Source organism: Hemitrygon akajei, chromosome 13 (genome assembly GCF_048418815.1).
Source record: "Hemitrygon akajei chromosome 13, sHemAka1.3, whole genome shotgun sequence".
Lineage (NCBI taxonomy): Eukaryota > Metazoa > Chordata > Chondrichthyes > Myliobatiformes > Dasyatidae > Hemitrygon > Hemitrygon akajei.
This window is the reverse complement of record NC_133136.1, coordinates 26,377,280-26,614,069: the sequence shown is the minus strand read 5'-3', so window position 1 is coordinate 26,614,069 and position 236,790 is coordinate 26,377,280. Positions and strand designations below refer to the sequence as shown.

The 236,790-nt window shown below is 41.4% G+C and overlaps 3 protein-coding genes across 3 annotated transcripts; 1 reads left to right on the top strand and 2 right to left on the bottom strand.

Moving 5' to 3' along the window:
* Window positions 1–9,231: 9,231 nt before the first annotated feature.
* On the bottom strand, window positions 9,232–31,593 carry LOC140737715 (boophilin-H2-like). Its single transcript, XM_073064279.1, has 6 exons — window positions 31,381–31,593; window positions 21,669–21,872; window positions 18,782–18,943; window positions 15,795–15,860; window positions 12,828–12,906; window positions 9,232–11,421 (listed from the first exon to the last, which is right to left on the bottom strand). The coding sequence occupies exons 1-6, from the start codon at window positions 31,481–31,483 to the stop codon at window positions 11,364–11,366; spliced, it is 672 nt and encodes a 223-aa protein (XP_072920380.1). The 5' UTR covers window positions 31,484–31,593; the 3' UTR covers window positions 9,232–11,363.
* A 71,779-nt stretch (window positions 31,594–103,372) lies between these two features.
* Window positions 103,373–186,117, top strand: ca9 (carbonic anhydrase IX). The gene is made up of 13 exons (XM_073064277.1): window positions 103,373–103,764; window positions 119,802–119,831; window positions 121,154–121,321; window positions 124,439–124,581; window positions 125,912–126,004; window positions 130,894–130,960; window positions 151,111–151,268; window positions 162,520–162,649; window positions 172,848–172,892; window positions 176,160–176,201; window positions 179,400–179,420; window positions 180,859–180,949; window positions 184,203–186,117. Exons 1-13 carry the CDS (start codon window positions 103,659–103,661, stop codon window positions 184,261–184,263), a joined length of 1,155 nt encoding a protein of 384 aa, XP_072920378.1. The 5' UTR covers window positions 103,373–103,658; the 3' UTR covers window positions 184,264–186,117.
* Window positions 186,118–190,834: 4,717 nt separating this feature from the next.
* On the bottom strand, window positions 190,835–236,290 carry LOC140737713 (gamma-secretase subunit Aph-1b-like). Its single transcript, XM_073064276.1, has 7 exons — window positions 235,968–236,290; window positions 219,384–219,554; window positions 211,137–211,210; window positions 209,500–209,622; window positions 201,442–201,569; window positions 200,344–200,467; window positions 190,835–191,390 (listed from the first exon to the last, which is right to left on the bottom strand). The coding sequence occupies exons 1-7, from the start codon at window positions 236,078–236,080 to the stop codon at window positions 191,374–191,376; spliced, it is 750 nt and encodes a 249-aa protein (XP_072920377.1). The 5' UTR covers window positions 236,081–236,290; the 3' UTR covers window positions 190,835–191,373.
* Window positions 236,291–236,790: the final 500 nt, after the last annotated feature.

Sequence of the window (236,790 nt, the reverse complement as noted above, 5' to 3'; positions counted from 1 at the left end):
TAAATTGAATGAAGAAAATTTAAAGTCTGGATTGGTGTCAGAAGCAGTAACCAGGCTGAAGGGACAATGGCTTGTTAACACGGTGCCTGCGAATCAATTACAGTTTGTTTTGGAATGTAAAGGTGCCCCACGCACTAATGTTATTCAAGGGTGTGCTGTGAAGAGGCAGAATTTGAAATGTTGTTTGGACAAAGAGGGATCGCTTGCAGATATTAAACTGACAACTAATAGCTTGAAGGGTCCTGAAGATAAAACTAACGACTTGCTTAAAAATAAAGAATTGTGTGGGAGTTCAGAAAATGGGCTAAGTTTGGAAAACATTGTTGATAAAATAACTCCTTTGAAAGGAGCATGCAAAAGCCTATTCCACACTGGTAAGCAAGCTAACCACGTGGGAGTTAACTGGAAAAGGGGCGAGGGTTGATGGGATGCCACTTTAAATAACAGGATCCAGTTTTAAGGGATTTCGACAAAGCATGTAAATAATAAAGGCAACACCATGGAAGACTGACTGTTGAGTTTGAAAGTAAAATAAAGATTAGTATTTGCATGAACTTTTGTAATATACACGTAAACTAAGATCACAACTCTTTAGTTTTGTTTGCTGAAGAAAAGGAATAAAAGATAGGTGGTTATTAAATTGGATCTGATGCTACAAGAATTTATTAAGGTACAAGATATTAAGATATTAAAGGAAGTGACAATGTAATCGCTAACTGTTTAGATGCTGAATTGAATGTATAACTGTATTACTCTGTAGTGAAAAAAACCTCTTTTGTATTGTGTTAGATTCTGAAATTCTGTAAGACTCTGTAGTAGTTCATTTTTACCTGTGGTAAAAATCCTTAGAAGGATGGGGGTGTTATGAATGTGGAGCAACTCTGAGGGGCCGAAGGGTGCAAAGTCGCCCCCTCCTTTTTGAGGATCGCAGGATCGCTATTATTTCGGGTCTGAGACCCAGGAAATGAGAGAGATACACATCATGTCAATAATGAGAGAGAGAGACGCAGAATACACAAGGTTTGGAATGTCTCCTGACATCAGCGGAACGGAACCACTGATTACTGCTATTGTCTCTTGGAGAAGGAATTGTGTATTGAGTACTGTACTATTCATTGAAACCCCTCAGGGGACAACCAGAGTGGTCTGGTTGAGATATTGCATCATCCCAACCTGATTGACATCTGAGACCCCGTGAGTGAGGATAAAAGACGGGTCTGGGGAACACCCCTTAGACACACCAGGAGAAACGCTAGAAATCCAGTGACAGTGTTTTATAGCAAAAGCCGATGAGAGCTCGTGTGTCCTCCCTTGCCTGGGTGGCGGGCTCATCACGGAAGAACGGTTTAGCTAAAGGAGAGGTCATACTTGAACGGCCACAGCAACGAGACACAGACGGATCGAAATCATAAAGGAAGGTTGGAAAAACACTTAGCGGTAACTGTTCCCATTTTCCTATCTCTCTCTCTCTCCAACAATTGCAACACAGTGACAAACAAACGACGGCAGCCTGCGTGAACTGAGGCGAACTTTATATTTCCATTGGACAATTCATTATCCCCTAGACAACGATAGAGCTTATTTCTTATTGATTATTATTATACCCGCACTTTTAGGTTTAGTATTGACGATGTATATTATCTGTATATTTGCATTGATATTATTTTTGTGTATTTTTACTAATAAATACTGTTAAAAATAGTATCATCAGACTCCAACATATGCCTCTATCTTTGCTGGTAAGTAATCCAGTTAGGGGGGTCGTAACAATATAACTACACCACTTCAAATATATGTGCTAAAGTGCTTTGAGAGGCGGGTGTTGAAGCATATCAGTTCCTGTCTGATGGTGACTTGGATCCACTCTAATTCACCTATCAAAGCAACAGGTCCACAGCAGATGCTATGTCGTGGACCCTGGAATATCTAGACAGCAAATATATATACATCAGGATGTTTTTTTTAATCAATTACAGCTCAGTATTTAACACCATCATCCCCTCAAAACTAATCAGTAAACTCCAAAACCTGCACCTCAATGCCCCCTTGTGCAAATGGATCCTGGATTTTCTCACTTGTAGACCCAGTTTGGATTGGCAAAAGCATCTCCACAATCTCCATCGGCACAGGAGCACCACAGGGATGTGTACTTTGCCTCCACTCTACTCGTTTTACACCTATGACTATGTGGCTAGGTACAGCTCCAACACCAGATACAAGCTTGCTGACAACACTGTTAGTCATCAAAGGTGGTGATGAATCAGCACTGTGGTGAACTACATATACCTGTCTGGACACGCCCCCCGCTGACTGCTCCTGTGGCTCCTCCCACTGACCGTGGCTCCTCCCACAGACCCCGGTATAAAGGCGATTGGGGCCTGAGCCCTGCCTCTCAGTCTCCAGGATGTAGCATGGTGGTCAATTGCTGCTTGTTCTTTCTTCCAGTCAATAAAAGCCGATATCTCGCCTCACGTCTCAGAGAGTTATTGATGGTACATCAAGCATACAGGAAGAAGATTGAAAACTTGGCTGAGTGGTATAATAACAACAACCTCTCACCCAATATCAATAAGACCAAGGAACTGATTGTAGATTTCAGGAGAGAGAAACCAAGGCCAATACTCATTGGAGGATCAGAGGTGGAAAGGGTCAGCAGCTTTAAATTCCTGCGTGTCACTACCTCAGAGGACCTGTTCTGGACCCATCATATAAATGTTATTGTGAAGAAAGCACAGCAGCATCTCTACTTCCACAGGAGTCCGCGGATGTTTGGCATGTCATCGAAAAACTTGGCAAACTTCTATAGATGTGTGGTGCAAAGTATGCTGACTGGCTGCATTACAGCCAGGTATGGGAACACAAAGGTAGTGGGTTCGGCCCAGTACATCACAGGTAAAACCCTCCCAACTATTGAGCTCATCTGCATGAAGCATATCAGCTCCTACCTGAACGGTGATGTGGATCCTCTCCAATTCACCTACCAAAGCAACAGGTCCACAGCAGATGCTATCTCGTGGTCTCTTCATACAACCCTGGAACATCTGGACAGCAAAGGTATATACATCAGAAGAGAAGCATGAATTATCAGAGATCCTCACGACCCACGCCATGCTCTGTTCTCACTGCTGCCATCAGGTAGAAGGTACAGGTGCCTCAGGACTCACTCTATCGGGTTCAAGAACAGTTACTACCCCTCAACCATCAGGCTCTTGAACAAAAAGGGATAGCTGCACTCACTTAAGGATTCTGTTATATTGTTATTTCATGCTTGTTATTTATTGCTATTGATTTATATGTGCATTTGCACAGTTTACTTAAAGTTTACAATTCCTGATGTTTACAATTTACAGTTACTGTTCTGCAGATATGCTAAGTACGCCTGCAGAGAAAGAATCTCAGGGTTGTATCTGGTGACACGTATATACTCTGATAATAAATTTTACTTTGAACTTTGAGCTTTTTGGAAATTGCCAAAGGTACAATGTAAAATACTGCAAGGTATCATATTCCAACATAATCTATACCTTACTGTTAACCCCTGAATCTCTACTAATGACTATCTTGCAAGCTATTCTTTTTATAGCACTTATATTGACTCTAGATGCAACATCCCCTTTGGTTTTTACCACCTTTATCCTGTTTGCCTGTTTCAAGACCGTAAGCTGGCCAACAAAGGAATGTTTGATGTTAAACAATTAGGAGAACAAGGATTCCCTGATGTGAGAAAGGTTTACAAGCTTTCTAAAAGGTTACACAGGAAACTATACTCCAGCCATGTTTCTAGAGCTCGATGCACTGAAAGTGTTTTATTACTTGTACTGATGATTTGTGGTTTTTGTGACATAGCCACCTAGCAGGTGTCCAGAAGAAAATCTTGTATTTGTGTACATGAATACCCTAGCATTTATTTCCTTGCTGAGCCGACTATGTGAAAAGCTCTGTAGTGATGATGGGCTCCCACAGCATTGTGGGATAGAAATCTGTTCAGTTTTGCCTCACTGTGTTATGTATACATGTTAAAATATAAGAGCAAGGATGTGATGCTGAGGCTTTCTAAAGCATTAGTTAGACCACACTTGGAGTATTGTGAGCAGTTTTGGGCCCCTTATCTAAGAAAAGATGTGCTGGCATTGGAGAAGGTTCAAAGGAGGTTCACGAAAATGATTCCAGGATTATGAAGAGCATTTGATGGCTCACTAGAATTCAGAAGAATGGAGGGGGATGGAATCTCATTGAAGCCTATCTATTGTTGAAAGACTTCGACAGAGTGGATGTGGAGAAGATGTTTCCTATAGTGGGTGAGTCTGGGACCTGCGGGAACAGCCTCAGAATAAAGGGACATCTATTTATAACAGAGATGAGAAGGAATTTCTTTAGCAAGAGGGATGGTGAATCTGTGAAATTCATTGCTACAGACAGCTGGGGAGGCCAAGTCATTGAGTATATTTAAAGCAGAGGTTGATAGGTTCTTGGTTAGTCAGGATGTTAAAGATTATGGAGAGAAGGCAGAAGAATAGGGTTGAGAGAGACAATAAATCAGCAGACCAGTCTCGATGGGCCAAGCAAACCTAATTCTGATCCTATGCCTTATGGTCTTATGGTCTTATGAAACCAGAGGTCCATGAGTCTCTCCTGATTGGAAGATCAGAGGTGGAGAGGTGGAACTTAAAGTTCCTAGGTGTCATTATTTTGGAAGACCTGTCCTGGGCCAATACTTAAGTGTGGAGATTCAGCATGACAGCTAAAACATTGATGAACTTCTATAGATATGTAGTGGAGAGTATACTGGAACTCAGAGTACAGATAAGGGGGGCAAAGGAGCAGTATAGGAGAAAGTTAGAACAAAAGCTGCAGGAAAAAAGCATGAAGGAGGTGTGGGATGGGATGAAGATCATCACCGGATGTGGTGCAAAGCGGGGGGCAAACATAAGTGGAGATGTGGAGAAAGCGAACCAGCTGAACAACTTCTTCAATAGGTTCGACAGCACAATCTCACCCTCACTGCAGAACTCCACACCAGGCTTACTTCCCTCACAGGAAAATATCCACTCACAGGAGACCTGGCCCACGCCCAGGTTTACGGCTGCACAGATGGAAGGTCAACTGAGGAAGATCTGTACCAGCAAGGCGGCTGGACCGGATGGAGTTTCCTCACGATTACTGAGGGCCTGTGCGACTGAACTGGGAGAACCACTACAGCGCATCTTCAACATGAGTCTAGATCAGAGAAGAGTACCCAGACAGTGGAAAACATCTTGTATTGTCCCGGTACCGAAGAAACCACAACCAAAGGAGTTGAATGACTTCAGACCTGTTGCCTTGACGTCGCACGTGATGAAGACCATGGAGCGGCTGATAATACAGAATCTGAGGCCACAAACCAGGCACACCCAGGATCCTCTTCAGTTTGCGTATAAGGAGAAGGTGGGAGTGGAGGATGCTATCACGTATTTGCTGCACAAATCACTCTCTCACCTAGATGGGGTCAGTTGTGCTGTGAGGATTACATTCCTTGACTTCTCTAGTGCCTTTAACACCATCCAGCCCAAGATCTTAAAGCACAAACTAACGGAGATGGGAGTAGACTCTCACATGGTGGATTGGATAGTGGACTACTTGACAGATAGACCTCAGTATGTGCGGTTGGGAGACTGTAGGTCTGACACAGTGGTCAGCAGCACAGGAGCGCCACAGGGAACCGTACTCTCTCCGGTCCTGTTCACCCTGTACACATCTGACTTCCAATATAACTCGGAGTCCTGCCATGTGCAGAAGTTCGCTGATGACACGGCCATAGTGGGGTGTGTCAGGAATGGACAGGAGGAGGAGTATAGGAAACTGATACAGGACTTTGTGATATGGTGCAACTCAAACTACCTGCGTCTCAATGTCACCAAGACCAAGGAGATGGTGGTGGACTTTAGGAGATCTAGGCCTCATATGGAGCCAGTGATCATTAATGGAGAATGTGTGGAGCAGGTTAAGACCTACAAGTATCTGGGAGTACAGTTGGACGAGAAGCTAGACTGGACTGCCAACACAGATGCCTTGTGCAGGAAGGCACAGAGTCGACTGTACTTCCTTAGAAGGTTGGCGTCATTCAATGTCTGCAGTGAGATGCTGAAGATGTTCTATAGGTCAGTTGTTGAGAGCGCCCTCTTCTTTGTGGTGGCGTGTTGGGGAGGAAGCATTAAGAAGAAGGACGCCTCACGTCTTAATAAGCTGATAAGGAAGGCGGGCTCTGTCGTGGGCAAAGTACTGGAGAGTTTAACATCGGTAGCTGAGCGAAGGGCGCTGAGTAGGCTACGGTCAATTATGGAAAACCCTGAACATCCTCTACATAGCACCATCCAGAGACAGAGAAGCAGTTTCAGCGACAGGTTACTGTCGATGCAATGCTCCTCAGACAGGATGAAGAGGTCAATACTCCCCAATGCCATTAGGCTTTACAATTCAACTGCCAGGACTTAAGAACTTTTTTTTAAAGCTATTATTAATGCTTTTTGAGTTAGTGATTTAGATGCATATCATATTATTACTGAGTTAAGTATTGTATGTAATGAGTTTTTGCTACAACAAGTGTATGGGACATTGGAAAAAATGTTGAATTTCCCCATGGGGATGAATAAAGTATCTATCTATCTATCTATCTATCTATCTACTGACTGGGTGCATCACAATTTGGTATGGAAACACCAATATCCTTGAAAGGAAAATCATAAAGTAGCGGATATGTCCCAGTCCATCATGAGTAAAGCCCTCCCACCATTGAGCACATCTACATGGAGCGTTCTTTCAGGAAAGCGGCATCCATCATCAAGGAGCCCCAACACGCAGGTCATGCACCCATCTTGCTGCTGCAATGAGGAAGAAGGTGCAAAAGCCTCAGGACTCCTACTACTATGTTCAGGAACAATTACTACCCCTCAACCATTAAGCTCTTGAACCAACTGGTGGCAACTTCATTTTACTTCAGTTGCCCCACAACAAATGGACTCACTTTCAATTACCCTTCATCTCATGTTCTTGATATTTATTGCTTATTTACTTATTATTATTTCTTCTTTTTGTACTTGTACAGTTTGTTGCCTTCTGCACTCTGGTTGAACACGCTAGTTGGGTGGTCTTCCTCGATTCTGTTATGGTTATTATTCGATAGATTTATTGAGTATGCCTGCAAGAAAATGAATCTCAGGATTGCATATGGTGACGTATATGTACCTTGCTAATAAATTTACTTTGAACTTTGAAGGTATGACTGCAAGTTATAGATTAGATCTCAGATTCAGATTCAGTTTATTGTCATTTAGAAACCACAAATGCAATGCAGTTAATAAATGAGATAACGTTCCTCCAGAACGATACCACAAAAGCATATGACAAAACAGATGACACCAGAAAATCCGCATAACGTTTGGCAATCCCCAATCCAGAGTTTGGAGAGATTGCTGCATATTAATATTGCACTACCATCTTAGCGCGTTCCCCGGAAAGGAGCTCCAAATCCACCAGTCAAAACAAGACCAAAATCTAAAGCTACAAGACCTGCTCAAAACCACATAGTTACAACATATAGTTACAACCGTGCAGACAATAGTATAATTGATAAAAAACAGACCATGGGCACAGTAAAAATAGTCCAAAGATGTTAAAAGACTATACGTTCGAAAGAAACCACCACACAGATTCCACAAGTCCTCAGAGTCCCAATTTGATTTGTCATTCCACACTGGCGGCAGAAGGGAATACCCCCAATATGGACTTCCACGGCGCCACCCGACTCAGCCTCGCAGACGCAGCACACAGTGAAAGCTCCATCGAACCCAGCCTCGCAGACGCAGCACACAATGAAAGTTCCGTCGAACCCAGCCTCGCAGATGCAGCACACAGTGAAAGCAATATGACTGCAGCAGACTCCCGAGTCCGTCGAACCTCCAAGCCTCCGACCATCCCCTCCGGCACAGCCTCTCAGAGCACCATCCTCTGCCCAGCGTATTAAGACACCCCCGCCAACGGCTATCAGCAAAGCGACCCCGAGAACTGGGGGCCTGTTCTTCCCAGCAGAGACCCAGACCTCACAGCAGCAGCAGCAACGAAGATGGTCTTCCTGGAGATTTCCAGATGTTCCTCCATGCTCCCACGTCCGTTTTCAACCGATTATGATTGCACACGGCACCCCGCTTCACAAATAACAGATAATCAGCTCCGGAGTGGCCGCTGCAAGCTGCGTCGCGCCACCATCTTGGATCTAATGCCCTCTCTGCAATCTGAGTTGAAAATGTGTGTATAAGATGATGAGAGGCATTGATCATGTGGATAGTTAGAGGCTTTTTTCCAGGGCTGAAATGGCTAGCATGAGAAGGCCTAGTTTTAATGTGCTTGGAAGTAGGTACAGAGGAGATATCAGGGGTAAGTTTTTTACACAGAGAGTGGTGAGTGCGTGGAATGGGCTGTCGGCGATGGTGGTGGAGGCAGATATGATAGAGTCTTTTAAGAGACTCCTGGACAGGTACATGGAGCTTAGAAAAATAGAGGGCTATGGGTAACTCTAAGTACTTTTTAAGGTAAGGACATGTTCGGCACAACTTTGTGGGCCAAAGAGCCTGTATTGTGCTGTAGGTTTTCTATGTTTCTATGATCTGTAATTTCTGAGATTTTCCAGAGATCTACTGAGCTCAAGCAATATTAATTGACTTTTAAACACTTGTTATTTGGAAAATAATGGAACTATTTACCACCAGCTCGAGAGCCAGGGTGGACAACTTCACTAACCTCAACAATGAACCGATTCCACAACCTTTAGACTCAATTTCAAGGACTCTACACTTATGTTCTGTATTCTATTTTATTTATTTGTTTGTTTATTTATTATTAGTTTTTTTGTATTTGCACTGTTTGTCTTTTGCACATTGATTGTTTGTCCATCCATATGAGTAGTTTTTCATTGACTCTATTGTGTACCTAATGTGAATGCACACAAGAACATGAACCTCTATGGTGACATATACGTATTTTGATAATAAACTTACTTTGAATTTTGGTATGTGAAGAGAGTTATATGGGTCTATTACTAATTTTTAATCTTTAATGTCAAGTGTGGTACAGCAATTTTAAACTGTTGTGCTATGATATATTAATTATAAGAAAATAATATTGGGCCACATCATCAGTGCATTTTTCAAACCAATATGGCAAAAGAAGATAGTATAAGATACATAGAAGTACGATTGCTTGTAAAATAAAAGACACTGTGGCATCAACTTTATTTTCAATTTTCGTGTTTCAAATACTTAACATTGAATAAAATATTCTTTGTATAAACATGGTTCATTGTATGAAAGAACGTAAATGTCTTTAAAAACTGCTATGATTGAATTACAACTTAATTAACTAAATGTTAGAATAACATGTAAAAACCCAGTTTTCAAATGTGGAAATACACAAAATCTCAGAATTAATTATTAGAGTTTATAAGCATTACCAACAAGTCCAACCTCATCATAACTCTTGTAATGCTATCTTTTTATTTGAAGAATTTTCATAGATGGAAATTAGATATATTTCATAATATACCAGAGAATCGCCCAAAGCTGCAGTTCATAGCAAATTTAAATAGAAAACAATGTTATGAGAAGGCACAATTCATTGTTCTGCCATTCATATGGCTCGTGCTGTTTGGAAATCCCTTTAACGCCAAAAGATGTATTACTTTCTTTGGGTAATGGCACTTGATCTCAGCCAATTTTTTGTGAATCTTGGAATTCTGGGAAACTCCAGCTTGGAACAGGCATGACTTCCACAAAGTCTTGGAGTATTATGTGCAGTTTTGGTCACCTAATTACAGGAAGGATATTAATAAGGTTGAAAGAGTACACAGGAGGTTTACAAGGAAGTTGCCGGGACTTGAGAAACTGAGTTACAGAGAAAGGTTGAATAGGTTAGGACTTTATTCCCTGGAGCGTAGGAGAATGAGGGGTGATTTGATAGAGGTGTATAAAATTATGATGGGTATAGATAGAGTGAATGCAAGCAGGTTTTTTCCACTGAGACCAGGGGAGACAAAAACCAGAGGTCATGGGTTAAGGGTGAAGGGGGAAAAGTTTAAAGGGAACATTGGGGGTGGGGGGGCTTCTTCATGCAGAGAGTGGTGGGAGTGTGGAATGAGCTGCCAGATGAAGTGGTGAATGCGGGCTCACTTTTGACATTTAAGAAAAACTTGGTTGGGTATATGGATGAGAGGGGTTTGGAGGGATATGGCCCAGGTGCAAGTCAGTGGGACTAGGCAGAAAAATGGTTCGGCACAGGCAAGAAGGGCCAAAAGGCCTGTTTCTGTGCTGTAATGCTCTATGCTTCTATGGTTCTATGGTCTATGAAGGATGCGCAGTAGTAGATATAGTTCCTGAAATAGTCCAGGAACGTAGTTTAATGTAAACTCAATGGGACATGAAGGATGGAGTGTTAGCATTCAGATAGGGGAGGCTTTCCTTCGCCTAATTGGTATTTGCCACCTATATTCCCAGAATAAACATTATGTTTCAATAGCATCAATGCATATTTCTAAATTGGGCCTATGTTGTTTTGTCTAAATGTCTAAAGGGGTCAAATTTGGTGCTCCCGTCTGTTCACATGGTTAAGAAGGTAAGAAATGTAACAATGAGGAAGAAATCTCACAACTATAATATAAACATTGCTTTCTGTAAGATACTGATGATATTTCTTTTTCACGATGCTTTAAAAGCTATTGAAATGGCACTTTGACTTCAGGTGTAAAAGTGTTGCATAACTATACTAATTATTCTAAAATGGCTTTTTCATGGTTTAACTTTACCCAAAATTAGAAAATAGTTCATGGTTAGTGTCAATGCAGAACACAAAAATAAAACTTAGTTAAAGTTTATTTCAGTACAAACGTTCACAATTTGAATGCTCTTGTTTTGCTCTATATTCTTATCAAACAATATTCTCCATGAGAGTTTGTTTGGGACTGTATTGTTTTTACTTCAAAAATATTAATGTTGAAAGTATTAAAGTAAAAGTTTTGATAAAAATACAGATATGAACATATATAATCAAGTCTCAATTTGTCCTTCTCTTAGCTAATGTACAATTAATTATTTAGTGCATTATGGTTTTAAGCATTATGATATGACTCACTGCTAACAATAAAACACTTGAATAATGTCCTTTGGATTTACGAAAGAAGAGCACATGGGGACATTTGGCATAAAACATCCTGCTTTTATCAAGCTTAAAAAAGTCAATGTACAAAATCATTATCTAAAATATGAAATTCATGGACTCAACATCCAAGAATTATATGTCTTCAGGAAATAGGTATGTTTTTCATGAACTTGATAGTGGGTTTATTTCATCTCTACTTCTGTACCTCTCGATTTCTTTGTATGGCGTTTATACTTTTTCCTAATGGAGAGATGGTATGCATCATGAGACATGAAAAAATATCAATAATGGTTATATTTCCAATAAAAAGTTCTAAATTTGTCTCAAATTTGAACACAATGGGTTTGAAATTCTCTGCAAATTTTAGCATTTTAATTAATATGATCACATAAAATTCTTTTCTTATCTATTTGAACAATAATTGGTTTAATTAAAATTAATTACGTCTTTACAATGGCTCACAATTGAACTTAACAAAATTATGTTAAACAGAGCACTGAAGGTACAACAAAAGGATAACCAAACTGCCATGATAATTTGCACATTTAACTCACTTCCAAATACTTAAAGATCCATTTGCCCTGCAGCTCGTAATTATTTATCCATCTAGGAATATTCCTAGACTGTAATTATAAGTACCCTGTTCAAAAAGTAGTTGTGGGCCTGTCTAGAGACATGCAAGTAAAGTATCATTTTCAAACAGTTAGAGATTTAATACATTTCAGACTTCCCCTTGATATATTTTTCAGGTCCAGTCCCAATTTTCAACCCCCTCCAAGCTTCATCCATCCTAGGTTTTGCTCTTTTCTTTTATATTTACGATTCAAACAATTATTTTCCCCAGGTAGGGTCATAGAGCACTACAGTGCAGGAACAGGCCATTCTGCCCATCCAGTCCATGCTGAACTGCTATTCTGCCTAATCCCAACAACCAACCCGCGGAACATAGCTCTCCATACCCTTCTCATACATGTACAGTACCTACCCAGGTTTCTCTGAAATGTTGAAATCAAACCCACATCCACCACTTCCACTGGAAGTTCCTTCCACACTCTCACTACTCTTTGTGTGAAGAAGTTCCCCTTTGTACTAAATATTTCCTCTTTTACTCTTAGCCTATGACTTCTAGTTTTAGAATCACCCATCCTCAGTGGAAAATATCTGCTTGTATTTACCCTATCTATACCCTTCATCATTCTGTATACCTCTATCAAATCTCCTACAGTACACTCCACTAAGTCCTAATGTATTCAGTCTTACCCTATAACTCAGGTCCTCAAGTCCAAGTAACATTCTTGTAAATTTTATCTGTACTCTTTTAATCTTATTGATATTTTTCCTGTACGTATGTGACCAAGACTACACACAATACTTCAAATTAGGCCTCACCAACATCTTATACAACTTCAATATCCCAACTCATGTACTCAATACTTTGATTTATAAGGCCAACATGCCGAAGGCTCACTTTCTGACCTATCTACCCATGATACAACTTGAAATGACTAAACGTTTTGAGATGCAAAGATTTCCAATTGAGGTACCTCTTTAAAATTGCTCTTTCTAGAAAAGTTGAACCATATTCATTTTAACAGGTTTGATAATTTACATATTGCCAATACTATTAGGTCTGAATAATGTCATACCTCTGAATCACGAATGCAACTATGAAGCCAATGACAGCAATACCAAAAAGACATCCAAAGACAATTGCAACAGTATCGCCTGCAAAATAAAAATAACACAAGAAGAGTTATTTCCAGAACTAACGAGGCACAAACTAATTCACCATAATGTTCCCCCTTTGCATGTTAATAATGACTATTTTATAGTAAGAAATGGGACAAATAAACCAAAATGGAATCAATTGTTCAATGCTGTTTTGAGCTTGTGACATACTGCTGCATTTGCATGTCATATCAAAAGGTATCATTACACAATTTTGAAGAAGAAAGGAAAATTATTCTCAAGATGTGGACCATGATTTAATGTAAACTCAACTACCCTCACTCAAGCTAGATTAACTATTTATCTTCAAGTTAGATCTTGCTGTGAAGAACTTGATCTCTCCATTTTGTACATTATCATTATTATCAAACCTTGTGAAATAATTTGTTGACAGCCACACACTCTGGAATGTTCTGACACTTAGAAACTTGGGCCCTTTAATATCTTATTGTGGAAATTGGAAGTCTAGTGTTGATCTTCCTTGTGATTTTTTTATTGGAAAAGATTGCCAAAAGACCGATCAACCTTCTTTATAAGGTGTAAGAATTAATTAAAAATATGAAGATAAAATTTTTAGGTTAATTGAAAAGTAAAGCAAGTAAAACTACCTCACTGTTATGGAAAGAAATTTGTGTTTGTTGTTGCTGATTTGGCTCTGTGACTACATTTATAATTCACTGTCCTCTGCCTTCAGACACAATTTTAGTCATTTCTTCATTAAACATTCAGAGGAAAATAGGTATTCCACAGAGGAAGAATATGGCTACATAAAGGACCGATCATATCAATATTGCACTAACAACATTTACTTTCCTCTCTTAATAAATTATAAAAGTCTGGGAAGGAAGAATAACTGAGATAGAATTTATACTTGCTTTATTCCAGTAATTCCAGACATTAGAGCCAAAATAGGCCATTCAGTCCATCGAGTCTGTCTGCCATTCCATCATGGCTGATTTATTATCCCTCTCAACCCCATTCTCTGTCTTCTCCCCATAACCCCTGATGCCCTGATTAATCAAGAACCTAACAAATTCTGCTTTAAATATACCCAATGACTTGGCCTCCACAACCACCTATAGCATAGTTTCCACAGATTCACCGCCCTCTGACTAAAGAAACATTGCCTCATCCCATGTAGGAATAAATTTTCTCTCAAGTCCGCTCCATCATGGCTGATCTGAAACCCAGGCTCAATTTTCACTCATGGGATAGATATTCGGCTCCTGGACCTCTTGCTTATGGTGGAAAAACTTGATTTCTAAACACAGCAGCTGCCACTTGTGAGATGAAGCAGTTCTAAGTAAACTTCCGACAAACAATTTGTTTAGTTTCTGCTCGTAAATGGGAGTAAGTCTTCAGTTATTAAAATGTGAATGGCTAGGAGAAATCAGTTTGAAGTTAAAACAAAGGACAGTCTAATGACAGCTTTGCAAACAAATTTTGTAAGCAGCAGACACTCTGTCTGAAGAAAGTAAATGCACCTGGTTTATTGCTGCTTAAGAGATCAGTATAAGACAATAGGTTGTTTAATTTGTCTTTGTTCAAAACAGACAACGCTGACTGAGTTGCTTAGTTCAAGGAAGCTTGCAGACCAGATGGATGATATCATTTAGCATATCAATAACTGATGTGTTTATAGTTGGATGATTTATGTACTCTGAGAAGTTAGCTTTACAGCACTAATTGTGGTAGCTGAGATACCCGTGTTACCAATAGCTTTGAGACCTTTTGTGTAAAAAGGATATCGGAGGAAATACCACTTGCACGTGAAGTTACCCAAGCAGTTAAAAAAGGATATAACTGTAAAGAGCAGTTTAGGCTTTTGAGGGATCGGGTAAGGAACAACATGAAGCTCTGAAAGAAACACAAGCAAACTAGAATCTGTTCCTCCCGCTTCAGTTTCTGCAATAGACGATTCATTCATCAGCATTGTTGGTATGTCTCCTTAGTGTATAGGAATTGTACCTGTGATTTGTAAATGCTTTGTGTTTTAGAAATGGTTTGTAATTTGGAAACGTGTAAGATAAAAATCCTCTTAAGTTCTTCTATGTGTTTTAAGAATGTTTTAAGCTCTTTCCTCCATAGTCCACTCTCCTCCCCAATCAGATTCCTTCTTCTCCAGACTTTTACTTTTCCCACCCACCTGGCTTCACCTAATACCTTCTAGTTAGTCCTCCTTCCCCACCCCCCAGCTTTTTATCCTGGTGTATTCCCCCTTCCTTTCCCGTCCTGAAGAAGGCTCTCAGCCTGAAATCTCGACTGTTCCATAGACGCTGCCTGACCTGCTAAGTTCCTCCAGTATTTTTTGTGTGTTGCTTTGGATTTCCAGTCTATGCAGGATCTCTTGAGTTTTGGTTTTTAAATGTATTGTTTGGATTTAAACACATCACTGAAAATAAATGAACTGTGTTTTAAACTACTTTGTTATCTAGAAGTATCTTCTACTTGGTAGAGAGAGAGGAAACATTGCTCAAATAGTGGGTATTGGCAGCTAAACTTGTTTTGGAGAATAAACAGGGAAATGAACTAGTCTTTGAACACTGGGTAATTACAGTATAATCTCCCTTTAGTGAGAGTACTCGTGGCTATTTACAATACACCCAATAGGGCTTAAGGTCTTTGTCTGGGTTTAGAACTTCATGGTTAGCAAACCCAATACCATCAAACTCATATAAAAAATTTTTGGTCTGATACCCCTTCACCACCTTCACAATGCTCAAGAGCAGGCTTGATCTGTGAAATGTTATCAGTCACTCCAGGCAAGTGCCTTTTCTCTCTTTTCAACCTTATACAATATTTAAGGGAACAGCTACGCTTCTCCATGATCCCATAGGATAGATTTCAAAATGGAAATGAAAATACATTTTTCCATTCATCAATACCTTCATCTCTCGTTTGAACTTTAACTTCTTCTTCTTCTGAGTTGCGTCGACCTTGCGTGCTTGCAACTAAGGAGAAAAATACATTTAAAAACTAAGTGTACATTTTATCTTTTTGCTGATACATTTTTTCTAATTTTCATTCTTGTTACAGTCTTGTTACAATTTTGAAGCTGAGAACACTTTAGTACTGAAATCTTCAATTTCCATTTAATGGTGAACTTCATATATGGAGTAGCAGACACACTGTATAAATACATATTTGGTTCTTGTACACCCCCTCCACCCCCCCCCCCCCCCCACACACACCCACTTTGGTTTGAGCGGGTAACAGGATTCAGGATTCTGCAAAATAAGCCCCGAGAGAGTTGAACCATATTTGTGTGTAAGAGCATAAATAGCTTCTAACAAAATAGATCTTGTAGGCCCTGAGACCTCAATGTTAACCTGACCATGTGAGAAGGAGAAACTGACTTGCATCTTGCCTGACACTCCTTTAGATTTTGTGGATAAGGATCATTCAGGAGATCTGGGAACATAGGTTTTCTGCTGAATCTTCAGTCTCTATGTCGTCTGGTTCCACCAGCAAAGAAACCAATTTCTTATCCAGAGGCTGGGGCAACTCTTGGATTTCTACGTCATTATTATGTTGCATTCCTTTTTACATCTAGTGGGGTAAGATCATGGAACATGGATCTGACATAAGTGGCTTTGTCTTTTTTTCCCTCTGCCTCTGTGCTCCTGAAGAGAAGGGGAAACTGGCCTATTAAAATCAAGCTTACGCTTTCTTTTTGACTTGCCCTCTTTGGAAAGCTCATTGTCCATTTAGAAAGAGAAACATCGTAAGATAAAAATAATTGCATTAACCACTGATGCAATTTATTCTGCATAAATAAACATGGACATTTCTATGATAAAGTACAATGTGATGCCTTTCTACTCAAAGAAGTAATCAATTGCATATCACACCTTAGTTTAAGATGGCCAAAAGTTAAAATTTACTCAAACAGAGAAGTAAGCCACTGTTGTTACCTATACCATGTTCCTTGAACTTCAGCCACACCTGGATGATTACTGTTGGCTAGATACTTATCCCATGAAGGGAGGAAAATTGTCTAGTCTCAGAAATGATTATCATATTTCCTTAAATCCCACCATTTCAAAGTTTAAGGTGAAGTGTTTTCTTATCCTTTTGAAAAGAAGGCATACACAATTCATTCAGGATAATGAAGAATGATGTGGCACTCTGCTATAAATTTGCACCAGCTCAGAATATTTGTACCTTGAGAATGTTTCCCCTGGGAGGGAAGGGCGTAGTAGTGGTATAGTTTTAGAATAACATCTCATATTTTTAACTCCAAGGTAAGGACGAATATCTCTAAAGATTAAAAATTAACTTTATCCATCAGATGTATACTGAGGTATACGGTGAAGTGAGCTGTTTGTATGAAGTTAAATCCAAGATTCACGCTAAGCAGCCCACAAGTGCTGCTGTGCTTTCAGTGCCAACATTGCACGCCCACAATTCATTAATTGCAACCACACAGTACATCTTTACAATGTGAAAGGAAACTGGAGGAAACTTACATGGTGATGGGAAGAATGTACAAACCCCTTACAGACAACAATGAGAATCAAACCTCAATCGCCCAGCTAGTGCGATAATCGCATTATGTTAACTGCTACACTGCTATGCTGCTCATTGCTTTTGAAATTGCTCTAAGTAACCTACGGAATTTTCTTCCACAGAGAGCTCTCTGGGGGCTGAATTATCGAATATATTTGGATGTTATTTGGCTATATTTTCTGACTTGAAGGGTGTCACAGGTGATGGAAACAGGCCAGAAGATGACATTGTGACCAAGTCCAGATGACCCATGACCAATGTGTCGATTCAGTGGAAACTTAAACGGATAGGGCGTTTGAAGAGGCCAGTCATGTTTTGTGATCTGCTCTCTGCAGATCATTGATGGAAGAGCAATGAATCCCTATTGCGGTGATGATGGATTTTGAAGCAATATCTGCTGGTTCCTCAAGATATAAGTATGTATGGAAATTTAACCTTTATTCCTCTCTCATGAATAACTCCCAGATGAAAAATATCTGTTAAGCTGTTCATAAACACAAGAGGTTCAGCGGATACTGATAATCCAGATCAAAATCCGCAGCAGGTCAGGCAGCAACAATGGAAGAGAATAAACAGTCGAAAGTTTAGGCCTGATGAAGGGGCTCAGTCTGAAATGTCAACAGTTCATCTCTCCTATAGATACAGCTTGACATCCCTCCAGCATTTTGTGTGTGTTGTTCTGTAAGCTGCTGTTCTTTAAAGAGGCTTGTGTCAAACGTCTACAGATGTATGTGGAGAGCATTCTAATTGACTGCATCACCTTCTGGTTGGGGGGGGGGGGGGGTTCTACTTCACAAGATCAAAATAAGCTGCAGAGTTGTAAACTTAGTCAGGTCTGTCATGGGCACTAGCCGCTATAGTATCCAGAACATTTTTAAAGAAAGAGGCCTCAGTAACGGCAACTGACATTAAGGACCCCCATCCCCCAGGACATGCCTTGTTTTCATTGCTACCATCAGGAAGGAGATACAGAAGCATGAGGCCACTTACTCAGCGATTCAGGAACAGCTTCTTCCCCTCTGCCATCCGATTCTGAATGGACGTTGAGCCCACCAACACTACCTCACTACTTTCCTAAAGTTTTTATTTCTGCGCGGTGATATTAAACCTGATTCTGGTTTTGTAACTATTTCAGTGATGTATTGCACATCCATCAGAGCATTCATATCTGTGTTCAATATTCATCACTCACTACTAATATTCAGACAAAGCACTTACGAGGCACATTAAAAATGTTGAAATAATTCTTATTTGCTTATGCAGTCTTTGAAAATGGATCAATTCAACCTCTGGTGGCAATATAAATCATAATGAATATACTCATCTACTATAACACTGCCAAAATCACAGTATGACAATTTACCACATAGGTTCCAACAGCTCTTCTTGCTTTCAAATTTGTTTCCATTCCCATGACACCCGCTGTAGAAGAACGTATCACATGCTTCAGTCTCTGCATTGTAGTACCACCTTAGTATCATGGCTTGGCAGTTTCCTCGTTCTTTCTGCAGTTGGCATGCTGCACCTGCAAATAAAAGGGTAAAATATGTCTAGATTTCTGACTGGAAAGAAAACTTTCAACAGGTCCTTTGCCCATTTTGGTTGTACTATTTTCAGAATTTTTAAAAAAGAGATAGCAAATTGTGATACCTAAACTATAATGAAGCTTGAGAATTTGATGGTGGAAGCTGTTTTTCCTGTGCCAGTGTCCCAACAGTCACAAGAGATTTACAAATCCACCTTTTTCCTCATAACTTCCAACACCAGCACTACAAACTACCTCCACAACAAAAGGAGGACACTCCAATGACGTCCTTTCATTTTGCAAGCTCTACAAACGCTGGGCTGGTCTAGAAAGTTAGAACACATGTGGAGGTTTGTTTTTAGATTGACCAGTGGTCTGCCACAAGAATCAGTGCTGGGTCCTTTGTTGTTTGTCATATCAGAGAATGTTGGTGGTGATTGCAGATGATAACAAAATTGATAGTACAGTGGACCGAGAAGATTATCTAAGGTCACAGCAGGACATAGATCAATTGTTTAAGTGGGCAAAAGAATGGCAGATAGAATTTAACATGGACAAGTGCAAAATGATACATTTTGTAAGTTAAACCAGGGCAGGACATCAATAGCAAACAGTAGAGCACTGGGGAGTGTTGCTGAAAGTAAGGACCTTAGATTGCAAGCATTTAATTCCCTGAAAGTTGCAACACAGGTGGACAGGGTGTTGAGGAAGGCAAATGGCATGCTTGCCTTCAGCAGCCAAGACACTGAGTATAAAAGTTAGAATATCATGTCACGGATGTACAAAATCTTGTTTAAGTCACATTGGATTGAAGGGCCTGAGGTATCCCAAGAGACTAGATAGCCTCTGTCTGTCTTCATTGAAGGATAGGACAGTCCCAAGCCCAGCTGTGAAAGAAGGGTTGGGCGTGGGGCTAGTGGCATAATCCCATAGCAATTCAATGCTACAGAAATGCTAACAGAAGCTCCAAAGACCTCATTCCTGGGAGAGGAAGGATCTTCGCCTGGAAGACACATGAAGTTGTGTGGTGAAAGCAGAAACCACAGGACCAGTCACTCTTCTATTGGTCCAGGACAGAGGACTCTGGTGAGCTGTTGTCAGCACCCTATGTCCCAGTAGGAGTGAGGTACTTAAGAGTCTATTAACCTCACCTGTGTCTCATGCTGTATACCAATGATAATAGGCATAGATAAGTTTGATGTCAGTTTCCCATAGTTGGGGGATCTAAAACTAGAGGGTATAGGTTTAAGGTGAGAGGGAAGAAGTTTAAAGGGGATTTTAAGGGTAAAACTTTCACACAAAGAGCAGTTTGTGTCTGGAATGAGCAGCCAGAAGAGATGTAGGTGGCAGGGACAGTACCAACATTAAGAGACATAAGGACAGGAACTGGAATGAGCAGGGTATAGAGGATATGAAATTAGTGCAAGCGAGTGGGATCAATACAGAAGGGCGTGATGGTCGGCAGAGACATGATGGGCCAAAGGGGCCAATTCTATAACACTATTACTCCACAAATACAGCATTTAAGGAATATTCAAAATGCAACTGTTACTTAATGTTTTTTTTTAACTTTTATTGACTTAATAATTAATTCTTCTGTTTTAATTTGATTATTTTCAATCAACACTGGTAAAATAGTCCATTAAGTTACTTGTTACATTTTTGGAACTACAGCATTAATCATCATTTCTTTCCCGTAATTTTCAAAATTGTATGATGATAAAGGATAGAATTTCCACAGAAGTGTTTCTCAATCATCAGTGTAACATCAGAGAAAAATCCATAGTAATTAACTGTAATTCCAATAGGTTATGATTTTCATAAGTTTTTTAAAAAAAGAAATCAGATTGATTTTAACAATAGAACCTTAAAACATAAATTTAAAATCTATTTAAACAGAATTGAACGTAAGATGTCTTTGCAAGGTAATACAAAACATATGACTGCAAACTGGCTGTCTTCTCTACCTTTTTATTATTTTCTTTGTATACTGTAAATGTATTAGTAATTTTGTGGTTCACGATTTCCTATCATCCAGGACATTTATCCTATCAGGAAAGAGGTACAGGAGTCTGAAGATGTTTTCGGAACAGATTCTTTCCCTCTTCTGTCAGATTTCTGAATAGTCTATGAACACTACCTCTCTATTCCTATAGTATAATATAGTAATATTTTTAATGTCTTGCACTGTACTGCTGCCACAAAATAACAAATTTCATGACATATGTCTATGATAATAAACCTGTTTCTGATTCCTGATAGTTGGAAATTTGGTATTATTTCTGCTGTAGTGATGTAACATAGGCTTTTGGATTCAGTGTTCTTCCTATAAGGTTGTATGAAGGTTAATTATTATTTATTTTGAAAATATGTTCTTCTACTTTAATTGAGACAATTTCAACTTATGTTACTTATTTTCCAATCTAAAGTTTAGGAATTGGACTTGGAAAGCAATAATAATTATTTAACCTTGTAATTTGGCGTGGCATCAAACAATGTTAAGATGTAAGTTAAAAAGTAATAAGCCGTGCTCGCTTCGGCAGCACATATACTAAAAAGTAATACGGTAAGTAATCAAGTATTAAGATGAAGTAATTAGTAATAAAGTAAGATGAAACAGATTAATAAACTGTATTTTGACTTCATTGCTTTATGGAAAATGATGTTCATGTATTAAAAATGATTGATTGTCCAATTTTTGTATTAACGTAAATGATGAACTTACTTCCATCCGGGAATAGTTTTTTGTAATTGCTAGAGCAGTCTTTCAAACATGCTGTCTCATTCAAAAATCTGTTTCCGTTGCCTCCTTCTCCACTATAGAAAAATGGATCACATCTGTCTGTTTTGTTGTTGTAGTACCATTCAATATTCCTTAAGCTAGGATTTTTTGAGTTCCCAGAATTCATTGGTTGCTTGCAGATTTCATCTGTAATCAGAGGATCATTTGTAATCAGAGGAACATGAATATTCTGTTAAAAGGTAATAGCTAGTCTGTCACTGCTTTGTCACAAATTAACACCAGTTGAAAATAAGAACTTGCTTATATGCTGGTAGTGCCTCATCATGTCTTAAATAAAATTCATTATCTCATCTCACTCCACTTTCTGCAACAAAGAGTTTATTCTTCATATTTCAAATCTTGATTATGTAAGTATGTTTTTGTCACCATCTGCTACCCAGAGATTCATTTTCCTACAGGGATTCGCAGTAGAAGAAAGTAATGCAATAGAATCGATGAAATATTCACACAGAAAGACAGGTAAGCAACTAATGTGCAGAAGAGGACAATCTGTGAAATAATAATAAATAGATAAATAAATAAATTGATAGATAGAAAGATAGATGGATAGCAAGAATATAATTTGTTTAGTCTTTGAAAGTGAGTCCATAGATTGTGGAACAAGTTCAGAATTGAAGTGAATGAAGTATACATGCTGATTCAGGAGCTAGTTGGTCGAAAGGTAATAACTGTTTCTGATCCTAGTGATGCGGGACCTCAATGCCCTTTGGAATACATCCATCTTTCTGAGAGGTCACAATTTAAAGCACAACATTTAGTTTCTCCCTCTGCTGCATCAAATCAACTTAATTCAAAGTCATAAATGCCAGTCTCTGGTGCATTATCCAGTCTATTCACCTTACCCACATCACAGCCTTTAGCACGTTTGATCAGACTGCCCTTACTGATTACTTTTAGTTCTCCAGATCACTCTCCTCAATCATCATCATAGTCACCAGAAAATTTTCATGAATTGGCTGTCACTTTTTCAATATTCCACTGGTAGCTCTACTGTCCTTCATTGGCTATATAGTCATTTGGGTTATACTGAGAATATGAAAGACACTGAATACATGCTGACAAGTATTCTGACAAGGTTGTTTCATTTTAGATAAAGAAGTGAGGAAGAAATATAGCTATGATGATTTCTTTAAATATGAATTCTTTTTTGAACTGCTTACAGTGTGTATTTCCACCCTTGGTGGAGACAAGAAATAAGCTGAAAATATTTGTTCTAATTCAAGACACTTGTTGCCACACAATTTATATTAATTTAGTGCTCCTTTAGGAAATATTCATGTGATGCAAACAAATGTTGGGAAGTTGGGATCAGAGCCATCTGCATAGACCATAAAATTTACTCTGATATTAATACAGTCACCCAGCAGTTCCTATGTTTGAAGTCTGCCATGAATGTTCATTGTACTACTGCCATAAAGTTAACAAATTTCATGTCATATGCCCATGATATATTAAATCTGATTCTGAATGTTACAGGTACAAATATTTATTTATTATTTTGATCATTTAATTTCATATTTTGCGGGGCATTTCCTAGTGAAATATTTCCTTATGGACTGAGTTGCCTTTTAGTTATTCAGTTATAGATCTCTTGTGTTGAAGATTCAATAACTCTTGATGTGAGTCACTAGGTCACAAATATCTTTCTTCTCCATTTGTGTAAAAGTATACAGAACAGAAAACAAATGATTCAGTGGCATCATATGATGTCTATGGTCCTATGGTCATAAGCTGTCTTATCAAGGAATCTTATATTTTTTGATTCAATGTTCCTTTAGTTTTTGAACACTTTGGAAAACAAGGGATGTAGGGTTAGTGCCCATGGTCTTATTGAATGGGGCAGCAGGCATGAGGGGTTAAATGGACTACTCTTGATTATGTCTTTTTTATCAGAGCTAGAAGTTGGGATGCTTGTCGATGTAATGTAATACGATGACATATTTCTCATCTCCAGAACCTGGTCAACATTCAGATATGGACAGATGTGCCACATGACCGCCAGGCAATATACATCTCCAATAGGAGTAAGTCAAACCCCATCCACTAGAAAAGCAGCAAAGTAATAATTGTCAAATCCATTGGCATTAACATTCTCGGAGTCAACATTGACCAAGGAATCACTCGTTCAATTACAGAAATTATAGAAGCAGATAGGAGACGAGTTAATCTATGGCAAATGCCCTGGCTTTTAATTTCCTATTACCTAGAAGATAAAGGATAGAAGTGGGATGAAATACTCTCTAGTCACCCAAATCTGTGAAGCTCCAATAGATATCAGGACACTTCAATCCATCCAGGGCAAAGCAATCTGCTTGCTGGGCACACTGTCCACCACCTTGATTATCGCTAAAGACTGTCAGAACTCAGCACAAGTGTGTATTTGTTAAATTTTAATAAGAATGACAAATTTATTAAATAATATGAATCTATATTAGAAAATAAGTGATCTGGCAGCCTAGATTACATCTTGGAGTGTGATAGTGTCAGGGTTAAACTCATAGTCTAGCAGTCGGAGGTATCAAAAACAGGAAGGCATGGGTTTAAGATGAGAGGAAGGAGGCTTGAAGAGACTATGAGGAATAATTTTTTACACAATGATGTGATATCTGAAACACACTTCCATAGGGTATGGTGGAGTCAGATACAATTATTATGATTTAGAGGTACCTATACAGACACTTAAATAGGTAAGGCATAGAAGGGTATAGTGGTAGAGTGGACAATTGGAATCAGTGCAAATGGGCAAAAAGATTGTCATGGGTGGCATGAGTTGGAATCCTATCATTAGTAACTGAAGATTTAAATTCAAGTAATAAACTAAAAATTTTAAAAAGTAGTCTTAGAAATAGTAAGGACTGAAGACCATAAGAATTAGTTTGTTCCTTTCCACAGACGTTGTCTGACCTATTGAGTTCCTCCAGCATTTTGTATGTGTTGCTCTAAATTTTCAGCATCAGCAGAATCTTGTGTGTCTTAGAAATATTAATAATGGATTGTTGTGAGTACAAATTTAGTTCACGAATATCCCAGTGTGAACACTCCAGCATAGCTCTCTATTATCTTAGGGTTTTGTCACACAAGTACGGTAAATATTGAACTACTCAGCAGTAAATTAAGCATGAGTAATGTAGCATGGAGCAATACGACAATTCCCCACACCTACCAACCCATGACCTCTTTGAGTGATATCGGCTTATTACGGAGAGCTGTGCTGGGTATAACCATATTTAGCAAAACCCTTCCTAATATGGCAACGTCACTCAACAAGGAAATAGAAGGATAGATATAGGGAAAAATTGTTTTTTATTGGATAGTCACAGTTCACAAATGGAATAGAACTTGCAATAGATCAAACAGGAGCCAGTCTTATATCTCTTAATTATTATTTCCATGAAAACAAAGACTTCTCAAAGTCAAACTAATTTCAATCAACAGAGCTCCAGTGGTATAGTTTGAATAATCAATCAGGCCCTGGTGATCCCATATTCTCTCCAGTTAAAGCCCAGTGCACCTGGTTTCCAAGATCTCCCATCAAAATACTGACCATACCCAAGTCTGTTTGGCTATGTGATCATTCTGGATCTGACATGTTCAACCAGTATGAAAATGTCTATAAGTAATGAAAGGAACTACACTTTTGCCATATCAACATTTGTTAAATTCTATACAACAAGAGTTACGATTGTTACATCCACACTCCCTCCACAGTTTTGAATTAATTGTCCATATAGAAAAATGAGGGGCGCACAATCTCATTGAAACCTATTGAATATTGAAAGGCCTAGATAGAGAGAATGTGGAGGGGATGTTTCATATAGTGGGGGAGTCTAGGAACAGCCTCAGAATACAGGGCCATCCATTTAGAAGAGAGATGAGGAGGAAGTTCTTCAGCCAGAGGGTGGTGAAACTCTGGAATTCATTGCCACAGAGTGACTGTGGAGTCCACGTCATGGATAGATTTAAAGCAGAGGTTGATAGTTTTTTGATTAGTAAGTGGGTCAAAGGTTATGGGGAGAAGTCAGGAGAATAAGGTTGAGAGGGATAATAAATCAGCATACTCTATCTTAATGGCTGACCTAATTCTGCCCTTATGTCTTATGGTCTTATGCCACAGCAGACAAGATGTAGTTTATACTACCCTGAGTTTAGATTGAAACCTTTGTTCTTTTTTACAGTGAATTATAGTACACACTAATTGAGCCGTGAACAAAAATATGTTTTTACTGAATCAAGTTTGGATATAAAAATACATAGAACATAGAATAGTACAGCATATTACAGGCCCTTCCACCCACAATGTTGTGCCGACCCTCAAAATCTGCCTCCCGTATAACCCCCACCTTAAATTCCTCCATATACCTGTCTAGTAGTCTCTTAACTAGTGTATCTGCCTCCACCACTGACTCAGGCAGTGCATTCCACGCACCAACCACTCTCTGAGTGAAAAACCTTCCTCTAATATCCCCCTTGAACTTCCCTCCCCTTACCTTAAAGCCATGTCCTCTTGTACATGGCAGTGGTGCCCTGGGGAAGAGGCGCTGGCTGTCCACTCTGTCTATTCCTCTTAATATCTTGTACACCTCTATCATGTCTCCTCTCATCCTCCTTCTCTCCAAAGAGTAAAGCCCTAGCTCCCTTAATCTCTGATCATAATCCATACTCTCTAAACCAGGCAGCATCCTGGTAAATCTCCTCTGTACCCTTTCCAATGCTTCCACATCCTTCCTATAGTGAGGTGACCAGAACTAGACACAGTACTCCAAGTGTGGCCTAACCTAGAGTTTTATAGAGCTGCATCATTACATCGCGTCTCTTAAACTCTATCCCTTGACTTATGAAAGCTAACACCCCATAAGCTTTCTTAACTACCCTATCTACCTGTGAGGCAACTTTCAGGGATCTGTGGACATGTACCCCCAGATCCCTCTGCTCCTCTACATTGCCAAGTATCCTGCCATTTACTTTGTACTCTGCCTTGGAGTTTGTCCTTCCAAAATGTACCATCTCACACTTCTCCGGGTAGAACTCCATCTGCAACTTCTCAGCCCACTTCTGCATCCTATCAATGTCTCTCTGCAATCTTCAACAATCTTTCATAAATCTCAAGTGTTGCTTCACAAGAATGTTGAGAATATTTTCTTTCACAAGTGTTCTTTTGTTAATGGAAAATAAATCTGCAATGCAAAATTTATCCAGTCCGTGGCAGTATTGTGCTTCCCATTCATACAGTGCTCCTGCTCCTGAACAAAACTGGGGTGGTTTATTGAGATTGTTAATTTTATATTCGATTTGTTGAGGAAAAACTTGGAATGGAAACATAGGATCACTAAAATTTCATTTCTCTTTTTTAATTTATGAAATGTTTAAGTTAATAATGCTTATAGAATTAGAAAATAATAATTAGAATTAAGCCACATGTCTCTTAGACATTAAACCCATCTGGGAATGGATCATATTACTGAAATGACAATATCTGACATATGAGAGAAAAATTCCTCACTTTCTATTTCCCCCTTCTTATATTCCTTGTTTTATGCCCAATGCGCATATTGACAATCTTGTCTCGGGGCTTTCCAATGTTACGATGAACAAGTTCTCACTCTCCCTTTGAAATGAATTGCCTGTCTTACACAAAGCCACCTTTCTTTCACCAAGGCGTATACACTCCCCCCCCCCCCCCCCCCTTCTTTGGCAATAATACGGATTTAAAGAATGAATAATGACAGGCTATAACAGAGAAGACAATGCTGATTAATTTAAAATTCTGTCTACGCTCCCTCACACCAGTCTCCTTATTAGCCCTACTCCTTGGTAATTATACCACTTAAAGTATGAATAATGAAAGCACATTGAATTTGTTGGGTCTTTTAAGTAAAAGTTGAATAAATATTGGACACATAAGAGGATAAATTGCTCTGATAGCATATTGTGAGCAGTTTTGGGCCCCGTATCTATGGATCCATAGAAGGTTTGTCAAAGAATGATTCTGGGAAAAGTATGATCACACTAATGGAATTATATTATGGGCCACCCAACTGTCCATGGGATTTAAGGGAGCAAATTTGTAGAGAGATTGCAGACTATTGCAAGAAACATAACATTGTGATAGTAGGTGATTTTAACTTTCCATATTGACTGGGACTCCCATTCTGTAAAAGGGCTGGATGAGAAACAGTTTGTCAAATGTGTTCAGGAACTTTTCCTTAAGGATAGCAAGGGACAAAATTGGTCCTCCAGAAGATCAGAGCCAAAAGAGACTGGGAAGACCTTAAACCGATATTTTTGCATTTGTATTTACTCAGGAAATGGACACAGAGCCTATAGAAGTGAAGCAAAGCAGCAGCAAGGACATGGACCTATACAGAATACAGAGAAGACTTGCAGGTTGAAGCGAATTAGGGTGTATAAGTCCCCAGAGCCACACAAGGTGTTCCTCAGACCCTGTAGGAGGCTAGTACAGAAATTGCAGGGGCTGTAGCAGAGACATTTAAAACATCCTTAGCCATGGGTGAGATGCCAGAGAATCGAGCTCATGTTGTTCCATTGTTTAAGAAAGACTCTAAGAATAAACCAGGAAATGATAGGCTGGTGAGCCTGACATCAGTAGGGGAAAAATTACTGGAAGACTTTCTAAGGGACTGGTTATACAAGTATCTGTATAGACAGGGACTGATTAGGGATAGTCAACCTGGCTTTGTGCATGGCAGGTCATCTTTAAATAAAGTTAGAAGAATCTTTGAAGGTTTTAGAAGGCAAGGCAGTAGATGTTATCCTCATGGACTTTAGCAAGGTCTTTGACAAAAAGATTCAGTCGCTTGACATTCAAGATAAGGTAGTAAATTGGATTAAACATTGGCTTTGTGGGAGAAGCCAGAGAGTAGATGGCTGCCCCTCTGATTGGAGGCCTGCGACTGGTGGTGTGCTGCAGGGACCGGTGCTGGTTCAGTGGTTGTTCGTCATCTATATCCATGATCTGGATGATAATGTGGTAAACTGTGTCAACAAATTGTGGATAACACCAAGATTGGGGCTGCAGTGGATAGCGAGGAAGATTATTGAAGCTTGCAATGTGATCTGAACCAGCTGGAGAAAAGGGCCGAGAAATGGCAAGTGGAATTTAATGCAAACAAGAGTGAGGTGTTGCATTTGTGGTTACCAACCAGGGTAGGTCTTACAGAGTGAGCGGTAGTGCAGAGAAAATTTAAAAGGATGTTACAGGGACTTGAGGACTTGAGGTATAGGGAAATGTTGAATAGGTTAGGACTTCATTGCCTAGAACATAGAAGATAGAGGTATACAAGTTTATAAGGGGTATAGAGAGGGTAAATGAAAGCAGGCTTTTCCCACTGAGGTTGATGGGACTACAACTGGAGGTCGTGGGTTAAGGGTGAAAGATGAGCTGTTTAATGGGAACTTCTTCAATCGGGGGACGGTGAGATGGAAATGAGCTGCCAGTGCACTGGAATTGAGAAGAATTTGGGGGATCTCATAGAAACCTACAGAATGTTGAAAGGACTAGATAGGGATGTGGAGAAGATGTTTCCTGTGGCAGGGGTAACCAGAACTAGAGGGCACAGCCTCAAAATTGAGAGGTAACCTTTTAAAACAGAGGTAAGGAGGAATTTTTTTAGCCAGAGAGTAGTGAATCTGTGGACTGCTCTGCCACAGACTGCGGTGGAGGCCAAGTCTGTGCGTATATTTAAGGGGGAAGTTGATAGTTTCCTGATCAGTCAGGGCATCAAAGGATATGGCAAGAAGGCAGGTGTATGGGGTTGAGTGGGAGCCAGGATCAGCCATGATGGAATAGTGGAGTAAACTCAATGGGCTGAGTGGCCTAATTCTGCTCCTATGTCTTAAGGTCTTATGGTCTAAGTGTGGACGGGGGTTCAATTTCAACATTTAAGAGAAATTTGGATAGGTACATGGATGAGTGGTATGGAGGGCTATGGTTCTGGTCGATGGGACTAGGCAGATTAATGATTTAGCATAGACTAGATGGGCTGAAGGGCCTGTTTTTGTGCTGTAGTGTTCTATGGCTCTATAACTCAATTAATAAAAGGTTTATTGAATGAGGAGCATTTGACAGCTCTGGGCCTCTGCTCACTGGAATTTTAAAGAATGAGGGGCATCTCATTGAAGCCTACCAAATACTGAAGGATTAGATTAACATGGAGAGGACGTTTTCAGCTGTGAGCGAGTCTAGCACCGGGAGGCACAGCCTCAGAATAGAAGGATGCTTCTTTAGAACAGAGATGAGGAACAAACTGCTTTAGCCAGAGGGTGGTGAAACTGTAGAATTCATTGCCACAGACGGTTGTAGAGGCCAAATCATTGGATATATTTAAAGCTGGGGTTAATATGCTCTTTATTAGTAAAAGAATCAAAGATTACAAGGAGAGGGGAGGAAAATGGAGTCTGTGGAAAATAAACCTGCCATGACTGAATGGCAGAGCAGATTAATGGGCTGAATGGCCTAATTCTGCTTCTACTGTATGTCTTATGGTAGGACCCTAGGAGTTCACAATGATCTAGCCAAATGAGGCAACAGAGGAAAGATGAACAGAAAGCTTCCAAGGCAGATGAAGGTTCTCAGCCCAAAATGTTGACTCTTTGTTCCTTTCCATAGACGCTGCCTGACCTGTTGAGTTGCTCCAGTATTTTGTACGTGTTACTAAGGCAGATGAAAACAAAGAGGATCTGCAACTTTCTTATCCTAAGTAATTTATTTACCTTATAGCTGAGATTCACTAGCACAAGCAAGTTTAGTTGAAGCATAATTATCACAAAAAATACATATTTTTATACTTTAGTTAAATGTAAAACCTTCAGAATACAGTATAATTAACTTCTTAATCCTATAGTCAGTTAACTCTGCTCAAACATCTGAGAATTTTTAGCCATCATCCACAGGTATCTGTGAATTGGTTGAAAAGTGTTGAGAAAGTAATATGACATACATTTTGTGATTTGCCATGTAACTAGCTTTAAGAGCAGCATTCATGACATTTTTAAAGAGGCAAAAGGATGAAACATTTATGATCTTCACCCGCTTCACCTAACAGCCACCTTTTGAGGCGTAGTCACTTTGTAAGTAAAGGCTGCAGCCATTTTGTACCGATTACATTTTGCACAAATTACATCCTCATCAATGAGAAAATAGTCTGTTTTTAAATGCTATTTCCATTTATCAAATTATTTATAAGAATATATTTTTGCTGCAAAGGAAAATAAAAAGAAACACAAATAAAGAAAAGAACCAGTTCCCCTCGGACCTCCTCACATGGGCAATCTAAAATGCCACTCTGGGTTTCAAGTGGATAGCCAGTACACATCTGCCACTACAGTTTTATAAGTCCAGACTTTGTTTGCTCACATCAAAGCATTAATTGCCTTCCAACAGAAATGTATAATGTTCAACACTTTAAAATAGTATCAAAAGCTTTATATGACTGCAAGAATTTTTTATTAAGTTATAATTATGTGACTTAAATTGTACAATCAGACAAATCATTGATTAACGAGAAAGTACCATGCTTAAAGTAATAACTTTTAAACTGTAAAATGGAAATCTATCTTGAAACTGTAATATCGCATCTCTAATGCAGTTCTATACAAAATGGAACAGTTTACTTACTGATCTCCTGAGCTTGAACCCTCAAATTAAAAGCAGCAATGTAGACTCCCAAGAGTAAAATTATCCTCCTCATCTCTGCGCTTTGGAGCTTCATCTGGAACATAAAATGACAGGACCTTGTGCAGAAGTTGAGCTCTCAGTGGATTAATGCTTCCACAAACACTTGTGTGCAATTTGAAAACCGTCTTTAGGATATCGATTTTATAACATATTTTATGATTTAATGGTAGTTTCAACAAAACCAACCCTTTGGACTCTCTGGCAATAAAGTACTGGATGACGACACCTCCAGATAGTAACCAAGCAACTATTGATCTGAGCAGTTTAGTGTCACTCACAAATGGAACTTCTACCTGTATTATATACTACATCATTTTAATCAGAAACCTTAATTTATCATTACCAAATGCAGATTAAGATGTTCAATAGTGGCCTCTGTACCATTCTGAATGGCCAGTGCTGGCTGAAGATCATCATTGCAAAAATACTAATTTTGTCGTCATTCCTTTGTGGACTGAAACATGTAAGATGGCGTCAGTGGACTGCTTTTGTGCATCATCACATGACTCACACGAAGGAAGGTGATTTCCAAAAGTACCATTGCACTTCTCATAATTATTTTATTGGTTTCAAAATTTTACAGATAAGGAAGATCTTGTTTTGTCTATTTGGAAATACCCACTACCCCACCCACTAGATATGAATTAGGCCACACGACCCCTTGAACCGGCCCCACCGTTCAGGAAAATCATGGTCGATCCAACTAAAACCCTCACTCTAAATTCCAATCTACCAATAGTAACATTTCAGCTTCTTGTTTATCGCGAATCTATGCTGTTGTGCTCTATGACTCCACTAAGTACATAGATGGGAGGGGTATGGAGGACTATGCTCCAGGTTCAGTTTTGTATGGCTCTATGACTCTTAAGTATCTGTCTACGTCTGTAAAATATTCAAATGTAATCACCTCTTGAGAAAGAGAATGCCCTGCTACCGGAGTAATAGGGAAAGCTTGAACAGGTTAGGACTTTATTCCCTGGAGCACAGGAGAATGAGAGGAGAATTTACAAAATTATGAGGGGAATAGAAAAGGCTAAATGCCAGTAGGCTTTTTCCACTGAGGTTGGTGAAACTACAACCAGAGTTCATGGGTTAAAGGTGAAAAGTGAAATGTTTAAGCGGAACATGATGGGGAACATTTTCACTCAGGGTGAAATGGGCTGCCAGTGGAAGTACGGGAAGTGGGTTTGATATCAACATTTTAGAGAAATTTGGATAGGCACGTGGATAGGAGGGAAATGGAGAGCTATGGTTCAGGTGCAGGTCAAAGGGACTAGATAGAGTAATAGTTCGGCATGGACCAGGTGGGCTGAAGGGCCTGTTTCTGTGCTGTAGTACTCTAGGACTCCGAGAGCCAAAATTTCACCCTCTATTTCTCGCAGGAACCTCTTAGTTTTAATGGTGACCCCTAGTTTTAGATTCTCCACAAGGGGAAATGACCTCACCACATCTGCTCTGTCAAGACACCTTAGGATCGTGATTGTTACATTTACATCTATCTTTATCCAAAACTGGATTCCAAATGGATTTCAATATGTGCACACAACAACCCCTAGTACCTTTCCTACAGTTACCTTTCATTAAATTGTAACTACAGTATGTCCCTTGAACCTAATCAAAAATGACATTCAAAATTGACCACTTCCATATGCTTCAATAAGGTCACTCTTCAGACATCTGTTCAAGCATTTCACCGGCCTTTTTTATACTTCAGAGCTAAGGGATCAGAGTTTTCTCTGTATTGCCTGAATGTTTCTCCACAATTCCTCAAGGATCAAAAACAGACACAGCACTCAAGTTGTCATCTGTGTAATGTGAACTTATTAATCTTAAGATACACAAAAGTCTTGGGACATGCCTTGCATGTCATCTTTTCACAGGATATGTTGTTTATCTCAGCAGAAAGAGATCGCTTTCAGTTGGCACGGCAGTGTAGCAGTTAATGCAACGCTCTACAGAAGCAGCTGTAAGATCGGGGTTCAATTCCTGCCGCTGTCAGTAAAGGGTTTGTACATTCTTCCTGTGACCACGTGGCTTTCCTCCGGACACTCTGGTTTTCCGCCCACATTCCAATAATGGATTAGTGAGTTGTAGGCATGTCTCGTTGGCACTGGAAGCATGACAAAACTTGCAGGCTGCCCAGCTCAATCCTCACTGATTTGATTTGATGTAAATGACTCATTTCACTGTATGCCTCAATGTACATGTGACAAATAAAGTTAACATTTATAAAAAAACACTTTAACTTCTTCCCCTGTGAATAGTTGGAGCTGGTAGCTGCTCAGAATATTTTGTATTGTCTGTGCTTTAAGTTAATTTTGACATTCTCATCTCTTGTCTGATAGTTTTTTATGTTGAGGAATGGAAATAATTTTTATAGTGCAATGTATAGTGTCTAGAGTCATGCTTTAACAAATATCTATTTTAACATTTCTTGCTATGCATTCAACTTATTTCTGTCTGACCGATAATTGCCATCTCCATCCCTCTGTGATATTTAGTAAGAATTTACAGTCTTCTGAATTTCTCACGCAAATTGCTGGAGGAACTCAGCAGGTTAGGCAGCATCCATGGAGAGGAATGTCGACATTCCAAGCCCTTTATCTGTATTCCACTTTGAATTGATACATTGTTATACTTACCTAGTCTGAGCTTCTTTATCTCAGACATATATCTGTCTTCAGATACTGGAAATCCTGAGTAACACACACAGAATGCTGGAGGAAGACCATGCTTGATGTTTAGGGCCTAGGATTGACTGTTTAATTTCCTCCATACATGCAGACTGACCTGCTGAGTTCCTCCAGCATTTTATGTGTGTTGTAGTGTGTGTTGTATTAATCTTCAAATCCAAGTCAGGATCATTGACATCTATCAAGAAATTTGTTGTTTTATGGCAGCACTACAGTTCAAAACATAAAAATTACTGTGAGTTATAATAACAAGTGAAACAAATAAATAGTGCAGTAAAGGAATACTGAGGTAGTGTCCCTGACTGTAGTAATGAGAAGAGGAACTTTGCTTTAATAAGTGTTAATCTGTCTTCTGCTAAAATATTGTTAAATATCTTGCTTAAATTCATTTAGGTTTTCCCTCATGTTTAGTTGGGTTCCAAACCAGGCCTTAATCCTTTTGTGATCAGTCTCTCCATGGTTCCATCAGGACCTCGTCATTAACACGGACACAAAGGTCACTTTTGCCAATCCTTTACCTATATTAAGATGGGAAATCAGATTAATTCCTGTTGAAATTTCTGACCCCTACATCTCTACATATCTCTATGTTAGCACTCTCCAGAAATAGAATTAACCATTGTACCTACCTCACATATTTCCAACATGTTCTTCAGGATGTTTTTTACATTCTCTTTCTACAGTATCTGTTAACTAGACTGTTCTAAAATTTATTTTGCAACGTTGGTTACAATTTTTACCATCGACGTCTACTTTGAACTCTACACTATTCCCTCCCCCCCCCATGAACGGTTATTGACTTGAAATGGTAATTCTGATTCCCTGTTGCCTGACCAGATGAGTATTTTGAGAAATTTCTGTTTTAGTGTACAATTTTTTAAAAATTACATTTTCTGTTTATGGTGATGTTCTATATTTCGGAGGAGAGGCAATAGGACTCAGATGCTAGACATAGTCATTACATGCAACTTTTATAGTGCAAACAGTATTTTCCAATTGTCATTCCAAGGCTGAAGGTTATTGATACCTTACGTTATTGATTAAGTAGACTAAAGCAACAATACATAAGACAGTGGCCATGAACCCTACTGTACGTTGAATGGCACAGATCTGGTCAAACAAAAATTCAATTCATATATTTTGTTAATAAATGGCTGAAGCACTCTCACTTTTCATCCTCCTCCAATTCTAAGAATGTCATGAAAGTTTCCAGTCGAGTCACTCTGAGTGCTCCAAATCAAATTGCCAAGTGTCAGCAAAACAATTAGAGGAACTGCAATGAAATATTTCTGAGCTGGTGAAGAGCAGGGAGTGATACAAAATTAAAATGTAACTAATAAAATCCTCAAAGCAAAAATGCACCAATAGCAAACAAGCCAGCGCCCCATAGAGAATAGCTTTTTAAAATTAGTTCTATGCCGCCTTTATATGGGCAGAAGTTATAAGCTCAGGTGACCATAAAATGTACAAGGAGACTATTCATTCTGTGTGTACTTTTGTTTTACAAGACCAACGTTAAACTAATAATATGGCTTTTCTCTTCAAATGGTTCCATTCTTTCCTTTTTTAGATCCTTATGCATCTTATTGATTATAAGAGAAGCGTCCTAAAAGACCACCGAGTTTATAATAAATGGCTTTGGGATATTTTAGTTTTTAAATGAAACCATGGTGTTCATTTTAAAAGCTCTGTTTTTGTGATTGAAATATTTTCTTTTTCGTGTTTAAACTTGCATTCCAGTAGGATTGCACACCTCAAGCAGTATCCTGTAAGTACAGTCCCTCAGTATACTGCATGTTTGACCGTTGCTCTTGGTTTTAAGTAAAATACGAAGTTGAAAGTTAACTAAAATATGAATACCACAGTATGTAGGAAGAAACTGAGATAGATAGTCTGAACTACTGTACAGGATCGAAATAAGCTGCAGAAAGTGGTTACTTAGTCAGCTCTACCATGGGCACCAGCCTCCATAGTATCCAGGACATCTTCAAGAAGACATGCCTCAAAAATATGGCATCAATCATTAAGGACCCCCATCACCCAGGTCATACCACCTTTTCACTGCTACCATCGTGAAGGAGGTACAGAAGCCTGAAGGCACACACTCAGCAGTTCAAGAACAGCTTCTTCCCCTCTGCCATCTGATTTCTGAATGGACATTGAACCCATGAAAACTACCACACTACTTTTACTTTTGCACTTTTTAAAAATTCAACTATTATACAATTACTGTAATTCTTTTTTCTATTGTGTATTGCTTTCTACTGCTACCGTAAAGGCAACAAATTTCATGACATTATGTCAGTGGTATTAAACCTGATTCTGATCCTGAACCATGTGAGAGAATCTGTTGACATCATTTTATGGTATATTAACTCAGGTTAAATCCTTACCTCATTTATTAACTCTTCCAGTCTTTGACTGTTGTTGAAAATAAAATACACTGTACTTTTGGATTTCTGCTTATTTTGATTACTGCATTTATAATTCATGACAATATGGGTCAATTCAATATCATTTGGGAACATAATTGTTTATTTTCACCACTGAAGATTTCTACTTTGCCATTGTAAATAAGGCAATATTTAATGGTTGACTTCCAAAGTTTAAAGGAGAAAAAGAAATAGGAAAAGAGAAATAGAAAAACGAGTTTGTGATAAAAGATTTAAAGTTTTAGTTTTGCTTGTCATTTGTAGATCAAAACACACAGTGAACTGCACTAATTTGCATCAACAACAGACACAGTTCGAGATGTGTTGCTGCAGCCCGCAAATGTCGCCATGCTTCCAACACCAACATAACAAGCCCACAACTTACCAGCCCTAATGTACATCTTTGGAATATGGGAGGAAACTGGAGCACCGGGAGGAAACCCACATGTTCATGGGGTGAACGTATAAACTCCTTACAGATAGCAACAAGAACTGAATCCCAATCCTGTAGCTGGGGCTGCAGAGCATTGCGCTAACCACGTACTACCGTACTGCCCTAAACAGTACTGCCCTTTTGCTTTAGACCAATTAAGCTAATTTTACATAAATATATATGCTGGTATTTCACGTGTGATGTGAGTCTGCCCTACAATTCATTTAACTCTAGTGATTTGTTTTAAATTTACTGAATACCTCTCCAGGGTGACCAAAGTACCTATCAAAGGCTTCTGTTGGAACAAAGGAAATATGAGCAGCAGTAGACCTTTTGGCCACTCAAGTATGCTCGGAAAGTTAATAGCATGGCTGATACTTCAATTCAGCACTGCTCTATCACTAGATCCCTGATCCCTTTAATGTATAAAATCTATGTGTTCTTTGTCATAACTATGTATGTCTGATGTCAGCACTTCAGAGTCAGAATCAGGTTTATTATAAGACCCTAAGACTATAAGATATAGGAGCAGAAGTAGGCCATTCAGCCCATCAAGTCTGCTCCGCCATTCAATCATGGGCTGATCCAATTCTTCCAGTCATCCCCACTCCCCTGCCTTCTCCCCAGACCCTTTGATGCCCTGGCTAATTAAGAACCTATCTATCTCTGCCTTAAATGCACCCAATAACTTGGCCTCCACAGCTGCTCTTGGCAACAAATTCCACAGATTTACCACCCTCTGACTAAAGTAATTTCTCTGCATCTCTGTTCTAAGTGGACGTCCTTCAATTCTGAAGTTGTGCCTTCTTGTCCTAGATGCCCTTACCATGGGGAAAAATCTTTGCCATATCTAATCTGTTCAGGCCTTTTAACATTTGGAATCTTTCTATGAGATCCCCCCTCATTCTCCTGAAGCCCAGGGAATCCAGCCCACGAGCTGCCAGACGTCCTTCATACAGTAACACTTTCATTCCAAGAATCATTCTCGTAAAGCTTCTCTGAGCCCTCTCCAATATCAGTATATCCTTTATAAAATAAGGAGCCAACCCATAGAGACTCTGCATCTTCCGATCCTATGTCATCCCTTTCTAATGATTTAATATTATTTCTTATACACAGGGCCACACCACCTCCTCTACCTACTAACCTATCTTTCCAATACACCATACATCCTTGGACATTCAAACACCCAATGGCAGCCATCCTTTTGCCAATTTTCAGAGATTGCCACAGCGTCATACTTGCCAAACCGTAGATGAATTTCAAGATCGTCCATTTTATTTCTTATGTTGTGTGCATTCAAATCTAACACTTTCAGTCCAGTATTTGTTGCTTTCTGTTTTATCTGCACCACACCTCTATTGCCCTGTAACTCATCCCACTGGCTGTGATTATGCCTCATCTCCTGCCTGTCCTTTCTATCATCCCTGTTGCATGCTATCTTTGATTTATTTCTGTTTACCCCTTCCTCAGCTCTATCACTCCGGTTCCCAACCCTCTGCCAAATTAGTTTAAACCCTCCCTAACAGCTCTATTAAACCTGCCTGCTAGGATATTGGACCCCTTTGGGTTCAGGTGTAACCTGTCCTTTTTGTACAGGTTGTACCTCCCCCAGAAGAGACCCAAATGATCCAGGAACCCAAAGCCCTGCCCCCTGCACCACTCTCTCTGCCATGCATTAATATGGCTGATTATGCTATTCTTGGGCTCGCTAGCACGTGGCACAGGCAGCAATCCCAAGATTACTACCCTGGAGGTCCTGCTTTTCAGCTTCCTACCCAACTCCTTGAACTGTTTCATCAGGACCTCCTCCCTTTTTCTACCTATGTCATTGGTACCAACAACATACCAAGACTTCTGGCTGTTCACCCTCTACCTTCAGAATACTCTGCACCTGATCTGAGACATCCCGTACCCTGGCACCTGGGAGGCAGCACATCATGTGGGTATCTCAATCAGGCTGACAGAACCTCCCGTCTGTTGCCCTCACTATGGAATCCCCTATGACTACCGTATTCCTCATCTTCCTCTTTCCCTTCTGCACCGTGGAACCAGGCTCAGTGCCAGAGACCTGATGGCCGTGGTCGTCCTCTGTCAGGTCACCCCTCAACTGCATCCAAAATGAGATAATGATTACTGAGTGGGATGGCCACAGGGGTGTTCTCTCCTATCCAAGCTCTTCCCATCCCTTCCCTGACAGTCACTCACTTATCTAACTCCTGCAGCCTCAGGGTGACTAACTCCCTGTAGCTCCTATCAATCTCCTGTTCACTCTCTTTTATAAGCTGTAGGTCATCAAGCTGCAGCTCCAGCTCCCTAACACGGTCTCTCAGGAGCTGCATCTTGGTGCACCTGGCACAGATGTGGCCTTCTGGGATACTGGAAGATTCCCAGGATTCCCACATCTGACACCCAGAGCAAAGTACAAACCCTACAGACATACTCTTTATTCCTCTAAAAAAAAAGAGCAAAAAAATGATGTCCACTCACCCACTTACCTCATCGAAGCCCAAATGAGCCAAAGCCCTACCACTCTGCCTCAGACCACTCCGTCGATGACTGTTCCGCTAGGCATTATCACTGACATATGTCATGAAATGTGTTGATTCTTGGCAGCAGTACAGTGCAAGACTAAAAGTTACTATGTGACAATAAAATTACATTAATAGATAAGGCAAACGTGCGGAAGTATTAATGAGTTTCGTGGACCGTTCAGAAATCTGATGGTAGAGGGGAAAATATTGTTCTTAAAACATTGAGTGTAGGTCTTCAGGCTCCTGTACTTCATCTCTACATGTAGTAAGAAGTGGGCATGCCCCAGGTAGTGAGGGTCTTTAATGATGGATGCCGGTTTCTTCAGGCACCTCTGTTTGAAAATGTCCTCAGTGGTGGGGAGGCTTACACCAGAGTAATGATATTTAAAATTTTAATCTTCTGTGTGAAAAGCTTATGAATGATCCAACTTATGGAAACAGGAGGCTGCAGGTGCTGGAAATCTGCAGCAATACACAAGATGCTGGAAGAACTCAATGGGTCCTGCATCATCAATGGAGGGAAATAGACCGTCAGAAACCCTTCGTCTATCAATCTTACAGGTCAAAACTCTGCATCAGGAATGATGCAGGTTTCAGTCGAAACACTGATAACTCTCTTCCTCCCACAGGTGCTGTTTTACCTGCAGTAGTCCTTCAAGTGGAAGAGAGAGTTGATACCGAAGCACGTGGAGACTGAAATGCAATAGAGAGAACAACAAAACCAAACCCAGAAAGCCAGATAAAGGGAGGCAGGCAGGGACAGAGAGCATGACTCACACAAAGCAGGACGTACAGATAAGTCGAGTCACGCTCACCGAAAGCTTACCAATGACTCAACTCTAACAAATTAGAGAGTTGAGGATGTACATCATGTGCCAATGCTCATAAAATTGTTCATTATTCAGACTTTTCTACTATCAAATAAACATGGAACAGACAAATACATCTGCTTTGTACAAAACATTTTAAACAAGTTGATTTGTAAAATGGAATGGGAAGATTCCAGCCATCCCAGCCATAACAGAAAAATTGGTCATCTCAGAACAATTTACATTTAATGAACAGTTGTCAAAATAAATGTTTTGATAATACTATGCTATAATCTTGTATGGGGAGAGGTAGGACAAGGTTACTGTCCTACAAATTTTCCCACGGTATGCATGCAGTACAAGCCACACACTATAACATTGTACTTCATAGACTGAACCAAGCAGAAATGCGGTTAACCTTATATTTACATATTTAAGGAGATTTTCCAACTTCGTTCTGCCTGCAGTCAACCTCCAGAAGCTGCCTCTGAGGAATCTGCACGCACACTCTGTAATTTTTCTAATAATCAAAATTTTAATTCTGTGCATTAAGATTTTTTTTGCAGTTTAGACCTGCTGCACGAACTTCAGAAAGAAAACAAGAATGTACATTTATACAGTGCCTCATATAGTATAGACTGTATAACCGGTCCATTTCTGCTCCAGTTCCCCCTGTTCCCACAGAGGTTTTGGATAGGTACTTTGGTCACCTTGAGTTAGGTATTCTGTAAATTTGCAGGTTAATCAGCAGAGTTAAATGGGTTGTAGAGCAGATGCAGATAGGCGTAACACCAGTATGTATATTTATGTAAGATTAACCTAGTACTGTATATTTATGTAACTCCACCATGGACAGTCCCAAGTCTGGCAGCGAAAGGAGGAGAGTTGAGCATGGTGTTAGCAACCCTATCCCCTAAAAGCCCAGTGCTACAGAAATGCCAACAGAAGCTCCAAAGGCCTGTGAGAGGAAGGATCTGTGTCCAGAAGATGTATGAAGTCATGTGGTGAATGCTAAGGCCGCAGGGCTGATCAGCCTTCAGCCCAGGCCTGAGGATTCTGGCAAACTGCTGTCAGTCGCCCATGTCCCAATAGGAGGGATGGGCTTGAGAAGGTAATGTAACATGTGACATTCGCTTAGCATGTAAAACACAGGACCCAGTTCATCCACAGAAGGATCTCAGCAGGCTCGGACAGTGTCTGTGGAAGGAAATGGACTGTGGATGTTCCAGGATAAAGCCCTGCATCTGGATTCTTACCCTCTCTCCCACTCTTTAATTGTTCACTCTCCTCCATAGCCGCTGGCTGGCCCATGGAGCTCCTCCAGCACTTTGTGTGTTGCCTTAGATTCCAGCATCCACACTCTTTTGTGAGGGTCTGACAAATAACATTGATAACATGGAGAAGCAATAAGAATGATAAAATAACTGGATTAATACAGTAATGAAATGAGCATGTTGATTCTGAAAGTTCCATATTCAAAGTGCAATTAGTTATGCTGGCATAGGTCAAATCAAAAGTGGTGATGAATATGCATATAGAAGGGAGAAAGTGTTGCTTCCTCAGATTTTTTTTTTGTTTATAATAGACTGCTTGAAGCAGAACTCAAATATAATTTCAGACTACCAGTATCAGGTAGGAATATGGAGAAACAAGAAATTAACTTTTGTTGAATATAATGCATTTAATTGCATTATGGTGCTGATGCTTTGCAATAGTTCAGCTGAGCTAAAAATGTTTTTTTTTGATAATTTTCATTTGTACTCCGTGTCTGAGGCTTCTTACTTAAGTGTCTAACTTAAGCAACCAGCCCAGCACTGATGGATTCCAGTTGCCCTGATACAGTTTCTCCATGACTGCGATCTCCTGGCGAAACCTTTCACCATGCTCATCACCGACAGTGCCAAAATCTGCAGGGAAGAAGTATAAATGGGAATGTAGGTATTAAATCTATAGTGACATGTTGAACTTCATGGCTTTATGTGCCTGAAGCATGGTGTCAATTAGCTGCACATAGTTTGGTGCTCTGTAGTTGCCAAAAAATTTTCAACAACACCCTTGAGTGCCTTCCGTTCAATTTTCTCCGTTGCTGCTAGAAGTTCTTCGAATTGCCTGTCATTGATGACCAGTTTGATTGTGGACCAACAAAAATGTCTTCTTTAATCTTGGCATCAGTTATTCTGGAAACATCTTTCTCAAATATTGTAATCCTTCATGGAAATTTTTGTACTTGGTGGCAGCAGGTTCCATCCTCGCAGTCTCCAAGTCAGTAATTCTCCTTTTGCCTTTGACAAACCCAGGTCTCTGACCAGGTCACTTAACTCAGATGTGGCTCTCACAACATAAGAGGTTGAAAATCTATATCTAGGTGTTGTTTTCCATTCCTGGTGTGTGCATCATGGCATCTTTGTCGGCCTCCACTAGATTCCATGGCTTCAGTACTGGAAGACACCACTGTCATGTGGCACAGGTTTCATGGCTGAAGGGAGATTGGGTTATTCAAAGGATTTCTTGTTTTTAGCAGAGAAAGCACAGCAGCATCTCTGCTTCCTTAGGGATTTGCCGAGGTTCAGCATGACATCTCAAACTTTGACCATCTTCTACATGTGCTTGGTGGAGAGTATACTAACTGGCTGAATCACAGTTGGTATGGAAACACCAATGACTTTGAATGGAAAATCCTACAAAAAGTAGTGGGTGTGGCACAGTCCACCAGGGGTAAAGTCCTCCCCACCACTGAGCACATCTACACTGAGCGCTGTCGCAGGAAAAGCATCCATCAATAGGTTCCCTTCACTAGCCAGGTCATGCTGTCTTCCCACTGCCATCATCAGGAAGAAGGTACAGGAGCCTCAGGACCTACACCACCAGGTTCAGGCTCAGTTATTACCTCTCAGCCATCAGGTTCCTGAACCAGAGGGAATTATTTCACTTGCCCCATCAATCTATGGACTCATTTTCAAGGCCTCTCCATCTCATGTTCTCAATATTTATTATTATTATTATTATTATTATTATTATTATTATTATTATATTTCTCTTTTTTTTCTTTCTTTTTGTATTTGTACAGTTTGTTGCCTTTGTCACCCTGGTTGTCTGCCCTGTTGATGCAGTCTTTCATTGCTTCTGTTATGGATATTGGACTTATTGAGTATGCCTGCAAGAAAATGAATCTTATGGTTGTACAACATATGGTGAAATATATGTGTAACACCCTGGTTAAGATTTTACTACTTACATTGCAGGGTATTTCACTTAATGATTTGTTGTAGAAGTAGTGTGTTCTGGGGTTGTGATTTTCATGCTTAGGAATGCAGTGTCATCCAATCAGGATGGTGGAAATGGGAGAAGGTTCTAGAGAACGTTAGAAACATAGAAACATATAAAACCTACAGTAAAATACAGCCCTTTGGCCCTCAATGCTGTGCCGAACATGCACTTTAGAAATTTCCTAGGGTTACTATTTTTCTATGCTCCATGTACCTATCCAGGAGTCTCTTAAAAGACCCCATCATATCTGCCTTAACCAGAGTCGTCAGCAGCCCATTCCACACACTCACCACTCTCTGCATAAAAAACCTACCCCTGACATCTCCTCTGTACCTACTTACAAGCACCTTAAAACTGTGCCCTCTCGTGTTAGCCATTTCAGCCCTGGGAAAAAGCCTCTTGACTATCGACATGATCAATGCCTTTCATCATCTTATACACCTCTATCAGGTGACCTCTCATCCTCCGCCACTCCAAGGAGAAAAGGTCGAGTTTACTCAACCTATTCTCGTAAGGCATGCTCTCCAATGCAGGCAACATCCCTGTAAGTCGCCTCTGCACCCTTTCTATAGTTTCCAGATCCTTCCTGTAGTGAGGTGACCAGAACTGAGCACATTATTCCAAGTGGGGTCTGACCGGGGTCCTATATAGCTGTAACCTCACACTTAACTGGGTTGAACTCCATCTGCCACTTCTCAGACAAGTTTTGCATCCTATCGATGTCCCTCTGTAACCTCTGACAGCCCTCCATACTATCCACAACACCCACAACCTTTGTGTCATCAGCAAATTTACTAACCCATCCCTCCACTTCCTCATCCAGGTCATTTATAAAAATCATGAAGAGAAGGGATCCCAGAACGGATCCCTAAGGCACACCACTGGTCACTGACCTCCATGCAGAATATGACCCTTCTGCAACCACTCTTTGCCTCCTAGGGGCAAGCCAGTTCTGGATCCACAAAGCAATGTCCCCTTGGATCACGTGCCTCCTTAGTTTCTCAATAAGTCTTGCATAGGGTACCTTATCAAATGCCTTGCTAAAATCCATATACACTACATCTACTGCTCTACCTTCATCAATGTGTTTAGTCACATCCTAAAAAAATTTAATCAGGCTTGTGAAGCACGATCTGCCTTTGACAAAGCCATACTGACTATTCCTAATCATATTATGCCTCTCCTAATGTTCATAAACCCTGCCTCTCAGAATCTTTTTCATCAACTTACCAATCACTGAAGTAAGATTCACTGGTCTATAATTTCCTGGACTATTCCTACTCCCTTTCATGAATGAGGGAACAATATCTGCAACCCTCCAATCCTCCAGAACCACTCCTGTCCTCATTGATGATGCAAAGATCATTGTCAGAGGCTCAGTAATCTCCTCCCTTGCCTACCACAGTAGCCTGGGGTGCTTCTCGTCTGGTTCCGGAGACTTACCCAACTTGATTCTTTCCAAAATCTCCAGCACATCCTTTTTCTTAATGTCTATATGCTCAAGTTTTTCAGTTCGCTGTAAATCATCCCTACAATCACAAAGATCCTTTTACGTAGTAAATACTGAAGCAGTACCTCTGCTATCTTTTCCGGTCCCGTACACACTTTTCCACTGTCCTATTGTCTCACGTCTTATCCTCTTGCTCTTCACATACTTGTAGAATGCCTTGGGGTTTTCCTTAATCCTGTCCGCCAAGGCCTTCTCATGGACCCTTCTGGCTCTCCTAATTTCATTCTTAAGCTCCATCCTATTAGCCTTATAATCTTCTAGATCTCTATAATTACCTAGTTTATTGAACATTTCGTAAGCTTTTCTTCTTGACTAGATTTTCAACAGCCTTTGTACACCATTGTTCCTATAGCCTACCGTCCAAATATCCCCTGAACTTTTGCCACATTTCTGCCATACATTTCCCTGAGAACATGTTTCCAATTTATGCTTCCAACTTCCTGCATGATAGCTTCATATTTCCCCTTATTCCAATTAAACACTTTCCTAATTTGTCTGTTCCTATCCCTCTCCAATGCTATGGTAAAGGAAATAGAATTGCGATTACTATCTCCAAAATGCTCTCCCACTGAGAGACCTGACACCTGACCAGGTTCATTTCCCAATACCAGATCAAATACAACCTCTCCTCTTAGAGGCTTATTTACATATTGTGTCAGGAAACCTTTCTGAACACACCTAACAAACTCCACCCCATCTAAACCCCTCACTCTAGGGAGATGCCAATCAATATTTGGGAAATTAAAATCTCTCACCATGACAACCCTGTTACTATTGGGTGTCTATAAAAAACACCCAGTAGAGTTATTGACCCCATTCTGTTTCTAACTTCCACCCACAGAGACTCAGTAGACAATCCCTCCATGACTTCCTCCTTTTCTGCAGCAGTGGCACTATCTCTGATCAGCAGTGCCACACCCCCACCTTTTTTGCCTCCCTCCCTGACCTTTCTGAAACATCTGAAACCTGGCACTCTAAGTAACCATTCCTGCCCCTGAGCCATCCAAGTCTCTGTAATGGCCACAACATTACGTTGGGTGGAGAGATTTTGTAACAGACACTGGGGTGGGTCAAGGTCTTTTTCAGGGGAGATAGAGAGAGAAGAAACTCGAGAGAACCAGCCATAGGATTTGGTCCAATGGGAATGCGCGATTCAATAGATCAGCTGGCGCCATGAGTACATCGGACATATTGGCTTTTGGAAGATTTGAGCTCCAACTTGTGCATATTTGACTGTTTTAATTGTGTTGGACCCTTTCGTTTTTTTTCCTTTTTCTTCTTTAACAACAGTTTGGTTAAGTTAACATTCATAAATATACTTCCTTTATAATTGTATGCAGTGTACGGTCTGTTATATCTTTCCCCCATTTCTTGCATAGGAGCAGTAATTACACAGTATTCACATGGATTGGGGTTCGGGTGTGTGAGAAATCCCAGCCTGCTGGGTTTGGTGGGACCCAAATCATATCGACCATAGATGTACGGCGTCCGAGACCGGCGGTTTTCTCACCGGATAGTCAACAAGAAACTAACGAGCTGCATCTCTAGAGAAGCCCTTTAAAAAGGGGTTTCATGTAAACTTTGAAAACAAATTTACTTTGAACGTGTATAAGCTATTAGAATGATCCCAACAACACGGCAAGGCATTTAATCAAGAAAATATCTTGGCCAATAGGGCAAATGGAAAGGAAAGAGTTAATCTGGAGACAATTGAAAGTGGCAGGATGTAGTCTGGAAAGGACTCTGCAACTGTTCGGTTCATAGTTACACTTTAAAAGATGCCATTACCTTATGTGAATAAACTTCAGTTATTTTAAAGCAGCAATTTACACGCCTAATTGACCTCCACTCCCTGAGATTACTTCAGCTTGTTACACCTGACAATCTGTTGAGTATCGTTTATTAAAGGTGCTGTGGTCAATTGCTTTACCCTTAATCAAGTTAATATCATAAAATGGTGATTAGACAGTGGTTTATCGTGAGCTTCTAGATCTTAATGAAGCTTTGCTAATTTTGTAGAAAAGAAACCTGATAATATAATATTTATCATTAAGAAATCTTTTTCGGTTTGTCAAAAGTAAACGAAAGTGGCACATTTGAAAATAGCTGCAAGATATCCTACTTCGAAACCAGTCCATAAAAAAAGCCGGGTAAGGCAATGAGAGCAAGAAGTGCACTGACAAGTGCAGTAAAAGGCACAGGCACGATTGGTTCAGAGAGAGTTACTGCTTCAGCCCATTGATCTTTCAGTTTTGAAGAAAGACCATTGATCTGAAATGTTCAATGCTTCTCACTTCACAGATGGTGCATGGCCTGCTGAGTGTTGTCCCACATTTTTTGTTTTCATTTTCAGATCTACAGCTACCAACATTTTTAGTGTGTTTTAATGCAGTACTCACTCTCCGTGGAAAAAGCAATCTTTTCTCAGCATGTGGTGTAGAAGACTTTCCAAATTCAGCTCAATACTTGCTCAACTTGTCAAAGAAGCCAGTTCAACGAGGAAAAGTGCCAAATTAGTTTAAATTGTTTGAGTTTGAAGTGTGAGTAATTTTTTTTCTGTATTGAAATTTCTTAGATAAGAATTATACCCCCGACAGGACAAAACTGCTCAACTTTTTACAAAGTGTACTGTAATTTCCAAACTTAAAGCAACATAGGACTGTTTTTGAATTTGGGTCCCAGAAGTAAAATAGGTGGAAGAAAAATGGACAGATGGAAGAATTAGTTTGACCTTGAAGCATATATGAAGAAGCTTAGCTTTAATTGTCACCTGCACATTGAAACATACAGTGAAATGAACTGTTTTCCTCAGTGAGGATTGGGCCGGGCTGGGCCGGGCAGCCCACCAGTTTTGCCACATTTCCAGCACCAACACAGCATGCAGAAAACTTACTAATCCTAACTGTATGCCTTTGGAATGTGTTGAAAAACTTGGAGCACCCAGAGGAAACCCACCTGGTCACGGGGTCACAGACTCCTTAAAACTGCGGGAGAATTGAACCCCAGTGGGTGATTGGCACTCTAATACTTTTATGCTAATCACTGCTGAACTGTGTAGCCTTCACGGAGTAAATTAAAAGATCGGAAAAACATCTATTTCCCCACTTCTGGTATCTGGTGATATTGAGGAATAACTCTTCAACAAGACTCCAGCAGCCCCTCTCTGAGCAGCACTGCCCACATCTGCCACTCACCTTCAGAATTAGTGCATGACTATTGATCAGCCTGTAAGCAAACCTAACCCCAACACCCCCTCACACTCGCCCTCAGTTCCAGTAATTTTGCTGTCCAGACCTGCAGCCTGCCCACGAGAGACTCAGCCACCGCAGATGTTAGCAGGTTGCAGTATTCCAGTGTACTGTGACCAGGTATGGTTCATTGTAGTGCGTGATTTCTAGGTCAATGGGTGTGGATTCAATTGCTTCAGGAAAAGAACTCCACAGCATAGATACTGGCAATTATTCAGTACAAGAAAACACACGAGGGACACCAGGTGGCAGAGTTCTCTCCAAAACTCAAATGCAGCAAGTGTATATCTGAAGGGATAGAATGGCAATATATGACAAAGAATTGACACCCATCAAAGGTGCCCATGACTATGTCTGGTATATACAGTATGGATGGTGATGGTCCATGCATAACTTGGAGTTACACACACAAAGTGCCGAAGGAACACTGCAGGTCAGAGAACAAATAAACAGTCAGCGTTTTGGTCCGTGACCCTTCCTCAGGTCTTGTTCTTGTTTCTTCCACATCTGTCCTTTCACCTCTTCCCTATCGCCACCCAGGGACAGACCTTCCTGTTTTGGAGAGTGAAAAATAAACTGCTGGAGGCACTCAACAGGTCAAGCGGCATCTGTGGAGGTGAAAGGAATGTGATGTTTCAGGTCAAGGCCCTGTATCGTGTCTGGGGGAGTGAAGAGGAAAGATGGAGAGAATATAGAAGAGTGGGAGAGGAGGGGGGATTAAGAGCTGGGAGATGAAAGCTAGAATCAGATGAGGATTGGAATGGAGGGCAGATGGAACGTGGTGGGAGAGAGGTAAAGGAATAGAAAAGGTAAACAAAGGTGACAGTGAATAGGTGGAAGGGTTCAGCGGAAGTTCACAAGAATGATCCCAGGAATGAAAGGGTTAATGTATGAGGAGTATTTGATGACTCATTGGAATTTTGAAGAATGAGGAGGGAGATTTCATTGAAACACATCGAATACTGAAAGGTTTAGAGTGGATGTGGAGAAGTTTTTTCCATAGTGGGGGAGTCTAGGACCAGAGGGCATGGTCTCAGAATAGAGGGACATTCATTTAGAACAGAAACGAGGAGATATTTCTTTAGCCACAGTGAAGTTGTGGAATTCATTGCCATGGGCAGCTGTGGAGGCCAAGTCACTGGATTTATTTAAAGCGGAGGTTGGTAGGTTCTTGATTAGTAAAGGTGTCAAAGTTTATGGGGAGAAGGCAGGAGAATGGAGTTTGAGAGGGATAATAAATCAGCCATGATAGAGTGGCAGAGCAGACTCGATGGGCTGAATAGTTTAGTTTTGCCCTATTGTCTGATGGGAGGGAGGGAAGTTGAGGAAAGGGACTTGTTTAGCTGCTTTTGTATTGCTTTGTTTGTTTTCTTTGTCGTTGCTGCTTGTGTTCTGCTGAACATTGTGGGCATGCTTTGTTGACACTAAAATGTGTGGTGACATTGGTGGGCTGCCCCCAGCACATCCTCAGGTATGTTGGTTGTTAATGCAAGTGACACGTTTCACTGTATGTTTGGGTGCACATGTTATAAATAAATGAATCTGAATCTGAAAGTGTGTTGTGTATTTGATATTTCAGTATTTTTGTATGTGTGTGTGTGTATATATATATATAGAGTTTGATTAAGCATCCTTCTTCATTTAAATAATTCATTACAGGTTATATGTATAAATACATTAATTGCATAGGTCATCACACTACCACATGGTATTTGCGCTCCTTGCTTACAGTAAACTCAAAGTTGGACCTATATTTCAGACTCCCATGTGTTCCTTTGAATTAATTTAATGTTTTGAAGTTACAAAACAAAAAAGTGTGCGCTACGGGAGACTGGGAAATTCAATGGTCATATCATTGGGTTGTTGGTTACCCAAGAGGAATGAGGTCCTTTCCTTGGTAGTGGAGAAGGTTGAAGTTAGTCAGTGAAAGAATGGGAAAGGGAACTGAAGTGACGTGCAAAGGGAAGTTCAAATGGCCGCTGCAGGTGCTCTGCAAAATGGCCGGCTAGTATATACTTGGTGTTGCAGTTGAAAAGGAGGCCCATTGAGTAGTCTATATTGGAGGAGATGCAAATGAACTTCTGAACTTGCCTGTGAGGGCTACTTAGGTCTCTGGATGGTGGCAAGGAAGTAGGTGAAGGAACAAGTGTTGCATCTTCTATTGAGAAAGCACTATGAACATGGAGGGATGGATGGGGAAGTATCAGCAGATCCTGTGGAAGGCAGAAAAGGAGGAGGGGAAATGTGACTATTGAACGGTTATTGTTGAAGCTGCCAGAAATGGCAAATGATGATATGCTGGATGAGGACACCTCTAGTGTGAAAGGTGAGGAATGAGGGGCAGGGTGGGAACAGGCACGTGGGAGATCCATGTGAAGGCTCTAACAACTCCAGAAGAGGGAGAACAGCTCCTGGCAGAAGGAGGAGGAGACTTCAGACGTCCCAGAGCGTAAAGCCTCATCTTGAGAACAGATGCAGGGAGACAGAGAAACGGAGAGCAGGGAATTGTGGGCTGGTATGAAATGAAATATGAGTGGGGCAGAGAGGTTTAGTTGAGCTAGTGGTGGGAACTGATGAGTTTATAGAAGGTATTGGTGGCTAGTTTGTCCCCTGAGAAGGGGACTGGGAGATGCATTTAGGAACAGAGAGTTGGAGAGAGCTGAGATAAATTTGAGGGCAGGGCGGAAGTTGATGGGAAAGGAGTAGGGTCTGTTTATACAGCTGCATCTTATATTTTGTATGGATCACCACTTAAATTACATTTGGAATCAGTTGAAAGACTATATTTTTGGATATATTATTTGTTCCTATTTTCTATATATAATGTACACACTGACTATGGCTTAATACTTTGCAACAGGCTCATTCATTAGGAATGGGAGCATCAGAACCAGCCTCCACCATCATCGGTCAGAAGAACAAAGACCATAAACTTGCTTCATCACCTTTGCTGACCCTAAACCCACAGAACTTTGATCCTCCAGCATTGTCCTACAGCTAATGGCCAATGTAAACTCACAGGAAACTGCATGCAGCATTGCTTTTAAACCCAGGAGGATCCTATCTGAGGTGTGCTGACACCATTGAAACGGGCCTGTTGAACTCCTCAGGTGTGTTTAGTGACAGCAAATTCCCACAGATGTACTGTGGAGAGCATTCTAAATGTTTCCATGTTTACCTAGTATGGAGGCTCTGATGCGGAGGAACAAAAAAGCTGCAGAGGGTTGTGGTCTAGCTCCACAGGTAGCGACCTTCCCAACGTTGAGGACATTTTCAAAAGGTGGTGCTTCAAACCGATGGCATCCACCATTAAGGTCCACCACCCACCCACCCATCCATCACCCAAGACATGTCCACTTCGAATTGCCACCATCAGAGGGGAGACACAGGAACATGAAGACACACACTTGACATTTTCATTCCCTCCACTCTCAGGTTTGTCAACCGTGAGCACTACCTCAATATTTTTGCTCTTTTGCATGACTTGTCGTTAATGTCATTTTTCTTATGTATCGCTCCGTACTACTACCATAAACAACAAATATCACGACATATGTCAGTGATAATAAACCTGATTTTCGTTCTGAAGCCATTCAAGCCTGGGCAGATACACAAAGAGGCTTTATAAAAAATGGAGTTTCAACGTTTTAATCCACTCTTCGATTGAAAGGAGCTTGAAGGTTGTAGTGTACCTTTGCAACCACTAGATGGTAGGAGCTGCAGGTTTTAGAGGTGTGATTGAAGATGGCAAGGTGAGTTGCTGCAATCCAAATTGAGAAAAATTCTTTTCTGCTGAGGCATTCCCTTGAGATCAAGTGTGGTTGCTTTTACTTTGAAGTTTCTGTGGTGCAGAGGTGATTAGTGGGCAGTGTGGGAACCACAGATTCTTCCACTGATGGCTGATGAGGTGGGTGGTTTGTGAGGTGAGTTACCCCTTTCACCTCTTAAACAGGGAGCTCCCAGTGCATGGTCGTGACGTTATCACCACCATCCTGAATGCTTCTTCTTCACTTTGAGTCATTATAGAAACATAGAAAACCTACAGCACAATACAAGGCCTTCTGCCCAAAAAGTTGTGCCGAACATGTCCCTACCTTAGACATTACTAGGCTTACTTATAGCCCTCTATTTTTCTAAACTCCATGTACCTATACAAAAGTCTCTTAAAAGACTCTATTGTATCTGCCTCCACCACCGTTGCCGGCAACCCATTCCATGCACTCACCACTCTCTGAGCAAAAAACTTACCCTGACATCTCCTCTGTACCTACTCCCCAGCACCTTAAACCTGTGTCCTCTTGTGGCAACCATTTCAGCCCTGGGAAAAAGCCTCTGACTATCCACATGATCAATGCCTGTCATCAACTTATACACCTCTATTAGGTCACCTCTCATCCTCTGTTGCTCCAAGGAGAAAAGGCTGAGTTCACTCAACCTATTCTCATAAGGCATGTTCCCCAATCCAGGCAAAATCCTTCTAAATCTCCTCTGCACCCTTTCTATGGCTTCCACGTCCTTCCTGTAGTGAGGTGACCAGAACCGAGCACAGTACTCCAAGGGGGGTCTGACCAGGGTACTATATTCAGATTCAGTTTATTGACATTTAGAAACCACAAATGCAATGCAGTTAAAAAATGAGACAACGTTCCTCCGGAATGATATCACAAAAGCATATGACAAAACAGACTACACTAGAAAATCCACATAACGTTTGGCAATCCCCAATCCAGAATCCGGAGAGGCTGCTGCGTATTAATATCGCGCTACCATCTTAGCGCGTTCCCAGGAAAGGAGCTCCAAATCCACCAGACAAAAACAAGACCAAAAACTAAAGCTACAAGACCTGCACAAAACCACATAGTTACAACATATAGTTGCAACAGTGCAAACAATAGCATACTTGATAAAAAACAGACTATGGGCACAGTAAAAATAGTCCAAAAATGTTAACATCACCTCTTGGCTCTTAAATTCAATTCCATGATTGATGAAGGCCAATACACCATACACCTTCTTAACCACAGAATCAACCTGCGCAGTTGCTTTGAGTGTCCTATGGACTCGGACCCCAAGATCCCTCTGATCCTCTACACTACCAAGATTCTTACCATTAATACTATACTCTGCCATCATATTTGACCTACCAAAATGAACCACTTCACACTTATCTGGGTTGAACTCCATCTGCCACTTCTCAGCCCAGTTTTGCATCCTATCAATGTCCCTCTGTAACCTCTGACAGCCCTCTACACTATCCACAACATATCTAACCTTTGTGTCATCAGCAAAATTACTAACCCATCCCTCCACTTCCTCATCCAGGTCATTTATAAAAATCACGAAGAGTAAGGGTCCCAGAACAGATCCTTGAGGCACACCACTGGCGACCTACCTCCATGCAGAATATGACCTGTGTACAACTACTCTTTGCCTTCTGTGTGGCAAGCCAGTTCTGGATCCACAAAGCAATGTCTCCTTGGATCCCATGCCTCCTTAGATTGTCAATAAGCCTTGCATGGGGTACCTTATCAAATGCCTTGCTGAAATCCATATACACTACATCTACAGCTCTACCTTCATCAGTGTGTTTAGTCACATCCTCAAAAAATTCAATCAGGCTCGTAAGGTATGACCTGCCCTTGACAAAGCCATGCTGACTATTGCTAATCATATTATACCTCTTCAAATGTTTATAAATCCTGCCTCTCAAGATCTTCTCCATCAACTTACCAACCACTGAGGTAAGACTCATTGGTCTATAATTTCCTGGGCTATCTCTACTCCCTTTCTTGAACAAAGGAACAACATCCGCAACCCTCCAATCCCCCAGAACTTTGCCGGTCCCCATTGATGATGCAAAGATCATGGCCAAAGGCTCAGCAACCTCCTCCCTCGCCTCCCACAGTAGCCTGGGTTACATCTCATCTGGTCCCGGCGACTTATCCAACTTGATGCTTTCCAAAATCTCCAGCACATCATCTTCCTTAATATCTACATGCTCAAGCTTTTCATTCTGTTGCAAGTGATCACTACAATGATCAAAATCCTTTTCCATAGTGAATACTGATTTAAAGTATTCATTAAGTACCTCTGCTATTTCCTCAGGTTCCATACACCAGATGTATGATGAAATCAGTTGCTAAATATTTGCCAGCCTGAAAAACCCTTGCCACACCCCAGTAAATCACTAACTTGTATAATGTACTATGGCCCCCCGCCAACCAGTCCTCTATTCATTCCCACCATCAGAAACAGAATTAGAATTTGATTATTATCATTGATATAAGACATGAAATTTATTGTTTTGTGGCAGTACAGTGTAAGACCTAAAAAATTACTGTTACAATAAGAAACATATATTGTATAAAAATAAGGAGAGCAAAATACTAAGGTAGTATTCATGCATTCATGGACTTTTCAGAAATCTGATGGTGGAGGGGTTTCCAAAAATGTTAAGCATGCCTCTTCAGCCAACTGTACCTCCTCTCTGTTGGTAGTAATGAGAAGATGGCATGTCTTGGATGATGAGTGTCCATAATAATAGATACTACCATATTTTGTAGATGTTCTAATGGTGGGGAGGCTACTGCCTATTGAGCAGGCGGAGTCTACAACCTACTGCTGATTATTCTTTCATGTGCAATGGAGCCTGCATACCAGGCAGAGATGTAGTCAGAGTCCTCTCCAAGGTACATCTGTGGAAATTTGCTGGAGTCTTTGGTGACATAACAAATCTTCTCAAACTCTTAATGAAATATAGAAGCTGGCATGCCTCCTTTGTGATTGCATCGACATGTTGGGCCTTGGATAGATTCTCAGAGATGTTGAGGCCCAGGAACTAGAAGCTGCTCAGCCTTTCCACTGCACTACAAGCCCAAGTCAAATTTATCTGGTTTCCTTTGTGTTCTCTGAACTGGGGAAAATCTTTTCCAATGCAAAGCCTGTTTGGCAGTGTAGAATTCCTCCAGCCTTCTGTATTAATGCTTTTTATAAAGGTGGATTCCGAATGGAAACAGTCATTGGCACTCCATAACCAGACCCATTAGCAAATCCTTACCCCAGCCACCCACTTTCTAGATCTTGTTTTTCTCCAGGCTTCTCCCTCCAGTTGAACTATTTTCCCTACCTCATACTTGCACAAGGAACTGCGAGTCCTCATGAACAATTCCTTAATGGTTAATTTACAGGTTGTGAGGAAGGCAAATGCAATGTTAGCATTCATTTCAAGAGGACTAGAATATAAAAGCAAGAATGTAATATTGAGATATTACAAAGCACTGTTGAGGCCTCAGTTGGTGTATTGTGAGCAGTTTTGGACCCATTATCTAAGAAAGGATGTGTTGATACTGGAGAGCATTCAAAGGAGTTTCGCAAAAATTATTCTGGGATTGAAAAACATCATTGATGCACCATCAATAACTCTCAGAGACGTGAGGCGAGATATAGGCTTTTATTGGCTGGAAGAAAGAACAAGCAGCAATGTTACCATGTTACATCCTGGAGACTGAGGCCGGGGCTGTGTCTCCAATCGCCTTTATACCGGGGTCTGTGGGAGGAGCCACAGGAGCAGTCAGCGGGGTGGGGGGGGGGGGGGTGTCCAGACAGGTATATGTAGTTCACCACATTCACCCCCCCTTTGTTTTAAAAGAGAGTCCCCATGAGGCGAAGTTTCTTACAAGTATATTTACAGGTTAAGTCTATCAGGTGGTCGAATCTGTTGCTGCGATCTACGTAGCACCGGCTGTGATTGCACAGATGCCGGTGGTGGTGATTGCACAGGTGCCGGAGGTGGTGATTGCACAGATGCCGGTGGTGGTGATTGCACAGGTGCCGGAGGTGGTGATTGCACAGGTGCCGGTGGTGGTGATTGCACAGATGCCGGTGGTGGTGATTGCACAGGTGCCGGTGGTGGTGATTGCACAGGTGCCGGAGGTGGTGATTGCACAGGTGCCGGTGGTGGTGATTGCACAGGTGCCGGTGGTGGTGTTTGCACAGGTGCCGGTGGTGATTGCACAGGTGCCGGTGGTGGTGATTGCACAGATGCCGGAGGTGGTGATTGCACAGGTGTCGGTGGTGGTGATTGCACAGGTGCCGGTGGTGGTGATTGCACAGGTGCCGGTGGTGGTGATTGCACAGGTGTCGGTGGTGGTGATTGCACAGGTGCCGGTGGTGGTGATTGCACAGGTGCCGGTGGTGGTGTTTGCACAGGTGCCGGTGGTGATTGCACCGGAGACAGAGGTTGTGCTGGTTCCGGCCTGACTGGAGGTGTCAGCCCACTAGGCGTCAGTGATCCCTCATGCGTGTGCCTGGTATATGCCTGGTATATGCGTGTGCGAAAAGCCTGGTATAGGAGTGTCGTGAGGAGTCTATGTAGGGCTCGGTGTGTGCAGTGTCACCTCGGGTACAGGGTTCATAGTTACTGTGGAGTGTACGGGGTAGTGGTCTGCTGCTCCTGCGGGCGCCAGGTCGCGGACTGAGACCGTGTCCTCCCACCCATCAGGTAAGACCACGTAAGCATACTGGGGGTTCACATGCAGTAGGTAAACCCTCTCGACCAGCGGGGAGTATTTATTGCTCCTCGCATGTTTCCGGAGCAGCACTGGCCCTGGGGATGTCAGCCAAGCCGGTAGGGTGGTCCCAGTGGCAGACTTCCTGGGAAAAGAAAATAGTCGCTCATGAGGGGTGGCATTGGTGGACGTACATAACAGGGAGCGGATAGAGTGGAGTGCCTCGGGGAGGACCTCCTGCCAGCGAGAAACCGGCAACCCTTTTGACCTAAGGGCTAAAAGTGTGGCCTTCCACACTGTGGCATTCTCCCTCTCCACCTGTTCATTTCCCCGGGGATTATAGCTCGTGGTCCTACTAGTAGCAATGCCCTTAGCCAGCAGGTACTGGCGCAGCTCGTCACTCATAAAGGAGGACCCTCTATCACTGTGGATATAGCAGGGATATCCGAACAGAGTGAAGAGCTGGTGCAGGGCTTTTATGACAGACGTGGTAGTGGTGTCAGGGCAGGGGATGGCAAAGGGGAACCGCGAGTACTCGTCGATAATGTTGAGAAAGTAGACATTGCGGTCGGTGGAGGGAAGGGGGCCCTTAAAGTCAATACTCAGTCGCTCAAAGGGGCGGGTGGCCTTGATAAGTTGCACCTTTTCAGGATGATAGAAGTGCGGTTTGCACTCAGCGCAGACTTGGCAGTCCCTGGTCATCGTCCTGATTTCCTCAAGGGAGTAAGGCAGGTTCTGGGCTTTCACAAAATGGTAAAATCGGGTGACCCCTGGGTGGCAAAAATCTGCATGGAGGGCATATAGCCGGTCGAGCTGCGCGCTGGCACACGCTCCCCGTGATAGGGCATCAGGGGGCTCATTGAGCCTTCCAGGCCGGTACAGGATATCATAGTTGTAGTTGGAGAGTTCTATTCTCCACCGCAATATTTTATCATTTTTGATTTTGCCCCGCTGTTGGTTGCTGAACATGAACGCAACTGAGCGTTGGTCGGTCAGCAAGGTGAACCTTTTGCCGGCAAGATTGTGCCTCCAGTGCCTAATAGCTTCCACGATGGCCTGGGCTTCTTTCTCCACCGTGGAGTGCCGAATTTCAGGGCCTAGAAGGGTACGAGAAAAGAATGCTCCTGGCCTGCCTGCGTGATTGAGGGTAGCAGCCAGCGCGAAATCGGAGGCGTCACTCTCTACTTGGAAGGGAATGGTCTCGTCCACCGCATGCATCGTTGCTTTGGCAATGTCCCCTTTAATGCGGCTGAAGGCCGCATGGGCCTCGGCAGAGAGGGGAAATGTGGTGGACTTGACCAGGGGGCGGGCCTTGTCTGCGTAGTGAGGGACCCATTGGGCGTAATAGGAAAAGAAGCCCAGGCACCGTCTGAGGACTCTGAGGGTGGTGGGAAGAGGGAGTTCTAACAGGGGGCGCATACGGTCAGGATCAGGGCCAATGACCCCGTTCTCCACGACATACCCAAGGATAGCGAGTCGGGTGGTTCCGAACACACACTTGTCCCTGTTATAAGTAAGGTTCAGGGCTTTGGCCACTTGGAAAAATCATTGGAGGTTGGTGTCGTGATCCTGCCAGTCGTGACCGCAGATGGTGATGTTATCCAGATATGGGAACGTGGCCTTCAGTTGGCGTTGGTCCACCATCCGGTCCATTTCCCTCTGGAAGACAGAGACACCATTTGTTACACCAAATGGGACGCGCAGGACGTGATAGAGCCTGCCGTCCACCTCGAAGGTGGTGTAGGGGCGGTCCTCTGGGCGGATGGGGAGCTGGTGGTAAGCGGATTTCAGGTCTATGGTCGCGTACACCTTGTACTGAGCTATCTGGTTGACCATATCCACGATGCGGGGTAGGGGGTATGCGTCAAGCTGCGTGAACCTATTGATGGTCTGGCTATAGTCCACGACCATCCTATTTTTCTGCCCGGTCCGAACAACAACCACCTGGGCCCTCCAAGGACTTGTGCTTGGCTCGATGATCCCCTCCCCGAGCAGCCGCTGCACCTCCGACTTAATGAAGGCCCTGTCCCCTGCGCTGTACCTCCTGCTTTTAGTTGCCACAGGTTTACAGTCGGGGGTCAGGTTGGCGAACAGCGGTGGGGGAGGGAGCTTGAGGGTGGAGAGGCTGCAAGTGATGTCAGTAGCGCAGCTGTCGGCATGGTGCTGGGTGGGATGTGTGGTCAGTAGCGGGGTATATGACGAAGTCCCACAAAACTGAGGATTCCTGACAGTGAGTGGTGGGAGGGGCCCGTCATATGCCATAGTCACACTTTTCAGGTGGCTCTGGAAGTCCAGCCCCAATAGCACAGGCGCGCACAGTTGAGGCATGACCAGTAACGCAAAGTTCCGATATTCTGTGCCCTGCACCACCAATGTCACTACACAACCCACCCGGATGTCTGTGGAATGTGACCCAGAAGCCATGGTGACCCTCTGGCTTACCGGCTGTGTCACGAGTCCGCAGCGTTGCACCGTGTCCGGGTGAATAAAACTCTCAGTGCTGCCCGTGTCAAACAGGCAGCTAGTCCTGTGCCCCTCCACCAGGATGTCCATCATTGACCTTGCAAGCTGGTGTGGGGCGCTTTGGTCGAGGGTTACGGAGGCCAGAGTTGAACTGCCGTCTTGGTGCCCGGTAAGCACCCGTGGGGCGGGGCGAGGTGTCGCCGACAAAGATGGCCACCCCCATGTCTCGCACGAGGCGGGCAGGCAAGATGACAGCCCCCATGCCTCGCACGAGGCGGTCAGGCAAGATGATAGCCCCCATGCCTCACACGAGGCGGGCAGGCAAGATGGCGGTGACCAAAATGGCGGCCCCCATGCCTCACACGAGGTGGGCAGGCAAGATGGCGGCTCCCATGCCTCACACGCAGCGCTGCCCGACCCCGCTCGTAGTTCCGACTTACAGACTTTGGCGAAATGGCCCTTCTTCCCACAGCTGGAGCAGGTAGCTTCTCGGGCCGGGCAGCGTTTTCGGGGGTGCTTTTCAAGTCCGCAGAAGTAACACTGTGCGGACTTGCAACTGGTAGCAGCTGTGGTAGGTTTCGGGGAGTTCGTGGACTCGCGACTGGCAGCAGTGGTGGTGTATTCGCTCGTGGGTGGTGGGGTCTGCGGCGTCCACGGAACCGGCAGGGGATCGCGCGGCTGGACAGCGTCAGCGTTGTGCAGAGCAGCCTCCAGCGTGTCGGCCGTCTCGATCGCCGAGCGTAAGGTAAGATCGGTATTTTCCAGCAGCCGCTAGCGCACGTACACTGACCTGATTCCCGTAACGAAGTCGTCTCATACTAGCACCCCCAATGTTGTTCCGCCATCAGTCCCTTGCAGTCGCAAGCCTGCACGAGTGTCTGTAGGGCTCGAAGAAACTCCCCGCTCGACTCGCCGGGTCGCTGTCGCCACGTCGCTAAGCGATGTCTTGCGTAGACAGTGTTCACCGGCCACAGGTACTGTCTTTTGAGGGCGTCCAGTACCCCTTGGTAGGTCGACAGGTCCCTGATAAGGGAGAATACTTTCGGACTTACTCTGGATAGGAGGATTTTGTACATTGTGGCAGGCTCAGTCACTGGAATCTGTTCCAGGTATGATTGGAAGCATGCAAGCCAGAGTTCAAAGGCAAGAGCTGCTTCTGGAGCTTGGGGGTCCAAGTCTAATTTTTCCAGACGTAAAATACTTTCCATGTTTTAAAACTTCCAGCCAATAAAATTGATGCACAATCAATAACTCTCGGAGACGTGAGGCGAGATATCGGCTTTTATTGACTGGAAGAAAGAACAGGCAGCAATTGACCACCACACTGCATCCTGGAGACTGAGGCTAGGGCTCAGGCTCCAATCGCCTGTGGGAGGAGCCACAGGAGCAGTCAGCGGGGGGGGGGGGGGGGGCGTGTCCAGACAGGTATATGTAGTTCACCACAATCATATGAGGAGCGTTTGATGGTGCTGGGCCTATAGTCACTAGAATTCAGGAGAATGAGGGTGGATCTCATTGAATGGTGAAATGCCTTGATAGAGTCGATGTGGAGAGGATGTTTCCTGTGGTTGGGAGCCTAGAACCAGAGGGCACAGCCTCATAATAGAGGGACATTCATTTATAATGGAAATGATAAGGAATTTCTTTAGACGGAGAGTGGTGAATCTGCGGTATGCATTGCCACAGGCAGCTGTGGAGACGAAATCACTGGGTATATTTAAGTCAGAGGTTGATAGATTCATGATTAGTCATAGCATGAAGGGTTACAGGGAGAGGCAGGAGACTGGGCCTGAGAGGGGAATGGGTCAGCCATGACAGAGCATATTCAATGAGCCTAATGACCTAATTCTGTCCCTATATCTTATGGCCTTGTGGTCATAAGAAAGAGAATTATTCCCAATGAATTTAGAATCTTAGAATTTAGAATCAGCTTTATCAACAGTGACATATTCATGAAATTTCTTATTTTGTGACAGCAGTATGGTATAAGACATAAAAATTATTGCAAATTGCAAAAATAAATGATGCAAAACAGATATCGTGTTCATATGTTGATGACCATTCAGAAATCTGATGGAGGAGGGCGAGCAGCTGTTTCTGAAACATTGAGCATGTGGCTTCAGGCTCTTGTACCTCCTCCCTGATCAGAATCCGAATCGGGTTTAATGTCAAGGGAATACACTATGTGGTGAAATTTGTTATCTTTGAGGCAGCAGTACAATGCAATACATGATAATATAGAAAAAAACTGTGCATTAAGTGCAAAAACAGAAATATAAAAATAGTGAGGTAGTGTTTCTGGGGTTCAGTGTCCATTTAGACCATATAAGTCAAACTCAAGGCCCGCGGGCCAAATCCGGCCCCCGATGGAATTATCTTTGGCCCGCGAGATAATATCTAATTACTATTAAAGCTGGCCCCAGTAATCGAAGCGCCTATGGCGTATGATATGGCTAATGCTGAGTTTATTCAGGTACCAGGTTTTCAGGGTTTTTAGTGTTTATTCGGCAGTCTTGCTCGGCAGTCTTCTTCATAAGAAACGGAATTTGTAAAGTGAAACACTTTGTAGTTATAGCAGAGACTGAGACACATGAGAGCAGGCTGAAAAAATGGAGGCAACGAAAGCCGCGTTCGCACGCGTCCGACTGATCCGGCCCGCATGAAGCTGCATTTTGCTCAATCCGGCCCGTGACCTAAAATGAGTTTGACACCCCTGATTTAGACATTGGATGGCAGAGGGGAAGAAGCTGTTCCTCGATCATTGAGTGCGTGCCTTCAGGTTTCTGAACCTTCTTCCTGACGGTAAGAATGAGAAGAGGGAATGCCCTGCATGGCGAGGGTCCTTACAAATGGACACTGTCTTTTTGAGACACTGCTCCTTGAAAGTGTCGTGGATACTACGGAGGCTAGAGCCCATGATGTTAGGAATGCATAGAGGGCATGTCCTGATAGGTAAAACTAATGATTAAGGGCAACAACTTCTGAAAACTTTACCAACTTGCATTGGTCAATCTATCACTGCATGTTGTTTCTTAAGTTTCATATTATAGTTCTGGGGCTTTTGTAACCCCAAGGAGACACAGGATACTGCAGATGCTTAAATCTGGAGCCAAGAAAAACAGATTGCTGGAGAAAACCTGGAAGATGAAGATCAGTGTTTGCAGGCCCACGTCAATATCCACTGAGACCAGAGGTCTATCCTGGGGTTAAAGAACTGTATATGTGTGTGAGTGGGAGGGAGGAATGTGGCTTGTTTTTAGAACATAGAACATAGAACATGGAATAGATAGATAGATAGATAGATAGATACTTTATTCATCCCCATGGGGAAATTCAACTTTTTTTTCCAATGTCCCATACACTTGTTGTAGCAAAACTAATTACATACAATACTTAACTCAGTAAAAAATATGATATGCATCTAAATCACTATCTCAAAAAGCATTAATAATAGCTTTTAAAAAGTTCTTAAGTCCTGGCGGTTGAATTGTAAAGCCTAATGGCATTGGGGAGTATTGACCTCTTCATCCTGTCTGAGGAGCATTGCATCGATAGTAACCTGTCGCTGAAACTGCTTCTCTGTCTCTGGATGGTGCTATGTAGAGGATGTTCAGAGTTTTCCATAATTGACCGTAGCCTACTCAGCGCCCTTCGCTCAGCTACTGATGTTAAACTCTCCAGTACTTTGCCCACGACAGAGCCCGCCTTCCTTACCAGCTTATTAAGACGTGAGGCGTCCCTGTAATAGTACAGCACATTACCGGCCCTTCGGCCCACAATGCTGTGCTGACCCTCAAACCCTGCCTCACATATAACCCCCCACCTTAAATTCCTCCATATACATGTCTAGTAGTCTCTTAAACTTCACTAGTGTATCTGCCTCCACCACTGACTCAGGCAGTCGATTCCACGTACCAATCACTCTCTGAGTGAAAAACCTTCCTCTAATATCCCCCTTGAACTTCCCTCCCCTTAACTTAAAGCCATGTCCTCTTGTACTGAGCAGTGGTGCCAAGGGGAAGAGGCGCTGGCTGTCCACTCTGTCTATTCCTCTTAATATCTTGTACACCTCTATCATGTCTCCTCTCATCCTCCTTCTCTCCAAAGAGCAAAGCCCTAGCTCCCTTAATCTCTGATCATAATCCATACTCTCTAAACCAGGCAGCATCCTGGTAAATCTCCTCTGTACCCTTTCCAATGCTTACACATCCTGCATATAGTGAGGCGACCAGAACTGGACACAATACTCCAAGTGTGGCCTAACTAGAGTTTTATAAAGTTGCATCATTACATCGTGTCTCTATCCTTCAACTTATGAAAGCCAACACCCCATAAGCTTTCTTAACTACCCTATCTACCTGTGAGGCAACTTTCAGGGATCTGTGGACATGTACCCCCAGATCCCTCTGCTCCTGCACACTACCAAATATCCTGCCATTTACTTTGTACTCTGCCTTGGAGTTTCTCCTTCCAAAGCGTACCACCTCACACTTCTCTGGGTTGAACTCCATCTGCCACTGCTCAGCCCACTTCTGCATCCTATCAATGTCTTTCTGCAATCTTCGACAATCCTCTACACTACCTACAACACCACCAACCTTTGTGTCGTCTGCTAACTTGCCAACCCACCCATCTACCCCCACATCCAGGTCGTTAATAAAAATCACGAAAAGTAGAGGTCCCAGAACAGATCCTTGTGGGACACCACTAGTCACAACCCTCCAATCTGAATGTACTCCCTCCAGCATGACCCTCTGCCTTCTGCAGGCAAGCCAATTCTGAATCCACCTGGCCAAACTTCCCTGGATACTTCCTTTTGCCGTGATGTTTTATTGCTTGTTGTGTGTTGTTCTGCTAAGCACTGTGGGAATGCTATATTGGTGCAAGATTATGTGGCAACTCTTGCAACCTGCCCCCAGTTCACCCTCAGGTGTGCTGGTTGTTAATACAAATGACTGCGTGGTGTAGTTAGCATTCAAAACTACGTGTAACAATAATCTCATTCTCTGTACAATGAAGGCTTTATTCCATGAATGGACAATGTTAACTAAATTACCCACGTATCATTGTGGGATAACTAGAAAGCTGATATAATACTTTCCTCGTGTAAATAAGCTAGTCCTCTATTAGGCATTCTGCCAGGAAAGGGAAGCAGCTTTAATGAAACAATACCATTTCAAGAAGTGAGTAAGAGCAAACAACAGGAATTCTGAAATCTCATTCTGAGTATTTAAATAAACATAAAATTTCATGATGATATCATTCATTATGAGTCGTGTTGAATGACATGGGTGGTCATGGTCTTTGACCATGATTGTTCTTGGCAAATTTTCTACAAAAGTCATTTGCCATTGTTTTCTTCTGGGCAATGTTTTTACAAGATGCGAGACCACAGCCATTATCAATACCCTTCAGGGTTCGTCTGCCTGGAATCAGTGGTCACGTAACCAGGACTTGTGATATGCACCACCTGCTCCCAGACCCTTGCTTAACCCTGACTGGGGGCCAAGCATGTGCTACACCTTGCTCAAGGGTGACCTGCAGACTCGTGGAATGAAAGGGCATCTTACACCTCCCTTGGTAGAGATGTATCTCTGCCCCGCCACCCAACATACGAAAGAGGAGCAGAATTAGGCCATTCTGACTCCACCAAGTCTGCTCAGCCATTCAATCATGACTGCATCACTATCCCTCACAACTTCATTGTCCAGTGTTTACCCTGCAGCCTTTGACACTCTTACTAATCAAAAACCTATCAACCTCCATTTTAAATATACCCAATGATTTGGCCTCCACAACTACCCATGGCAATGTATGCCATAGATTGTCTACCTTCGAGCTAAAGAAATTACTCATCTCTGTTCTGAAGGGACATTGTTCTATTGTGAGGCTGTGCCCTCTGGTCCTAGACTCTCTCACTATTGGAAATATCCTCTACATATGCACTCTAAGTAGGATTTTTAATATTTGTTGGTTTATTTGTCAGGATCTGGGAACTGTCAAGGCCAGAATACATTGCCCATCCCTGATTGTGTCTTGCACCATTTCAGAGTCAATTACGCTAGTGGATCTGAGGTGGGATATGGGTAAGATCAGGTAAAGATGGCCAGTTTCCTCCCCAAGCAGTAAAGGCTGATCAACAGTAATCCACCCCACCGCCACAGTCCTACCATTTCCTATCAGGGTCACCTTACATAGAGACACTCCTGTGCCTAGCGCCACTTTATGGACATTTCGTCAATCTATGTATGTACACTCTGGAGGACTGGAAAATTACAAATGTTACTCCACCTTTTAAAAAGGGACCAAGGCAGAAAAACTGAAATTGTAGGCCAGTTAGCCTGACTTCAGTGGTCGGGAAGATGTTGGAGTCCAGTATTAAGGATGAGGTTATGGGTTACTTGGAGGCACATGATTAAATAGGCTGAAATCAGTATGGGCCCCTTCAGGGGAAATCTTGCTGAACAATTCTATTTGAATTCTTTGAGGAATTACTGTGCAGGATGGATAAAGGAGAGTCAGTGGGTGTTGCTTACTTGGATTTTCAGAAGGCATTTGACAAGGTGCTGCATGCACATGAGGCTGCTTAGCAAGATGAGAACCCATGATAGTACGTGAAAGATACTAGCCTGGATAGAAGATTGGCTGACTGGCAGGAGGCAAAGAATGTGAATTAAGGGGGACTATTTGTTGGCTGCTGGTGACAAGTGGTGTTCCACAGGAGTCAGTATTGGGACTGCTTCTTTTCACGTTATATATCAAATATTTGGATGATGGAATTGATGGCTTTCTGGCCAAGTTTACAGATATTACCAAGATAGATGGAGGGGCAGGTAGTGTTGAGGAAGCAGGGATTCTGCAGAAGGATTTAGACAAATAGAGAGAAGGGCAAAGAAGTGCCAGATGGAATATAGTGTATGGTCATGCACTTGTGTAGAAGGAATAAAGGCCTTGACTGTTTTCTAAATGGGGGAAAAAAATTTAAAAATCAGAGGTGCAAAGGGACTTGGGAGTCATTGTGCAGGATTCCCTAAAGATTAACTTGCAAGTTGAGTCGGTGGTAAGGAAACCAAATGCAATGTTAGCTTCCATTTCAAGAGGACTAGAATATAAGAACAAGGATGTAAGGAAATGGTGAGGCCTAACTTGGAGTATTGTGAGCAGTTTTGGGCTCCTTATCTAAGAAAAGATATGCTGACATTGGAGTAGGTCCAGAGGAGGCTCACAAGAATGATTCCGGGAATGAAACAGTTAATGTATGAAAAGCATTTGATGGTTATGGGCTTGTACTCATTGAAGTTGAGAAGAATGGGGTGATCTCACTAAAACCTTTCATTGAAAGGCCTAGAGTGGATGTGGAGAGGATATTTCCAATAGTAGAGAGTCTTTAAGACCAGAGGGCACAGCTTCAGAATAGAAGGATTTCCGTTTAGAACAGACATGAAGCATTTCTCAGCAGTGGATTGTGAAATCTGTGGAATTCATTACCACAGAGTGCCATGGAGTCCAAGTCATTGAGTATACCGTAAGCAGAGATTGATAGGTTCTTGATTAGTAAGGGTGTCAAAGGCAATAGGGAGAAGGCAGGAGAATGGGGTTGAGCAGATTAGTAATTCAGCCATGATAGAATGAAGAAGCAGGCTTGATGGGCCAAGCAGGATAATTCTGCTCTTATGCTGTATGATCTTATGGTCTAAGCTATCTTATGTACATATTTATCATGTTTTTTATTTTTGTGCTGCTTTGGATCCAGATTAGCAACTATTTTGTTCTCATTTTATAATTGTGTGCTGGAAATGACATTAAACAATCTGTAATCTTTATGTCTTAACACTGCTGCTGCAAAACAGCAAATTTCATGTCATATAAGATGGCGACAATAAAAGTGGTTCAAAAAACATGCATGAAACAATCAGATTTCCATTTGTGGGTAATTTCTTTGCTGGTTTTCCTGGTTGTTTGCCCAAATCTTTCAATGCCTCATCGCTGGAGAAGGAAAAGGGAAAAATGAGAAGAGTGTGCTGGGGTGAAAGCATTGCCTTGTCTAGAATTCTTGCAAATCCCCATCTCTCAGAGTCTGCAACCTGGCAGATTATTGCTTAATATTACTCCTGAAGCTATATGTCAGTTGACATTGGGTTTCCAAATTCTTTCACCTGCCCCTCCTTGCTAGAATTCTCTGCAAAGCAGTAAATATCTCTGATTTTCCAGCGATAGGTAAAATTTGATCCTTATGCTACCTCTCCTATCTGTCAAAGCAGCTGCATGAACTGCCTTCACAGGGTGTGATGAGCCAGATAAATGTTTTTTCAAAGCGGCTGAGGTCATAAGGAGTTGTTCAAGAGCCAGATGCAGCCCCTCGGTTGTTCATTATATTTGTAATCCTCCGGCTCTTTTTGTGTGGCTGTGAATTGATTCATTGTCTATTCTTTGTCTGGTTTTCATCAAACACAACTTTTCAAAGTATGCAAAAGATAAGGAAAGGGAAGAAAAGGAGGAGCAGGGAAGATGATGTTGATAAATGAGGATATTGCAGTCCTGAAGAAGAGGATGTCTTGGAGTGGTCAAGGACAGAATCTATTGTTGTTAGATTTAAGAAACAATTGAATTCTCTTCACACAATTCTGCAGGTTGTCAATCAAGAAGATTCATCTTCTAGAAGATAAAATTTAAAAGAAAACTACAGAAATGTGCAAAGTCCATGAAGCAGTAATATGGGAGCCCTCACCTCTCTTATGAAAGCCTGAGGTGTCATTAACTTAAAGAAATTCTGAAACATGTTCAAGAGAACTTTTTGGACCTATTCATTTCTGGCTCAATGAAGAAGGTGTCATTACTAGATCTATCTGTTGGGACTGAGGCAAGCTAAGTGGGACAAATATTTAGGGGCGGGGACATTTAGAGAATAATGATCACACATCAGTTTTTTAAATGGGAAAGATATGGGTCTCTTTGAAGTTAAGATAGTTAATGCCAAGGCATAGGAACATATCTGATTTGTCTAAACAGATCAAAGTTAATTAGTGGTATTCAAAGAAGAGAGAGTTCAGCTGCACACGTATACAGAGGTCTCCCTGGATATCCAAAAGACACAATTACTAGATCAAAGCAAACTAAAAAGCATATGACAAGATATAACAGTTACACACAAAATGCGGGGAAGGCAGCATCTATGGAAGGGAATCAGAAACTTGATGAAGGGTCGAGGCCTCAAATGCTGACCGTTTATTTCCCTTCATAAATGTGACTTCCAATAGAATTTTGTATGTGTTACTTTGGATTTCCAGAATCTGTAGAATCTCTTGTGTTTTTGGCAGTCACTGAAGTGAGAGCCAGGCCTGTACAAAGGCCAGAGAAGATGTAAAGCAGTAACTGCGTGAGCAAAGAGAATATGTAAGTGTAGACCAGCAGCTAATATAATCAGGAGTCCAAACATTTACAATATTTATATAGCAAGAGATCATATGCCTAGGCTGATATCAGGGAAGCAGTTAGGAAGTACCCAGCAATGTCCTTCTGCTGTGAATTATTTGTATCTGGGCAATGCCCAGTTCTCAGCTTATTGATGAGTACGGTAGAATGCCACATTTCATTTCTCATCACCAGCCTCCACGTCCAGCATATGATTTTCCGTAACTTCCACATTTCCAATGGATCCCACCACCAAGCACATCTTTCCCTATCCCCCACTTTCTACTTTCCATAGGGATTGCTGCCTATGCAACTCCCTTGTCCATTCATCCCTTCCCACTGATCTCCCTCCTAACACCTCTCCTTGCGAACAGAACAAGTTCTATACCTGCCCCTACACCTCCTCCTTCACTACCATTCAGGCCTGCAAACAGTCCTTCCAGGGGAGGCGACACTTCGCCTATAAGTCTTTTGGGGTCATATGCTGTGTCCGATGCTCCCAATGTGGCCTCTTGTATATCGGTGAGACCTGACATAGATTGGGAAACCACTTCTCTGAGTATCTATGCTCTGTCCGCCCAAAATAGTAGGATCTCCCAGTGGCCACCCACTTTAATTCCACTTCCCATTCCCATTCCGATACGTCAATCCATGGCCGCCTATACTGTTGCGATGAGGCCACACTCAGGTTGGAGGAACAACACCTTATATTCCATCTGGGTAGCTTCCAACCTGATGGCATGAACATCAATTTCTCGAGCTTCTGGTATTGCTCCCCCCAACTTCCCCATTCCCCATCCTCTTTTCTCTTTCTCACCTTTATCTCTTTACCTGCCCATCACCTCCCTCTGGAGCTCCTCCCCCCTTTTTCTTTCTTCCATGGCCTTCTGTCCTCTCCGATTAGATTCTTCCTTCTCCAGCCCTGCATCTCTTTCACCAATCAGCTTCCCAGTTTTTTACTTCACCCCCCCCCCCTCCTGGTTTCACCCATCACCTTGTGTTTCTCCCTCCCCTCCCCCAACCTTTTAAATCTACTCCATCATTTTTTCTCCGGTCCTGCTGAGGGGTCTCGACCTGAAGCGTCGACTGTACTCTTTTCCATAGGCGCTGCCTGGCATGCGGAGTTCCTCCAGCACTTTGTGTGTGTGTTGCTTTCATTTCTCTTATTACTTTTAGAGTCATATTTTTTACATGAGAATATAATCTTGTCTAACCAGCACCCTCCAATGGCCAAGGATTCCAGACAATAAATCTTTTACTCTTGGTAGCTGAAGGCTTAGACAACAGCAGGTATCATACTTTTGTTCTATAAAGGTGTAAGAAAAAAACAGCACCTACAGGCCAGTTAGCTGAAGTTTAGTAGTGGAGTAGGTTTCAGAAACAATATTTAGAGACAGAATTAACAGGCATTTGGACAATTGTGGATTAATTAGGGAAACCCAGTGTAGATTTGTTACCCACTATGGCCAAGAAAGCACACCAGTGCCTCTACTTTCTGAGAAGACTGAGGAAAGATGGCAGTACCCATTGACCATCACCAATTTTTATAGATGCACCATTAAAAACAACCTATCCAGATTCATCACAGCTTGGTAACTGCTTCTGGTTTAAGATGGCACTGGTGAAGCCCCGCGACTACTTACTCGTGGCAAACTAAACAAAGAATATAGCTAAATACTTTATTAATACACTTTTTCTTGTAAAATTTATGGTAAACAATCACCACAAACAGTGGAGAGTCAAGCATTGAAGAATGTGACTGCGAGGTGAAGTCGAAGTGAAGTCAAGGCAAGTTTGAAGCAAAATCAGGGTGAGATCGGGGCATATTCAAGGCAAAATCAGGGTGAGATCGAGGCATATTCAAGGCAAAGTCAGGGTGAGATCGAGGCATATTCAAGGCAAAATCAGGGTGAGATCGAGGCATATTCAAGGCAAAGTCAGGGTGAGATCGAGGCATATTCAAGGCAAAATCAGGGTGAGATTGAGGCATATTCAAGGCAAAGTCAGGGTGAGATCGAGGCATATTCAAGGCAAAGTCAGGGTGAGATTGAGGCATATTCAAGGCAAAGTCAGGGCAAGTGGAGCAGAGCAAAGTTGGAGCAGAGGAGTGTCAGATTTGAGGCCTGTCCACCTACACCAACAGTGAGGTTTGATCAATCTAAGCACCAGGGTGATTTGGAAAGGTTGGGTACAGGGCGAAACGTGGTGTTGGGATCCAGGCCCAAAGTGTATCGATGTGACAGGGCCTGGACCCTAGTGTGAGGGAAGAGCTGATGTTTGGACGATTTAAGCGCTGGGCCAGATGGATTGAAAAGACAGGGTGCCTGTTCAAGAGGTGAGGTTTGGGCCAGTTCTGCTTGTTGCTGATGCACCATCAATAACTCTCAGAGACGGGAGGTGAATGATAGGCTTTTAAAGGCTTTTAAAGATGATACAGTAATAGTTTACCACATTCACCCCCCCCCCCTTTGTTTTAAAAGAGAGTCCCCATGGGGCGAAGTTTCTTACACGTATATTTACAGGCCAAGTCTATCAGGCGGTCGAGTCTGTCGCTGCGATCTACGTAGCACCGGTGGTGATTGCACGCTGACGGTGGTTGTGCTGACTCTGGCCTGATTTGAGATGCCAGCCCGTTAGGCGTCAGTAATCCCTCATGCGTGTGCGTGGCGCCTGGTATGGGAGTGTCGTGAGGAGTCTGTGTAGGGCTTGGTGTGCGCGGTGTCTCGTGGGTATACACTTCAGTGGGTATGGGGTTCATAGTCACTGTGGAGTGTTCGGGGTAGGGGTCTGGTGCTCCTGCGGGCGCCAGGTCACAGACGGAGACCGTGTCCTCCCGCCCATCAGGTAAGACTACGTAGGCATACTGGGGGTTCGCATGTAGTAGGTGAACCCTCTCGACCAGCATGTTATTTATTGCTCCTCGCATGTTTCCAGAGCAGCACTGGCCCTGGGGATGTCAGCCAAGCCGGTAGGGTGGTCCCAGTGGCAGACTTCCTGGGAAAAGAAAAGAGGCGCTCATGAGGGGTGACATTGGTGGACGTACATAACAGGGAGCGGATGGAGTGGAGTGCCTCGGGGAGGACCTCCTGCCAGCGAGAGACCGGCAATCCCTTTGACCTAAGGGCTAAAAGTGTGGCCTTCCACACTGTGGCATTCTCCCTCTCCACCTGTCCATTTCCCCGGGGATTATAGCTCGTGGTCCGACTAGTAGCAATACCCCTAGCCAGCAGGTACTGGCGCAGCTCGTCACTAATAAACGAGGACCCTCTATTACTGTGGATATAGCAGGGTTATCTGAACAGAGTGAAGAGCTGGCGCAGGGCTTTTATGACGGACGTGGCAGTGATATCGGGGCGGGGATGGCAAAGGGGAACCGTGAGTACTCGTCAATTATGTTAAGAAAGTACACATTGTGGTCGGTGGAGGGAAGGGGGCCCTTAAAGTTGACACTCAGTCGCTCAAAGGGGCGGGTGGCCTTGATAAGTTGCGCCTTTTCAATACGGTAGAAGTGCGGTTTGCACTCAGCGCAGACTGGACAGTCCCTGGTCACTGTCCTGATTTCCTCAAGGGAGTAAGGCAGGTTCCGGGCTTTCACGAAATGGTAAAGCCGGGTGACCCCCGGGTGGCAAAGATCTGCATGGAGGGCATATAGCCGGTCGAGCTGCGTGCTGGCACATGCTCCCTGGGATAGGGCATCAGGGGGCTCATTGAGCCTTCCAGGCCAGTACAGGATGTCATAGTCGTAGGTGGAGAGTTCCATTCTCCACCTCAAAATTTTATCATTTTTGATTTTACCCCGCTGTCGGTTGCTAAACATGAACGCATCCGAGCGCTGGTCGGTCAGCAAGGTGAACCTTTTGCCGGCGAGATGGTGCCTCCAGTGCCTAATAGCTTCCACTATGGCCTGGGCTTCTTTCTCCACCATGGAGTGCCGAATTTCAGGGCCTTGAAGGGTACGAGAGAAGAATGCTACCGGCCTTCCTGCCTGATTGAGGGTAGCAGCCAGCGCAAAGTCGGAGGCGTCACTCTCTACTTGGAAGGGAATGGTCTCGTCCACCGCATGCATCGTTGCTTTGGCAATGTCCCTTTTAATGCAGCTGAAGGCCGCGCGGGCCTCAGCAGAGAGGGGAAAAGTGGTGGACTTGACCAGGGGGCAGGCCTTGTCTGCGTAGTGAGGGACCCATTGGGTGTAATAGGAAAAGAAGCCCAGGCAGTGTTTGAGGGCTCTGAGGGTGGTGGGAAGAGGGAGTTCCAATAGGGGGCGCATACCGTCGGGGTCAGGTCCAATGACTCTGTTCTCCATGACATACCCAAGGATAGCGAGTCGGGTGGTACTGAACACACACTTGTCCCTGTTATAAGTAAGGTTCAGGGCTTTGGCCACTTGGAAAAATCGTTGGAGGTTGGTGTTGTGATCCTGCCAGTCGTGACCGCAGATGGTGATGTTATCCAGATATGGGAACGTGGCCTTCAGTCGGCACTGGTCCACCATCCGGTCCATTTCCCTCTGGAAGACGGAGACACCATTCGTGACACCAAAGGGGACACACAGGAAGTGATAGAGCCTGCCACCTGCCTCGAAGGTGGTGTAGGGGCGGTCCTCCGGGTGGATGGGGAGCTGATGGTAAGCGGATTTCAGGTCTATGGTCGAGTACACCTTGTACTGAGCTATCTGGTTGACCATATCCGCGATGCGGGGTAGGGGGTATGTGTCAAGCTGCGTGAACCTATTGATGGTCTGGCTATAGTCCACGACCATCCTATTTTTCTGCACAGTCCGAACAATGACCACCTGGGCCCTCCAAGGACTTGTGCTTGGCTCAATGATCCCCTCCCTGGGCAGCCGCTGTACCTCTGACTGAATGAAGGCCCTGTCCCCCGCGCTGTACCTCCTGCTTTTAGTTGCCACAGGTTTACAGTCGGGGGTCAGGTTGGCGAATAGCGGTGGGGGAGGGATCTTGAGGGTGGAGAGGCTGCAAGTGGTGTCAGTAGCGCGGCTGTTGGCATGGTGCTGGGTGGGATGTGTGGGTCGGTGTGTGTGTGTGTGGTCAGTAGCGGGGTATATGACTAAGTCCCACAAAACTGAGGATTTCTGACAGTGATTGGTGGGAGGGGCCCGTCATACTCCATTGTCACACTTTTCAGGTGGCTCTGGAAGTCGAGCCCCAATAGCACAGGGGCACACAGTTGAGGCATGACCAGTAACGCAAAGTTCCGATATTCTGTGCCCTGCACCACCAATGTCGTTACACAACCCTCCCGGATGTCTGTGGAATGCGACCCAGAAGCCATGGTGACCCTCTGGCTTACCGGCCGTGTCACGAGTCCGCAGCGTTGCACTGTGTCCGGGTGAATAAAACTCTCAGTGCTGCCCGTGTCAAACAGGCAGCTAGTCCTGTGCCCCTCCACCAGGATGTCCATCATTGACCTTGTGAGCTGGTGTGGGGCGCTTTGGTCGAGGGTCACGGAGGCCAGAGTTGCATCGCCATCTTGGTGCCCGGTAAGCACCCGCGGGTTGGAGGCAGGGCGAAGTGGCGCCGACCAAGATGGCTGCCCCCATGCCTCGCATGCGGCGGGCAGGCAAGATGGCAACCCCCATGCCTCGCACACGGCGCTGCTCGACCCCGCTTGTGGTTTGGCCTTGGCAAAGTGGCCCTTCTTTCTGCAGCTGGAGCAGATAGCTTCTTGGGCTGGGCAGCATTTTTGGGGGTGCTTTTTGAGTCTGCAGAAGTAACACCGTGCAGGCTTGCGACTGGCAGCAGCCGTGGTCGACTCGCCGGCGGGTTGCGGGGTCTGCAGCGTCCATGGTACCGGCGGGAGATCGCGCACCTGGACAGCGTCAGCATCATGCAGAGCGGCCTCCAGCGTGTCAGTCAGCTCGATCACCGAACGTAAGGTAAGCTCGGTGTGTTCCAGTAGCCTCTGGTGCACATACACTGACCTGATCCCCGTAACGAAGGCATCTCGTACCAGGAGCTCCGCATGCTGTTCCGCCCTCAGCCCCCTGCAGTCGCAGGCCCGCATGAGTGTCTGTAGGGCTCGGACAAACTCAGCGCTCGACTCTCCAGCCCGCTGCCGCCGTGTCGCTAAGCGATGTCTTGCGTAGACGGTGTTCACCGGCCGCCGGTATTGCCTTTTGAGGGCATCCATCACACCCCGTAGTCTGTTTGGTCTCTGATCATGGAGTAGACCCTTGGACTGATTCTGGAGAGGAGAACCCTGCACATCGTGGCAGGCTCGGTCACATGAATCTCCTCCAGGTACGATTCGAAGCATGCTAGCCAGAGCTCGAAAGCGTTGCCGGCTTCCTGGGATTGAGGGTCGAAATCCAATCTGTCGGGTCGTAAAATGCTCTCCATGTTTTAAAATTGCTGCTAATAAAATTGATGCACCATCAATAACTCTCGGAGACGGGAGGTGAACAATAGGCTTTTATTAGCAACAAAAGGGGGCACAGCATCTCGGAGACTGAGGGAGGAGCAGTGCCTCCAATCGCCTTTATACAGGGGTCTGTGGGAGGAGCCACAGGAGCAGTCAGCAGAGGGGCGTGTCCAGACAGATATACATAGTTTACCACAGTTGCTGTGCAATATTTGCTAGGCTCTACACCGAACTGAGGCTGAGGCTGTGGCCTGCTCCAGGCTTCATGTCTATGGACTCACTTTTGTTCTGAATGCAATTTGCTTACCTTTATTGTTTGCACTATTTCTTTTTCTTTCTCCCTGCACATTGAATGTTTGACAGTCTCTTTTTATGATTTCTTTTGTTTTTGTTTTGTTTTGTGGCTGCTTGTAAGTAGATGAATCTCAAGGTTATATAATGTGTACATATTTTGATAATACAATGTACTTGCTCTGCACAAGACTTTCAAGAAACTGCAGAGAATAGTGGACACAGCTCAGTCCAGCATGAAAACCAGCCTTCCTTCCAATGATTCAGTCTACACTTCCCAATGCCTTGGGAAAGTAGCCAACACTATCAAGGACTCCTCCTATCCTAGTCCTACCAACCGTGATATTCCGTCTTCTCCCCTCTTATACTTGGCAGAAAATACAAACCCTAAAAGCATGTACCACCAGGCTCAAGGGCAGTTTCTATCCTGTTATCAGACTCCTGACCTCTCACAATCTACCTTGTTACAATCCAGCACTTTATTCTTTACCTGAATTGCACTGTTTTGTAGTTTTTACTCTTCATCCTACATTGCTATTGGTTTACCGTGCTCTATCTCAATGTGCTGTGTAATGATTTGATTTGTATGAACAATGTACAACACAAACCACAATATTTTCACTATGTGACAAAAATAAACTAATTCCAATTCCATTCTTCCATATTTCCTCGCCCTACCTTCCATCGCAGAGAAGAAACAAAATCTTGCAAACAAGCACCACCAAGCACAAGAATTGGGTATAACCCACAGTTAAGTGGAACTTTTGTACGATAAAAGAAGAACTACTGATCTCATGATCTACCTTGTCAAGGCCCTTGCACCTTATTGCTTATGTGCAGTGCACATTTCTGTAACTGTAACTGCAAACTGTTATTTGGTGTTACATTGTTGGCCTGTGTGGGTGCCTCGCAAAGCAAAACTGTTCATTGTTTCTTGGTGCACATGACAATAATATATCAGTTACTGATTAAAGACAAATTTTCATTTACACAGCGAGTGGTGGGGGCCTGGAACATGCTGGCTGTGGTGGTGGTAGAGGCAGGTACATTTGGGACTTTCGAAGTTCAAAGTACATTTATTATTAAAGTATGTACACACAATACAACTCCGAGATTCGTCCTCCCACAGGCAGCTCCGAAACACCATGGAACCCATTCAAGTTAACACCAAACACCCAACACTTGAAAAAGGAACAAGTTGCATAAACATATTCTATGTGAACGACACATAGAATATCAAACATCAAACCAGGAGTACAGTCGTTATCGGTTTAGTTCAGTTCAACGCCGTGCCGCTAGCCCGTTGCTGGCAAATCTTCGCCAAAGCTCCCCAGTCTGCATCAAAATAGGAAAAAAGAATAACTGGAATCCAGGAACACCTGTAACATGAATGTCAACGTCCACCAAAGTTAACTCACTGATCAATCCCTACAATGTGGATCCCAAAACTTCTGCACTTTCCTCTGATAGCAGCTAGTAAGGGGGAGAGGAAAACCGGTCAAATGCAGGCGGACGGCACTGAACCTGCATTCGTTCTCCACTCTTGTTCTCATTGACTACGACCTTGCTCGACACCTCAATCGGAGAGAAGCAATGGAGTCCATCACGGGCTCGCACCCTGTCTCCAGGCTTCCTGGCCTCCCTGACCTCCAGGCCACACCAAACTCCCCCGGAAACAGCAAACATCAGCTTGCTGAATCAGCCCAAAAACACATCATTTATGTGCAACACGTACAAACAAGTTGGATGAACTCAGCAGGTCGGACAGCATCTGTTGAAACGAGCAGTCAACGGTTCGGGCCGAGACCCTTCGTCAGGACTGAAGAAGGAGGGGGCAGGGGCCCTATAAAAAAGGTGGGGGGAGGGTGGAAGGTGCCAGGTGAAAAACCAATCAGAGGAAAGATCAAGGGGTGGGGGAAGGGAAACAGGGAGGGGATAGGCAGGAGAGGTGAAGAAGGAATGTAAGGGGAAAGCACTATGGGTAGTAGAAGAAGGCAGAATCATGAGGGAGGTGATAGGCAGCTGGAAGAGGAGGCAGAGTGAAACTGGGATGGGGGAAGGGAGAGGGAGAGAATTACTGGAAGTTGGAGAATTCGATGTTCATACCAAGGGGCTGGAGAATACCCAGACGGTATATGAGGTGTTGCTCCTCCTACCTGAGTTTGGCCTCATCATGGCAGTAGAGGAGGCCATGTATGGACATATCCGAATGGGAATGTGAAACAGAGTTGAAGTGGGTGGCAACCGGGAGATCCTGTCTGTTGTGGCGGACAGAGCAGAGGTGCTCGATGAAGTGGTCCCCCAATCTGCGTCGGGTCTCACCGATGTAGAGATACGTGTTGCTTTGACCACAGCATCTGCAGTGTACTTTGTGTTTACATCATTTATGTGTGTATCTATAAATATAACTCACAGGTTCCAATCACATGCAGCTTGGTAATAGAATCATATTTGAAAATAAGAAGTAAAAGAAATTGTTTCATGAACTGCCTACAGGACGTGACCGTTGTTTGCTGGCACTATTTTGCAAAGAATGCAATGTTAAGAGACGTAGATAGGCACATGAATGTGAGGAAAATTGAAGGACATGGACATTGAGTAGGCATGAAGGATGAGTTTAGTTGGCCATTTGATTACTAATTTGTTTCGGTTCAACATTGTAGGCCAAAAAGCTGGTTCCTGTGCTATACTGTTCAATGTTCTGTGCTGATCTCCTGCCACTTTTACGCACTACAGTCTCTAGAGTTCACAGAGAATGGTGCAAAGTACAACAAAAATCCCATGAGCAGGAGATCTGTGGGCGGAAACACCTTATTAATGAGAGAGGTCTGAGGACATGAAGGCAACAGTAACTCAAATAACCATGCATTACAACTGTGGTGTGCAGAAGAACATCTCTGAATGCACAACATGTCAAACCTTGAAGCGGAAGGGCTACAGCAGCAGAAGATCACCAACATTCTCTCAGTGGCCACTTCATTAAGGTACCAAATAAAGTGGCCACTGAGGGTATATTAATTTATTAATTATTTGGATGGGGCAACATGTCACGATTTCCAATATGCAAATAACATATGCAGAACAGTTGGAAGTGTAATCTGAGAATGGTAGTGCACTTTAAGCAGACAGACAGGCGGGCAGATAATGTGGCTGAAGAAACTGTTTGCGTTGTAGGAGAACTCAGCACCATGGACTCAGCGTTGAATCCTTGTTCTATCTAATGAGCTCATCGGGCAGATTCAAGATCATTCTTGAAGTGGATCAACTCACTGATCTGTGCTTATTCCTACTTATTAGTTTAATGTCCAAGCATCCATTCTGAGTCGCAATGAAGGGCGATGGATTTTTGCTTTAACTTTTGGTCAAGTTTCTCTTGGCCCTTGATTTTTTTTCACTATAATATACACTTACCTTTATCAACAAACTGTGGTGCAAACGGCTGTCAGAAAAGTCGATGAAGACAAACAATCCATTGTGTGTCATTTCCAATTCTGATCAGTAATAGGGTCTCATATCAGAATCTTTCCAGTACAAGGTCTTTCTCACTGAAAGGTCACATAGAGGAAGTTGAATTATAAATATAGTTTATTGAGAGATCAGAAACAGATTCACACTTTGTCCATCATATTACATATTGGGCCAGATCCATACCTGCCAGCACATGTATTTTGCCTGTTTGGACCAGTTCCACACTGCATTACAGCCTGAGGAAGGCAATGTAAACCCACTGAGAGCTTGTTTTGTATACAGGAACATGAAACATTAACTTGTTACAAAATAACATATGAACTGGACAAAAAGCAGGAAAATGGTCAGCTGAGTCATTCTCAGAAGCAAGAGTTTCCAGTGGGTCCAAACTCTCACGGTATCCAGAAAAGTCCCTTTAATTTCCTCCATTATCAAGTATAACAATGAATTACTTGTATGTTAATCTCTTGCAGTCCACCTGAGATGGCCATTGTCTAGGGCATTCATTTGAGTCCGTGAATTGCCTTCACTTCAGTCTTGCTAAGAAGATCCAAGTTTTGATGCAGTTCTGATTCTAGCAGGGAGTATATTAATATGTAATATTCAGCTTTTTATTTTATTGAGATACAGCACGGAATAAACACTTCTGGCCCTTCCACTGCCCAGCAACTCCCAATTTAACCCTAGCCTAATCATGGGGCAATTTACAATGACCAATTAACCTACCAACCAGTACATCTATGGACTGTGGGAGGAAACCAGAGCACCCAGAGGAAACCCATGCAGTCACAGAAAGAATGTACAAACTCCTTACAGACAGTGGCAGGAATTGAACACGGTTCGCTGGTACTGTGAATCATTGTGCTAGCCATTACACTACGGTCACACTGTTAAAACATCCCAAGATCTACTCTCCTAGTTTGTGTCCAGAAAATAAACTTTGCTCATAATAAAAATATAGCATAATATTTTTTGTACAAAACACAATTGCCACTCATAGAGGATTCCCAGGTGAACCGGGAAACAGCCCGTGGGATAACCAAAATGGGCAGACAGACCACACCTGCACCAAGGGCACCTCACAAATGTGCTAAAAGCAGGAGCATTCATCTATCACCTTTTCCAGTGTAGTTTCCATGGGATAGAAACAGAAAGATTCTCATTTTAGTTTATCCATAACTCTGCTATCTATAATGTCATAACTCCAGAATGATCTCTAACACCAGCATAGAAGGATCTGCAGATCGCCGATATGCCTTGCTGACTCTTCACCTCTCAGAGTTACTCCCTCGCATCCACACACCCTTTCTGCAGAATGAAAAATTGATGCAAGTCAATTTGGAGTTGGCACAATTCTCTCTGACTCTGTCTTGCTTTCTGAGCACCATTGCAGATGAGGAATCTGTTGGTCTCCTCCTTGGTTGCTTCCCACCTGTGCATTGAGGAGTCAAAGAGTGGCTTCAGGAGTCTCCAACTTGTGTCATACCTCTCTTCAGATCGCTGATGTTACAGAAATGTGTCTATGGGTATTGCTTTGATATCCTCCACAACTTAAATAACCCGAGATATTGAAGAACTATCTAGTGCTTTCCTGGCATATATGATAGATAAACTCTTCTTAGGCTTCCAGCTGGAGCCCAGTGTCAATTGTAACTGATGTTTTGATGACAAACCCACCATCTTCATTGATGGACCTGGATGGAAGCCCAAGAAGAGTTTATGAGCCCCTGATATTAGTTTAATGCACAATAAGCTGCAGGAAGTAAAGGCAAACTTCCACTCCGAATGGATGTTGCTGCAATCAAAGGAGAAATCACAGGATGTAAAATGAGGTGAACACTTAATGTGAATTATACTTTTTAACTCACGGTCATTTTAATATTAGGCATGTTATAATTTTGATTCATGGCATTAAAGGACTTTATAAAATAAAGACTACAATGTGCAAAACATGATACCTAGAAGACATTTCAGAGCATGTATTGTGAACACTCAGACCAGATACAATAAACCTACCTAATGCCAACATTCACAATGCCAATAAGTAAAAGTTCTAATGAAGCTAGAACTAATTCATACAAGATAAAGAATATCATAAATATTGGATCAGGGCATAATGCCAAGGCTGAAACTCAGATCACAGATAAGAGTTATTAAATAACCATTGGTTATTACCACTGGTTCTTTAGGTTACCAGTGTTATCTTACCAGTCAATTGTATCCATATTAATATTTGATTATGCAAATATTCAATCATTATAAATACTGACTTTATTTATGTATAGTTTCATTATATCATATTATATTGTAATAGAAGTCTTTATTTATGTATAGTTTTTCACAAATTCTATTGTATTTATTTTTCTGTAAATATCTCCAGGTTTAGAAAGTTATTACCCCAACACTATCAGATTCTTGAACTAGAAGGGATAACTTCACTTTATTTCACTTGTCCCATCACTGAACTGTTCCCACAACTCATAGACTCACTTTCAAGTGCTCATCTCATGTTCCTGATATTTATTGTTTATTTATTGATATTATTATTTCTTTTTTTTCTTTCTGTTTGTATTTGATCAGTTTGCTCTCTTTGAAACATTGGATGTTTGTCTGCCCAGTTGGTTGTGGTCTTTCACTGATTCTATTGTGTTTACTGTGAATGTCCTCACAACATGAATCTCATGGTTGTATATGATGACATTTATGTACATTGATAATAAGTTTACTTTGAACTGTTTTAAAATTGGAAAATGAATCTCAAGATAGTATATGGTGATATATGAATACTTTGATAATAAATTGACTTGAACTTGAAAATAGTACCCATTTGTTTGTCAATTTATCTTTGAAATTGGCTGATTAGCCCTTAATTCTTAAGTTAATATTTTGTGCCCTTGGATGAATTCTATTGAAACTATAGTACATAAAAACCTGGAGCTGCTTGCACATAAGCTATTCTCAGTAGATTACCTTTATTTAGAAGACACAAGAGACTGCAGATACTGCAATTGGGAGCAAAGAAACAAGATCTTGATCCAAAATGTTGACTGCTCCTTGCCCTTCCCGAATGCTGCTCAGCCACTAAGTTCCTCCGATGGTTTGTTTATTGCAGATTCATTTAGAATTTACTTCATCATATTCTCCAGGTCTATTTAAATAACACCTGATAAGTGATGAATATTGATTGTTCTATTTTTATTTTTCTTTCATTAATTTACAGTATGAGAAACTACCTCAAAGCGCATTGATCAATGAATGTGTCTAAGTTCCTGTGTCACCACATTTTGAGCCTTCTGAAGGATCCACATTTCCAAACAAGTTTACTGTTGCTGACTCCATTTGCTAACACTGGTTTATACACTCAATGGACACTTTATTAGTTACCTCCTGAGCCTAACCTAACACTGAGTGTCTGTTCATGGTCGTCTGCTGCTGTAGCCCATCCACATCAACAGCTGGTGCGTTGTGCATTCAGAAATGCTCTTCTGCACACCACTGTTGTAATACGTGGGTATTTGAATTACATTCGCTTCCTGACAGCTCGAACCAGTTTGGCTGTTCTCCTCTGACCACTCTCATTAAGGAGCCATTTCTGCACACCGAGCTGCCACTCACCAGGTGGTTTTTATTTTTCGCCCATTCTCTGTAAACTCTGCGCGTGAAAATCCCAGGAGATCAGTCGCTTCTGAGATATGCAAACCACCCTGTCTGGCGCCAACAATCGTTCCATGATCAAAGTCACTTAGGTCACATTTCTTCCCCGTTTTAATGTTTGGCTTGAACAACAACTGAATCTTTTGACCATGTCTGCCTGCTTTTATGCGTTAAGATACTGCCACATGACTGGCTGATTAGATATTTGCATTAACGAGCAGGTGTTCCCAATAGAGTGGTCACTGAGTTTATATTAGGGAAAGCAGTAATTCCAGGATCAGTCACTATGGAATGCTACTGTATATCAGTCTGCAGTCAATCCTTGTATCCATGCACTTGAATAGCAGCGAGGTAAACCACGTAGCCCTTTGAGTCTGCTCCGCCAGTCAACAAGACCTCGGCTGATCTGACTGTAATCTCAACCCCTTTGCTAATCATGAATCTATCTACCCTTGCCATAAAAATGTACAAAGACTGGTTCCACTGCTCTTTGAGGAAGAGAATTTCCAGGACTCACAACACTCTGAGAGAGAGAACAGAATGGCTTTTCTCTGTCTTAAATGGACAACCCTTTATTTTTTTTAAAGTGGTGACCCCTTATTCTATATTCACCCACAACAGAAAAACCCCTCTCCATATCCACCATGCCAAGACCCTTCGAATTTGAGCAAAAATACATACTGGAAAAAAATCAGGAACTAGGCAGCATCGTTGGAGGGAAAATGGCAGTCGACATTTTGGATTGAGATCTTTTATAGGGCGTCCCAGTACCGTAGCGGTTAGTGCAATACTATTATAGCTCAGGGTGTTCCAGAGTTGTGGTGCTGTCTGTAAGGAGCTCGTATATTCTCTCAATGAGTGCATGGATTTCCTCTGTGTGTTCCGGTTTCCTCCCATAATCCAAAGACATATCAGTTAGTTATTGTAAATTGTCCTGTGGTGAGGCTGGAGTTAAATAGGTGAGATGCTGAGTGGTGCAGCTTGTTGGGCTGGAGTGGCCGGTTCTGATCTATATCTCTAAATAAATAAATAAAACAAGGACCTGTGATACCAATTGTCTGTCTCCCTCTGAAGATCCTGCCTGTTCTGCTGAGTTCCTCTAGCAGTTTGTTTTTTGTATTGAATGTTGGATATTGCAAGTTTAGACTGTCTAAATGTTCCTCGTAAGGAAACTTGCTCATTCTAGATAGCAGACTAGTTTCCACCTGATTTCCATCTCCCCGGACCATTTTAATTGAAACCAGTGGTAACACTGCAAACCCCCAGTGGCCAAGATCCATGGCGAGATTATGTGATGAACACTTCAGTTTTTGCACACTGGCTGTCTGCCCTGTTGATATGGTCTTACATTGATTCTGTTTCAGTTTTCCCAAAAGAAAATTGGTCTCAGGGTTGTATGTACAGTATATGATGACATATATGTACTTAGATAATAAATTTCCTTTGACCTTTGAACTTTGGTCTTTATTTTATCTCTGCAAGGGTTGCCTTTAATTGTCTCATAAATGGGACTGCAAATGGGTGGTCTAATTAATGGTCTGTCCTTCTGTTGTGGTTCTGTTTATCCCCTGACCAGTTGTCCTGCATAAAACTACAGTATATTCCAAACTCTGTTTGTTTATCTCCACTCCAGCTAGTTATGCCTTGCAGTCTAATCATTTCCCTGCTCTTCTAACCTTCATCTTTAAACTACCTCCACTACTGACCTATTTTTCTGTTGTCTCTTTCTAACCTGTGCGACACTTAGGTTAACTATATTTTAAAAACTTATTGTCAGAGATGCCTTCACAGAAGATGGGCAGAGAGAGAGAAAAAAACAAACAACTAAATATGTCAGGGATGGGGTAAGAAGGGGAGAAAGTAAGAAGCCCCTCCTCCCCTTCTTACCCCATCCCTGACATATTTAGTTGTTTGTTTTTTTTCTCTCTCTGCCCATCACTCTGCCTGTTCTCCATTTCCCTCTGGTGCTCCCCTCCCCCTTTCTTTCTCCCTAGGCCTCCCGTCCCATGATCCTTTCCCTTCTCCAGCTCTGTATCAGTTTTGCCAATCACCTTTCCAGCTCTTAGCTTCATCCCACCCCCTCCGGTCTTCTCCTATCATTTCGCATTTCCCCCTCCCCCTCCTACTTTCAAATCTCTTAATATCTTTCCTTTCAGTTAGTCCTGACAAAGGGTCTCGGCCTGAAACATCAACAGCGCTTCTCCCTATAGATGCTGCCTGGCCTGCTGTGTTCCACCAGCATTTTGTGTGTGTTATTTGAATTTCCAGCATCTGCAGATTTCCTCGTGTTTGCTAGAGGTCATAGGTTTAGGGTGAAAGGTGAAATATTTAAGGAGAATCTGAGGAGGGACTTCTCACTTAAAGGGTGGTGTGAACGTGAAGTGAGTCACCAGCGGAAGCGGTAGATGCGAGTTCAATTGTAGCATTTAAGAGAAATTTACATAGTTACGTGGCTAAGAGGGGTAAGGAGGGCTCTGGTCTGTGTGTAGGTAGGTGGGACTAGACCGAAGATGAGGTTGGCATTGACTTGATGGAGCAAAAGGGCCTGTTTCTCCACTGTGGCATTCTGTCACTGTTGTGACATGCTTTGGCATATTTTACTACATTGGCAATATTAAGAAGTCTTTGAGCACACTCTTAAATCTCAGAACAGAACATCTCCAAGATCCCTTGATCATCTGTTTAAACAGCCAATACCATTGACAATAAGGTACAGGCCATATAAGAAGAAATTTCTTCAGTCAAGGGATAGCAAACCTTTGGAATTCTCTGAGCTAAACAGCTGCAGAGGCTCAGTTATCATGTTCATTCAAAAGGGAGATGGATCGATGTCTGGACACAAAGAATCAAGAGGCATGAAGATAGTGCAGGAGAGTGACTGATGTCAAAGGTCAGCCATGATCTTATTCAAGATTCAAGGTTCAAGATCTTGAATAAGGTCACTTTATGTATATATATAGTTTAATTACTTCGTTCTCCTTTATACTTGTGTATCAGAAATGACATTAAACAATCTTGATTCTTGAATGACACCTAGGTCCTTCTAACACCAAGTTTTCAGCCTCCAGCCTTATACACCATGATCCAAATTTTTCAATCAGGGTAGATGATCTCACATTTTTTCACTTGATGTTCTATCTGCCATTCTCCTATTCACCTCCCCGAAACCCCTCCATCTTCTCTCAGAGTTCACACTGTCATGAAGAAATTTCATGTGATTCCCTCAACCAAATAATGTACAGAGATAAAAATGTTGAGGAGAGAGGGAGAGAGGTGATTATCAACTAGAGAGCAAAGCCATGACAAACAAAAAATATATTTATATTCAAACCTAAGTTAACAAGCTTGGATATTGTAAAAGAAGAGACATTCAGAATATAAAAAGGACATAGACTAATTAGTAACTTATTATGTCATAATGCAACTAGCAAAAAAGCAATATAATTTTATTACCCATGTCATAAAAAAGCTGTCTTTCTTTCAAGGTTGGTTTTTTGAAGAATGATTAGATCTGATCATTTGTTAAGGCTCCAGTATCTCATAACAGTAAAATGATGATCAGATGAGATTAGTTTATTGTCACATACATAGAGTACAATAAAATCCCTCGCTCACATGAAGTTTCAGAGTAAACAGTACACAATGTACAGTACATCTAGAGGAACAGTTTAATTTTCTTCTGAGCTTCATCAACATTTTTTCCTAATTCTATAATACATTAATTGAATTCCACTTGCCTACTAGCTCTCTTTAATTTTATAATCAGGATCAGAGACAGGGTTATTATCACAGACATATGGTATGAAATTTGTTGTTTTGTGGCAGTACAGTGCAAGATATTAAAAATTACTATAGATTATTTAAACAAACAATAAATAAATAAATAGTGTGGATGAGGAATTGTGAGGTAGTGTTTGTGGACCATCAGAAATCACTCCTGTACTTCCTCCCTGATTGTACTCCCTGATGGTTGTAGTTTATAAACATCTATTTTGTCATTGAATATCATGCCATACCACAGTGAAGAAGACAACTCCAAAGTTTTTCTCAACGATTCATGTCCAGAAAGTGCTGGCCCTCCACTTTTCAACACATAAAGCTCTGACTGCTGTGTTTGGCCTCCATACATCACATTCACTTTCAGTGTGCTAAGATGAGGCAAACTTCAGAGTGGAGGAGCAACACCTTATATTCTGGGAGCAAACACGAGGAAATCTGCAGATGCTGGAAATTCAAACAACACACACAAAATGCTGGTGGGACACAGCAGGCCAGGCAGCATCTATAAGGAGAAGCACTGTCGACGTTTCGGGCCGAGCCCCTTCATCAGGCCGGGCCTGGCCTGCTGTGTCCCACCAGCATTTTGTGTGTGTTGTTCCTTATATTCTGGGTAGTCTCCAAACTGATGGCATGAATATTGTTCTCTCTTTCCGGTAAAAACATTTTCCCTCCCCTTCCCCTCTTCTATTCTCCCCTCTGGCCTCTTACCTCTTTGCACCTGCCTATCACCTCCCCTGGGATCCCCCTTCCTTCCCTTTTTCTGATTGTCCACTCTCCTCTCTTATCAGATTGCTTCCTCTCTAGCTCTTTATCTTTTCTACCCACTTGGCTTCACCTATCACCTTCTAGCTATCCAACTTTCTTTCCCCCCATTTTTTTATTCTGACATCTTCCCCTTCCTTTCCAGTCCTGACAAAGGATCTTAGCCTGAAACATTGACTGTTTTATTCATCTCCATAAATGCTGCCTGACCTGCTGAGGTCTTGCAGGATTTTGTCTGTGTCTGGATTTCCAACATCTGTAGACTTTCCCTTGTTTATAATGCTACCGAGCCACCCTCTTTCTTAAGGCTGCAATCTCAGTACTCTGCCCTAGATCATCTGAAGGAAGAAGTGTGAGCACAGTTCATCCTGCCTCTATGGAGTGGGCTCTGTATCGAAAGATCACCTTGGAAGAGTCCAAGGCACAAAGTTAGCTCTTCACCTCTAGCAGTACCTTCCTCACATTAACCACCTCCTCCGACTGCAAGAGGGGAAGATTTTGGAGATGGCGCAATTCCCTTTGGCTCTGTCTTGCTTTCTGAAAACCTTTGAGGATGAAGAGCCTCTTGATGTTCCCCTTGGATGCTTCCTACCAGTACATCAGGGAAACAGAGCAGGAGGGTCAGTCTTCACATGTAGACACAAGAGATTTTGCATATGCTTGGAACCTTTATTAATTATTATTATTTATATTATTTAGAGATGATAATAATAATAATCTTGACAACATACACAGACTGTTGCTGGAGGGACTCAACAGGTTCCATGGAGAGAAATAACTCGTTAACATTTCAGGTCAAGGCCCTTCATTAGGACTAGGAAGAACCTCCACTGTAGTAGCCCTTACACCCCTTTTTTTCTTTTTACCCACCTTCGCATCGCCTCCATCTGGTTCTCCTCACTCCCTTTATTCCATGGTCTAGTGTCCTCTCCTATTAGATTCCTTCTTCATTCCTTTACCTCTTCCACCTATCAGCTCCTAATTTTTCACTTTATTCCCTTATAACCACCTCCCACATCTACCTGCATTCCATTTCATCAGATCTCAACTATCACCTGAAGGCTTGTTCTCTTCCCCCTACTCCCACCTTCTTATTCTGGCATCTACCCCCTTCCTTCGAGTCCTGATGAAGAGTCTTGGCCTGAAACATTAACTATTCATTTCCCTCCTTGGTTATTGCCTGACCTGCTGAGTCCCTTCAGCATTCTGTAGGAATTCTTCATATCTAGTCCCTTTTTAGTCTCTTAGCATTTACAAGATCCACATCTGGATGTTCAAATTTCTTATTATTCCATATTACCTATTTTACTGGTGCCCAAGAAGAATGTGATGACCTATCTCCATGATTACTGTCTGGTAGCACTTCAATCAACTGTAATGAAGTTCTTCAGGAGGTTGGTTATACCTGGACTGCATCAATTTTCCTACCACTACAATAGGTCTACAGTACATGTGATTTGATGCAATTTCTCTGATCTTTACTGGTCTATCTGGACAACAGGAACACGTAAGCCAGGCTGCCTGAATCGACTACAGCTTGGAGCTGAATGCAATTATCCCTTCCAGATCCATCACCAACATTCAAGATCTGGGCCTCTGCACCTCCCTCTTCAAATAGACGTTCAACTTCCTAGCTAGCAGACCTCAATCAGTGCAGATGGCTAACAACATCTCCTCCTCGCTGACCATCAACACAGGTCCACCTCAAGGTTGCACTCTCAGCACCCTGCTCTACCCTGTACACGCATAAGCACAGCTCCAATGCCATCTTCAAATTTGCTGATAACACTACTGTTGTTGGACTAATCACAGACAGCAATGAGTTAGCTGACCAGTGTAATGTTCATATTCGCATTCTCATTAGTTAACCTTCAGGGCGCAATCAAATTCCTTGCTTACAAAGTAAAAAAAAACTGTGTGGAAATTATAAATATTGCTATAAATTTTAATTATAAACACAAGAGATTCTGCAGTTGCTGGAAACTCAGAGTTACACACACAAAATGATGGAGGAACTCAACAAGTCAGGCAACATCTATGGAGAGGAATAAACAGTCAACATTTTGGGCCAAGTCCCTTCATCAAGACTCATGAAGTAAATTTAATAATGATCAGATGCTGCAATTTAGTGGTGCAAACTGAGCTTGTGCAAAAAGAAATGCTAAAATGGCAAGAAAAGAAGAATGCCTTAAATAGTGTTTTATTGTGTTCCTTAAAACCAATAGGACTGTTGCTGGTCCCCTGGGGTGATACAGTACTACAATAATCCAAACCCAGCCTGGGTCCACCCTGTCTAGAAGTGGAAGAATGCTATGCTGGCTGCATTGCTGTCTGGTAAGGGCGGGGAAGGGGTGCTACTGTACAGGATCGAAGTAAGCTGCAAAGAGTTGGAAAATTAATCAGCTCCATCATAGGCACTAGCTTCCGGAGTGTCCAGCACATCTTCACGGTGCGGTGTCTCAGAAAAGCGGCATCCATCTTTAAGGACCCCCATCACCCAGGACATGCCCTCTTCTTACTGTTACCAGCAGGAAGCAGGTACAGAAGCCTGAAGGCACACACTCAATGATTCAGCAACAGCTTCTTCCCCTCTGCCATCTGATGCCTAAATGGACATTGAACCCATGAACATTGGTTTTTATCTCTGCTTTTGCACTATTTATTTCATTTAACTTACAAATATATACATATATACACACACACACACACACACACACACACACACACACACACACACACACACACACACACACACACACACACACACACACACACACACACACACACACACACATATATATATATATATATATATATATATAGTACTGCTGCCACTAAGTTAACTAGTATGACAATATACACTGGTGATCTTAAATCTGATTGGGATTCTGATACTGTGGCCCTTGTTTTGTTTCTTTTATTTTTTTATATAGCTTTTTAGGTCAGGAATATTTCTTCAATGATCTGCACCATCTGTTGCAGTCATAGTGTGAACCTCCCCTTTAAATGGTGCTGGGTACTTGAAGTAACAGTAGCTACTTATAACATTGGTCCTTTCTGGAGCTTGAAGATATTCAGTAGCTTGGTTCGTGCTGGTTACAGCCAGCAATCATGTAAATTAGCAGGCACACAAAGAAGGTGTGGGCTATTTACAGATCATGGTCCCTGCACTCATTTTACCTCCCTAAATGAACAGAATAAATCAAACGACAAAAAAAACCCTTAGCAAAAGGAATTATAAAGTGATGTGGATTGAGTGTGAAACACTATTAATAGAAAAGGCTGCTTTTGAGAGAGAAAGGGTCACCAAGTTTCTATTCAGTAGTAACCTCTTTTGGAAAGGGATTGAGACAGTATCCAGCGCACTGCTGTCGGTTATAGTCTGTCCAAATCTGTGCTCCGTCTGAGCTTAATCTGCTCTGGCTGGGCTTCTCTCCAGTATATTTGGATTGGGGCAGATTTTGTTGGTATCTTTGTTTGTATTCACAAAACTGGCATGCAGCTCCATTCAACAGGCAATAAAAGATCGGTGAAGTTACCCACACCAGCATCCAATAGGATCGCACATCTGACAGCTAGCGTACTGTTATCCTACGCAATGGCCCAAATGTCTGCAAACCTCTCAGCTGAATCTGATAAAGTTTCTCACCAGGAGTCCATGGAAGGTACTCTCCGAACAAGGAATTACAGGTCTTCTTTTCACTCACAGTATCTGCAAAAATACCATCCTTCACGTGATAAAATAAAACCAAAAGAAAAATAGACACAGAAAATTCTCACCATGAAATGGAAGATGCTGGAAACACTCAATAGGTCGGATAGCCGTCTTCGTTTTGTGTCCGAGAACCTTTCTCAGAGCACGTAACTGAAATGTTAACATAATAAAATATCCAAACTCAAAACAGATGGTTGTGATATGTAAAAGAAGCTTTCATTACTCCACTTCCTATTTTGTTAAATATTTCTAAAAATTAGTCAGTTTCTCCAAACTTGCCTGTAGGTTATAAGATAAGACAGGAATGATTGGCTCTTCTCACCTTTTTGTTTGTTTATGTGCACAAATTGAGTGACCCGTAAGATAAGATAGAGACAGGAATGGTGTTTCAAAGGATTCAAAGTACATTTATTACCAAATAGTGTATAAATTACACAACCTTGAGATTTGTCTGCTTACAGGCAGCCACAAAGCAAGAAAGCCGAAAGAACTCAATTAAATAAAGACCAACATCCAATGTGCAAAGAAAGAGAGGGAAACACAAATCATGCAGACAATAAAACCAAGCACCAGCATTCTGAACCAAATTGACTCCATAGACTGGGGGTTCAGAACAGCCAGAGTTGCCCATAGCCTCAGTCTCATTTCGGGGAAATTGCCGCGAAGCTTGCAGGCACAAAGAGTGTAGCAGCCGGAGTAGTCTCACAGCCGCCAAGAGAGGAGTGAACATCATGGAAGATCGAGCAGAATCAGTCTATCTCTCACCTCCACTCCACTGGTAGGTGAGACTAGAACAAGGGACATATTGTCAAGATTCAGGGTGGAGTTGAGAGGGAACTGCCTTTTCCCAGAGAGTAGTGAATCTGTAAAATTCTCTGTCCAAGGAAGCAGTAGAGGCTACATCATTAAATATATTTGGCTTGGTTTGGTATTGGTTCATTTTTGTCACATGTACCAAGAAACAGTGAAAAGATCGTTTTGCATTCTAATGTACAGATCAAATTATTACATAGTGCTTTGAGCTAATATAAGGGTAAGCAATAACAATGCAGAATAAAGTGTAAAAGTCACCAAAAATGTGCAGTGCAGATAAACGTTAAAGTGCAAGACCTTAACAAGGTAGATCATGAGGCCAAGCGTCCATCTTATCAAATAAGAGGTGTATTCAGGAGTCTGGTAACCGTGGGATAGAAGCTGTCCTTGAGCCCGGTGATACATGCTTTTGGCTTTTGTATCTTCTGCCTGGTGGGAGAAGGGAAAAGTGAGAAAGTCCATGGCCAGATCAGCCATGATCATATTGAACGGCGAAATAGGCTCTTCAGGGCAGATGGCCTACTCCTGCTCCTATTTTTCATCTCCTTCTGTTCAAAACAAAGAATCCATCCCAGCACATCATCAGCTATAATACAACCTCATTTTGTTCCAAAGGCCAGTATAAACCTTCTGTTCCTGGTTGACACAGAGACTGAGGCCACAGAATGTAGGATATGGAACAACACAACAGAGGAATCCCACAAAGTCCATACCAATCAATCTATGTCAAGCCCATCTTCCTGCAGAAGGTCTATATCCTTCCATCCCCTGTCTGTTCATGCACCTGACTAAAACAATCTTACTTGTTGCTGTCATATCTGCTTCCACTACCTCCCTTAACAGCACATTCCAGGCACCTAATTATACTTGTCTTGTCCCCTTTAAACTTACCCCTTCTCATCTTAAATCTATTCCTTCTAGAATATGATATTTCTAACCTGGGATAAAGATTCTGACTGTGCCCTATCTATACCTCCCTTGAATTTCAACTTACTTGAAAATTGATTCCGGATCATGGATGTGTGTTCTCTCTCTCTCTCTCTCTCTCTCTCTCTCTCTCTCTCTCTCTCTCTCTCTCTCTCTCTCTCTCTCTCTCTCTCTCTCTCTCTCGCATGTGTGCTTTTATTTAATTGGTACATAGCTACACAGACACAATTATCCACAAAGCAAGGAGAGTAGGAAAGACCCTTTAACAGAAGTTGCGCAGGGACTGTTAGAGTATTACATCTGAGTGAGTTTTGTTGAGAAGCTGGATAGCTACAGTAAAGAAGCTTCAGAGATGACCTGTAGTCCTGGTGGTGAGGGAGCTGTAGCACCTCCCTGATGGCAATCTGGTGACTAGGTGACTGCTAGGGTGGATGGAGTCAGCAATAACGTTTTCAGCTCTTTGTTGCTCTGGCGATGAGCAGGTCGTGCCAGTGTTTCCTCTGCTGAGTGGATAACTCACTGCAGCCTGGACTTGGAGAGGGAGGAGGCAGATGATCATAGAGGTGGTCACAACACTCTCAATGACGCCTGAGTAAAAACTCACCAGAATACACCCTGAGGTGTTAAGTTTCCTAAGACAGTGTAGGAGGAACAATCCCTGCTGGGCTTTCCTAGGGATGAGTGTAATGTACTTCTCTCACTTCAATGTATTGATATTGGAAGTGTAGAAGTGCCCAGGGATTTGAATGACTCTACCACAGACACAGCCTGACCATTAAATCCCAAGGGTGGGGTGGGGGGGGGGGTGGAAGGTAGAGATCACCAGTAGGTGGTAAGAGTGGGCTCCCTCACCTCCACCCTCTGACTCTCAATACAGGAGCCCCTCAGGGTTGTGTACTAAGTCCCCTCCTTTACTCCCTGTATACCCATGACTGTGTCGCCACCCACATCTCCAATTTGCTAATTAAGTTTGCAGATGATACTACATTGATTGGCCTGATCTCAAATAATAATGAGGCAGCCTACAGAGAAGAATTCATCACCCTGACACAGTGATGTCAAGAAAACAACCTCTCCCTCAATGTCACAGAAACAAAGGAGCTGCTTGTGGACTACAGGAGGAGCGGAGACAGGCTTATTCTTAACCCTTATTGACATCAATGAATCTGGGGTTGAGAGGGTGAACAGCTTCAAGTTCCTCAGTAAACACATCAGCAAGGGTCTCACTTGGTCTGTACATACCGACTGTGTGTTAAGAAAAGCACAATTCTTCTTTCACCTCAGACGGTTGAAGAAGTTTGGCATGAGTCCCCAAATCCTAAGGACTTTTGACAGCAGCACAATTGAGAGCATCCTGACTGTCTGCATCACTGGCTGGTATGGGAATTGTACTTCCCTCAATCGCAGGACTCTGCAGAGAGTGGTGTGGACAACCCAGTGCATCTGCAGATGTGAACATTGCACTATTCAGGACATTTACAGAGACAGGTGTGTAAAAAGGGCCCGAAAGATCACTGGGGATCCAAATTCCCCCCAACCACAAACTGTTCCAGCTGCTACCATCCAGTGAACAGCACAGAAGCATAAAAGCCGGGACCAACAGGCTCCCGGACAGTTTCTTCCACCAGGCCATCAGACTGATTAATTCATGCTGACACAATTGTATTTCTAAGCTATACTGACTGTTGTGTTGTATATCTGACTGTACGCACCATTTATTACAAATTACTATAATTTACACATTGCACATTCAGATGGAAAGATTTTTGATCCTCACGTAAGTGAAGGATGTAAGAAATAAAGTCAATTCAGTTCAGTCAAGTTGCTCAATTGTTCGAGTTCTGTTCAACCACAACCCTGCACTATTCCGCTACTCAGACAATCTATTTGTATCTGCTCAAAATGACTTTCCAGGAACATGAAAAATGAGCACGAGGACAATAAAGACACTCTGCCAATCACTCCCCACCCCCCACCAGCACCATAATCATTAAATTTTTAACACTTGAAGGTCACATTTGATCATACAAATACCTCCCACCCTCCCTCCTGCTCACTCTTTCTTTACCCTACCATTAACAGTTGAAACCCCTGCCTGACTCACGGAAAACCTTTCTTCCACAGCTAAGATACATCTTTTTTCATAAAACTTTCGTCCCTTCACACTCCCTTCATGTTTCCTAACATTTACATTCACTTCCGATTGCAAAATGTTTTGGAGCTTGTTTCTCACTGACAGTATTTGGTAATGTTATCGTATTTCATCATGACTGGAAAACTGGATTAGCTCAGAGCTGAAGAGTTTTTCTGGGTGTTGAGAAATGCAAACTCATCAGTGGGATTTCCGTTCTCCCAAGATCTTTTTGAGTAAAAATCCCCAAATTGACATTTCCATTGATGACTATAAACCATAGAACCATAGAACACCACACACAGAAAACAGGCCATTCAGCCCTTCTAGTCTGTGCTGAAACTTTTAATAGTTTATAAGCAGATAAAAGGAATAAAAATATTCATAGGAGAAAAATCTGAAGGAAAAAGAGAAGGCATGAGATAGATCTGGCGGGTAGGGTTAAAAAAATCATAAGTGATTCCATAGCTAAAGAGAAAAGGAGTGACTAGGGAGAGAACAGATCCCCATGAAGACCAGCAGGGTTGTCTATGAGTTGAGCTGCAGGAGATGAGTGGGATTTTTAACCAATATTTCTCCTCGGTATTTACTGAATAGAAAATCGTGGAGGCCCAAGAGATAAGGAAAACAAGTGATGATGTTTTGGAAGACATTTATATTACCAGGGATGGGATATTTGTAACATTATGGTGTATTAGGTAGATATGTCCCAGGGGCTGACTGAGTGTATCCTTGGACCTTGTGGGAGGCTAGATGCAAAACTGCAAAGGCCCTTGCAGAGATATTTGCTTCATTTGCCACTGGTGAAGCTCCTGAAGGCTGGAAGGTGGCTAATGTTAGGAAGGGAAGCAGGAACAAGCTAGTGAACTACAGGCCAGTCAGCCTGGCATCAGTGGAGGGTATTTGGTGTGGCAGATGATGTTTTGGGTTTAAATGCAAGCCAGTCGGATATCATTGCATTTACATTGCTATTAGCCCATAGGAGAATCTGGCTGGTCTGGAAATCTGCCACTCTCCCATCTGCTGCTGCTTGGTTAGAGGACGTAATGCTTTTTCTAAAATTAGAAAAGATTAAATTCACTTTGAGGGGATCTGTGAAAAAGTTCTATTCGAAATGGGGACCTTTCTTGTCATATTTTGGGAGTCTTAAGGAACTACCTACTAGTTGAGGGCATTTGATTGGACTTGGGAAGTTGCCTCCCTTTTAACATGCATCTGGTTTACCTCACAGGGTGGTTGATGAATTGTAATATGAGTGTATTTTGGATCATCTGACATGTTGTGGATGTGTGTGGGTCTTCATCTTGAAGTAGAAGATGGCTGTGAAATGTCCGTACTTGTGTTTGTGAATTGTTGTATTGTAAATACATTAGCTGCCATGGTATATTTGGGGAGGGCGGATGAGGGGAGGTTTGTTTAGGGGTAAGATATAAAAGCAAAATGGAGGAAAATGTAATCCATTATGTATTCTGTATTGTGTCATTCCTTCAATAAAAATATATAAAAATATATTTTAAAAAATGCAAATAAAAGATTGATGAGGGTATGGCAGAGAATGTTGTCTATTTGGACATTAGCAAGGCATTTGAAAAGGTCCCAGCTGAATCCCATGGAATCCAGGAGAAACTAATTAGGTGGTTTCAATCACAAACATGAGAAAATCTGCAGATTCTGGAAATCCAAGTGTGTGTCGCTCAGTTGTTTTCAAAACTGGGGTGGCAGTTGAAGGTTGTTTCTTGGAATGGAACTCAAGACTGCTCCTGTGCTGCAGGGGTCAGTGTTGGGATCCTTATTACTCATTATTTATATAAATGCTAGGCTTCTGATTGTCATAAATTATTGATAGTGAAGAAGGTTATTGTGGATTACAGAGGGATCCTGATCAGTTAGGGAAGTGGGCCGAGGAGTGGCAAATGGATTTCAGTTCAGATCAGGGTGAGGTGATACACTTTGGAAAGTCAAATCGATATAGGACCCATACTACGAATGGTAGGGCACTAGGGAGTATAATGAAATAGTGAGACCTTGGAACACAAGTGCATAGTTCATTGAAAACAGGCGGACAGGGTAGTGAAACAGGTGTTTAGCATACTGGCCTTCATCGCTCACAGCAATGAGTATGGGAGTTGGGACTTACATTGCAGTTGAATAAGTCACTGGCAATGCCACACTTGGAGTACTGTGCACAGTTTTGGTCACCCTGTTGTAGGAAAGATGTGGTTAAACTGGAAGGAATTTGCCAGAACTGGAGAGACCGAGTTATAGGGAGAGGCTGGCCGGACTAGTACTTTATTCCTTGGTAAGTGGGAGAAAGAGGGGCGACCTTGTTTAAAATATAAGAGGCACATATAAGGTGAACAGGAACAGTCTTTTTCTCAAGATAAGGAACGTAGATTTTAAAGGGACCCAGGGGGCAACTTTTCCACACAGAGGTTGGTGACTTTATGGAATGAGCTGTCAGTACAAATGATAGAGGCAGATATACAATGATATCATATAAAAAGCCCCAGGATAGGTATCTGGAGAGGCAAGGCTTAGAAGGATATGGGCCAAACATGGGAAATTAAGACTAGAAGGGTGTGCACTATGATCGGACTGAAGGGTCTGTATCTGTACTATATTGCTCTATGAATCTATGACTCTAACAATAGTGAAATGTGCAATGCCAGAAAATGGCAGGGAACATGTGACCCCTCACCTTTTTTTCTCTAGTCCTGTTGAAGAGCCTCGGCCTGAAATGTCGACTGTACTCTTTTCCATAGATGCAGCCTGGCCTGCTGAGTTCCTACACCATTTTGGGTTTGTTTCTTGGATTTCCAGCATCTGCAGATTTTCTCTTGTTAGTGATTTTGCAACATAAAGTTGTCCATTTGAAACCTCTGCACAGACCACTATTTATGGTGAAGCCTCTAAGTGTGCTGATGTTGTTATCTTTCCGCTAATATTCCAGTACAGGCAGTCCCTGGGTTGCATAAGGGTTCTGTTCCTGGGAACCTTCTGTAAACTAGTTTCTCTGTAAGTCAGAAACATTCATTTTCAATAGTTTTCCATATCATATTGCTCTTCATATATATGCTTTGGAAGTGCATTTCAAACTCTACGTACTTAGACCGCAAGACATAGGAGCAGAATTAGGCCATTCAGCCCATCGAGTCTGCTCCACCAATCCTTCATAGCTAATCCCAGATCCCACTCAACCCAATACACCTGCTTCTTGCCATTAACTTCTTTCATTGCACTGAGTAATCACCTTAACTAATGGAATATATACAGTGTCCAGTCATTAACTGGAACATTATATTATTGAACATGAAAAAACGTGTAAAAGATTTATGAGATAATTTGTGTAAGAGTGTATTTCCGTAAGTCAGATCATTCACAAGCTGGGGAACTCCTCTGCTTTACCTATGGCTCTATTCTTCACCAACTGTGACATTATAACTTCTCTGGCTGTGTCTCTGCCAGCAACCTCATTCTACACATCCATGTCTTTCTCCTTCCACTGTTGAATTTGTGGACTCCCTCTCTTCCTGGTCCTCAGCTTCTCGTCTTTTGCCCCACTACAAGGATAGCATTCGACCATGCTCACTGCAGCGGCTATGCATCGTTTTTTATTCTGTTCCAGTATATTGAATTGGATGGGCCAAGCCCTGCGGAAGTGTGCTGTGCTACGCTTCCAGCTGGCAGTATATCACACATCCATCAAAACATACAGTGAGGTGGGTCATTTGTGTTGACAGCTTGAAGATGTGCTTGGGGCAGCCACACATTCCAGCTCCAGCAGAACTTTCCCACAATGTTTAGCAGAGCAACCCAAGGAGCAGCAAGAAAACAAAACAACAGGAGTAAAGCACGCTCATTTCCCATCCACTCAGCCTCGCACAACCCCAGGATAGGCTGTCTCCAGAGTTCCTGGCCATAGTTCTCAGACTCACAGTTATTGGGCATCCAACCGTAAGTCTATTGCCCAGATTCGTAGATATCAAGACTTTGACTTGCGGCCATGCCACAGGCTTGCTGATTGTAATCTTTGACCATTGGGTTTCGACCTCCGGTATCAATCCGAAGACTCACCAATCAAGGGACTTTGAACTCCAGGCCTTGACTTCTGGACTCATACAGACCTCTGACCATGGTACTCACCACCACAGTAAACTGGGAATCCATATCACTGTCGAATATGGATTATAAGGTTCTCTCTAAGTTCATCACCAATCCTGTCAAATTTTCTTGGACAGATAATCCACTTCGCAGCGTAGCTGTGAAAATCTCTGACAACATGGCACTGCTCAGGGATACCATTGTGTTCGTGCAGGAGAGCGGCATGGACTTTTTCTTCATTAACTTGGGCTAGAAGAAGGCCTTTGATCAAATATCGCACTCATACAAGATAAATGTGCTCACCAAAATGAGGTTTGGAAAAAAAATATGAGATTGGATCCAACTGCTCTCTTAGACAACAGTAGCTGTGTTCAAGTTAATGGGTTGAAACAGAAAGCTTCCCCATCAAATCTAGAGTAAAGCAAGGTCACTAGGGTAGCTAGGGAGAGTATAGAATATCTGAAGAATAGAATTTATGCCAAGGAGAAGAACATTGATGATAGTGTGACCATTGTGTAGTGTTCTAATAATCTAGAACATGTGATCAAGATGGAGATGGTGTTGGGTCTATCAGTGAGCATTAAGAAATGGAAAAGACTACAGAAAATGGTGGATACAGCCCCATCCATCACAGGCAAAGCCCTTCCCATCACTGTATACATTTACATGGAACACTGCCACAATAGAGCAGTATCCATCATCCAAGATTCCCACCATCCAGGCCATGCTCCCTTTTCGCTACTTCCATTGGGCAGTAGGTACAGAAGCCGTAGGTCCCACACCACCCAGTTCAGGAACAGTTATTCCAGCATCTGCAGATTTTCTCTTGTTTGTGACTCCACTACCTTTTGTAAGATTTTCCGCTCAAAGGCTTTAGTGTTCCCAAAGCAGGCCATGATGCAGCCAGTCAGCACGCTTTCCACCACACATCTATAGAGGTTTGCCAAGGTTTTTGATGACATGCCGAATTTCCACAGACTTCTGAGGAAGTAGAGATGTTGTTGTGCTTTCTTCGCAATTATATTTATATGATGGGTCCGGTACAGGTCCTCTGAGATAGTGACATGGAGAATTTAAAGTTACTGACCCTCTCCAATGACTACTGGCTCATGGACCTCTGGTTTCCCTCTCCTGAAGCCTACAATCATTTCTTTGGTCTTATTGACATTGAGTGAGTGGTTGTAGCTATTACACCATTCAGCCTAATTTTCAGTCTCCCTCCTGTATGCTGATTCATCACCCCCTTTGATACAGCCCACAACAGTGGTGTCATCAGCGAACTAGTATATGGTGTTGGAGCTGTACTTAGCCACACAGTCATAAGTGTAAAGCGAGTAGAGCAGGGGGCTAAGCACGCAACCCTGTGGTGCTGATGGAGATTGTGGAGGAGATATTTTCACCAATCCAAGCTGACTGGGATCTGCAAGTGAGGATATCCAGGATCCAATTCCGCAAAGGGGTTTTAGGGCCCTGGTCTTGGTGTCTACTGATTAGTTTTGAGGGGATGATAGTGTTAAATGCCAAGCTGTAATTGATAAGGAGCATCCTGATATATGCATCTTTGCTGCCTAGATGTTTCAGGGTTGTGTGAAGAACCAACAAGATAGCATCTGTTGGAGACCTGTTGCTTCAGTAGGCAATTGGAGTGGATCCAAGTCACCGCTGACACAGGAGCTGATGTGCTTCAACACCAGCCTCTCGAAACACCTCATCACTATGGATGTAAGTGCCACTGAGAAATGGTCATTTAGACAGGTTACTACACTTCCCTTGGGCACCGGTACGATTGAAGACTGCTTGAAGCAGGTGGGTACCACACACTGCCGGAGCAAGAGGTGGAAGGTATCAGCAAATACACCAGCTAGCTGGTCAGCACAGGTCTTCAGTCTTGGCCAGGTACTCTGTCCAGATCGATGCTTTCCTTGGATTCACTCTCTTGAAGGAAGCCCAAGCTTCATCTGCAGATACAGAGACCAAAAGATCATTAGGAGACATGGGGGTGCACAATGGTTCCTCCACTTCACCAGACAGATGGCTTTCGGGAAATCATACCCACACTTCTTGTAACATTCATGATCTCCATACTTGAATGCCTCTGACCTGGCACTCAGCAAATTCCGGATTTCATTGTTAATCCCGTTGTTCAACAGTAAGAGAAATGCATACATTAAATGGCACGACCCTATAAAACACTTAAGAATGTATAAAAGGAGCTCGGGATCCAAGTTCTTTGTTCCCTGAAAAGGGCATCACAATGGATTTGGTGGTAGAGAAGATGTTTGATATCAGTTGAGGCTTTGAATGATGCTTCATCAGGAATTCATGCCGCAGTTGTATGAAGCTATGTGTAGTCTGCATTTGGAGTATTGTGTGTATTTCTACTCACACCATTACAGGAAGGATATGAGGGCTTTGGAAAGACATGGCAGGTCAGGCAGCATCTGAGGAGGTAAATGGACAGTCAATGTTTCGGACTAAGACCCTTCAACTGGACTGAGTCCATAAACCAATGCTGGACTGACACTTGCAAAGGTGCGGGAGAATGTGCTGAGGGACCCACTGAATCTCAGTGCAGCCACTGCAGAGGCTTTATCGGGAAAGATCAAATTCTTGGCTCTTGCTGCCACTGGACTCTTAAGGGTCTGGACCCCGGCTAACAGCCTCTCAAATGTAGATTGTCTAAGGAGTGGCATTGATTTAATGGTTCAATGAACATTGAGAAAAATGTGTGAAAACAGAAAAAAAAGTGCCAATTTTACATCCGATAAATAATATTATGAAAATAGTGCTTATTTGTAATCAAATATTTTTCAATCGTCATCTTTATCTCAAACTTTACCCTTTATCCTTCCATGTACTGGCACTTAATGCTTACAATCCACACCTCATCCCTACACCGACTCAGTCACTGCCCTACTATAGCTTTATATGGCCTGCAGCTACCTAGAAGGGTCCTGCACCTTCCTCATTTTTCCCAGAAACTCACACCATTGCTGCCCTGCTGAAATCCCTGCCAGCAGCTCCTTCCAATTTACTTTGGCCAACTCTTCTATATACCACTGTAATTTCCTTTACTCCACTGTAATACTGCTACATCAGACTTTACTTTCTCCCTATCAAATTTCAAGTTGAACTCCATCATATTGTGATCACTGCCTCCTAAGGGTTCCTTTACCTTAAGCTCCCTAATCACCTTTGGTTCATTACATAAAACCCAATCCAGAATAGCTGATCCCCTAGTAGGCTCAACAACAAACTGCTCTAAAAAGCCATCCTGTAGGCATTTAACAAACTCACTGTCTTGAGATCCATTACCAACCTGATTTTCCCAATCAACCTGCATGTTAAAATCTCCCATGAATATCATACATGCCTTTTCTATTTCCTGTTGTACTCTGTGGTCCACATCCCAGCTACTGTTGGGAGGCTTGTATATAACTCTCTCTAGTGTCCTTTTACCCTTGCAGTTTCTTACCTCAACCCACAAGGATTCAACGTCTTTCAATTCTATGTCACATCTTTACACTAATTTGATGCCATTCTTTACCTGCAGATCACACCACCCCCTCTGCCTACATTCCTATCCCTCCAATACAATGTGTAACCTTGAACATTCAGCTCCCAACTACAACCATCCTTCAGCCACGATTCAGTGATGGTCACAACTTTGACAATCTGTAGCAGTGGAACAAGATATTACATCTTGTCGACCCAATATTACTTGACATTTTATATACTAAAGATCAACGGACAATTCTATATTAACAACGTATCTACAATGCTTCCTTTGAATTACATATGATGTTCACACCTCCTTCTTTGCATTACAGACATCCAAAATGAATGTTAAATAACATTGTCTGGTTTTCCTTTTTACTGCGGTTCACAGCTCTTAGGAACCCATTGTCCAGAGCTGCATTTTTAAATTTAATCTACAATCCATATTCAGATCTGAAGATTGGTGGCTGACATTAGTTGCTGACATTAATCGTTAATATTTTACTTGTCCTAATCCCAAAAATGCCTTAACAAGTCCCTCTTGCAAAGAGTTACTTTGACACAGTTATTTCCTATCAGAGTTACCTTATGTACTGATACACCCGTACCTAGTGCCACTTTATATACGTACAATCAGTTTATGTGTATGAATTAATCTTACATATTTATATTTATTGTGTTTTTTATGCTTATTGTCTTTTTATGTTGCATCAGATTTGGAGTAACAAGCATTTTCTCCTTTCCACTCATGTATTGAGATATGACAATTAATAATCTTGAATCCTGCATCTTGAATCTTGAAACCTTTCATTTTTCTGCACTTCCTTCTTAGTTTGTTGTCTTGCAATTTTTTATTCACTTCTAATTATAAAATAATTTGCAATTTGTTTCTTATCCACTTTGAGAATTCGCACAGCATGTTATCAAAGCAAACGCTATGTTATCATCATACTCCAACAGATTTAACAATATTTTTGGAATGTAAATGAAATTAGTCAGCAGCTCTTTAAAATTCCCTGCATAAGAACATTACCTTTAATCCTGTACTTTGTCCTCACTTCTGTACCAATATGTGCACTCGCATTACAAGCAGAGTCCCTCCAATAAAGACTTATTTTCTGCCTGGCAAAAACTGTGGCCACAAGGACGGACTATCACCTTTAATTGTCAGTGGGTATTCAAGACATCATGCTGTTCACATGACGTTAAATACGGAAAGAATCAGAAGTGGGAGAGTCACAGAGAACAGACCTTCAAAGGGCAGGTCTGAGAGTTTTAACATCATTAAGATCACACACAAGCTGCACTGAATTGCGAGAACGACAGAAGCCTCAGAGAGTTCAGTGAAGGTATTTTGCGTTGAAAACAAAAACATACAAATCCAAATATAATGCAGAGACCAAGACAAGTGCAGAAACTACTCTTTCTGCTCCTGGCTCAACTTTTAAAAATTGTTTTTTGTGATGCAGGACCTGAACATAAACAAAGTCATGAAGGTAAGATGATATGTTCTAAAGATAGATTGTGTTATATCATTGACTAAGCAAGCAGAGAGTGGAGCAAAATGATTTTTATTAATTGCTTGGAAAATCAGAGAACTGTGCTTGAAGTGTCAAATTATTTGCATCAAAGTACTCTGCTATTTTCAATAGGAAAAGGAATGAAAACTTAATGTCATTTAATGTAATTTAAGTTTTGATAACGTTTCAAAAGCTTTTAACAAGTATAAAACTTGTTATTAACAAGAACATTGGGTACTGAGTATATGGAGTACTCATTTTACAAGCTAAACACATGAATGGATTCAAATTCTGTCTGTTATCTAGAGTATGTAAAACTGCCTGACAGGACTATTGTAGAGAATTTTCACACCGTAATCATTCCAGTTGGTTGAGGCTCAATATCATGGTCTAGAATGCTAAATGAGGCCACAAGTTTGAATGTATTTAGTCATGCTTACAGGGCAAAGGAGAATTTCTTCATTAGCATTTGCTATTATGAATTGTTCCAGCAAATATGCATGATTTGGTAGTATTTTCTGACTAAAATCAATTTTTACCTTCAGTGGTCACTTTTTCAGGCACTTTCCTGGTAATTTAAATATTTTCCTATTTTCAAGTAAGTTTTAAAAATTAAGATCATTAAGATGTTTGTTTACCGGGGAGTAATGATGGACACAATTTTTCAGGCATTTTCCTGATATTTCAAGCATTTTCCTATTTTTATGTAGAAGCCTAAATAAGTTTTAAAAATTATTAGTTAAGATGTTTGTTTGCCAAGGGAAATAGGGACAAATTAATAATCAAATAATCTATATTTTCTTCAAATTCTTTATATATGCAGAACACTATGGATAGAAAAATGCAAATAAGGATAAAGACATTTTTTTGTCAAGACGTACACAAACACACACACACACACACACACACACACATATACACACACAAAACTGAGAGAATACATTTTCAGAGATGTTATTGTTTAAGTTGGATTTCACATCTAAGCTTCATCTACTAAGTCAATTGAATATCAGAGGTTCCGTAGCCCTCTTTGAAAAGAGCCAATATCGTTCTCATGTTGTTACTACAAAACGGTCCCCTAATTTGTATTTGGTTTCCCTGAAGTGTGGCCACATGTCATAAGTACTGGATGCAGTACATCAAATTTTGGAAGAAATGAAAATAAATCAGAGCTCCAGCTGGAAAGAGTGTTTGTTATCTGAAACTGGAGAGGAGGTTAAAAAGCAGGTATTGTGCCCCCCATGGTTGCTTGAGCAGATGCCATGAGAAAGGGAATTGGTGCTGGTGGCAATGGAAGAGGGAAGCAGAATATACCAAAGAGAAGGTATCTTCAGATACTGAAAGAGAGGGGAAAATCATAAACTCAGGTGATTGCTCCCCTTCTCTCAGTCTTTTGATGGTGGGGGGTGGAGTTTGCTGCCAATTCTTGAGTCAGAGACACTCAAAATTAAAGCGAGACTGCAAACTGCAACATCATAACATCGTAACAGCGAGCTGTTTGTTAGTCTCCCCTCTCGCTGCAGATGAAAAAGGGTGGCATCTCTCTCTCTCACTGGTTAGCGAGAGAGAGAGCTTGCGGCATGTTGAATTGTCGGGAGAACGATAGTCTCTGTTGGACTGCAGATCATGGTCTCTCTTTAGGGGCTTTGCTATTGCTTGCTTGGTGGGTGCTGGGTGCTGATGCTTCCTACCGGAATAAGTGGGGAGTGGGTTGATGCTTGTGTGTGGGAGGGGTGAGGGGAGGCCTTGGGTTTCTAACATTTTCCATCATTTATCCTTTGGGGTCCTCTTCTGCTTTGTGGATGTCTACGATAGGTAAGGATTTCAGGTTGCATACTATATACATCCTCTGATATTAAATGGAACTATTGAACATCAGTCTGAAGGTGATGGTAATGATAAAGGGTGGTTTGGTTTGTTGATCTTGTAGCCTGGTATTGGTAAGACACAAAGCTGAGGGAGACCTTATCCATTCTGGAACAGGTGACAGGAGAAATGCAGAGAATGGTTGACATCCTGTTAAGTGTGGTGGAGAGGAACCACTACTGAGGAAAACTATAGGTACTAGGCATCTGAAATACAAACAGAAAATCTGGAAATGCAGTACTTGTGGAGGGAGAAAACAAGGTAAAGTTCAGATCAACCACATTCCATCGTAAAAGTCAGAAATCAAAAGTATTTGAAGTTCTGGAGAGAACAAGGAATGAAAGTGATGGAACGGTGATCAAGAAGGATCATATGACCTAAATGGGGTTGCAAGCCCAGAGAAGAAAGTGGGGGCTTGCTACCCACAGCTGAGCTACCTGGATGAGATGTAAATCAAACAAGGTGAATGCGAGTGGAGGAGAGAGATAAAAGAAATGAGATGAAAACGATTAGATACAAAACAGTGCAGGTGTAGATCAGAAATATGACAGAGAATGTAGGAAGTACTCAGCAGGTCAGGTACCTTCTGTGGAGAAAAGTAACTCTCTCTACACTTCTCACTGCTTCAGGAGTGCAGCCAGCATAATCAAAGACATTATTCACCCTGAACTTTCTCTCTTCTCCCCTCTCCTATCAGGCAGAACATACAAAAGCCTGAAAGCACATACCACCAGGCTCAAGGAGAGCTTCTACCCCACTGTTATAAGAGTATTAAACGGTACCATAAGCCGGAATCTTGATCTTATAATCTACTTGTTAGAATTTTGCACCCGATCGTTTACCTACATTGCACGTTCTTTGTAGCTGTTACACTTTATCCTACGTTGCTATCGTTTCACCTTGTTCTACCTCAATGCTCCGTGTGATAATTTCCCTAATGTTTGTCCAATTTCCAGCTGGGAAGTGTCTACACAGCCAGTCATACCAGTCTAGCATCCAACATTTCTAATGCTTAGTCTTCTCCCACGCCAGGATCACCAGATTCAAAAACAGTTACTTCCCCCAAGGCATCAACTTGATCAACACCTCCACCCATTAACCATCCCCATTTCATCATTTCCTGTCAAAGTCATCTTAGGTACAGATACTTCTGTACCTAATATTACTCTATGTACCTGCAATTGGTCTAGTCTTTTAAGCTAATCTTATGTACTTACATTTATTGTGTTTTGTGCTCTTTATGGTTATTGTGATTTTGAAGCTGCATCGAATCCAGACAAACAAACATCCTGTTCGCCTTTACTCTTATGTACTGAAAAATGACAATAAACACTTTCGAATTTTAAATCTTGAACCTTGATCTGTATGAACAGCGTGCAGGACAAGCTTTTCACTGTATCTTGGCACATGTGACAATAATAAGCCAATTTCATTTCTAATAAACATAAATGATTTTTCATCAGAACTAGGTGTTTCTGATACAAACCGGAAAGGTTGGTGGACTGACATTGTTCAATTTAACATTGCCCTAAAGGGCTGTAGCATGCTCACACAGAAGGTGAGATGGTGACTTCACTTTGAGTTTTAAGGAACAACATAAGATGTCAAGAACAGAATGGTTCGAGACACAATAGATTGTAGATGTCAGAACCTGTGGAGAAGAAATCAAACTGCTGGAGGAAATTAGTGGGTCAGGCAGCATCTGTGGTGACAGAGGGATGGTTGACCTTTCAGGTTGAGTGGTGAGGGAAGATAGTCGGTGTAAAAAAGAGGGAGGGAGGGGAGAGACAGGCATGTGATAGGTGAAACTAGGTGATCTGGGGATGACAGGTAGATGGAGTCAGACGGGAGAGAGAGCTGCAAGATTTGAGACCAGGGATTGGTGAGTGATGATGGAAACAGATAAGGAAAATGTTTGGACAGATGGAGATTTACGGGGGAGGGGAATATAGAGATAGAGAATTGGACAAGGGAGAGATGATGGCAGGTGGTGCCAAGTGGAGGAGGGGATCAAGCAAATCCCTCGGAGTATGAGAGATGTAGGAGTTCACTTCCGATATTTCTTTGGCAGATAAGGCAAAGGAGAATCTTAAGAGATTTCATACTTATATTAATACCAGAAGGATAAGTAGAGAAAGAATAGGGCCCTTTTAGAACCAGTGTGGTTGTCTATATATGGAGACATGAGAACTGGGCAAAGTCTTCAATGAATACTTCTCATCTATATTTACTTTGGAGAAGGTCACTAAGGCTGCAGAATCCATGGAAGAGAACAGTAATATCCTGAAACATTAATATTTTAAAATTGTAGGTGTTAGTACTCTTGAGAGGCTAATGGTAGCTATTTTGCCAGGGCCTGACCAAGTGTATGCAGCAATAATAACAACAACAAAACGAGCTCCTTTCCACCCACTCACACACACAGACAGGCCTCCAGTCCCAGGATAGGCCGTGTCCAGTCCTGCAGTCCTTGGGCCCAGGTTGTCAGATTCACAGACATAAAGCCTCCACTCTCCATTCGCTGGTCAGGACTCGCAGACTCATGGACGTCTGGCCTCTGACCTCCGAACAAGTCACCCTAGCGGCTTTGGCCTTCAGGCCTTTCCCTCCGGATTTGCTGACTCCAGCCTTCAAGCCTCTACCTCTGGACTTGCCAGGCTCTGTGTACTTCGACTTTCGGCTTTGCCCTCCAGACTTCACTGACCTCTCAGTATCAACCCCAGGACTCACTGATCATGGGTGTGACCTCCGGGCTCGACTCCAGAACTCACCAATCGTGGATTTGACCTTTGAGGCTCGACTTCCAGACTTGTGCATTCCTCCGCCCTTGGTAACCCTGGGGGGGTCACTGGCCTTCATGATTCCACCCCTATGTACCTCTGAGCCAGGCCCCAACAACCAGGGCATGGCTGGCCTCTCCATGCCTACCAACACAACCTCTGGGATCGCTGACCTTCAACTGTACAGTGCTCCGTACTGAATACAGTATTCTGTATTACTCTGAACACTGAACACTGGCTCCTGCTCCTGACTCTTCACTTCCTGCCTCTGACCTCTAACTCTCCCTCGTCTCTGACCCTAACTTGACCCCTAACTCCCCAGGACAGTCTCAATCCAAAACATTCTCTGTTCATTTCTGTCTATCCGTGCTGCCTGACCTGCTGAGTTCCTCCAGCATTCTGTGTCTTACTCCAGATATCAGCATCTGCAGTCTCTTTTGTCAAAATGAACATCCGTTTATTATCTTTCCCTGCATAAAGACAACGGTGTGAAATCAGATTCCCCTACACATGACACTAGGTTTGAAGGCCTTTTGGTGTTGGTGGAAGTTAAATTGTAAACAGATATTTCCTGAAAACTGGTCTCATTTTAACACCTGCTATCCATATAATTTCATAATTCCACAACAATCCCTAACACCTGTAGAACCAGAACAAGATTCCTGATTCAGGAATTTAAAATGTTTTTGAGGCGCTGACATTAGAATATTGCAACTTTCTAATGTGGAAGTGGACCATCTGTGGGAGGCGAGGGAGGAGATTGCTGAGCCTCTGGCAATGATCTTTGCATCGTCAATAGGGGCAGGAGAGGTTCCAGAGGATTGGAGGGTTGCAAACGTTGTTCCCTTGTTCAAGAAACAAGGGATAGCCTGGGAAATTATAGGCCAGTGAATCTTACTTCAGTGGTGGGCAAGTTGTTGGAGAAGATCTGGAGAAGCAGGATTTATGAGCATTTGGAGAAATATAATCTGATTAGGGATAGTCAGAATGGCTTTGTCAAGAGCAGGTCATGCCTTACAAGCCTGATTGAATTATTTGAGAATGTAACAAAACACATTGATAAAGGTAGAGCAGTGGATGTAGTGTATATGGATTTCAGTAAGGCATTTGATAAGGTTCCCCAAGCAAGGCTTATTCAGAGCGTAAGGAGGCACGGAATCCAAGGAGACCTTGCTTTGTGGATCCAGAATTGGCTTGTAGATGGTTCATATTTTGCATGGAAGTCAGTGACCAGTGGGGTTCTGGAGTTTCAGGGACCACTCTTCTTTGGGATTTCTATAATGAATTGAATTGACTTTATTTTTTACATCCTTCACATACTTGAGGAGTAAAACTCTTTATGTTACGTCTCCATCTAAATGTGCAATGTGTAATCATAGTAATTCATAATCATTTATAGTAAATAGACCAGTCAATGTAATATAGAGTACGCTTAAATCAGCCTGAGTTCATCAGTCTGATGGCCTGGTGGAAGAAGCTGTCCCAGAGCCTGTTGGTCCTGGCTTTTATGCTACGGTACCACTTCCTGGATGGAAGCAGCTGAAATAGATTGTGGTTGGGATGACTTGAGTCCCCAGTGATCCTACGTGCCTTTTTTACACACCTGTCCTTGTAAATGTCCTGAATCATGGGAAGTTCACAGCTACAGATGCGCAGGGCTGTCCGCACCACTCTCTGCCGAGTCCTGTGATTGAGGGAAGTACAGTTCCCATACCAGGAAGTGATGCAGCCAGTCAGGATGCTCTCAGTTGTGCCCCTGTAGAAAGTCCCTAGGATTTGGGGGCCCGTACCAAACTTCCTCAGCCGTCAGAGGTGAAAGAGGTGCTGTTGTGCCTTTTTCACCACACAGCTAGTGTGCACAGGCCAGGTGAGGTTCTCAATGATGTGGATGCCAAGGAACTTAAAGCTGTTTACCCTCTCAACCCCAGATCCATTGATGTTAATCGGGGTTAGCTCTATGACTTGGATGACGAAGTACAAGGGTGGATTAGTAAGTTTGCTGATGACACAAAGATTGGGGGTGTTGTGAATAGTCTGGAGGGGTGTCAGAGGTTACAGCGGGACATCGATTGGATGCAGAAATGGGCTGAGAAGTGGCAGATGGAGTTCAACCCAGGTAAGTGTGAAGTGGTTCTTTTTGGAAGGTCAAATTTGAAGGCAGAATATAGTATTAATGATAAGACTCTTGGCAGTGTGAAGGATCAGAGAGATCTTGGGGTCCATGTCCATAGGACACTCAAAGCTGCTGCGCAGACTGACAGTGTTGTTAAGAATGTGTATGGTGTGTTGGCATTCATCAACCGTGGGATTGAGTTCAAGAGCCGTGAGGTAATGTTACAGTTATATAAGACCTTAGTTAGACCCCACTTGGAGCACTGTGTTCATTTCTGGTCACCGCACTTCTGGAAGGACGTGGATACTACAGAAAGAGTGAAGAGCAGGATTACAAGGATGTTGCCTGGATTGGAGAGTGTGCCTTATGAAAATGGGTTGAGTGAACTTGGCCTTTTCTCCTTGGAGTAACGGAGGATGAGAGGTGACTTGATATAAATGTATAAGATGATGAGAGGCATTGATTGTGTAGATACCCAGAGGCTTTTTCCCGCGGCTGAAATGGGAAACACGAGGGGGCATAGTTTTAAGGTGCTTGGAAGTAGGTACAAGGTGGATGTCAAAGGTAAGTTTTTCACACAGAGAGTGGTGGGTGCATGGATTGTACTGCCATCAGTGGTGGTAGAGATGGATACAACAGGGTCTTTTAAGGGACTCTTAGTTAGATACATGGAGCTTAGAAAATAGAAGGCTGTGTGGTAAGGTAATTCAAGGCAGTCTCCAGAGTAGTTTACATGGTTGGCACAGCATAATGGGCCAAAAGGCCTGTAATGTGCTGTAGTTGTCTATGTACGATGTTCTGCATTCTATCTGTTTACCAATATGTTGGGAAAGGTAGGGAGCATTCTATGCTTGAACATGCATAAACTGGAATGTTGGGGGCTGGTAGTGGTGAACGGTCTGAAAGAGGACCTGAATAGATCAGAAGGCGAGAGGGAAGGACAGAGGGGCATAGAAACTGGAGAAAACAATGTTCATGCTGACAAAGTCACCTAACAATTTACCCAATTTTTAAAATGTAAGCTGAACAACAAATTTAATAATGTTACATACTAGAAAACTTTTGTCAGATCTTATTCATTCCTTGCCTAAGCTCTTTGTACAAATATACTTACTTTATTCTTGCAGCAACTCATTCCACATAATCTTCTGATCCTACCAAACAATCACTGGCTTGTTGATGTAGAACTGTAGTTCACAGAATTACACTTCATGCATTTGTGCAGTTCAAACCTTAGTCAAATCAGCAGTTCAAACCTTTGCTACCACAAAAGCAGTAATGTTACTGAATCTTATTGGTTTTAAAGTCCATTGGGTCATCTTGTACTTGTGAATGTGGATAAATAGATGTAAGTTAGTTCTTCTTTTCATCAACTTGACTGCTTCATGCTGAGTTGGGGTTACTGCTGTGTGCAAGGTCATAGTTAAGTGCTTCCAAGAAGTGTCCATGGCTCTGGACAAGCCAGTGTACAACGGATGCCCTACCATTCAAAGATGTGAGCCATCAATTTGTTACAATTAACTCTGTAATTGTGATGAACGATTTAATTTTTGGGATTATGAATATCCTGGAGTCTCCTGCATTTTTCATTACACCTGGTAGTCCCCCATAGGTCCAAGATTGCCTGCATTTGTATGGGTTTATTATTGTCACCTTTACCAAGATGCAGCAAAAAGCTTGCCTTGCATAGATAGATCAAATCGGAACATAGTGTCTTGAGGTAGGAGAAGGATAAACAGTAACAATGCCAAATGAAGTGTAAATGCTATAGCGAACATGCAGTGCAGGTAAACAAAAGCGTGCAAGATCAGAATGAGTAGATTGGGAGATTAATGTCCATATTTTCATATAAGAGGTCCATACAAGAGTTTGATAACACCAGGATAGAAACTGTCCGTGGGACAAGGTTTCAGGCTTTTGTATCTTCTGCCTGATGGAAGAGAAAATGTCCAGGGTGGGTGGAGACCTTGAACTGTATGCATTCTGAATGCACCTCTGTACTTGCGCAGAGGTAGCCAACCCTCCAGCGTCTTCTGAAACTTCCAAGAAAATTAAAGTCGAGCCTTGACATGTCAGTGAAAAATCGGGTTGGGGGGGGGGGGGTGGGAATATAGGAATTTTGAATTCAGATAACGGGTGTCTCTTTCAGGTGATTCAAACGTGAACATAGAGATGTAGAACACTACAGCACAGAAACATCCCTTTGGCCCATCTAGTCTATTATTTTGCCTAGTTCCAATAGGACCATAGCACTCCATATCTCTCTCATCCATGTACCTATCCTACTGTAAGTGTCATAAAACTTCAGTCATAGAGACATTTATAACAAGGGTAGCTTTGTGATAAATTTGATTCTGATAACTTGTAGAAGCAGAACAATTCACAGAAAATTTATTTCAGTAATATCAACAAGATATTGCATAGATAGAGAGCATTTGATTAATAATAATAATAATGGGCATCACAGTAGTGTAGTGGTTAGCACAACGCTCTGTTAATACAGGTGACTCAGGTTCAATCCCCGCTGCTGCCTGTAAGGAGTTTGTACGTTCTTGCCGTAACTGCGTGGGTTTCCTCCCACAGTCCACGTATGGGTTGGAAAGATGGTCGGTCATTGTACATTGTCCTAAGATTTATTTATTGAGATACAGCGTGAATAGGCCCTTCCCACCCTTTGACCCACACCACCCAGTAACTCCCAAATTAATCCTAGCCTAATCATGGGATAATTTACAATGACCAATTAACCTACCAACCGGTACTTCTTTGGACTGTGGGAGGAACGCGGAGCAGCTGGAGGAAACCCAGGCGTGCATACTCCTTACAGGCAGTTGCAGGAATTGTACTTAGGCTGAGATTACATCAGGGGTTTGCCGGGTGGCATGGCTCACAGGGCTGGAAGGGCCTGTTCCGTGCCGGATCTCAATAAGTAGATAAATAAACATCCCAAAGCACTGCTCGTAAAATTGACTGAGATACTAGGAAAAATGACTCAAAGCTTTCTCAGAGACATTTAAAGGAGAAGTTTGAGACATGGAGGTTAGTGAAAGATTTCCAGAGTTTAAACACTTTGTGGCATAAACAAGAAATCCATAGCCAATTCGTTCTGCAGCAAGACCCAAGACTACAAATACTGGAAGCTGGAACAAAAAAAAAAGCAAACTACTAGGGGAACTCAGTGGGTCAGGCAGCATCTGTGGAGGGAATTTACTTTATTTCAAAAGGAAAAGATATATACAAGAGGCTAATCTTACATCCACACTGGGGTCAGGTGCATTGGAGGTTGTCGGGTGGAGATGGCATTGCAATCCCCTTCTGGTCAAACCATGCAAACCTCCCTCTTTGGGGAGGGATGGACTGTTGTCCCAATGCTGCCTGACTTCGCCTAGCGGCCTGTGGTAGCACGTAAGCCCTCCCACAACTGACAGCTGGTGTGGGTGTGGATTTTAGACTGGTATTGTCTCTTGATATCTCTGATAGCTTTATGAAGGTCATATCTCAATTTCTTGTAAGGGTTGTACAGACTGCGGAATCCGATTGGAAAGGAAGGTGAAGAGGAACTAAGTAAGGCAGTCAGCAACAACAGGTGGATGGGGACCCAGTGGGAGGAGTATGTGGATGATGGGCAGATCAAGAAGGCGGTGGAGGAAGTGAAACTGGAGGGTCGGAAGCTGGGTGTAGTGACTGCACAAAAAAACGAGGTGTGGAAAAGGACCTGAGTAGATCAGAAAATGTGAGGAAAGGATAGAAGGGGATAGAAACTGGAGAACACAATGTTCATGCCATAGGGTTGTAGTCTTCCCAGGCAAAATATGAGGTCTTGTTCCTTTAGTTTGCATTTGGCCTCACCCTGTTAGAAGAGGAGGCTGAGGTCAGTCAGTGTGGGAATGGAAATTGGAAAGGGAAGCAGCTTCACAAATTGATGTTTATCATTCATTTGAACTGTGGCAGAGCACAGTTACAAACAATCAACAACGCAAGAGGAAAGAATTTCACTCGACAGCAGAAGAAGTGGCGTGTGAAGAGTTGCTGTCAAATCATTTGTATTAATGCAGGGACTCCTGTGGATAAATAATGACTGTTGCAGTGTGATGGAACAGAGCCATCTTGGAGACCACATCCAAAGTTGCTCTACAAGTTGATAGGGTGGTTAAGAAGGTATGTGGTGTGTAGGCTTTAATAGTTGGGGGGACTGAGTTTGTAACTGTGAGGTAATGTTGCAGCTCTATAAAACTCTGATTAGACCACACAGAGTATTGTGTTCAGCTCTGGTCATCTCGTTATAGGAAGGATGTGAAAATCCTAAGAGAGCATCCAGAAGGGATTTACCATGAAGCTGCCTGGATTGGAGAGCATTTCTTTTGAGGAATGGCTGAGCAAACTAGGGCTTTTGTCCTTAGAGCAAAGGTGGATGAGACGCAGAGTGGAGTCTCAGAACCTTTCTTCCAGAGCAGATGCCAGAGGACATCTGGTAAAGGCGAGTGGTGGAAAGTTTAAGAAGATGTTAGGTTCGTTTTTACACAGAGAGTGGTAGATGTCTGGAATGCACTGCCGGTGGGGGGTGTGTAGGGTGGTGGTGGCAGTAGTAGAAGCTGGCATAATAGAGACACTTAAGAGACTTAGATAGATATATGGAAGGTTATGTGCTGTTTAGGATGGAAGGGTTAGATTGATATTGGAGTAAGTTTATGTAGGCCAGCCCAACATCATGGGCCAAGGATTCTGCATTGTGCCATATTGTTCTGTGTTCTATGATGCAAAAGGGCTAGAGGAAAGAGAGGGAAAAGACTTCTGGAGTATTGTTGGAAGTCTCTCCCAGGACTTTGAGATCTATTAAAATATTTCTCATTTACATAATGCACTCAGTATGACTGAAGAATCAGTTATCACTTTCTTGCACCTGGGGCAGAAATTATTGATATCCAGAAATTTAAAGCTTTATCCATTTCCCAACACTTACTTTAAAATAGGCATTTTGAAATACTTATTCCCCACTGTCCTTCTCTCTTCTCTCTTAATCCCCTCTCTTCCATCCAGCTAGCTTCACCTATCACCTTCCAGCTTGTACTCCTTCCCCTCCCCCCATATTCTTATTCTGGCTTCTTCTCCCTTCCTGACCAATCCTGACAAAGGGTCCCAGCCTGAAATATCATTTCCGTGAACGCTGCCTGACCTGCTGAGTTCCTCCAGCATTTTGAATGTGTTGCCCTGGATTTCCGGCATCTTCAGAACCTCTTGTATTTTAAAGTATCACTTACCCGTTAGGGAAATGGTTGCAATGAACGTGATCAAGATTTTGTTGGCATTGATCAAATCAAGCCTGTATTCTACAAAAGCAATTCATCTTTCAGCTATTACAAGGTTTGATTTCATCCATGTGCATCCATCCATAGCCCTGTGTATTAACTGTGGGTTTCGCATGAGTGGTTGACTACAATTGGTGGAAATGATCGGTGTTTATAGACTTGCCCACATTGTGAAGTTTTAGTGACAGTGAGACTGGCTGCAACTCCCTGTATTCGTACACATTTAATAAAATGCGTACAGATACATTCTTTCAATAAAAGAGTGGTTTGAGTATCTCAGAAAATTCTGTTCTCCTGGAATTTTCATACTCAACAGTCTCTAGAGCTTACAGCAAATGGAGCGAGAAACAAAAATCTTACAGTGAAACTGCCTTGTTAATGAGAGAGGTCAGAGTAGAATGGCCAGACTGGATCAAGCTGACAGGAAGACGATAGTACTCAAATAATCCCGTGTTACAACAGTTGTGTGTAGAAGAGCATCTCCGAATTCACAGCAAAACAAACCTTGAAGTGGATGAGCACAAACGTACAGAAATAGAGTCAGCGGCCACTTAATTCAGTACCTCCCGTATTTAATAAAGTGGCCACTGAGTGAATACTGTATTCAATCATTAATAAACACCACAAGACATTTTACTACTGTTACTACTACCCAGAAAAAGCCTTTGGGGGAATTTTCATATTTGCATATTTCCACAGATCAGATGGCTCGGAACCCAGGGAAGGCTCTGTGTTCAGCTACAGGAATGCTGAGGATCATATTGTATTCGTGAGAAATTATAACATATCTGTTGTGCAGCACAACAAAATTTCATTTACAGTATGAGATGGATATTGGTGAGAACTTGACCCAGACTGACAAAAGCTGTTAACTCTTTTACTTTTTTACTCTTTACTCTTTTACTGGGAGAAGACACTGAAGTTGGTTTAGTGCCACAGGCAGCTGGGCTGGGTTGGGGTCTGGCTACCCTCCAGTGTTCGCTCTGTTGAAAGTGCGACTGCACTAGCACCTGATGAGGAACTACTGCATATTTGTTCTTGCAGCAACGTGACTCCAGGTCAATCATCCCATGCACCACCGGTCTATAGGACATGACTTGGGCTATATTAATTTTTTGTGACTGTGTGATTTACTGTTATCATAATTATATGAGCTAGATGTGACTGTTAGTACTCTGTTTTGCACATTGACCTTGGAGGAATGTTGTTTCATTTGACTGTTTTATTGCACGTGGTTAAGTGACAATTAAACTTGAACTTGAACTATTACTCTTGTTAAAATAGTGTGTAGAGCAATTTTATACAACATCCCAATGTATGTCATTTGTAGCTTTCAGCAAGATTTCAGCACCAATCTGAGAGGAATGATTGAACTGTATGGTTCATACTTGAAATAAATTAACTCCATAAAGATTGATTTGAACAGGCAATTAATATTTCTGATGTTAGTTTCAGAGATTCAAGTAACTATGTCTATTCAGATTTCCAATGCTTTAAATTCAGCCTCATTTACATCGGTGTACCTTTTGGCTGCTAAAGTGCTTAGATTTATATCAATGGTCAAAGTTCAAAGTAAATCTATTATCAAACTACATATATGTCACCAGATTTTCATTTTCTTGCAGGCATTGACAATAGAAAAAAGAAATAGAATTGACTCAATGAAACCCTGCACACAGACAAAAAAATCAATGTGCAAAAGAAGACAAAAGTGTGCAAATACAAAAAAAGCAAATAATAGCTATAGCTAATGAAATAAGATGTGTCTCCTATAGCTTACCAATTTTAATAGACCACTAGATTCAGACATTTCTAGAAACCTTAAGATTGGGTTCAATCTTTTTAAGTTAAAATGAAAATAACATCAAAATCAGAAATGACATAAGCTTGCTATGCAAAAATGGAGAAGGGAAATGCATTTGAAATCAGTCTCTCCAGCTATTATTGTGATTGAAAGCCAAAGCATATGTTGAAAGCTTTCTGATTAATGAGTTAGAAACTAATTCTAATCTTAAAGGATAATTTCAAGATTTAAAATACAAAAGTGAATTTTAAAACTCCTTTGAAAGTTATGAAGTCACACCATTATCAAATTGCCCATCTGTAGATGTTAAGTCTTGTGTTGTATTTTCCTTCTGATTGTATACTTGAGTGTCACCAAAGGAACCAGAGACTTTAACATTAGAGACTGCCCTGTTCATTGGAACTTTAAATAATACCTTGCTAGAAAGATTAATTGACCTATTGCTCAAACATTTACTTGGATCTAGTCCATTATATGCACTGCTCAGGTTTAAAGAATGTGATTACTTAAGCTCCATTTCATTTAATTGAGAGGAAGATTACATATCATTTTGCAAGAAACCATCAAGGTTGAAAAGAGCTGTAGTGTTGAGGCAAATTAGTAATCAGTGTGAGTGTTACAGATTTTTGCAATGCACAGCTTATAAAATGATTCAAGGGTTCAAAGATACAATAGTTCCATTTAATATCAGAGAATTTCTACAGTATACAACCTGAAATTCTCACTCTTCACAGACATCCATAAAATAGAAGAAAAACCCCAAAGAATGAATGACAGGAAAGCGTTAGAACTCCAAAGGCCCCCGTCTCCACTCCCATGCACAAGCAGGGGCAAAACATCAATCCTCTCCCCCACCTGCCTCAGCAAAAACATCAGTCCCCCACCACCCAAATAGCAAATCCCCCAAACAGCTCACGATCTAGAGTGCATCAGAAACCACTGTTCATCCCAACATTTCAACATGCCTCAGGCTCTCTCGCTCTCACTAATGAGGGAGGGAGAGGTATCACTCCTGCCACAGCAAGAGGGCAGACCCCTCTTAATCATTCAACCACCCACAACACTTCAGTCAGTGACACCGGCGAGGAATCGGTTCGTCCACGGGGCAAATGGGAAAGCAATTCCAGGGGAATAAATATAATTTGGTGTACCTCTCATGGAAAACAAATGTTAACTCAAACTGGAATATATTGTAAGGTTAAATGCTGTTTACTCATGGCTTAAAAGAAAGTTTGAATTACTTCCATGTGATTTTGGCCAATTAGGGGTCACAATTTTAAGACAATTGTACAAGAGTATAGGGGTACTTCAGAGGCTAGTTCTTTACTGAGAGAGTGGTGGGTGAATGGAATGCCCTACCAGGGATGGTGGTAGAGGCAGATACATTAAGAACATTTAAGAAACTCTTGGGCAAGAGGATGATGGAAATATGATAGAAAAGGTTGGCACAACATTGTGAACCAAAGGGCTTGTAACATGCAGTAGTGTTCTATATTCTATGCCCAAGTTTCTAATTCTGTCTCATCGGCAAAAATGCACAATCTGTATAAAGTCTTACTCAAAATTATAAGAAAAGATTAGAGTTTTATTAAATTGTTACTCTATCTCACCTTACTGATTATCTTTTAAAAAGTACTTACAAAATCTACCCATTGAAACTGCATACTGCAGATCTCACATCCCCTTGGACCTGTTTTAGCAATGTATGTAACTGTATAAAAAATGTAACTGCTTATACTCGATTACATTGATAACGTAATTACAATCAGATCGTCTTTGCACATGCTGTTTCTAGTATTTTGTAAAGAATTATAAAGATACAAATGTAAATCTGATCAAATATATAAAGAAGATATATAATCTTTATTTTGATCATGGTTTCCCAACCTGGGGTCCACAGACCCCTTGGTTATGTGGGGACACAGGATACAAGGCTCAAGACCACTCACAGTATGGTGCCCACATAGTTTGCCCTTCAGGTGCAGCAGGTTGAGTTGGGTGGATGTCCTGGTCAGGAAGGAGTACACAAAGGAACAGTGAGCAGTTGGAATGGCTATCCTGCATGATCTGGCTGAATTGTTATCTTTCTCAGAAGCTATTTAGCTTCCTCAAGCAGTAATTCTTTTCTGTTTCTTCCCCTCAAGGTCCTAAACTTGAACATTGGAGCTATACAGGTAATTATATTTGTCTGACTAGGCAGCCTGGTTCTACGAAAGTAACATCAAAGATTAATGATTAATAGCAACTACTGTTTGTTTGACATTGTTACATAATTAGACTCAGGAAACAATTGCTTATTAAAGGGCAGTGGCAGGAAATACTCCAAAGATACTTCTTGATTGCAGAACTCCTGTTTGAACTACTATCTGCCTAAGTTGCCATATATGACAAGGATGGTTCTGATATTCCTGAGCATATTCTTGCCTTGTGCTTTGCATACCGTTTAGTGTTTATGATTTTGGCTAAGCTATGTTTTAATTTAAAAATATAAGTACCATGATAGATTTATCAGCCATATTGTATCCATTTTCTTTAATGGACGAATAATCTTCAATTTAGAGTCATAGAACACTGCATCATAGAAAAAGGCCTTTCAGCCTTTCTAATCTATGCCAAACCATTATTCTTCCAAGTCCCATCGACCATCACTTGGACCAAAGCCCTCCATACCACTTTCGTCCATGTATCTATCCAAACTTCTCTTAAATGTTGCAATCAAACCCACAAATCTCCTCCACTGACTGCTCGTTCCAAACTCTCACCACCTTCAGCGTGAAGGAATTCCCTCCCCTGCATGTTCCCTTTAAACATTTCACCTTTCACCCTTAACCTATGCTATTTAGTGTTGGTGTGTGGCCAAGTGGTTAAGGCGTTCATCTAGTTATCTGAAGGTCGCTAGTTCGAACCTTGGCTGAGGCTTGCGTGTGTGTCCTTGAACAAGGCACTTAACCACATATTGCTCTGTGATGACACCGGTGCCAAGCTATATGGGTCCTAATGCCCTTCCCTTGGATAACATTGGTGGCGTGGAGAGGGGAGACTTGCAGCATGGGCAACTGCCGGTCTTCCATAAAGAAAACCTTGCACAGGCTTGCGCCCTGGAAACTCTCCAAGGTGCAAATCCATGGTCTATCGAGACTAACGGAGGCCTACATGCTATTTAGTTCTTGTCTCACCCAACCTCAATGGAAAAAGCTTGCTTGCATTAACCCTATCTATACCCTTTCATAATTTTGTATACCTCTATCAAATCTCCCTTCATTCTCACACTCCAAGGAATAAAATCCTAACATATACACCCTTTCTCTATAACTCAGATTCTCAGGTCCCAGCAAGTTCCTTGTAAATTTATTGAAGTTATAAAAGGTTAGGAATAGTATAATGATTTAAGCAACTATAAAATCATACTACTAAGACAGTGATAATACACATCCAGTTTACTCAGTACATTTAGTACAGCAAATCTGATAAAAGTTTTCTGATTGATTTTCCTCAGATCAAGACTGGAAGAAAGACTATCATGATTGTGATGGGAAGTCACAGTCTCCTATCGATATTGAAACCAGCAAAGCCACGTTCAATAAAAACCTTCCTAAAATCATACTTGAGGGATACGATTTACCAGAAACAACTTCACTCAATTTAACTAATAATGGACACACAGGTAAGAATGGAAACAGCGCTTTTCCCCTTTGCCCATCATTCACCAGTTTCACAGAGCAGAGGCCCAGTCACATGGATAATATTACTGCAATCAAGCCCCTTGTGCTTTAAATGAAAAACAGAATTGATGCAACAATGCCTATAGTTTAGAGCACCTAATCCTAATATCTCTATCTCCAGCCACATTGTGTGAATAATTTGATTCAAGCGAAACACATACTTAACTATGAATATACCCTCAGTGGCCACTTTATTAGGTACACCTGTACATCTGTTCATTAATGAAAATATCTAATCAGCCAATCATTGGCAGTAACTCAATGCATGGAAGCACGCAGACATGGTTCAGTTGTTGTTCAGACCAAACATCAGAATGGGGAAGAAATGTGATCTAAGTGACTTTGACCATGGATTGATTGCTGGTGCTAGAGGGGGTGGTTTGAATATCTCAGAAACTGCTGATCTCCTGGGATTTCCACGCACAACAGTCTCTGGTGTTTACAGAGAATGGTGTGAAAAATGAGAAAACATCCAGTGAGCGGCAGCTCTGTGGGCAAAAACACCTTGTTAACGAGAGAGGTCAGTGAAGAATGGCCCTACTGGTTTAAGCTTACAGGGAGGTGACAGTAACACAAATAACCATGTTTTCCAGCAGTGGTGTGCAGATGAGCATCTCTGAGTGCCTAACTTATCAACCTTGAAGTGGATGGGCTACAGCAGCAGAAAACCACTCCTGTACCTAATAAACTGGCCACCGAGTATAGTATCCATCAAAAATGTTTAGAGATTGCGAGATTCAAGTTACAGCAGTTTATTCATTTTTTATTCAGCCTGAGAGGATGTAAGAAAGGTACATTCAACATCCTTAGCAAAAAGCTATCTATTTGCCTTTTCAATTGCTCTATGCATTCACTGGATCTGGAAAAAATGTCCTTTCCCTACAAAAAACAGAGTCACTTACTTGATACTACTGGGAAGGAGCACTTTTTGGAAAGAATATTTCCTCAAGTATTTTCCCTTAGGAAGAAATATTGCGTTTGCTGGGAATGATTAAAAATCATTGAATAAAAAGCAATTTTTTTACACACTGTATCCATTTTATATTGTGTTGGACGTGGCTTGAGGCTGAATAAACGTAACCTAACACCTTTGTTTCACAGTGTTCAGGAAATGTAAAAGCATGACTTTGCATTCAATATGAATAGAGGCTTTGTAACTTAGACAGTACACATGGAGGGGCAAATAGCAGATCTTCAGTGGAATATAGAAGTGCCTTTCTCATAACCTCTATGTCACAACTGCAGATCTAAATATTTATGTAACCCTTGTACATGAAAGAACCAAGAGTTCTTTTTATCTCTCCAGCTGTTGGTATCTGAAACATTATTTATTTATTTATAAGTCTAGCAGCTGTCTCTGAATCTTCCCACATAGCATTAACTAAAAATGTCCACCTCTCCCTCTAATTCTGGCATCTTCCCTGTTGCTGGTGCATTGTGAGGGGTATCAACATCAAAAAGTGATGGTACCTTGCAATGGGATGAATGCATTAGCTACAACCTGTTAAAGCTTTCATGTATTTCCACACTCTATCTGACAGCTACTCACTCATTCTATGTTTATCCCTCAGCTGTCTCTTTAAGTCCTTCTCAGAATTCGCGAACACACCAGAACTTGCATTTGTAAGACATTTCATTATAGTATACTATCCTCCACCCTCACTTTACTTGAAGACCAAATTTTGTCTTCAGCTCCTATAAACCAGGGGTTCACAACCTTTTTTATGCCATGGACCCCTACCATTAACCGAGGGGTCTGTGGACCCCTGTTATAAGCAATGAATTAGATAAACATCAAATCCTGTTACAGATTGTTAACTTGCCGTATTCATCACTGATTTGTTGTATGTAACAGCAGCTTACGAAGGAAGATTATTTGAACTGTAAAGTTAAATAATCAATTGAACAAATGCGTGTGCAGGTTTGTGTGAAGGGCACAAGCCCACTGGGCCAGGTGGCCTAGTTTTATGCCATGTAAAATTCTTTGCTAAGGTTTGGTAATGGCTCAAGATGCGAGACTAAAATTGTACAATTGGTGAAAGTTAGTGAAATTTCAATTAATCCAACAACTTTTTTATCTCTCTGACAAGGTTGACTTAGTTTTTACTAAAACATGTACCGAAGCATGCCTAGAACAGAAGCATTGTTTAATTCTAGATTTCTGTCAGCACTATTTTAAAGTGCTAGATAGACTGACAGTCTTCACATAGGGTTTGGGTATGGGTTATGCACTTTGATAGGAGGTTTATGCATGTTTGCAGGAAAAATAAAAGTATTAATTTTTTTTGCAAATGGGGAGAAAATTCAGAAATAAGTTCCAAGGGACTTGGGAGTTCAAGTTCAGGATTTCCTTAAGGTTAACTTCCAGGTTGAGTCAGTAGTTAAGAAAGCAAATGCAATGTTAGAATTCATTAGAAAATAACTATAACATTAAGGATGTAATGCTGAGGTTTTATTTGGCTTTGGTCAGACTGCATTTAGAATATTGTGAGGAATTTTCAGCCCCATATCTAAGGAAGGATGTAGTGGTCCTAGAGAGGGTCCATAGGAGGTTCACAATATTGATTTCAGGAATGAAAGCCTTGCCTTACAAGGAGTGTTTGATAACTATGACAATGTAATCGCTGGAGTTCAGAAGGATGTTGGGGAAGTCCCATTGAAATCTACCAGATATTGACAGGCCTGTATAGGGCGGACTTGGACAGGATGTTTCCACTAGATGGAGAGTCTAGGGTCTCTGGCACAGCCTCAGAATAAAGGTGCAGGCTGGAGGGTGATGAATCTGTGATCTCATTGCCACAGAAGGCTATGGTGGGCAAGAAGTCACTGGATATATTTAAATCCGAGATTGATACGTTCTTGAAGGGAAAGAGTGTTACGATTTACAGGGTCAAGATGGGATTAAGGGAATGAAGAAAAATTAATCAGCCATGATTGAACGGCAGATCAGACCTGGTGTGGCGAATTGCTGAATTCTGCTCCTATATCTCATGGTCTTATGGTTTCCCTACAGGTTAGTGGAAAAGGCTGATAATACTGTTCTGCTTTTGTTTTTCAAGTTAAACTTTCCCTCCCAAATTCAATGGCCATAAGCGGTGGGTTGTCACAGGAATATCTGGCAGCTCAGCTGCATTTTCACTGGGGATCGGCGGGCTCTCCCGGATCGGAGCACACAGTGGATGGTACACAGTATGCTGCTGAGGTAAGGACTACAAGCATTTGATCTCGTGTCAGCTAAAATTCAGTGAACTACTGTATTTTGACAATCCCCGCAGAAATTTGCACTCTTCAACCGCCCCACCATCAGCCAATGGTACCTCTAGGCCTCCTGATCTATCTGAACACCACAGACTTTTACTATGCAGCCTCGCCTTAGGGCTCCCGTCAGGATCTTTGCACTTCAAGTACTGGTTCTGACTCGAATTGGGAAGAATTCCAAGAAATATATATTTTTTAAATGAGGCTAATTAAAGTTAACATAGTGAAAATTAAAACAGCACACCAATTGAGACTGGGAATCTGAAATAACAATGGAACACACAATAAGTCGGGCAGCATCGGTGGAAAAGGAAACAGAGTTAATGCTTCAGATGTTCAGAATTGGGTTTCTTTGTAACCTTGTTAAGGCCTGGACAGATTTAGGAGCTGCAACACCACATAGATTTCTTTTAATCCCTATAGGGCTTCCCCAGATGGATTCTCTAAGCCTCTGCTGTCTACAGCTGCCGGTCATATAATTGTGCAGTAAAGGTCATCCTTAAAGTCCATCCTCCTACAGCTATTCCTTTGTTTCCACCAATCACCCACCAGCCTCTGTCTCTAAATTCCCCACTTACCCTCCCCCAGCAGGCTCTATCTGCCCATCAAGCCTCACCTAACCTGGTTCCATCCATCATCTACCAGCCCCTGTCTCCTCCCTGCCTCTCACCTCTTTATCTTTCCTCTACACCAGGGGGTTCCCACCCTGAGGTCCACGGACCCCTCGGTTAATGGTTAGGCTCCATGACATAAAAATGGTTGGGAATCCTTACTTCACACTCAAGACATAACCATCCCTCCACCTACTTATGCTGCTTGACCTGCGGGCATCTTCCAATTGGTTGCTTTTTGCTATTAAAAGAATATATTTTACTATGCAGATTAAAAAAAACTTCCGAACGTTAAAAGGTCTTGATAGAGTGGATGTGGAGAGGATGTTTTCTATGATGGGGGAGTCTAAGACCATAGGGTAGAGCCTCAAAATAGAGGGACGTCCTTTTAGAATGGAGATTAAGAAGAATTTCTTTAACCAGAGAGTAGTGAATCTATGGAATTCATTGCCACAGGCGGATGTGGAGGCATGACAAAGTGCCCAGTGAGGCTTGGAAATGAGGGAGCAGTCTATTAAAATATACAGGCGCACTGTTTGTACATGTAGTCTTAATCAGACCATTAATCATAGCCACTTTCATAACAATATGCAGTGCATAAAGCCACACTTGAATTATAAGTGAGATATTCACAGATGTAACTTGTTCTCCTTAATACTTCAGATGCATGTTGTTCATTATGCTTCCAAATATGGACGTATAGAAGATGCAGCGATGCAAGCAGATGGTCTTGCTGTCCTGGCAGTTTTATTTCAGGTAAGATGTCATCAATACATCATTTACTTATTCATTTCAAGATCTTTATTAACAGATTTTAAATCTCTTTCCCTCCTGATCCATTTTCTTAAGGTGAATTCAAACCCGTTTTCTTCAACCCTCAAGCTTTTAAAAGCTGTTTGAAGAAGTGCTATGAAAAATCAGTGCTGGTTCTGATTTTTTGTGGTATGTAATGCAAAAAGTAGCCTCATGGTCACAGCTCAGCTGAAAATAGAACACGGGCTTAACTATTTTGAGTCCACTCACACCGACTGAAAGTCACATTTCATTTGCCACCCTTAAAATTTTAAGGAATGTAAGGTTTCCAAAGTTGTCCTTGTATTGTTGCAAAGCATTAGCCTTGCACACAAATCGTGGGATTTTCCTGCTTCCCCGGTGTTTTGGGGATGCAATGCTGAATGCAGTCACCTTCGACCTCTGGACAGCTTCGGTGTGATATCCTAGCACATACACCTCAGCCACTCCTGTCCACAGCCACTCCTGTCCACAGCCACTCAGCACCCTTCATCTGCCCTTGCACTTACACTCCATGGCTACCTACTGTGTTCCCTTATGTCTTGCCAAGAAGAGTTCCTCTTGCCAACAGTCACTTTGTCATTTTTATCACATTCTGTCACAGTCACTTTATGTACAGATAATATTGATGGTAATACCTATAATTTCTCAATGTATATAAGCCAATCTTTATCTATGGCCACATCAGTTATTTGTACATTGTATTTATAGAATTGCATTTATATTTATAATTGCTATGATTTTTTTGTTTGTTTTTATGTTGTGTCTTTATGCTTATTGTGTGCTTTTTATGCTGCATCAATTCTGGCCTAACCATCACTTTGTCTCCTTTACTGCTGTGTCCTGAAGAAAGCCAATAAACAATCTTGAATCTAGATTCTCAAATTTATTCTGTGCTTCCAGGGCAGAGTTCCACTCAGAGGGAATTTGGGTCAGAGAATATGAGTGTTGTAGTCTATATCTCTTCCAGGCATAGGGGCCTGCCAGAAAAGTTGGATTAGATAATCAGCTCTTTGTTGCTCAGGATTTTGAAATGAATTCAGGATGTTGTTGCTTTGGTAGTTGCTGCTACTTTGCAAAGTCTGGGTGTAAATCCTACAACAAAGACAAACCGTAAAAGTGGAATCTCTCAGTGGCCAGCCACTTCAGTTCCCATTCCGACATGTCAGTCCACGGCCTCCTCTACTGCTGCAATGAGGACACACTCAGGTTGGAGGAGCAACATTTTATATTCCGTCTGGGTAGCCTCCAAACTGATGGCATAAACATTGATTGCTCAAATTTAAGCAATTACGATCAACACTCTCCCTCACCATTCCTTATTATCTCCTTAACTGCCCATCACCTCCCACTGGTGATCCTTCCCCTTCTTTTACTTTCATGGTCTTCTATCCTCTCCTATCAGATTTCCCTCTCCTCCAGCCCTCTATCTATTTCACAAATCAACTTCCCAGCTCTTTACTTCACCCCCATCCCCCTCTCCTGGTCTCACCTCTCACCTACCACCTTGTACTTCTTCCTCTCCTCCCCCACCTTCTTACTCTAACATTTCCTTTCAAGTCCTGAAGAAGAGACTCATCCTGAAATGTCGACTGTTTACTCTTTTCCATGGATGCTGCCTGGCCTGCTGACTTCCTCCAGCACTTTGTGTCTGTTGCTGTAAAAGGGTGGGTTTAACTGCTTAATCTGCAGAGAATGTAGATCAGCATTTCCACAGTATAAACATAACACCTTCAAAACCAGTGAGAAACCATACACCCTATGTCCCATTGCTACACATGAAAAATCAGAAAAGCTAACTCAGTATGTTGAGGTATCTCAGTTTCGCAGAGAAACTATATCTACATTTTAGTTTTACAAGAACTGTTTTACAACCAGAATTATTTTATCATATACTGTAGATGGAATAAGCAGTTGGCACAGAATCCTGTTCATTTAAACACAGGTTTAAAGGGACTCTGGTTCATAACTCCACCTCAGTAAATACTGATTAGAAAATGCCACACCTTTCTCAGTTAAAATCTGTTCCTCACATGTACTTGGCATGCCATTAGTAAAATTTTCCCTTATTGGAGATGGGATGTGTGGTGAACTACATATACCTATCTGGACACGCCCCCCCCTCCTGCTGACTGCTCCTGTAGCTCCTCCCACTGACAGTGGCTCCTCCCACAGACCCCGGTATAAAGGCGATTGGGGCCTGAGCCCTGCCTCTCAGTCTCCAGGATGCAGTGTGGTGGTCAATTGCTGCTTGTTCTTTCTTCCAGCCAATAAAAGCCTTTATCTCGCCTCACGTCTCGGAGAGCTATTGATGGTGCATCAGGATGACATGGTTAACCAATAAAGATGTGCATATAAATTTAAGTAGAAAAGATACAAGCATGTATGTAAAAGAAAATGGTTTTGCTGCCTGCCACAGCCATCACAATATGGACTTTGTGATGGAACTTATTGACTGAGAAGTGGTGAGTTAATATTTCTTCCCTCTCTGACTCTTTCCTTCCTCCAACGTCTATCAACCAACATGACCCTTCTCTGTTAAAATAAACAGTCTTTGACTTTCACCATCACCCATTCCTTGCCTCCTTTACCCTTCTCCAAACTTTTATTTCCATCTCCAACCTCTCTTTTCCACCCAACCGACCTGCACTTTCACTCCATCTGCATTTTAACTCCACTCCTCATTCACATTCTGACATGTTAGTCTATGGCCTCCTCTATTACCATGATAAGGCCACTCTCAGGTTGGAGAAGCAACACTGTCTTGGTAGCCCCCAAAGTGACAGCATGAACATACATTTCTCCAACTTCCAGTAATTTCTACCCCCTACTCTCTTTTCCGGTTCCCCGTTCTGGCTCCCTTCTTACCTCTTCTCTTCTCCTCACCTGCCCATCACCCCCCCTCTTGTACCCCACTCCTTCCCTTTCTCCAATGGTTGACTCTCCTCTCTGATCGGATTCCTTCTTTTTTAACCTTTAACCTCTTCCACCTATCACCTCCCAGCTTCTCCCTTCATATCTCCTCCTCCACCCACCTACCTTCTCCCTCACCAGGTTTTGCCTATCACCTTCCAGCTTGGCATTCAGAATGAAGTAGTAAATTGGATTCAACATTGGCTACACAGGAGAAGCCAGAGAGTGATAGTAAGTGATTTCCTCTCTGTGACTAGTGGAGTACCGCAGGGATCAGTGCTGGATCTGTGTTTTTGGTCATCTTCTTCTTCAGCTGTCTATCAATTTTCGATGATGACTGAGGCCCGGGCAAGGTTGTATAGAAGACCTGCAGTTGCCCATGCTGCAAGTCTCCTCTCTTCATGCCACCAATGTCCAAGGGAAGGCATTAGGACCCATACAGCTTGGCACCAGTGTCGTCGCAGAGCAATGTGTGGTTAAGTGCCTTGCTCAAGGACACAACACATTGCCATAGCCAAGGCTCGAACTAGCGACCTTCAGATCACTAGACATGATGCCTTATCTACTTGTCATCTACTGTATAGCAAGCATGATAAATGTGTAAACTGAATCAGCTAAATTTGAAGATGATACCAAGTCTGGGGGCATAGTGGACAGAGAGGAAGACTACCAAAGCTTGCAGTGGCATCAGGACAAGCTAGAAAAATGGGCTGAGGAATAGCAGATGGAACTTAATGCAGAAGGGTGTGGGGTGTTGCACTTTGGGAGAACTAACCAGGGTAAGACATATACAGTGAATGGTAGGGAACTGAAGAGTGCTGTACAACAAAGGGATATGGGAATACAGATCCATAATTCCTTGAAAGTGGAGTCACAGATAGATAGTATTGTAAAGAGAGCTTTTGACACATTGGCCTTCATAGATAGAGTACAGCAGTGGGATGTTATTTTGAAGTTATATAAGACATTGGTGAGGCCAAGTTTGGAGTATTGTGTGTGTTCTGGTCACCTCCCTACAGGAAAGCTATCAGTAAGATTGAAAAGGTACGGAGGAAATTTACAAGGATGATGCTGAGACATGTGGGTTTGAATTATAGGGAAAGGTTGAATAGGCTAGGAATTTAGTAGCTGCTTGTGCATGGGAGAGGTGAGCTGGGGTTTGGGGTTCTAACATTTAACTGTCGTTCATTCTTTGGGGCTCTCCTCTGTTTTTGTGGATGTTTGCAAAAAAAAAGAATTTCAGGATGTATATTGTATACATTTCTCTGACTTTAAGTGTACCTTTGAACCTATTTATTCCCTGGAGCATAGGAGAATGATGGGAGATTTGATAGAAGTACATACAAAATTAATAGGGGGGGGGTATATAGATACGGTAAATACAAGCAGGCTTTTCCACTGAGCTTGGGTGAAAGTAGACTAGAGGTAATAGGCTAAGAATGTAAGGTGAAATATTTAAGAAGCTGAGGGCGAACTTTTTCGCTCAGAGTTTGGTGGGATTGTGGAATGGGCTGCCAGTGGAAGTGGTGGATGCAAGTTTGATTTCATCTTTTAAGAGAACCTTGGGTAACTACCTGGATGAGAGGGGTATGGAGAGTTACAGTCCAGGTGTAGATCTATGGGACTAGGCAGAATAACAGCTCAGCATGGACTAGAGGGGTCAAAGGGTCTTTTTTCTGTTCTATGTTCCTTTCTTTCATTAAGGCAATGCTTTAACAGCTAACTGATTGAGCTTTTGGTTATTTATCCAACTATCTTCTTTTATGGTATGCTAAACATACTGTATGTGTTGGTAAGATTTCTGGAGATGCTTTCAGACATCACGTTACAAAACAGCAGCATTTGCCCAAGTATAAGCTATTTATCTGATGATAGCCTGGAATGAAAATATATGTTCTATATGCCAGACTGATAATTGTTTCAATGTTCCTATTTCGCAGGAGGGAGCACAAGATAATAAAAATTACAATCCCATTTTTGATAAACTTGAAGACATTTCTGAAAAAGGTAATTGCATACTTGCTCTGTTGATCAAGAATAATTATCTCTTCATGTTTTTGTGTGGACAACTGCAGTTTCTACACAAATGATGTTTATTTTTTCTCCTTCCCATATTAACAAGGCATTTGAATTCAATTAAATCTTTTGCAGCAAATTGTAATTCCTTACATGACATCTTGAACAAAATTTTCAGAAGCTTATATGCCCTAAAATTTTATCAGAGACATTTGATAGAAGGTGAGGAGGAATTTCTTTAGGCAGCAGGTGGTGACTCTCTGGAATTCATTGCCATAGACAGCTGTGGAGGCCAAGTCATTTTGTATATTTCAAGCAGAGGTTGATAGCTTCTTAATTATTAAGGATGCAAATGTTAAGGGTAGAAGGCAGGAGAATGAGTTTGAGAGGGATTCTAAACCAGATGGCGGAGCAGACTTGAAAGGCCGAAGAGCCCAATTTTGTTCTTATGTCTTATGGTCTTATTTTAAAACTTATTTCTTTCACTTTGCACTCATTCATCCAGTATTTGCATATGTTGCTCTTCATTTTTCTAATTGTGTTCCTTCTCGTAAAAGTTGTGTACTTGTATTGTATTTATTTTATTCCTTATATCCAAGGGAATAAAAATCTTTATGTTGCATCTCCATCGTAATGTACAAGCAATAAGGAAGGGAAATATGGGAGGATATTGCCCAAACACTAAGATTGTATACATAATTGTTTCATATACATGTATGTAGAGTCAGATATGCAATCAGATCAATGTGTATTGATAAATCTGATGGCCTGGTGAAAGAAGCTGTCCCGGAGCCCATTGGTCCTGGCCTTAATGCAATGGTACTGTTTGCCAGATGGTAGCAGCTGAAACAATTTGTGGTTGGGACGGCTGGAGTCCCTGATGATCCTCCGGGCACTTTTTACGCACCTGCTGGTATAAATGCCCCGTATAGAGGAAAGTTCACATCCACAGGTGCGTTGGACTGTCAGCACCATTCTGTGCAAAGCCCTGTGATTAAGGGTAGCACAGTTCCTGTGCCAGGCAGTGACACAGCCAGTCAAGATGCTCTCGATGGTGCCCCTGTAGAAAGTCCTGAGGATTTGGGGACTGTTGTCAAACTTCTTCAGCTGTCTGAGGTGAAAGAGGTGTTGTTGTGCTTTTTTCACCACACAGCCCACGTGCGATTCCCGGTGATGTGTATGCAGATGAAATTGAAACTATTCACCGTCTCAACTACAGTTTATAATTTATGCTTACTGTATACTTTTCTTGTGAATGTTGCTGATATTATGCATGGTTCCTGTGATGTTGCTGCAAGTTTTTCAATGCACCTGCGCATACATATATTTGTGCATTTGACAGTAAATCTGACTTGAACTTTGACTTTCACTAGTCCTGACACTGGGTTGGAATGTCCATATGTTCTCAGTCACCGATCAACTCTGTAGCCAACTTACCAACAATCTCAAGAACATAGAGAAAGTAAAGTACTGTTAATGTTTGAAGTTTGAATTTGGCAGGATTCTTAGCCGTGTGGAGGATCAGAGGGATCTTGAAGTCCACATCCATAGGTCCCTCAAATTTGCACTGCAAGTTGATAGAGTGGTTAAGAAGGCGTATTATGAAGTGCTGGCCTACATTAATCAGGGAATTGAGTTCAACAAGCACAAGGTAATGTTGCAGCTCTTTAAATCTTTGGCTAGACCATACTTGGAACATTGTGTTTAGTTTTGGTCACCTCATTATAGGAGGAATATGGAGCTTGAGAGAGATTGCAGAGGAGATTTACCAGGATGTTGCTTGGCTTGGAGAACATGCCTTCTGAGAGAATGTTCAGCTAGTAGGGCCTTTCTTCTTTGGAGTGAAGGAGGGTGAGACATTTCTTGATAGAGGTGTATAAGATGACAAGGGGCATAGATGGAGGGACGAACTGTGCCTTTTCTAACTCAACTCTTGTGATCTTTGTTTGAAGTATGCTAGGATAATCAGGGATTTGATTGGATAATTAAGTGACCTTAATGAAATTAGAAGTGATCTTATTTTGCCATTTGTAAAACTATTCTTGTTATATATAGGTCCAACTCAAAAATAATTCATAAGGTGAATGAGGGGAGATTTGATAGAGGTATACAAAATTATGAGGGTGTAGATAGGGTAAATGCAAGCAGGCTTTTTTTCCCACTGCGGTTGGGTGAAATTTCAACCAGAGTTCGTGGGTTAAGGGTGAAAGGTGAACTGTTTAAGAGGAACATGAGGGGAAACCTCTTCGTTTAGAGGATGGTGAGAGTGTGGAATGAACTGCCAGCAGAAGTGGTGGATGAAAGTTCGATTTCAAAATTTAAGAATAATTTGGATAGGTACATGGATGAGAGTGGATTATGGAGGGCTATGGTCCTGGTCCAAGTTGATGAAACTAGGCAGGTTAATAGTTCAGTATGGGCTAGATGTGTCGAAGAGCTTGTTTCCATGCTGTAGCGTTCTATAACTCTATAACTCTGTAAGGTCATAGAGTGCTATAGCAGAAGAAGATCCTGGTGAATCTTCTCTATATTCTCTCCAGTGCGACCACTATGCATCATGAGCAGCACGGTAGCGTAGTGGTTAGCACAACACTTTACAGAACCAGCAGTCCTGGTTCAAGTCCTGCTGCTGTCTATAAAGAGTTTGTATGTTCACCCTGTGACCGCGCCGGTTTCCTCCTACAATCCAAAGGCGTACTGGTTGAGAGGTAAGTTGGTCATTATAAATTTTCCCATGATTAGGCTAGTGTTAAATTGGTGATAGTTGGGCGGTGCAGCCCGAAGGGCTGGAAGGGCTTATTCTGCTCTGTATCTCAATAAACTAAAAAAGAATTTAAAAATATCCTTTCTGTAGTGCCGTAACCAGAGCTACATACAATAGTCCAAGTGCAGTCTAAGCAGTGTTCTTTAAATTTGCAACACAATACCTCGACTCTTATATTCTGAGCCTTTCCCTTTGACGATGAGCACGTCAGGTGCCTTCACTGCCCTACTTTCCCATGCTGCCACTATCAGAGAACTATGAATCTAAAACACAAGGTCCCACTCGACATCAGGATTTATTTCCCTGCTCAAAACTATACAGATAGTCCCCAAAGATCATCTGCCTTTCAAAGTGTATGCAATTCCTATCCCTTAGAATTTTCTCCAAAATTTACCTTGAGTCGCATTGGCCTGTAGTTACCTGGTTTAATCCTGCTGCCCTTTTTAAATAAAGGAACATCATCAGAATTCAGCCAGCTCCATCACAGGCACAAACCTCCCCACCACCAAGGACATCTTCAAGAAATAGTGCCTCAAGAAAGTGGCATCCATCACTAAGGACCATCACCGTCTGGGAAATGCTCATTATTTCCATTGAGGAGGTATCGGTGTCGTAAGACCCACAATCAATGATTCAGAAACCGTTTCCCACTATTGCCAGATCTCATGAACTCATGAAAACTTGTTTACTTCCGTTTTTTTGCACTGTTTGTTTTTGTAATTTTTATCCCTCTGCACTGCACTACTGCTGCACGTAAGTGGCAATAAATCTGATTCAATTTTTCTCTGAAGACAGCTTTTGTTCACATTCTTAAGCTTGCCTTGACTCACTTGTATTTTAATGTCTTATACCTTCCCCTATCACAGACCTTTGCTGATTTGGATATATTGTTTCCTCCATCTTTGACCTGTCCCTGCACTGGTTTGAAACAGCTTTAACATTTCCCCCAATCAACTGAGAGATTCCCAACCTGAGATGTATTTTTGATTGATGTTGTTTGGGCTGCTATATATTTCTAACACTTTCTATTTTATTGTATCCAAATTGAACGTAAGAGATTCTATTTTGCATACACTGGCTATATCCCAAACTCCAGTCATTTCTAATTCCTCACACGCTTACCTCACCATCTCCCAACATGTAACACATTTTGCAACACCTCCAGATTAGACTCGTCCAGTTTTCTCTTTGTGGCTTCTCATCCTCTGTAAACTCTAATTTAACAAAATATCTACGTACATATCCTATCCTGCATTGTAGAAGGCTGTGGACCAAACGCTGCCAAATAGAATTCGTACAGATGAGTGCAGAATAATTGACATGGACTTGGTCGACTGAAGTAACTTCTTCTCCATTGCTTGACTCTTTGGCTCACACTCAAGGATCGCATCTTGGCTAAGATGACATCCTTCAGGCTCTTTTCTCTGAAAGACCGCTAGAAAATATAGGAATGTAAGACATGCCTGATTTTTCCCTCGGCTGTAAAGGATTCCTAACACTCTATATCAAATTGGAGGCTTCTCTTTGGCCTCCAAGACCACGTGAGGTAAGCAGCAGCAATCCTGGAAATACACAGCTCTTCATGATATCCTCAAAGCATCTGAAGAGGACCTGTCGCACAAATCCATTTGCCTGATACCGGTATTCATGGGTTGTGCTGCGATGCTATAAGCCATAGCCACACAAGCAGGAACCACCTCGTAATTTGCTTCTCAGAATCACATACTGATGCTTCCAGTCATAGAGTTAGAGAGCTCAATAGCACAGAAACAGGCCCTTTGCCCCACCTAGTCCATTTTTCTGCTTAGTCCCACACCTGGGGTCCATAGCCGTCCACCCCCTCTCATCCATGTACCTATTCAAACCTGTCTTAAATGTTGCATTGAAACCCATGTCCACCACTTCCACGAGCACCTTGTTCCTCACTTGCACCACCTGCAGAGTGAAGAAGTTCCCTCTCAGAGTGCACTTAAATATTTCACCTTTCACCCTAAACCTATGACCTCCACCCAACCTCACATAAAGAAAAGCCTGTCTGCATTCACCCGATCTAAACCTCTCATGATCTTGTATAAGATCTCCCCTCATTCTCCTGCACTCTAGGGAATAAAGTGCAAACCTATCCAACCTTTCCCTCGAAACTCAAGTCCTCAAGACCTGGCAACATCCTTGTTACAGATGTGGTTGGATTTTTTTTTGAAGGTATGTTGATTAAAGGTCCATCTGTGAATGATAAATAGGAAAGTGAACAGAAAACCAGCTGGTTGGCAGTTTAAAAATGCATTCTAGCATCACACTAAAAGAAAAATGGCAAATATCAGATTTCACGGATTTCTACTAATTCTCTGATCAGGAAAAAAATTACATCAGTCCTAAGTGAAAAAAAATTGAATCCCAAAGATCTGAAGCCCAGATTTTTTGAAGTAAAATTCATGGAATGCTTTATAGTCAAAGCACATTCATTGAACCTGAAAGTATTTTACCATAAGCACAAAAAATTCTGCAGTTGATATTTCAAGCCAAAACTGTAAAAGAAGGCAGCAGAAGCCAGAATAAGAAGGGGCGGGGGGGGGGGGGGGGAAGGCAGAGCTCCAAAATATTGAATGTTTATTCCCCTCCATAGACACTGTCTAATCTGCTGATTTCCTCCATCATCTTGAGTGTGTTGCTCAGGATTTTACCATAGTTGGCTGAGTTCCCTTTTGTGATTAATTTTAATCATTCAAAATGTTCAGCTATCTGACGGCAGTGCATGGTTCCATGGTTCAGAAGTTATCAGAAACATTTGATAAGTTCGTATTAGCCAACTTCACATTATTTGAAGCAGTGAACAGTGGTGCTAGGAACACCTAAGATAAAACTACAGCAGAAATGGCAAATCATCTTAAAAGCAGCGGAGCAAACAGCATCGACAGGGTGATTAGTATCAAGGTAATTGGAACAATAGGACCATTGTTGTCTCGGCCTCATGAAGGTGGCCAATAAATTCACAGTGCCCGACAACCAGGTAACTTAAACAAAGATTTGAGATTTCCTGATTGACAGAAATGCACCTAAGGAACCAGAAACTGTGTGTAATGATTGGGAGGAAGTTGGTGGAGTGCTTACCAAAGAATGGTATTTACTCTGATCTTCTGGCTAGGTCATATGTAGATTTATTTTCCCACTTGACCTCTCTTACTTCATCCCCTTTCTCTTAATGTATTCCTTTTTAAAATGATATTCATTCGATGGTCTTCAAGGTCTGAGGGAGTGATCAAAGTGAAATGGTAAATTAAATATTCTCCACACAGATGCTGCCTGACCTCATGAATGTTCCGAGAATTTTCTGCTTTGATTCATGGAACAAGGAGCATTACAGCACAATACAGACTCATAGGCCCACGATGCTGTGGTGACCTTTTAGCCTCCTCTGAGATCAATCTAACCCTTCCCTCCCACATAGCCCTTCATTTTTCTTTCATCTTTCTGCCTATCTAAGATTCTCCAAAATGTCCCCAATGTATCTGTCTCTACCACTATCCCTGGCAGTGTGCCCCACGCTCTTGCTACTTGGTGAATCCGAACCAGAATCAGAATCAGGTTTATTATTACTGACGTATGTTGTGAAATTTGTTGTTTTGCAGCAGCAGTACAGTGCAATACTAAAATATATTATAAATTACAACAGGATATATAAAATTGAATAAAGTAATGCAAAAAGAGAGTAAGATATAGTGAGATAATGTTCATGGGTTGGTTCATTGTCCATTCAGAAATCTGTTTGTGTGCACAAGTTCCCAACCTGGGGTCCATTGACCCCACAGTTAATGGTAAGGCTTAAGGCTTCATGGCATAAAAAAGTTGGGAACTTGTGGTGTAAAGTTGAGTGCGTGCCTTCAGGCTCCTATATTTCCTCCCAGATGGTAGTAATGATGTTCCTGAATTCCCACTAGAACTTATTTATACTAGTTTTCATGTCTCTCAGCACAGTTACATCTACGTCAGGAGAACCCCCATGGAAATTAACGTGCATCACATTACAGTTGCAAACTATTTTCCGATACCTGTATCCATTTCTAAGCCACGTACTTTTATCTGCTTTTGGTCCAAAGACTGCTTCCTTCTAAAACCTGTCCAGTGACCCATTCTGTGTGACTGGCAATAGGACTTCCTTCCTCATCCCAAATAAAGCAAGAAAGTAAAATGATATGCAGTTTAATGTTTTAGAATAGTTTCAGGTTTGGAAAAGAGAAACCTTAGCTAAGAAAGCAGAATTTTCTATTTGTTGAAGTAGTAAGTGGAGCTGTTTTGAGTTTAAATGGAGCAGATTGGTTCTACCAGAGGACCAGACTGTAAAGGTAGGAAATGGAAATAGATTTCTTTCTTTTTCTAGCTTTGAGTACGCATTGATGCTGTAGCAGAGTCAAACATATTTTATTGATAAGGTCATTTGTGTTCCATTAGCCGTGTGACAATCATGTTTGAGTTTAGGACGGTAACAAATGTTGATAATAAATGCCTGCATTATGTAGTGATGATGTTTTAGATAACATCTCATTCTCAATGAAGATAGCCACTGGGTAGGGGCAATGAGTTTCCATAATGCTCAATGGAATCTTCAGTGGTTTATGATTAATTAAGCATGTCACAACACAATCAAGAGATTTAATCAGAAGTTACAGATTCCTTCAAGGTAACTTTAGTGCATTGTGTTCTTCTTGTAACTAAGTTGGTAAATTGGTTAATTTTTGTCACATGTACCAAAGTGAAAAAAATTTGTTTTGCATGTCATACTTACAGATCATTTTGTTAAAACAACGCAGGGAAAATGATAACAGAGTGCAGAATGAAGTTTTCAGATCATCAGGTACGATGTTGTGGCTGTCACTAAATCATTGCTGAAAGATGGTTGTAGTTGGAAGCTGAATGTCAAAGTTACACGTTGTATCAGAGGGATAGGAAGGTAGGTAGAGGGGATGGCATGGCTCTGCTAGAAAAGAATGGCATCAGATCAGTAGAAAGATGTGACATAGGATCAGAAGAGGTTGAATCCATGTGGGTTGAGTAAGAAACTGCAATGGTAAAAGAACCCTGATGGCAGTTATACAAAGGTCTCCCAACTGTAGCTGGGATGTGAACCACAGATTACAACAGGAAATAGAAAAGGCATGTCAAAAGGGCAATGTTATGATAGTAATGGGAAAATTAGGTTGGAAATGGAACTCAAGAGGGTGAATTTGTTGAATGCCTATCAGATGGCTTTTTAGACCAGTTTGTTGTTGATCCTACTAGGGGATCAGCTAGGGGATTTCGTGTTGTGAAATAAACCAGAGGTGATTAGGGAGCTTAACATAAAAGAACCTTTAGGAGATAGTGATCACAATATGATAGGGAGAAAGTAAAGTCTGACGTAGCAGTATTACAGTGGAGTAAAGGAAATTACAGTGGTATGAGAGAGAAGTTGGCCAAAGTAAATTTGAAGGAGATGCTGGCAGGGATGACAGCAGAGCAGCAATGGTGTGAGTTTCTGGGAAAAGTGAGGAAGTTGCAGGATAGATGTATTTCAAAAATGAAGAAATATTCAAATGGCAAAATTGTACAACCATGGCTGACAAGGGAAATCAAAGCTAATGTAAAAGCAAAACAGAGGGCATATGGCAAAGAAAACAAAAGTGAGAAGACATAGGATTGGGTAGCTTTTAAAACCCTACAGAGAGCAACCAAAAGAATCATTAGGAAGGAAAAGATTAAATATGAAAGCAAGCTAGCAAACAATATCAAAATGGAAAACAAAAGCTTTTTCAAGTGTGTAAAAAAATAAAAGAGAGATGAGAGTGGATATAGGACCACTAGAAAATGAGGCTAGAGAAATAATAGTGGGGGTCAAGGAGATGGCAGATGAATTAAATGAGTATTTTGCATCAGTCTTCACTGTGGAAGACACTAGCAGTGTGCCAGATGTTGAAAGGTGTGAGGGAAGAGAAGAGAGTGCAGTTACTATTACAAGGAAGAAAGTGCTCAAAAAGCTGAAAGACCAAAGGGTACATAAGTCACCCGGACCAGATGAAAGAGGTAGTGGTGGAGACATTACTAATGACCTTTCAAAAATCATTGGATTCTGGCATGGTGCCAGAGGACTGGAAAATTGCAAATGTCACTCCACTCTTTAAGAAAGGAGGAAGGCAACAGAAAGGAAATTACAGACCAGTTAGCCTGACCTCAGTGGTTGGGAGGATGTTGGAATCAATTGTTAAGGATGAGGTGATGGAGTACTTGGTGACACGGGACACAATAGTACAAAGTCAGCATGGTTTCCTCCAGGGAAAATCTTGCCTGACGAACCTGTTGGAATTCTTTGAGGAGATTACATGTAGGATAGATAAAAGGGAGTGTAGTGGATGTTGTATATTTGGACTTTCAGAAGAGCTTTGTCAAGGTGCCACATATGAGGCTGCTTACCAAGTTAAGAGCCCATGGTATTACTGGAAAGTTACTAATGTAGTTAGAACATTGGCTGATTGGAGGAAGGCAGCAAGTGGGAGTAATAGGATCCTTTTCTGGTTGGCTGCCACTGACTAGTGGTGTCAGTGTTGGGATCACTTATTTTTATGCTGTGTATAAATGATTTAGATGATGGAATAGATGGTTTTGCTGCCAAGTTTGCAGATGATACAAAGATTGATGGAGGGGCAGGCAGTGTTGAGGAAACAGGAGGCTGCAGAAGGACTTAGAGAATAGACAAGTGAATGCAAATGAAATACATTGTTGGAAAATGCATGGTCATGCACCTTGGTAGTAGAAATAAATATGCAGACTAATTTCTAAATGGGGAGAAAATCCAAAAATCTGAGACACAAAGGGACTTGGGAGTCCTTGTGCAGAACACCCTAAAGGTTAACTTGCAGGTTTGTTTGGTGGTAAGGAAGGCAAATGCAATTTGCATTCATTTCAAGAGGTCTTGAATACAAGATGTGATGTGATGCTGAAACTTTATAAGGTTCTGGTGAGGCCTCACCTTGAGTATTGTGAGCAGTTTTGGGCTCTTCATCTAAGAAAAAAATGTGCTGGCATTGGAGAGTGTTCGGAAGAGGTTCAGAAGGATGATTCCTGGAATTAAAGCATTATCATATGAGGAAAGTTTAATAGTTCTAGGTCTGTAGTTGCTGGCATTTAGAAGGTTGGGGAGAGGGGGGATCTGACTGAAACCTTTTGAATGTTGAAAGGCCTGGACAGAGTAGATATTTCCAATTGTGGAGGAGTCTAGGACAAGAGGGCATAACCATAGGATAGAGGGGCATCCATTTAAAACAGAGATGTGGATACTTTTCTTTAGCCTAAAGGTGGTGAATTTGTGGAATTTATTACACAGACAACTGCGGAGGCCAGGTCATTGACTGTATTCAAGGCAGAATTTGATAGGTTCTTTATCGGGCACGGCAAAGGTTACAGGAAGAAGGCTGAAGAGTGGGGGTGAGGGGAGGAAAAAAGATCAGCCATGATTGAATGGCGGAGCAGCCTCGATGGACCAAAAGGCCTAATTCTGATCCTTTGTTTTATGGTCTTATCTTATGGTTTCGGTTACAGAGAAAATGCAGTGCAGGTAGACAATAAGATGTAAGGCCATAACAAGGTAGATGGTGAGGTCAACAGTCCATTTCACCCTACTAGGGAACCTTTTAATAGTTTAATAATGGCACGATAGAGGTGTTTTTGACCCTGGTGGCAAGTGCTTTCAGGCGTTTGTATCTTTTGCCATGTGGAGTGGGGGAAGAAGAGAGAATGTTTGGGGTTTTGAATATGTTGGCTGCTTCATTGAGGCAGTGAGGGTTGCAGACAAAGTCCTTGGAAGAGAGGTTGGTTTCCATGATGTGCTGAGCTGTGTCCTCCATATTTGGCTTTCTTATGATCCTATGCAGAGCAGTTACCTTATTCACCCTTGATGAATCCAGACAAGATGCTTTCTATGGTACATTAATTAGAAAAAGTTGAGAGTCAAAGGCAGCATGCCAAATTTCTTAAGCCTCCTGAGGAGGTGGAGGCTCTAATGAGCTTTCTTGACCATGGCATCTATGTGATAGAACCAGGACAGGATATTGGTAATGTTCACTTGTAGGACCTTGAAACTTTCAACTCTCTCAACCTCAGCACAGGATCGTTTACACCACCACTTTCCTGAAGTCAATGACCAGCTCTTTTGTTTTGTTACCATCGAGGAAGAGGTTGAGGGACTGATTGTGGTCTGTTGATCAGTAAGTCAACGATCCAGTTGCAGAAAGAGATGTTGAATCGAAATTCTAGGAGTTTGGAGATGAGTTTACTTGGAATTATAGTGTTGAAGCTGGAGCTGTAGCCAATAATAGTAGTCTGCTAAACTGTGAGTACAATTTCAACTAATCTAGATGTAAGCACAAGAGATTCTGCAGATGCTGGAAATCTAGAACAACACATGCAAAATGCTGGAAGAACTCAGCAGGTCAGGCAGTATTTATGGAGGGGAATAAATAGTCGACGTTTTGGGCTAAGCCCCTTCATCAGGACTAGAAAGGAAAGGGACAGAGCAAGAATAAGAAGGTGGGGAGGGGAGGTGCAGGGGTAAAGGCTAGAAGGTGATAGGTGAGGCCAGGTGAAGAGAAAGGTAGGTGGGTGGAGGAAAAGGGACATGATTGGCCAGGCATCATCATAGTACTGCTTCAATATTGTGGCAATTAATGCCAAACTTATTTATTTCCAAAAATGGATTTTGGAAATAAATAAAATAAAAATGGATTTTATTCATTTCGAAATTGAAAATAGTACACGACTTTCTTTACTTTCATAGTTTCATTCAGTCTATACATTCTTCTTCCTGTGTAATCACTAAATTCATAGTGTGACAAGGTTGCTACAAAGCACCAATACCACCCATGTGAGCTTTTTGAAAAATCGACCATTCCAGTGTTTCTGGAGGCAACTACCAGACACAGTGTCCAGTGATGGCAAACCTAAACTGCAGTCCTTCCCCATGCTGTGCCAGCCTTCACTGTGCCCTTTGCATGTGGTCCTCTACCCTTCGATGATTTAGGTGGTAACATTCACCGCAACACGCACAAAATGCTGGAGGAACTCGATAGGTCAGGCAGCATCTATGGAGAGGATCGAACAGTTGGCATTTCAAGCCAAGGTGCTTCATCAGGACTGGCAAGGATGGGGGCAGAAGGTAGCATTGGTAGCATTCCCCAAAGGACATCATGTTGTACTGGAAGACCCACAAATTTCAGACAGGCCAAAGTTAATTTTCACTGAATTGATGACCTTTCAGGAGCATTGGATGTTTGTCTCATGTTAAAGTCAAAATTTGTCTTTGCCATAGGCATACATACACAGTGATATAGCTTCTGTAACTGATAGCACTGACTGGAAATGTTTTCCTGATTCTTTGCCTCTTCACCCAGCTCTGAGGAGCTGTTGGAAATAGTATTATGTGACGGTCTCAGAATTCCTTTCCCTTCTTGTGGACATAATGTTTTTCCTTTCAATATCTTGCTTCTGAAATATTGTGATTGTTAGCATCCATTACTTTGATGTTGCAGGTCTTCTTGGAGTTCCAAAATATTGTCTATGACATTTGCAGATACTTATGAGGCCAATTCACATGGGTTAAAACGTTGGTGAGGATGTTGAACTGTTTGCAGTGAAAATTCATAAGAAGCATGAGAACAGGCAGGGAGTGGCACCAGTCAATATTCAGATTCAGATTCAGATTCAGTTTATTGTCATTTAGAAACCACAAATGCAATGCAGTTAAAAATGAGACAACGTTCCTCCAGAATGATATCACAAAAGCATATGACAAAACAGACTGCACCAGAAAATCCACATAATGTTTGGCAATCCCCAATCCAGAGTCTGGAGAGGCTGCTGCGTATTAATATCACGCTACCATCTTAGCACGTTCCCTGGAAAGGAGCTCCAAATCCACCAGACGAAACAAAACCAAAAACTAAAGCTACAAGACCTGCACAAAACCACATATTTACAACATATAGTTACAACAGTGCAAACAATAGCATAATTGATAAAAAAACAGACCATGGGCACAATAAAAATAGTCCAAAGATGTTAAAGGACTATAAATTCAAAAGAAATCACCACACAGTTTCCACAAGTCCCCAGGGTCCCGACAGACTCGCCATTCCACACAGGCAGCAGAATGGAATACCCCCGCTATGGACTTCCATGGCACCGCCCAACTCAGCCTATACTAATAGTCACCATACTAATACTAATTAGTATACTAATCTGAAGCCAAAGCTGCTATTTTGGACCTCAGTGCTCTCTCCTAACCTGGCATATCTTCAAAACATTCAGCACCAAGAAGGATCTTTCAACAGCCATAATAAAATCAAACATCCAACACTTACAAACAAGTGGATAATTCCATTGGCATGATTCTGTGTGTGTCTGGTCATTTTCAAGTTGTTAAAATCTACAGAGCATCGTGTAGCAGATGCTGAAAGTCTTTGTCGTGACAAACTGGAAGCTGAAGATCAAAGTCCAGAGCTCAGCAAGTCCAGAGGTAAAAAGCTCAAAAGGTCATAGGCTGAGTTTGGTGACTTTGGAGGAAGAGGACCAAAGGTTGAGTTTGCGTGTCCAGTCCAGAGACTGGAGGTTGAAGGCCCATTGTCTGAGAGTCTGGGGCCAAGGACTAGAGGCCCGGAGGCAGCCTCTCCTGGGATTGGAGGCCTCTGTGCATTTGTGTGAAGGGGAAGGTGGGAAAGGGGCTTGGTACCAGAATGTGTGGCAACATTCGAGACCCATCGGCCTGAAACGTCGACAGTGTTTCTCCCTATGGATGCTGCCTGGCCTGCTGTGTTCCACCAGCATTTTGTGTGTGTTGCTTGAATTTCCAGCATCTGCAGATTTCCTCGTGACAACCTTGGGTGTGTTGGTTCATAATGCAAATGGGAATTACACTGTATATGTGACAAATACATCTCGGTCTGAATTTAGGGTCTCTGCTCAACTCATGTTGTTCAAGTCATGGGTGTCTCTAAGCACCATAAAATGGGGAAAGAACAGAGGACTGTTGGTGAACTGAAATACAGTAAGATGGACAGGTAGGATTAGAAGAGGAAACTGGTGTGGAGTGCTGAATTGCTTTCTCATGTCACTTCTAATGTCAGGCAGTTGCCTGCTTACTTTGATCAATTTTTACACGTGCCTGCAGGGGGTGAAGGGACTGTTCAGCTTACCGGATGTTACGGAGATAAGGTGCACCTTAAGCTCAGACAATGTCTTTACCAGCCCCAGACCAGTCGGGTAAGCAACTGTTGTGCAAATCAGTCTTCCGCAACATCATTAGTACAAATTTCAAATTTCCAGGTGTAGTTATTACCAAAGTAGTGTGTGTTACTATATACTACCTTGAGATACCTTTTCTTGCAGGCACTTGCAGGGAAAAAGAATTTCAACAGAATCTTACAAAACACTATGCATAAACAAAGACTGACAACCGATATGTAAAAGAAGGAAAATTGTACAAATAAAATTAATGCTGTGAAGATGAGTTGTATGGAGTCCTTAAAAGTTGTATGATTACTTTCTGTGAAGGCCCTCATATTTCACTTAGCTTTGCTATTGCTTTAACCAGGTCTCTGATTATCTGTTAGTCTGCTGGACATACGGTTTAGGCTTTCCTTGGCTGCATCCAAGACCCTGTGGTTGCCAGGGGAACAGTCCTGACTGCAGCACTTTGCCTCCACTACATTCTTGTGTTGAGTCGTTGTGTCTCTGGCCTACTGTCCTGTATAAATAGTTGCTGCTGCTCTCTCCAAGGTTCTTACAGTGGAATGTATGCACATTATTCTTTATCTCGTATCAGTGCCTGTTATCTATAGCCTCTATAGATTAGCCACTGCAGCTGGCTTAACTTCACTTCCTGACCAGCTAGATATATTGAGCTACAGTTTCCATGTCCATCTGGGTGATTCTGTGCTAATTCCTGAGGTAGTCCTTATTCCCTTTGTAGTCTAAATTCCCACTTGAGAAGCCATATTCATCTAGATCGGCTGCAAATTTCTCACCAGTAACTCTTTCAAGAAAATGAGTCTAATTTCAACGACATCTGTACCAGACACAAATTCATCAAGGATCCCAGTGTCAGCAGCTGTCAATGTGACCTGGGTGTTTTCGTACTACTAGGGCTGGAGCTAGCAGCAGCATATTTTGAAGACTGGCATCGACTGCTGCATTCAGAAACTCCATCTGTTTCTCTGCAACAGAGACAAGTGCAATGGCTGTGTAAGCAGCTTCACTGCAAAAACAGGCTTTCTTATCATTAGGAGTGTCATTGCTTTTGAAAGATAGATAGATAGATACTTTATTCATCCCCATGGGGAAATACAACATTTTTCAAATGTCCCATACACTTATTGTATCAAAAACTAATTACATACAATACTTAACTCAGTATAAATATGATATGCATCTAAAATCACCCTCTCAAAAAAAGCATTAATAAATAGCTTTTAAAAAGTTCTTAAATAGTTTACTAAAATACATTGAATGGTAACTTAAGCTCAGTCATAACCCCGGCACTTTAACATATCTTTCCCCTGGCGGTTGAATTGTAAAGCCGAATGGCATTGGGGAGTATTGATCTCTTCATCCTGTCTGAGGAGCATTGCATCGATAGCAACCTGCCACTGAAGCTGTATGCATGCCTCGTGTCAGTTGTATCTCACTAAGAGCTACACAGTGATAACAGTGTCGTTATATGAAGGCTCCTGACATTCCCTGGAGGAGACAACATTTGGCCTTGTATGATGGCATTGAATATCTCTGGGCTCAGCAGACTTAAGATCAGAGTGGTGACGGAGGGGTTTATTATTGGCACAAGATTCAATAAAATACCTCTTGTCTTGTGTGCCTTCCAGACAGATTCATTCAAGATTGTTTACTGTATGTGAGTGTAAAAGAGAACAAAATGATTGATATTCCTGATCCATTGCAGAATGAAAACACAGTTAAAAAATATATATAAGCAATCCTATAAAACAGTGTTTATATACAGTGTAACTGTATATAATATAAGATTAGCTTATATACATAGACTGATTGTATTTACATAAAGTGACGCTTGGTACAGACACTTCTGTACATACGGTGACTGACAGGAAATGATAAAGTCACAAAGTGACTCTTGGCAAGAGGTAATCTTTCGTTTAGCAGTAGGGCATATGAAAACCCAGCAGAGTGACTGTCGGTGTAGGTATGTGGTGCAGAGTATCAGCATGAAGTGGCAGTGCACTGGGGATTTGAAGGGTGCTGAAGGACTTTCGAGAGGAGTGGCTGATGTGGATGTACTGCTGGTGGGTGAGTTAATGCATGGAAGTGTTGATCAGCCCGATGGCTTGGGGGCGAGTAACTTCTTTTGTTCCTGGTGTTCCTGGTGTGGATGCTGCATAGCCTCTTCCCTGATGAGAGTGGGATAACCAGCCCATAAGCGGGGTGGGGGGCAGTGGAGTGATCCTTTATGATATTGCTGGCCTTTTCCCTGCACTTTTCTGTAACATATGTCTCAATCGTGCTCATCCGACCTGGAACATCTAGCAGTTAAATGCCATCCATTTTGTCTTCCGAGGGAGTTTTCTGCCGTCATCCTGGTATTGGTATACATTACACCTCTGACCAGCATCAGACAGGCACTGGAGGAGCTGAGCCCGGTGATCAGCAGTCACACCGATACCTTCCCTGTCACTGTGGGGTGTTTCAACCAGGCCAGCTTGAGGACATCTCTGACCAACTACTGCAAAATACTACCTGTGGAACCAGAGGAGCCAACACACTTGACCATTGTTATACCACCATGAAGAACACTTACATTGCCATCTCTTGTTGCGACTATACAGGGTGCTGGTGAGGCTGCACCTGGAGTACTGTGTGCAGTTCTGGTCTCCTTACTTGAGGAAGGATATACTGGCTTTGGAGGCAGTGCAGCGGAGGTTCACCAGGTTGATTCCAGAGATGAGGGGGTTAGACTATGAGGAGAGATTGAGTCACCTGGGACTGTACTTGCTGGAATTCAGAAGAATGAGAGGAGATCTTATAGAAACATATGTATCGCTTTATAAGGTCCCACTGCTAATGTAATGGTCTCTCTGTAATGTTTCACTGCTAAGGTAATGGTTTCTCTGTAGCAGCAAAGCTTGAGCTATGATTAGAGATAACAGGGGCTTTGGAATGTATGCTAGCCAATGAGAGGCATGTTATTCTTTCTTGTGAGTCTGGGAGCAGGGATTTTGCAGTCTTTCATCTGCAAGAGATGAAGAGAGAAGACACAAATGGAAAGACCTAGTAGACCCCTTGAATGAATGGACTCAGAGCGAGGGTCCGACAGTCAGTGATGCTCGGAGGAGGTCGATGGGGGATGAATGGACGATTCTGTGAGCTCCAATGTGCACTTTAGACTACTTCATTAAAATGGGCCCTTTTTCTTTTTCTTTTCTTTACTAACACTATAGTCAGATTAAGATTCATAAGGTTCAATTGTTTAATTTCATAGGGTGTACTGTCTGATATTTTGGGGATCGGATTTGTAACCAGGCAACATATCATGCAGCATCCACACAAACGAGATTTCTCAGTTTGGCGGGGCCAGAAGCTGTCTTCCCCTGGACAAACACATGCCGGCCGAACTGCAGGATTACACATATAAAGTTATGAATGGGATGGATAAGATAGAAGCAGGAAAGTTGTTTCCACTGGTAGGTGAGACTAGAACTAGGGGACATAGCCTCAAGATTTGGAGGAGTAGATTTAGGACAGAGATGAGGAGGAACTGCTTTTCCCGGAGAGTGGTGAATCTGTGGAATTCTCTACCCAATGAAGCAGTGAAGGCTACCTAACTAAATAAATTTAAGACAAGGTTGGATAGATTTTTGCATAATAAGGGAATCAAGGGTTATGGGGAAAAGGCAAATAGGTGGAGATGAGTCCATTGTCAGATCAACCACGATCTTATTGAATGGCAGATGAGGCTCGATGGGCCAGATGGCCTCCTCCTGCAACTATTTCTTATGTTCTTATCTGGTATGAAGGGGCCACTGCACAGGATTGGAAAAAGCTGCAAAATTTGCAAACTCAGCCAGTCTCTTCCACTCCCCCCCGCCCCACCATCAGATTTCTGTATGGTCCATGAACACATCCTCAGTCTTCCAATTTTACGCTATTTATTTCTGTAACTTATCTTTCGATGTCTTGCACTGCACCATTATCACCAAACAACAAATTTCTTAACATATGTCAGTAATAATGAACCTGATTCTAATTCTAATTACAAGGGGTGATTGATAAGTTTGCAGCCTAAGGTAGAAGGAGTCAATTTTAGAACACCTAGCACGTTTATTTTTCCTACATGTACACACTTAGTCCAGTGGTCGTGGAGCATACAGATCCCTTCTTTGTAGAAGTCGGCGTCTTGAACCTCCAGAAGTGGTCCACAGCATGGGGTGATTGATAAGTTCGTGGCCTAAGGAAATGAGTTAACTTCAAACTTCCTGCATTTTCACTCAAAGAGTTGAACTGCATGTGCATGTAACAAGAGCTGTATAACTCATCTCCTTCTACCTTAGGCCACATACACATGCAGTTCTCCTTCTACCTCTTGTTACATACACATGCAGTTCAACTCTGTGTGATAATGCAGAAAGTCTGAAGTTAATAACTCATCTCCATCTACCTTAGGCCACAAACATATCAATCATCCCTGCTGTGGACCAGTTCTACAAAGAAGGGATCCGTATGCTCCACAACCGCTGGACTAAGTGTGTACATGTAAGAGGGGACTATGTTGAAAAATAAATGTGCTAGGTTTTTTTAAAATTGACTACTTTTACCTTAGGCCATCACCCCTCGTACATCAAGGTAGCAAAAAGAAAATGGCACTAACAGATGTAGGGGTTTGCTAAAAAGTCAAATGCTGTCTTCCTGGGAGACAAAAGCCTTTTCAGGACCACCGCTGCCTCTCCTAGTTGGTGCCTCAGCCATCCAGATGATCTGCTCGACACCAGGTTTCTGCGACTCTGTGTAATCCACAGTGTGACGGCATCAATCTGAGCTTGCCCCATCCTCTCTATCATCATCTTCAGTGGATTCAGCCCCTGCCACAGGCTGAAGGCCCAGTAATTGCTATTGCGATAAAAGCCAATGTCATTCCCTCGAGGAGCTGGAGGACACACTCATGCCCTGTGCTCCTGCAGCCTCTGGTGGTGTGGCTTCCTGTCCTCAGGATTCCTGTCAGCTCAGGTTAGATAGCTGACAGTGTGTGCAGTTGACAATGCATTCCTGGGCCTTACATCCTGGGAGACACTTGAGTGCCTTGTGCTTCTACATCCAGACCTGGCCTTCAGTTTAACACTATGGGTTTAGTACTTTTTTTAAAGGATTATATGGGTCAGCACAACATGGAGGGCTGAAGGGCCTGTACTGTGCTGTAGTGTTCTATGGTTCTATCCTCTCAGTGTGTCTTGTGGCATCCTGTAAATCCAGGGCACATCTCCTACTTTCCACCTTCTGCCCTAAAGCCTTGAAAATGTTATCTGAAAATGTGGGGACAACTTTCTCCTATAACTTGCAGGTGAGGTTCACTTCCTGCATGATCCCCAGCCACAGCTTATGTCCTCTTTAAGAGCCTTAAGCAATGCAGATGTGCTTTCAATGGAGCTAATACATCCATCCAGTGTGACAAAAAAAACATTCATATAAATAGAACAAAATTGACCTGCTGCCATACATTCCAATCAACGGACACAAAGTGCTCACTCAAAAGATCCAAATGTTCTTTTGTTTGGGGGAGGAGGACTATCTAATTTAACCTCTGTTGTTTAATCTCTAACCTCTGCACTTCATAATTTTTTGTTTTCCTTTTCTTCCTTTGTCGTATTGTCTCTTACATTCCTTCATGAGCACTTACCCTCCTCACCTCCTCTGGATAAGTTGACTCATGTCCAAAACTTTGAACTGAAATGTGAGAACAGGAGGGCTGGAGATACCGCTGTGTTTAAATCACAGGAGACATTTTCACCCTTTCACATGTGCTTATAAACCATTCTGCACATTGGTATACGTTTATGAATGAAGGTCACTACCACACCTGACCAATGTGATATATTGCAACAGATTACATTCTTTTACAAAATATTCCACACATTTCTTTTTAAAGGTGTCACCAAAGCTCTGTTCCAAATTGATTATTGTGGGAGGAAAAATAATATTTATTGACTGTACTTATGACAATAAAACCGTTGTCTATTAAAATACGTGTTTATTTCTGGTTTTCCCTTGAATTTTACAGTTTCCAATATTTAATTTGTATTGGGATGATCTTTAAACTGAACCCACTTTGATTCCATTTTAGGTGTCAAGGTGCAAATTCCTGGTTTTGACATAGGCACTTTGTTACCCCGTCAGCTGTACCGATTCTTCAGATATAATGGATCGCTGACAACTCCACCCTGTTTTCAAACCGTTACCTGGACTGTCTTCAATGATACTGTCCAGCTTTCGAAAGCACAGGTATGCTGCTATTTTTCAAACCTACTTTCTTGCTCCTTCAGTGAACTATTTTGAGAATAGCTTAAAAAAAGAAAATGGACCATTTTACTGTAACATTACCTTATACTGTGTAATGCAGATATTCTGTAGATGGTAAAGAATAACTTTACTTGTCACATCTACATTGAAACATCAAAACATACAATGAAATGCATCCTTTGTGTCAACAACCAATGCGGTCCGAGTATGTGCTGGGGGCAGCCCACGGGTGTCTCAACAGAGCATGCCCACAACTCACTAACCTGAACCTGTACATCATTGGAATGTGGGAGGAAACTGGAGCAAACTATGCAGTCATGGAGAGAACGTACAAACTCCTTACAGGCAGAGGTGGGGATTGAACTCTGATCGCTGCCACTGTAGAAGTAACGCCAACCACTGCGCTACTATGCGATCCCCATTTTAAAAGGAAACAAACACAGTAAATTTTGCAATCTGCATAAGTAATAGTATCCATGCTGTACATCGCTAGTTTGCACAGCACCATGGTGAATCGTTTAATGCTTCGGATTGATGATCACCAGGAACAGCTGTCAGATTGAATAAGCACTTTTTCATTAGCTTTCTCTTGTGCACGTATTTACTCCAGTTATCTGGATTGTCTCCAGAGTTAGATATGGAAGTAGAGCCACCAAAAGAACTGTAGTGAAATTAAATACACCAGAGATAACCAAATGTTGAAAGACGAAAATGTCCACGTGCAAAGGTCATCAGTTTGACAACATGAACCAGATCAATAAGAGGGCAGTGTAATCCTGTGAAAGGATGTGTGTCTGTAAGTAGGGGAGAAATTTTGATCAGGCAAGTTAGAACCTTGAAATTGCATCTGTTGGTGCTTGAGCTTCCTGTACAACTTGAACATAGATACAACTAAACCCAGGCAAAATTTAAGAGGCTACAAGACAGGTATATGGAGGAATTTAAGGTGGGGGCTTATAATGGGAGGCAGGGTTCAACATTGTGGGCTGAAAGGCCTGTATTGTGCTGTACTATTCTATATTCTATATTCTAAAAAACACACTAGTGATAAATTCTGAGTGAAATACTTTCCAATATGAATTTGGCTCATACAAATTAGTATAGATGTAGTATAGCATTCAGCTACTTATATCAGACTCAATAAGAACATGTCTGATTTAGTGCTGACAATGCTATTTTTCTGTTATTTCATTATATATTTTATTATATACCTTCAATGGCCACTTTATTAGGTACACCTGTACACCTCGTTAATGCAAACAAATATCTAATCAGGCAATCATGCAGCAGCAACTCAATGCATAAGAGCATACAGACATGATACAAAGGTTTTGCTGTTACTCAGACCAAACATCAGAATGACGAAGAACTGTGATCCAAGTGGCTTTGATAGTTGGTGCCAGATGGGGTGGTTTGAGTATCTCAGAAACTGCTGATCTCCCAGGATCTTCGTGCACAATAGTCTTTAGAGTTTACAGAGAGTGGTGAGAAAAACAAAAACAGATTCAGTGAGCAGCAGTTCTGTGGGTGAAAATGCCCTGTGAATGAGAGAGGTCAGAGGAGAATGGTCAGACTGGTTCAAGCTGACAGGAAGGCGACAGTAACTCAAATAATCACATGTTACATCTGTGGTGTGCAGAAGAGCATCTTCGAATGCACAGCATCGAACCTTAAAGTGGATGGGCTACAGCAGCAGAAGACCACAAGCATACAGTGGACTCCTGTGTATGTATTGTGCAAGAAAGCCTTTGTTCTTGTGTTCTCTGCATAGAGGCCAAAGTCAAATTGACTCTACTTTCCTGCCTCAGAACCTCAAGATCTCAACTGTGTCTCTCAATCTGCTGCTCACCACAGCAAGTCCACATCAACAAACTAGCAAAAATTAGGGGTCGTAACACTGATCCCCATGGGATAGTTTTCATTATAAGCTTTCAATCATAAAAAAATTCTCCAATCATCAACCTCCACCTCCTATTACCAATCCAGTTTTGTATCCAATTTACCAATGTGCCTTGACTCCAAATACACTGCGCTCATCAACAATTCAAAAATTCAGTCAAATTGGTTAGACTATCTCCCTCCTAGAAAAAAACCATACTGTCTATCTTAGATTAATTCCTACCTTTCCAAGTTTATCCTGTCCCTCTGAAAGTTTTCCATTAACTTCCTTACCACTAACATGAGTCTCTCGGGCCTATTTCTGCCTCCCTTGCTGAATAATGGTACCAGATTTGCTGTTTTCCAGTGATCTGGAACGTCTTCTGTAAGATTCAGAATTGCTTAATGTCATTTCCAGTACAGGTGTGTCCCCCCCACCCCCTTTACAAAGGTAGAGCGTTCCTATGAAATCTTTCTTAAGCCGAAATGGCATAAAGCAAAGAACCATTAATTTATATGGGAAACATTTTCGTAAAAGCAAAAACCCTCTTTGTAATGCAAAAAAGGTTACAAATAGGTCTTTTGTAAAAGCGAAGTGGTGTAAAGCGAACATTCGTAAAGCAGGGGACACCTGTACACAAGTGTAAAGGAGAATGAAAAAGAAAACGATACCCTGGATTCAGTGCAGCCCAAAGAAAACATGACAGTGGTGGGGCTTATCACCAACAATGCTGAAACGGCCTGCAGAGAGAAAATGGAAGTGCTTGAGGCCTGGTGCAAGGCAAATAACCTTGTCTTTAATGTCAACAAGACAAAGGAGGTGGTTATTGACTTCAGGAGAACTCATACCACTCATTCCCCTCTTTACATCGGCGGCACTGCGGGGGAAACTGCAACCAGTTTCAGACTCCTGGGAGCGCACATCTCACACAACCTCTCGTGGTCCCCATCCACATTGTACACAATCTGGAAAGCTCACCAACAGCTCTGCTTTCTGAGGGGGCTGAAGGGAGCTGGACCATGAACACCTATACTTTCATCATTCTACAGATGTGCAGTAGAGAGCATCCTAACAAGCTCGATCACTGCCTAGTATGGAAACGGCACTGTGGCGGGCAGGAAGACTCTACCATGGGCAGCCAAAGCTGGCCAACACATCACCAGCCTAATCACTATCAAGGACATATATACAGAAAGATGCCAACAAGGCCAGTAACTTCATGAAGGATCCCACCCACCCACTCCCATCAGGGAGGAGGCTATGTAGCATCCACTGCAGGACCATCCAATTCAAAAACAGTTACTTTCCCCAAGCAGTAAGGCTGATCAACACCATCACCCACCAACCACGACTACTTTATCATTTTCTATCGCAGTCACTTTATGTACAGACAGTCCTGTACCTAGCATCACTTAATGGACATACAATCAATCTATGTATATAAGCTATCTTAAACACATTTATATTTATATGTGTTTATATTCATTGAGTTTTTTTATTACTGTAGTGCTCTTTATCTTATTATGTTGTGTAGCCAGTGAGTGAGTGAGGGCCTCCGTCAGTCAGGCCATGGATATTGCATCCTAGCTGTCTAGATATGCAAACCTGGGCAGTACAATATGGAGTGCAAGCTGTTGTCCGTGTAGCAAGCTCCCCCACTCCACTCATCTGATGAACCCAAAGGAATGGCAGAGACCAATACGGTTTGGTACCAGCAGAGTCACAGGAGTTGCCAGTCAGCATTGAACTCAATGCAGGGCTGCCTTAGGGACTCCAGCCCTGGACTTTTCCCTCCGAGTTTACTCCTGAAGCCTTCCCCATGAGTGTGTACAGCCACAAGGCAGCAGAGATTTGAGATCAGAGTTTTCCTTCCTCTTGATGAGCTGCCAACCATGGCTAATGAGCCCCATCAGCCCAAAGCAACTGGTTTTAATGTGCCAGTAACCCTCATTTACCCCTTCTCCTGTGGAGCCAGTAAAGACATTAAAACATCTTTCAGTGCCCCCTGCAATCATTCAATTCCTCTTGTTTCCCATGGCAGCCTAACATATACCTCAGCCCAAAGGATTTAACTACCTTAAGTATACCACAATATCTGAGACTTCTTTTTTAATGGTAACACATTCCAGAGTTTCATTTTGCTCCTTCCCTGTATTCTCCAACTATAATGTCTTTATCATTCTATAAAAAACATACAAATCCTCATAGATGGATCAGAACTGGGGAGAATGAGCAGCTTCAAGTTCCTGGGTGTCAAGATCTCTGAGGATCTAACCTGGTCCCAACATATCGATGTAGTTATAAAGAAGGCAAGACAGTGGCTATGCTTTATTAGGAGTTTGAAGAGATTTGGCATGTCAACAAATACACTCAAAATCTTCTATGGAGAGCATTCTGACAGACTGCATCACTGTCTGGTACGGAGGGGCTACTGCACAGGACCGAAAGAAGCTGCAGAAGGTTGTAAATCTAGTCAGCTCCATCTTGGGTACTAGCCTATAAAGTACCCAGGACATCTTTAGGGAGCGGTGTCTTAGAAAGGACTCATCCATTACTAAGGATCTCCAGCACCCAGGGCATGCCCTTTCCTCCCTGTTACCATCAGGTAGGAGGTACAGAAGCCTGAAGGCACACACTCAGTGATTCAGGAACAGCTTCTTCCGCTCTGTCATCCAATTCCTAAATGGACATTGGAGCTTTGGATACTACCTCACTTTTTTTACTATACAGTATTTCTGTTTTTGCACGTTTTAAATCTATTCAATATACATAAATGATTTATTTGTTTATTAATTATTACTAGTTTTTTTTCTCTCTGCTAGATCATGTATTGCATTGAACTGCTGATGCTAAGTTAACAAATTTCACGTCACATGCTGATGATAATAAATCTGATTCTGATTCTGATTATTTAACACCTCACCCACATCCTCCATCTCCAGACAGAAAATGCTGGAGGAACTCAGCAGGCCAGATGCCATCTATGGAAAAAAGCACGGTCGATGTTTCGGGCTGAAACCCTTCAGTGCGGACAAAGGCAGGACAAAGGCAGAAGGGTTTCAGCCCGAAACGTCGACTGTGCTGTTTTCCATAGATGCTGCCTGGCCTGTTGAGTTCCTCCAGCATTTTGTACATGTTGCTCAGATTTCCAGCGTCTGCAGATTTTCTCTTGATTGTGATTTCCTCCATCTCCAGCTACAGATTACATCCTAGTGCACCTTTCTCTCGGGTTACCTTCTTCCCATTCTTACACTCTTACAAAATGCTTTGGAATTTTCCTTAATTTTGTCCGCAAGTGATACTGTATTTTTAAAGATTAATGATAAGCTTTCTCTGTCACATGTACATCAAAAAAAATCCAAACTTACAATGAAATGTGTCATTTGCGTCAAACCAATTCAGTGAGGATTGTGCTGGGAGCAGCCCGCAGCCATGTTTCCAGTGATGTTTAGTAACCCCCTCATGCTTGCTTTTTGCCTTCTAATTCCTGAGCACCCCTTAATCCTTCAGCATTGCTGTCAGGGAACTCCACTTTTCTGTTCTCTATACCTGCCAAATGCTTCCTTTTTTCATTATCTAAGCACTCAATATCATAAGCTGAGGAAAGACAATATCAGAATCGGAATCGGGTTTAATAACACTGGCAAATGTCATGAAATTTGTTGTTTTGCAGCAGCTGTATATATATCTCTTATATTTATTGTGTTTTTATTATTACTGTGGGGTAGTGTATATAATTTCATTATATAAAATCCGATGTCACAGGAGAAGGAGCTGCTCCTAAAACATTGTGTGTGTCTTCAGGATTCGGTCCCTCCTCCCTGATGGTAGCAATGAGAAGAGGGCACGTCCTGGGTGATAGGGGTCCTTAATGATGGATGCCACCTTTTTTAAGGCATCATCTTTTGAAGATGTCCTTGATGCTGGGGGTGGGGGCTAGTGCCCATGACGAGTTGGCATATGAAGGTTTATAAAATTATTAGTGGCATGGATAATGTAGTTAGAATTGTATTTCCTACTATGAGTTTGGGAGGTTATTATATATGGATTACCATCTATTTGTATTTATATTTTAACCTATTAATTATGTACGCTCAAACTCTCTGTATTCATGTTTCATTTATGTTTGTTTAAAATTAATAAAAAGATTTTAAAAGAATTGTATTTCCGGAGTAAGGGAGTCTAGAACTAGGAAGTACAGGTTTAAGGTGGGAAGGGAAGAATTTTAAAGGGGATCAAGGTGCCAAAGGAAGTGATGGAGGCTCATACAGTTACTTTTCAAAGGTGAGTGGACAGGCACTTGGATTGGAAAGGGTACCATATTGAAGCACCATCAGTAACTCTAGGAGACTGGAAGTGAACGATAGGGTTTTATTAACAGCAAAAGGGAGCACGACATCTCAAAGACTGAGGGAGGAGCAGTGACCCAATCGCCTTTATACAGGGGTCTGTGGGAGGAGCCACAGGAGCAGTCAGCAGAGGGGCGTGTCCAGGCAGGTATATGTAGTCCACCACACATATATGGGACCTAATGCAGACAAACGGATTAGCATTGATTAGCGTACTGGTTGGCACAGACAAGGTGGGTTAATGGGCCTGTTTGTGTGCTGTAAAACTCTATGATTCCATTGATCTATCACTTGAAATCCATGGTTCCTGAGACTTTTCCTAACCCTTCACCCTTTAGGGAGCATATTGGCCCTGAACTCTCACTGTTTTAAATTAAATGACTCCCAGTTACTGGGTGTTGATTTACTTGCAAGTAGTTGCTCCCAGCCTTTCCCAGGTCTCATCACGTTGAAATCACACTCCCCCCAGATTCAGGAACATTTATTACTTTCAACCGTCAGGCTCCTGAACTGGATTACTTCACTCACCCCAACTCCGAATTGATTCTCCAACCTGTAGACTCACTTTCAAGGTGTCCTTACAACTCATGTTCTCAGTTTTTTTTTAACTATTTCCACAATTCACCTTCTCTGGCACATTGGTTGTTAGTGAGTCATTCTTATGGAACATTTTTCATAAATTCTATTTACTTTCCAGTAAATATTTGCAAGAAAATGAATCTCAGGGTAGTATATGGTAACATACGCATATTTTGATAATAAATTTTACTTAGTCTTTGACCAATTTTCAGTCATCTTTATCCTTTTCTATAACTATCTTGAAACTTACAGAGTTATGGTCACTAACTCCCAAATGCTCTCTCACTGAAACTCCAACCACTTGCTCAGCTACATTCTCGTAGTTCAGGTCTGATACTGGCCCTTCTGTAGGTTTTGGCTCACAAAGCCCTCCTGGACACAATTCACGAACATTAGCATATCAAGTGACCTGTCTTGGGCACAGCATGTTATTGCAATCACAAGGAAAGGACATTAAGGATGTTTAGATTCTCGCCAAGCACTCTAACAAATTCTACAGCAACACACACAAAATGCTGGAGGAACTCAGCAGGTCAGATAGCATCTATGGAAATGAATAGACTGTCAATGTTTTGGGCCGAGACACTTCTTCAGTACTGAGAAAGAAAGGGGACAATGCCGGAATAAAATGGTGGGGAAAGGGGAAGGAGGCTAACTGGAAGGTGATAGGTGAAGCCAGGTGGGTGGGAAAGGTCAAGGCTGGAGAAAAAGGAATCTGACAGGAGAGAAGAGCGGACCCTAGGAAAAGGGAAGGAGGAGAGGACCAAAGAGAAAGTAATAGGCAGGTGAAAAGAGGTTGAAGGTCAGAATAGGAATAGAGGAAGGGGAAGGGGGTGCATTTGTTTACCAGGAGGAGAAATTGATATTTATGTCATCAGGTTGGAGGCTACCCAGTTGGAATATAAGGTCCAGCTCCTCCACCCCGTAGGTGGTCTCATCTTGGCACAAGGGGACCAACATGTTGGAATGGGAATGGGGCTCGGAATTAAAACGTTTCACCACTGGGAAGAGAAATTGAATTAAATTTCTACAGATGTACTGTTGAAGGTATTCTGACTGGTTGTTTGGGTCTGGTATGGCAATTCAAACACACAGGAATATAAGCTACAGAGTCTAGCGAACTCATTGTGGACACATCTCTCTCCACTAGGGGTGCATCCACAAGTAGGCAACATCCATCATCAAAGATCCCCTTCATCTGGGCTATGCCATCCCCTTACAGTCCCAACTGACAGGAAGTACATAAGCCTGAAGTCCCACATCACCAGCTTCAAGAACAGTTACTTCCCTTTAACTACTGGGATTCCTCAGAAGTGTAGTGCTTATTGCGATGCTATTGCAGCTCAGGGCATTGGAGTTCAGGGTTCAATCCCTGCATCTGGATATTCTTCCTGTGAGTGCATGGGTTTCTGCAGGGTGCTCCAGTTTCCTCCCACAGTCCAAAGACGTACCAATTAGCAAATTAATTGGTTCTTGCAAATTGCCTTGTGATTAGGCTGGGGTTAATAAATGGGTTGCTGGGCAGTTGTTGGGCAGTGTGGCTTGTTGGGCTATATCTCAAAATAAACTAAAAATAAATTTGGTTCTTGAACCAGTAAGTACAACGCTAATCACAACAGTTTAGCAGCACAAAATCACTTTGATCACTTTGCACTAATGAACTTTTGCTGTTCTAATTGTATTATTTCCTGTAAACTTGTATTTTATCTACGCTTAATTTATGTTTTTCTTGTGAATGAGGCTTATGTAATGCTATGTGCCTGTGATGCTGCTGCAAATAAGTTTTTCGTTGCTCGTGTGCATACACGTACTTGTGCATGACCGTAAACATGACTTTGACTTTAAAAACTCTACCCCTTTAAAGTCTTTCATACGAAGGCAATCCCAATGTTCTGCTCCCTACTATTATGACATTATTGGTTTACCTATGTGATTTGCTTATATACCCCTGCTGACTCTTAGGAGCCCTTTAGTAGACTCTCTACAACATAAATACCCATTTTATTTCCAATTTTGATCCATATTGAGGAGTCTTCTCAGATATGTTACCATATTACTGCAGTAATAAACTCCTTAATCAATCTTATAATGCACCTCTTCTTTTCATTCTCCCGCACCCCCCACCCCGCTCAGATTCCATATTCCAGAATGTTCAGTTGTCTGTCTTTGTCCTTCTTTCATTGACACTTTGAAAGTAACAATATCATATTCCTTTATGCTAATCCACACTCTCAGTTCATCTGGCTGTTCAGTCAGATTCCTGGCATTAAACTTGGCTGGTATTCCTCCCAGCAACCTTATCGTGTTCATGTCTGCACTTCCCTCTGAAATTACGAAATTACTTGGTACGTTTTCTATATTTGACCACCCCACCCCCTCAAATGTACACACACACACACACACACACACACACACACACACACACACACACACACACACACACACACACACACACACACACACACACACACACACACACACACACACACATACACACACACACACACACACACACTTGTGACCTGTGGTCTTTGAGTATAAAATATTTCCACTTCCTCAACAGCTTACAGGTGGTTTTCAGACGTCAGAAAGTTCACATCGTGTCCAATGTCACAGAACATAGAACCGTACAGCCGCAGGAAAGTTTCTCTTTGGTTTATGATGTCAGTGGCAACCATGCCAATTTTAACTGATCCCATCTGCCTGCACATGGTCAATAACACTCCATTCTCATGTGCCTGTCTACGTGCCTCTGAAATTTTGCAATCACAGTTTCTTGGCAGCACTTCCCTTTCATTCTTCCAGGAAGCCCGTGTCATGCATTCATCCTCACATGGGCCAAACTGCCAGACAGTTTAGATAGCAACACACACAAAATGCTGGAGGAACTCAGCGGGTCAGGTATCATCTACGGAGGTGAATAAACTGTTGATATTTTAGTCTGAGTTCTTCATCAGAACTGGAAAGGAAGGGGGAGAAGCTGGAATAAGGAGGGGGAAATGGAAGCAATACAAGCTGGTAGGTGATAGGTGAGAACAGGTGAGGGGGAGGGGGGATGAGGAGATACACTGGGAGGTAATAGGTGGAAAAGCTGAAGGCTGAAAAAGGGTGGACAATGGGAGAAAGGGAATGAGGAGGAACACCAGAGGGAGGGGATGGGCAGGGAAAGTGAAGAGAAGGGGTAAGAGGGGAGCCAGAATAGGAAATGGAATAAGAGGGAAGGGGGGGGGTGGTAGAAATTGCCAGAGGTTAGAGAAATAGATGTTCATGCTGTCAGGTTTGTGGTGAACTACATATACCTGTCTGGACACGCCCCCCCCCCCCCCCCCCCGCTGACTGCTCCTGTGGCTCCTCCCACAGACCCCCTGTATAAAGGCAATTGGAGGCACGGCTCCTTCCTCAGTCTCCAGGATGTTGTGTGGTGGTCGCTTGCTGCTGACGGTGCTTTCTTCCAGCCAATAAAAGCCTACCTTAACTCACGTCTCCGAGAGTTATTGATGGTGCATCAAGGTTGGAGGCAGTTTCCATACCCAGTTCTGCCTAGAGGAATGGATAGCCAGGGAAAGGATTGTTGCACAAAGCCCACACAGACAGCACCAGAGGTTAGATCAGACAGAGGTCACTGACACTGTGAGACAGCTGCCCTACGTATAGTGCTACATTTGCCTTTACTGTTCATTTTCTTTTTACATGCCTATGTAAGCTCTCAGCGTTTATATTTCATTTCTTGAGCACTTACTCCTACATTTTATTTTCCCTTCCTTTGTCAATTTCTTGATTGCCCTTTTCTGAGTCCGGGCAATTTTATAAACTCTAAATTTAATGCTATACTTAATAAAGCACAGGAGCAAAATTAGATCATTTGGCTCATCAAGTTTACCCTACCATTCGATCTTAGGTGAATTGTTTTCCCTCTCAACCCCAATTCTCCAGCCTTCTCTTTGACACCTATCAAGCTCCACCTTAAATATACCCAGTGACTTGGCTTCCACAGCCATATGTAGCAATGAATTTCACATATTTACCTCAGTTTGGCTAAAGAAATTCTTCCTAATCTCTTTTCTAAAGAAACACCCTTTTCGTCTGAGGTTGTGCCCTCTAGTTCTAGATTCTCTGAGTCCACTCTATCTTGGCCTTTCAATAATCTATCAACTGAATCTTGAGTTTTAGAACTCAAGAGGCATATTACTGACCAATAAAGACATTTGTAATCCATGGCTGGACCATTTTCCCAGCTGTGTTTTTGTACCTTAAAGGAAAATATGTAAGTTGCAAATAATATATTATTGCTTTAACAGCGAGCCATTGCCGTTCAACTGACAGTGTTTAATGTGTTGAAGATGTATTGCGGTCATCTGACAATAGTTACCAAAGCTCCATTTTATCTGTGAACAGTTATTGAAACTCTACCCTCTCCTTGCTCCAGCTGTACAAATTAGAGACCAGTTTAAAGACGGACCAACACACTTTGGAGTCTAACTTCCGACTTGTCCAACCACTCAATGGAAGGAATGTGTATTCTTCATTTTCAGCATCGCTGGCTTCAAGAAGAATGAGTAAGTAAATTTATGATTAAGCCTTTAAGCTCTTCTGTTTGTTTGAGTTTCCGCTCAGGTCACTTTTAGGTCAAACGAAATTCACTCACCTTTCTGGGATATAATGCACTACTGTATTAAGTACCTGGTGACAGAGAATAAGGAAAACTTTACTCAGACTGCGGATATCTCTGACTCAATGGAGGAAGGAAAATTTTCTGAATTTCCTAAGAATGTAATGAATCATTTTTTTGTGATCTCAGATGTAGACAGCTTAGGAAAAGGTGGGCACTTTTTTCCCTTCTTTGAGAACAAATATTTCAATTTCTCACCATTAGGGCTTATCTGATAACATTTTGTAATACTTTCTTTTAAATACAGAAATCTGTTTTATGCAAAATGTGTGAGAAAAGTCCTGAACATTACAATCTATTTTATATCAGTAAGTTTTAAATGTACAGTAGTTTGTTCACACAAACATTCAAAGAAAAACATGAAAAGAGCTTGTTTACCCAGGTTTGGTAGCAGAAGCTTGGTTCTAAATGGAAGTCTGTTTAAATGTTCACATTGTTATCAACCTCCTTCAGTATTTTAGAGCACTTAACAGTCCACCCAAAAGATAGTTAATATTTAAGTCACCTGCTGTAATGAAAGAAGGAATATTTTGTTTTTTATACGATCTCCTGAAGTTAATGACAGAGTAAATATTATAAACACAAAATGAACCAGTATGTGAACATAAATCGTGAACGTGTCAGAGAAATTCAGGAACCACTCAGCAGGCCAGATGCAGCTTTGAGAAAAGAAACAGCGATGAGGTTGAGAGGACCCTTCTCAGAACTGGAAAGGAGACATAAAAAAAAGCTTATTTAAACCACAGGGAGGGGCATGTGTCTGATAGGAAAAAAAAACATTTGACTGTGGAAATAACCTACAAAAAGAAATTATCTAGCCAATGAGTGGATGTGAGGATATAAAGTGTAGTTTTTGTACTGTTTCATGTAGCACCATGGTCCTGAAAAACGTTGTCTCGTTTTTACTGTGTACGGTACCAGCAGTTATGGTCAAAATGACAATAAAAAATGACGACTTGACTTGGCATGCAGAGTATAGTCAACCTTTTTACATGAAGTCAGAAATCAGTCAATCTTCTCCCAGTCAGGCTGGAGTAAACCAAAGGCCACCTGTCCCTGTGTAGAGAAGCTGAAGCATACAAGTCATTTATCCTATAGCTAGTGTTCCCAGCTGGAAGTACACTGATGCTTAAGAGACACACACAAAATGCTGGAGGAACTCAGCAGGCCAGGCCACAACTGTGGAAGAAGAGTACAGTCGATGTTACGGCCCGAGACCCTTCAGCTGGACTTTTCACTCCACACCTGCTGAAGTCTCTCAACCTGTAACGTCGACTGTACTCTTCTCCATAGATTGTGCCTGTCTGCTGAGTTCCTCCAGCATTTTGCGTGTGTTGCCTGGACTTCTAACATCTGCAGATTTTCTCTTGTTCATGAACGCTTAAGAGTTTAATTCCCACTCTCCCTCGTTCCCATTTTATACAGCTTGTTTCTTTCAGATTCCCTCCCATTGACCCAATCAAAAGGACAGTTAAAATGTTATTGGTTTCACAGTGCTGTGTTTGTCCAAATACGTTCCCTACTCTTTACTGTCATGAATGAAACCTTTGTTAAGCAGCAAATTAAATTAGATCCAACCCTTTGTTGAAGTTAGAATCATTAAGTGAATGTTCCCTAACCAGGAAAGAGCCGTAGTTAGTTGTGAAGTGCTTCAGCGTAACTCCAACTAATGCTGCCAACTTTGGTTGAGCTTCTCTTGGAGGCGTGTCTCCTCACTGTCTAACAACCAACTTTAAGATGAAACTTAACACAAGCTAGAAGAAAAGATCTTTGTATTCCACCTGGCCAGCCTACAACCTGGTGGCAAGAACACTAAGTTCTCCAGCCTGTTAAACTTTCTTTCTGGCTCCCGCCCCCCACCCTAATAACCATAACATTTTCCCCTTCTCCATCCTCTTCATCTTCCCATCAGCCACACTCTCCAACCACTGGCTCCATCCCCCACAACAACCTTTCCCTTCCCCATCTCCCTCCCTTGATTCCATGCTCCCCTTTCTCTCCTACCAGATTCCACCATCCCCAGCCCTTTGGCAATTCCTCCCAACTTCTCAGGCCATTGCACACACTCTCTTCCTCCATCTGCCTATCAATTCCTGCTCCCCCCCCCCCCCACACCCCACAGCTCTTGCTCCTCCTCATCCCTCCGCATTTATACACTGGCTATCTCCCTTGTTTCTCTCCATTACGGATGAAGAATCTCAACCAGAAACATTGTCCGCCCATAGATGCTGGCTGACCCATTGAGTTTCCTTCAATAATTTGTGTGCTGCTTTGGTCTGCAGGATCTCTTGATTCTCCATTGAACAGCAAGTTTTCTGGTGACAGATCTGAACCCCATGTGCTATTATCTGAAAGATTCTGACAAAGAGAATAAATTTTTATCAGTGAATGTAGTAGCTAAGTGAGTGTAATGCTGAGGGTGTTGTCTTGGGAAAGGACGCTGATGTTCATTCACTTATCCTGCTTATGGATGCGGAGGATCATTCTGGAGGTAGTGTTGATGGTATTGAGGACTTAGCTGTTGTGGGTAGAAGCATTCAGGAAGCCAGCAACTCCCGTCCAGTAGACCATGAACTTTGTGCAGGTTTGCAGCCTTGAACTTCAGACATTATTTTCCTCAGAAGGCCAAAGGCTGGGCTGGGACATTGATGTCACACTAACTTTGGCTTTATATGATAGCTCAGTGAACAATGTTTATATTTGCACATGGTCAGAAACTACGCTTCATCATCAATGCCTCACTCAAGCGTACAAGAAAATGGCCTTTCACTCAATGTCTGCAAAATAATGGTCCTCTACCTGCTTGCCCTCGCAATGCAACACCACCCTCTGAAAATAAATGTCCAGAACAAAACCCTGGATCACTTCCAATACCTTGGGAGCCATCTGTAGTGTATATGTTGACATTAATGAGGGAAAATGTACTTTAACGGCAGCTTTTGAACCATCACAAACAAGAGAAAATCTCCTTGATGCTGGAAATCTAAGCAATACATGGAAAATGCTGAAGGAACTCAGCAGGCCAGGCAGCATCTATGGAAAAGAGTAAATAGTCGACGTTTTGGACTGAGGCCCTTCATTGGAACTGGAGAAAAGAAGATGAGGTCAGAGTAAGAAGGTGGGGGGAAGGGAGGAAGAAATACAAGGTGGTAGATGATAGGTGAAACCAGGAAAGGGGGAGGTATGAGGTAAAGAGCTGGGAAGTTGATTGTTTAAAGATATCAAGGGCTGGAGAAGGGGGAATCTGATAGGAGAGGACAGAAGGCCATGGAAGAAAGAGAAAGGGACCACAACCTAATGGCATGAACATCAATATCTCGAACTTCTGGTAATGACCCACCCACTCTTCACCATTCCCCTTTCCCATTTCCCCCTCTCACCTATCTCCTTACCTGCCCATCACCTCCCCCTGTTCTTTCTTCCATGGCCTTCTGTCCATTCCTATCAGATTCCCTATTCTCCAGCCCTTTATCTCTTTCACCAATTGAATTCCTAGCTCTTTGTTTCATCCCTCCCCCTCTCCTAGTTTCATCTATCACCTAATACCTTCTACTTCTTCCTCCCCTCCCCTCACCTTCTTTCTCTAGCTTCTCATCTTTTTTTCTCCAGTCCTGATGAAGGGTCTTGGCCCGAAATAATCAACTGTTTACTCTTTTCCATAGATGCTCCTGGCCTGCTGAGTTCCTCCAGCATCTTGTGTGTGCAGCTCTCAAACCATGTTGCTTTTATCAGGCCTAGTCTGTCTCCCTGTGCCCTTTGATTCTTGTTCAGATTCATCTTCTCTCTGAAGGTGACGCCTGTGAAATGGGAGCTTCATTCCTCAAAAGATCCTGAAAGCCAAAGTTTTTAAAAATTTATTCATTTATGGGATGTGGGTGTCAACAGCTAAGCCAGCATTTATTGCCCATCCCTAGTTGCCTTTGAGAAGGTGGTGATGAGCTGCAGTCTCCGAGGTGTAGGTACACCCACAGTGCTGTTTAAGGAGGGAATTCCATGACTTTGACCCAGCAACAATGAAGGAACAATGATATGTTTCCAAGTCCAGATGATGGGTGACTTGGAGGAGGATTTTCAAGTAGTGGTGTTCCCAGGTATCCCAGGTGAGTAGAAAGGAAAAGGAAGGCCACTGAACAACTCTTTCACTTCAGGGCCCAATCACGGTGGAGTTCATTCTTAAAGTGCTCTCTATAAATAGTGCCCATTAGTTTATTGTGTGGAAGTACTTCATGCCCTCATTGCCCTGAGATCAAAATGTTACCTTCTTTCTTTCTCTAAGGCAAGTACCCCACGTTCCCTTATCCTCCATTCATCTACCGATGGCAGCAGTCATTCTCCATTTCCTACAGTGATGACCCCAGACTTTTCTCACACTTTATTGACTGCCTCCACACAAATACCCCCCCCCCCCCATCCCCATCTTGGTGCTGCTCCTCCATTCTCTGTGGAAAATTCAGCTGCAATGGGGAGATCGATCCCAGGTGATTATCCCCCAGGCAGCGTGACTGTGACCTGCTACAACTGTACAGGGAGGAGATGCAGTGATGATGATTACTGGTAACCACGGTGAACCTGACGCACCATTTGTTGCCCTGGTGCTGCAGATGTTCCGTCCATTTAGAGTCATAGAGTTACAGAGCTCTGCAGCCCAGAGACCGATCCTTTAGCCCATCTGGTCCATGCCAGCCTGCCTCATCCAATGTACCTATGTTTGGCAGAGCGGCATAGCAGTTAATGCAATGCTTTCAGCAGCCAGCTGTAAGGTAAAGGTTCAATTCCCACTGCTGTCTGTAAGGAGTTTGTACATTCTCCCCAAGACCACAAGGGTTTCCTCTGGGTCCCCCAGTTTCCTCCACATTCCAAAAGCTGGTAATGTCGAGGGCACGCTATCTTGGTGCTGGACACTTGGCGACACTTGTGGGCTTCACAGCACAATCTTCGCTGATTTCATCTGATGTAAAATGATGCATTTCACTGTATGCTTTGATGTACATGTCACAAATAAAATTAATCTTTATCTTTATACCTGCACCCGGACTATAGTCCTCCATACCTCTCATCCGTGTACCCATCCAAACTTTGCTTAAATGTTACAATTGAACCTGCGTCCAGCACTTCTGCTGCCTGAGCTTCTGTAAGTTCATTTTTTAATATAAAGATTTTCAAAGAATATTTGCCACAAGCACATCGAACTATCAAACCATACAGTACAATGCGTGGTTTGCAGCAACGTAGCATGCCCACACCGAGCACCTGGAGGAAACCCACACGGTCACAGAAGTATCTGCAAATTCCTTATAGATTGTGCTGCCTTCTGGTCTTTCTTCCACGGTCAACCCGAGTGCCCTAACTGGGTGGCAATGGAGTTGAGCTCCACTAAAGAATTATCTATATCTGCGCTTCTTGGCTCTGCACTCCCTAGCAGTCTGCCCAGATCAATAGCTAATCCTCTGGTTAGACACACTTTGCGTATATGGGCTCAGTTCAGGAAATGCTATGGTTTCCAGGGGTTTTCCGTTTCTAGCCCTGTCGCACATAATCACCTTTTTTTACCTACTACGTACGATTCAGCATTCCATGTTTGGTACAGGAAGGGCATTAGACATTTTGAAGATCTCTTCATTGATAATCGCTTCGCTTCTTTTCAGCAGCTCTCCGTTAAGTTCAACCTGCCTAATGCTCACTTTTTCAGATATCTCCAAATCTGACACTTTACTGCTCCTTTAATTCCTAACTTTCCTGAAATGCCTGCGAAAAATGCTATGGACCTATTTCTTACCATTAATCCACTAGGTAAAGGTTTAATTTCAATTATCCGAGATAAACTAGCAGCCTTACGACGGGCCCCTGTGGATAAAATTAAAATGGCCTGGGAGCAGGATTTAAATATCTCCTTATCCGAGGAGAGCTGGGACTCAGTTCTCAAATCGGTTAACTCAACCTCCCTTTGTGCTCGCCATTGCCTCTTACAGTTTAAGATTGTTCATAGAGCCCATATGTCTAAATCTAAACTATCTCGATTCTACCCTGGCATTAGCCCGCTCTGTGATAAATGCAAGAGGGGCGTGGCCTCTCTCATCCATATGTACTGGTTCTGTCCTAGCTTGGAGAAATTCTGGAAAGATGTCTTCACTACATTATCGGGTATTCTGAATCAGCACCTAGAACCTAACCCCTTAATTGCTCTGTTCGGTTTTTGGGGCGAGACAGATTTATGTCTGGGTCCGACCAAATGCCGAATACTATCCTTTGCCTCTCTCCTGGCGAGACGCTTGATCCTCCTTAGATGGAGAGATGTTGCCCCGCCCACTCATGCGCAATGGCTTAAAGACATTATGGCCTGCTTGGACCTCGAAAAAATTCATTATTCAGTTCTTAATTCGGATCTAAAATTCCATAAGGTCTGGGGACCTTTTATCGAGTACTTTCATAACCTTCCTCTTGACTAGGGTTTTTTTTTCTTTTCGGTCCCTTGCTTTCAGCTCCCTTTTTTTTCTGGTAGTAGGCATTATTATCCTCTGTTGCTAAGTGTATTCACAGTCTGGGAGTTTGACTGTCCGGACTTATACTCTCTATATTGTGTGGTGGTTGGTCTGGAATTGTTTTTTTTTCTTGTGTTGTGGGGCTTGGGGAGGACACTAAGCTCACTTGTCTTTAATTTAGGTGCTTTTTTGTTAAATTCTCTTCCTTTGTAGCATATTGTTATTGTATGCTTAACCTTGCACTGTATTAATGCTCCTCATTGGGATTTGAGGTTTTTAATTTTGTAAAATGTTTTGAAAAACTAATTAAAAAAATTTTAAAAAAAAAATTCCTTATAGACAATGGCGGGAATTGAACCCTGATTGCTGGCGATGTAAAGTGTTACGTGGGTTGCCACGCTACCATGCCACCCCCATATTAACTCTTGCTGCTTTCATCTGTATCAGTGTAAGGGGGTTTCTTCTTTTGTGGGGGTTTTTTTGTGTAAGGGGGTTCCTTTGTTACTGCGTATGTAGTTTCACAAAAGAAGAAACCCCCTTACATCAGCTTCTGCCCCCGATCGGATCACTGGTCATATGAAACATACAGCATATATGAGGCCTGTTAGGCCTGTCACACTTCGGCTGGGTCTTTGAGACAGTCTTCTCCAAGTGCCATAGGCACGGGCAAGCAACACTGGCCATAACCAAAGGCAGACCTTGTCCCCCACGCAATTCCGTTCCCTTACTAACACGGGTCACAACTGGAAATGAAGAGGCGCCCTGAAATTGCACTTCCTCAACACAGGGTTGATGAAACAACACACACAAAATGCTGGTGGAACACAGCAGGCCAGGCAGCATCTATAAGGTGAAGCACTGTCGACTGTCAGGGTTGATGAAGCCACCCACCACAGCACAGTTACTGCAGAGGCTGAGGCCAACAGGCAAAGTGCAGAGCAGAAACCAACTTGATTAAATCTGGGGTGAATGAGCTACTGGTCAGATTCACTATCTTTATCACCTTTAACATGCCTCATGGCATTTAATGGGATCATTCATACAGTTATTAGCTAAAATAATAGTCATTAATTATGTACAGCACTAGTAAGCAGATATAGATTAATTTTTATTGTGATATTATGACCCTTTATGCTTTCCACACCCCTTCTAATCATCAGCTATAAATATAGTTTAATGTGTGAATGACAAAATGGCCCATGATTTGTACACTTTTACCGAATTGTGACTCAGAATCTATAATTTTTACAATGCTTTTAACAGACTTGACCTTTGGTTGAAATGACTGGGTGTGTTGCCTAATTTGCATTCTGTTTCAACACTCTGGGTAAACCTTACTCAATTCCAGCTTCCATTGTGCTTCAGTACAAACTTGCCCAGAAAACATAATATATCACAAAACCTGGGCGAGTCTCCTACAAAAGGGAGGAAATAAAGCAGGATTGTTTTACTGTTACAGTTTAAGTTCCAGCTGAGTTTTAGTGGGATCCTTGCTCATGCAGTGAAGACTTCTTCAATTACACGAAATGTTTTTCATTGATTCTACTCTGAATGCTTGCAAGAAAATAAATTTTAGGGTAGTATATGGTGAAACGTACTGTACGTATATTGATAATGAATCAATTTTGATCTGTGAATGTTTGGTTCTTTTATAACAGTCCAGTAGATTCCCTCTGCATTTTGCTTCCTCAGCCATTAAATTATTTAGACTTGCCTCTTTGGTTGTCCATAGTGAGGCAATGGGTCTTGAATCTGGAACAGTGAATTATTCACCTTGAAACTCGTGTCACTAACTGATCTGAATCACTACACTGGAATTCTAAAGGAAACAATTATATGAAATAATCGTTAATCTGATTTTTAAAGGAAGAAATCAAATAGGCACTCAATCTAAATTCTACAGAATTGTGAAACTGTGACATATTAAGTATGATTAAGCAATGTTTAAACAAGTGTTGTCATGTGTTTGCATTGAGACAACACCTAAAAATAGTTATTCCATTAAACACATACAAAGTGATGGAGGTACTAAGCATGTCAGATAGCATCCATGGAGAGGAATAAAGAGCTGGTATTTCTGGCTGAGTCCATTCCATCAGGACGGGGAAGGAAGGGGGAAGAATCCAAAATAAGAAGATGGTGGGAGGGAAAAGGGCAAAAGCTAGAAGGTGAGGGGCAACACAAGTGGATGGGGGCAGGAAATAAAGTGAGAAGCTGGGAGATGATAGGTGGAAAAGATAAAGGGCTGAAGAAGAAGGAATCTGATAGGAGACGAGTGTGGAGCATTGGAGAAAGGGATGTAGGAGGAGCACCAGAGGGAGGTGACAGGTACATGAGGAGAAGAGAAGGGTAAGAGGAGAACCAGAATGGGGAATGGAAAAGAGAGTGGGGGGTGGGGGAGAAATTACCAGGTTAGAGAAATTGATATTCATGTCGTCAGGTTGGAGGCTACCCAGACAAAATAAGAGGTATTATTCCTCCAACTTGAGAGTGGCCTCATCTTGGCTGTAGAGTAGACCATGAACCATGGTTGGAATGGGGATGGGGAGTGGAATTAAAATGGTCGGCCACCAGGAAATCCTGCTTGTTGTGGATGGAGCGAAGATGCAAGTCTGTTGGGTGGAAAAAGGAGGTTGGAAACGAGAATACAAGTTTGGAAGTCCCCCCTATGTCAGGTTTCCATTCCATTGCAGTTCCCATTTATACCCCTTGGATAAACCAGACATTAAATCGGAAAGGTCTACTCCATCACTCCCATTGCTTTTCCATAAACCTTTCAAAATTAACTCTGCTGTGGACAAAAGGGGATGGGGGTTTCTGTTTGATGAGGAAGGGACAGGTGAGGATAGGAGACAAACTGGAGAACTGCTGTAACACACCACTAATGAGATCTCCTTTATCAGAATGATTAATACAAGTACGATCAGTTAAATTTAGTCACTAAAAGGTAAAATGCAAATTTAATAATCTTTTAGCTAATTAACTCTTCTCAGGCTTCCAGCTGGGCACAGGAGTTGATTACAACTGAAGTTTTGATGACAAACTCTACCATCTTCATCAGAGATGATGCCTGGGCATGTCTAGCCCAGTGGTATCTATTCCCCTGTCATCTGTTCCTCCTGATTGGTCAGTCCTCATCCAATCAGGTTTCCACTCTCCCACCTTGTTTATAATCAACTTCCAGTTCTGACTTAGAATGAGACCTTCGTTTTTGTTAAAATTCTTTTCCTCTAGTTTTATTTCAATGGCTTTCTTTACCAGGTGGCCCCAGAAGCCACTGGCCTGTCAGTCATAATCAATACCTGTACCTGGCTGGAAGCCCGAGAAGAGATTATCCGTCGTATATGGCAGGAAGACACTAGATCCTTTTTCAATTTTTTAGCCGTTTGTAGTTTGCTTCAGTTATCTTGACAAGCTGATTCTAATCAATCAAGTGAGGAAATAAAGGGATGTAATTGTGGTTCAAATGGAAATCCAGCTCGTTTAATTGTTACTAGATAACACTTTGCCTCTCTGACAGACTAAACATCTTTAACATTTAATTTGACTTAAGCAGTTGAGAGCGCCATCTAGCAATTCAAATAACATAGAGTTTTGTGTCCACAGTTCATAAAGAGGACACTGCTGAATCAGATGGAGAATACAAATCAGGTACAGTGATTCCTACTCTGTCTGAAACATGAATAATTGTAGTTCAACTGTACTGTTCCAGAATTTTTATACTACCTTGTATTTATTTTGTGAATATGGTCTGAAAATAAAACAAGACTTTTTTGAAATTGAGTATCAAGTAGAAATGATACAAAATATTGAGTCATCATTACATGAACAGATCTTGTCATGGGAGCGGCTTTCTTTTATGTTGGCACATCCATTAGAGAACATTAATTAAAGGATAGGTTATATACAAGTCCCAGTGCCCAAGGACCATCTCAGAAATGCATCCTAGGATTGTCCTTGGGCAACAGAGCACTACTAATGAAGGAACTAATTTTGACCACATCCTTACACTGGATGCTAACAAATTGTTTTGTTGTCTGCTGTGCTAATTCGGTTTCTGGTGATCAACCCACAGAAAGGGTAAGACAAGGGCACACACACCAATCCTCATAGAAGGATCAGCAGTGGAAAGGGTGACCAATTTCAAGTCCCTGGGTGTCAACATCTCTGAGGATCTACCCTAGCCTAGCATACTAATGCAGTTACAAACAAGGCGTGACAGCAGCTATATTTCATTACGAGTTTGAGGAGATGTGGAATATCACCAAAGACACTCACAAATTTCTACAGATGTACCGTGGACAGTATTGTAACTGGCTGCATCACTGTATGGTATGGGTGGCTGAGGTTGAGGGGAGAACTGCACAGAATTTAAGTAAACTGCAGAAATTTGTAAACTCAGTCTGCTCGATCATGGACACTAGCCTCCTTAGCATCCAGGACATCTTCAAGGAGCGACACCTCAAAAAGGCGGCATCCATCATTAAGGTCCCCAATCACCCAGGACATGCCCTCTTCTCATTGCTACAATTAGGGAGGAGGAACAGGAGCCGGAAGACACACACTCAATGATTTAGGAACAGCTTCTTCCCTCTGCCATCAGATTTCTGAATGAACATTGAAACCATGAAAACTACCACACTACTTCTTTGCACCTGATTATGATCCTATCAAACTTATTTTCTTCAAAATAGACTGAAAACAAATTCTAAAATGCCCCTTTTGGATTCATTAATAAACTTTTAAACTACTTCCAGCCATTTAGCATGCTTGTGTAAATTAGAATGGATTCAAAATTGTGGTTTTAATCCACAATGTCTATAATTCCTACTCTTTTCCACAAATCAAGATTGCTTAGTGTCACTTCCAGTACACAAGTGTAAAGGAGAATGAAATAATTGTTAGTCCAGATCCAATGCAGCACAACAAACACAAGATAAAAAACACAATAATAAAAAATACAATAAACATAATGTAAATATATAAGATAACTTATATACATTGACTGTATGTCCATAAAGTGACGGCATACACAGGAGTGCCTGTACACAAGATGACAAACAGGAAATGATAAAGTAGTGGTGGTTGGGGTTTGTAGAGGGGTGGGTTAGTGGGTGGAGGTGTTGATCAGCTTTACTGCTTGGAGAAAATAACTGTTTTTGAATCTGGTGGTCCTGGAGTGACTGCATAGCAGCCTTCTCCCTGATGTGAGTGGGGTGGGTGGGATCCTTCATGATGTAATTGGCATTTGTGCTTTGAGTGGCTGATAATGACGTATGTCAAAAACATTCCTGTCACACTGGACACTCATCAATATACTAAACAACAGAATCACTCCCTGCCCTAATCACATCATTATCTTTGACTCATGGCCTGCACCTGCTCGTTCAGGCACCGGGCTTCCTTCCTACCCGCTTCCCAACAACCTAACCACACCAGCTACATTTGTATGGTTGGCTGATTGGGCAATATTCATCAAAGTACCAAGAGAATAGGAATTGGTGGTACTGGGGCTGTTGCCAGAGATCCTGGTACAATCCTGACCTTAGGTGCTGTCCGCAGATTATCACAGTGTCATTTCCCTCCAGAGCACTTTCCTCACACAGTCCAAAGACCTGTGGGTTGTGAGTTAATTGACCACTGTAAATTACCCCTAATATGTAAGTAGGTAATAGAATCTGGGATTGTTGATGAGAATGCGGAGGGAACTGGAAAATGGGATTAAAGTAAGATCACTGTAAATGTGTGACTGATGGCCAGCATAGATGAAGGTCCAACAGGCCTCTTACTGTGCTGCATCTCTCTCTCTGACTCTACGTGAGAATGCCGGCCTTTATTGGAAGAGCAAATCATTGAACTGACCTGAACTTGAATCCGAACCACAGGACGATAAACTTCAATGCTTTGAGTCAGATGTGAAAATGTCAGCCTAAGAATAGATTTTCAAAGATTCAAAGTACATTTATTATCAAAGTATGTATGCTGTAAACAGCCCAGAGCTCCATCTTCACTCACACAGCTACAAAATAAAGAAAACCATGGAACTCATTCAAAGAAAAACATCAAACCCCCAACAAGCAAAAATAGAACAAATCACACAAGCAGCAAAATAAAAACGAAAAATACAGAATACATAACATCACAGCACACAGTCAACAAAACAGTCCCTTACTCTTAATATAATTAAGATTATAGTTGGTCATATCATATAATATTTAAACTTACCCCAAAAAAGTCATGTTTAAGATAATGAAATATTCAAAATACACACCCAGTTCATTCATGTGGCTGCTGAAATATTTATGTGTTTTACAAATATTTACCTTTTGCTATTTAACAAGGGAACAGCATTTTTTATGTGAAAGCATTGAGATTCTTATGAGCTGTTTGCTGCATCACAATGAAGTAGCCGGATGCAATATAAGTTAATAGTGGCAGTAAACCTCACCTTGAACTTTACCTCAAGATGAGGATGAATATTTTATGATGATAAAGCAATTACAAGCTTGTGGAAGCCACTGCCTTTGACTAGCTGAAGCCTGTAAGGTTAGTAACAGGCATCTTCTTGGAACACATTTGGTTGAGTTACTGCCAGGAGCCTGCAAGGTTATGTAGATAGCACTGAAGTTGGCAATGACTCAGAATCAATAGCCCACAATTCTATCCCAATTCTGATGAAGGGTGTTTGACCTCAACAGCTAACTCAGTTTCTGTTTCTGCAGAGCTGCTAGGCCTGCTGGATGATCTCTGGCACCTGCAGTTTTTTTAAATTTTCACTTGTCTCTGTAATCTGTGGGATTCAGAATGGATTAATCAGTCATTTGGGTACATAGTTTTGTAAATATTGGGTGAAAGCTCCTGTCCCATTGAGCCTGTTCCCTCACACTTCAGGTGACAGTTTGTCTTGTGTTTTAACAGGATCAGACATTGGAGAAACAAATGCATACAGTAATCACTCAGGTAAGCCAGATTTTATCTTTAAAAGCCCAAGATACTAATATTTGCACCTTCCAGGCTTATCTTGGTAGAGGGCAATAAACATTTACGATGATACACGTGACATAATTTTCCATGGCCGTGCTATTGAACTTTTGCTGTCATCCAATGCAGAGTTTGCAAAGCAAATCTGGTTTGGAATGAACCAGGTCATAAGCTCAGCTGTCCTAAATCAGGGGTTCCCAACCTTTTAATGCCATGGACCCCTACCATTACTCAAGGTTGGGAACGCCTGGCCTAAAGGATAATGGTTTGAATTAGTCATGGGGTTTATCTGTAGTGCAACTATCCACTTCCTCGGGTACCTGGAGGCTAGTTAGTATGAATTGAAGTCTGGGGTCCTCAGAAGGCTGAAGTTCAGTCATGAGGGGAATGCTTAAAGGGAGAGTAACCTAGAATCATAAAGTTTTTGAGGTTGAGTATTTTCTCATAATGCCACAGTCTTTAGCCTGAGCAGTCCCGGAAAGCATGTGATGCTAAATTCATGCACTACTGCCTCTTGTGTCTCTGAGGAACAAGCCACCAAGGGCACTGGAAGAAGAGCTGAGATAGCTTTCCTGCTAAGTAAATGGGTAGTAGGTTATGGCAGAGAGACAGGGATATCTCTGTGTCTGATATAGATGTTGCACAGACAATTCTGTATGAAGCACATAGGAATATTACCTGCGTGGGTACAATCAGAGCCAGCTGTAGGAAAAGATTGAGGGACCCAATAACCGTCTCCTGTTCCTACTTCAAATATTTGTTTTTCACTTATTTCATCCAGATCACCATTCTTTTAAAAGGCAGCTGTAATTAAATTTAACGTTGTCAAACTTCCGGCTGATTTTGATGGCTTGGTAGTGTTCCAGTTAGCTTAAAGCTATTACAGTGCCAGCAACCTGGATTCAGTTCTGCAGCTGTCTACAAGGAGTTCATACATTCTCTCTGTGACCATGCGCGTTTACTCCTGCTGATCCAGTTTCCTCCCATATTCCAAAGATCCACTCAGCAGGTTAACTAGTCACATGGTTGTAGTAGGGCAGTGTGGTTGTGTTGTGCCAGAAGGACCTGTTACCGTACTGTATCCATAAATTATAAAAAATAGAAAAACAAATAAAATTTATTTTATTTGTAAAATAAGCACTGAGGATGTTTAGCTTCTCAGTAAATCAATAAACTTAGCATCAGCTTGGACAAGAACTAGAATCGTCTAATCAACTGGTTTAATACAACTTCAAACGTATCCTAAAATGTACCTGGCAAGAAAATAAACAAATATTCAAAAAACTGCTTCTATTTAAAATACCTTACTGGATTAATTTATGTTAAATGCCTCACCTTCTGTGATGTGGCAATTATGCCTGGGGACAGTTGGGCAGAGTAATACCCACGGTTGATATCTATAATGTTATAGACCAAAGGTGATACATTTTGAGGATCATGCAGTCTTGATATAAGCTATCATGAATTTTATAGTTTCTGTTATTGTGCTGGGTGTGGTTTTAATGTTGTTTCAAAGCAAAACTGTGTGAGTTAGATATCGTTTCTGATTCGTTAGTAATCATCAGGTCATGAGACGCCCAATTCACTATGATGGGAAAACTATGATAAAACCATAAATGGTTGTGATCTATAGAATGACGTCAATTAACATTAGAATGATAGACTGGTTCAAAGATTCCTTTTGGCTCCTGCTGGAAACTAGCTCAAGGCCTTTCTGAAGTCATTCACATTAAATTAATTGGTCTGCAGACCAAAACAACAGTTTTTATACATTGTTTTGTCTTTATTTTCCCTTTTAACCCTTTCTCAACATCATTCAATCATTCCCTCTGGTCTACTTTCTCACAGATAATGATAGGCATACAGCCATCCACCCAGGTGGTTTCTATATACAGTACATCTATAGTTGGATAGAGAAGACTAGATAATTCAGCAGGACTATACATTAAATGCAAATAGTTTGAAAGAAGTTTTAATCCTGATTCTAACTAATGTTCGAAACTTTAAACATATACAGTGCCTATAAAAAGTATTCGCCCCCGCTCCCCCCGGAAGTTTTCATGTTTTATTATTTTACAATATTGAATCACAGTGGATTAATTTGGCTTTTTGACATAAATCAACAGAAAAAGAAACTAATTTATAATTAATTTAGATTATTTTGTAGAGATTACTTTTCACTTTGAACCGAAGGAGTCTTTTTCTGTTGATCAGTGTCAAAAAACCCAAATTAAATCTATTGTGATTTAATGTTGTAAAACAATAAAACATGAAAACTTCCAAGGAAGGGTGAGTACTTTTTATTGGTATTGTAAACATTGATTCACTGAGCATCAACAAACATTTCTGTTAAGTTTATACAATATCACAGAGTCAGTAAAAAATATTTTATCTAAATTCATAGTTCTGAAAGCTTGGGCAATTTTTTTTTTACTTTTCATTTACTCCTACAAGAGTAGGTGCTTGATCGTTATTAGATCTAAAATGTACTCTCAATCCATACATTTGACATGGGTCTGCATGCTTCAGAATTTTCATTTCATTTTGCATAATTTTTGAGTTAAAGTCCCTTTATCAACAAAGGAGAAAGCTTGATTTTCTTCTTTGACAGTAGTGTAGCATGTAGCATGACAGTATTACAGTCCTGGGTGTTCCCAAATTACGAATTCAATTCCATCACTGTCTGTAAGGATTTTGGATGTTCTTCCCACGACGGCATGAGTTTCCTCCGGGTGCTTTGGTTTCCTCCTACAGTCTAAGTGCGTACTGGTTAGTAGGTTGATTGGTCATTGTAAATTGTCCTGTGATTAAGCTAGTGTTAAATAGGTGGGGCTGCTGGCTGGAGCAGCTCATTGGGCCGGAAGGACCTGTTCTGCATTGTATCTCTAAATAAAATAAAGTTAAAATCCATGCAGGCAAAATTTACTTGTCTGCCTCCTCCTCAAAGTCTATGACTTATTTCTAATGGAACTCAGTAAAGCACAAGAGCCAATTGGTGAAAGATCAGTGAGTCATGGTGATAAGCAAGGAAGGAAATATCTGAGGAGTGCTGCCATTTTTGATGTCAGTGAAAGGACAGATGAAATTACAGTACTGTTTTACTGTTGAATGGTATGTTGATACACTGTTTCTGCTATCTATAATTTCTGTTTGTTTCTTCTTTTGTAAATCCAATAGATGGCAACCAGATCGCTTTAGGTAAGTATTTTAAACAATTGTGCTTGTATTTTCAAGTACTATTCATTCATTCAATAATTCTGATCTCACAGGGTTCCGATTAAAATCTTAAATAAAAGTTGTCATCATAACAAACTTTTTGATATTTCCCATTTCAACAGATATTTACTCAATAAACAAATAACTTTATACAATATCTTAAATAACTGAAAAACTACTGAAAGAACAGCCAATGTGTCTTACATTTCAGACATATGAGGAACCCACCGGAGTTAGGGAGGAGCTTTATAAATACCATTGTCAGTGAAGCCGTTTTAACTCAGCTTAAAATGGTGCATTCACTTCAACTGCCTCTGAATTTACTCTGAAAATTATGGAATGAGAGAGGTGGAATGACAGTGGAAAGGGATCAGACATCTTTTATTTGTGAAATGAATGAGCTGATAGATAACACTGAATCAAACGAGGGGACTTCCATGGTCCACTGTCCTCTCCTATAGATTTCTTCTTCTTCTTCGGTCTTTTACATGGCTGCCTGTCCCCTTTCCCCCTTCTGACTGTCACCCAATTACTTGTGTCCTACAGCTTCAGTGTATCACCTGTCAATCAACTCATCAGCCTCCTGAAAGATCTGGAGTTCCACCGTTTCCAGCGCTAGTTCCTAAATAAGGTCTGTAAGAAGCTGCTGGCGGATGCACTTCTCACAGATGTAGTCACCAGGGACTCTGATAGTCTCTTGGCCATCCCTCTTCCCTCAGGAGGAGCATTTCACTATCTTGTCTGGCATCCCCACTGCACTAACTGTGTAATAAGAAAGAAAGAAATAAAATTACAATTCTACCGCCAGGACTTAGAACTTTTTAAAAGCTATTATTAATGCTTTTTGAGATAGTGATTTAGATGCATATCATATTTTTTTACTGAGTTAAGTATTGTATGTAATTAGTTTTGCTACAACAAGTGTATGGGACATTGGAAAAAAGTTGAATTTCCCCATGGGGATGAATAAAGTATCTATCTATCTATCTATCTATCTATCTAAATCTACCTAAACCTTCACCTCTTCTCGCCTAAGTCACTTGATCCAAAGCTTCAACTCCCTACTCTATCACTGACACAGTCACACAATGCCACTCCCCTTAAGAGTAAGAATTTTTTATTGGCCCTTGCCAAGTGCCTAACTATGCAAAATCCAGCATCTCCTCAGGAACTGTGGTGCGCAGGAAGTCCCGATTGCCCCTGCTGGCTGCTTTTGAAATCCCTCTCCTGTTACGCACAATCCAATGTCTCCTCGGGAACTGTGGCGCGCAGAAAGTCCCGATTGCCCCTGCTGGTTGCTTTTGAAACCCCTCTCCTGTCACGCACAATCCAACATCTCCTCAGGAACTGCAGTGCACAGAATGCCCTCCAGAATTTTGTATGTGTTACTCTAAGAAATGCGTCTGTTTTTCATCTCCAGGTGATACACTGGCCATTATATTTGGGATCCTGTTTGGATGCACGGTTTTGGTCTTTGTAATTTATGTGTTGCGACAAAGGAAAGGACGAAGGTGAGAGTGATGAGACCTTTTATTCTCCACTTCAGAACTAAGCAGAAACTGCCAACAGTGATGTAATAGAATGCAATGTGAAATGCTTCAGTCCATTAGGAGAGTTTTACTTTTAAAAAATACTGACCTAGTTTCATCGACCTACTTAACACTGAAGACTTCTTACCAACATTCTTAAAGCAACAGGAGAAAAGCATGATTCACCACACAGTCCGGCTTGTAATCGGTGTATTGAGAGGCCATGCAGACTGAGCTCCTTTTTAAATTTATTATAGTTACGCCCAAGGTGCAGGAGTGCCCACTCCAACTATTGAGGCCCATTACAGTGGAGTAAGGTTAGATCACCACATTACATTCCGAATCTGTTTCGAAGCTCTTCCTCCTTTCAGCATATTTATGTTGGCATCCACACCCCCCCCCCCCACCGTGAGATCCTGTTTCCCCTTCGTGATGCAGAATTAAGTCAGTTTTAACGTAACACGTCTGCTGCCCAGACATGCTCTCACTTCCTTTGAAGGTCAGATTCTTGGGTGAAGCTCTGGTCTTTTTCAACAGGCAAGTAATCATAAAATTTCTATCAACTGAGGAGATGGTGACATTTACCAGGTCTGGTCAGAAACACTACCATTGAAACAATAGTTACTTTGACTAAATTGCCTTCTGTTCTGGAGGAGCATCCATTGTAGACAACAATTTTCACCTGATCACCAGTCAACCTTCTTGTCTCTGTCCCCAACAGTAGCATGGGCAGCACGGTACCACAGTGGTTAGCGTCATGCTTTTCAGCACCAATGTTCACCGATCAGGGTTCAAATCCCACCGCTGTCTGTAAGGAGTTTGTACATTCTCCCCATGACTGCGTGTGTTTCCTCCCACATCCCAAAGATGTACAGTTCAGGTTCGTGAGTTGTGCCCTATGTTATATTGGCACTGGAAGTGTGGCAATAAAGGCTGGCTGCCCAACAAAATCCTCAATTATATGATTTGACTCAGACAACACATTTCACTGTATGCTTCTTCATACATGTGACAAATAAATCTAATCTCCTTTTAATGTTTCTCTGAACAATCCTACTTCACTACAAATAGTTACTTCCTAATAGTGCAAAGTTGAGATGGATCTTCTCTCTGCTGGTTATAGGTCTTTGCAACCCTCTTCCAGAAAGTGAAGTGGAAGGCACCTTTGAATATTATTAATGCATAAGTAGACTGATATTCTAAAAGCAAGAGGATGAAAGGTTATCACGGGTAGATGGAAATCTGGAGTGGATATTACAATCAATGATCTTATTAAGGTTCGAGATAATTTAATGTTATTTCCAGTACATAGAAGTGTAAAGGAGAACAACATAATTGTTACTCTGGATATGATGGAGCACAAAAAAACCCCACAATAAATAAAGAACAATGGGATTTACAGGAAGATGTTCCCTGCTTGGCATTGCTGCTTGTCAAATCTCCACCAGTGCCCTTAGGTCAGTTGTAGAGTCATCAGCCAGGGACCGCCATTCACTCTCTTAGCCCTGGTACACCATCTGGTGGTGGTGCAGTGGCAGAAACGTCTCCCTGCCACACCCTGTAGCCTTCAATGGGGTTAGTTAGTCCCTCAATTTCTGTCCTTCCTCCTCAGCCACAGCCAAAGCTGCCCTTTTCTGCCACATCAGCCGACTCTCTGGTGGCCGTCCTGAGCCTCACTCCCGTCACTGCCATATCACAGGGTAACCCCGTCACTGACGTGTTCCCCAGCATCTGACCTCCACAGGGTAGATAATAAAAGAAACACAATAAATATAAACACATAATTAAATGGTAACGCAGGCTTGATGAACTGGTTAGCCTATTAGTCCTTCTAATTCCTCTATTTATATAATAGATATATATATATAAAAAATTATTCTCCACTGGGGTAATGTTCACGGTATGATTGTCTGCACCAGTAAGTACATATTCTAACCTTGAGCTAAAGACAAAATAATTATTTTCAGAAATAGCCATGGAGTTCCATTTAGCCATTATAGTCCATCTGAATATATAATAGGTGGCCTTCACAACATCAGTCAATCAAATGGTATCAAGCGTCTCCAAAACTGAACTTAAAAAGGAAATAAATTTTAATTCTCCTCATATAATCTCAACTCAAAGTCAGAGATTCTTAGACTAATGGGCTAAAACTCCTGAAAATAATGTTCCCAAGCATGCATTGTTTAATTAAAGTCAGCATAAAATAATACACAAAATAGTTTGCATTGTGAGCTATGATTGTAATAGTGGCACCTAGAGGAGCCAAGTTCAGAGACCGGGCTCTTCTTTCATTGGAACAAAAATAATCCAAAGGCTCTATCCTGCTTTAAAAACACTGCAATTCAGCCCATGATAATGTGCCAATCCTTTAATCCACTCCAAGATAAATCTAATGCTTCTCTCCCCCATAGCCCTCCATTTTCCTTACATCTATCTGCTAATGTCAGAGACTCTTAAATGTCTCTAATGTATCTGCCTCTACCATCACCCCAGGCAACACATTCCACACACCCACCACTCCATGTAAAACCCCTGTACTTTCCTCCAATCGTCTTAAAATGAGGCCCTCTTTTGTTAGCCATTCCCACCATGGTAAAAAGGCACTGGCTGTCCACACCCTCTATGCACTTTTTCACATTGTATTCCTCCATCCTGGTTCAACCCAACAAACAATCTATCTCTCTCAACCTTTTGCTGAAGTGGACCCAATAAATATGGTGAACATGATAATCTCAAGTATCTGTCTCCATGTATGCAGAATGCTCATTTACTGTATTCAAAGGGGGATAAGTAGGACCCACAGTCCTGTCCTTGCTCAGTCATTTCTTGCTTAACACTGCCACAGACCTTTATCAACCGCATATTATACCATGCCTGACTGGAAATGAATTCCCCGATTGCAGTCCCACTCAATATTTAGCTAAGATATTTATATCAGCTAAACTCCACTTTAGAGTTTACCATTTAAAATCTTCCATTCTGAAAAATATGTTTATTGTAAGGTAACGCACACAGAATGCTGAAGAGTCTCTACCTGGAGCGTCGACTCTTTATTCCTTTCTATAGATGCTACCTGACCACCCGAGTTCCTCTAGCATTCTGTGTGTGTAACTCTGGATTTCCAGCATCTGCGGAATCTCGTGTGTTTATTTATTGCAAACACCTGATATCTCTTACCTGTTTTAGTTTCTGACACTGAGTACAATTTTCTGTTTTAATGTTGCCTTTTCAGCTTAACTACTGAAGGTGGACAGAAGGTGATTTACAAACCAACGACTACAATGGAAGCATGAGACTGCAGTGAATATCTACTTCTTCCAAATCTGGAACTGAAAATGGCTGATTGAACCAAAGTTATTGATTTCTAGAGAACAAACTATTTGTCTGTTCTCTGCCATTGTCAGATGTGGTTCAGTTATTGTGGTTATATACATATTATCTTGTTTGTTATTAAGAGAAAATGTTGCAGCATCAATCTGTTGTGATCTGAATACAAAGGGTAAAAATGATAGGGTACAGGATGAAGTGGAGTTTACTATTCAGATCTCTTCTGTCTACCTTGCCATAGCCTAATCCTCTGTTAAACCGATTACAAATAGGCATCTGCTTTGCTATGGGGTTGAGGAGTGGGTCCCTTATCTGCATTGGAGTAAACTGAACACTACAAATTGCCCTTCATATGTAGATGAATGGTAGACTCCAGGGGCAGAGGGAATGTGGGAAAAACAAATTGGGTTAGGTTAAGACTAATGTATAAATGGGTGCTTGACTGTTAGTGGGCCGAGGGGCTTGTTTATATTCTGTATATCTTCAACTCTAAAAAGAAAAAGCAGTATAGTTAGTAAATTAGGGAATGGAGGCAGAAGAAACTCCTGGTACAGGAATTTAAAGCAAAATACAAGCTGCTGAAAGAACTCAACAGGTCAGACAGCATCTGTGGAGGGAAAAGGATAATGGACATTTTGGGTCTGATCCTGCATCAGTCCCGATTCAACATTGACTATCCTTTTGCCTCCACAGATGCTGCCAGACACACAGTTATTCCAGCAGTCTATATTTTTACAACAACTAGGGTTACTGAGTTTCCATATACCAGAAGGATGTTAAATAATCTTGGTCCATCGTACTGTAGTTAATCAACTTCAAGTGAATAACTGAATGCTCATCAAAACCTTTTCTATTTTGCATGTATATTCCATCCTCAATAAGTCAGGAAATTATTACTGATAGCTGTGGGAAAAGGAATGTGGTTTAACAGTATTTGGGCATATTTACTGAATGGGAATGCTGCTGATTATCCACAGGATTACACATGTAAAATGTGTCTGGCAGGGATAGTTGGATGTTGTGGCATTAGGATTTGCATAGATAAATACTTATGTTCTTGGACTGATCGGTACTAAGAATTGACAAGTTTGACACAGTGAATGTGTTTTAACAGCATCATTGCAGCTCGTGTAGGTGTATTTTGGGAGACACGGAAAACTGTAATTCCAAATCAGCAGATAAGACTCCGAGTCTTATTGCCTTCAGGGAAATGCTACAATAATTTGCATTATGTATACAATGGTATTTAATTCATAAAGTCTCAATGGGTTTCATAATTTAATTTAGATGGGGAAATGGATTTCCATTTCCCCAACTGCTGTCCAATAATTTCACCATAAACTATTCACAAATGTAGGTTTATAAAAAGAATGGGAAAATGACATGATAAATTTAAGAGAGGGTTATTTAGAGAGTGGAGCTGAAGGTTTGGCATTCTGATGGAGTGACGGGGGCCAAAGAGATTGTTGGGTAGATTCAAACCTGGCAGAAGATGGTAACGTAGAATGAGGCAGTTCTTAGAATTTAAGAATTTAGAATTTAAAGACAAGGCTGAATACTTTGAATTTATAATTTTGGCAGACATATTAACCTGGTGGGTTGGACTAACTAGTATTAGTTTTAACCTAGGTTCCAATAATATGTTAAATTACTTCCACAATTTGTTACTTTGTATGGATTTTACTTTGCAGGGGCATATTAAAGAAACTATTTCAAAGCACAGCATTAAAATTGAACAAAGGAATCGCTCTGATTTCAAAATGTCTTGGCAATATCTTTGACAGTGAAGTACTAAACAAATAAAATCTTCTTCAAAGGTGTCTTTCTGTTATCTAAATTTCTTGCAATTTAATCTTCACCTCAAACCATATGGGTATAATTGTTATCAATATGGCAGAGAGACTCCTGAATAATGACATACTGGCCCCCACCTCACCTTCCAGGAAATAGACACAAGAGATTTTGCAGATGCTGGAAATCTGGAGCAACACACACACAAAATGCTGGTCAAGCAGCATTTATGGAGGGAAATAACAGGCCTAGACCTTTCATCAGGACAGTCCTGCTAAAAGGTCTCAACCTGAAATGTCGACTGTTTATTTCCCTCTATGGCTATTATCTGATCTGCTGAGTTCCTCCAGCATTGTGCATGTAAAATGAGAAAATATACTGGCCCGCTGGCAACCAGCTTTGCTCCCATTGGCGCATGTTTGACTGTCCAAATACAAACCCCTGAGATAAGGTAAGGTTCCCATTGACAGGAAAAGTGATATTTAGACAATGTTGAATTATGAGACTAGAACATTGTCAGAGCTAATGTCATTCAGGTGAGAATTTAAACCCAGAAACTGACTGCCGTCAAAGTGAATGTAAAAGAAAAAGTCACACTATTTTGAACTATAGCATGGAAGTTATCCTTTGTGTACTATCCATTTTAGGCAGTCTCTGGATAAAGAACTGGTTGTTTTCACAGATGTCCCCAAGTTGTATTTGTCCTCAAGCCAGAAAATACACAAAAATCGCTCAATAAAACCAGACTGTACCTCTATTATAATGAACAGTATCATAAACACAGAAGACTAACAAGAAAGAACAATTATTACAGAGGGAGAGGAGACTAGTTCTGCCATTCGTAGGAAAGAACATACGTTCATATGTACAGACGTCCTTAGCTCTGGTATCACACCAGTGCCATTAAAACTGGATTATCTGATTAATATTACATTGCTTTTTGTGGGGGTTTGCTGAGTGTATCACAACCTAGTCTTCTCCATCTCTCCTATCACCAACATCCTTGTTATCAGTGTGCATCTTGATTATACTCCGTCTATGGCAAGTGCATCCTTTTATAGAGAAACATCCAAATTGAATGCAGTCCTGCAGGTGAAGTCTCCAAGGCTTTGTGCCCAGCTGAGTCAACCTTTGACTGGACGGAGTTCCCTAATATGGTCACACCACTGCTGCTAATGTGTCCACTATCTGGTCTCACTCAGTTGTGAGGTGTAAATCACTATTGTCTTACAGATTCCAGTGGTGATAACAAATATTAACTGCAGAAAATGGCTGACAGCATTACAGCACAGAAAAAGGCCCCTCGGCCCATCTACTCAATGCCAAACTGTCTTTCTGCCTCGTCCCATCTACCCATACTTGGACCATAGCCCTCAAAACCTCTCTCGTCTACATCCCTATCCAAACTTCTCTTAGATGTTCCAATTGAACTCTACCCATCACTTCCAGACAACTCATTCCACATTTACACCACCCTCTGAATATAGTAGCTCCCCCTCAAGTTCCCCTTAAATATTTTACCTTAAACCTATGACCTTCAGTTTAAGTCTCACCCAACCTCAGTGGAAAAAGCCTGCTTGTATAACCCCAGAAGATCTCCCCTCATTCTCCTGCACTCCAGGGAATAAACATAACCTATTTAGCCTTTCCCTATAACTCAGGAACTCAAGTCTCACAACATCCTTGTAAGTTTTCTCAGTACTTTTTCAATCTTATATGTTTCCTGTAGGTAGGCGACCAGAACGACACACATGTACTGTAATAATAATGGAACTTTACCACCAGCTTGGATGAGTACTGCAGATCAGAACACATAGACAAGGAATATTTCTGGCTTCAACAGACCTTGGGAGCCCCAGTAATAACTATAGCTGATGAAAGGAAACATTACTGACTGTATACTGGAACGCAGCACGATCTCCAGTACTCAAATCCTCAACCCAGTGCTGAATGTTAAATTCAGAACTTGAAAATGGTGTTTCTGTCATGGATATATAGAACAGAAAAAACTACAGATGACAGGAATCTGACATTAAAATAAAATCCTAGAAATGCTTAGCAGGCCACATTTATGGGTAAATAAAATGTTAGCTGGCTGGCCAGTGTTGTAGTGGCATCAGCAGCAGACTCCGAGGCCAGTGGCCCCAGGTTCGAATCTGACCAGCACCTTGCACACTTTTTATCCATGCTATGTTGAGCGTCGAGTTAGTGACTCGGCCTTGTAAAAATACAGACAAAATGCTAAAGAAACAGCAAGACTGCCAACTGATGCGCCGCACAGGTCGGAGTCGAATAACCTCAAAGAAAATTAACATTTCAGATCAAAGACCCTGCAGCAGTTCTGACAAGGTGCCATGGGTATTGGATTCAGAATCAATGGCAGATTCATTACTTGAACAGGAGAGGAAAGGCTAGAAACAATTGCAAATTCACCCACATCGCACTGTGCACATTTCAACTTCTCAGAAAACTGGGTCAAATGCTGAGTCAATTTATCACTCCTATTTTCACTTCCCTTTCAAGTGCCTCCATTGAGCACTACGCTCACTCATTCAAATCCTTTCGCAGTTTTATCCCTCTGCTTCATTGTTTCCCTCACTAAATGTGCTCCATTCTTTGGCTGCGTAATTCAGATGATTCTCTTTCACTCCTTGAAGGGGAAGAGAGCACACAGATCGCTTGAGAGACCAAGTACTGGCAGTACAGAGGAGGTGCTGATGGAAGAATTGTTATAGTATTTTGTTCTGTTGAAAATGGAGAAGTGAAAGGTACTGTTAAATACCGCACAAGGCACCACAATTCCGAGAACATAGAACATTGCAGCACAGTAAAGGCCCTTCTGCCCACAACGTCGTGCTGAACTATTAATATACCCAAAGAACAATCTAATCCTTCCCTCCCACATAGCCCTCCATTTTTCTTTCATCCATGTGTCTATTCAGGAGTCTCTTGAATGTGCCTAATGTAGCTTCCTTTACCATCAGCCCTGGCAACACATTCCTTGCATCTACCACTCTGTGTAAAAAAAACTACCTGACATCCCCCTATACTTTCCTCCAAAACACCTTAAAATTATGCAACCTGGTTTTAGCTATTTCCACCATGGGAAAATATCACAGTCTGTCTATTCCATCATCTCATACACCTCTATCAAGTTACTTCTCATCCTCCTTAAGACGCGCTCTCTAATCCAGACAGCATCCTAGTAAATCTCCTCAGCACCCTTTCTAAAGCTTCCACATTCTTTCTACAATGTGGTGATCAGAACTGAACTCAATACTCCAATACATACTTACATTCAGTTTCTGACATAGTTTCAATGCAAGTGAAATATGATCACTTTCACCAGGTTCACCATCTCATTTGTATGACTTTGTTGTTAGCCCAAATTGAGGTTAGTTAATGGTCAGGGTTCACAATCGCATGGACAAACAGAGATTGGCACTAATTATTAGTTTTGCAAAAAGTTCGTGATCTGAAGAAATAGAAAAACTCTTCAACCTGTCCGGCTTCTCATTTATTATGGTTTTCTTCCTAGGTCTTCAAATGCATTAGCTTGCTTCTGTTGTTAGTGATTGGCTAAGAGCAGGCACCTTCTGTTTCCTTCAATTCAACTCAGCAAGTAAAATGTTCAGTCTAAAAGTTGACTTATGCATTGTTCTGGCATATCAAATTATAGATTTTGGATTTAATTTTTTATAATGTATTGTGTTACTAATGGGAAACAGGCACCTTGGTAAGATTGCAAAATTGGGGAATATAACCAAAAAACAAGAATAAATGTGTCAAATGACCTGCAAATTGCTAAATCATTCTGTTATAGAGATCAAATAAGATATATGCACAAAAAAGCATGAGGGGAAAAAAGATGAAAAATGTTTAAAGCCTGTTTTAAAACTCACACCTCCTCTTTTCAAACCCCTCATGATCTTGTCCTGAGTTCTTTATGTAATCTCTTCCAGGTCCATATCCCTCATATACGCTTGTACTCCCTTAAGTATAGGATCTTTAAGAAACCAAATTTAACTGGGGGCCCTCTCTTATTAGTCAATGCTCTGGAACTCTCTTCTCTAGACCTCTTCCCTCAATGGATGAGTTTTAGTCATCTGCCCTAATATCTACTTATGTAGCTGCAGGTCTATTTTCTTTTTGATAGCTCTCCTATGAAACACATAGAAAGGTTAAATGTCCTGTAAAAATGAAAATAGAAATAATGTAACTAAATATCTGTGAATAACTTTGATTTATACAAGCATGGCAATTTTAATTGGCATATGTAGCGTTGCAGGGCAGTTCTACCAAATGTGCAGTAAGGTTCTCAAGTTGTAGGTAACATCTGAGAAGCTTCTGAACTAGCACCCAAATCACAAAACATAGCAGTATATGAGCAAAGTGCTGGGGAATGGAAATAGCACTGATAGGCACATGACAGTCAGCATAGGCTTGTTAGCTGAAACACATCTTTCCATGATGTCTGAGTCTCTGACTTAAACATGGTCGTACAGCCAAATCACAAATCTAGCTACAATGCCTCTAGTACACGAGTTCCCAATCTTTTTTATGCCACGGACCCCTACCATTAACTGAGGGGTCCATGGGCCTCAGCTTGGGAACCCCTCCTCTAGCAGCATCTGGATGAAAACCACGAAGCTTTCTTTCCCATCTGAATGATTGGATTAGTTCTATTGCCTCATGACACCAAACAATGCCGCAACAATACAACTAAAATATGCTCAAGATCAAACATTTCATAATCAGACTTTATTATTTGAACTTGTTGACAAACATGTCTCATGATAATGTCAAAAATGATTTTTTAAAGAAGCTGTAAGAAAATCCTGGTACATGAACAGTTTCAAGTCCATAATACATGTTGTAGTTTTAACCCGGTATACTGAGCACTGCATAACAAATTTTATAGAGATTAAATTTCCAGGTTACTTAAGAATTAAATTTTTAAGTAATAAAAAGCAATAGCCCATCAGTTACCTCAATACCTAAAACATCCCTTTCCCAAACGTGGCACAATGCTTGGTAATGGCAAACCGTTTTGTTCAGTAAAAAAAAATTGGTTGCACACATGCATACAAGTGTGCAAACAGTCCCATAACCAGGAGAATGATGGATTCCTTTCTCATTTAGAACTGTTCCCAGTACATATCATCTATTGTGGTATTGCTTCATCTGTGTTCAAGGCTTCTGTTAGTATTCCAGCAAATCCTGGCAAAATCCGAGTCCATTAAGGTGGTATGTATTTCAGTCAGGAGCCAGCCTGTGCAGCAGTTCTATTTGCTTGACTTACCTAAAGTGAAAGAAAGACAAGACTTCTAATATATCGCAAAGAGAAGTATGTGAAGAACACAGAAACCTTCCTAATGGAAGACCAATTTCATCCATTACTGCAATACTTAGTTTGATTTATTTTACTCACTCAAAGGATATGGATGTCACCAGCATTGCCAACACTAATTACCTGTCCTGTCCAGGGTCTCAAATGATTTATGAGTCAAACAGATTTCCTTAAATACACCAAGAAACATATCTTTTTAATGTGAAAACTCTAGAGCTTAATAGTTAAAGTAATTAAGACTATGTTTTTATTTGCATCTACCAGCTACAATGACCAGCTAAAGCTTCTTCCACAGCATCACCAAAATTCATGACTTGTGCCACCTTGAGGGCAGTAGGAGTACTAGTACTCCCAATTCCCTTTCAGTTCACACACAAGCTCACAACTCATCATTCCTTTGTAACTGCTGGATCAGAAAGCTGGACATTCCTACTGACCTGGATGAACCAGGAGGTACATCGTCTGCTGAAGGCTAGACCTTTGGCATCCAAGTCTGGCGACCCAGGCCTGTACCAGAAAAACAGGTATGATTTGCAGAGGGCTATTTCAAGGATGAAAAGACAATTTTGAACGAGGTTGGAGGCAAAATCAAATGTACAACAACTCTGGCAGGGTTTGCAAGACATTACCTCCTACAAGGCAAAACCCAATAGCATGTCTGGCAGCGATACTTCACTACCAGAAGAACTCAACGCCTTCAATGCCCGCTTTGAAAGTGAGAATATAACTACTGCTGTGAAGATCCCTGCTGCACCCAGTGACCCTGTGATCTCTGTCTCAGAAGCCGATGTTAGGCTGTCTTTATAGAGAGTGAACCCTCACAAGGCAGAAGATCCGGATGGAGTACCTGGTAAGGCTCTGAAAACCTGTGCCAACCAACTGGTGGGAGTATTCAAGGACACTTTCAACCTCTCACTGCTACAGGCGGAAGTTCCCACTTGCTTCAAAAAGTCAACAATTATATCAGTGCCTAAGAAGAATAATATGAGCTGCCTTAATGACTATCGCCCAGTAGCACTCACATCTACAGTGATGAAATGCTTTGAGAGGCTGGTCATGACTAGACTGAACTCCTGCCTTAGCAAGGACCTGAACCCAATGCAATTTGCCTATCACCACAATAGGTCAACAGCAGATGCAATCTCAATGGCTCTTCACACGGCTTTAGACCACCTGGACAACACAAACACCTATGTCAACTTCTATAGATGTATCATGGAGAATATTCTGACAGGCTGCATCACTGTCTGATATGGGGGAGGCTACTGCACAGGACCAAAAAAAGTTGCAGAGGGTTGTAAATTTAGTTGGCTCTATCTTGGGTACTATCCTACAAAGTACTCAGGACATTTTTAGGGAGTGGTGTCTCAGAAAGGCAGTGTCCATTATTAAAGACCTCCAGCACCCAGGGCATGCCCTTTTCTCACTGTTACCATCAGGTAGGAGATACAGAAGCTTGAAGGCACACTCTCAGCAATTCAGGAACAGCTTCTTTCCCTCTGCCATCTGATTCCTAAGTGGACAGTGAACCCTTGAACACTACCTTACTTTTTAAATATATATTTTTCCTCTTTTTTGCACGTTTTTAATCTATTCAATATACATATACTGTAATTGATTTAAACATAGAAATGCAGAAAACCTACAGCACAATACAGGCCCTTCGGCCCGCAATGCTGTGCCGAACATGTACGTACTCTAGAAATTATCTATAGGGTTACCCATAGCCCTCTATTTTTCTAAGCTCCATGTACCTATCCAGGAGTCTCTTAAAAGACACTATCGTATCTGCCTCCACCACCATCGCTGGCAGCCCATTCCATGCATTCACCACTCTTCTGCATAAAAAAAACTTACCCCTGATATCTCCTCTGTACCTCATTTTAATTTATTTATTATTTTATTCTATATTATGTATTGCATTGAACTGCTGCTGCTAAGTTAACAAATTTCACGACACATGCCAGTGATAATAAAACTGATTCTGATTAGCACTATCCACCTCAAATGAAGAGGGTCAAGAAGGTGGCTCACATCTCAAGCAGTTGAAGGAAGGGCAACAGGTAACAGCGATACGCACATTTCATGAATGAGTCTTTAAAAATGTACCTTATACTGGATTACCACAACAATAAATGGCTGCCTGCCTCTCTGGGTCTTGCCACGTGCAAACTGGTTATGTTGACTGAATAGAAACAACACATTTTTGATGTAGCTTGTAGCCTTGATGTTGATTTGCCTTACTCAACCAGATCATGCTATTAGTGGATCTCCAAATGTTCTACTATTAACTACATCACAGTCATTCCACTTCCCCCCCCCCCAAATTTATAAAGGACCTACTTTCTCTATTAATTTGTTTCACAAACTTCCTGAAATCATATTTACTATTGGTTCCATGAAGGTACTTGTATCACATGCTCAGTATTATTACTACAAACATTTCACTCTTGTCTCCTACAGCAATGAATGAATAGCAAATTGCACTAACAGTGATGGATAACACATTCCACTGTGTTTGCTGTCCTTCATATCAATACCAATGAAGCTTAGTGGCCAAAATGGAAACTGCAGCCCAAGCGTGATTACACCATGATATAATAATAATCAGCACATGCTATCTAAAAATTATGTATAATTGTGGTTTCAATATTTTAGACAGTTTAACATTGAAAGCATTTTAAAAGGCCAAGTATATTTTATTTCCTTACCTCTAACTAATGGTTTAACTTTATTTTTATTAGAAAACAAATTTTAAATTTTGCACATATACCTTAGTTCAGCATCCTGAGAGGTCACCAGGAGACGCTCATGGGGTGAGTAGTTTTGAATTCGCTCCATAACCTTTACTTTTTTAACCTATGATCACCCTTATTTAACCTATATTTACCTACACCAGAAGATTCTTATTACTTTTCTGGATTTATCTTTGAGTGTGTACTGTGAATTTTGAAGAAATGAGTATAGAAATGGCTTTAAGATCTAAAGGGCGAGACACTGGGAAAGATTCTAACGGTAATGGAAAGGAAAAAAAAGACAGGTTGAACCTAAGCATACTGAATTGACTTACGATACTTTATTGGAGCCTTTAAATGAAAAGTTTGAAGAACGACAAACTTTCAAAGAAGATTTAAAGGCCTTCCAGGATTCTCTGCATAAGACTGGTCATGAAGTTAAACAGCATCAAACTTTAATCGCAACTCTGCAAGAGGACGCTCGGAAGTGAGACTTGAAAATCAAGAATTTGGAACAGAAACTATCTTCGGCGATTAAACAGTTGGAAATACTTAAAGCCAAGAGCATCGATCTAGAAGACAGAACTTACGCATACTTGGTCTCCCTGAAGGCATCAAACAAGGGGACCCCTCAAAGTATTTCGCTCAACTTTTAAAGGATGCGTTCCCTTCTGAAGTCCCAGACAGTCCTCCGTTACTTGATCGTGCCCATAGAGTTATGCGCCAATCACCAATTTCTTCATCTAAACCACCAGTTGTAATTGTTCGATTTCACTATGTGCATGTTAAAGAGCACCTTATTTGCACGGCTCACCACTTAGGTATAATTAAAATCTTGCCTTGAATAAATGTATGGCTTTCGCAGTACTGGCTATGTCCGTTTTTATTCTTTTATAGTTCATAATCATTTTATGAACTTTGATCGCTATATGACAATTTTTGCGTTAAAAACCAGATTTTGCTTCTGGTTACTAGTGTAGGTTTATTTTGCATTTTATATTCCAATTGAAGTTTTTCTTTGCCGATGTACTAATCTTTCCATTTTACTTACTTTAACCAGTAAGTTCTGGACATTATTATTAGTCCTTTGATGGTGAAGTTTTAGATATATATCCTGTTTTTTTCATTTGTTTAACTAAGATGGCGGTTCTCCTTTTTCTAAAATACTCCTCACTTTTTTTTAATCTCGCCATTTTCTTTGCCTTCTTCTTCCCATAATGCCTTTTTTATTACAACCTAATTTTTATTTGTTCAGGTTTTTACTCGATTTATAATAGTTACTAGTGTTCATATTCTTTTTACTAGCAGCTTTATTAAGAAGTCTGTTTTAGCATAGTGTTTAATTATTTTTTTGGATTTTGGGTGGATCTTTTTTTTCTCCTTTATATATTTGGAGTCGCCTTCTGGAGACACGGGGGTAGATTTAGTGTTATTCTTTCTTTTTCTGGCCTCCTTTAGGCTCAGGTGGGTTTTTTCCGTGGGTGATGAGTGGGGGGGGGGGGGGGAATCTTTTCTAATTGTCTTTTTATTAGTTTTTCCAGTTTTTTTATTAGGGCTGATTTCAAACTACTAAAATGTCCGTTGTGTCGTCCTTTCCAGTTCCTCCCTGTATTTTTGTTCCTCTTCCGGGTGCATGACTTCATACTTTGGTTAACTCTTTATATACCAAAGGGTTGATTTTAAAATATGGCTCAGACCATTAATTTTGTCTCTTGGAATACTAATGGCTTAAACAATCTGATTAAATGGAAAAAAAGATTTTTAAAGTATTCCAAAGACTGAACGCGCATATTATTTTTGCACAAGAAACTCATGTGAGGAAAGAGGACAATCAACTTTTTTTAGGTTTTGGAAGGATCAACAGTACCATTCGAATTCGAATGCTAAAGTAAAAGGAGTTTCAATTTTTATTGACTCCTCCATTACATTTGTTCAACATGATATTATTTCAGATCCGAATGGTAGATTTTTGTTATGGGTTACTTTTTAATAATAAGGTTGCTATGGTTAATGTTTATGCTCCAAATGTGTATTATCCTGAATTCTTTAAATTTTTATTTACTTCTCTACCTAATCTAAATGAATATATATTAATAATCGATGATGACTTTAATTGTTGCTTAAATCCTTTGTTGGATAGATCTATATCCGTTCAGACTTTACCAAATAAGTCGGCCACTTACATCAATTCTTTTTTGACTGACTCCAGAATTTTTGATATTTGGAGATTTCTACATCCTAAGGACAAAGGGTTTTCATTTTTCTCACGTTTATCATTCTTACTCAAGGATTGATTACTTTTTCATTGACTCTCATCTTATTCCATCTATAATTGGTTGTAATTATGACTTATAGCCATCTCTGATCATGCTCCAATGAAACTTTCTATTAAATTAATGGACACAGCTCCTAGTATTAAGCAATGGCAATTTGATTCTACCTTACTGCAAGATCCGGATTTTATTAAATTTATGAAGGAACAGATTGATTTCTTCTTTTCAACTAATTCCACGGATGAAATTTCCTGCGGAACACTTTGAAACACTTTTAAAGCATATATACGTGGACAGATTATCTCCTATTCTGTTGGTTTGAGAAAACGTATTAAGAATGAAACACTTTTATTGGTTGATAAGATTAAAGAAATTGATAAGAAATAGTCGACCGCTCTTAGTAAGGAGCTTTAGAAACAAAGAGTTGAGCTTCAAATGGAACACAGTTTATTACTTGCATCTTCGAATGAAAATCAATTAATGAAAACCAGAAGTGATTTGTCACCACAGTGACAAATCGGGCAAATTGTTAGCTAACCAATTGAAGAATGCTTCGGTTAAACGTCAAATTATTAAGATCCGTAAACAGAATGGTGAATTGACAGTTAATCATAGAACCATAGAACATTACAGCACAGTACAGGCCCTTCAGCCAATAATCATGATGAGATAAACAAATCTTTTCAAGATTTTTATACTTCTCTGTATCACTCTCAATTTCCTCATGATCTTAATACCATGCATGATTTTTCAGGGAAATTGAATTTCCAAAATTATCATCTAAAGAATGTTTAATATTGGAAACTCCTATTACAGATGCAGAAATTAAAGGTGTTATTTCCTCAATGAACTCCAGAAAAGCACCAGGTCCAGATGGGTATACAGTGGAATTTTTCAAGTTTTTTTCTCTACTCTTTCTCCTTGGTTATGTAGGGTTTTTGAAGAAGCAATTAGATTAGGTAAACTACCACAATCTTTTTATAGAGCTTCCATTTCTTTAATATTGAAAAAAGATAAAGACCCTACTGACTGCATCCTATTGACCGATATCCCTGTTGAATGTAGATACCAAGATTTTTTCCAAGTTACTGGTGACCAGGCTGGAGAAGGTATTACCTCAAGTTATCTTGGAGGATCAAACTGGTTTTATTAAAAATAGTTATTCTTTTTTCAATATTAGGAGATTAATGAATATTGTTTATACTCCTTCACGTAGCACCTCAGAATGTGTCATTAGATGTGGAGAAAGCATTTGATAGAGTTGAATGGCCATATTTATTTACTATGCTTGAGAAGTTTAACTTTAGTCTGAAATTTATATCCTGGATTAAATTGATATATCATACTCCAGTAGCCTCGGTTTTTACTAACAACCAAAGATCTCCCTTTTATCGTTTATTTCGGGGTACCAGGCAAGGTTGTCCTTTTAGTCCATTATTATTTGATATTGCCCCGGAACCTTTGGCAATTGCTATTAGAGAATCACCTAACATTTTTGGCATTACTCACGGGATGAATATCCATAAGTTATCATTATATGCAGACGACTTGTTATTATACATTTCTGATCCTGAGAAATCCATTCCTGCAGTTATATGATTGTTGGCTCAGTTTAGTAATTTTTCCGGGTATAAACTGAATCTTAATAAGAGTGAATTGTTCCCCCTAAATAGGCAGGTTCCAATTTACGAAAATTTACCTTTTAAATTAGTTAATGATTATTTTATATACTTAGGGATTAAAATTACAAAAATAAACATAAGGATTTATTTAAGGTTAATTTTTTACCCTTAATTGATCAGATTAAATGTTTGTTTACTAAATGGTCGCCATGGTCTTTTATCACTGATAGGTCGGATTAATGCTATTAAGATGATTATCTTACCTAAGTTTTTATATATATTTCAAGCGGTACCAATCTTTATTCTGAAATCCTTTTTTGACAATGTTGATTCAAAAATTTCTTCATATATATGGCAGAATAAAAATCCTAGGTTAGGTAAAAGATACTTACAGAAGTCAAAAAAGGAAGGTGGATTGGCATTGCCAAATTTTAGATTTTATTACTGGGCAATCAATATTCGATATTTGAAATGTTGGTTAAGGGATTTGGATTTATCTCCTAGCCCTCATTGGGTAAATTTGGAAACTAAATCTGTACAAGGATTTTCATTGGGTTCTATTTTAGGGACTTCTCTTCCCTTTGCTCTTTCTAAATTGCATAAATGAATTGACAATCCGATAGTTAAACACTCTACGTATATGGCTTCAATTTCAGATTTCAATTTCAGAAATTTTTTGGGTTGAATCAATTTGTTTTATCAATTCCTATTGTATCCAATTTCTTTTCTCATCCCTCTATTATGGACCAAGCTTATTTAGCTTGGAAGACTAAAGGTATACTACGATTTTCTGATTTATTTTTGGATAATTGTTTCATGTCTTTTGAACAATTATCTAATAAATATAATTTGCCCAGATCTCATTTTTTTTTAGATATTTACAAATTAGGAACTTTTTAAACACTGTACTTCCTACCTTTCCAAATCTAGATTCTATGGGTATTTTGGAGAAATTGTTAGAACTAAATCCTTTTCAGAAAGGTGTAATATCAAATGTTTACAATATAATTATAGGCCTTTTATAAGTTCAAGAATGATTGGGAAAGAGAACTTAACTTTACTATCCCTATTGAGAACTGGGATAAAATTCTTCAACTAGTTAATTCATCCACTATATGTTCTAAACATTCATTGATACAGTTTAAAGTTGTGTACAGGGCTCATATGTCCAAGGATAAATTAGCTTGTTTTTATTCCCACATAAATCCTATATGTGACAAATGTCATTCTGAGATAGCTTCTCTAACTCATATGTTTTGGTCATGTCCGTCTTTGAAAAAATATGGGAAAGACATTTTTAATATTATTTCCACGGTATTGAATATTGATTTACAACCTCATCCTATTACTGCAATCTTTGGTTTACCAATGATGGAGTCAATTCATTTATCTCCTTCTGCTTGTCAGATGATTGCATTTCTTACATTAATGGCTAAAAGATCTATTTTGTTGAATTGGAAAGAAATTAATCCCCCTACCACATTTCATTGGTTTTCTCAAACTATGTTATGTTTAAATTTGGAAAAAAATAGAAGTGTCATATATGACCCTTCTATTAAATTTGAAGAGACTTGGAGGCCGTTCATTCAATATTTTCACATGATGTAATTTGACCCTGTTCCAACCCTATTTTTTTTTTCTGGTTCTGATTATATATATGTAGAGAGGATCGGAGTTGGTGACACTGATGATTCTTTGTCTTTTCTTAGATACTATAAACAGCCCATGTTTTTTTTTTCTTTTCTTTTTTTTATTAGTTAGTGGATTGTTTGTTAGATTAGTTCTTGTTTTTTGGGGTAATTTTTTTTTCTCTTTTTCTTCTTTTTCTGTTTTTTTTCCTATTGATATACGTAGTTTGTTTTTTTTGGTTTGTCCAAATTATATTTGTATCACATATGATTTGGGAAGACTTAACTATATTGTACTTATTGCTTATGTATCCTTTTATGCTCATTTTAATTTTGTAATTTTGTAATCCCAATAATTATGCATCAATCTCACCATGTTGATATTAATAAAAAGATTGAAAAAGAAAAAAGAGCATCCAGTACATAACATTTCACAGACATGCAGGCAATATGTTTTGCCTTCATTCTCTACTGCATAATTGATCTAAATCATTTTGCAAATCCTCTATTATTCTCTACTGTGGTGACCTTTCTTGTACGAAGTATTCTTTAAATAGTTCCTGCAATACATGCAGCTATTAGTTAAGATACAGCAATGTGTCTCTGTATGATTTTTATTTTCAATATAATTGGAATAATCAACTTACACATGAAGAAGTATTGAAGATTTTGCAATGATCCACCTGCTGTAAAGTACGCCCAAACTGCCATAAGAACCATAATTAGATATGCTGGGATAAGGCTGCCTTCATACAATGGATTCAAAAATGTCTGCAGGATAGAACAGAACAAACAATAGTTACAAACACAATAGCAGAAATAGTGCTCCATTCCAAAGATGTATGGGTTAGTAGATTAACTGGTCACATGAGTGTAATAGGGTGGCTCAGGTTGTGAAGCTGGAAGGGCCTATTATCGTGCTGTATTTCCATATAAAATAGTAGTTACTTACGATATTCAACTTTGTACATCAATGCTGATATTCTAAGGTGTAAAACAAAAAATGAAATTGCGAAACAGTAAAATAAAATATACAAGCCATAGAAAAATTGACCTTCCGAGTAAATTTTGGAGAGAATTTTAATAGTGACACAATAAGTTAAAGAACCAGAGGGTGTAACAGTAAAGTATATAGTTCAGGGAAGTCCCTACATGTCGGTGCTTTCTTTCACCAAACAAGAAATCCAGAAACCAGAAATCAATCTGATTTGTTTTATTTAGAGTATAAAATGGCATGGAGCTGACTTTAAACTTTAAATTCAGCATTGTTACCAATAATACAGCCTCCTGATCCATTCAGCACTTAAAAAGAGTTCTCTGTAAATTCACTTTATACCAAGTTGACTCACCATTCCAAAGTTCAAGAGAGGAAACAATGTTCAATAGCTCAATGCAGAACTTTCAATTTAGAAAATATTCCAACACTAGCTATCATGAATTTACTTAAAACAGGATGGTGAGTCAATCATTGGTCTTTGTTAACTACTTTCAGCAGCACACACAATCTTTGAGTTATAGAAAAGGATTAAAATCCACTAAGTATGATGCCTCAATCAAACGGTTGGGCAAGTAGTAGGGATTTATTTAAGCATAGCATAGATAAAAATAAAAGGGTTATGATGAGGATAGAGGAGAAAAGTTAAGTAAGGCATAAACAGTGAATTCTTTTTCAATATTTCAATTCTTTACATTTAATGTATTTTGATGGATTATTGCTAAAACAGATCCAAGGGTAGAAACCTTACCAGTCCTGACACTAGCAAGTGTGTTGAAATAACTGCAACTACAGCCCACCATCGTCTCTTCTCAAATCCATCGAAGAATAAAACACTCCAGAATGTATGTAGTAATATGATGGCCATGGTCATAAAAGCTGCAAAATAAAAATAAATACAGGGAAAAGTTAAACCACACAGAACATACAGCAAGAAAATGACTAACTGCTACATAAACATGTATTTTGTCAATATTCTTTGATAGATTCTTTGAAGACCCTGCTTTCTGTGGTCTTTGAATAAAAAAGCTCCTAAGTTTCATGCCCTTCTCAGAGATTTTAGTAAACTACAACTTTACCATCAATGAGCAACCCCTTATTTTTAAAACAGTGATTCAATAAGATTAAGAGGAGTCCAGAATTTTGTAACATTCTCAACATGCCAACACTGTGGCAAATTTTATTTGGTTATCTAAAAAGCCTATAAAAGGAGCCCATCAATGTTTGATCACACAAAATTGCCCTCTCTTTCTCCCCCCACCCCCCAAGTTGCATATTATAATCAGCCATTCTTGAACATGATGGTTCCAATTTTTAGGGCAATTTTAGTGTAGCTTTCTGGTTTGAATCAGAATCAGTGTCACTAAATTTGTTGTTTTGTGGCAGAAGTACTTTGCAATACATAGTACCTCAAGGGTAGTAATCTCAGGATTACTGCCTGTGCCACTCAACAGTGATGACAGAGGTACAATGAAGTGGCAGATAAATGTGTGGCTGAAGAATTGGAGCAGGGGACAAGGATTCACTGGATAAATGGGACGTCTTCTGAGGCAGGTGTGACTTGAATCCGAGGGGGACCAATATTCTTGCAGGCAGGTTTACTACAGCTGCTGGGAGTGGTTTAAGCTAATATGGCAGGGAGATGGGAACCAAGATGACAGGGCTGAGGATAAGCCAGTGGTTTTACAAGTAGATGATGGCTGTAACATGAATGTAAGGAAGGACAAGCCAATTACTGGGTACAAATGCAGTCTAAGCAAAGAGTTAAACTGTACCACAGAGGCAAAATTCAAACGGGCAAAAAATGCAGGACTGAAGGCGCTGTATTTAAATGCGCGTAGCATTCGCAATAAGCTGGATGAGTTTGTCCGGAACTCGTGGCACAATTTCAGATTGGTCAGTATGATGTTGTGTGCATCCCTGAGTCATGTCTGAAAGAAAGCCATAGTTGGGAGCTTAACATCAAAGGAAATATTTTGTATAGATAGGAAGACATAGGCAGTGGTGTGGCTCTGTTGATAAGAGATGGAATTACATCTTTAGAAAGGGGTGACATCGGGTCAGAGAATGTTGAAACTTTGTGGGAGGAGTTAAGAAATTGCAAATAGAACCATAGAACATTACAGCACAGGAACAGGCCCTTTGGCCCTTCTTGGCTATGCCAAACAATTTTTTTGCCTAATCCCACTAACCTGCACCTGGAACATATCCCTCCATACCCCTCTCATCCATATACCTGTCCAAGTTTTTCTTAAATGTTAAAAGTGAGCCCGCATTTACAACTTCATCTGGCAGCTCATTCCACAGTCCCACCACTCTCTGTGTGAAGAAGCCCCCCCCCCCATGTTCCCTTTAAACTTTTCCCCCTTCACCCTTAACCCAGGTCCTCTGGTTTTTCTCTCCCCTAGCCTCAGTGGAAAAAGCCTGCTTGCATTCACTCTATCTATACACGTCATAATTTTATATACCTCTATCAAATTCTTCTACGCTCCAGGGAATAAAGTCCTAAATATATAAAATATATTAAAAAAACATAATGGGAATCATACACAGGCCTCCAAATAGTAGCCAAGATATGGGATTGAGATTGCAAAGGGAGCTGGAAAAGGCATGTAATCAGGATAATGACATAATTGTAATGAGTGACTTCAATATGCAAGGGACTGGGAAAATCAGATGGGTGTCAGATTGCAAGAGAGGGTGTTTGTTGAATGCCTACAAGGTGGCTTTTTAGAGCAGACTGTGCTTGAGCCTAGTTGGAGAAAGGCTATCTTAGATTGGGTGTTGTGTAATAACCCAGATCTTATTAGGGAGCTTAACGTAAAGGAACCCTTAGGAAACAGTGATCATAATATGATTGAATGCCTACTACAATTTGAGAGGGAGAAGCATAAGTCGCATGTACCAGCATCGCAATAGAATAAAGGAAATTACAGAGTGGAGCTTGCCCAGGTGGTCTGGAGCAGGATACCGGCGAGAATGATGGCAGAGCAGAGATGGCTTTTCACAAGGCTCAGGACAGATATGTCCCACAAAAGAAGTAGTTCCCAAATGGCAGGGCTAGACAACCATGGCTGACAAGGGGAGTTAAGGACTGCATTAAAGCCAAGGAAAAGGCAGACAAGGTAGCAAAAGTGAGGGGGAAGTTGGATAATTGGGAAGCTTTTAAAATCCAACTAAAGGCAACTAAAAAAAGCTATAAGAAGGGAAAAGATTAAATATGAGGGCAAACTAGCTAATTATATAAAGCAGGATACTAAAAGTTTTTTCAGTTATGTAAAGAGTAAAAGGGAGGTGTGAGTTGATATTGGACCACTGGAAAATGATGCCGGTGAAGTAGTAATGAAGGACAAGGAAATGACAGATGAACTTAATGGATACTTTGCATCTGTCTTCACTGTGGAAGACACTACCAGTGTGCCAGAAGTCCGCGAGTGTCAGGGAGCAGGAGTGAGTGCCATTCCTATTACAAAGGAAAATGTGCTTGGCAAACTCAAAGGTCTTATGGTGGATAAGTCACCTGAGCCAGATGGATTACATCCCAAGAGTCCTGAGAGAGATTGCTGAAGAGGTAACAGACATATTGATCATGATCTTTCAAGAACCACTTGATTCTGGCATGGTCCCGGAGGACTCGAAGATTGCAAATGTCACTCCACTTTTTAAGAAGGGAGGAAGGCAGAAGAAAGGAAATTATAGACCAGTTAGCCTAACCTCAGTGGTTGGGGAAGTGTTGGAGTGTATTATTAAGAATGAGGTTTCAGTATATTTGGAAACTAATGATAAAATAAGTCTAAGTCAGCATGGTTTCTATGAAAGGAAATCTTGCCTGACAAATCTGTTAGGGTTCTTCGAGGAAGTAACAAACAGGATGGACAAAGGAGAGGCAGTGGATGTCATTTACTTAGATTTTCAGAAGGCATTTGATAAGGTGCCGCACATGAGGCTGCTCAACAAGATAAAATCCTACAGTGTTACAAGGAAGATGGTGGAATGGCTGACAGACAGGAGGCAGCAAGTGGGAATAAAGGGGAACTTTTCTGTTTGGCTGCCAGTGACTAGTGGTGTTCTTCAAGAGTCAGTACTGGGACTGCTACTTTTCACATTGTTTGTCAATGATTTGGATAATGGAATTGACAGCTATGTGGCAAAGTTTGTAGTTGATACAAAGATTGGTGAAGGGGTATGTAGTGCCGTGGAAACAATGTGATTGCAGCAGGATTTAGGCATAATGGAAGAATAGGCAAAAAAGTGGCAGATGGAGTACAGTGTTGGGAAATGTATGATAATGCATTTTGATAAAAGGAACAATAGTGTGGACTATTACCTAAATGGAGAGAAGGTTCAAACATCAGAGGTGAAGAGAGGCTTAGGAGTCCTCGTGCAAGACTCACAGAAGGTTAATTTACAGAGTGAGTTTGTGGTAAAGAAGTCAAATGTGTTTTTGGCATTTATTTCAAGGGAAATAGAATATAAAAGCATGGAGACAATGCTGACATTCTATAAGACACTAGTCAGGCTGCACTTGGAGTACTGTCAACAGTTTGGGTCCCATATCTCACAAAGGGTGTGTTGTCACTGAAGAGAGTCCAGAGGAGGTTCAGGAGGATGATTCCAGGATTGAACGGGTTAACATATGGGGAACATTTGGCAGCATTGGGCCTGTACTCACTGGAATTTAGAAGAATGCAGAGGGATTTCATTGAAACCTACCAAATGTTGAAAAGACTAGGTACGGTGGATGTGGAGAGGATTCCTGTAGTGGGGGCATCCAGAACTAGTGGACATGGCCTCAAAGTTGAGAGGCGACATTGTAGAACAGAGGTAAGGAGGATTTTCTTTTTCGCGAGAGTGGTGAATCTATAGAAAGCACTGCCACAGACTGCAGTGGAGGCCAAGTCCATGGGTACATTTAAGGCAGAAGTTGATAGTTTCCTGATTGGGCAAGGCATCAGAGGATATGGTGAGAAGGCAGGTGTATGGGGTTGAGCAGGATCTGAGATCAGCCATGATGGAATGACAGAGTAGACTCGATGGGCTGAATGGCTTAATTCTGCTCCTATGGTCTTATAATAATAAAAACTATAAATTTCAATAGGTAGATAGATATATAGATATAATTAAATAAGTAATGAAAAAAGAGCAAATAAATAGTGAGCTGATATTTATTTATTCAGAAATCTGATGGTGGGGGAAAGAAAGTGTTCCTGAAACATTGAGTGTGTGTCTTCAGACCCCTAAAGCACCTCCATGATGGTAGCAATGAGAAGAGGGAATGTCCTGGGTGATGGGGTTTTTTTAAATGATGGATGTCGCCTTTTAGAGGCATCACCTTTGAAAGCATCCTTAATGCTGGGGAGGTTATTGCCCCATGATGGAGCTGGCTGAGTTCTCAACATTTTGAATCTTTTTCCAATCCTGTACAATGGCCCTTCCATACCAGGCAGTGATACAACCGGTTAGAATGCTTTGGAATTTACGAGTCTTTGGTGATATACTAAGTCTCCTCAAAATGCTCATAAAATATAGCTGCTGTCGTGCCTTCTTTGGAATTATATCAACATGTTGGGCCCAGGATAAATCCCCAGAGATGCTGACATCCAGGAACTGATCCCTCAATGAGGACTGGTGTGTGTTCCCTCGACTTGTGGCAATAGGCAAATTGAAATGGGTCCAGGTCCTTGCTTAGGCAGGAGTTGATTCTGACCATGACCAACCTCTCAAAGCACTTAGCACAGTAGATAGGAGTGCCCCTGGGCGACAGTCATTGAGGCAGCTCACTGGGTTCTTTTTGGGCACTGATATGATTGTCATCCTCTTGAAGTGAGAAACTCCAACTGCAGCAGTGCGGGACTGAAGATGTCCTTAAGAACTCCTGCCAGATAGTTGGCACAGGTTTTTGGTGCCCTACCAGGTACATGATCAGGTTCTGACGCTTTGCAAGGTTCACCTTCTTGAAAGATGCTCTGACATCAGCATCCAAGAGTCACCGGATGCTGCAGGGATTTGGACAGGAATAGTTTTATTCTCCCCTTCAAAGCATAAAAGGCATTGAGCTCATCTGGGAGTGCAGCATCACATACAGTCATGATTTTAGGTTTCACTTTGTAGGAAGTAATGGCCTGCTAACCCTGCCAGAGCAGACATACATCTGATTCAGTCTCTAACTTCAATCGGAATTGTTTTGGCACCCTTAAAATAGCCTTCTTGTATAGTTCTGGATCACTGGTCGTGAATGCCACGGATCTAGCTTCTCAGAAGACTACAAATCTCTTGGTTCATACATAGCTTTTGGTTTGGGTATATTTAATACGTTCTCAAAGGCACGCGCTCATCCACACAGATTTTGACAAAGTTGATGACAACTGTGGCGAATTCATTCAGATTCAAAGATATTATCCAGTCCACTGACTCAAAGCATACCTTGACCGTACCTTCTTGGTGCACTTCAAAGGTGCTGCAATCTTTAGTCTCTGCCTATATGCTGGGAGTAGAATAGCCAGGTGATTGGACTTACCAAAGTGTGTGTGTGGGATTCACTGTAAGCGTTCTTGATGGTGGTATAATGTTGGTCAAACGTGTTGGCTCTTCTGATTCCACAGGTAACATGTTGGTGGCAGTTATTCAGAGACTTCCTCAAGCTGGCCTGCTTGAAATCCCCTGCAATGATAGGGAAGGCGTCCAGGCGTGCTGCTTCATGACTGCTGATCACGGTGCTCTGCTCCTCCAGCACCTGTGTGAAGTTGGCCTGAGGTAGAATGTACACCACTACCAGGATGTTGATGGAAAACTCACTTGGCAGATAAAATGGATGACATTTAATTGCGAGATACTCCAGTTCAGGTAAGCAGGATTGAGACAGAACTGCCACGTCGGAGCACCATGACAAGTTTATCATAAAGCAAACTTCACCTCCGCTGCTGTGTACTTTGCTTCACAGAAGCATGGCTCACCGCTGCTATTTGTATGCAGCGCTGCAGCCCTAAGGCTTCACCATTTTCAGCAACGCTTACATCCCATGCAAGAAATGAAAAATGGTAAATACAGATTAGATTAGATTATGAGGACACTCAGTCCTCGTTTATTGTCATTTAGTAATGCATGCATTAAGAAATGATACAATGTTCCTCCAGTATGATATCACAGAAACACAAGACAGACCAAGATTAACTGACAAAGACCACATAATTATAACATATAGTTACAACAGGGCAAAGCAATACCGTAATTTGATAAAGAACAGACCATGGGCACGGTAAAAAAATGTCTCGAAGTCCCAGATAGCCCATCATCTCACGCAGACGGTAGAAGGAAGAAAAACTCTTCCTGCCATGAACCTCCAGCACCACAAACTTGCCAATGCAGCACCCTGGAAGCACTCAACCACAGCCAACTTTGAGTCCGTCTGAAAACTTCCGAGCCTCCGACACCAAGCACCATCTCTGCCGAGAACTTCGACCCCGGCCCCAGCCGCCAAGCAACAGGCAAAGCCAAGGATTCAGGGCCTTCTTCTCTGGAGATTTTTCGATTGTATAGTAGCAGCAGCAGCGAAACAGGCATTTCAGAAGTTTCACCAGATGTTCCTCCATGCTTCTCACGTCCGTCACCATCAAATCAGGATTGTACACGGCATCCTACTTGACAGGTAACAGATATTCATCCTGGAGTGACCGCTGCGTGCTGCATCGCGCCGCCATCTTCTCAAATGTACTGTTTCCTCTTTTTCATTAACTTTCTCCACCTCAGCAGCTCTCCAAGTTTTCTGTACTCGTTGAATTCTTGTGCAGCCCCAGTTTTCATCTCCCATTCTAGTAGCTGCATTTCTCGCTGTCAAGTCCCTAAACTGTAAAATTACAACCACACCTAACCTCACCACTGCTCCTAAAAACCTTCCTCTTCAGCCAAAGTTTTGATCACCTACTTAAACCGGACCTGCTGTCAAATTTTGTTTATGTTTTACTTATCTGCCCATCCATCCTATCTTGGCATGCACTGTCACTGCCCCTCCTTATACCAGTAAGAAACTGAGCAAACTCTTCACTACTGAGTGGATGATTTTGGGTCAAGCAACCTCTCCTGCACTTCCCTACGATCCATATTTTCAATAACTACCTAAGAAAATGTCAAAACATCTTTAACAAAATTGTATCTGATAAAAGTGCCTATGATCTTGTTCTTAGGGTTAATTCCAGAGGAGTCCCGGCCAATAAACGATCGCTGGAAACTCCAGGAGAATCCTAACGGATTAGCAAATCTGGATTCATCAGCTGTAACTGTCAAAGAAGAAATGCCCTAGGAAACTTCAAATATGTCTGTCAGAACATATAAACAGGGAAGTACTAATGCTACGTTAGTCCATGAAATTTATACAAAGAAAACACCACTTCATGGTAATGTCATGTCAACCAACCTAAAAATTAAGGATGATATAACTACAATTGCATTGTCTGGACCTTTGCACACACTCTCCTAGATAGCAAAGATCAGAAGCTTGGAAGTACACAAATAATATGGCATACTAATTTATCAGTGTTGCATTAGTGATACCTACATGAACGTGTGTGTGGCAATCTCTTCTAACAAAGTTAGCATTCATGATTTCCTAAGGTATTCATCCAGGCTCCTTACAACTTTCATCTCCAATGCTTTCCCAACTATTTTAATAGGTCTGGCTATTGGAATAGATTGGAACAGTATTTTTAAATAATTTATTTCATTAATTTTCAATATCCAATAAAACATTTCTAAGAAGCAAGCAAGAGTTGTTTTTCTTAAAGTAACACCAGTTGATTGAAATTATAAAAATTACCTGATGTTAGGAAGTAATACTGAGAATCATGAAAGATTCCCACAGTTCCTGGTCCCACAGAGCCTGCAAGTATGTTGACAACAGAGAAAGCACCACTCATTATTCCAAATCCAAGCCCTGCCACTGAAGACACAAAAATACAAAATTTAATTTATAACTTTGCATATTACACACACACAAATATAATGAGAAATAATGGCAGTCATCAAAAAATTGCTGCACAGGTTTACTGCAGGAAGTGATAACGTTTCTCACTACAAAAGAGCTGACCTTGCGCCATTTTCTCAGGGAAAGCAGACATGTACTCCTTGGCACCTTTGTCATAACCTTCACTACCACAAGTTATCAAGTCAATGTTAGATTGCTATGTGAGATATTATTGTGAACTAAGTACCAACATTTTAAAAACAAATGAAAGATTACATAAATCACACATCTGTCATTTTTATTTAATTCCACTCAGAAATAATCTGATAAAATTATAGGAACTCCATGACACTTACTCCCTCTAGTAAAATCATCAATATAAATAATAAATAATTGAGGGCCCAGCTGACTATTGATCGCCAATCCAAAAATTATGCATTTATCTTGATATTGTTTTCTGTTAACCTTTAATTTATTCATAATACTAAACTAATCCCAAAACCTATGTGCTTTTATCTTGTTCAGCCTTTTATGTGGCATCTTATTAAATGCCTTCTGGAAATCTAAGTACATCAACTGGTTTCACTTTATTCTTACAAAATTACCTACATAAAACTACTTTGGCTCTGCTTTGATTGTTTTATGGTTTTCTAAATGACCTGCTCTCCTCTCCTTAATAATAGATTCCAGCTTTTTTCAAATCCCAGATGTTAGACTATAGACCTATAGTTTCAAATTTCTGTCCCCCTTCTTTCCTGAATACTGGTTTTACATTTGTTTTCCAGTTCTCCAAGACTGTTCAAGAATCAGTGGCGTTTTGTCATTATACTATCACAGTATCCACCATCTCAAAGGTCACTTCCTTTAGAAATTAGGATGCAGTTCATCAGATCCAAAAATCTTGTTAAGCTTCGGCTCCAAAAAGTCCTTAAATAAGAACATAGGAGCATGAATAGAGGATCTTTGCCATCGAGCCTGCTCCTGGCAAAGATTCAATAAGATTCATGGCTGATCTGGCCATGGACTCAGCTCTACCTGCTTGCCTTTTCTCCATAAACCTTAATTCTCCTCTGCTATGTTAAAAAAAAGTATGGAAAGGAGAAATGCAGAAATGAGTCCTAACTTAACATGAAAATCAGCAGCTGCGGCCAGCAATTATTACGCCCCTCACCTCAATGATTCCAATAGATAATGCGTAGGAGCAACTGGGTTCAAGGACCAACTGTTTGCATACTTTAATATTTTTCTTAATCTACATTCTCAGTTCTGGGTATATAAGTTCTAATGCACAGCACCCACATACGAAGCTGTAACTTAACTTAAGAGCTTTGAAGGAACACTGCTTCACTGGCAATAAATAAGTGCTCCTTAAATCTCAGGAGCTTTGACTGAAATTTGGCTTAAGTTTGTTTATAACATCCGACTTAACACAAGTAGTATTAACAATTGCAGGTGCTGGTATTTTTTTTTGCAATAAAATTACTGCTCACCATAGGCCATTTGCTGAACTGATAAAGGTGACTTTCCATCTTCACTTAGTGCCGCTAATCCTTCATTGGCCTTTCTAAAGGGAATAAAAGATATACAGATTTAAATAAAAATCCATTATGGGAAGATAAAAAACAAACACTTTTTATTTTCATCTAATTTGCTTAATCTTCTTAAGTTAAATACTGTACTGTAGAAACATAACTCAAGTAGCTTAAAATTTAAACTTATTTTCTTATACTTTGCTTAGTAAAACCATTTTTCAAAAAGAGATAAAATAGATTACCAAGGCCATGTGAAAATTATAGTAAATTAAAAGTGAATTGTGTAATTAAACTTCTGCCATAGAAGTATTTAACATATTTTTGAGGTAAAATCATTTTATTTCCTTTAAACCATCTCCTTAAAGTTGGTACACTGGTTATAGATTCAGTGGCTCCAGTAGTGTTTAAGAACCACATTCACAGTCAACTTCCATGCATGAACAGGGCAGAAAATGCCAGCAATTTACTCAAACATAGACACTTCATAATAACACATCATTTAGGCTGAAAACTGAAATATAGTAGTGAGATAGTTAATACTAATTCTGTGTCCCAAACCCTAATCCTCAGCACGACCTACAGGTATAAAGCACCATGAAAAATATGTATTACTTGGCTGTTACCCAAGCTTTGGCAAGAAATACTGTGCACAAAAGCAACACTGAAAAAAAATGCTAGGCTAATGGAGCTCTTTCATTACCAACAGATCATGTCAAAATTTTATAATTACCTACAAAATTACAATGCTCTGTGAGTTAGAATTTTTTTTAGTTGGATGACCCTTCTTTCGGAGAAGAACCTGAACAGCAGGATCTGATGTCAGTACGGAAAGAGAGCTGAATACACAAAATACAGAGTTTGAAAAGTACAGATGGGAACAAGGAGAAAGCAGTCCATTGGAATAGTCTGGAATGAGGCTGTGGTATGATCTGTAAACAGTGTTTAAATTGAAGTCTGCAGTAGGGGGAAGTATTGAGTATGCAAGAAAGGAATGAGCCTGTTTCAGACAGCACATAATTGCTTGAATTCTAACAAACATGTTGAGGGAAGTTGGCAAGTGAGAGATTGTATGACGTTATGGCTTCTTTTGCCCCCCAATTTAATCTGTCTTTCTAAATGACAGTTTATATTGTTTCCGATAGACACCTACCCCCCACTTTCTATCTTCCTCCTTTGTCAAGCAGTGGTGTTACATTTACAGCTTTCTAATCCTCTCTGGCCTTCTTAACAAAGTGTCCTCTCTCTCTGCAGCCACCTCCTTTATAGTTCTAGGAGGCTGGCCAGCAGATTCAGGGTTCCTGTCAACCTTAAGCACTATTAGCTTACCTAGCACATTTTCTCTAGTTCCTCCCTTCCCTCAGCTGTTTCTAGACCACTTCTGCTAAATCATGCCTTGGTTCAGCAAAATTAGCCTCGTGCTTTTGTGCAACTTTTACTATTTTTTTCCTTGTCCATACTTATACAAGCCTATCTAAGTTATGAAAGTACCAGAAGAATGCTGTCCCAGCTTTATTCTCTGATATTAAATTCAGAATTGTCCACTTTCTTATAAGGCTTGCGACGTACCAGTTAAAACAGTTCTTCTGAATTCAATTTAGTATATCTGTGCATTTGACACGTTTCACAGTGAATGCATCTGTTAAATGTGGGAAATTTCAAATACTTTCATATCACCACCTTGGTAGTTAATCAATATCAGAAATCTGATTACAGATTTGTTCTCTTGATTCTAAGTAGTCTGCAGTACATTCCCAACAATGTGAATGGCTTTTTTTTGGATCTTTTGCTCAACTCATAAATTTATTTAATGATTGTTCAAGTATATCATCCATTCTCAGAATTGTAATTCTTTAACTAATATGGCCTCCTTTTCCATCCCTCTATCTTAACTGAAATCTCTGCAATCAGAACATTGTTATTTTAATCTGTATCAACAATCTAGATGATAATGTGGTTCGCTGGATCAGCAAACTTGCTGGGCGGATGACACTAAGATCGGGGGTGCAGTTGACAGCGAGAAAGACTATCGGGATCTGGACCAGCTGGAAAAATGGCAGATAGAATTTAATACAGACAAGTGCAACTGGGCACTGAGGAGTGTGGTAGGACAGAGGGATCTGGGAATACAGGTCCATAATTTGTTGAAAGTGGCAGCACAGGTAGATAGGGTTGTAAGGAAGCTTTTGCACATTGGCCTTCATAAATCAAAGTACTGAGTACAGGAAATGGATGTCATGTTGAAAGTTGCAAAAATGTTGATGAGGCCTAATTTGGAGTATTGTGTGCAGTTTTGGTCACCTACCTACAGGAAAGATATAAACAAGTTTGAAACAGTACAGAGAAAATTTACAAGGACGTTGCAAGTACTGGAGAACCTGAGTTATAAGGAAAGATTGAATAGGTTAGGACTTTATTCCTTGGAAAGCAGAAGATTGAGGGGAGATTTAATAGAGGTATACAAAATTATGGGGGGTATAAATAGGGTAAATAGAGACAGGCTTTTTCCACTAAACATCAAGGGTAAAGAGTGAAAGGTGAAAAGTTTAAGGGGAACATGAGGAGAAACTCTTCACTCAAGAGGGTCGTGAGTGTGTGGAACAAGCTGCTTGCGCGAGTGGTGCATGCAAGTTCGATTTCAACATTTAACAGAAGTTTGGATAGGTACATTGATGGCAGGGGTATGGAGGGCTGTGGTTCAGGTGCAGGTCGATGGGAGTAGGCAGCTTAAATGGTTCAGCATGGACTAGATGGGCTAAAGAGCCTGTTTCTGCACTGTATTTTACATGACGCTATGACTCTTTAATGGTGCCGCCTTTTGACAGGCTGTTGACTCAAGATATTAGCACATATCATCTTACTTATTAAGGATTCTATCCACCTGATATTTTGCTCAAGGAAGCCTTGCCCTTACTCCAAACAGGCAGCCTGAATGGCTTTGAAATGAAGCAAACAGTATCATCAGCATTTTACATGATCTTGTGCTTGAATAGGAGCACAGCAGCGTACTTTGAAGTTTCAAAAGAAAAGGAGGAAACATTTTCTAGGAGTATGCTGGACAAGTTTGGACAAGTTACATGAGAAGTCACACAGAAATTAACTACAGTCAAGAAACAAGACAGAGAACCACTCTGGTAACTACTGTATGTCAAAGTAGTTACCAGAGTGGTTTCTCTGTCTTGTTTCTTGAATGTCAAACAATAAAGAAAGACAAGGAATAAACATAGAGGAGGATAAAATTACAGTTTAATGAGTGCAGTCTGGCACTACAAGCAGGTTAGAAGGCATTCAACAGGCTATCTGAGAGAAATATTTATTGAAATAACAAAATGATTGAGACCTGAGAGGAGAAATCATGGAAGGAATGAAAAGACACTTGCAGTAAATGGAGGGTAAACATTTACAGATTATAATGACAAATCGTGCTTCATTAGCTCTCAGAGTTCCAGTTTCTTATTAGTGAATCAAACTTTTTGCAGGTGACGGGAATAGATTTTTGAATTGCTTACCCCCCCCCCCCCCCCAAGTTCCACTGCTACCACTTTAGATAAAACGTAGATGGGTGGGTTTGTAAGTTTGTGGATGATACCAAGATTGGTAGAGTTGTGTACAGTGTATAAGACAGGCAACGAATACAGGGCCATATAGATCAGTTGCCGATATGGGCAGAGAAATGGCAGATGGAGTTTAACCTTGATAAACGTGAGGTGTTTCACCTTGGTAGGGCAACTACAAAGAGGCAGGACACCTTAAGAACAAGATCCTTAACAGTTGCTGAGCACAGAGATTTTGGGATCCAAGTTCATAGGTCCTTGAAAGCGGCTACACAGGTCGATAGGGTGGTTAAAGCAGCTTATGGAATGCCTGCTTTTATTAGTCACGCCATTGAGTTCAAAAGTCAAAAGGTTATGTTGCAACTTTATAAAATTCTAGTTAGGACACGTCTGGAGTATCGCATACAGTTCTGGTCACCATACCATAAGAAGGGTGTTGAGGCTTTGGAAAGGGTGCAGAAGAGGTTTACCAGGATGCTGACTGGATTAGAGGCCAGGTGCTATCACGAGAGGCTGGATAATCTTGGTTTGTTTTCTCTGGAGCAGCAGAAGTTGAGGGGAGATCTGATACAGGTTTATAGGATTATGAAAAGCAAAGATAGAGTAGACAGGGTGCATCTGTTTCCCAGGGTTGAAATGACTAGTATCAGAGGGCATGCCTTGAAGGTGAGAGGGGGAAGCTTCAAGGGGAATGTGAGAGTTAAGTTTTTTTACTCACGAGAGTCATGGCTGCACGCAATGTGCTGCCTGGTATGGTGGCAGAGGCAAATACACTGGATAGGTTCATGAATGTGAGGAAGATGGAGGGATATGGACATTATATAGGTAGGAGGAATTAGTGTTTGAGTGTTTTTGATCTGCTTTTTAGCTGGTTCAGCACAATACTGTCAGCCAAAGGGCTTGTTCCTGAGCTGTGCTGTACTGTTCTATGTTCTATAACTCTAATTCTATAGCACTGGCAAAGTTTCAAAAAATTCTAGTAAATATCTGTGGAAAACAAATACACACTTCTCAGTTCTCAATTATTCGGGAAAATTGAATGGGCAGTAATGTAGAATTTGCCTTGTGATAGATTCTTAGTTACTTTCCGCTAAAATAAATCCTGCCAAAGTTCAAATTTCATCCCAGCTGTAGATGCTGAGTTCATAGCAAGCACTGAGGTACCCCTCAACTTCAATCCCACAGCAAAATAAATGTAGCCCCCGGTAAGCCTCAAGGTCACTCAGCTCGCTTCCGTCTAGGGGAAGCAGCCTTCGGTCCCGCCAAACTGGGTAATCAGCTTGTGTGGATGCTGTGTGATGTCCCCATCACACCAAATAACAGACAGTACGCCATATGCGATTAAATAATTACACTTTATAAATCTTACTGGAACTATGTACTTAACAGAGATACAATATAAAAGGAAAAGTAAACGGTGCCAAACTTATCAAAGTCAACCACTTCGTGCACAACCGTTGGAGCTCAGTTAACAAAGTCTTCTTGCTATCATTCAATCCCCTCCAACCTCCTCGACCAGCCGCCTGGGACCAACAACAGTGGTCGACCAGACACTCGACACGAATCTGTCCTCGTCTCCTCTCCTCACCGAAAACCCTGGGCCTTGGACCCCCCTGCTCAGGGGCCGTTCCGTCGCCCAGCTTACAACATCATGTCTTCTCCCTCTAACCCCTCGTGCCGTCTCCTTCAAAGCCCCGCGCAACACTAGCTTACAGACCCACAAGAAAGAATAACATCTATCCCAATTGGTTAACAACCAAATACAATTCTCGTTATCAGTAATTATAACCCAAACAAGCTGCAAGAGAAAGCACTCTCTCACCAGTTAGCATAACAAAGAAGCCATTTTGATTAACATACGCAGTAACATAAAAGAAGGAACCCCTTACATAAATAATGGTGAAACTGCAACAAACTGTCTTACTGTATAATAGATATCAAGACAATTGATAACGAGCCTTACACACCTATTGCACAAATTTAAATCTATTTACTCTAGAAACAATTTATCTTCTATATGGCAGTGTGGGAATCAGTAAATTATGATCCTGATGTAGAAGAACAATTAACTCTTTGCAAAGATCCATTAGATAGCTTATAAGCTCACATGGAGGAGGGAACAGCACAGAACTGGACTCTCATGGCACCCCCTGGTCCCTTGCCCATATTGACTATGATGCCTATTTGCTCTGGTTCCACTTGCCCACATTAGGCCTGTATCCTCCTACACCATTTTCTATCTAAATTCCTGTCCAAATGCCTTTTAAACGTTGTTATTATATCCATCTTTATCACCTCCTCTGGCAGCTCTTTCCAAATAACCACCACAATCTGTGTAGGAAAACTTAACTCTCAGATCTCCTTTAAATGTTGGCCCTTTCACCTTAAACCTGTGCCCTCTTACTCTGGGAAAAAAGACTGAATCTAATCCATCTATACCTCCATAATTTTATAAAACCATCAGCCTTCTAATCTCCATTAAAGATAAGCCCAGTCTCTGCAATGTCTCCTTATAACAAGAGACTCCATTCAGGCAACACACACAAATGCTGGTGGAATGCAGTAGGTCAAGCAGCACCTATAGGGAGAAGCGCTGTCCACATTTCGGGCCAAGACCCTTCATCAGGACTCACTCCATTCAGGGCAACATTCTGGTGAATCTCTTCCATGCTCTCTCTTTTGCTTCCACTTTCTTCTGGCAGTGTGATGGGCAGAACTGTACACAACACACCAAACGCAGTTTTGGCCGAGACCCGAAACGTCAACAGCGCTTCTCACTATAGATGCTGCCTAACCTGCTGTGTTCTACCAGCGTTTTGTGTGTGTTGTTGTTTGAATTTCCAGCATCTGCAGATTTCCTCGTGTTTGCTCTTTAAACGCAGTCTAAGCTAATTTTTATACAGCTGCAACTTGCCATAATAATTCTTATACAGAAGCCTTCTTCCTGACCCTATCCATACATGTCACCACTTTCAGGACTTAGATTAGCACTGCAAGGTCCCTCTACACATCAAGGCACTGGAGGTCACTGCCACTTAACACCAGAATCTGATGTTCCAAAGTGCATAACTTCAAAACTCTGGATTAAAGTTCCATCTGCCACTGCTCTACCCAACATTCCAGCACTAGTATGTCCCACTGGTATCTTTAGTCAACATTCTTCACTATCTAAAACTGCACCAATTTTTGTGATACCTGCAAGTCATTTATATATATATATATATATATGAGAAACAAAGGTTCCAGCACTAGCCCCTGCCATACACCACATTACAGACTTCCAGTCCGTATGGGAAGGAGGAATTAAAATGGTAGGCCATCGGGAGATCCTGGTTGTTACCACAGACAGAGCAAAGGAGCTCAACAAAATGAACCCCTAACTTGCGTTGGGTCACACCAATGCAGAGGCTGCACTGGGAATTCTGCATGCAATAAATGACACTGCAACACACACAAAACACTGGAGGAATTCAGCAGGTCAGGCAGCATCTATGAAGAAGAGTAAACAGTTGACGTTTTGGGCTGAGAACCATTTTCAGGAGAAGACTGTTTACACTTTTCCATAGATGCTGCCTGACCTGCTGATTTTCTCAAATATTTTGTGAGTGCTGCTTTAGATTTCCAGCATCTGCAGATTTTCTCCTACTTTCAAAAAATGATACTGATGGCTTCACATGTGAAGGACTGTTTAGGGCCCTGAATGCAGGTGAAGGAGGAGATGAAGCACTCAGTGTGGTTGGAAGGATAAATGGCTGGAGGGGAATGGTGAGGATAACCAAACAAGAGAGTCACAGAGAAAGTGATCGTTGCATAAAGAGAAGAGGAGAGGGGAGTGAGAAGATGTGCTTGGTGATGGGATCCCATTGGAGATGACTGAAATAGTGCTCATGGGTTGGTTCATTGTCTATTCAGAAATCTGATGGCAGAGGGGAAGAAGCTGTTCCTAAAATGTTAATCAAAGTAGTGCACTACTTACTTAATTTAAATTTTTATTGTAATTTGTTAGTACTCAATCCATTGTCACCCACACCACAATCATCAGATTAACATCCTACAGTCTGCTTCCTTATCCCCAATCAGATAACGCAACACAGAAGAGTAGACCTGTTACATGGACTGGAAATGAGCTGTTACAAAATAGTCCAGCTCATTAATACATGACGGTGGAGATTAATTACACGTCTAAGACTCTCATAATCACAGAAGGATAAACAAGGAGCTCAAATTTAGCTGACAGATAGCAGAGTTAAAAATATCTGACAACATCATGTTCACAATTCCATTAATGACCCAAATTATGAGAGGGCTATATTAAAACCATTGTCAAAATGGTGTCAGATAGCAAAATTGCACCAATTTCTTTTTGGTTTTCCAAGATCTTCAAATTTATTGCAAGCATTGCAGGATATCCTTAGGACGATTCGTCAGGAGGGCTAATTATTTCTAAAGGTGTATTGTCACAATTTGTACTATAATTTGCCAAAAGGATTCACCTGGTTACTCAAACCTCAAAAGTGAGTACAAATAGATTCTGAACATAAGTTCTAGAAATCAAGCTTATACCTTAACATCCTTAAAATATTTACACAATAGTATGAAACTATCAGTTCAGCACGTGGGATTATGGGCATAATAATTTTCAGAACAGACATACCTCAAGAGCTTGTAGTAAGCAAACCGGAAGACTTCCTGCAGAATTACAGAGAACATCACACCAAAGATGATGAGGGATTTCTGTAGTCTGGCATCCTTCTCATTGCTAACTTTTACAGCAATAAACCACACTAACGAAGACAACAGCAAGGAAAGCAACCAGAAAAATGCCCTGGAACACAAAAATCATTCAATTAGGTCAAAATCAGAAGTGGAAACTCCAATTATGTATGGATGCTGCTTGACCTGTTGTGTCTTTACTTTCTAAAAAATCTGGTTTCTGAATAGATTTCTGGCGACAAGAAAATATTGGAACAGCTTGTGTGATGCCAAGGTTCTTCAGAAATCAAGAATGAGGCATTAAACTTGTTGCTAACAGATATTTTTCTTAAGTGTTATAAGAACAAAGAAACACAGGGAAAAAGCAGTTGTGATTGTCTTATGCTCAAGAATAGATAATAAAAATTCCAGGGATAGCCATTAACCTATAAAATAGCCAGATTCAAGTGGTTTGACACCTGCTACTAAGAAACTTCTAGAAAAATATAGAAGCAGCTGTGCAGTAATTGCTGGGAAAACTCACTGAACAATTACATGGATATACTGTAGGTGACTACATAAAAAATACAAGCAAGCATAGGAAAGGTAAACTACAAGAAAATTAACAATTCTGTACCCTAGTGCAACACCTGTCAATATCTAGATTATTGAAGCAGGCTTTTAAATTATTGGAATCATTTGTATTTGTAACTTTCACAACCTCGGAATAATTCAAAATTGCTTAGAGCCATAAAGGCTACATCTACAGTAGACTGGATAATTTTGAAAATGCCGGTTTCGCGTAAAAACGATAGGAGTCCACACTATGCTTTTTAAAAAATATTTCCGTCCACGTTGAAACGGAGATTTCAGCGAATCTCCTCCTACTGCGCATGCGCAGGACACATCTACCGAAAACAAGTGACATGTTTGGTGTCAAATCTCGCAATGTAAGTGCGTGTTTGTTCAGTTACAGACTGGAAAAACTTAAACAACGGGCAGCTGTTAGCTCTCGCGCAGGAGGATTTAAAAGTAAAAAAAATACTGAAGCATATGGAGGCGACCCACAGGGAATTCACGGACTGTATGATATGGCTGATGACGAACATTGAAAAACTGACTAACTCTGCTACATTAATAAAGCACCTTGTTAAATGTGTAAAACATGTCTGCATCAGTATTATCCTGTATTTCCATACAATGTTACATTAGGCTGTTACACATCTATTGTCAGAGAAGTACTTGCATAAATAGGTAAACCACCTTCATACGAGCAAGGTCAGAAAACAGAACAAAGTGAGTATACTTATTTATTCAGCAAGTTATGGGTCAAAGTATTTGGTGAGTACATTTCTAACTCTTCTGGCTTCAGTCTCGTTGCCATCTGTTCCGAAATTGTTAGGTTGTGTCAAAGAAAACCATGAAATGGCGCGCTACCTTCTGACAGCATTTTCAGATTTCTCCGGTTACCCCGTGCACACTGATCTGCCCAAGCCGTGTTTTCAAAACTACCCACCCTGGAAAGCGTTTCTGAAAAGCTCTGGTTTCGGGGGATGAAAACGTCATTTTAGTGTGGACAGAGGGTAAAAACGAAGAGAAAAAGCTTCAGTTACGGATTTATCTGGCGTAGTGTGGACGTAGCCTAAGTTCCTTTTGAAGCGTTGACTTAATTGCTGCAAGTGAGGCTTTCATTGAACTGTACTTCTGCAAACGACAATAAACTCAACTTCAAATTGTAATGATGGAAACACAGCAGGCAACTTCTGTAAAGAAGTGTGAAATGGAACAATTAACGATGGTTAAGAAGCGTTTGGACACACACAAAACAGGAACAAGGATCTTGTGCAGGCAAAATGCATTAGTTTAGATTGGCAGCACAGCTGCATGGACATTGTGGCTCCATGTTCTATGCACTTCAAGACAAAATAATGCAAATTATCAAAATTACTGAACGGAATACTACAGGACATTTGATATTCTAAGTGATGCTCGCTCACTCTTTGCTGTTTGCACAATTCGGTGTTTTTATCGTGCATTGGGTATTTGATGTTTTCTTGAACAGGTTCCATGGTGTTTCTGTTTTGTGGCTGCCTGCAGAAGGATGAACCTTAAAAGTTGTAATCTGTATACATACTTTGATAATAATGTACTTTGAATCTGAAAAATAGAAAATGCTAAAAATGATGCTATTGCATCAGGTAGCTTTGAGTAATTTCTGCAGAAAGAGAAACATCTCAGATCAATTTAATCAAAATTGGAAAAAGTTAGAAATATTAACAAGTCATGTGTACAAATTCAGAGAATGGGACCGTCAGTAACAGAGAATGAAATCAGGCCATTTGGCCCAACTGGTCCTACGATAACGTAGAAAGTAGGTGAGATTAAGCTACAATGCAAGACAAAGGAGGATAGAAATAAGGACAAGTTAAGAAACAAAAATGGTTTGGAGCAGTTTGAAATAGGAAAAGCACAATCATTAGCCCCAGCTGTTTGACAAAAAAATTCAGTTCTGAAACAGATAAACTTGGTGTTGGGCCCAAAATGTAATGTCGTGCTTAATCAAGTGGAGTGGTTCTCCTCTGAGGTTACACTGAACTTCAGTGATAAGCAAAAGTATCAGATATCAAAGTGGGAGTGGGTTAAAAAAATTAAAGGAGTGGAGACAACAGAGTAAAATTGTAGGCAATTCGCAACATTTCAGGCTGAACAGTGACTTGTCAATTTCAGATCATAACCAGTGTCTTCCTTTTCAAACTGCTGATGACAATGATAGTCAGAAGGACTTACTCTTCTGAAGTGTAGTCATGATTATAAAATGGGAGATACAACTCCTATCTGAATAGAGCAGGTTCCCATAAATGGCAACGTAACAATGAATAGTCATTATCTCCAGCTTCATGATGTTTCTCTTATAACAAGTTAACCAAAACTGTACACACTACTCCAGAAGCCACTTCACCAGTGTCTTGTAACTGCATCCTAATGTGCTAACTGCTATACTCAATGCCCTAACTAAAGGTCAAAGTGCCAAACACTTCCTTCACCTTCCTGTCTATGTGTAATTCCACCAATGCCAACAAGGTGCTTGTACCCTGCGGTCCACAACAGTCCCCAGGCCCAGCCATTCACTGTGAAATCCCCAACTTGATTTGACTTTCCAAAATGCAATACCTCACACTTATGTCATTTGCCATTCATATGCCTTAACATTCTCATCTAGTCTATACAAATGATGAGCAATGTTACGTCCAGCACTGATCCCATGACACATCCTAGTCACAAGCCTCCAGTCCTACACCCTCAACTCCTAACCAACCAACAAGCAAATTATGTATGTGCTTAGTTACCTCTCCCTGGATCCCATGTAGCACAAACTTAAAGACCCATCTTCCATGCGGGACTTCAAAGACCGTGCTGAAGTCCATAGAGACAATGTTCACTCTCCTGCCCTTATCAATCTTCTTGGTTAGCACTTCAAAGATTATCAGGCACAATCTGCCATGCAGAAAGCTGTGTTGATGATCCCTCATTAGTCCTTATCTATTCAAATGCTGGTAAATCCTGACCTTCGGATTCCCCTACAGTAACTTACCCCACTACTGATGTCAGGCCTACCAGTCTGTCGCTCCCTGTCTTGTCTTTGCTGTGCGAGGTGGACAGATAGAGAGATGACCCTTTTTAGCCCTTAACTGAAAAATAAACACCAGAAATAACTGCACCGCTCCCCCAGTTTTTTGAAGTGTTGTTTACTAACAGAAGCAGATGCACCCTGGGTTTAACATTTAGAATTTCATTTGAAAAATTGGTGTTTTAACAATATAGAATTCCATCAGCGCTACACTCAAACGCCAGCCTTCAAACTTCAATGATCAATTGCTGAGTGCAATGAGGCCCTCAATCCTCTAAGTCACAAAGCTACAGTGGGTAAAATGGAGATAACTGGGCCCAACTGTGGATAGAGGATATCAGTAATGCTGACTGTGTACATAGGACGTTGCAGAACAATACCAGAAAGAAGTGAAAAATACACTCAGTGGCCACTTTATCTGGTACACCTGTTTAACAATGCAAATATCTAACCAGCCAAACATGAGGCAGCAACTCAAATGCATAAAATCATGCAGACATGGTCAAGAGGTTCAGTTGTTGCTCAGACCAACAACAGAATGGGGAAATGTGAACTAAGTGACTTCGACCACAGGATGATTGTTGGTGCCAAATGGGGTAGAGCTCAAATATCTCAGAAACTGCTAACCTCCTGGGATCTTCACACACAACAGTCTCTAGAGTTTACAGAGAATGGTGCGAAAAAACAGAAATACATCCAGTGAGGAGCAGTTCTGTATCAAGAATGCAATGTTAATGAGAGGTCAGAGGAGAATGGCCAGACTGGTTCAAACTGACAGAAAGGTGACAGTAACTCAAACCACTATATGTTACAACAGTAGTGTGCTGAGAAGTATCTCTGAATACACATGTCGAACCTTGAAGTGGATGGGTTAACAGCAGCAGAAGACCACGAACACACACTCAGTGGCCATTTTATTAGGTACAGGAGATACCTAATAATATGAACACTGAGTGCATAAAGAAATCAGTTTATGGGACTCTATACTCCAGATCCCATGTGGTCAGCTGCATATGCAAAATTCTTCACATGAGAAAAAGGATCTAGTGTTTTCCCGCATATATCACGAATAAACTCTTCTCGGGCTTCCAGCTAGACACAGGTATTGATTATAACTGATGTTTCGATGACAATCTCTGCTATCTTCTTCAGGGATGAGGTCTAGAGTAGGTCTGTAGTCTAGTGTAGTTTTTTGTGTTGTTTCACGTAGTTCAGTGTAATTTTTATATTGTTTCATGTAGCACCATGGTCCTGAAAAACGTCGTCTCGTTTTTACTGCGTACTGTACCAGCAGTTATGATCAAAATGACAATAAAAAGTGACTTGACTTTGCACAACATTTTTTCTGACATAAAAATTAATGCTTTTTTTAAATGATGTGAAAAAGGCAGAAATATAATTTAATACAGGACTTCAAAGATAAATCTAATTTAAAGATGTTTTCATTTCAATCACAGTAAAGCCTTCAGCCAGAAATTTAATTACTTTGACAATCTTGGCTCCAAAAGGGAGCAGCATATTTATTTCTTTTTGCACACATCATCTTTGCTGCTCGTAATTCTACTGAAATCACTCATGGTGTTGACCTACAGTGGTTCCCAATTAACTAATAACTTTTTTATTTTCAAATTCACCTGTGGCTACACTTCCTTACTTTTCTAATAACCATGCTAAAACGCCTCTAAATTTTGTCTTTTGGTTATCCAATTAATCTCTCCACTGTTAGCTGGTCACTAAAATCTGGACTTCTCTCCCTACATCTTTTTGCTTTGGTCCTTTTTTTAAATATTTGCACAGTTTATCTTCTTTTTCTCATTGGTTGTTTGTCAGTCTCTGTTTATGTATCAACTTTGTTCATAAATTCTGTTGTATGTCTTTATTTTCCCATACATACCCACAAAAAAAGAATCTCAAGGTTGTATATAGCAATGCATTATGTAAAATTAAATTTTTTTATCAAAGTACTCCACATTAAAAAATATCACTTAGCACTTAAGTTTGATCACTTGCCCAAATACTTCCTTATGTTTCAGGATCAATTCTGATCTGATGAAGGCCCAAAACAACAGGCAAGTTGTATTAAAGTCACTGTATAAATGCATGTTGTCATTGTATTGAAATAAAGTTATGATAATTGCAGTTTTTGCTTCTGTTAATTGAATGTTTGTCATCAAATAGCAGAAATGGATGATAAAAGAATGGGCTTGTTAATAGTTACCCATGGTGTCAACAAAAGTATCATTTAATCTGACTTAAAAACATTAGTTAAAATCTCTGGATATTTAAATACATTAAATAAAGATATGCTCCTGATTACATTAGAGGAACAAACCCATTTTACTGCTAGCATTTCCTTCCCATTGGCAATCGTTAGAATAGTTCAAGCAGTATATTTATTACATGCCTCTGAATCAGGAAAAAGTAATTGTGTAATATTCCCTAAGCAAATTTCACCAAGAAGTTGATGGCTTTACTACAAACGTAGCATTGCACTGCACATCCGTGGACTCTGATCATTTATATTTACATCATTAAATATTCTACAAGATCACTAACTAGAACAGTCCTTCAAAGTCCGCATCATTTTAAAATCAATGGTTTGCTCTAAATTTAGGAATCAAAAAGCAGGCATGGGAATTATGTTTTATGAACCAAAACCAGATAATCAGATTCCTCTCTGCTCTGTTAGTTTGCAATCATTACCCAAACTTTTTTTAATATATAATAATGAAATTCCAGCCTTACATACACAAACACTGCTGACAGAAATGTTACAGAAGGGAAACTAGCTGCCTAACTGAGGCAAGCTTGAGTTGGGTTGAAGGTGCACTTTCTGATAAAACATTAATCTGGAATCCATGGTACTACAGGAAAGTTCCTAATATGGTTAGAGCATTGGCTGATTGGTAGGAGGCAACGAGTGGGAATAAAAGGATTTTTTTCTAGTTGGCTGCCAATCACTAGTGGTGTTCTGCAGGGACCTATGTTGGGACCACTCCTTTTTATGCTGTATATCAATGATTTAGATGATAGAATAGATAGCTTCTTTACCAAGTTTGCAGTGATACGAAGATTGGTGCAGGGGCAGGCAGTGGCGAGGAAACAGGTAGGCTGCAGAAGGATTTAAACAGATTAGGAGAATGGGGAAGAAAGTGGCAAATGAAATACAAATGAAGATGGAAACTGCACGGTCATGCAATTTGGTAGCTGAAATGAATGTGCAGACTATTTTCTAAATAGGGAGAAAGTCCGAAATTCTGAGATGCAAGGGGACTTGGGAGTCCTTGTGCAGAACAACTTAAAGGTTAACTTGTAGGTAGAGTCAGTGGTGAGGAAGGCAAATGCAATGTTAGCATTCATTTCAAGAAGTCTAGAATACAAAAGCAAAGATGTGATGCTGAGGCTTTATAAGGCACTGGTGAGGCCTCACCTGGAGTACTGTGAACAGTTTTGGGCTCCTCATCTATGAAAAGATGTGCTGGCATTGGAAAGGGTTCATAGGAGGTTCACAAGGATGATTCTGGGAATGAAAGGGTTATCATATGAGGAATGTTTGATAGCACTGGGTCAGGACTCGCTGGAGTTTAGAAGGATGTGGGGGGGGTGGGAATCTCATTGAAATCCTTACAATTTTGAAAGATCTAGACACAGTGGACGTGAAAAGGATGTTTCCCATGGTGGGGAGTCTAGGACAAGAGGGCACAGACTCAGGATAGAGGACCGTCCATTTAAAACAGAGATACTGAGAAATTTCTTTAGCCAGAGGGTGGTGAATTTGTTGAATTTATTACCATAGGCAGCTGTGGAGGCCAGGTTGTTGAGTGTATTTAAGACAGAGTTTGACAGGTTCTTGATTGGACATGGCATCAAAAGTTATAGGGAGAAGGCTGGGGAGTGGGGCTGAGGAGGGGTAAAAAAGGATCAGCCATGACTGAATAGTGTAGCAGATTCGACGGGCCACATGGCCTAAGTCTACTCCTATGTCTTATGGTATTATGGAATCAATCATGCCAACCCAGGTCCAGTACTTAATCTAGTTCAGGATTAACACATCCAGTTAATTATTTGGTGATTAATTAATTATTCCTCAAACAGATGAGGATCACAATGAAAAATTCAAAATCATAATTTCCCTTGTAAAGCATTAAACAGCTGGCTATGCCCCATTTTTTCTCAATGAGTCTTGTTAAGCTTATTTCAGTCTTTCACCTGACTAAAATACTGGCAGGTTTCACGGTCAGCTTTAAATTTTTGGTTACTATAGAGGAACTTTAGAAAGTTAATACTCAGCAGCTAATTGAACCAGCTTACAGAAACATTTCAAAGAATGCCATATGCAATTCCTATGACTACCAAATGTAATCACCCGAATTCCATGGAAGCTGGAAGCAAATCTATACTTAATTTATTCAATAGCAAACAAACTTGTTCCAAAGAAAACGTTCATCATTTCTAAAAGCCAAAGGTCAACAGGGCTAATATTTTAACCCAGTGCAAAATAAAGTCCACTCTGTCTGTCAATGTTGATGTCAAAGTCAGGGCTGGCGTCACTTCTTTGGATGATGCAAACACCAGCCCTCAGCGATAGCTAACATTGTTTCAGTACAGCAATAAACTTGAATGTAATGCAAACTAAAAAGAGAGTTTATGTAGTCATTTGGATTGCATAAGAATTAATACAGACTAGGAAGTAGATTTAAGTCATTTTAAGTAGGTTTTAAAATGCTGTTTTAGTGTTTTTAAAAAGCTAATAGAGGTCATTACAAGTGATACAGAAACTAATTACTGACTCTACTGGAGATTAAAAACAAAAAATATCACGTGAAGACAAAGCTCTATTAAATTGGTAAGTTATGGAAGGGCATGAAATACACACAACCTGTTTCAGGAGTTGGATAGTATCCATGACAACCATATTTGCAAAAGATCCCTTCGGCTGGATGAGTTCAAACTTGATGCTGGCGTCACGATTGCATCTGTAAGGCTGAGAGTTATGTAGATAGAATACTTCAAGAGTTGGTCACTCCACAGTTAAGTAATGGTAGCAGCGATGATTGTGAAGACAAAATATTGTCCAGTTAGGCAGCCTAAGGGTCCCCCTTGAATGCTTCTCCTCCGTAACCAGCATTCAACTCTGAGCAAAGTTGCATGGGTTGTTTTATTGCAGGTTCTAAGAGTTGGTAGAATCTTCAGCAAAGAAAGCACATTGCAATGTGGGAACAAGGAGAACCCTGTACTTGCTGAGAAAAGTTCTGTTAGCTACATAAGCCGTTCTGACTTTTGGAACATTCAAATACTGTTCAATGCTTTAAAACTAAATAAAATGTTTAAGTGCTTAAATACAAACATTCTGAAAATCTAACTCAAACTTATCCAACAACAAACAAAGGTGGTGATGGAGCACAGCAGGTCAGGCTGCATCTATGGAGGGAAATGGGTAGTCAACATTTTAGGTCAAAACCCTTCGGGAGGATTGGAAAGAAAGGGGGAGACAGCCAGTATAAAATGCTGGTGTGGAGGGAAGGGGTGGAGCAATATTTATCTCAAAGTTCAAAGCACTTATATGTTATCATATACTATCTGGAGATTCATTTCCTTGAAGGCATTTCCAGGAAAAACACAATAGAATTTTATGATAACCTACACATAAACCAAGACTGACAAACAACCAATGTGCAAAAGGTCAAAGGTTCATTTAATATCAGAGAATATATACAGTATACAACCTGGAACTCATACTCTTATGAAACAAGAAGCCATATAGAATGAATGATAAAAACAGCAAAGCCCCAATGACTTCCTCACCCTTCCCTTCGCACAAGCAAAAGACAAGTTGCGCAAGTAAAAAAACTAGAGAAAATGAGTTGCAAAGAGTCTTTGAAAGTGAGTCTGTAAGTGGTAGAATCAGTGGAGAGTATTGGTGATTGAAGTAATCCACTGGTTCAGCAGTCTGATGGTTGTAGGGTAATAATTGTTTCTGAACCTGGTGGTGTGGATCCTAAGGCTTCTGTACTTCCTGCCAGATATTAGTAGTAAGAAACTGGCACAACTTCATCCTCCTTCACAAGTGAGAGTTCAGTGCTGAAGCTTGGTTAGGCAAATAACCACACCACCTATCCTCAAGGTTTGGAATATTTGCATCCGTATGCACAAGCAGTGAAACATACGAATTGCTGCTGTTACACACAATCAGGGGCTTTGCTCGGATTACCTCACAAGGTCCTGGCTGTGCTAATGACAGTGTGAGCAACACGCAATAATACTGGCCGATGGCATTGTGTCCACAGCAGCCACTCTGATCTGAAGCAGGATTGCGGCAGCAGAGCAATAGCAGAGAAGCTGCCCAGTCCCATTAGCACCAGCTGTGCAATGCAAATACCTGCTCCCACAATGGCAGCTTTGGGAAGATAAAACTTTGCCCTTAGAAGAATAAATTAATGCACGCCAGAATAGAATTCACAGGAGCCTGGCAAGGCAAGGGCCTGAATATCAAAAGGGATTCCAAACAATGCAGAACAATCCCCACCCATAAAGGAGGACAATCCCTTGCCTACCAAGAGTTGAAATTCTTCAGTATGAACGTCCTTTCAGCATTCACACCATCTGCCTCATATTCTGTGGTTATGAGATCCTCAGTCTCAATACTTCCTGGGTGAATAATTTTCCTTTAACTAATTCTCTAATCATCTTGTACACACCTTAATCTTCTCTTTTCCATTGGCTAATATATTTGGCTTCTTAACCCTTAGTGTACTTGATACATCTCCTGTCCTTTAAATTCTTCCTGACACATTACACAGAGTTATTCACAACAGTGAGCACTGAAGCCTAATCAATAATTTAAAAGGGTCAGACTAATCTCATTGTTTCTATATTCAATATCTTTTTATTACCCTAAGTAATCTCCATACTTAATGTCTGTAACAAACTTTTTCTAATAGACTTTTCAAATCCATCACTTCACAGCTGACTACACTAAACTACCCATTTCACCATACTGAAGCTTCTGATTATTCTCCTGCTCACTACATTTGAATTAGGTCCACTCTCAACTATGCATCCATTATAACCATATAACCATGTAACAATTACAGCACGGAAACAGGCCATCTTGGCCCTTCTAGTTCTTGCTGAACGCTTACTCTCACCTAATCCCACCGACCTGCTCTCAGCCCAAAACCCTCCATTCCTTTCCTGTCCATATACCTATCCAATTTTTTTTTAATGACAAAATTAAATCTGCCCCTACCACTTCTACCGGAAGCTCGTTCCACACAGCTACCACTCTCTGAGTAAAGAAGTTCCCCCTCGTGTTACCCCTAAACTTTTGCCCCCAACTCTCAACTCATGTCCTCTTGTTTGAACCTCCCCTACTCGCAATGGAAAAAGCTTATCCACGTCAACTCTATCTATCCTCCTCATAATTTTTAATACCTCTATCAAGTCCCCCCCAAACCTTCTATGCTCCAAAGAATAAAGACCTAACTTGTTCAACCTTTCTCTATAACTTAAGTGCTGAAACCCAGGTAACAGTCTAGTAAATCTCCTCTGTACTCTCTCTATTTTGTTGACATCTTTCCTATAATTTGGTGACCAGAACTGTACACAATATCCAAATTTGGCCTCACCAATGCCTTGTACAATTTTAACATTACATCCCAATTCTTATACTCAATGCTCTGATTTATAAAGGCCAGCATACCAAAAGCTTTCTTCACCACCCTATCCACATGAGATTCCACCTTCAGGGAACTATGCACCATTATTCCTAGATCACTGGGTTCTACAGCATTCCTCAATGCCCTACCATTTACCATTAATGTCCTATTTTGATTAGTCCTACCAAAATGTAGCACCTCATACTTATCAGCATTAAACTCCATCTGCCATCTTTCAGCCCACTCTTCTAACTGGCCTAAATCTCTTAGCAAGCTTTGAAAACCTACTTCATTATCCACAATGCCACCTATCTTAGTATCATCTGCATACTTACTAATCCAATTTACTGGTATCACCTTGATTAATATAAACTACATCAATGGATAGCAGATCTTTTAACCCTCGGTGATCTCATTCATTCACCTTTTAATGATCATTTCCTAAATTAATTCACAGAAATGTCAAATCAGAAATCTGAACACAATTTTTCCTTGAGCTAAGAAATGAAATTATCAGTTTTTAATTCTTTAATGATTGCTTATGTGTCTATTTGTTAAAATTCAGTATTAGTTATCTTTCTTATATATAATTATTCAGAGAATTTTTTTTAAAACCAAATAGGTTTCGGCCCAAAATGTCATCACTACCTCCTCCCATAGATGCTATCCGGCCTGCTGAGTTCTGCCAGCATTTTGTGTTTTTACAAATATATATCAGTTATTTAGGAAATAGTGCTTATTCTTCACTGTGAGAACTATGATAAATCAAAACTATAGTTGACATTTTATTTCTTTGTGTATTTTTGTAACCTGACTACTGAATTACTAACTTTTTACTGCTGGCTACAAACACACAAAGTGAGTGTGTAGAATCACATGTGGAAGTCACATGAAAGGGTAAAAGACTGTCTAAAGAGATAACATGATGTTTGAAAATCATTAGAACTACAGAGACAAAAAGAAGTTTTTTTTCCCCAGCATTTGTAGCCTCCCTTTTATCTTAGAAAAAGAAAGCAGTTACAATTCTACCTACTCTATAGTAACTACTTAGATAACTGCAAGACATACATTAGGCTACTGTTTATTGATAACAGCTCAGTGTTCATCACCATCAACCGCTCAGTATTAATATCCAAGCTTCAAATCCTGAGCTTCTGTACCTCCCTCTGCAACTTGGTCCTCGACTTTCTTAATGGGGAACCACAGTCAGTGTGGAACAGTAATAGCATCCCCTCCTCACTATCGATAAAGGAGCACCTCACAGGTATGTGCTTGATCCACTGCTCTACTCTCTTTACACTCGTTACTGTGTGGCTAAGCACAGCTCATTCACTATCTCTAAGTGTGCAGATGACATCAGTACTGCTGGTAAAATCTCAGATGATGATGAGAAGACACAGGAGCAAGGTAGCTCAGCTGGTTGAGTGGTGATACAACAACAACTTGCACGTAATACTAGTAAGACCAAGGAACTGATTGTAGACTTCAGGAAGGGGAAGTTAGGAGAACACACACCAGACCTCATTGAGGGGTCAGCAGTTTCAAGTTCCTGGATGTCAACATCTCACAGGATCTATCCTGGGCCCAACATATTGATGTAATCACGAAGAAGGCATGCCAGTGGCTCTATTTCACTCAGCCTGAAACATCGACTGTTTACTCTTTTCCGTAGATGCTGCCTGGCCTGATGAATTCCTCCAGCATTTTGTGTGTGTTGCTTTGGATTTCTAGTATCTGCAACTTTTCCCAGTTGTGCTACTTTGTTAAGACTTTGAGGAGATTTCATGTGTCATCAAAGACTTACAAATTTCTATACATGTACAGTGGAGAACATTCTGACTGGCTGCATGATAGCCTATTGGCTCCAATGCATAGGATCGCAAGAAGCTGCAGAAGGCTATAGTTAGCCAGCTCCTTGGGCACAACCCTCCCCACCATCAAAGACATCTTCAAGAGGTAGTGCTTATGAAGGCAGAACCCATCATTAAGGACCCAAACCATCCATGACATGCCTTCTTCTCATTACTACCATCAGGGAGGAGGAACAGGTGTCTGAAAACCCACCCAATGTTTCAGAAACAGCTCTTCCCCTCTGCCATGATTAGATTTCTGAACGGTCCATGAATACTATCTTCTTTCTGCACTACATAGTTCTATTTTTGTCATTTAGTCAATTTTTATGGCTACAAAACATTTCACATATGTCAGTGATAGTAAATCTGATTCTAATTCTAAAATAAGTACTAGTTAATACTTACAGTCTGGTTTTTCCACCTGACCATCAGCCAAAGAATACAAATATCTTTCTCTAAGATTAGATCAGATATGGTCACCTCACTATAGGAAGGATATGGAAACTATAGAAAGGGTGCAAAGGAGATTTACAAGGATGTTGTCTGGACAGGCGTGTACTCGGCCTTTTCTCCTTGGAACAGCAGAGGATGGCAGGTGACCTGATAGAGGTGTATAAGATGATGAAAGGCATTGATCGTGTGGAGAGTCAGAGGCTTTTTCCTAGGGCTGAAATGGCTAACACGAGAGGGCACAGTTTTAAGGTGCTTGGAAGTAGCTACAGAGGAGATGTCAGGGGTAAGTTTTTTTTACACAGAGAGTGGTGAGTGCTTGGAATGAGCTGCCAACAACAATGGTGGAGGTGGATACAATGGGGTCTTTTAAGAGACTCCTGGATAGGTACATGGAGCTTAAAAATATAGAGGGCTCTGGGTAACCCTTGGTAATTTCTAAAGTACATACATGTTTGGCATAGCATTGTGGGCCGAAGGGCCTGTATTGTGCTATAGGTTTTCTATCTATTCTATGTTTCAATCAGATAACATTCATTTCTGAAAATCAATAACACAGCATCATAAACATCATATATATCAGAAAACACATACAACACTCAAGGACAGGTTGACAAAAGTTTTAAAAACCTGTAAAAGCTAATCAAAATGAATAATTGCATAAAGTTGACTGTTCAGATCAATGAGTTTTAAACTACTTATGGTAACTATGAGACAGGGTTGAGAATATTCTATCAACACTGCATGACAGTTGTGGGTTTTTTTGGTGAACCAAGTAAATTAGGTTGGTGGTTAAGCAGGCATTCAGTTCCTCATGTTAGCACTTTAAATCCCTTTGTCAATATTTTCTTCACTGTTAATAAAAGATGCAAAGTGCTCAATATGTGCTTGCCCTATCTTCCATGAATACATCAAATTCTTTACTCTCAGTAGGTATGAAATTATAAAATTATGAAAGGGATAGATAAGATACAGGCAGGAAAGTTGTTTCCAGTGGTAGGTGAGACTAGAACTAGGGGACATAGCCTCAAGATTCAGAGGAGTAGATTTGGGACAGAGATGAGGAAGAATTGCTTTTCCCGGAGAGTGGTGAATCTATGGAATTCTCTACCCAATGAAGCAGTCGAGGCTACCTCAGTACATATACTTAAAACAAGATTGGATAGATTTTTGCATAGTATGGGAATTAAGAGTTATGGGGAAAAGGTGGGTAAGCGGAGATGAGTCCATGGCCAGATCAGCCACGATCTTATTGAATGACGGAGCAGGCTCAACGGCCCAGATGGCCTGCTCCTATTTCTTATGTAATGTCTTATGTAATGTCCCATATATTCTTGCACGATTACTGTTCAAATGCTAGTAAAGTAGCTTAGGGTTCCTTGATATGAACTGTCATTTTATTCCCATAGTCTCCTTATGCCACCTCTATTTTCTCTTTGATTTTCTCCTTCAATTTATTGTGTTCACCCCAATTTGCAGTGGAAAAATTCACCTGATCTGCATCACTCTTTGCCTCATCATATTCTTTTTTTGATCTCTTTCTGCACTAATTAATTTAATGATTTATTTGCAGCAATTTGTAGTTTTTTGATTGTATTGTACTATACTTCTGCCATAAAACAAATTTCAAGACGTGCCAGTGATATTAAACCTGATTCTGATCTCTGTTACCTAATGAGTCCTAATTTGTTTCCAATATCCTTTCATCTTGTAGAAATGTACATAACCTGCATCTAAATCAACAGCCAGCTCCTTAAAAATTGTTCCAGTCATTTTCCCAGTGTTCTCATTTCACTCAGCTAAATCTCCAATTATCCCACTAAATTCACCAGTTTTGAAATACGACTTTAAATTATTCATTACCCTGTAGCAAAAATATCCTAAACTTTGTGACCCCCCCCCCCCCCCCCCCCCAAACCAGGTCCAAGTGTTCTTCCACTGACACCTGAACCTCTCAGGTTTCCTCACACACCAGCACTAGATCCAGCAACGTCCATGTACTAGACATGTTCAACTCCTTTTTAAGTTTTAAGACCATAAGACCATAAGACACAGGTGCAGAATTAGACCATTTGGCCCATCGAACCTGCTCCGTCATTTCATCATGGCTGATCCAATTTTCCTTTCAGCCCCAATCTCCTGCCTTCGTCCCATATCCTTTCATGCCCTGACCAATCAACAATCTATCAACGTCTGCCTTAAATATACATAAAGGGTTGGCCTCCACAAAGAATTTCAAAATTCTTTCCCATCATAGAAAACGTATGTCATGAATCCGAACAATCCAAATAATCAAACTTGATTAAACAACTACAATAACAGGCCCGTGAGAGGCTGACATTGAATACAAATAGTATACGACCAGAAAACAATTAAGTTTCCTTGCCAAAAAAAAAAGTAATTGCTTTTAACGAACAATGGAGAAAAAGAACATGTGATCGTTCGGAATGCTACGTTTTCTTTTCTATTTTCAGGGTTCCAGCCTTCTTGGTACTTTCGCCTATTGTCTGATTTCGGTGACAGCATCGCCACTACTCATATTAGCAATGAGTTTCAATTTTTCCGATTGTGAAAGTGCGAATGGGTTGCGTATATCAGTAAGAATGCGACGGGCAGAACCGCCTCCTTCACTCTCGTAAACTATGGCTCTATGAAATCCCAGTGACCAGAGAATGGGAAGAGGCGGGTGGGACCGAGTTATGAAGAGGGAAACACATACACACAAACTATTGGGGAAAATGGTGAAGGAAGACGTGAACGTTTGCGTTCAAACATCCAGTTTTCCTTTTGTCTTACGGCGAACACTGACGCTGGTGCGGACTAAGTAACTCGGCACACCAGCAAAGGTTGTTTAATGGTCGGTGTCCGCGCGTTTTGTCTCCCTTCCACCAACACGGGGGTTGGCAGGCACAAACAAAGAGCTCGCTGCGCCGGCGTGCGGCCGGGAGCCGGCTTACCCCGCGATCAGGACAATCACTCGCAGCGGGTCTTTGGCGATGGTGAAGACGAACAGGGCCAAAGCGGGACCGAAGGCAACGAAAGTGCAGCCGAAGAAGACGGCCACGGTCATCTCGTCAGCAGCGAGTCCCAGCGCAGATCCGTCCGACTCCCCAGGCCACCCGGAACATGACTTCACCACACCCGACTGCTCCGACAGCGCACACCCGGCGCCGGGCCGCCCGCTGACGGCTTCTCGTTTCCCCTCCCCTCGCCCCTCCGGCGGCGGGAGAAGTGAATTTCGGCCGCTCGCCCTTCCGATCGAAACGATGCCGGGTCCCGGGAAGAATCCGAAACGCGAACCAGTACACAGAGACGGGCGGCGCGGCCACCGTCACCCCGCCTAATGCGTCACGTGGTGGTTCAGAGGTGAGGGAGCGCAGCTGGTGTGGGAGGAAGGAAGGAGTGGAGGGATCACCTCGGGTTACTGAGGGGCCACCTGTACTTCTGTAAGGGAGTTCCTTCTTCTCTCGGGGTCCTAGAGACACAAGAGACTTGAGGTGCTGGAATCTGTTTATCCTGCTGGAGGAACTCGCCCTGTCCAGCAGTATCTTTGGATGGGGGAAATATCGACGTTTTGGGTCAAGACCCTGCATCAGGTCTGCTTTTGGGCACATCTTCAGCTTAAGGTCAAATTCTAGGTAGAAAATCAGTAAACCAAACAATGGCATCCTCCAGAACGCAGACATGGTGACTTTACTCTTCTATTGGTCTGGATGAAAAGTCTGCCCCTGAGATGACACTGTCCATTTCTCTCTCCAGATGCTGCTAGACCCCTGAGTT

What these genes read in the sequence shown, in the direction of transcription:
- LOC140737715 (XM_073064279.1), bottom strand. Translation starts at nt 31,483, where the DNA reads ATGTTCCAGATGAAGCTCCAAAGCGCAGAGATGAGGAGGATAATTTTA. An exon ending in GAGCTGTTGGAACCTATGTG is followed by an intron (nt 15,861 to 18,781) that starts GTAAATTGTCAT and finishes TTTTCTCCTTAG; the next exon opens with TTGCAAGCACGCAAGGTCGA. An exon ending in GTTGCATTCGTGATTCAGAG is followed by an intron (nt 11,422 to 12,827) that starts GTATGACATTAT and finishes TCTCTCCATTAG; the next exon opens with GAAAAAGTATAAACGCCATA.
- ca9 (XM_073064277.1), top strand. Translation starts at nt 103,659, where the DNA reads ATGCAGAGACCAAGACAAGTGCAGAAACTACTCTTTCTGCTCCTGGCT. An exon ending in AACTAATAATGGACACACAG is followed by an intron (nt 121,322 to 124,438) that starts GTAAGAATGGAA and finishes TTGTTTTTCAAG; the next exon opens with TTAAACTTTCCCTCCCAAAT. An exon ending in TGGCAACCAGATCGCTTTAG is followed by an intron (nt 179,421 to 180,858) that starts GTAAGTATTTTA and finishes TTTCATCTCCAG; the next exon opens with GTGATACACTGGCCATTATA.
- LOC140737713 (XM_073064276.1), bottom strand. Translation starts at nt 236,080, where the DNA reads ATGACCGTGGCCGTCTTCTTCGGCTGCACTTTCGTTGCCTTCGGTCCC. An exon ending in GTGATTGTCCTGATCGCGGG is followed by an intron (nt 219,555 to 235,967) that starts GTAAGCCGGCTC and finishes TTTGTGTTCCAG; the next exon opens with GGCATTTTTCTGGTTGCTTT. An exon ending in AGTTCAGCAAATGGCCTATG is followed by an intron (nt 209,623 to 211,136) that starts GTGAGCAGTAAT and finishes TTGTGTCTTCAG; the next exon opens with TGGCAGGGCTTGGATTTGGA.